Raw genomic sequence first — 253,268 nt, 5'->3', positions numbered from 1 at the left:
ATGTAGAAAGGATGTTTCCCATGGTGGGGGAGTCTAGGACAAGAGGGCACAGCCTCAGGATAGAGGGAGCATCCATTTAAAATAGAGATGCAGAGAAACTTCTTTAGCCAGAGGGTGGTAAATTTGTGGAATTTGTCACCACAGGCAGCTGTGGGGGCTAGGTCACTGGGTGTATTTAACATAGAAACATAGAAAACCTACAGCACAATACAGGCCCTTTGGCCCACAATACTGTGCTGAATATGTACTTACTTTAGAAATTACCTAGGGTTACCCATAGCCCTCTACTTTTCTAAGCTCCATGTACCTATCCAGGAGTCTCTTAAAAGACCCTATCGTATCCACCTCCACCACCGTTGCCAGCAGCCCATTCCATGCACTCACCACTCTCTGCATAAAAAACTTACCCCTGACATCTCCTCTGTACCTACTTCCAAGCACCTTACAACTATGCCCTCTTGTGTTAGCCATTTCAGCCCTGAGAAAAAGCCTCTGACTGTCCACACGATCAATGCCCCTCATCATCTTATACATCACTATTAGATCACCTCTCATCCTCCGTTGTTCCAAGGAGAAAAGGCCAAGTTCACTCAACCTATTCTCATAAGGCATGCTTCCCAATCCAGGCAACATCCTTGTAAATCTCCTCTGCACCCTTTCTATGGTTTCCACATCCTTCCTGTAGTGAGGTGACCAGAACTGAGCACAGTACTCCAAGTGGGGTCTGATCAGGATCCTATACAGCTGTAACATTACCTCTCGGCTCTTGAAGTCAATCCAACGGTTGATGAAGACTAATGCACCGTATGCCGCCTTAACCACAGAGTCAACCTGCACAGCAGCCTTGAGTGTCCTATGGACTCGGACCCCAAGAACCCTCTGATCCTCCACACTGTCAAGAGTCTTACTATTAATACTATATTCTGCCATCATATTTGACCTACAAAAATGAACCACTTCACACTTATCTGGGTTGAACTCCATCTGCCACTTCTCAGCCCAGTTTTGCATCCTATTGATGTCCCGCTGTAACCTCTGACAGCCCTTCACAGTATTCACAACATCCCCAAACTTTGTGTCATCAACAAATTTATAAAAATCACGAAGAGTAGGGGTCCCAGAACAGATCCCTGAGGCACACCACTGGTCACCAACCTCCATGCAGAATATGACCCGTCTACAACCACTCTTTGCCTTCTGTGGGCAAGCCAATTCTGGATCCACAAAGCAATGTCCCCTTGGATCCCATGCCTCCTTAAATGTCCATTTAAAACAGAGATGCGAAGGAATTCCTTTAGCCAGAGGGTGATTTATTATCAAAGTATGTACATAACACCAGACTGTATACTGCCCTGAGATTAATTTCTTGCAGGCATTCATAGCAAATAAAAAGAAACACCATACAATTAATGAAAAATCATACATAACAGACAACCAATCAATGTGCAAAAGACAACAAATTAAAAATACAAAAAGAGAAAAAAACAAAATAATAATAATAATATATAAATAGCAATAAATATTGAGAACATGACGTAAAGTCCTTGAAATTAGTCCATTGGTTGTGGAATCTATTTACTCCTGGGGTGAGTGAAGTTATCCTCTCCGGTTCAAGAGCCTGACAGTTGAAAGGAAATAACTGTTCTTGAACCTGGTGGTGTGAAGGGATGCAGGTTACCTGCAATTGCAGAATTCAATATTCGCGCTGTTAAATTGACCAACCAGGAATGAGGTGCTGTTTTCTCTAGTTTGCTTCCATAGGTGTGTAGTGGAGAATATATTGACTGGTCGCACCACAGCCTGCTATGGAAACACCAATGCCCTTGATCAGAAAATCCTACAAAAGTAGAGGATACAGCCCAGCCCATCACTGGTAAGTCCCTCCCCACCATTGAGCTAATCTACATGGAGTATTGTCCTGGGAAAGCAGCATCCATGCTAGCTGCTGTCATTGGTACGTCAATTGGAATACACACTTGCTTTGTGGGAGAAGTCAGAGAGTGGTAGTCGATGGTTGCCTCTCTGATTGGAGGCCTGAGACTAGTGGTGTGCCATGAGGATCAGTGCTGAGTCCATTGTTGTTTGTCATCCATATCAATGATATAGATGATAATATGGTAAAATCAGCAAATTTTCAGGTAATATCAAGATTGGGAGCTTTGTGGGCAGTGAGGAAGGCTATCATGGCTTGCAGCGGGATCTGGAATAGCTGGAAAAATGGGGTGAAAAATGGCAGATGGAATGTAATGCAGACAAGTGAGAGGTGTTGCCCTTCGATAGGACCAACCAGGGTAGATATTACACAGTGAATGGTAGGGCACTGAGGAGTGCAGTAGAACAAGGGGATCTGGGAATACAGGTTCATAACTCATTGAAAGTGGTGACACAGGTAGAGAGGGTCATTAAGAAAGCTTTTGGCACATTGGCATTCATAAATCAAAGTATTGAGTACAGGAGTTGGAATGTTATATTGAAGTTGTAATAAGACATTAGTGAGGCCTAATTTGGAGTATTGTTTGCAGTTTTGGTCACCTACCCACAGAAATAAGGTTGAAAGAGTACAGAGAAAATTTGCAAGCATATTGCCAGGACTGAGGGCCTGACTTATAAGGAGGGACTGTGTAGGTTGGGACTTTATTCCTTGGAACGTAGAAGAATGAAAGGAGATTTGATAGAGGTGTACAAAATTATGAGGGGTAAATGCAGGCAGGGTTTTTCCACTGAGGTTTGGTGAGACTACAACCAGAGTTCATGGGTTAAGGGTGAAAGGTGAAAACTTTAAGGGGAACATGAAAGGAAGAAGAGAGGCCTCAAGAAGCTTGGAGACAGCAAGGTGCCAGATCACCAATAGGCCCGAAAACACACCATTAGGCTGGAGGTCACAGGCTCCAAAAGTACCAGAACCATATCTGAAAGAAAAAGAAAATGTGAAAAAAAAGTTTTGTGGACCATCTGGAGAATGTCACCTTGGGTAACGTTGTCATCCATGCCATCCATGTACCTATTCAAACTTCTCTTAAATGTTGAAATTTAGCTCACATGCACCACTTGTTGTCCTGGCAGCTCGTTCCACACTCTCACAACCTTCTGAGTGAAGCAGTTTCAGCACCGTCTACCAGCCTCTCTCTTGCTGCTGCCAGAGGAAGGAGTCTGCGTGTGATGGTCTCTCTTTTCCTCTTGCTCCCAAGGGAGGTCTCTATGTTCCAATGGTCTCTCGCTCCCTCAATGCTGTTAGAGGATGGCATCGAAGTTCTGGGTCTGTGGTTTGGACGCAGCTCAGGGTTGTATACTTTGATTATAAACGTACTTTGATGGTACGGGTATGGAGTGTTATGGTCCCAGTGCAGGTTGATGGGAGTAAGGCAGTTTAAATGGTTTGGCACAGACTTAATGGGCCGATGGGCCTGTTTCTGTTCTGTACTTTTCTATGACTCTATGAAGGTACAGGAGCCTCAGGATTCGCAACACTAGGTTCCAGAACAGTTATTACCCCTCAACCATCAGATTCTTGAACCAGAGGGGCTAACTCCACTTGCCCCATCACAGCCACCTATGAACTCACTTTCAAGGACTCTTCATCTCATGTTCTCGATATTTATTGCTTATCTATTTATCTTTATCTTATTACTTCTTTCTTTTTGTATTTGCACAGTTTGTAATTGCACGCTGGTTGAATGCCAAGCTGGTGCAGTCTTTCATTGATTCTATAATGGTTATTATTCTATTGTGGACTTATTCAGTAAGAAGAAAATGAATTCACAAGAAAATGAATCCTCGGGGTTGTATATGGTTACATATATGTACTTTTACTTTGAACTTTGAACCTCATCCTGACTGTATGAGAGGCTGAGGGCAGAGGGGCCAGTGAGTAAAATAGCCAGCAACTTGGAGGCAGAGTGAAGCAGCTGAGTAAAGTGGTGACCTGGTCAACATGTGATCTCAATGTAGAGACCAGATCAGCAACATTGGGTGCAGCAGATAAGATTGGAGGTGTAGGCGAATCTCTGCCTCTCCTGCAAGGGTTGTTTAGGTCCCTGGATGGAGGTGAGGGAGGAGTAGGTAAGTAGAAATAAGTGTACTAGGGGTCACAGAGACTGGTTCCTGTGGAAAGTGGGGGGAGAAGGTGTGACTAATGGTGAGATGACCCTTTTTCTTGGGATCTTGAATTCTTGCAGTTCTACACCCCCCGCCCATGTTTCTTACTTATTGCCTGCAACTCTACCCTCCTTTGCCTGGCTGCCTGGCTACATTTGCCCATCAGTGCCAACCCCGCCCATCACAACCGGCCGCTTCTATGTCACCTTTCCTCGCACTTCTATATACGAGGGGTGATTGATAAATTCGTGGCCTAAGATAGAAGGAGTCAATTTTAGAAAACCTAGCACATTTATTTTTCAACATAGTCCCCTCCTACATTTACACACTTAGTCCAGTGGTCGTGGAGCATACGGATCTCGGACCTCCAGGTGGTCCACAGCAGGGGTGATTGATAAGTTTGTGGCCTAAGGTAGAAGGAGATGAGTTATACAGCTCTCGTTACATGCACATGGAGTTCAACTCTTTGAGTGATTATGCAGAAAGTTTGAAGTTAATAACTCATCTCCTTCTACCTTAGACCATGAACTTATCAATCACCCCTTGTACATAGAAAGAGAAATCTACAGCACATTACAGGCCCTTCGGCCCACAATGTTGTGCCGACCATGCAACCTACTCTAGAAACTGCCCAGAATTTCCCTACTGCATAGCCCTCTATTTTTCTAAGCTCCATGTACCTATCTAAGAGCCTCTTAAAAGACCCTATTGTATCTGCCTCTACCACCTTCACCGGCAGCAGAGCATTCCATGCACCCACCACTCTCTGTGTGGAAAAACTTGCCTCTGACATCCCCCCTGTACCTACTTCCAAGCACCTTAAAACTGTGCCCTCTCGTGATAGCCATCTCAGCCCTGGAAAAAAGCCTCTGACGATCCACACAATCAATGCCTCTCATCATCTTATACACCTCTATCAGGTCACCTCTCATCCTCTGCTGCTCCAAGGAGAAAAGGCCAAGTTCACTCAAAATATTCTCATAAGGCATGCTCCCCAATCCAGGCAACATCCTTGGCCATCTGCTCCAGACCTGAAACGTCAAGCAACCCACTACCTCCACAGATGCTGTTTGATGTGCCAAACTCCTCCTGCAGTTTGTTTGGCTCCAGATTCCAGCACCTGCAGTCTCCTTGTAAATTGTGGGGCTGCTTTGTCAAGTACCTTTGCTCCATCTGCCGAAAGTGGAATTTTCTGGTAGCCAACTACTTAAACTCTGATTCCCATTCCGACATGTCAGTCCACGGCTGCCTCTTTTGCCACAGTGAGGCCACTCTCAAGGTGGAGGGGCAACACCTCATATTCCATCTAGGTAGCCTCCAATCGGAAAGCATTAACAATGATTTCTCCTTCTGGTAATTTTTTCCCTCCCCCATCCCTCTTCTTCCATTCCCCACTCTGGCCTCATCTCCTCTTCTGCTTATCACCTCTCCCCTGGCGCCTTCCTTCTTCCCTTTCTCCCATGGTCCACTCTCCTCTACTATCAGATTCCTTCTTTTCCAGTCCTTTACCTTTCCCACCCACCTGGCCTCACCTGTCACCTATCTATTGTGTTCAATATTGAGGGAGAGTGTAGAACACACCAAAATGCCAGCCTTCAGGATATTTCACTGAAGTTTATTGATCACTCTGCTTGTACAGTATGTGAACTCCTCTCATGTGGGAATGGCTAACTGATTGCCCCTCATCTATGTGAAGTACTTCGCCATGTCTTCAACCTGAACCTGAGGCTCCGGAGGGTTCCTGTGCTGTGGAAGACGTCCTGCCTCATCCCTGTGCCGAAGACGCCGCGCCCCAGCGACCTCAATGACTACAGACCGGTGGCATTGACCTCCCACATCATGAAGACCCTGGAGAGCCTTGTTCTGGAGCTGCTCCGGCCTATGGTCAGGCCACACTTAGATTCCCTCCAGTTTGCCTACCAGCCCCGACTAGGAGTTGAGGATGCCATCGTCTACCTGCTGAACCGTGTCTATGCCCATCTGGACAAGCCAGCGAGCACTGTGAGGGTCATGTTTTTTGACTTCTCCACTGCATTCAACACCATCCGCCCTGCTCTGCCGGGGGAGAAGCTGACAGCGATTCAGGTGGATGCTTTTCTGGTATCATGGATTCTTGATTACCTGACTGGCAGACCACAGTACGTGTGCTTGCAACATTGTGTATCCGACAGAGTGATCAGCAGCACTGGGGCTCCACAGGGGACTGTCTTGTCTCCCTTTCTCTTCACCATTTACACCTCGGACTTCAACTATTGCACAGAGTCTTGTCATCTTCAGAAGTTTTCGGATGACTCTGCCATAGCTGGATGCATCAGCAAGGGAGATGAGGCTGAGTACAGGGCTACAGTAGGACACTTTGTCACATGGTGTGAGCAGAATTATCTGCAGCTTAATGTGAAAACGACTAAGGAGCTGGTGGTAGACCTGAGGAGAGCTAAAGTACCAGTGACCCCTGTTTCCATCCAGGGGATCAGCGTGGACATGGTGGAGGATTACAGATACCTGGGGATACGAATTGACAATAAACTGGACTGGTCAAAGAACACTGAGGCTGTCTACAAGAAGGGTCAGAGCCGCCTCTATTTCCTGAGGAGACTGAGGTCCTTTAACATCTGCCGGACGATGCTGAGGATGTTCTACGAGTCTGTGGTGACCAGTGCGATCATGTTTGCTGTTGTGTGCTGGGGCAGCAGGCTGAAGGTAGCAGACACCAACAGAATCAACAAACTCATTCATAAGGCCAGTGATGTTGTGGGGATGGAGCTGGACTCTCTGACGGTGGTGTCTGAAAAGAGGATGCTGTCTAAATTGCATGCCATCTTGGACAATGTCTCCCATCCACTACATAATGTACTGGGTGGGCACAGGAGTACATTCAGCCAGAGACTCATTCCACCGAGATGCAACACAGAGCGTCATAGGAAGTCATTCCTGCCTGTGGCCATCAAACTTTACAACTCCTCCCTTGGAGGGTCACACACCCTGAGCCGATAGGCTGGTCCTGGACTTATTTCCTGGCATAATTTACATATTACTATTTAACTATTTATGGTTTCATTACTATTTATTATTTATGGTGCAACTGTAACTAAAACCAATTTCCCCCGGGATCAATAAAGTATGACTACGACTATGACTATGACATGGGAATAACGCTATCAACTACCACCACATCTCCCCTTCTTGTAAAAAAAAAAGAAAAACTAGGTTTGTACTTCTTGTCCATAGAACTGCACTGAAATTATTGTCACTGAAATTGAGCGATTCAGTCCATTTTACCCATAACACGTAACTTGTGTTCCTTACATAAACATAGAAAAGAAATGCCAACATTATAACTCTCTCTCTTTTTTGTTTTAGGTCTCTCACTCTTTTTCACCAATTCCTTTTTTTGTACAAACAGTCTCATTTTGTGAAATGTTTTCAACATTAGAACTCTTCTAAAATCATTAAATCTAATGGAGGTCAGGGTGGACTACCTGAGAGAACTATTCTGATCTTCAGTCACTTGCCCTCAGCTATTAGGCTATGGAGTATATCTCTGTGGTGGGACAGATAAATGACCTAATCTAGTGTAGGTTTCTGGAAGTGTTGATAATGGATGGAGATTCTTGAACAGGTGAGTCCAAGGTAAATGGTCCTTGTCATAAAGATCAGGCCACTCCATTTCTTCCTCTACCTTTTGTGGACTTCAAAGGCGCATGAGCGCACGGCTCTCCGCCTGATTTCGCCGTGTGAAATTCTGACCACAAACAATCGTGGTGCATGCTGCCGGACGTTTGTTCCTTTGATGAATTGGTCTGAAACCCAAACAGCTTCACCACTCTTGAGCAGCGACAGAGATTTTACTCTGTGTCTGAGATCATGCATGCTCTTCGTTTTTTCACACTGTATTGTCTCAACATTTCTCACTTTCTGAGTCCAGTACATGAGGTTGGAAAAGGGAAGGAGGAACAGGCAGGCTTGTTCTCAGTCTCTGGCCCATTGACAGCTCTGATGGACTGTAGCCATTCTCAACAGATGTGGAGCAATAAGCTAGCCCTGCTTTGTAGGGTCTTTTGCTTTCAGTAGGAGACAGTTTGCACCGCTCATTCCATTTCTCCATTTGCCTGTGGGTACCATGGACTGCTTGACTGGTGTTTGAACTCATAGTTCCTAGCAAAGGCTTTGAATGCTGAGTAACTGAATTGTGGACTGTTGTCTGACACAAGTGTCTCTGGTATTTCATGGAGAGTGAATACAGCTTTCAGGTGCTGTGTAACTGCTGCTGAGTATGTAGAGGACAGCTTGGACACCTCAACATTCAATGACTAGTAATCCATAGGGAGATATTTGTCTCTTTTCAGCTTGAAAATGTCTATGCTTTCAATTTGCCATGGGATGTCTGTGAATTCTGTGGGACAGAGTTTCAGCATGAGTTTTGAGTAGTTTTCTGCATGCTTCACATAATCTCCCAGCTCTGTGCTCAGAGCAGGCCACCACATGAATTGCCTTGCTCTTAGGTGACATTTTTCAATGCGTTGATGTCCTTGGTGGATTTGACTGATAATTTTGGCATGCATAGAAGCAGGAATGATGAGTCCGGAGTCCTTCAGCAGCAAACCATCAAGAATGGTGAGCGTGTCTCTTTCAAGCCAGTGAGGCCTGAGTTTGTGAGCTCTGTCTGGAACAGGTGGCCATCCATGCTCATGGTACTGGATTACCTTGCTGCAGATGAGGTCCTTTTTCAACAACGTGAATTTCGTCCAGTTTACGCTGTGATACAGGAAAGCTTTCCTGTACCTGAGCTAACACGAGGAAATCTGCAGATGCTGGAATTTCAAGGAACACACATAAAAGTTGCTGGTGAACGCAGCAGGCCAGGCATCATCTCTAGGAAGGGGTAGAGGTCCCCCTCCCCCTTTCAAATCTCTTACTAGCTCTTCTTTCAGTTAGTCCTGACCAAGGGCCTCGGCCCGAAACGTCGACTGTACCTCTTTCTAGAGATGCTGCCTGGCCTGCTGCGTTCACCAGCAACTTTTATGTGTGTTGCTGTACCTGAGCTAACTAGGTATTGGTATCTTCCATGAGGGTGGAGTCAACTTCCATTCACTCACTTTTGCATGGCATCTTTGACAGAGCATCTGGTGTTGTGAAAGATTTGCCAGGGATGTGTTCAATGTCATAACAGTATTGCATAAGCCTCATTCTGAATCTTTGCAGATGTGGAGGCAAGTCATCCAAGTGTCTTGAGCTGAGGAAGCTGACAAGTAGCTTGTGGTCTGTTTCAAATAGGAATCCAGTGCCTATCAAGCAACAGCTGAAGCATTCACAAACCCACTTGAGAGTCAGTGTCTCCTTTTCAATTTGGGTGTGACGCTGTTCAGTTTGATTCAGTGCTCTTCATGCATATACCACCAGATTCCAAGTTTTGCATTAGTACTCCACCTAGGACATTGGTTGCTTTGTTCGGATCAAAGAATGCCTATGTTGGCGGAGAGGTAAGCTCTGCTTTAAGTGATGAGAATGACTTCTCCTGTGGTGCGTCCCAGGTACAAAAGTTTCTCTGAGAGAGGAGGTCTCATAGTAGCTTTGTTTGCTTAACAGGCAGTTGCAAAGATTCCAATTTTAAAAAAGACCACTGCACAGAGAAAGAGAAAGAAAAAAACACAATTAAGCAACCAATAGAAACAACAGACCGCATTTTGAACCAGACTGAGTCCTTAGATCCGTTGCCCGGAGCAGCTGGAGTCGGGCCAAGCCTCGGTCTCAGTAGCACGGCAGCCGGAGCAATTCACTCTTCTTTCAGTACCCCCAAGCCTGTGATCGGATCTGGGTACTTCTCCTGCCACTGAACAATGCTTAGTAAATCCAACTTTGCAACGAGGTTCAGCTTCTCAATCGCATGCCGTCCCAGTAGTGGTGAGAAGAGATTCTGGACAACACAGACATCCTCTTTTAACTGTTCTTTTATGGGATGGAAGTAGTGAACAGTCCTTTCACACTGAGCTTGTGTTTCCTTGGCCCCATGAGCATTTTCTTTGTGGGGTTTAGCATAATCCCTGTTTTCCTCGCCAATTCTGTGAAGACATTTGGGGATAGCTGTGACGTGTGCCCCAGTGTCCATAGAAAAAAAACCCATAGAAACTACAGCACAGAAACAGGCCTTTTGGCCCTTCTTGGCTGTGCCGAACCATTTTCTGCCTAGTCCCACTGACCTGCACACGGACCATATCCCTCCATACACCTCCCATCCATTTTGAACGTCACTGCCTCATTTTTGCAACTGAACAGTAGTACACCAGCCTTGTCTATTTGAATTTAGAGCCCCAAGGACAGCTCTCTCTCCATCTGAATCATGGTCTTTTTTGACCTCCTGAAGAAATGTCCTGGAGTGACACTGGTTTTTATAAGGCCAACTCTATTGCATTAGTGGCATTTCACTTTTACTGGACAGAGCTCTTTGACATGGAATGGATTCTTGCTGCATCTCCTGCAGTTGGACCTGCTCCGTTTCCCTTGTCTGTTTAGGTTGAGCTGAGTTTTTTAGTTTTTTACTGTCATCTTTCTGCAGCCTTTCTGACTGCACCTTGTTTGTACCCATTTTGTACAGCTTCAAGCTTTACCCTCTCATATATCATTTTGCTTTCCTGTGAAATATTCTTTTCATTTGTCCTTCATGGTCTCGTACTTTTTCTGAGCACCTGTCAGTCCTAATCCACCCATGATGTCAGCTGTTTTGTCACCCATTCAGTATGCTTACTTGATGCTCTTGTGAACCCTGAGTGAGATTGCTTGCAATCTTAAATCTCTCAAAGCATCTGAGCTATCTCCCAAAGTCTTCTGATTTAGAGAAATCAAGTATCTCTGGCTGGGTCACACAAAATGCTGGAGAAACTCAGCAGGCCAGGCAGCATCTGTGGAAAAAAGTACAGTTGACGTTTCCGGCGGAAACCCTTTGGCGGGACTGGAGGTAAAAAGCTTGGGAACATGAACAATGCCTGCACACCAGTCAGTAGGTCCATTCACTCTAGTTATGATCTCATTCTCTCAAGTTCAGCTATGTCTTTGTTTGTCAACAGGACTGGTATATGCTTTTTTCTCCAGTTCTGCCAAAGGATTTCGGTCCGAAATGTTGACTGTACTTTTTTCCATAGATGCTGCCTGGCCTGCTGAGTTCCTCCAGAATTTTACGTGTTGCTCGGATTTCTAGCATCTGCAGATTTTCTCTTGACTTGAGGTGGGGGCTTTATTAGGTAAGTGGGTGTAGGTACAGTACTGCAGGTATTTGTGCCATTTTCCTGTTTGTCTATTAATTATTTTATTTATTTGGACTACGAGTTTTTTCTCTCCCCGTGAATTGACCTCTCTGATGTGTTCGTCTCTGTGCACTTTCCACAGATTACTACAATGTACCCATTTTCGAGTGTAGCCTTAAGGAGTTGCTTAGCAACCCTGGCACTTGCCTCATGCCTCATGGTGCATGCAGTTGGTAACTAACATTCCAGTCAAGGTTGGTAAGTCTCTGGATATTTTTCATAGATATATGCAAAAAAGAACTGTCTTACTATAAAATTCTTTCTTGTTGGGGATCTCACTTGGTCTGCAACATCAATTCATCAACAACCAGTTCTGATATCATATTGTGTTCATTGAGGAATAGTGCAGAGCACACTATTCAACTGAACTTTATTGATAATCTTCCTCGTACAGTATGTGAAATCCTCCCAAGTGGGAGTGGCTAAGTGGCATAGAAATAATCCATTAACTACCACTACATTATCCTCCTTTCCTCCCCCTCCCCACCTTTTTATTCTGGTGTCCTTCCTTTCCAGTCTTGAAGAAGGGCCTTGGCCTGAAACATCAACTGTTCGTTCATTTCCATTGATGCTGCCTGGCCTGCTGAGTTCCTCCAGTATTTGGGGTATGTTAATTATGGTGTTTTTTTTGGATTACAAATAATTAGAAACCATAGAAACATTACAGCACAGAACAGGCCTTTTGGCCCTTCTTGGCTGTGCTGAACCATTTTTCTGCCTAGTCCCACTGACCTGCACCTGGACCATATCCCTTCATACACATCTCATCCATGTACCTGTCCAAGTTTTTCATAAATGTTAAAAGTGAGCCTGCATTTACCACTTTATCCGGCAGCTCATTCCATACTCCCACCGCTCTCTGTGTGAAGAAGCCCCCCCTAATGTTCCCTTTAAATTTTTCCCCCTTCAGCCTTAACCCATGTCCGCTGGGTTTTTTTTCCTCCCCTAGCCTCAGTGGAAAAAGCCTGCTTGCATTCACTCTATCTATACCCATCATAATTTTATATACCTCTATCAAATCTCCCCTCATTCTTCTACGCTCCAGGGAATAAAGTCCTAACCTATTCAACCTTTCTCTGTAACTGAGTTTCTCAAGTCCCGGCAACATCCTTGTAAACCTTCTTTGCACTCTTTCAACCTTATTAATATCCTTCCTGTAATTAGGTGACTGTAATTATATAGTAGTTCACTGAAGCCCCCGAGTAGTTGCAGAAGTCAGAGCATCAATCAACAAGCAATGAACACAACAGCAAATCTGCGAAGTCTTTGATCTATTTTTAAAACTTTTATTTTTTTTAAAGCACAAATTGTGCTTAACTTTTGGGTTGGTTAAATCATAAAGTACTGCTTTCCTGAATGAAGAAAAACATTCTATACAATGAGGACAATGACAGCCCATATCTCCATACACAGCTTTCAAAAAGAAAATGTACAAAATAGAATTTTTTTTTACAAGGGTAAGAACACTACAATCAAAGCAGTCAACTAACTTTCATTTAATTAATATAAAAAGAACAAAAGGAAACTGATTTTGTCTTTACACTTTTCAATGCCCGAAGTGGAAATATATAAAGACAGGCACAAGGCTAACAAAGCTTTCAACACCACATGGAAACAAGTATAACTGAACAATTTTCAGAATAAATGGATCACAGGAACTGACAAGAGTGGAACTGGCCCCGTCATATCTGTAGCACACACACAAAATATCATGTATTTTTGAAATGGGAATACAACACATGGCTTCTCCAACAAATTCTGTAACATCTTAGGACAGAGCAGGTGGACAAGTAGGCTACACCACAATAGGCTGACCTACTGACAGGGTCAATCCATCAGCAAGTGTCAATGACGGTGGAAGCTTGAGAACTTCTGATGGGAATGAAGATTCGTGGACCCTCACAGACATGCATTTCCTGATCATTTGATAACTTATTTCAACTCCATTAGCACTTACACTCAATATTTCAGGAACAGATGTAAAAAAATTGCTAAAGTTATTGACCTATCCACTGCTCTTTCAACAACTGAAAGCAGATTCTGAGGAAACTCAAACTGTGCACCTTCAGAGTATAATTGAAAAGCAAAACTACTTCAACAGTGGGAAAGTGGCCAGTGGATCTCGCCAAACAAATTTAAGTAGTTGAAAGCTAAAGAATGCAAACGTTTAAGAAAATGTAGACTATCTGTTCAATTGAGTCACTGAAGTCATACAACAAACATGGTGAAAATCAGCCAGTGTGGCAGACACAGGCCATTGGTATTTGGTCAGACCTGAACTGTCCCGATGTAAACCAAAATGGCCCCCACACTCCTTGGGCTGATTTGGTGTAACTAATTGGTGGGACATAGATTTCATCCATGCTATAATGCAAAATGGTCTGAAGTTGTTAATGATGATGATTTAGTTACAAATTTCAGTTTCAAGTTCCAAGGCTGCAGCTTGAAAACAAATACACTAAAACAATACAACTTGTACTTTCGTACTGTTCCTCAACAAGGGATGATCTGGCCAGTTGAAAAGATAAATTTGGTCTGGAGTGAATGAGAGAATGCTTCTCACCAAGCTGTTTCCTATGTTCTGCATTCACAGAATGCTAAGTGTTGAAAAAGGAGGAACATTGATAGAACCTAAATATAGGTTAATACTGATTTAGAGTCACTATTGAAACCTACATACCAACCCCCATCCCCCCACCCCGAAGAACTAAAGAATCCAGGTTAATTGATCATTTGTACATAAAAAAACATACCCATGTATTACACACCACAGACCCACTTGTTAAAACCAAAATGTTAGCGGTCTCCAGAAAACTATACAGTAACTGGGTTTTATGAATCTCTTTGCTCAGCCCTGATAAGACCCATTTCTAATTAAGTCTCTTCTTTGGCAAACCACAGATCTTATCAGGTTTCTCTGATGCTGACTCTTAACAGTTTTAGAAACCTCAATAACCCAACAAAAATGCTCCACCTTGCATTCATCTTTTCCAGCTTCACCAGAAAGGGTTTCGATTAAATGCAATTTTAAAATTGGTCAGACGTATCTGAATGTCAGTGATGAGTAAAGACAATTCACCAGGACACTGCCTGATTCAGATAGTCAAGACAGAAACAGCCCGTTAATGCTATACTCTCCATCAGCAGCATCACTTTATAAAGTTCTTTCCATCCCTCCACTCTATCACCATTCCACAACAAAGACCAATAGGGGCTACGTGCTGGACAAAACTACCTTCAGATTGTCGACCCTGTTTCATCAGGAAACATACTCAGCTGCTCCCTCCCCAAATCATTATGAGATCAGGGTACACCAACCCAGTCTCCAAATCAAGAGGACACCCACACTCTCAATGCTACCTCTAACTCTACCAAATGATTTGCACCTGTACCACAGGTGAGTTAAAAGTAGAGTTTTCCTGCTAATTTCAAACTCTAGCACAGACTTCAGGAACATTTGTGGATGGACATGAGGAGAAGCTAATCCATTAACAGAACCTTGTGCCTGCAGCAGATAGGGGAAACCTACTCCCACAGGACTAGCATCATCACAGCACTGTCCTATTTGTGGTGGAAGCTGATGCATCTATGATGGACATTTTGTACAAAAACAGCTGTTTCACCTTTCAATTTTTAGTTTGCAATACAGGCAGCCTTTTGAATAAATGTGTCACCATTGCCAGAAAATGGAAAAGGTTCAAGTATAACAGCACTTGGGTAAGAGCTAATCCATTCTTAACAAAAGAAGGTGTTGTGATTCTGAAAGGGTTCTGAGTGTGAAATCCTGCACACCTCAATGTCATCCTGGCCACTGATTACATCAGTCAGCTCAAATGTGTCTGTGACCAGAGATTCAACTCACCAAGTTTTAATGTTCTCCATACAGATGCTGAATGTCAAAATAAGATACTCCATAATAAAGATGTGAAAGAAGGGGGGGGCACAGAGATGAGTTTGGTCAGAGATGATAGAAATATATGTAAATAACCTGTTTTTTCCAGATGCTGCCAGGCCTAACTTCCTCATTTTTACATTGCAGCCTCATTCTGGGGAAGTGTCTTGGCTTTTCCAACAATCAAATTCCATCTCAAATCAGCTATAGTTTTACATGGACATTCAATTAACAATTTTCTTTAACTGGAACTGCTGAAGCTTGTGTTCTTGTACGGTAATCTCATTCCATAACTCCAGATCCTAAGTGCTGAAATAGTTGCCCAAGGATTCATGAATAATGCAGCCATACAGAGAGAACGTTAAACCTTCATTTCAACAAAATCCATCACCAGGACAACTTCTCACTAGCAATGCAAATTAAGATATTGCAATGTGCTTCTGATGGTGATTTTGCTTCCTGTTTATACACTATGGCAATCACCTGGAAACACAATAGCCACCTCTATCACTGTTTTCATGGCTCCTGAAAGGGGCCGTCACCAACTTTGACATTAAGGGACATGAAGCAGTCTCAAGGTTCTGAATGGTTTAACAAGGAAACTCACTTTACTGAGATGATATAAACGTTATCAGTACATTTTTTTGCTGCTTTGCCCCTCTTCTGACTCAATACAATTACTCACTAGAATTTGTTTCAATATCCCAAGATTCTCTTTCCAACTGACAACCCCTCAAACATCTGGCCTCAGGCTGGCAACTCAGTAGATTCAGGAACACAAGGGTGCAGCCAGAATGCAGATGTACGTAACGCTGCAAAATAACTGTACAGCAATCAACCCTCTTTTTGAACATAGTCAACTGAATCGTTGCCTACGACTGGCCAACTCACCTAGTCCAGGTGCACCAAGTTGATCTCCACTTTAAAGCTCAAAATAGGAACCATCAGCTTGGCCTCCAATAAGACAGCAAAACAGTACCAAAGTGGTTATGAAACTGGACTGTTTTTGAACATTGCTGAATGTATATTCCATTATTGATTTGAAGGATCAATAATCTGCAACTACATGGATTGTTTAAAAAAAATTGTTTTGGTTTATTAATATGGCCCAACAGCCAAAGTATCAATCAATCCAGCTTTTACCCTAGAATTTAACTCAAACTGACCTCTGTTGGAATAGCTTAGGTTGGTGACAGAAAATTTAACAGAAGAAAGTTGTCTAAATTGGACTCTAAATTCACTAAAACTGTGAATTTTGTTTGGGTGATGTTTGAATATCAAACGTCAAGAAAAGTGTATCTGCCACTATTTTTTTTTATCTGTGTGAGAGCCGTAGAGATATAGAATGTTTCTGCTTGTCATCGTGCTGAACCGTAGCTAGTCCACCACTCTCCAACTCCCTGCTTCCTCTGTTACTGCCTCCAGATGATCGCCGACTGTTTCTGGTTTGCCTGTGGCCAGTTGCAGGTCGAATCTCGCGTTCTGTCCCTGGGTCACCTGACAGAGGGAATTTTCGCTTCTCCCAGGGCTGAACAGTCTACAAGAGAGACAGTGATAATTATTACCAATTAAACAAAAAACACTGAACTATTACACAAATTCTGAATTGTTTAAAGTAAGAGCTCATATTTACTGGGACGCTACAGGCAGTGCAACAATGGTAGGTGGTCTGCAGAAGGATTTGACAGGCTGGGAGAGTGGGCAAAGAAGTGACAGATGGAATACAGCACAGGGAATTTTGGGGTTATGCACTTTGCTTCTAAATAGGGAGAGAATTCAGAAATTGGAGTGGCAAAGGGAATTAGGAATCCAGGTGAACTTGCAGGCTGAGTCAGTAGTAAAGAATGGGACTAGAGTACCAACACAAGGATGTTCTGCTGAGGATTTACAAGGCATTGTGGTCAAATCGCATTTGGAATATTGTGAGCAATTTAACTTATTATTGTGAGCATGTACCTAGGGAAACACGCTGGCTCTGAAGAGGGTCCAGCGAATGTTCAGAAGAATTAACCCAGGAATGAAAGGCTTAATGTATGTCTCTGGGTCTGTTCTCAATGGAGTTCAAAACGTTTTATGGCGGTGTGGGAAAGGGAAGGAATGTCATAGAGACCTGGATACTGAAAGGTGGAAGTCACCAGGATATTTGAGGCAGAGATAAAGGGGTTAAGGGTTATACAGAGAAGGCAGAAAAATTGTGTTAAAAACAAACAGCCATGATCGAACAGCAGAGAACACTCAATGGGCCAAATGACCCAATTCTGCTTCTATATTGTATAGACCTGTGCACCTTCTCCATGGCTTTGCTCCCCTCCTTTAAATATCCTCACACCGAAGCCTTTACTGTTATTGTTCAACTTGCTTCCTTCAGACTGGTTTAAGAGAATGCATCACCTCACACTAAACAGGATTAAATTCACTCTGCCATCGTACTGCCCTCCCTACCAACTGATAAATGTTGTCCATGACTACTGTCCTCATTAACACCTCCAATTTTCAGGTCAATGGAGCTTACAAATCATAGCTCCTGCATTTACATCCAAACTGTTAGTGCATATCGCAAACATCAAGGGTTTAGTATTGATCCCTGTCGCACACCACTGGCCAGGATTTGTACACAGAATGTCTCTCTACCATCATCTTCTGCCTCCTACAACCACAGCAATTTTGGATCCATAATGTCAATATGGCCAGTATCATTTTTCTTTAGCCTTGCCAACCATCTTACTGAAGCCCATAAATCAAATGCATTTAATCTCTGTTACCTTTCAAGTGTAGATCTATCCTGAACCTCAGAAAAGTTTCAGCAGTTCCTACCACAGACAATAGATGCACTGATCTATAATTAACTGGCATATTCCTTCTGCCTTGATTAAATAAAGGAACAACATCTTCCAGCCTCAATTATTCACCTTCAGCCAGCAAAACTATAGAAATCTTTGAAAGCACTCCAATTTCCCACCCACTCCCCATAGCAGCCTGAGACAGTTCATCAGTAGTTCATGGCACAGGTATAGTATGCTGAATATCCTGTCTTAAATGGTTATCTTTCTCAGCCAATTGTTTTAAATTGTTGCTGAGATGAAGCCCACATGTTTGAGTGGAACTAGAGCATGGAATCAATAAAACAAAAATAAACTGCATTGTAATAGTTTGGACACAAATATTTAGATTTTCTTTAACTCAAACTAACCCAGCAAATCAGTAAGCACATTGCATTAATGATGGACAATGCCACCGCTACCTCAGGTCCCATAGTGTAATTAGAGGCAGCACAAAGCATTTCTGTGCAACAGTTATTCACTTTACTCTCCAAGGAACACAGGACTTCTTCAACTTGATGTTCTCAATTCTTGCTTTAGCTAAATCTGGCAATTACTGAGACCATAGGAATTTGCCACACAATGTGATGTCCCCATTGTTGCTTTAACAACTTGTTTGTAGACACAAGATCAATTAGATTTTTAAACAAACCATTTTACTTGATTTGACTGGTCAACCTCACCTGTTCTTCATGGCCAACATCCGGGGTGGAACAGCGTGTACCATCATTTGAAATCCGTGCAACATTTTCTTGAGAAACTGGAAAATAATTTGTTTCTGGATTGACAGGTGGTGCAGAAGGACTGGAAGGTGAACCTGAAAGGGTTAAATCTGTAAAACTGGGATAACTGACATCAGGAGAAGCAGGATGAGGGGTTGAATGTTCATCGGTTGATTTGTAAGACCTGCAGATCAAAAAAGTAACTCAGTTTCTGGACAGAATAAAAACTTCCAACTCATTTAAGAAATGGGAACAAAATCCATTAAAAAAAATCAAAACCTGAGTTCAGAAACACAACGAAACAAAATAAATTCAATGCAAGATATACAAAGAACAGAACCAATTGAAAGCATGTGGCATAATTGGATATGCAATATTTTATCCAAGGTATGCCACAGTAACCATCTCAGAGACCTCTATAGGACTTGGTGATAAAACATTCCATGTTACAAAAATGTAGGAAGGAAAAGAAATTTAAAGATAAAGTGGCAGTAAATGTGGACAAGAATAGTGCCCCAGCATTAAAATTAAGGGGCCATGCACAAGGGTGAGCAGACATGATAGTTATAACTAAGGAAATGAAATCGGATCCAAGTTTCTTGGGTGGCACAGTGTTTGTGTTGCAGCAGTTAGTGCCACTGCCTCAGCTCAAGCAATCAGAATTCAATCCGAACCTCTGGCACTGTCCCTGTGGAGTCTGCAGGTTCTCCCTGTGAACATGTGGGTTTCCTATGGGTGGTTCGGTTTCTTCCTATGCTAGTTGGAAGGTGAAATGCCACCTATGTAGGTGGGTGACAAGCCAATTTGTGTGGAGTTGGACATGTGAAAAAGCAATGCAATGGACTGCCAGCACAGATTGAGAGATCCAAGAGTTGTTTGACAAAATCCAGATATCCGGGAAAGTAGCAAGAGGTACAAACACAATCAGAGAAGTAAAGCAAAACCAACAACCCTAAGTGTCTGGGACTGCAGTCTGGCAGTCAATACATTTATTTACATTCAGGACAACTCTGAAGCAATACTTTCTTTAACTAGCGAGAGGCCACACATGTGTAAAGTAAACAATAAGCCTGAATCAATCAGCAATCTCATATTGAACACACTGAGGCAACAGGGATCAGAACATCAGAGAAAAGCAAACCAAGAACTAAAGTATTCAGTTAGCTTGCTGACTTTCAAGAAATGCCACAAAAGAACAGGCAAACAGACATGATTCCAAGAGAAGCTGGCATTGCTTGACATATGGGAACAAGCAATGGGGAGATTTATATCTCACCTGGGCATTCAGTGGCAGCCTCCTTGACAATGCTGGAGTAGCACAATGCCAAAGAGAGCAGAGCTGCATGGTTGGCATTGCTATTCCTCACATCACATTGCTCCTGCTAGTTACCATACACCACTGTTAAACTGTGGCATCTGCTCCTTTATAAGGAGTCAGATTCGTCAACTGAGTCCCCACAGCTTTTATTATGCTTACAGGAAAGCAGAAGAATAGGCCATTCAGCGACAATTTAATGAGGCCATGGCTGATCTTTCACCTCAATCACTTTCCAGTACTAACCCCATTATCTTGTGATTCCCTTCACATCTAGAAATCTATCAATCTTTGTCTTCAATACAGTCAGCAACTAGGCCTCCACTGGGTGAAGAATTCCAAAGATTCACTATGCTCCTGGTGAAGAAAGTTCTTTCCATTCAAATAAATAAGGCTGACTCCAAATTTTGGGGCCGAACATTTAGACTAGGGGTGCTTACGTTAGCAATATTACTGTGTTGATGAGAAGAGCAGTATAAATCATTAGGAGAGTCATCTAAAGTCTGCTTGCATTGGGGTTATATATTCAATCCATTTATTCCAGATTTGATAAAATTTTTCTTTTTGAGTTCTCAGGGAGTAAGTCAACTTTTCCATTTTAAATATTTCCAAGATAATTTTGTACCAATCTTCTAATGTAGGTGGTATTGGATTTAGCCATTTTCTAGTGATTGATTTCTTTCTTGCCGCTAAGAGGGCCTGCAGCAACTTTATATCTTCCTTCTGTTCAAGAAACAATACATGCCCCAAATAGAGCGTCTCAAAGTTCAGAGGTATCTGGGACCTAAGTACCTTAACTAATGTTCTATGAATACCTTCCCAAAATAGACTTAATTTAGGGCAATCCCAAAAAATATGAAAATTATTTGCCTCCTTGGAGCCGCACCTTCTCCAACACATCACATTTGTATCTTTATATTTTTCCTGATATGGGGTCTTGAAGTATCTTATAATGTTTTTCCAACAATGTTCTCTCCAAGTCAAAGAATTAGTCGAGGACCATTGAAAGCTACAGATTTTCTCCCAAGCCTCTTCTGAAAGTACCAACCCCGCTTCTTTCTCCCACTTCTCTTTAATATACAGTGTATTTACATTTTTAGCATGGGAGAGTGCATTATATAATCGAGAAACTGATTTACTAGGTATTGAACTGCAAGCCAAATTCAGAATCTTGAAAAATTCTAATTCTACTGTTGATAGGTCTGTATATCTACAACTCTGGTTAACATAGTTTCGTACTTGAAGGTACCTAAAAAAGTCATTATGTTCTCGACCATGTTTGTCCTGCAGGATTTGGAAACTTTGTAATACTCTTTTATCTATAAATGAGAGGTAGGTTGTAAGACCTTTCTTTATCCATAGCTCAAATCTTTTATCTCCTCTGTTGGGAAGGAATTCGGTATCATATGCACACCATCTAAAGAGTTTTAACATGTTATTAATTCCACATGAATTAACCACCTTCTGCCATACTTTTAATGTAAGATTTATCCAAGCGTTTTTAAATTTTTCCAACTGGGCCATCAATCCTTTGCCAGCTATTGAGGCCTGAAGAGGAAAACTGTCAACTAATCCAAATTCTATTTCCTTCCATCTAGCCTTATATTCCCTATTACACCAATATAACAGAGGGGTTTATCTGTGAGGCATAAAAATAATTTCTCAGGCAAGGAAGAACCATACCTCCTCCTTCCTTCCCTAACTGTAAGGTGTTATATCGAATTCTAGGTTTCTTTCCTTGCCAAATGAAGCGGGAAATCCATTTGTCCCATTCCCTGAATTGATTATCATCCACCTCCACCGGTAAAGTACGGAAAAGATACAATAACCGAGGAAGAATATTCATTTTTATAGTATTTATCCTTGAATTTAAACTTAAAAAGGGGATAAGATTCCATCTATGCATATCTGCTTTTATCTCTGAGATTAATGGCCCATAATTTACCTGTGATAGTGTTGAAAGATCCTTCGGCAGGGTTATTCCTAAATATTTTAATGATTTAGCTTCCCACTTAAGATCATATGTATCCTGCAATTTTTTGGATGGTGTATAATTTAGGGACATAACCTGCGTTTTCTTTACATTTATTTTATAACCTGATATTTTCCCAAAGTCATCCAACAGTGTAAACAATCCTATAAATGATTTTTCTGGTTCACTCAGATAGACCAAAACGTCATCTGCGAATAACGCCACTTTCTGTTCAATCCCTGCCACCTTGATACCTTTTACGATTTTGCTCTGTCTTATTAGTTGGGCAAGCGGTTCAATATATAGCGCAAAAAGGAGAGGAGAAATTGGGCATCCCTGTCTAGTGCCTCTCTCTAAGATGAAGGAGTCAGAGAGGTCCCCATTTATCTTAATTCGGGCTGTAGGGCTGTCATATAGAGTCTGAATTACTTTAATAAACTTTTCTTGAAAGCCGAATCTTCCTGACACTCTGTATAGGAATGCCCAACTAAGCGAATCAAAAGCTTTCTCAGCGTCCAATCCTACTACCATTGTCTCTGTCTCGTTCTTATTAACCTGTTCTAATATGTGCAGAGTTCTCCTTATGTTGTCCTGTGTTTGTCTTTGTTGAATAAATCCAGTCTGGTCTAAGTGGATTAGGCCAGGTAAAAGCTTTTCCAATCTGCGCGCTAATATAGATGTAAATAGTTTGTAATCTAAATTAAGAACACTAATTGGCCGATAATTGCCACATTCTAGTTTATCTTTACCCTCTTTAGGAATAACTGAAATAATCGCTTCTCTCCAGGAAGGTGGAGTTTCTCCTCTCTGCAAGATCCAATTAAAGGTGTTAAGTAGTAATGGGGCTAACTGTGTCTTCAGGGACTTGTACCACTCTGAGGTAAACCCATCAGAACCCGGGGACTTTCCAGCCTTTAACCTAGAGATGGCCACGTTCAGTTCTTTGACAGTTACTGGTTCTAATAAACTTTCATTTTGTAAATCTGTAAGTTTAGGTAGATCTAAAAAATTCAATACACTGTCTATATAGGGCTCACTGGGGGCCCGGGGTTGGGAGTACAGCTCTCGATAATATGTTTCAAAACTATCTTGAATTTTCCCTATTGTACTCTCCACAAGCTTTGTCTTTGGATTCTTTATTTTATGAATTGTATTGTCTGCTTGTTGTTTTCGTAATTTATATGCTAATAATCTAGCTGATTTACCTCCTACTTCATAATTCCTTTGTCTCAGGTAAAGAAAATTTCTTTGAGTTTCCAACGTATAAATATCATCAATTTCACTTTGCAATTTCCTAATTTCCTGTTTTCGATTTGAATTACTTTTGTTGCTATCTACAACTTGAAGTTGTTTTAATTTTCCTTGAAGGTCTGCTAATTTTTGTGCATTGATTTTTTTCACGTGAGTGGTAATGGAAATAATTTTCCCTCTCAGTACAGCTTTCAATGTATCCCATAAGATCACTGGTGATGTTTCTCCCGTGTCATTAAGGTCTAGATATTCTTTGATTTCTCCCCTTAATCTCTCCATTACTTTCGGGTTATTGAGTATATGTGAGTTTAGCCTCCATAGTGTTTTCCTCATTTTCCTTTCCAGGATTAGAGACATAGAGACTGGGCTATGATCTGACAGATCAATTGTTGCAATATTACAGTTTTTTACCCTGAGTCTATCTGTATTAAAGATAAAGAAATAGTCTATCCTTGAATAGGCTGAATGAGGGAAAGAGTAATATGTATAATCTTTATTAGTAGGGTGTAATTCCCTCCAGACATCTATAATTCCCAACTCCTCCATCAATGAATTCACTTTCCGAGTCAGAGGTTTATTCTGAGTAACTATTCTTGAAGAATCTAATATAGGATTTAATCTAATATTAAAATCCCCTCCACAAATTACTACCCCTTGAGAACTGACCATTAGGTCAAAAATGTGTCTATAAAATGATCATTCACAACCTGGAGGAGCATAAACATTCAGCAATGTTATTTCTGTCCCTTCTATTCTTCCTGTGATTTTTACGAACCGTCCTTCTTTGTCTCTAGTCTCTGAAATATGTTCATAATTAAGAGTACTTGATATTAAAGTAGCTACCCCTCTTTTGTGACTCAATTTATATGATGAATAAAATACATGCTTAAAGCCCATTCTTTTTAATTTTCCATGTTCAGATTGGCTCATATGTGTTTCCTGGAGGAAAGCTATTTGTGCCCTCTCTTTTTTCAATTTAGACATAACCTTATTTCTTTTAATTGGATTCAAAACCCCATTAACATTATAGGAAATTATTTTTACCAATTCAGTTTGCATTTTTCTCTAGTAGAAAAAAAAACTCTCCTTTTCTAACCAAACAGTAAGCAATCCCTTCTCAACAGTAAACCAAGACATATAACCACACCCTAGACATTTTTGAACGTGCAACATTTGAAAAATTTTCCCGACTTCCCACAGTGAGGCCTGAGCACCGACCCGTCTCAGTTCAGAGGGATAACCTCTATCTTCACCCTGTGTTAGGGGGCCCTCAGCAGTTTGAATAATCATAGAGAATTTTCTCCTATTTATGTCTCGACCATATTGCTATCATTCAAGTTATTCCATCTAGTTTATTTTCAGTTACCAGTTTTCATTTTACCTTTAAGTCCGATTTACTCTTTTCAGTCATTTCTCTTCATTAATCTGTGTTCTCTGTACATTCGCGTCTGAATATTTGCAGCTTTTCCTTGTAGTTTGACACTCTGGTTCGAGTGGAGCGTCCTCGCCCCACTAACTGCCACGACTTCTGCCGAATCCTCTCCAGTAGCGACTCCGGTTGGGTGATAACTTTAATAGGTAGTCCCCGGTCCGCCAGGTCCAATGTTGCCTCCTCCACCGTAGCGTAAGTTTTTGTCCCTTCGTCGTAAAAGACTCTCAGCCGAGCTGGATACAGGGTCTGGAACCTGATGTTGTTTTCCTTCAGGACTCTCCGTGTTTCCGTATATTCCTTCCGTCTGGCAAGAATCCCCGGTGCGTAGTCGTGGTCTAAACTGATTTTACAGTTGCTCCACGTGAAACCTTTCTTTTGCCATGCCCTTTTAAGCACCTCTTCCTTCGCTCTGTAACTGAGAAATCTGACCAGAATCGATCTGGGCTGGGCGCCTGCTGGAGGCTGTGGTGCCAACGCGCGGTGAGCTCTTTCTATCTGTAGGTCTTTTGCGGCCGGTATATCAAGGTTCTCTCTAAGTAGCTTCTCCACGAAGGGAATCATCAATCCGGGTTTACCTTCAGTTCCTTCGGGAACTCCGTAAATCCTCATATTTTCCCTTCTCGAGCAGCCTTCTTGATCTATTAGTTTCCACTGGAGCTGGTCTTGCAGCTTCAGCATTTCTGCTATCACCTCCTCTGCGTTTTGTAGCTTCTCTTCAATTCCAACAATCCTCGCTTCGGCTTCATCTGTCCGCGAGTTAGTTTTTACTATTTCTCCTTTAATATCTTCCAGCTGTTTGCTGTTATCTTGTCGGAACTCGCGAATCTCTCCGAGAATCAAGGACAGAGTCACCGATTTCCCCCTCATTATCTCCGTCCTGGCTTGCCGTGGGGGAGCTAGGCCCGTCGCCTTGCTGCGTCTCTTTATGTTTATCAGCCTTCGGGGCGGACTTTTTAATCTTGTTCTTAGACATCATCCTTGCCCCTTTTATTAATATAGTTATGCAATATTAAGTATTTGTCTAAATTCGATTATGGGGCAGTTTACCTTCTTTTTTGTCGAGAGACCTTTTCCTTACGCCGCCATTCCCTTGATGACCCGGAAGTCCGACCCTTTCTTAGTAATCTCTTCAAAAAATTCAGTAAGATTTGTCAAGCATGACCTTCCACGCACAAATCCATGTTGACTGTTCCTAATCAGACCCTGTCTATCCAGATGATTATATATACACCATCTCTAAGAATACTTTCCATCAATTTACCCACCACTGATGTCAAACTCACAGGCCGCTAATTGCCAGGTTTACTCTTAGAACCCTTTTTAAACAATGGAACAGCATGAGCAATATGCCAATCCTCCGGCACCATCCCCATTTCTAATGACATTTGAAATATTTCTGTCAGAGCCCCTGCTATTTCTACACTAACTTCCCTCAAGGTCCTAGGGAATATCTTGTCCGGACCCGGGGACTTATCCACTTTTATATTCCTTGAAAGTGCCAGTACTTCCTCTTCTATAATTATCATACTTTCCATAACTACCCTACTTGTTTCCTTTACCTTACACAATTCAATATCCTTCTCCTTAGTGAATACCGAAGAAAAGAAATTGTTCAAAATCTCCCCCATCTCTTTTAGCTCCACATAAGGCCGTCCACTTTGATTCTCCAAGGGACCAATTTTATCCCTCACTATCCTTTTGCCACTAACATAACTGTAGAAACCCTTTGGATTTATTTTCACCTTACTTGCCAAAGCAGCCTCGTATCTTCTTTTAACTTTTCTAATTTCTTTCTTAAGATTCCTTTTACATTCTTTATATTCCTTGAGCACCTCATTAACTCCAAGCTGCCTATATTTACTGAAGATCCCTCTCTTTTTCTGAACTAAGTTTCTAATATCTCTTGAAAACCATGGCTCTCTCAAACTTTTAACCTTTCCTTTCAACCTAACAGGAACATAAAGATTCTGAACCCTCAAAATTTCACCTTTAAATGACCTCCATTTCTCTGTTACATCCTTACCATAAAACAAAATTTCCCAATCCACTCCTTCTAAATCCTTTCGCATCTCCTCAAAGTTAGCCTTTCTCCAATCAAAAATCTCTATCCTAGGTCCAGTCCTATCCTTCTCCATAATTACACTCAAACTAATTGTATTGTGATCACTGGACCCGAAGTGCTCCCCAACACTAACCTCTGGCACCTGACCTATCTCATTCCCTAACAGGAGATCCAACACTGCCCCTTCTCTAGTTGGTACCTCTATGTATTGCTGCAAAAAACTATCCTGCACACATTTTACAAACTCCAAGCCATCCAGCCCTTTTACAGAATGGGCTTCCCAGTCTATGTGTGGAAAATTAAAATCTCCCACAGTCACAACCTTGTGCTTACTACAAATATCTGCCATCTCCTTACAAATTTGCTCCTACAAGCATCACTTGGACCACAACTCTTATACAGCTTTCATAACTTTTAATAACCATATCCAATCCAAGTTATGTATTCCAAGCACAACAGTGAGGATGCCCTACACCTACAATCTTTGTCAAAGCACCTTACCAACTTCAGTCAGAAGTTGAGTAGGGATCAAGCACCTGCATTAAAAGTATGTGGGGAATGAGAGGCAACATGTCCTATCAATATAGTTTGCTTGTCTATAGATTAGCCATCCTGGTGCAAGTTATAGCAGCAAACCAAAAGCTGTTAGCTTCTGAATATTGGATTGGGTACAAAATTTTGAGCAAAAGTATTCCCTCCATGCTATAATAACAAGCACACCATGAAGCTGCCACTCTGGTGAATCCTTATCAATACCTGCTTCCACGTCTCTGGGCATGGACAGGGGAAGCCAACCACGTTGTCCACCGAGAGCGTTCAAACTCCTCGTATTTTGTGTGCCGAGAACTAAATGCTGCATCAGAAAGATCCTCCATCTAAAACAGAACCGATATTTGTATATTATTAAAATTGATATTCAACCATATAAACTTTACAAGATTTTTCTGTAAGTTAGCTGTGTTTCATTACCTCTTCATGCTCCTCTTCACCAGATCTGTTATTAATTAAATCAGCTTTTAAGTCCACCACACGCCAGCTAGAAGACAAAAAGATGATTTTAATGGAAAAAAATCAGGTACTCTTGTGTCCACTTCCCATCATGGAAATGAATAGATTGTACTGCAACTCTCAGTCCAAAGCATGACAGCAGCAAAATTGCAGAACATTACTAACACACACCTCTGCCATTTTGAACCAGCTATACTGGGCATCTGACAATTACCTTGAAGTATACTTAGGCAAAACAGTCCTCACAGTTATTGGATTAACATACTTACAGAGTAACATAGCAGCACTGTGAACCATGCTGACACATTTTAATCACATCTCCTCCTCCAATACTACCATCATTGCAGGCACATCATTCATACTTTCCCTATTCACACCTTTTGGTGAGAGCTACAAAGCATTAGTGCTGCTCCCTGCACCCATGCTGAGCATGTCAATTTCATTGACATTGCTTGCAATTTCCACCCTGCCCTAAAATTTACTTGATTCATCTCTGACTCCTCTCTCCTCTTTCTTAACCTCTCTGGAGATAGACTGACTGCTATCTTTCATAAACCTACTGACCCTCACAGCTTTCTTGACTATACAGTGAGGCTGATCAACACCTCCACCCACTAACTGCACCACTACTTTATTATTTCCTGTCAGTCACCCTAGGTACAGCCTAGCATCACTTTATAGATGTACAATCCATGTATATAGGCTATCTTATGTATCTATATTTATTGTGGTTTATTACTATTATTGTATTCTTTATCTTTTGTGGGGTTTTTTTGTGCTGTATCAGATCCAAAATAACAATTACTTCATTCTCCTTTACATTTGCGTAGAGGAAATTACATTAAACAATCTTGGGCTTTTCCAACCTGTCACTTGTAAAAATGCTATTTCATTCTCACAGTTCCTCTGTCTCCACCGCTTCTGTTCTCAGGATGAGAATTTCCATTCCAGAACATCTGAGCTGTCATCCTCCTTCAAAGAATAGTTTCCCTTCCCCTACCACTGATGTTGCCCTCACCCACATCGCCTCCATTTTCTGGACATCCGCTCTCACCCCATCTTCCCACTGCCATAACAGTTCCCCTTGTCCTTATCTACCACCTCACAAGCCTACGGATCCAGTACATCACTCTCTGTACATCCAGTACATCCACCATCTTCAACGGGATCCTACCACTAAACACATCTCCCCCTCCCTCTGATTTCCACAGGAATTGTTCTCCACCCTTGTTTCCATTTGTCCCTCCCCACTAATCTCCCTCCTAGCCCTTGTGCTGCAAGTGGGACAAGTGCTACATCTGCCCCTACACCTCCTCCCTCACCACCATTTGGGGCAACAAACAACCCTTCCAGGTGAGGCAGCACTTCACCCTATGACTCTGTCGGGGTCACCTACTGTATCCAGTGCGGCGCCCTCTACTTTGGTGAGACCCAATGTAGATTGGGGGACCACCTTGTTGAGCACCTTCACTTCATCCGCCATAAAGGTTGGGCTTTCCTGGTGGTCACCCATTTTAATTCTACTTCCCATTCTGGGATATGTTGGTCCATGGCCTCCTCTTGTGCCATGATGCGGCCAATCTCAGGTAGGAGGAGGAACACCTCATATTCCATCTGGGTAGCCTCCAACTGCTGAACGGATCCTGACCCGGATCTGGACTGTATCCTCCAAATATCTGGACCTGCATCTCAGTTTTTTTGCACTACCTTACTTTCCATTTTTATATTTTCTATTTATGATTTATAATTAAAATTTTTAATATTTACTATCAATTTGTAATCCAGGGAGCGGGAGGTGCAGAATCAAATATCGTTATGATGATTGTATGCTCTAGTATCAATTGTTTGGCAACAATAAAGTACAGGTTTCCCCCGCCATCCGAAGGTACAGCGTTCCTATGAAACGGTTCGTAAGCCGAAATGTCGTAAAGCAAAGAAGCAATTACCATTTATTTATATGGGAAAATTTTGTGAGCGTTCACAGACCCAAAAATAACCTACCAAATCATGCCAAATAACATATAAAACCTAAAATAACAGTAACATATAGTAAAAGCAGGAATGATATGATAAATACACAGCCTATATAAAGTAGAAATACTTTTCCACAATCATTACTGCACTGTTCTCCGTAGCGAAAATCTCACGCAAGCGCCGTTGGCAGAAAATCTCACGCAAACGCTGTTGGCAAAAACACGGCGCAAGCGCTCTCCAGTAACCTTTAAGCTATGAAGCTGCCAAATCATACCAAATAACACGTAAAAATACACAGCCTATATAAAGTAGAAATAATGTATGTACAGTGTAGTATCACTTACCGGAATCGGGACAGCGCCGAGCACACTGATGATGGTGGGTTAGGCTGAGTTGTCGCAGGTTGGGTGGTGCAGTGGCCCCCACCCTCCAGGTGACCGATACCAATCTGCGAAGCATGCAGGGGTCCAGCGGTAGCCCAGAGGCACACAGCACATCTTTAAGAAAAAAGCTGAAACAAACATGCTAATTAATTAGGCGCCACCCAGCCGGTAATTGTCGGCCCAGATCAGTGCCGATTTCCAATTGCGTCGCCTCTGAACTGGGCCAACAATTATGTGTCGGGCGGCACCTAATTAATTAGCATGTTTATTTCGGCTTTTTTCTTAAAGATGTGCTGGGTGCGTCCCGGCTACCGCTGCATTCTCCGCGAATCGGTATCTGTCCAGGGCCTGGGGGTTGGGGTGGTGGGACACTGAGGTGTCATCTCGTCATCGTCTGTTTCCATTAGGGCAGGCAGGTCATCTTCTATCTCTGCCCGCCTCGATGTCGAAGGTCGAGGTTTGTCGTCTGCTGTGGCTGATGTGGAAGGCTTGCTTGGCTGCTGAACCTCATGCATTTTTCTATCACACAGTTCTTTGTAAGGACTCAAACCATCTTGCAAATATCCCCTAAACCTACATACCCTTTCAAAATTAAAGTCGTACTTCATCATTGCAGCGAAAATCTCACGCAGTTGCTTCACATTCATTTCGCTAATGAATTCAGTTTCTATTGTTATCCTTTTTTCTTCCAATTGCATCAGCTCTTCATTTATCAGCTCTTGGTCATGGGATGCCAAAACCTCTTCAATATCATGTTTGTCCGCTTCCACGAGCCAAACTCATTTCATCCTTACTTCGTTCACTACGATCAAAATGCTTAATTATGTCTAGTTTTACGCTACGTGTTACACCCTTACGAGCTCTTTCAGGCTTTTCCGACACCTCAGAACTCATCTTGCAAACGGCTGCTCACAGGCACATATTTAAGCAATGCCGGCCAGAATACCATTCCGAATCCGGGGGAGAGCGGCTGCTCGACGCGCGCGCTGCCTTTTATCGCGCACTGCTTTTTTTTTGTAACAGTGAAAACACCTTCTGAAAGCGAAAACAGGGTACTAATGTAGGTCTTTCGTAACAGTGAGGGACATCTCCCTCGTGTCCTCCTTTTTTAAAGAAAGGGGCTTCCCTTCCTCCACTATCAACTCTGCTCTCAAACGCATCTCCCCCATTTCACGTACATCTGCTCTCACTCCATCCTCCCGCCACCCCACTAGGAATAGGGTTCCCCTGGTCCTCACCTACCACCCCACCAGCCTCCGGGTCCAACATATTATTCTCCGTAACTTCCGCCAGCTCCAACGGGATCCCACCACTAAGCACATCTTTCCCTCCCCCCCCCCCTGCTTTCCGCAGGGATCGCTCCCTACACGACTCCCTTGTCCATTCGTCCCCCCCATCCCTCCCCACTGATCTCCCTCCTGGCACTTATCCTTGTAAGCAGAACAAGTGCTACGCATGCCCTTACACTTCCTCCCTTACCACCATTCAGGGCCCCAAACAGTCCTTCCAGGTGAGGCGACACTTCACCTGTGAGTCGGCTGGGGTGATATACTGCGTCCGGTGCTCCCAATGTGGCCTTTTATATATTGGCGAGACCCGACGCAGACTGGGAGACCGCTTTGCTGAACACCTACGCTCTGTCCGCCAGAGAAAGCAGGATCTCCCAGTGGCCACACATTTTAATTCCACATCCCATTCCCATTCTGACATGTCTATCCACGGCCTCCTCTACTGTAAAGATGAAGCCACACTCAGGTTGGAGGAACAACACCTTATATTGTCTGGGTAGCCTCCAACCTGATGGCATGAACATCGACTTCTCTAACTTCCGCTAATACCCCACCTCCCCCTCGTACCCCATCTGTTATTTATTTTTATACACACATTCTTTCTCTCACTCTCCTTTTTCTCCCTCTGTCCCTCTGACTATACCCCTTGCCCATCCTCTGGGACCCCCGCCCCCGTCTTTCTCCCTGGACCTCCTGTCCCATGATCCTCTCGTATCCCTTTTGCCAATCACCTGTCCAGCTCTTGGCTCCATCCCTCCCCCTCCAGTCTTCTCCTATCATTTTGGATCTCCCCCTCCCCCTCCTATTTTCAAATCTCTTACTACCTCTTCCTTCAGTTAGTCCTGACAAAGGGTCTCGGCCTGAAACGTCGACTGTACCTCTTCCTAGAGATGCTGCCTGGCCTGCTGCGTTCACCAGCAACTTTGATGTGTGTTGCTTGAATTTCCAGCATCTGCAGAATTCCTGTTGTTATCGGCAGAGTATCTTGTGTTTAGGTATATGGACCCATTCTTTTTAAATTGTTATCTTTTGCAATTACAGAATAGCCTGTGAACTGTCCAAAATCACAAATCTGAAGAAAAGAATATCCTAAGATCATCAATAACCCTAAGGCTGAACAGTCTTAGAATTATAAATGTTACTGAACAGGAAGCTGTTGTGTTGTTTGATACTATCTAACTTGCCTAATTATTTCGGCCTTTCCTTCATGCCCCTGTATTAAATATTCCAGTTGTGAAAACATTATGTTTCACATCACCCTTTGGGCCAGAGAAAAAACCATATCAATCTTTAAAAAAAATTGATAACTGGCACTATTGCTGTAAATTACTTCTGCACCCTAAAGGCTGATTTATACTTGTGCGTCAAATCGATGCCATAGGTATGGTGTAGCCGCGAACCCTACGCAGTGCCTATGCCGTAGCCCGACGCGCACCTCTCCCAAAATGTAACTACGCGTCGTGGCAACACAGACCGCAACAACTGTGATTGGTACGCTTGGTAGCATTGCATTTCCTCCTACGCTGCAATAGCTTCCCATTGAGCGACTGAAGGGCAGGGAAGGAACTCTGGCTGCAATGCTTTCCATAAAGCTTTATAGACCTCCGAAATTATGGAGGACATATTTTGCTTTTATGAAAAAAGACGCTCGCTTTAAACTTGCTTACCCCAAGAAAAACTACCATGACCATGAAGCCTTGTGCGGGCAGGTGTGTGCGCATGTGTGACGTGCGCATACGTGACGTGCACATGCGTGTACGTGCCTGAATTGCAGAGCGACGCAGACACACCAACGCACAAGTATAAATGCTCACAACGGTGTAGCCCACTTGTGTAGGCTACGGCGTAAGCTGGTATGCACAAGTATAAATCAGCCTTAAACCTTCACAATATTCTCGAAATGGGCTACCCAGAATTGGCTACAGCTCTTCAACTGAGGCTAACTATAAATTTACAATGACTTAATTATTTCTATTCAATTAAAAGATGATAAAGATTCCATTCAAATTTCTTTGAAAGGCCATTGTCTTAGTTTATTCTGCTACCTTTAAAGATTGTGTAGATGAAACACCTACCTGCACCCTTTTAAAAACTGTCTTCAGCTCATCATGGGCACTACTAAGTCCTCCCTAAGTACAAGAGTATGGATGTCATGGGACAACTTCATAACTATGACTAGGCCACATCTGGATGACTGCATATAGTTCTGGTCAGCACACTATAGAAAGGCTTGGATTACACTGAAGAGTGTGGTGAGGAGATTCAACAAATCTTGACTGGAGTGCAACGTTTCTGTTATGAGGTGAAAACAGACAGGCTGTGTGTGTTTGCTTGGGGTGGAGAAGGCTGAGAAGGGATCCAAGAAAGGTATTTTTAATTATAAGGAGGCTAAATAGAGTGCCTACCAAGAAACTATTACCCACAAAGGAGATGTTCAAAATAAGGGCATACAGTACCTATAAAAAGTATTCACCCCCCCCCCCCAAACCTTGGAAGTTTTCGTGTTTTATTGTTTTACAACATTGAATCAAAGTGGATTTAATTTAGCTTTTTTTGACACTAACCAACAGAGAAAGACTCTTCTGTGTCAAAGTGAAAATGGATCTCTACAGAGCGATCTAAATTAACTACAAATACAAAACACAAAATAATTGATTGCATAAGTATTTACCCCCCCCTTTAATATAACACACCAAATGATCACAGGTGCAGCCAATTGGTTTTAGAAGTCACATAAGTAGTTAAATGGAGATCACCTGTGTACTGTCAAGGTGTTTCAATTGATTGTAGTAAAAATACACCTGTATCTGGAAAGTCCAACTGCTGGTGAGTCAGTATCCTGGCAAAAATTACACCATGAAGACAAAAATAAATACTCCAAGCAACTCTGTGAAAAGGTTATCGAAAAGCACGTGAGATGGATACAAGAAAACTTCCAAGTCATTGAATATTCCTTGGAATACGGTTAAGTCAATCATCAAGAAATGGAAAGAGTACTGAGGAAGACATCAGCAGTATACCAGACACTCAAGGGTGGCAGGGAAGAGAAGTGTGCGCAGTCACAATTACGACGGAGAAAGTACTCAGGAAGCTGAATAGTCTAAGGGTAGATTAATCTCCCGGACCAGATGGAATGCACCCTGGTGTTCTGAAGGAAGTAGCTGTGGAGATTGCGGAAGCATTAGCAATAATCTTTCAGAAGTCGATAGATTCTGGCATTGTTCCAGAGGACTGGAAGATTGCAAATGTCACTCTGCTATTTAAGAAGGGGACAAGGAAGCAAAAAGGAAACTATAGACCTGTTAGCTTGACATCGGTGGTTGGGAATTGTTGGAGCCGATTGTCAAGGATGAGGTTATGGAGTACCTGGAGGCATATGACAAGATCGGCAGAACTCAGTATGGTTTCCTTAAAGGAAAATCCTGCCTGACAAACCTATTACAATTTTTTGAGGAAATTACAAGTAGGCTAGACAAGGGAGATGCAGTGGATGTTGCATATTTGGATTTTCAGAAGGCCTTTGACAAGGTGCCACACGAGGCTGCTTAACAAGATAAGAGCCCATGAAATTACGAGAAAGTTATGTATGTGGATAGGGCGATGGCTGATTGGCAGGAAACAGAGTGGGAATAAAGGGATCCTATTCTGGGTGGCTGCCGGTTACCAGTGGTGTTCCAGGGGGGTCCGTGTTGGGGCCGCTTTTTACGTTGTACATCAACGATTTGGATTATAGAATAGATGGCTTTGTGGCTAAGTTTGCTGATGATACAAAGATAGGTGGAGGGGCCAATAGTGCTGAGGAAACAGAGTCTGCAGAGAGACTTGGATAGATTGGAAGACTGGGCAAAGAAGTGACAAATGAAATACAATGTTGGAAAGTGTATGGTTATGCACTTTGGCAGAAGAAATAAACGGGCAGACTATTATTTAAATGGGGAGAGAATTCAAAGTTCTGAGATGCAACGGGACTTGGGAGTCCTTGTGCAGGATACCCTTAAGGTTGAGTCGGTGGTGAAGAAGGCGAATGCAATGTTGGCATTCATTTCTAGAGGAGTAGAGTATAGGAGCAGGGATGTGATGTTGAGGCTCTATAAGGTGCTGGTAAGACCTCACTTGGAGTACTGTGGGCAGTTTTCGTCTCCTTATTTAAGGAAGGATGCGCTGACGTTGGAAGGGGTACAGAGAAGATTCACTAGAACAATTCCGGGAATGAGAGGGTTAACATATGAGGAACGTTTGTCCACTCTTGGACTGTATTCCTTGGAGATTGGAAGAATGAGAGGGGACCTCATAGAAACATTTCAAATGTTGAAAGGCATGGACAGAGTGGATGTGGCAAAGTTGTTTCCCATGATGGGGGAGTCCAGTACGAGAGGGTATAACTTAAGGATTGGAGGGCACCCATTCAGAACAGAGATGTGAAGAAATCTTTTTAGCCAGAGGGTGGTAAATCTATGGAATTTGTTGCCATGGGTGGCAGTGGAGGCCAAGTCATTGGGTGTATTTAAGGCAGAGATTGATAGGTATCTGAGTAGCCAGGGCATCAAAGGTTATGGTGAGAAGGCGGGGGAGTGGGACTAAATGGGAGAATGGATCAGCTCATGATAAAATGGCGAAGCAGACTCGATGGGCCGAATGGCTGATTTCTGCTCCTTTGTCTTATGGTCTTAATATGGCACAGCTATAAATCTGCCCAGAGCAGGCTGTCCTCAAAAACTGAGTGACCATGCAAGAAGGGGAGTCGTGAGGGAGGCCATCAAGGGACCTATGACAACTCTGGAGGAACTACAAGCTTCAGTGGCTGAGATAGGGGAGACTGTGCATTCAACAACTGTTGCCTGGGTGCTTCACCAGTGCAGCTTTATGGGAGAGTGGCAAAGAGAAAGCCACTGTTGGAAAAAAAACTCACATGAAATCTTGCCAGTAGGCATGTGGGACACTCCAAAGTCAGCTGGAAGTAGGTTCTATGGTCTGATGAAACCAAAATTAAGCTTTTTGGCCATCAGACTGAACTTACGCTTGGCGTAAGTCAAACACCACACATCTTCAAAGGTACACCATCCTTACTGTGATGCATGGCGATTACTACATCATGCTGTGGGAATGCTTCACTGTAGCAGGCCCTGGAAGGCTTGTGAAGGTAGAGGGTAAAATGTATGCAGCAAAATACAGGAAAATCTTGGAGGAAAACCTAATGCAGCCTGCAAGAGAACACCGACTTGGGAGAAGATTTGTTTTCCAGCAAGGCAACGACCCCAAGCATAAAGCCAAAGCTACACAGGAATGGCTTACAAACAAAGTTAATGTTCTGGAGTGGCCATGTCAGAATCCAGACCTCAATCCAATTGAGAATTTGTGGCTGGACTTGAAAAGGGCTGTTCACTCACAATTCCCATGCAATCTGACAGGGCTTGAGCAGTTTTGTAATGAATGAGGAAAAATTGCAGTGTCCAGATGTGGAAACCTGATCGAGACCTATCCACACAGACTCAAGGCTGTAACTGCTGTCAAAGGGGCATCTACTAAATACTGACTTGAAAGAGGTGAATACTTATGCAATCTATTTTGTGGTTTATATTTGTAATTAAGTTAGATCACTTTGCAGAGATCTGTTTTCACTTTGACACAAGAGACTTTTTCTGTTTATCAGTGTAAAAAAAAAGCCAAGTTAAATCCACTGTGATTCAATGTTGTAAAACAATAAAACATGAAAACTTCCAAGGAGGGTGAATACTTTTTATAGGCACTGCATGTTTAAAGTAAGGAGGGGAAGGGGTGTCTGAGGAAAAGCTTTTCTCCCCCTCACCCCAAAGGCAGTTACAGTTTGTTACACACTGCTTCAGAAGATGATGGGTGAACTTGAATCACCAAGACACAGAGATACAGACCACATGGTGGTAATTGGGACATTTCGGTGATGAGCTGAAGGTCCTGTTTCTTGGCTATGAGATTTGGTACTCTTGCCCCGGAGGTCATTAGTGCCTTATCCTTGATAACACAATTCACCATGCTGTGCAGTTACTCACGCACCATATACATCCTAGTGTATTTTGCATCTTGCATATCTCCCTCAATCTAATCCAGATCACAGTGTGAGCATTTTAAACAAATGTTGAACACATACCTTGGTGTGAGGATCTCTTTATATTGAAGCTTCTCTACACGAGTTGTTGCAGCAACGGACATTGGAATGACAATGTTGTTAATGTCAAAGGAATTTTCTCCCCTTCGTTTTCTGATTGCTTGCTGTTAAAAGAAAATTAAAACATTGTGCCACAGGTCCCATATAAAGCAGAAAAACAAATTCCAGTGTGGGTACAGGTCATCCCCAGGTAATGAACAGGTTGTGCTTTTACAGATGTCCATAAGTCAGTGAATATGTTGGGTAACTACACATTTACAGTACTGTAATAAATGGCATCAAAGCAGATAAAACACTTCTCTGGATTAAATTTCACTTTCCCTGTTTCTGCCAAGACTCTACCTGATTTATGTCATGCTGGATCCTTAGACAACCTTCTTATTCTCTGTAACAGCAATTTTCATGTCATTTACCTGCAAATTATTAATCATACCCCCTATATTCACATCCAAATGACTAATTCCATCACAAACAAAGGTCACAGCACCGACCGTTGTGGTACATCACTGATCCCAGATTCCAGAGGAACATCTGTCCACCATCACCTTCCACCTATTACTAAGGTAATGCTGGATCCACTTTGCCAGCATTGTTCCAGACTTCTGGATATTTCACCACTTCTTGGGAAATGTTCCTCTCAATCCTGACACACAATACCTTGAGCTCAAAATTTCACTGAACAGATACTTGGTATTGCAATTTTCAGTTTATTCTCAACAAAAGCTCCTTCTTACCAAGGTGGAGGCCATAGTGTGTGTATTGTTTAAACTTGGTGCAGAGCTCTCCGATGAGGACAACGGCCGCAGTAGCTGGTTGTGGGATGAGCTGTGACAGCTAACTGTAGAACCACATGTGCTCCCCATGTCGGACAGGGCCTGCCGAGCTGCAAGGTAATTATACAAAAGTAAGTCATCACTGATGTCACAAAGGTTAAGATAATTGCAGGACATACTCAGGTGGTCAGTCAGGCAGCAACTGTTAATGATTCAATGAAATACAGTAATAATTAGGCACTGGTCTCTCATCCTTGGAATCATTTCAGTAAATCTCTTCTGCACCTTCACCAAAGCCTTGAGCTCCAGCTATGGAAAGAGGCAAGGTTGACTCTCAAGGTCAAATCTGAAATTAGAAATTCCTAAAGGATTCTGTAAGTATATTAAGAGTAGAATAACTCAAGAGAGAAGATCTCGTTCAGCATCAACATGGCAATCTGTGTGGATCCACAAGAAATAGGCGAAGTCCTAAATGAATGTATTTATTGTAGAGAAGGACATGGTAGGTAGTAAATTCAAGGGAGGGAACAGTGATTAATTATCCTGGAATATATCAGCATTATGAAGGAGATGGTGTTAAAGTACTGAATTACAAAAAGGTGGATAAGTCAAAGCCTAAGTGTATCCTAGGATCTTCAGGAAGCAACAGAGGAAAATAATCTGTACGGATGGGATACAAAATTAAGTTTTTCCAATGTATTTCAGTATATGTGACAATAATAAACCAATACCAGATTTCAAGGGCTCTTACTTTGTTACCTACAGGTGAGGCTTCAGAAGGCTAGCAGATAGCTGATGCTGTGCCTTTATTTATAAAGCAGGGATAAACCAGACTATAGGTCAGTGAGCATTAGATCAGTGGTGGGAAAATTATTGAAGAGATTTTGAGAGACAGGATATATTTGCATTTGAAAAGGCAGAGACTTACTAGGAATAGTCAATGTTGCTTTGTGAGGGAAACCATTTCTCCCAAATTAGTTTCAATTTCTTCTTTTTGAAAAGGTGACAAAGAGGATGATGATGGCAAGGCCTTTAACAAGATCCTACAAGGTTAGCCCAAAAGGTTAGATCACATGGGATCCAGGTGAGTTAGTTAAGTGGATACAAAATTCACTTTGCTAGTATGAGTTAGAGAGTGGTAGTGAAGTATTGTTTTCCAGATTGGGGGTCTGTGACTAGTGGTATCTGCAGGGATTGGTGCTGGGTCCAGTGTTATCTGTTATCTATATTAAAAATCTGGACGAGAACATAGTTGGGACGATTAACTGGTATATAGCAGACAGTAGGAAACTTTGTCACATGGTGTGAGCAGAATTATCTGCAGCTTAATGTGAAAAAGACTAAGGAGCTGGTGGTAGACCTGAGGAGAGCTAAGGTACCGATGACCCGTTTCCATCCAGGGGGTCAGCGTGGACGTGGTGGAGGATTACAAATACCTGGGGATACGAATTGACAATAAACTGGACTGGTCAAAGAACACTGAGGCTGTCTACAAGAAAGGTCAGAGCCGTCTCTATTTCCTGAGGAGACTGAGGTCCTCTAACATCTGCCGGACGATGCTGAGGATGTTCTATGAGTCTGTGGTGGCCAGTGCTATCATGTTTGCTGTTGTGTGCTGGGGCAGCAGGCTGAGGGTAGCAGACACCAACAGAATCAACAAACTCATTCATAAGGCCAGTGATGTGGTGGGGATGAAACTGGACTCTCTGACGGTGGTGTCTGAAAAGAGGATGCTGTCCAAGTTGCATGCCATCTTGGACAATGTCTCCCATCCACTACATAATGTACTGGGTGGGCACAGGAGTACATTCAGCCAGAGACTCATTCCACCGAGATGCAACACAGAGCGTCATAGGAAGTCATTCCTGCTTGTGGCCATCAAACTTTACAACCCCTCCCTTGGAGGGTCAGACACCCTGAGCCAATAGGCTGGTCCTGGACTTATTTCCTGGCATAATTTACATATTACTATTTAACTATTTATGGTTTCATTACTATTTATTATTTATGGTGCAACTGTAACGAAAACCAATTTCCCCCGGGATCAATAAAGTATGACTACAACTATGACTAAAGTGGATTGTCTAGTCCAACTGGGAAAGAGGAAAAAAAAAATTGCAGTTGCAATTTAACTCTAACAAATGCAAAGTGGTGCATTTTAAGAGGTTAAGCCAGTGCAGGACATACACCGTGAACGGCAAGGTCCTGGGGAGTGTTGTTGAATGATAGGTGCAAGTGCATAATTCCCTGAAAATGGCAACACTGGTAGATGGACTCGTGAAGAATGTTGGTGGAATCATTACATTCACAGGTCAATGTATTGAGTGTGTCCCATTGTAGCCATACAGAACTTCAGAGAGATTGCATTTGGAAGTATGCAGCTATGATTGTCACAGTATGGGAAGCATGTGCTAAAGTTAGAGGCAGTACAGAAAAGCGTCACAAGGATGTTGCCTGGATTGGAGGTCTTGAGTTATAAGGAGAGATTGGGTAAACCAGGTCTGTTTGCTGAGAGGTGACTTGATGCAAGTATGTAAAATTATGAGAGGCGTCAGTAGGGCAGATAGCCAGAGTCTATTTCCCATTGTAAGGGTGTCTATAGCTAGAGGGCATAGGTGAAGTGGTGGAGGTTCAAAGGGAACCTAATCAATTTTTTTTCCCCACACAGAGTAGTTGGGGTCTGCAAATGAGTTGCCAGAGTTGTAGCAAGTTGGATTAGTTTTGATAGGCATGATGTCAAAATAGCTGAAGCGGGCTGAAGGATGTATTTCTATGCTGCGCAACTCTAGCAGAATCAGGTTTATTATCACTGACCTATGTTGTGAAATGTTGTTGTTTTGTGGCAGCAAAATGAGTATTACAACCAAGGATTTTGGTAACTTCAACAGAATTTTGATTTGTAAATCACATGCTCCTTTTTTCACAGTGGAACCTCAAAAAAGAGGAAAATTGTAAAGCATGAAAAACTAAAAATTCAAAAACTGAAATGTCAGCAGTTCAAAAGCATTCATCCTCTTTTGCTTAATATTTAATTGAACCACCTCTCGCAGCTATTACAGCCAGTAGTCTTTTTGAATAAGTCTCTATTAGCTTTGCACAATGTGATGGAGCAAGGTTTAGATATAGATTTTTTAGATTATGAGGACACGCAGTCCCCTTTTATTGTCATTTAGTGATGCATGCATTAAGAAACGATACAATTTGCTCCTCCAGAATGATATCACAGAAACACAAGACAAACCAAGACTAAAAAAAACTGACAAAAACTACATAATTATAACATATAGTTACAACAGTGCAAAGCAATAACATAATTTGATGAAGAACAGACCATGGGCACAGTAAAAAAAAATTCTCAAAGTCTCTCGAAAGTCCCGTCATCTCACGCAGACAGTTGAAGGGAGAAACTCTCCCTGCCATGAGTTTCCAGCACCACAAACTTGCCAATGCAGCATCCTGAAAGCACCCGACCACAGTCCAACTCTGAGTCCATACAAAAACTTCGAGCCTCCGACCAGCCCTCCGACACCGAGGACCATCTCTGCCAAGCGCTTCGACCCCGGCCCCAGCAATAGGCAAAACCGAGGATTTGGGGCCTTCCCCTCCGGAGATTCTTAATTGCACAGTAGCAGCGGCAGCGAAGCAGGCATTTCAGAAGTTTCTCCAAATGTTCCTCCATGCTTCTCACGTCAGTCTCCATCAAATCAGAATTGTGCATGGCCCCTATTTAACAAATATGACACCTCCTTGTAAAATTGCTAAAGCTGTGCCAGTTAGTTGGGGAGTGATGGTGGACAGCAATCTTGAGGTCTTGCCAGAGATGTTTGATCAGGCTAAAGCCAGGACTCTGACTGGGCCAATCCAGAACATCAATTTTATTCATTTGAACCCACTCCATGCTATTTCTAGCAGTGTGTTTTGGGTTGCTGTCCTGTGGAAAGACGAACTTCTTCTTTAGTTTAAGCTTTCTAGCAGGTTTTTATCCTGAATCTCTCCGTATTTGGCAGCATTCATCTTCCCATCAAAATTCCTGACCAGATTACCAGTCCCTACTGCTGAAAAGCATCCCCATAGCATGATGCTACCTCCACCATACACTATGGTAGAGATGGTGTTACCTGGCTGATGTAAAGCATTAGATTTATGCCACATGTACCATTTAGTGTTGAGGCTAAAAATTCTACTTTAGTCTCATCCGACCACAAGACCTTCTTCCACATCTTTACAGTCAGTATCTTCTAAGCGATGCTTACAATGTCTTGACAGGCAAGGATGTACTTTTTTTTTTTTTGCCAGGGTTTCTTCCTTGCCACTCTTCCATAAATACCCTTTTGATGCAAGGCCTTAGAGATTGTGCAGCCATGAACTTTATCTCCAGTTGAAACCACTGATTTCTGCCGCTCACTCAGAGTGACTGTTGGCATTCACAGTAGCCTCTCTTACAAGTGCCATTCTTCTCCAGTGACTAAGTTTAGAGGTACGGCCCGACCTAGGCAGTGTAGCTGTAGTTTCATATTTTTTCCACTTTTTCACGACAGACTGCACTGAGCTCCGAGGTATGTTCAGTGCCTTTCAGATGGTCTTGTACCCTTCCCCAGATTAGTACTTCTCCATTATAATTTCCCTGACTTGTCTTGAATGCTCTTTTGTCTTCATTTTGGTTTGGTCTGTTGAAAATCTACCATATTGTTGGATCTTACAGAGAGAGGGGTATTTATTCGTATCAATTCATTGAAAACTGGTAATCTTCCAATTTTCTACAGTACATCAACAAATTGGGTGAGTTGATAAGGTAATGCTGTATATTGCACCTGAGGAAAGTTGGCGTACAAATTATGAAGGAGATGTATACTTTTTTTAGCCTCACAATTTTGATTTTTAATTTTTAGTAAATTGCTGACAGGTTTTGCGATTTTTCTTTTGATTTGACATGATGCACAATTATGCATGATTAGCTCAAAAAATCCTACTTCAATATATTTTAAATTTAGAAAATAAGATAGTAAAATGTGAAAATAGTTATGGGGTTGGCACTGTAGTGAGGTAGTGTACATGGACCGTCAGAAATCTGACGGTGGAGGGAAATCTTAGATGACAAAAGGTTATTTAAAGTTTGATCAGGAAAAACAAAAATCATTTGACAGGTATTAGGTAAGCTCATGTCCTAAGGAATACAAAGAGTGTAGTAGAGTACCTGAGTAAGTGTGGAGGATGAAAGGAGGCCATGAAATACCCTTGGCAGATAAGATTAAAGAGAATTCCAAATTATTTTATAAGTATATTAGGAGAAAGAGGGTAGCTAGGGACCAAAATATTAATCTGTATGGAGGCCAGAGATGTGTACAACGTCCTAAATGAATACGTATTGCTTGTACTCACCAAGGAAAAATGTACGAATGAATTAAGGTAATGAATTAGGGAGAGATGCATTGATAGTCTGGAACATATCAGTATTATGAAGGTGGAAGTGTTGGGTATCTTGGAATGTATTATAAATCTCCAGGGCCAAAGAGGTCAATCAGAGGTTTTTGTATCTTTGTTGGCCATGGTGAGATACCAGAAGATGGAAGAACAGCTAATGTAGTTCTTTTATTTAAGTAGTACAACAGTTATAAAGCCAGATAACAGCAGACCAGTTAACGTACAGGAAAAGCTAGTGGTAGGAAAAGCTACTGAATAAAATTCCACAGGACAGTAATTATGTATATTTGGAAAGTTGAGATAATTAGCATAGCTTTGTACAAGGGAAACCATATCTCACAACTTTGACTGAATTCTTCTGAGATGCAAACAAACGAGTTTGATGTAGGCAGGGCAGTAGTTGTTCTTTTCGTGAACTTCAGCAAGGAACTTGACACGGTCTCACATAGCATTCAAAAAGATAAGGCATATGGGATCCAAAGTGAGTTGGCTAAATGGATCCATAATTGGGTTGGTGATTAGAGAGTAGTGGTGGAAAGACAAAATCCTACAACTCAGAGACAGGCCATTACAGCCCACCTCGTCCATGCCGACCATGTTGTCTATTCCATTTGTCCGCAGTAAGCCTACATCTCTCTTCAGCTTTCCTATCCAAGGATTTCTGAACACTTTTTAAGTGCTGTAATTGCATCTGCCTCCTCTAACACCTCCTCTGGCAGCTTGTTCCAGATACCCATCATTCTCTGATAAATTTAGCTCTTAGATCTACTTTACATTTCTTGTCTCATCTTGAACCTGGACATTCCCTGCTCTAGAACAAAATTCTATGTATTTCTGATCGGAAGTCTGTAACTAGTGGTGTACCCTGGAGTTTAGTGTTGTGACCTTCCTGTTTCTTTTAATACATTAACAACTTGTAATGAACATAGGCATCATTTGCAAATTTGTGAATAACAAGAAAATTTGTGGTATTGGGGAGAGTAAGGAAATAGGACGTTTACAGTAAATGGTAGGGCAATATGAATTGTTGATGAACAGACAGACCTAGGGGTACAAATCCAGTTTCCCGAATGCGACAACACAGATTGATAGGGTGATGAAGGTCTGTCTGTCTCTCTAGCTATCATCTACCTAATTTTTTAAAATTTAGAGGTATAGCGCAAAACAAGCCCTTCTGGCCCAACGAGCCGCACTGCCTAGCAACCCACCAATAATAACACTAGCCTAATCACGGAACAATCTACAGTGACTAATTAACCTACTAACCAGCACGTCTTTGGACTGTGGGAAGAAACCAGTGCACATGTAGGAAACCCTGGGAGTCATGGGGAGAATGTATAAGCTCCAGCATGGGAATTGAATTCTGAATGCTGAGTTGTAATAATGTTGTGCTATCCGCTATGCTACCGAGGCACCCACATGGGGCAGAGAATACAAGAACCTGGGTGCTATGTTACAAAACACTGTTTGGAGTACTGTGTGCAGGATGCATTTGCTCTGGAAAGATTGCAGAGGAGATTCACTAGGATATGCCTAGACTGGAAGAATTGGATAGGCTGGGCTTATTTTCCCTGGAGAGGTGTCAGCTGAGGGATGATAGAAATAAATGAGGTCTGAGGCTCAGATAGTTAAAATCTTTTCATCCTATTTTGGCCTATCAAGAACAAGGGGGCATATATTTAAGGTGAGAGAAAGAAATTTTTAAAGGGACTCTAAAGATTAATTTACACAGACTGTTTGGTATCTAAAACAAGCTGTTAGAGAAAGTGATGGAATTCAGATACAAATACTAATTCAAGAGGCACGTAAATAGGCAAGGCATGGAAGGATGCAGTCCTAATGTGGGCAAATGGGATTAGCATAAATGGGTAGAAAGAGGGCCATTAAGTCCATTTCTGTGTTATACAACTCCATGAATCTATACTCTAGGCAGCACAGTGGTTAAGAGTTCTGCCTCATGGCTTCACAGACCCAAGTCTGATCTTTAGTATGTAGGAGTTATCTCCGTAATACTATAAATCTGTCTTGGGTCCTGAACTCAGTCTGGTCCTAAAACTTGGTACTTTTGTTCTAGTACTAGTTGCCTCTCCCATTCCTTTGTGGACATTTTCAAAGCTCATCTGCCAAACATATTACTTTAAACCCCTCAATATAGAACTGTTGTACTCATAGGTTTGGTTTGGAAAGCTATAATGCAGTGAAATTGAAGTTCCAAGATAATAATAACTGCACCCACAAGTTCCCTCTACTTATAACATGTATAGCCATGCTTATATCAACAGAATTGACAAACATCCAAACTCCAACAGGGTAGTAATAGCAGATTTCTGCTGGAGGTACCAGAGCCCCTGCTATAACGAAGGATTTAATGTAATTACTGACTATAATGTTGGAATAGGGAACCATATAACAATCTCCTTGTGCTGATCCCAACAACTCCACTTCTCCAAAACCACGTAGAGAATGGAAATCATTGCTTAATGATTAAGCACAAAAGTTAACTGTTAGTACTTTTCCTTCTACTCATTAAGCTTTTCATCATTGATTCAGACACAGGACGCACCTTCCATTGCCTCTGATGAAGGATCACGCTGTCTCCTTTTGTTTAGGAATTTCTCCTGTACATTAGCGTTCTCGAACTTGGAGTCTGACAGAAAATCATCACAATGTTGCTTAAGTGGCTTCTCTGTACGATTCCTATTATGGACATACTCTGCAATGAAGCACAATTTTTCATTAGATATACTCTCGCATAGTCTGATACTTGCTCCTTTCACCTGACTTTTCTCAAGGTTTTGTAACAGGAACAGGAAGTCATTCAAAATAACACCAAACTCAGTCAGATGCATTAATCTTCAATTTAATTGCACTACAATATTCCAAATTATAACTATTTAGACAAAAATAAAGAATATTTTCCATGCAATATACACTCAATGGTGACAACAATATTCCAAATTATAACTATTTAGACAAAAATAAGGAATATTTTCCATGCAATATACACTCAATGGTGACTTTATTAGGTACCTTGTGCACCTAATAAAAGTAACCACCGAGTGTATGTTTGCTGACGTTAGCTGTTGTAGCCCATCCACTTTAAAATGCAATGTGTTGTGCATTCAGAGACGCTCTTCTGCACACCACTGTTGCATGGTTATTTGAGTTACCTTCCTGTCAGCTTGAATCAATCTGGCCATTCTCCTCTGACCTCTATTTTCGCCCACAGAATTAGCACTCACTAGACACCGTTGTGTGTTAAAATCCCAGGAGATCAGCAGTTTGAGATACTCAAACCACCCCATTTGGCACCAACAATCATTCTATGGTCAAAGTCACTTCGATCACATTTCTTCCACATTCTGATATTTGGTCTGAACAACAAACTGAACCTCTTGACCATGTCTGCATACTTTTATGCATTAAGTTGCTGCCGCATGATTGGCTGATTAGATATTTGCATTAACAAGGTGTACAGATGAACCTAATAAAGTGACCGCCACGTGTAAATAAGCACTGAGCTCACGCTAAATAAGTACAGTGGACAAAAACTTAAACTTTAGCTGTAAATCAACAAAACTGATTACAAGTACTTCCAGTTCAAGGTGTTGGCAGACAAGAATCGGAAACTAACCGCCAAAGATTCGCTTAGAGCCCTATGGAAAAGCAAGCAAGCATATGGGAATGAATGAATGGATGGCAACAGGATACAGGCTAAAGGACTTAGGTGAGGTGACTTAAGAACAAATTAAAGAGTTACAAGACAAAGAGGAGCTTTCTGTGCTGGTCGTTTATCTGCAGCAAAGAATAAAAAAACGCAGGTAATTAACACAAACAACAGGAATTCTGCAGATGCTGGAAATTCAAGCAACACACATCAAAGTTGCTGGTGAACGCAGCAGGCCAGGCAGCATCTCTAGGAAGAGGTACAGTCGACGTTTCAGGCCGAGACCCTTCGTCAGGACTAACTGAAGGAAGAGTGAGTAAGGGATTTGAAAGTTGGGGGGGGGGGAGAGATCCAAAATGATAGAAGACAGGAGGGGGAGGGATGGAACCAAGAGCTAGACAGGTGATTGGCAAAAGGGGATACGAGAGGATCATGGGACAGGAGGTCCGGGAAGAAAGACAAGGAGGGGAGGGGGGGGACCCAGAGGATGGGCAAGAGGTATATTCAGAGGGACAGAGGGAGAAAAAGGAGAGTGAGAGAAAGAATGTGTGCATAAAAATAAGTAACAGATGGGGTACGAGGGGGAGGTGGGGCCTAGCGGAAGTTAGAGAAGTCGATGTTCATGCCATCAGGTTGGAGGCTACCCAGACGGAATATAAGGTGTTGTTCCTCCAACCTGAGTATGGCTTCATCTTTACAGTAGAGGAGGCCGTGGATAGACATGTCAGAATGGGAATGGGATGTGGAATTAAAATGTGTGGCCACTGGGAGATCCTGCTTTCTCTGGCGGACAGAGCGTAGATGTTCAGCAAAGCGGTCTCCCAGTCTGCGTCGGGTCTCGCCAATATATAAAAGGCCACATCGGGAGCACCGGACGCAGTATATCACCCCCGTCGACTCACAGGTGAAGTGTTGCCTCACCTGGAAGGACTGTTTGGGGCCCTGAATGGTGGTAAGGGAGGAAGTGTAAGGGCATGTGTAGCACTTGTTCCGCTTACATGGATAAGTGCCAGGAGGGAGATCAGTGGGGAGGGATGGGGGGGATGAATGGACAAGGGAGTTGTGTAGGGAGCGATCCCTGCGGAATGCAGAGAGAGGGGGGGAGGGAAAGATGTGCTTAGTGGTGGGATCCCGTTGGAGGTGACGGAAGTTACGGAGAATAATATGTTGGACCCGGAGGCTGGTGGGGTGGTAGGTGAGGACCAGGGGAACCCTATTCCTAGTGGGGTGGCGGGAGGATGGAGTGAGGGCAGATGTACGTGAAATGGGGGAGATGCGTTTAAGAGCAGAGTTGATAGTGGAGGAAGGGAAGCCCCTTTCTTTAAAAAAATGAAGACATCTCCCTCGTCCTAGAATGAAAAGCCTCATCCTGAGAGCAGATGCGGCGGAGACGGAGGAATTGCGAGAAGGGGATGGCGTTTTTGCAAGAGACAGGGTGAGAAGAGGAATAGTCCAGATAGCTGTGAGAGTCAGTAGGCTTATAGTAGACATCAGTGGATAAGCTGTCTCCAGAGACAGAGACAGAAAGATCTAGAAAGGGGAGGGAGGTGTCGGAAATGGACCAGGTAAACTTGAGGGCAGGGTGAAAGTTGGAGGCAAAGTTAATAAAGTCAACGAGTTCTGCATGCGTGCAGGAAGCAGCGCCAATGCAGTCGTCGATGTAGCGAAGGAAAAAGTGGGGGACAGATACCAGAATAGGCACAGAACATAGATTGTTCCACAAACCCAACAAAAAGGCATGCATAGCTAGGACCCATACGGGTGCCCATAGCTACACCTTTAGTTTGGAGGAAGTGGGAGGCGCCAAAGGAGAAATTATTAAGAGTAAGGACTAATTCCGCTAGACGGAGCAGAGTGGTGGTAGAGGGGAACTGATTAGGTCTGGAATCCAAAAAGAAGCATAGAGCTTTAAGACCTTCCTGATGGGGGATGGAAGTATATAAGGACTGGACATCCACGGTGAAAATAAAGCGGTGGGGGCCAGGGAACTTAAAATCATCGAAAAGTTTAAGAGCGTGAGAAGTGTCACGAACATAGGTCGGAAGGGATTGAACAAGGGGTGATAAAACAGTGTCGAGGTATGCAGAAATGAGTTCGGTGGGGCAGGAGCAAGCTGAGACAATAGGTCGGCCAGGACAGGCAGGTTTGTGGATCTTGGGTAGGAGGTAGAAACGGGAAGTGTGGGGTGTGGGAACTATAAGGTTGGTAGCAGTGGATGGGAGATCCCCTGAGCGGATAAAGTCGGTGAGGGTGTGGGAGACAATGGCCTGGTGCTCCTTAGTGGGGTCACGATCGAGGGGTAAATAAGAGGAGGTATCCACGAGTTGTCGCTGTGCCTCGGCAAGGTAGAGGTCAGTACGCCAGACTACAACAGCACCCCCTTTATCGGCGGGTTTAATAATAAGGTTAGGATTAGTGTGGAGGGAGTGGAGAGCAGAGCGTTCGGAAGGAGTGAGGTTGGAATGGTGACAAGGTGCGGTGAAGTCGAGACGGTTGATGTCCCGTCGGCAACTAGCGATAAAGAGATCCAGAGCAGGCAGAAGACCAGAGCGGGGTGTCCATGAAGAAGAAGAGGGTTGAAGACGGGAGAAGGGGTCATCGGTGGGGGTCGAAAGCCAAAATTATAATCAATTGTGACATGTCACATTCTAGCTTTGCTATTTATTTTTTAATATGTACAGTTCCATATGGTCAGTAAGCCCAGAGTTCATACATCAATTACCCTTATATACTAGGAACAGCCCAGAAGGACATTCAAGTCATCTACCCCATGCCAGCAATTTACATAATTCCATAACCTTCTGCTTTTTGCCCCAAGGAGGTGGAAGTTTGTTTAATTTGGCTACACATATATACAATTCTTTTTTTAAAAGTTACAAAATACTCTACATTTCATAAGACCATCTAGGTCATCATTAGGCCATCTAGTCTGCTCCGCCTTTCCACCTATCATGGCTGATTATTTAGCCCTCTTAACACAATTTTTATTATAAATGACTATAAATTGCACAGAGTCATAATGTAAAGATTTTTACTCCTCATGTATATGAAGGATGTAAGTAATAAAGTCAAGTCAATTCAATTCATATTTGAAGCTTTTACTAATCAAGAACCTATCAACCTCCACTTTAAATACACCCAATGACTTGGCCTCCATAGCTGTCTGTGGCAATGAATTCCACAGATTCACTACCCTCTGGCTAAAGAAATTCCTCATCTATTCTAAATGGATATCCTTCTATTCTGACGCTGTGCCCTCTGCTCCGAGACTCCTCCACTTTAGGAAACATCCTCTCCAAGCCCACTCTAACCTAAGCCTCTCAATGTTTGATCGGTTTCAGTGAGATCCCCTCCTCATTCTTCTAATCTCCACTGAGTACTGGCCCAGAGCCATCAACCGCTCCTCAAACATTAACTCTTTCATTCCTAGGATCATTCTTGAGAACCTCCTCGACCTGTCTCCTCATCTAGAAAATAGTCTACACCTCTGTTCTACACCAACCCTTGCAGAACACCACTAGTCACCAGCAGTCAATCAGAAAAGGCACCCCTTATTGCCACTCTGTCTCCCTCCAGTCAATCTATCCATGAAAGTATCTTTCCTGTAATACGATGGACTCATCTTGTTAAGCAGCCTCATGTGTGGTACCTTGTCAAAGAACTTCTGAAAATCTAAGTAAAAAACACTCACTGACTCTCCTTTGTCTATACTGCCTGTTATTTCCTCAAAGAATTCCAACAGATTTGTCAGGCAAGACTTACCCTAAGAAAACCATGCTGACTTCAGCCTATTTTATTATGCGGCACCAAGTACCCAAAACCTCATCCTTAATAATGGACTCCAACATCTTCCCAACCACTGAAGTCAGGCTAACTGACCTATAGTTTCCTGTCTTTTGCCTCCCTCCCTTCTTAAAGAGTAGAGTGACTTTAAATTTTCCAGTCCTCTGGAATCATTCCAGAAAAAAGTTATTCTTGAAAGATTGCTACTATTTATTTATTTGTTTGTTATCTGGTTTATTTAGAGACCAGCACAGAATAGGCAATCTTAACCCTTTGAGCCACATCGTCCAGCAATTCCTGATTTAACCCCAGCCTGATTACGGCACAATTTACAATAACCAATTAACCTACCAACCGGTACGCCTTTGGGCTGTGGGAGGAAACCGGGGGACCTGGTGAAAATCTATGCATTCCACAGGGAGGATGTACAGACCTCTTGCAGATGATGTTGAAGTTGAACTCCAAAATCTGACGCCCCAAGCTGTAATAGCATCGTACTAATTGCTACGCTACCATGGCACCTCCACAATCTTTTCATCTACTTCTTTCAGAACCTTGGGGTGTAGTCCATCTGGTTCAGATGATTCACCTACCTTCAGACCTTTCAGCTTCCCAAGTACCTCTCCTTAATAATAGCAACTATAGTCACTTCTGTCGCTGACACACTTGAATTTCTGGGATACTGCTAGTGTCTTCCATTGTGAAGACTGACACAAAATGCTTAATAAGTTTGTCTGCCATTTCTTTGTTCCCCTACCTCTACCTCTCCACTACCTCTCCAGCATCATTTTCCAATATATACACTCTCGCCCATTTTTACTGATAATCTATCTGATACACCCTATCCTCGTTATATGCGTGTTCAGACAATGCAGATTCACAGTTATGCGAGGAACCTATTTCTACCAACTTCTCGTTATATGCGTCCAAAACTCAGTTATGCGAGGAGCACTGCTTTCCCGCCAATACAAGTCACGTGCGCACACCTCACAGTCTCACTCCTGCCAGTCTCGCATTGGTTTTGGCAACATATGCATGTGCGATCTTGCGCTCTTAAACTTTTGTGTTTTTACCTACGGTGCAGTGATTTTGTGCTTGAGATATTTAACTACGCCTCCTAAGCGTCCAATGTCAAGTCCTGGGCCATCAACCAAGTGGCAGAGAACCGCTTTAGCACTTGGAAAAAAAGTTGGAAATTATAAACAGGGCGGCGTCAAGTGAAGGTAACACAGCTCTGGGATGCTACACTGTGCAGTTGCGGGCTATGATAGCTGAGTTAAGCATCACACCAAAGCAGGTGTTTAATGCAGATGAGACCGGGCTTTTTTGGAAGCGTATGCCGAAACGCACTTACATAAGTAAGGATGAAAAAACTGCGTCAGGTTTCAAGGCAGCAAAGGATAGATTGACTCTGCTTACGTGTTCCAATACCGAAGGAGACTGTAAGACGAAGCTTCTCTTAGTTTACCATTCACTAAACCCCCGTGCTCTTAAGGGTTTGAGTAAGAATATGCTTCCAGTCCACTGGGTAGCTAACAAGAAAGCATGGGTCACTGGTCAAATCTTTGAAGACTGGTTTGCTAATCATTTTGCTGTTGAGGCCGAACGCTACTGCCGGGAACAGATCTTGCCTTTGAAGTTCTTTTGTTGCTGAGAATGCGCCAGCCCATCCTAAACATTTGGACAGCATTCATCCTAACATAACAGTGCGTTTCCTGCCACCTAACACCACAACAACCACTCATCTCCCGGAGCGAACGCACCTGCCATTGTTGGTGAGTACTGTACACCCTCGGATGTTAACTTTCTATGATTTATTACGTTGAATATTACCTCAAATTGATGAAATATAATACCAATGTTGCCTTGTGGTACTGCTTTTGTGTCGAATTGGTATGAAAATATGAATAAATTAGACAAAACATATTTAGGAAGCCCTCAAAAACGCATCCCTATTTTCTCCATTTAAATAATTATTCACATTATGTGTCAACTTCGAGGAACGCATCCCCCGCATATAATAAGGATAGGGTGTAAAACTTTTGTTATCCTCCTTGATATTTTTGGCTAGCTTACCTTCATATTCCACCTTTTTTCTCCTTATGGCTTTTTTAGTTTCCTGCTGTTGGTATTTAAAAGCTTCCCAATCATCTAACTTCCCACTAATTTTTGCTCTATTATGTGCCCTCTCTTTAACTTTTATGCTGTCTTTGTCTTCCCTCGTCAGCCAAGATTTCCTCATCCTCCCTTTAGAATACTTTTCCTTCTTTGGGATGTACTTATCCTGCACCTTCTGAATTGTTTCCAGAATTCCTGTCATTGTTGTTCTGCTGTCATCTCTGCTAGAGTCCCGTTCCAATCAACTCTGGCCACCTCCTCTTTCATGCCTTTGTAATTCCCTTTACTCCAATGTAATACTGATACATCTGATTTTCACTTCTCCCAAAATGCAGGGTAAATTCTATCATATTACAATCATTGGCTCCATAAGGTTCCTTTATCTTAAGCTCCCTAACCAAATCTGGTTCATTACACAACACCCAATCCAGAATTGCCCTAGTAGGCTCAACCACAAGCTGCTCTAAAAAGTCATCTCGTAGATTCTACAAATTTCTTCTCTTGGGATCCAGCACCAACCTGATTTTCTTTTCAAACCATTTGACTATTGCAATATTGCCCTTTCTACATACCTTTTCTTTTTTTTTTAATTTTATTTTTATTTGGATAAAGTATTCACAAGTAATACACAAACTTTTTTTTACATATATAACCTTTTCCATTTTTTATTTTTTATAATAATTTGTACATTCACAAGTGCACATTGAGATAATATAGAAAATAATTAGGCACAAATAGATGTTTATGTGTGATTGTAATACCACTCTATTAAACTAAATAATGATGATAGTTGTTATAAAAATATTAATAATAGTGGTTGAATACTAATTTCCATGTATCTCTTCTGGTCCAAAATTTCCCCAGATCTTTTCTTTACTTGTTCTACATACCTTTTCAATCTTCCATTGTAATTTGTACCCCACATCATGGCTACTGTTTGGAGGCCTGTATATAACTTCTGTCAGGGTCTTTCCATCCTTACAGTTTCTTAACTCTACCTACAAGGATTCTACATCTTCCAACCCTACATTATCTCTTTCTAAGGACTTGATTTCACTTTTTACCAATAGAACCACCCCAGCCCTTATGCCAACCTGCCTGTCCTTTCGATACAATATGTATTGATCCCTTAGATGTTGAGCTCCCAGCTATGATCTTCTTCCAGCCACGGACTCAATGATGCCCATAATGTCATATCTGCCAACTCTAACTGCGCTATGAGATTACCTACCTCATTCCACATAATGTGCGCATTCAAATATAACACCTTCAGTCCTGTATTCAAATTTGCACCTATGTTACTGGGATTTGAATTTCTATCCTTTTCCAAACTTTGTCTTTTTTTAATTCTGGAGACTTACAAAATCTCTTTTGCATTCTCCTTCCCTTCTACTTTATCCTCACTTTTCCAAATTGTTGAAGTTACTATTTAGTTTAAGACACATTTCAACTCATCCCACTGACTGCAACTTTGCCCTATCATCTGCTTATTCTTCCTGACAGTCTCACTACCCACTGCATCTACTTGGACACCAACCGCCCCATTCTCTGCCCTATCACTCCGCAAACCTTTCTGCAAGGAATTTGGTTCCCCTTGAGTTCAGGTATAACCCATCCTTTTTGTACAGATCATACCTTCCCTAGAAGAGATCCCAATGACCCTGAGATCTGAAACCCTGCCCCCTGCACCAGTTTCTCAGCCACACATTCATCTGCCATATCATCCTATTCTGACCCTCACTGGTGCATGGCAATGGCAGCAATCCAGAGATTACTACCCTTGAGGTCTTACTCTTCACCTTTCTACCTATATTCTCTCTTCAGGACCTCCTCACTTTTCCTATCTATGTCGTTGGTAGCAGTATGTATCACAACTTCTGGGTGTTCACCCACCTCCTTTAGAATGCTGTGGACCCGATCCCTGACATTGGCACATATCATCCTGGTGTCTCTTTGAATCCCTTGTCACTACGGCACTCCTCTTCTCCTCTCCTCCCTTCTGACCACAGACTCACTGCAACCTTCCACTGGTAGATTGCTCCCTCAACAGTATTCAAGGTAGTATATTTGAGGGAGCAGACACAGGGGTACTCTGCACTGGCTGCCTATTCCCTTTCCCACTCCTGCAATAATTGAAGCCACAGAGTATAACTCACTAAAATATGAAATATCTTCATTTGATACATTATTCTTCAAAATTTCCATTGTATTTCTGCTCCTTCATATCAAATTCTGGTCATAGGAGCTGTTAGGTGTTCGCCCAACATGGATGTACAACTGCTAAAAAATGCTTTTTAAGTTAACTGTTAACATGTGCAAAGCCTAAATATCAACATTTGAATGAGAAGTGCTAGGTCAGTTACCATTGCATCTGCTTAATTTCTGCAAACCACAAAACATGCCTCTAGGAAACAGCATCAATAACAATACTTACTAGCTGATGCGAGTATGGAGTTGGTCAGTTTTTGCTGTGCTTTCTGGGTTGGATCCGACAGACAAGACGCTGATAAACCTTTGTGTTTTAGCATCAGCTTTTTGGAAGCTTTGCTCTTATCCAATGATTTATTCTGTGGATAACCTTTCAGAATAGGTTGCAAGTACAGATTCAGTGGGATATCTGAGGAGAGAGCAAAACAAAATACATTCACATACTTCTAATGCTTAGTATGCACAGTGCTTCTTAGCTGTGAAATGGTTTGTCTTTCCAGCAGATGGGAGTATTAGGTAATAATAGCTTACCTCTGTACAAGTCGGGACAAAAATTTCACCTGGAAGATACACTTGTGGAAATGCATTATTTCCTCTAAGGTATTAAATGCGCCCCCCCCCCCCCCAATAAGCATTTACTTTCCATTTGTAGCACGGTCTGAGAAAATGCAGCATGAAAACATATTCACCATGATGAAATTGAGGAAAATCAGAATGCCAGAAATGCAACATGCCAACTTAAATTGCATATTACCTCTAGCCTTACCCTAAAATAGATAAAGCTATGATGGAGCACCCAGTTCACAGACATTAGTGGAAACAATTAGAGATGCTCAAGTATTTTAAATGAGTAACATTTGATCAAAAGTGTGAAACACTGTGTGCAGAAGTAACTTTAACTTTACAGTAGTCGGATGAACTTAGAGCAAAAATCAGGAAAATATTCACAACTGCTCAAGTTGAAATCCACATGAGAGATTATTGCATGTCATCCTACTCCAAGTGGAGGACAGAATCTGTACAGTGTGCTGCAGCCATCTGGTGGTATGAATCTAGTTTGCAGTCTTGAAAACTATTGCAGTTATGCTGGCTCTGAAGAATACATTCAAGCTAATGCAGATATGCTGGCTGTGCAGGATACATTCAAAATACTGCAGATATGCTGGCTGTGAAGGATACACAGACTACTGCAGATATGCTGGTTGTGCAGGATACATTCAAAATACTGCAGATATGCTGTCTGTGCAGGACACACAGACTACTGCAGATATGCTGGCTGTGCAGGACACACAGACTACTGCAGATATGCTGGCTGTGCAGGATTCATTCAAAATACTGCAGATATGCTGGCTGTGCAGGATATAATCAAATTATTGCAGATATGCCGGCTGTGCAGCATATAATCAAATTATTGCAGGTATGCTGGCTGTGCGGGATATAATCAAATTATTGCAGATATGCTGGCTGTGCAGGATATAATCAAATTATTGCAGATATGCTGGCTGTGCAGGATATAATCAAATTACTGCAGATATGCTGGCTGTGCGGGATATATTCAGACTATTGCAGATATGCTGGCTGTGCGGGATACATTCAAAATACTGCAGATATGCTGGCTGTGCGAGATATATTCAGACCATTGCAGATATGCTGGCAGTGCAAGATACATTCAAACTACTGCAGATATGCTGGCTGTGCAGGATACAATCAAATTATTGCAGCTATGCTGGCTGTGTGGGAAAAATTCAAATTAGTGTAGATATGCTAGGTGTGCGGGATACAATGAAAATATTGCAGATATGCTGGCAGTGCAGGATACAATCATACTATTGCAGCTATGCTGCCTGTGTGGGATATAATCAAATTATTGTTGATATACTGCCTATGATCAACACACAAAGTAGTGGAGGAACTCAGCAGGTTAGGTAGCATCTCTGGAGGGATATGGAGAAAAGATACTTCATCTGGACTGGATATTATGGGAAGGGTTTCATTAAAAAGAATGAATGTTTCATTTATGTTTTCAACAACCGAGTGAGGGAGGGAAAGAGAGAGAGAAAAAAAACAGGTGAATTTGATGAATGAAAACCCAATTTTGATTAGAAATGTGTTTTTCATTAAACTTGAACAGCGGCATTTCCAATTGTGATTGTAGGTTCACTTCCAGGGAAACAAAAGAGATATTCATTTTTTTATCCACCTTACTCTGGACATACAACACACTGCTTCATTAACTAATTAATGAATTTCTGTGTGCATACCCTTGTATGATATCACAGCCGCTCTATTCCACTCAATACTCTGGCTGTGACTCAGTAATGACTTTTACTAAGAAACAAGCCTCATGTCACAGCCTCTTAAGTGAATATATTAGATAGCACCATTGCGCAGAAGCAAATTTGCAGCAGTTGCATTGATAATTGATCCAGTTTTGAACTGATTTTAGTTCACAGCAAATTTCATGTTTTGAAAGGTAAAATTTGATCAGAAAGGGTTTGGTGTTAAAAGCAACTTCCAAAAGTTGCCTGTCCAAAGGAAAAAAATGTACGTTTAAAACAAAAAGCAGAAAGATAAAATATGATGAAATTGCCAATTAGTTAACCATTCGATGGCATTCAATAAACACTCACATGTAATGCGGGTTGTTTAATAGAACATGAGAATACAGTCCATGATGCTGTGCTGACTTTATAACCTACTCTAAACTCTATCTAACCCTTTCATTCTACTTCCTCCATTTCTCTATCATCCATGTGCCTATGCAAGAGTTTCTTAAATATCCAACATATCTTCCCCATCACACCTGGCAGAGCATTCAACGCACCCACCACTCTGTGGAGAGTAACTTAGCCCTGACACTCCCACTAAACTTTCCTCCAATCGCCTTAAAATTATGCCCCCTTGAATTAACCATTTATGCTCTGGGAAAAAGTCTGGCTATCCACCTGATCTATGCTTCTTATACATCTTGTACACATCTATCAAGTCACCTCTCATCCTCCTTCACTCCAAAGAGAAAAATCTGAGCTTGCTCAACCTATACTCATAAGACATGCTCTCTAATCCAGGCAGCGTCCTGGTATATCTCCCCTGCACCCTCTCTAAAGCTTCCACATTCTTCCTTTAATGAAGTGACCAGAACTGATCACAATATTCCCAGTGTGGTCTAACCAGAGTTTACAGAGCGGCAACAAGTATTTGCATCAGAAATTTGAAATCTGGCTCATTCAGGGCAGAACTGGAAAAGGAAGCTCAGTAAGCAAGTTAAATTACATCAGTTTATGTGGACGGCTCGCACATCTTTGGATTTTAGGATTATTATGCCCTCAGTTTGGTTCCAAACTGTGAAGATTTTGCACAGCTTGCCTATGTGGCCCCAAGTTCATTAAAAATTTGTACTGCTTCCACTTGCAACAACAGTGCATGATCTTGCTGGATATATTGAATGTGATACTAGGCTCAGAACGGCAGATTTGTTCCTGGCCAGCCTTACCTCAGTGCTGAATACTACAACTGTGTTGTTTACGGAAGGCTCTGCTGTGTAAGTTTTAAATCACCCTCTAATCCCCGACAAACTCCCTGGCTTGATAAAACAAATTGCAAATAAAATGGTAGTTACGGCTACCAACACCAGAAAAACTGTTACATACACATTATCAGGGAGGATATCCTCATAAAATAGCCAAATCAAACTGGTATTAGTCTGGAGGATGAATTCAAAGAATGCATTGAGGACAGTTTCCTGAAGCATGCCATCATGAAATCAACAAGGGACTGAGCTATATTTGTATAACGAGATAAGATTAACTAGTAATATTAAAGAAGCAGCTCCAATATGGTATACAGTTTAGAACAGCGATAACATTTGAAAATATAATCTTGAAGCCATAACGTCATTGCAAAGGGTGAACTGCTCAGACTGACTGCGGAAATTAAAAGGCTTGCCTATAGATTTACAATGACAAACTTTGAGAAATAGTTCAATGTTTTCAAGTATGCATTCTATTGAGAAATTAAACCTTCATCCATGGGTAACTGAAATGATGAAGGACAACATTAAAAGCTTAATGTTACTAGGGAGAACAGAAAACGGAGCATTTAAAAAGCAGCATGCAATGAAAATGTTAAAGAAAATAGAAGAAAAAAATTTACAGGAAATATAGAGTCTTAGAGCAGCTGCAGCTCAAAATCAAAAATAAATGCATAACCCAGAAAATATGGGAAATGTAAAAATTGAAAACATGAATCAAACATTTATAACATATCACTCTACAAGGTGTGGTCACTATAATGGAAAGAGGAGGATGCAATACAAGAGACATTGAATGCAATGGCTGAAACCTTCCAAACTTGAAAATTCCAGAATAACCTATGAATGAACTACAAGCAAATCCAGTGAGAGTGAGACAGAGACAGAGAGAAAAAAAAATAGGTACATGTGGGCAAACTGCCTGACATTATCTCACTTTACAATAACAGAGGATTCTGTTTTTTAGGGTCTTCAAGTGCAGCCTCACCAACATCTTCAGTTTTAACATTATGTCCCAGTTTTTGTACTTAATGTACTTAACTTCTGTATAATTAAGGACAGCATACCAAACAACTTAACTATATTCTCTACTTGTGTCACCACTTTCTGGACACAATATACCTGGACCCCAGGTATTTCTTTTACAGCACTCTCCAGGGGCTTTCCACTCGCTCTGTAATTCCTGCATTGGCTTAAATTCCCAAAATGCACTATTTCACACTTGTCTGAGTTAAAATTCCATCTGTCATTCCTTTGCTCACTTCCCCACGTGATCTAGATCTGTAGTAACCTTTGACAACCTTCTTCACTGTCCACTATACCACTCATTTAGGTGCTATCCACAAATTTAGTAACCATGCCACTTAGTGTACATTCTCATCCACATCGCTGATATGGCTAACAGTGGAGCCAGTACCGATCCCTACAGCACAATAATAGTCACATGGTTTCCCCCATCTAGTCAGGTCATGCAGATACTATCTGAGAAAACTACCCTGGACGCACTTAAGAAATTCAACCTCATCCAAGCTCTTTGTGCTTTGGCAGTGCCAGTCAATATTCCAGAAGTTAAAATCACCTGCTATGACAATGCCATTATTCTTACAGATATCTGCCATCTCCCTGTATTTTTGCTCTAGCTTTCACAAACTATTGGGGGACTATAACACAATCCAAACAAGGTGATCATCCCCTTTATTTCTCAGCTCCATCCATATAGTCTCACTGGACGATCCATCAGGAATATCCTCTTCAAGTACTGTGTAATGTTTTCCCTAATCAAAAAGAGGAAATAAGGACAAAAAAGAGGCATGAAACAGTTTTGACAGAGAAGATTAAAGAGAATCCAAAGATATTTACAAATATATTAAGGAGAAAGAGTAACAAGAGACAGAATAGGGCCTCTCAAGACCAAAGTGGACACCTACTGTATGTGTAGAGCCGCAGGAGATGGGCAAAGTGCTTAAGTGAATGTTTTTAACATGAAAAAGGACAAAGATTTCAGAACTTGAGATAGTTGATGGGGATGCTGTGGGGGTAGTCTGCATTGCAGCTGAGGATAGATTTGTTGTCTTAAAACTGAAAAGTTTGGACTACTATATATAGATCTCTGGGAATTATTAACTAAATGGATTATTAATCCTAACATCTGTGGCAGGTAAGTTATTGGAAGGAATTCTGAAGGATAAGATATATAAAATTTGGAAAGACAGAAGTTGATTAGGAAAAGACAGTATGGCTTTGTGTATGGGAAATCATTTCTCACAATTGGATTGAGTGTTTTGTAGTAACCACAGTTGGTGAGGGCAGTGCAGTAAATGTGGTCTTGACGTAATGTTCCGCATAGTAAGCAGCCATGGAAAGTTAGATTGCATGGAGTCCAGGGAGAACTAGCTAGTTGGATAAGCAACTAGCTTGACAGTAGGATTAAGAGTGTGATGGCAGAATGTTGCTGGAGGCCTCAGACTAGGGGTGTTCCTAGAGTCAGTGCTAGACCCACTAGTATTTGTCATTTATATCTATGATTTGGATGCATAAGGCATGGTTATTAAGTTTGCAGATGACACTAAAATAAGTGGTGCTGTTGAGAGTGAAGATGTTTATCAGGATATACAAAGGGATCTTGATCAACTGGGTAAGTGTGCCGAGGAGGAACAAACGAGGGTTGGGCTTTCACAATGAACGTCAGTGCCCTGGGGAATATTCTGAACAGAACCTAGGTATACAAGCACATGGTTTTCTGAAAGTGGTGCTGCAGTTAGATAGGGTGATGAATGTGGCTCTTGGCATGCCTGCCTTCAGTAGTCAGGGGACTGAGTATAGTAACTGATATGTTACATTGCAGTTGTACACGGCATTGTGAAGACTGCATTTGGAATAGTGCATTAGGTATTGGTCTCCCTGCTGCAAGAAAGATGCCATAAAGTTGGAAAGAGTGCAGCGGAAATTTATGAGGATGTTGCCAGGACTCGAGGGACTGTTGTGGAGTGTGGTCAAGCAAGTTCGACCTATTTCACTGGAATGTAGGAGAATGAGTGCTGATATTATGGATCTGTACAAAATCATAAGGGGTATAGAGAGATTTAGTCTTTTGCCCAGGATTGAAGAATCACGCACTAGAGAGCATAGGTTTAATAGGAACCCGAGGGGCAGCTTTTTTTTTTACCAGAGGGTGATCAGTAGATGATGAGCTGCCAGAGGAAGTGGTTGAGGCAGGTACATAAACATTTAAAAGCAAATTGGACAGGTGTATGGACAGGAAAGGTTTAGAAGAATATGGGTCAAACACAGACAAATGAGACCCAAGACTGAAATCTTGGTCAGCCTGGACCAGTTGTGACAAAGGGCAACTCTATGACTAAAAATGCAACTCTCCTCCTCTCTTATCTTCACCTTCATCATGGCTTTTTCATCTGTACCCTGGAAGATTGAGCTGCCAGTCCTGTTCATTCCCCAACCACATTTCTGTAATAGCTATAATATCCCAGTCTTACGTACCTATCCATGCCCTGAGACATGACAAACATAAATTAACAAATTTTAAATTAACATAAATTACAAATAACTTGCACAAGTTGAGAAAGAGGAAAAACATCTGAGATAGCCTTTGGGTTTTTCCAAGTTGATTCCAACTTGACCCGTTGGCAGTAGAGAAGCAGTTGTTGTTGAAATTTGAGTTGTTGTTCTTCAACTCCTGTAAGCTCCTGCCTGAAGTCTGTAACTAGAAGCCATGTCATGGATTGTGGGGGTCCCTGATGATGGATGTTATGTACCTGTATTCCAGGGCCCCTCTGTTCCACAACACTCCCCGGGGTGCTACCATTCTATCCTATCTTATTGCTATTCTCCTATTCCTACACTCACTTGCTTGTGGCACCAGAAGTAACCTACAGATTACATCCCTTCAGGTCTTGTTATTTAACCTTCTGCCTATATTCACCCTACAGGACCCAATCCCTTTCCTTACCTATGCTCTACTAATGTGTACAAAAACCTATTGTTGGCTAGTGAAGCAGGTTATAATAAATTACAAGATCTTGATCAGTTCAGAGAGCTAACCATCTACCACCACCCTCTGACTTCTCCCACAAAGCCAGTGTTGAATATAATTTACTACCTCATCCTGAATGCCAAGCAACTAAACCTTCTTGACCAACTTGCCACATGGGACTTTGTCAAAGGCCTTGTTAGGTCTATGTTGACAACATCCACAGCTTTTCCTTCATCAACTTCCTTGAAAATCCCTATAAGATTGGTTAGACAGTACCTACAATGCACTAAGCCATGTTGACTATCTCTAATCAGTCCCTGCCTATCCAAATACTTAATATATCTGGTCCCTTAGAACACCTTCCAATAATTTACCAACTACTGATGTCAGGCTCTCTGGCCTATAATTTTCCATTTATTCTTAAGAGCCTTTATTGAACATTAGCTAAATTCCAGCCCTCTGGCATCTTGCCCATGGTTAAGGATGTTGTAAATCCCTCTGCCAAAGCTCTTGCAATTTCTGCACTAGTCTCCCACATGGTCTGAGAGGATACCTTGTCAGGCCCTGGGGATTTACCCACCCTAATTTGCTTCAAGACAGCAAGCACCTCCTCTTCTGTAATGGTCCATAACCTCGTTACTGTTTTGCCTCAAGCCTATAGACTCTGTGTCCGTCTCCTGAGTAAATAACAGCTGCAATAAATTTATTTAAGATTGCCACCATCTCTTTTGGCTCCATGCACAGATGACCACACTGGTCTTCAAGTGAACCAATTCTGTCCTTTGCTATCCTTTTGATCCTGATTTTCCTCAAGTGTTCTTTTGCATTTCTTATTTTTATACTCAAGTGCCTAATTTGTTCCATGCTGCCTATACCTGCAAGGCACCTCCTCCTCCTCAACCAGGGCCTCAATATCCTTCGAAAACCAAGGGATCCTAAACCTGTTATCTTTACCTTTTATTCTAACAGGAACCTACACTATAAACTCTGTATCCTCAATATTTCATTTTTGAAGGTTCCCATTTACCAAGCATCCCTTTGCCAGAAAACAACCTGTCCCAATTCACACCTGCCAGATCCTTTCTGATACCATCAAAATTGGCTTTTCTGTAATTTGGAATCTTAACCCAAGAAGCAGTTCCATCCTTCTCCATAATTATCTTGAAACTAATGCAACTATGATTGCTAGATCCAAAGTGATCACCTACACACATTCCTGTCAGCTGCCCTGTCTCAGTCCTCAATAGGAGATCCAGAATCACACTGTCTTTAGTTGAGACCTCGATATATTCTTCAAGGAAACTTTATGCTATCCAACCCTTTTACAGTATATGAATCCCAGACAATATGTGAAAAGTTAAGATCACCTACTTTATTTTTCAAGAGAGTCTGCTAACTTTCAACAAAGTTGCTCCTCCAAATCCTGTTGACTATTGGGTGGTCTGTAATATAATTCCAATTTTGTGGTCATCTCTTTCTTATTCCTCAGATCCACCTATATAGCCTTAGTAGATGAGCCCTCAGTCTGTCCAGTCTGAGCACAGCTGTGACAATTTCCTTGACTAGTAATGCCACCCCTCCCCCTTTAACACTTTCCACTCTATCATGTCTAAAGCAATGGAAGCCCGGAACATTGAGCTACCAGTCCTGCCCCTCCTGCAACCAAGTCTCACCAATGGCTGCAATATAATTCCACATGCTGATCCATGCTCTAAGCTCATCTACCTTACCTACAATACTCCTTGCATTGAAATAGTCACAACTCAGAACCATGCCCAATCTTTCGGTTCCTGCCTTTGTATGAAGGCTGAACATCTCCTTTTCCCACAACCACTCCACTAACCACAATGGCGCTCTGGTTCCCATCCCTCCTTGCAATTCTAGTTTAAACTCCCAGAGCGACACTAACAAACCTTACCAGAAGGATATTCAGGTGCAAACAGTCCATAATTTGGACAAAAAATTTACAAAATTGCTCTTTAGGAAGCTCTCAAAACAATGTACACAAACGAGAAGTTGTTGCATTACTATTATACATCTAGAAAAGGTGTAATCACTAACTGAAGCACTATGTTAACAAAAAAACATATGACAGCAAACAAGGTTTGCATGCCAAAATGTTTATAATGCAGCAGCAGTCGTGAAATCACAAGGGTCTCAGACCCTGATATGCTCAGTATTTCAGTACTGTAACTCCTACTTTCATCTGCACCCATCACATAGGTAGAGATGTGGTTTTCAAAGAACTTACCATCACAGAATGACAGGACTGGGTGTAGACAAGCATCTAACAATGCAAGCCGCTCTGACATGGGCATGTTGTATTGATTTTCTCGTGACTCAGAATTCTTGGAGCCACACATAATGCACGATGTTGTGACATTACAGTTACACTTCACTGTAAGAGGGTGCTGGTTCTGCAAACAAGATAAAACAGTGATGAATGACAGCAAATACATGCAACCCCGTTCCTGTTTTCCAGGAACATGTGCATTGCTGGATAACACGCATCACGATTTCCTGTAACGCAAAGCCTTGTCACCTGCACATGCGTCACAAAACTCAAGGTGAAAATATACATTTATTAGGTTTTTCCCCCATATAAATTCCATGAGAGCAAACTTCATCTATCTCAAATTCTTGAGTAGTGATTTGTGAATCCTGTAAGGGTGAAGTACAATTTCTGGAATGGCTGTAGTGTGAAGGTCGCCTGTATTGTGCTTTCTCAAAAGTTATGATGTTTATCATTTAGAGATGTTATATTTCTTCTGCTCCAATTATCAGTGTACTATAGACAATGCACAAAATCTTCCATGGGAGAGGTTCATTGTATCTAAACTGGCTACTGAAGACACATTGATCTTTGTCTGGGGTAGGTACAACATGCATAGCGCTTGACTTTCACCTGACACTGGACAAAAACACAAAGCTTAATGCAGCAGGAAAGGGTAGGGCACAGTGGGCAATCAATGCTCCATTCTGTTTATCTTGCTACCATTAAAATACATTTAAAATCTTTCAAGTTATCAAGTTGTACATGAACCTTTCCTCATAGTCATTTTACTATTGCAGAAGTCAAAACACACTTACTTTCAAGAACTCCCATTGCTCAATGAAGATGTCCTATCAAGCTTTGATTTTACCTATACCAAGGCTCTTCTGATTTATTGAAATTGGCCTGACTAATCAACTATTTTATTTGAAAGTGGTTTAGCACCCCTTTCCATGGTCATAAATCTAAAGACATTATCATTGCTCTATTTTGAGCACTCCCCCACTTGATCATGCTAATTTTGTAGAACCAAGTCCAGCTATGTCACTTTTCCAGTAAGGCCAGGCCAGAAATATATTGATCAAAAAAGTGGTCTGAATGTACTTCAGAAAGAGCTCCGCATGGATTTGCATCAAAGTTCCCCATCAGTCCTATACTATGGCATATATCATTGTAATTTCATACAACTGTACAGAATAGGTACAGGCCCCTTTGCCCATGCTCTGTGCCAAACACTAATCCAATCGACCTGCATATAACCCATATCCCTCCATTTCCTGAATATTCATGTAGTTGTTTAAATGCCACTATCAAAGTTCAGAATTAATCTATTCCTGAAGTACATATATGTCACCATATACTACCCTGAGATTCATTTTCCTGCGAAAGGCACAATAAGACAAAGCATCAGAATAATCAATGAAAAATCACACATAACAAAGATGGGCAAATAAGGAATGTGTAAAATTCAACAAATTGTACAAATATAAATAAAGGGAAAAAACAAATGATAAATAAATAAATAAGCAATTCATATCGAGAACAAGAGTTGTAGACTCCTTGAAAGTGAGTCCTTTGGTAGTGGAATCAGTTCAGTGTTGGGGAGTGAAGTTATCCCCTGTGGTTCAAGAACCTGATGGTTGAGGGGTAATAACTGTTCCTGAGCCTAGTGGTCTGGGACTTAAGGCTCCTGTACCTCCTTCCTGATGGCAGCAACGGGAAGAGAACATGGCCTAGATCAGTGGTTCCCAAACATTTCTGGGTTACCACTCCCTTAGCACCCAAACCACATTCCCAGTACTTCCCAAACAACAGGAACTCTGCAGATGCTGGAAATTCAAGCAACACACATCAAAGTTGCTGGTGAACGCAGCAGGCCAGGCAGCATCTCTAGGAAGCATCCTAGAGATGCTGCCTGGCCTGCTGCGTTCACCAGCAACTTTTATGTGTGTCCCAGTACTTCCCTCTCCCTTTCTGGCCATTACATAAAAACTATAGAATTTTGATTTACGATGCACGGTAAAAGAAAAATAGGAACTGCAAATTCAAAGCAGTGACAAATAATTGCAAAAATATTCAAATCTACTTCAAGCTACAAATAGTCATTTTTTAATTACAGTAAATAAAATTAAAAATTTTAGAGTGTATATTAGTAGTCCAACTATTCAGTAGTTCATTGCTTTTTCACCCTTCAGTGAGATGGATGGGCTTGGTGCAGCGATATCAGCTTCTCATCATCAGACTCAATGTACCTCAAGAGTCTCAGAACCCCAGGTTCAATAATCTGCAGTGTGTTTCGTTGCTTTGAAAGATGTTGGGCGATTGCAATGAAACCATACTTCACCAAATACAATGTTGGAAAGGCAATAAAGAACATGTTGAAGTTTTTCCCACAGTGCAGGATAGCATTCAGAGATTTCATTCTGCAACCAAAAGTCTTGATATGATTTTTTGAACCTTAGCTTCAGCTCAGTCATTTTGGAGCGAGATCAGTTCTTCTTCCATCTTCTGTTAATTCCTCATTGCAAGTGTTCAGGAATGGATTTATAACAAGTTCCAGTCTGGGTATCGAGAGAAAATTCTGTAATCTCTCACGTCTTCATGCGGCTCAGTCGGGTGGGCATAGTCTACTTGAAGATCATCATCTGGTGTTCGTTCATTCTCTTCCAACTCAAAGTGACTTGGAAATTGAAAAAGGTCGTGACAGGCAACAGTGAACTTAAATAGGGTTAATTTAAACAGAAAAGTGGAGATGACCGATTTGGTTTTAATAAGATTCACATCAATTCCTTGCAATTGAAGATTGACTTCATTAAACTTAGTGAACAATTCTGACAAATAAGCAACGTCATGCCTCATATTCTTGAGTTGATTAATGAATGAAGCATTCAGGTCTTCAAAGAACTGCATCATCGTTTCAAAAAGCACATAAAAGCATCTCAGGGTTTTGAGAGCCATCTGACTTCTGTGTGCGACAGCAGGCATTCAAACTGTTCAACATTCTCAATACAAAGCACTAGAAATAGTCGAGAATTGAGAGCATGGAACTTGAATTTATTTACCGATCTGATAACAACAGTATTTAATTATTTGTGCAGCCAATCACTTTTATTTTTTGCGACAAGATGTTATCTGTGAATTATACAGTAAATATGTTGGGTATAACTTTTTTCAAGAAAGTAATAACCCCATGGTAGAGTCCTGTCACTGATGGTGTCACATCTGTTGCACAAGCAAGAATGTTGGTGAGCAGACTATCCTTCTGATTGAAAAAAAAATTTAATAAATTTATTATCTCAGTACATACATGTCAGCATATAAACCCCCGCGATTCATTTTCTTGCAACCATTCACAGTAAATACAAAAAACATACCCAACAAACACAACCAATATGCAATAGACAATAAACTGTTAAAATAAAGAGAAAAATAATAACAAACAAGCAATAAATATCGATAACATGAGATGAAGAGTCCTTGAAAGTGAGTCCATAGGTTGTGGGAACAGTTCGGTGTTGGGCCAAATGAAGTTATCCCCTCTGGTTCATGAGCCTGATGACCCAACAACTTGAACTATTGACTCGCCCTTCGTGTCTGTTTCTAGTTCCTTTGCAAATAACAATTCTTGAAACATGCTTTCACTCTCTTATGAAGCAAACGTAACCAAGAAGCAAAGATTCGTTGCCTGGCAAAGTTGACTCATCCAACTGCAGTGCAAATTCTGTTGTCCAATCTATGTTGTACAACGTGTCTTCCATATTCTCAGACATTTCACCTATTCATTTTTGAACAGAGTTGTCACTGAGCGGAATTGCTTTAATTATTTAGACTGCTGACTTCTGAAAATTTTCACAAATTGACTGAAAATAAGCCAAGTTCTTGTTTACTTTATCAATGTGCACTCTCTTCAAATATTCAAGGAGCCTGGATGGTTTCATTGCCTCGTTTGAAAAAGCTCTTTCACACAACATACACATCGGTTGCTTGGTGCTAGTATAGATCCGTATTCCAGATACTCCACACTACACTGTCTATACTTTTTGATTGAACTGCTTTTGCCTTTTTCATTATGGATAAACAACCATGATCAATTGCCTATTGCTTAAGCCCAACCTTAAAGGCTGCGAACAATTAAGATGTCATCACAGCTGGCTCTGACTGAAGGTACATAAAGTGGGACTGTGATAACTTGGTTGGGCTGTGGGCTAGAGAAATGCAGTCAAGACCATTTGAAAGGGCAGATTTTGAACTTTATTTCTTTGAACACCATAAGCCAATTCACAGGAATTGAGTCACTGTGGGATTAGAGCATGGGAATTGTACTAGCTAACATTGTACTACAGCAGTGAATGGCAATAATGCGCAGGAGGCCCGGAAATAACACAATTTCTTCAATCCAGAATTTTCATGATATGCCAGATACAGAAGTGTCACATTGCTTTTCAACAACTATAATACACTTCAAGCAAAGTCTAAAAGAACAGTGGGTTAGCAAGGAGGGGCAATTATATGATCATTGTAATCAAATATGAGACACTGAGAATCAAATAATTGTAATTCATTTATTAAGTGTGTAATCTCTAAGCTGCCCTCTTGCTACCGAGCGACCTCAACGCCCCCTTTATCTTTAGAAACTCCCGCCTTCCTCTGGGGAGGCGATATAACCTACTTTGGGAACCACTGGCCTAGATGACTGGGGAGGTGGTCCTTGCAACAGCGCTCCGTGTAGATGTGTTCAATGGTGGGGAGCGCTTTACCTGTGATAGACTGGGCTGTATCCACTACTTTTTGTAGGATTTTCCATTCAGGAGCATCGGTATTTTCAAACCAGGTTGTGACACAACCAATCAGTTTACTCTCCATCATGCGGCTATCACCCAAAGAAATTTGTCAAAGTTTTAGATGACATGCCAAGTCCTTCCAAACTTCTAAGAAAGTAGTGGCGCTGTCATGCCTTTTTTGTAACGGCAATTACGTGCTGACCCCAGGACAAATCCTGAGATGATAACACCAAGGAATTTAAGGTCGCTAACCCTCTCCACCTCCGATCCCCTGATAAGGACTGTCTTATGGGCTTCTGGTTTCCTCCTTGTGTAGTTAATGATCAGTTCTTTGGTTTTGCTGACACTGAGCGAGAGGTTGTCGTTATGGCACCCTTCCGCAGATTTCCAATCTCCATCCTAAATGCTAATTCGTTACCGCCTTTCAGTCAACAACAGTGGTGTTGTCAGCAAAACTAAATATGGCATTTAGCCTTAACAGTCATAAGTATAAAGCACGTAGAACAGGGAGCTAAGCACAGAGCCTGGTGGTGCACGTGTGTTGATGGTGAATGTGGAGATGCTTTTGCCAATCCGAACCAACTGGGGTTTGCAAGTGAGGAAATTGAGGACCCATTTGCACAAGGAGGTATTGAAGCCTACATGTTGGAGCTTATTGATTAGTTTTGAGGGGACGATACTGTTGAATGCAGAGCTATAATCAATGAAGAGCATCCTGATGTATGCATCTTCACTGTCCCGATGTTCCAGGGTTGAGTGAAGAGCCAATGAAATGCATCTGAGTTGACCTGTTGTGACAGTAGGTGTAATGGGAAGGGTTAGTTTACTTACCGGTCAAAAGTTGCTACCACTGTGCCAGTCGTTGATTGGCCTATTCGAAGGATGCAGCAGCTCTCTCCCATTGGTTGCCTTGTGTGCCATGGCACTAGTGTCCAGTCCGGGTGCCTTAGGGGTATAAGAATAGCACGTGCAAGAAACTCGCTGATTTTTCCTTTGTCTCCAGGGGCTCATCTTCACACTAAGGTCGCAAGCAGTGCTGAAGAACCATTGGGAAAGTGTGCTGCAGATACAGGAGGGCCCATGCACACACTTAGCTGAGCATTTGTTGAATGTTTAGTTTTGTACTTGTGTAACTTGGGGAGACTTAACAAAGTACCTGTTGAGTTTGAAGTGTTTCTGAATGTTTAGTGTCATAATTTTTGTAATTTAGGGTGGCTTAGATGAGTACTTGTCTGACTTAGGTATCTGGTCGAATGTTTTACTGCTTGTCTGTAAATAAATGGTTAGCGTGCTTATTCAAAATCAGTGTCTTCTGTCTCACTTACCAAACCCGTGAACCTGCTTCCCCGTAACAGTAGGCTAAATGGAGCGGACCCAAGTCAATCCTCAGGCAGGAGTTGGTATGTTTCATCACCATAGATCTAAGTGCTGCTGGACAATAGTCATTGAGGCAGATGTGTACTTCAGGCTGATGAAGCAAGAGGTTAAAAAAATTAGTGAACATTCCAGTCAGTTGATCAGCACAGGTCTTCAGTACTTGGCCAGGTACACCATATGGGCTGGATGCTTTTCATGGGTTCACCCTCCTGAAGGATGCTCTCACGTTGGCCTCAGAGACTAAAAATCACATGGTCATCGGGGGCACTGGGAGTTTACGAAGGTGCCTCCATGTTCTGTTGGTCGAAGCGAGCATAAAAAGCACTGAGCTACTCTGGGAGCAAAACCTTGTTGTCACATATGTTGCTTGGTTTTACTTTGTAGGTGATAGCATTCAACCCCTGCCACAGCTATCAAGCATCCTTCAATAATTCAAGTTGGGTCCAAAATTGCCACTTTGTACATGAGGTGGCTTTCTGGAGATCATACCGGGACCTCTTGTATTTTAATTGACTGCCAGACCTGAATCCCACTGATCTGGCCCTCAGCAGATTGTGGATCTCCTGGTTCATCCAGGCTTCCGGATGGGGTAGACTCTGAATGATCTTGTGGGAATACACTCACCCACAACTGTCTTTGTAAAATCTGTGACAACTACAGGGTATTTGTTTAGATCCTCTGATGAGTACTTGAACATGGTATAGTCCACCGACTCAAAGCAATCCCACAGTCGCTCCTGTGCCTCCTGCAACCACCTTGTTGTTGTCCTTACCTCTGGAGCCTTGCTCTTTAGCCTGTGCATGTATACAGGTAGGAGGATAGCCAGATTATCAGTTTTCCCTAAATGCAGTCTAGGTATGAAATGGCAGGCATTCCTGGTTGCAGAATAGCACTGGTCGAGTGTGCTGGGACACCTGCTGTTGTAGGTGATAATGTCAATGATAACTGGGCAGGACAGATATTCCTTCAAACAGGCTTGATTGAAGTCCCCGGCAATTATTTGAAAGGTGATGGGGTAGGTTGTTGCTAATCGCAGCACTCAATACATCAAATGCTCACTTCACATCAGCCTTTGATGGCATATAAACTGCAATCAGGATCATGGAGGAGAACTCTCTTGATAAGCAGAACAGATGCACTTAATCATTAAATGTTGCAGGTCGGGAGAACAAGTGCAACAAGACCACTATGTCTGAGCACTACAAAGAGGTTACCATGAAAAACAAACCCCTACCTTTTGCCCTCTTTGAATCAACGGTAAGGTCCATCCAGTGTATTGAGATGCCCTTGGGTCTAACCAACGTATTCAGCTTGTCTGGAGTGTACCACGTCTCCGTGAAACACAGAACACAGCAATTCCTTATTTCCGTCCTATACAGCAAACTTGCCCTTAGGTCCTCAATCTTGTTCTCTAGTGACTGTATGTATATTTGCTAACAAGATACTGGGTAGAGTATTTTACAACCTGACGTCTTAGTATGGCTTGAAGTCTTCCCCACCGACCTCTCTTCCGGCTGTGGCCATGGACCTTCCACTTAAAGAAGCCATACCTGCATTCCTGAGAGCCCTTCAAAAGATCATACTTGCCTTCATTACCTCCCCTGACCATGCACACCATGCAAAGTAGCTATATTGCATTCTACAGGCAACATGACTATATTTGTACTGCTTTATCCTGGCTAACTATCTCTAAATATTGTGAACTTTGTAGATGAGTGCTCCATGCACCTGCTGCATTTGTCCAAAGTGATACAAGTCATACGTTTGGAAGATGCAGCCAGAGTGGCAAAAGTAGCTGCAATGCATTTTGCAAATGAAATGCGTCAGAATCAGGACACGGGTAATGGAAAGGAGCAATGTTTAAGATGATGAATGGGGTTTCAATCCATTGAGCTATTTTGTCCGAGGTGCTGCTAGTCGCCGGGTATTGAAGCTGCATTCATTGAGTCATGTGCAGTGTCAAGGATCTCTGACTCACCAATAAGCAAGAATCATGTCATTTGCCAGCGAATACCAACTTCTGGAGTCAGTATATTTGTGCAGTTATGTTCCCCAGGATGTTAATGGCGATGGGTGTAATGCACCCGAATATCATGTAGTTATGACTAAGCTCTCTTTTTGATATGATAATAGGCTGGCACATGTTTTGATGCAACACATGCAAAATACTGGAAAAAAAATTAGAAAGTCAAGCAACATCTACAGAGGGAAATAAACAGTGAATGTTTTGGGCTGAGACCCTTCATTGGGACTTTTGGTTTTGATGCAAATATTACTTAAAAATCTCTAAAGAACAAATTGCCCTTCTCAAGTTAACTATTCCAGGAACTCCAATTTCTGAAACAAACTTCTGAAGACATCTTCATTTGAACATTAAAAACCAGAAATTTCTTCTTTTTTTTTTGATAACTGAAACACTTGGATTCCACTCATTAAAGAATGTGTCATTTTCAAATTAATAATTTTAAAAATTGCAGATGCAGGAAATCTAAAAAGACAGAAAATGCTGGAAACAGGTTTCACTTCCCACAACCTGAGTAGTCTTTTTGATTGGTATTGCAGCATTTTCAAGGACAACCTATGATGAGCAATAGTGACAAATTTTGCTGCTTATGCTCATTTCCAACAGTGAATTAGAAAAATTCTGTAAATCATAATTAATTGCCCAATTCACTTTATTTCTTCCTCATCTCGCTATCAACCAAACTCAACTATCCATCTCCTTAGAAACTATCAATCAGCCATAGAAAGGGTGCAGAAGAGATCTACAAGGATGTTGCCTGGATTGGGGAGCATGCCTTATGAAAACAGGTTGGGTGAACTCTGCCTTTTCTCCTTGGAGTGACAGAGGATGAGAGGTGACCGGATAGCGGTGTATAAGATGATGAAAGGCATTGATTGTGTGGACAGTCAGAGGCTTTTTCCCAGGGCTGAAATGGCTGACACGAAAGGGCACAGTTTTAAGGTGCTTGGGAATAGGTATAGAGGAGATGTCAGGGGTAAGTTTTTTTACGCAGAGAGTGGTGAGTGCGTGGAATGGGCTGCTGGCGATGATGGTGGAGGCGGATAGGATAGGGTCTTTTAAGAGACTTCTGGATAGGTACATAGAGCTTAGGAAAATAGAGGGCTATGGTTAAGCCTAGTAGTTTCTAAGGTAGAGACATGTTCGACACAACTTTGTGGGCCGAAGGGCCTGTACTGTGCTGCAGGTTTTCTATGTTTCTATGAATGGGCTGCCGGCGGCGGTGGTGGTGGAGGCGGATATGATAGGGTCTTTTAAGAGACTCCCGGATAGGTACGTGGAGCTTAGAAAAATAGAGGGCTATGGGTAACCCGAGGTAATTTCTAAAGTAAATACATGTTTGGCACAGCATTGTGGGCCGAAGGGCCTGTATTGTGCTGTAGGTTTTCTATGTTTCCTTACTCTACTGCTATCTCCAGGAGCTCTTAAGGTGGGACTAATTCTCAAACATTTAAGATATTTCATACAATTTGCTCAATTCAACTTTGCCAAAAAGATAGCACTGAATTTCCCCCTTAGTTTTCAATATCTGGCTTTTAACTGATACCTAATGGGATTTGACCCCTTTGCCGGAAATAATTGTTTGATTTTGTAAATTTCCTTTCTAATCTTGAAAAACTTCAATCTTGAAAACAAAGTTCAATTTTGAAAATTATCTCTGTAAATCCATGACTAAAAAAAAATCAAATAAACGCTGGGCAATGCCACTATCCCATTATGACGAGTAATAACTTTGCTGCTTCAGTGTTGGTACATCACATTTATGTAATCTTGAAAATGCAGATTTTTCAGGAATCTATGGAAATCATGATTAAAACAAGCATCAAGGATTTGTGCTTTTACTTTTTCTATGAATGTAACATTAAGCACACCACCACAATTTCTTGTTAGTTTACAATTTTAATTCATTGATACAAATTCTCACCGAAAACACGATGTTTCTATACATTGAGATTCCCAGTTGGTATGAAGCTACTTATCTATGCCTCTGCTTACCAGCCCAAAACCAGCTCCTCTGCCACAGCCTTTTATTTTCATTAGACCCCTACATTTGTTCAACATCTCCATCTCAGCCATTCCAAATGGCAAAGTATTTAAGTCTCTCTTTACTGATGCTCATTCACAATACTAAATGAGAATCTGTAATCTGAAATATTGAAATGAAGCAGGTTACCATTTTCATTTACCGTAGACTTTTTCAACTCACCTTCTGGTTAAGTGGCTGAATATTACTGGGTCTGATGAGCCTCCTCTTTTTACAAGCTAGTAGTGGACGAACCCGTGCTGCAGTGCAAGTGGTATTGCAGGATGCAGACAATATATTCAATCTCTGCTTTTTATTTAGTCGTTCTTCAGCATCCGAGCTGTCAGCTGAATTGCTGTCAGGAAGCAAGCTGTGAACACTGCAAGGAGGAACACAATATATGCAAGTATTAAGACAGTGTTTGCTTCAATAGTTTAATTTTAATATAAGCCACATCTATATTGTGAACAAGGGACATTTATATCAAATGCAATTAAGTATTTTCTCAACTGCACAATGCCTAGCCAAAGCTCAAATTATGGCCCTAACACTCTCTGGCAGGCTGATTTCTGGAGGCTGTTTTTAAACTGCAAGACAACCAGTGAGTTGAATTGCTAATTCCATCCTTCCAGTAACCATCAGAGATATAATTGACTCACCTTTAATCCATATTCTGCAAAAAATATCTGCTTAAATAAGCCAACAACTCATCCTCAAAAATAATAGCAATTAGCTCTCTACTACTCTATCCTTAACATAAAAGTTTAATTCCCAGTCCTCTTTTCCAAGAGTGCCAAAGTTGCACAATTTTAAATAAATGAGCACTAATTAGTTCTAGATTTTCATTTCTTCCAGCAGATGGAAATTGCCATACCAAGGAAAAGATGGTAACATTTGACACAGCAATGTTGAAAAAACACTAACTTTCACAACCTAGAGCCTATCTGAGTTTCTTTCAATATATTCATAAAAATGGATACAACATTTAACACCATACAATTCATCTACGTTAGAAGAGCAACATGAAACTCCCCAGTCATTACCTAATCTTAAATGGTACTTTCAAAGAGAAATTCCAAAAAACAACTGGTTGCCTTCTTGGCAAGTCACTGAAGGAATAAAAAAAATGTTCTTTAGAGTTTATAATACGAGGCAGATTATCTGCTTCCTTGCACTTGTTCAGTAAGATAGAGTGCCTTAAGTCCACTTTCCTGCGCTTCATATCATCAGATATCCTTAGACTCCAAAAAATCCATCTAAACTTGAAAATACTATATAAAGAATTCAGTCTCTTTTCATCTATTTTAAATGATATAATCTCCGAAGAGACTATGCCCCTCAGTTGTGGTGGCAAATTCAGAAACAAAACAGAAATGCTGTAAGAGCTCAAGCAGACAAGCAGCAACTATAGAAAGGATGCCTCATGTCCAAAACTCTTCATCAAGGACTGATTTCTGTTTTCATTTCAGACTGCAACATCCACAGATTTCAAAGTTGCTGGTGAACGCAGCAGGCCAGGCAGCATCTCTAGGAAGAGGTACAGTCGACGTTTTGGGCTGAGACCCTTCGTCAGGGTCCTGACCTAGGGTCTCGGCCCGAAATGTCGACTGTACCTCTTCCTAGAGATGCTGCCTGGCCTGCTGCGTTCACCAGCAACTTTGATGTGTGTTGCTTGAATTTCCGGCATCTGCAGAATTCTTCGTATCGACAGATTTATTTGTTTTCTATTATTGGTGAATTCCAAAGATTTACAAACCTCTGTTTAAAGAAACATCTCATCTCAAGCATAAATTGCAGACCCCTAAACCCAAGATTACTTTTCTCGCCTACATCCTGCATCTATGGAAAATAGCCTCTCAGCACTTAACCTATCAATCCTACAAGTATCTTATATGCATGCACGATGCCATATGTTAATGTCAGCGGTAAAGAAAGTTCTGGTATCTGTAAAAATCAATGTAACAAAACATGTTGAAGGAACAACAGAGTTGAGAGATTTAACTGCCTTGGTTAACAAGCACACACAAAAAGGGCCACAACTTAAACACAGAGTCATAAAGCACAGAAAGAAGCCATCTAGCCCAATTAGTCAAGATGCCAATTCAAGCTAGTGCTATTTGCCTCCATTTGGGCCATATCCTCTAAACCTTTCCTATGTATCTATCCACTGTCTTTTAAAAGATGTTATTGTACCTGCCCCAACCACTTCTCCTGCAACTGACTCCATATATCTACCATGCTCTACAAAAAAAAAAAATGCCCCTCTACTTCCCATTAAACCTTTTCCTCTAACCTTAAACCTATGCCCTCTAATTCTTGATTCCCCAATTCTGGGAAAAACAAGTGCATCCACCCATTTAACACACAAGTTAAACAATGTCTGAATAAGCGATGGTTCTTTCAAGACATAATTACCAGAATAGCTAATGAAGAAAAGTGATGTACACCACTGTCCTTATATTGAGGTCTACAGAACCCTCAAAGTGGTAGCAGAGATAGATATGGTTAAGGCAGTAAGGTTGCTTTCATGGAATACAAGAACATGGAGGTCATGGTACAACTGTAGATGACTTTGTCAAGACCACACAAGTACAGTGTGCAGTTCTGGTCAACACACTATAGGAAGGCCATGAATTGCACCAAAGGGGGCTACTGGAAAAGACAGTATAATTATTTTCTCTGTACAGGGTGTAGAAAATTTTTATAAAAACATTGCCTGGGCTGGACTGCACCAGGTGCACTTTCCTTGGAGCAGAGAAAGCCAAGGAGGGCGGGGGAAGCTGAAGGTTTTACAAAATGAACAGGGGTATAGAATAAAAAAATGAATCTTCCTCCTGCCATAACAGGGCCATGTAAAGGAGGGGGCTTTTGGTCCAGATTCCAGCATTTACAGTCTCTTGCGACCAGCGGTTTGGTAACTTGCCATTTTGTCTCTTTTCTAAACCTATAATGTATAACAGTGGTCCCCAACCACCGGGCCGCAAAGCATGTGCTACCGGGCCGCAAGGAAACAATATGATTTGGTGCTTATGAAGCGATACGGGCCAGCTGCACCTTTCCTCATTTCCTGTCATGCCCACTGTTGAGCTTGAATGCACACGAGGTCATTACCCACGCTGGAGGTCATCAGTCGGAATAAGTAAAAGACAAACATCGCTTGAGAGTTTCTTTCGAAGAGGTGGAAGAGGACATAAAAGGCCTAACGATGATGATAACACAGAGACGGTTGAGGCAAAGACTGCAAAAAAAAAGCTTCCTTCAACAGAAAATACGACGAGTCATACGTAAAATTGGCTTTATTGTGACCAGTGACTCGCATGATCCAAGCCACCTGTGTGTGATATGTGGAGACAAGTTGAAAAATGAGGCAATGAAGCCCTCAAAACTGCTTCGGCACCTTGAGTCCAAGCACCCTGCACTTAAAGGCAAACCCGTTGAGTTTTTTGAGTGGAAAAAAAGTGAGCAAGCGGGTCAGAAGCAAGTGCTGAGAGCCACCACTTCCACAAATGCTGTTGCTCTGAGAGCGTCGTACTTAGTGGCTAGCCTTATTGCTAAGGCTAAGAAACCTTTCACTGTTGGTGAAAAATTGATTCTGCCTGCTGCCAAGGACATGTGCCATGAACTGTTGGGAAAAGCTGCAGCCAACAAGATGGCACAGGTTTCTCTTTCAGCTACCACAGTTTCAAGGAGAATTGACAGAGCAGAGGATATCGAAGCACAGCTATTGGAACGGCTTAACGAGTCACCATGATATGCTATCCAGGTCGATGAGTCTACCAATGTCCACAAGGCAGTGCTGCTGGTTTATGTGCGATATATATTTCAAGACGATGTGCAGGAGGATATGTTGTGTGCACTGCCACGGCCAACTAACACAACTGGGGCAGAACTATTCAACTCTTTGAATGACTACATGTCAGGCAAACTGGACTGGTCATTCTGTGTTGGAATATGCACAGACGGGGCTGCAGCTATGACTGGACGGCTGTCTGGTTTCACTACCCGAGTCAAAGAAGTTGCTCCTGAATGCCCGTCTACACACCATGCCATACACAGGGAAATGTTGGCTAGCTGAAAAATGTCACCTGATCTTAACAGTGTATTGAGTGACATTGTTGAAGTTATCAATCACATCAAAGCAAAAGCCCTTAACTCACGTCTGTTTGAGCAGCTTTGCGAGGAAATGGATGCAGAGCACAAATGCCTTCTCTTTCACACTGAAGTCAGGTAGCTATCAAGGGGGAGAGCCCTGGCCAGGGTTTTTGAGTTAAAAGAGCAGCTACAGAGATTTCTTTCAGGAAAAAAGTCACCACTGGCAGCACACTTCAGTGACGAGGAGTGGACAGCAAAACTCGCTTATCTGTGTGACATCTTCAACCTACTCAATGAACTCAATTTGTCACTTCAGGGGAGAATGACAACTGTCTTCAAGTTGGCAGATACAGTGTCTGCTTTCACAGCCAAACTGGAACTGTGGGGACGGCAAGTGGACAGGGGCATATTTGACATGTTCCCAACATTAGCTGGGATTTTGGCAGAGACTGAGGCTGCACTGTCTTTCTCACAGCTGGTGCGTGATCACCTAGTTTCGCTGTTGACAGAATTCGAGCGTTACTTCCCAACCGCAAATGATCCAAGACGTGCAAAGGAATGGATCCGTGACCCATCTGTGAATGTCCCCGGTGAATCATCCATGTCAGCGTGGGAAGAAGATCAACTCCTTGAGCTTGCAAATGACGGTGGGCTGAAAAGTATGTTTGACATAACATCTCTGCCGGCATTCTGGATCAAAGTCAAGGCTGAATATAGTCATAGTCATACTTTATTGATCCCGGGGAAAATTGGTTTTCATTACAGTTGCACCATAAATAATAAATAGTAATAGAACCATAAATAGTTAAATAGTAATATGTAAATTATGCCAGTAAATTATGAGATAAGTCCAGGACCAACCTATTGGCTCAGGGTGTTTGACCCTCCAAGGGAGGAGTTGTAAAGTTTGATGGCCACAGGCAGGAATGACTTCCTATGACGCTCTGTGCTGCATCTCGGCTGAATGTACTCCTGTGCCCACTCAGTACATTATGTAGTGGATGGGAGACATTGACCAAGATGGCATGCAACTTAGACAGCATCCTCTTTTCAGACACCACCATCAGAGAGTCCAGTTCCACCCCCACAACATCACTGGCCTTACGAATGAGTTTGTTGATTCTGTTGGTGTCTGCTACCCTCAGCCTGCTGCCCCAGCACACAACAGCAAACATGATAGCACTGGCCACCACAGACTCGTAGAACATCCTCAGCATCGTCCGGCAGATGTTAAAGGACCTCAGTCTCGTCAGGAAATAGAGACGGCTCTGTCCCTTCTTGTAGACAGCCTCAGTGTTCTTTGACCAGTCCAGTTTATTGTCAATTCGTATCCCCAGGTATCTGTAATCATCCACCATGTCCACACTGACCCCCTGGATGGAAACATGGGTCACCGGTACCTTAGCTCTCCTCAGGTCTACCACCAGCTCCTTAGTCTTTTTCACATTAAGCTGCAGATAATTCTGCTCACACCATGTGACAAAGTTTCTTACCAGAGCCCTGTACTCAGCCTCATCTCCCTTGCTGATGCATCCAACTATGGCAGAGTCATCCGAAAACTTCTAAAGATGACAAGACTCTGTGCAGTAGTTGAAGTCCGATGTGTAAAAGGTGAAGAGAAAGGGAGACAAGACAGTCCCCTGTGGAGTCCCAGTGCTGCTGATCACTCTGTCGGATACACAATGTTGCAAGCACACATACTGTGGTCTGCCAGTTAGGTAATCAAGAATCCATGACACCAGGGAAGCATCCACCTGCATCGCTGTCAGCTTCTCCCCCAGCAGAGCAGGGCAGATGGTGTTGAACGCACTGGAGAAGTCAAAAAACATGACCCTCACAGTGCTCGCTGGCTTGTCCAGGTGGGCGTAGACACGGTTTAGCAGGTAGACAATGGCATCCTCAACTCCTAGTCGGGGCTGGTAGGCAAACTGGAGGGGATCTAAGTGTGGCCTGCATATCCTGAGATAGCCACAAAAGCACTGAAAACGTTGCTTCCATTTCCAACATCATATCTTTGCAAAGCAGGATTTTCTGCAATGAACGCAACGAAAACTAAACTGCGGAATAGACTGGACATAAGGAACCCCCTTCGAGTAACACTGTCTCCCAACACCCCTTGATGGGACCATCTTGTTGCAGGGAAACAAGCCCAGGGCTCCCACTGATTCAGCGATATTGGTGTGTTGAAATAATTTTATAAGTTCATACGAGGAAAATATGCGCTGTGTGTTTAATATCCAAATGTTACTTAAAATGTTATGATGCTATTGAGTTATAAGTAACTTATAATTGACTTATCACTATATTCACGGAAGGAAAATATGCGCTGTGTATTTAATATTAAATTTGTTAGATAAACCCTTTTGGAAACGAAATTGAGCGTATTATAAGTGACTTATAGTTTCACCTATATTCCCGTCGTGATTAACAACCCCCCCACCCCCCGGTCAGCAAAAATATTGTCAATATTAAACTGGTCCACGGTGCAAAAAAGGTTGGGGACCCCTGGTGTATAATGTTAACTTTGCTACCTCGCAATCTGCTGGTACTACTCCAGAATCCGGACAATTTTGTAAGGTCATCTGAATGGATCCACATCCGTGCAGTCACTCCTTTTGCATCTCAAAGTTACAGGCTATCAGGTCCAGAGCATGTGTCTACGTTTACTCACGCTAATTTAACAATTCTTTTCCTTTTGTGGTACAGGTTTCCCCCGCTTTTTGAACGCACGCTTTACAAAACCTCACTGTTACGACAGACCTACATTAGTTACCTGTTTTCGCTAACAGAAAGTGTTTTCACTGTTACGAAAAAAGGCAGCGCGCACCCCGAGCAGCCGCTCTCCCCCCAATCGCACGGCATTCTCGCCAACATTGCTTAAACACGTGCCTGTGAGCAGCCGTTTGCAAGATGAGTTCTAAGGTATCAGAAAAGCCTAAAAGAGCTCGTAAGGGTGTTACACTTAGCGTAAAACTAGACATAATTAAGTGTTTCAATCGTGGTGAATGAAGCAAGGACCAAGTGAGTTTGGCTTGTGGAAGTTGATGAAGATGATGTTAAAGAGGTTTTGGCATCCCATGACCAAGAACTGATAAATGAAGAGCTGATGCAATTGGAAGAGGAAAGGATAGCAATCAAAACCGAATGCAGTAGCGAACGGACCGAAAGTGAAGTCATCCAGGAACTGAACGTGAAGCAACTGCGTGAGATTTTCACTGCAATGATAAAGTACGACTTTAATTTTGAAAGGGTATGTCGGTTTAGGGCATATTTGAAAAATGGTTTGAGTGCTTACAAAGAACTGTATGATAGAAAAATGCGCGAGGCTAGCAGTCAAGCATACTGTCATTTTTCAAGCCTTCCATATCAGCCACAGCAGACGACGAACCGCAACCCTCGACATCAAGGCAGGCAGAGGTAGAAGAAGATGACCTGCCTGCCCTGATTGACGATCAGATGACACCCCAGTGTCCCACCACCCCAGTGGTCCCAACCCCCAGGCCGCAGACAGATACCGATTCACAGAGAATGCAGCGGTAGCCGGGAGGCACCCAGCACGTCTTTAAGAAAAAAGCCAAAATAAACAAGCTAATTAATTAGGTGCCGCCCGGCACGTAAATGTCGGCCCAGATCAGAGGTGACGCAATCGGCAATTGGCTCTGATCTGGCCAACATTTACGTGCCGGGCGTCACCTAATTAATTAGCTTGTTTATTTTGGCTTTTTTCTTAAAGATGTGCTGGGTACATCCCGGCTACCGCTGGACCTCTGCATGCTTCGCGGATCGGTATCGGTCGCTGCCCGGAGGGTGGGGACAACTGCACCACCCCAACCTCCAACGACTCAGCCTAACACACCATCATCAACGTGCTCTGCGCTGTCTTCCTGATTCCCGTAAGTGATACTACACTGTACATACATTATTTCTACTTTATATAGGCTGTGTATTTTTATGTGTTATTTGGTATGATTTGGCAGCTTCATAGCTTAAAAGTTACTGGACAGAGTGTTTCTGCCGAGAGCACTTGCGTGAGATTTTCCGCCGAGAGCGTTTGCACCATGTTTGTGCCAAGAGCACTTGCGTGAGATTTTTGCTACGGAGAACAGTGCAGGCAATGGTTGTAGAAAAGTATTTCTACTTTATATAGGCTGTGTATTTATCATATCATTCCTGCTTTTACTATATGTTAGTGTTATTTTAGGTTTTATGTGTTATTTGGCATGATTTGGTGAGTTATTTTTGGGTCTGCGAACGCTCACAAATTTTTCCCATATAAATAAATGATAATTGCTTCTCCACTTTACGACATTCCAGCTTATGAACCGTTTCATAGGAACGCTCTACCTTTGGATGGCGGGGGAAACCTGTACTACAAAGTGTGAGTACCAAACGCAAGTGTGCACCACAATGGAACTGTACAAATTAGAGCTAATCAGTACATATTTTGATAAGACCAGCTACAACACCAAAAATTCAAAGCAAAGGCATCAGAGAACACCATATGTAATGTTGCTTCAGTGATTAGTAGTTATTTGGTACTGATAGTCCAACCTACTGATTATGCAGCACATGCTTACAGTGGGAGCCTGGTAAAGTCCTTTAAGAATTAGTGATAGAACAACCAGAAGGTGTATTTCCCCATTTTTCAATATAAGTGTACCACTTGTAATAAAATATACCAAAATAGTGATAGGGCATACTGAGATGTTCCATTAATATTTATATGTAGCTATCTGGTTACTTGACTGAAAAAAGACACTTCGGGAAAGTAGAAAAACATTAGCTAATTCTGGAAATCCTTTAAAAAAGCCTGGACCACATGTATGCTCTGCATCAAGGGCAACATACTTACAATTGATGCAAAGTTTGCACTTCATATACTGCTGACAGTTTGCCTTGTCAATGAGTTACAGCACAGATGTTGAAATACACAAGGGCCACAATAACCAACACTACATATAGTCTTGGTATTAATAGAAAAATCTTCTGAGTTGCAAACAGGTGGGTGCCTAGTATATGGACTAGACGTCAGTAAGTACTTTTAAATACAGAAGCTTAAATTAGTCACAATATTAGGAAAATGTAAATTTGAACTTGAAGTTTAAAAACATTGTCATTTTATCACCGTCAATTTGCTGCAGGCATGCTAAAATAATTACTTTGCTCAAAGCAGTTAAAGCAAGCAAGATTTCACCATTTTATTCCCTTAACCGATTAAATTTTCCATCTGTGTATCGTTGAGGTACCAATTTACATTCCCCTCACCAAGTTCCAGGTACAAAGAAGACACAAGTTGCATCGTGTGTCAACAATTTGATGTTATGACAAAACACCCAATTCTAATATACTCAATGTCTCCCTTCTCTCTTGGAACTTAGTGAGGGGAATGTAAATTGGTACATCAACTAAGCTGGTGTACAATTCAGTGACCACGAGGAATCCAGTAGCCAGACTCAGGTTGGAGGAACAACACCTTATATTCTATCTGGGTAGCCTCCAACCTGATGGCATGAACATTGACTTCTCTAACTTTGCTAATGCCCCACCACCCCCTCATACCCCATCCGTTATTTATTTATATACACACACATTCTTTTCCTCTCTCCCTCTGTCCCTTTCACTATACCCCTTGCCCATCCTCTGGGTTTCCCCCCCTCCCCCTTTTCTTTCTCCCCGGGCCTCCTGTCTCATGATCCTCTCATATCCCTTTTGCCAATCAACTGTCCAGCTCTTGGCTCCATCCCTCCATCCCTCCCCCTCCTGTCTTCTCCTATCATTTTGGATCTCCCCCTCCCCCTCCCACTTTCAAATCTCTCACTAGCTCTTCTTTCAGTTAGTCCTGACGAAGGGTCTTGGCCCAAAACGTCAACTGTACCTCTTCCTAGAGATGCTGCCTGGCCTGCTGCATTCACCAGCAACTTTGATGTGTGTAGTACAATCCAGTGAGCTCAGTCCTGTGCAGTGAAGTTTCTGTAAGCCATGCAGCATCAGTCTCACTGTATTTTACCCAGAAGAGGTATACAGAGTTAAAATAGCCATTATAAGAAAACTGAAGGAAATGAGAGTTTAAACATACAAAATTAGCTAAGTAGACCTTGCCCACAGGCTGGGCAAGCAGCTGGTTGTGACTTGGACCTTTTCATTAATACCACCAAGATTAAGTACACTGCTCAGGCTTTTGTGACCTCACCCAATAGATGAACTCCACATGGACAATAATTAAGACAACTCCTGTACAAAATACTATTACAAATCGGAAGAAACATTGCTACAATTTTATAGCCCTACACCAATTTCATTATAGGCTGAGAATTATAAGGCACAAAAAGGAGCACTTTGGCAACAATAGTCCATGCCTAAGGTGCCAGCCTGAGCTAGTCCCACATCCCGCTAAATGTTTCCTATCTACTACACCTGTCCAAATGCCCTTTATTAAATGTTGTATTTGTTTCCACCTCTGCCACTTTCTCTGGCAACTCATTCCATTTTCCTACTGCTCTTCGACTGGGAAAAATATACCCCTCACGATCTTATAAATCTCAGTAAGGCTGCCTCAGTCTCCTTTGCTCCAGCAATAACAGTTCCTGTTGCTGGGACTTGAAGGCTTGGGTTAAAAGGAGAGACCTATTTCTTCTCGCCTTATAACTCAAGCCTTCAAGTCCCAGCAACATACTTGGAGGCCATTTCTGCATCCTCTTTAGAAAAACCACATCCTCCCTATAGAATGGCATCCAGAAATGCACACAAAATTCCAAGTGTGATCTGGAAAATAAAACAGTACAGAACAGGGCCAGGTCCTTCTGGCTATAGTGCTGTGCCAAAGTAATCAAGCTAAGACACCTAATTATTAAATTAATCTCTTCTGCCTACACGGCCCATATCACTCACTTCTCTGCATATTCATGTGCCTATTTAAGTCTCTTAAATACCTCCATCATAACTGCCTCTACCATCAGCCCTGACAGTGCATTCCAGGTACCCACCCCTATGTAAAGAAAACTTACCCCAACACATCTCCTCTCACCTTAAATGTATGTGCTGTAGGTTTAGACATTTCAATATAGGTACCAAAAAAAATGATACCAGCTGTCAACTCCATCTATGCTTCTCATAATTTTATAAACTTCTTTCCAGAGAAAACAACCCAAGTTTGTCCAACCTCTCCTTGGAGCACATGCCCTCTAATCCAGTCAGCATCTTTATAAACCTCTTCTGCATCCTTTCCAAACCCTCTGCATCTTTCCAATATGAAATAAATAAAATTCTAGAAATGCAGCTCAATCAGTTTCATAAAGATGAGCATGATATATGCCCTCTTAACCACCCCACAGCATGTGAGGCCACTTTCAGGGAGCAATGAACTTGGGTCCCTCTGTTAACTGTGTACTGTCCCTTTACATTTGGTCCCTCAAAGTGCAACACCTCCATCTGTCATTTCTCTACCCATATCTACAACTGATCTATATCCTGCATATCTGTTGGCAATCTTTCTATCCACACACCACCAGTTTATGTACCATCAATGTTTTCATCCATTTACAAATATCTCAAACAGCAGAGGTCCATCACGTATCCAACAGAACACGAGTTATAGGAGCAGGCGTAGGCCATCCGGCCCATCAAGTCTGCCCTGCTATTCAATAAGATCATGGCTGATCTGTCCGTGAACTCAGCTCCATCTACCTGCCTTTTTCCCCATAACCCTTAATTCCCTTACTATGTAAAAACCTATCTAACTGTTTCTTAAATATATGTAGTGAAGAAGCCTCAACTGCTTCCCTGGGCAGAGAATTCCACAGATTCACCACTCTCTGGGAAAAACAGCTTCTCCTCATCTCCGTCCTAAGCCTTCCCCGCTGAATCTTGAGGCAATGTCCCCTAGTTCTAGTCCCACCTACCAATGGAAACAACTTTCCTACTTCTATCTTATCTATCCCTTTCAAATTTTGTATGTTTCTATAAGATTCCCTCTCATTCTTCTGAACTCCAGAGAGTATAGTCCCAGGTGACTCAATCTCTCCTCATAGCTTAACCCCTTCATCCCTGGTATCAACCTGGTGAACCTCCTCTGAACTGCCTCCAAAACCAGTATATCCTTCCTCAGGTATGGAGACCAGAACTGCACACAGTACTCCAGGTGCAGCCTCACCAGTACCCTGTATAGTTGCAGCATGACCTCCCTGCTCTTGAATTCAATCCCTTTAGCAATAAAGGCCAGCATTCCGTTTGCCTTCTTAATAACCTGTTGTACCTGCAAGCCAACTTTCTGCAATTCATGCACAAGCACTCCCAAGTCCCTCTGCACAACAGCATGCTGCAATCTTTCACCATTTAAATAATAATCTGCTCTTCTATTATTCTTTCCAAAGCGCATGATCTCGCACTACTAGTCACAGACCTTCAGTCAGAATACGACCCACTGACTTCTATCCTCTTTCTTCTCTGGGCAAGCCAATTCTGAATCCAACTGGACAAGCCTTTGTGGACACCATGCATCTTAATCTTCTGGGTGAGCCTACCACAAAGGACCTTATCAACAGTTCATCAAGGTCTTGTCCTCCTGTACGAAGGCAAGAACGGCATGCACCATCTCTACCGCTGTATCCATTGCGTTAACACTTTCAGGGAACAGTGTATTTATACCCCTAGGTATATGGAGCAACTGTAACGAAAACCAATTTCCCCCGGGATTAATAAAGTATGACTATGACTATGAGGTGTCTCAGTTCTACAACATTCTCTACAGATGTACCATGGAAAGCATTCTGACTGGCTGCATCACTGTCTGGTATTGGGGGAGCTAATGCACAGGATCAAAATAAGCTGTAGAGAGTTGTAAATTTAGCTCTATCACTAGCTTCCATAGTATCCAGGATATCTTAAGGAGCAATGCCTCAAAAAGGCGGCATCCATCATTAAGGACCTCCATCACCCAGGACATGCCCTCTTCTCAATGTTACCATCAGGAACGAGGTACAGGAGCTTGAAGGCACACACTCAACAATTCAGGAACAGCTTCTTCCCCTCTGCCATCCGATTTCTGAATGGACATTAAACACCTATGAACACTACCTCACAATTTTTTTTTTCATCATCATCATTTAACTATATATATATATATATATCTCCACTGTAATTCATTTTTTCCCTCTATTATTATGTATTGCATTGTACTGCTGCAGTTAAATCAGCAAATTTCACAACATATGCTGGTGATATTAAACCTGATTCTGATTCACAAACACAAGAAAATCTGCAGATACTGAAAATCCAAAGCAACACACACAAAATGCTAGCAACACACATCAAAGTTGCTGGTGAACGCAGCAGGCCAGGCAGCATCTCTAGGAAGAGGTACAGTCGACGTTTTGGGCCGAGCCCCTTCGTCAGGACTAACCGAAGGAAGAGTTAGTAAGAGATTTGAAAGTGGGAGGGGGAGATCCAAAATGATAGGAGAAGACAGGAGGGGGAGGGATGGAGCCAAGAGCTGGACAGGTGATTGGCAAAGGGGATATGAGAGGATCATGGGACAGGAGGTCCGGGGAGAATGATGGGGTGGGGGGGGGACCCAGAGGATGGGCAAGGGGTATAGTCAGAGGGACAGAGGGAGAAAAAGGAGAGAGAGAGAAAGAATGTGTGTATATAAATAAATAACGGATGGGGTACGAGGGGGAAGTGGGGCATTAGCGGAAGTTAGAGAAGTCAATGTTCATGCCATCAGGTTGGAGGCTACCCAGATGGAATATAAGGTGTTGTTCCTCCAACCTGAGTGTGGCTTCATCTTTACAGTAGAGGAGGCCGTGGATAGACATGTCAGAATGTGAATGGGATGTAGAATTAAAATGTGTGGCCACTGGGAGATCCTGCTTTCTCTGGCGGACAGAGCGTAGGTGTTCAGCAAAGCGGTCTCCCAGTCTGCATCGGGTCTCGCCAATATATAGAAGGCCACATCGGGAGCACCGGACGCAGTATATCACCCCAGCCGACTCACAGGTGAAGTGTCGCCTCACCTGGAAGGACTGTCTGGGGCCTTGAATGGTGGTAAGGGAGGAAGTGTAAGGGCATGTGTAGCACTTGTTCCGCTTACAAGGATAAATGCCAGAAGGGAGATCAGTGGGGAGGGATGGGAGGGACGAATGGACAAGGGAGTCGCGTAGGGAGCGATCCCTGCGGAAAGCAGAGAGAGGGGGAAGGGAAAGATGTGCTTAGTGGTGGGATCCCATTGGAGGTGGTGGAAGTTACGGAGAATAATATGTTGGACCCGGAGGCTGGTGGGGTGGTAGGTGAGGACCAGGGGAACCCTATTCCTAGTGTTTGCGTTTTAAAACACACAAAATGCTGGTGGAACTCAGCAAGCCAGCCTGCATCTATGGAAAAGACTAAATAGTCGATGTCTCGGTCTGAAACATCAACTGTTTACTGACTCTGATTCTCCAGGGTTCTAACATTTACTGTACAGCTCTTGCCCTGTTTTAACATCCCAAAATGTAACGCTTTGCACTTGCATAAATTCCATCTCCCATTCCTATCACAATTTCCCAGTCAAGATGGCATTTGCCTTTGAGGGCAACTTCAAATAGTAGTAAACCTAGAGCTTTTGCTGACCATATCCTGGCAATTGATAGAGGTCATGGGTTTGATAAGTATTATGTGTCAGTATGGCGAGTTTCTGTAGTGTATCCTATAGATAGCATCAACTGCTACCACAGCAGAATGAGTGAATGGTTGTAAATGGCATGCCTACCAAGTGGGCTGCTATATCCTGGATGGTATTGAGCTTCTTCAGTGTTTAAGCCTCACTCATCTGGGCAAGTGGAACGAACACACACACACACACACACACACACACACACACACACACACACACACACACACACACAGTGTTGAAGGAACTCAGCACGTCAGGCAGCATCTATGGAAAAGAGTACACTTGACGTTTCAGGCCAAGACCCTTCATCAGGACTGCCCTGATGACATTTTGTGTGTATTGCTTGAATTTCCAGCATCTGCAGATTTTCTCTCGTTTCAGCATTCCATTACACTACTGACTTGACAGACATTAGCAAGTTAGAAGGTGAGACACGTGCTACCAGATTCCTAGACTCTGACCTGCTCAAAGTCACGCTATGTACATGGCTCCTCTTTTCAGTTACTGGTCAATGTTAATCTCTGGGATATTGATAGTGGGGGTTCAGAGATGGCAATGCCACTGAATGTCAGGAGGTGATATTTGGATTTTCTCATGTCAGATATCATTGCTTGACAAAGTCATACAATACAGAAACAGGATCACAGGCCCACTGTACACATGCTGACCCAGCTAGACCCATTTGCCAGTTTTCAGCCCATATCCTTCTAATCCTTTACTATCTATCCATGTGCCTGTTATTTCTTCAAGTCAAATTACTGGATACATCTGCATATACTCTACTTCCACTATTACTATGGCTTCAAGTTTATGTCTATTTGCTAATAATCACAATTTAGAAAGAATAAGCTCACACCTTCAACAATATTTTTTTTAAGATGCATCATATTCTTTCCAGTCCCATTCCACTTTAGGGGCAAACTGCACCCTGGAACAATTTCTATATCAATAATCAAATAATACAGTACCTGTTGACTATGCCATTGACAGGTCTGGAGTGGCAGCAGGCCTTTGTTGGTTCGGTTGGCGTGGAAGATGTCACATTTTCTACAGGATGAACAGCAGCAATAACCTAAAAAGCAAACACAATAATCCATATCTGCAGCACCAGTTACAAGTACATAGCACCTTTCAATAAGGTTATTCAGAAATTCATGTTACAATGACCAACTTATATACAAATTTTATCCTCCAGAAGTGTGGATTGTTGCTTTTGCACAAATGCCTTTATTCTTTTTCTATTTCTCATTCTGTTTGTAATTTTTACATTTCTTGACCACAATGTCTTATAAACAAAATAAAGAACCAAGGTGATATGTTTTGTTTCAATCAAAATGCTGACAAATTTCATTTTACATTCAAATGCATGTCCAAGTTTGTTAACAGCATAGTTCCTGTTCAAGATTTCCACATCAGAATCTACTGACAAGCAGGAATTCTGGCGATGTACCTAATTTCAAATGAATTAAAGCTATCCCTGGCTGCTGGTGTTAGGATCCACTCTGTGATCACTGCCTTAAAGTAAACCACAAAAAGAGCTTCAAATGGTTTGTAAAAGATTGCTTATTTCCATCTTTATAATATAGGAACAGAAGAAGCACTCCAGTCCCTCTGGCTTCTTTTATTTTAATTATATCACAGAGCATCTGTGCCTCAATCCAATCAGCACATAAACTCACAAGGCCTGCCTAACGATGCCACCTGTGCCCCATACTGATAAGACTTTTTCAGGGTTTATTCCTGACATCCCTTACACTGGTATTCAGAACTCAAGCAGTCCTGATAATTATTCTTATGACCATGCTAAGGTCAAATAAAGAACCCCATTCATTAACACAAACACAAGAAAATCTGCAGATGCTGGAAATTCAAGCAACACACACAAAATGCTGGTGGAACGCAGGCGACCAGGCAGCATCTATAGAAGAGGTACAGTCGACATTTCGGGCCGAGACCTTTTGTCAGGACTAACTGAAAGAAGAGACAGTAAGAGATTTGAAAGTGGCAGGAGGGGGGAAGGAGAGAGATCCGAAATGATAGGAGAAGACAGGAGGGGGAGGGAAGAAGCTAAGAGCTGGAAAGTTGATTGGCAAAAGGGATACAGAGTTGGAGAAGGGGGAGGATCATGGGACAGGAGGCCTAGGGAGAAAGAAAGGTGGAGGGTAAGATTCCAGAGTGTTACACAATATTTCAATGTTTGGGATCGTTTACAGGAAACAGCTTAAAGCATGTGCCAATGCTGAAAAATAACCAGGTGCAATACAACGGGACGTGCGCTTGTTTTACAAATGGGTCTCCTGTACCCAGAGAATAAAATGATATCCACCAAGCAGCACTCTGTTCATTAGTTAATCCAGACAACAGAAGACATGCTGTAAATAAATAAAAAGAGATGCTGGAAATTTGAATATGTCATTGACCTAAAGCAATAACCACATCTTCTTCCAGAGTCCCAGATGACTTGATTACTTCCAGCACTACTTGTATCATGAAGACCAGGTTTGGTTTCAAGGAGCCTAGGAGCACTGTATTCCAAAGAGTTATGAGTCAACAGCACAGCTCAAACTTTATTTGCTTGGCTACTGACATAAGCCCACATTTTTCAACCACATCAGACCACTACCACTTTTCAAGAGCATTAATAAAAATAAGAGTTCTTGCATTCTTTCTGGTAAATAGTTCAGCGCTTGGAGTGTCTAGCAATTCTCTGATCCTGCCAGTTTATGGGACCGATTAGATTGAGCAACCAGAGTACTATGCTGCAGATGAGTGTTCAAAGAGGGGTATACTGCATCATTTTTATTTTCCCCTAGCTGTTTAACTACGTCAGCTTTTTGCTCAAGTAGAGGATCTTGGGACTGCTCAAAAAATGCCCATTAAAAAGACAATGAGCAGCAGTTTTTTTTTAAAAATTAACTTTTATTTTACTTTGATATTCTTCAAAGCAACAGGTCAAAGGCATTTCTATAGCAAGGAGAAGTAAATGGTTTGACCCAAGGAGGATAAGGAAGGCTATGTCGGCAAACTAAAGTTAAACACGAGAAAATCTGCAGATACTGGGAATCTAAGCAACATGTACAAAATGCTGGAGAAACTTAGGAACCTGACGAACGGTCTTGGCCTAAGTCGTCGACTGTTTACTCTTTTCCATAGATGCAGCCAGGCCTACTGAGTTCCTCCAGCATTTTGTGTGTGAAACTAAGGTTAAAAGCTGGTTCTTCAAGAAAATAAACATTTCTGTCAGCAGAAATAAAATGTCTGCTGACAAACGTAATTCTGCTGTGGGCTGAAATGGTCCTGTAACTGAATGCTGGAAATCACAAACCTAGCTACTTCCATATAAAATCAATCTATTATTTCCAGGTTGGTTCTCCATTTCTACAAATGCTGTACTATTCATTTTACACATTTCAAACTTAGTTCAAAAGGCAGATTTTGCATTGCTGAATATTAAAGCTCATCAACTTGCCCACTTTGTAATACTGTTCCACTGAACAAAATTCACAGCTTTCCCTCACTTTGAGCTATAACAGAGGAAGGCAACCTTAAAGTACAAATGATTTTCTAGCATGCGTTATTCATTAATTTGAGGCAAAACATAACTAGATGTATTTAAGTGGATAATTCCCATATTTCAAGTTTTTTATGGCATTTATCTGGCCCACCGTCCACTCATTAATACGCGATCCGGCCCACAGAGGCAAAAAGGTTGCCGACCCCTGAGCTATAAAGTATAACCAGTTTCTACTCCACTGTTACCAGACTCATGCACAGACCTCTCGTATGCTGAAAGATGAACTCTTGACTGTCCAACCTACCTCGTCCTGGTCTTTGCACTTTATTGACTTACCAGTACTACACTTCCTTTGTAACTGAAACATTATATTCTGCATTGTGTGTTCCTTTTTGCCACCTTAATGTACTTAGATATGGAATGGCACAAAAACTTTTCACTGTATCTCAGTACCTGTGACAATAATAAACCAATGCTACTCCAACTGAGGCAGGATATCAGATGACAAGATGTACTCAACCCTACGCAGTTAAGTAATACAACTTAAAATGAAAGAACAATTGATTTTAAGATACAAAATCAGGGTCACTTTCCCTTGTGTAGACCAAAAGACATGCGCTCACAAAGTGACTATTCACACTCCAGGAAAAAGGCAAAAAAATTACATTTACAAAAGCAATTTGCAAATTTTATTTCACCTGTCCTAAAAAACACCATAGACACAAGGAAATTCTTCTGTGTTACTGTACGGTAGGAAACACAACATTTAATATGTGCCCAGCAAGCTTTTACTAACAGCAACCAAAGCTAAAAGCTGAACAAATATTGGCCAAGATATCAGAAATTTTTTTCAAAATTATAGCATAACATACTTTACATCTCCTCCCTATTAAGACAAGTAAATCAAAAGCCAACCACACTTGTTTTGAAACAGAAGCTGAAACTTGAAGTTGCACTATACATGGTGCAGATCACTACATGCCATTACAGCCTTCGCGTCATTGGCAGAAGGACTAGAAGATCTGTTGACTTTTACTGGAGGAAGGACTTGGTGGCAGAGAGGACGGCCATTTGGTTTGTGCCTGCATTAACCTACAAGAGATACATTGGTCCCATTGGTTTAGACCTTCCCAACCCAAGACAGTCCAAGTTTTGTAAGCCTCAGACTGACAACCCACCCCAGGTGAATAGGTTGCAATGAACTTTTATTCTGTCAAAGAGAATGATGCTTTTGAGTTTTTCAAAGTCTCTGCCATGCATGGACAAATTAAAACCTGTGCTTCAGTAAATGCTTACTTTTCACAAAGAATTAAAATCAAACATACAAGTAATTAAAAAGAAGAAAATGAAATAAAATTTACAAAAGCTAAGCAACTTCATTGTCCAAATTTTTGTGCTACTGCCTCAAGGATCCAGATGTCTGGATTCATTCCATAACTTAGGTGCTGGCTGTATGGATTTGCACTTTTTCCCACTGTTATGTGGGTTTTCTGTGTGCTCTCTGGTACCTTCCACGACCAAACATGCACTGGTAGGTTAATTGGCTCATATAAATTGTCCCCTTGTTTAAGAGAGTAGCAAGAGAATCGATGCGTGAGCATGTAAGAGAATAAATTACCCCACAAAAGAAGATGACGGGTAATAGGACTAATGAAATTACACTGCCAGGGTAGGCATAGATGAAATGAGCTGACTCACCACCTATGATATCATAAAAAAATTCAGTATTTGGTCCAAAAGGACTGTTTCTGTACTGTGTTACTCCATAACCCTCAGTCTGTTGGTCAGGTATCCTCATTCAGATAAAAGAAAATCTGATCTTAAGCCAAGTCTGGGCAGCCTAGCACCTAGAAGCAGATTCCTCAACACAGTGCTGAGGAACCACAGTAAAACAGGTGCCCTTTTTTGGAGTTCAAGGGTGAATGGTATGAAAAGTCCAGAACATATAGACCTGTGAGTAGTTAAGTGTGAGCGGAATCAAACCCATTTATGTTTTGAGAGTAAAAATGAATCCTGTGCATCACTTGTGTTCCTTACCCTCTCAAATTCAACTGTACATATTAGATATCCAAAACACTTAAGTTGCATTTCATGAACAGGTTCGGGGCTATTTTCACACTAAACACTACTCTACCAGGAGTGCTGTTGAAAAGTCCAAAGCATCCATTTGCCTACAGACACCTGTTTCTTTAACTTTTTCTGATCACCTAAACCCATCTATGCACACGGTCCTATCCCTTTCCTCAAACAGACATCTCCCCTGCAAATATGCCCCTCATTCCAACTTGTTCTAATTAGTGCACATACCTCTTCCAATTGAGTTTAGGGGTATGATCAAAATTAAATAAAAAGATTCTTCAGGACAGAAGGGGTCAAACCAAGAGATAACATGAGCCAAAGAGCCAGGTCATGCATACATTATTTGGAATAAGGCTCTCTGTTTCAGTCTCTTCATCAGTCGCCTAGATGCTTAGAGAGGGCAAATGTTATAGCAAAAATTAGTGGGAAGGTAGAGGATTGGGAAGTTTTAAAATAACCAACAGAAGGCAACTAAAAAGGCCATAAAAGAGAAAAAGTGAAATATAAAGGTAATATGAAGGACCAACGTATAAAACAGGATACAAAAAGTTTTTTTCAGATATATAAGGAGCAAAAGAGAGATGAACGTGGTTATCAGACCACTGGAAAATGACGCTGGAGAGGTAATAATGCTGGACAAAGAAATGGCAGAGAAACTTAATAAGTGTTTTGCATCCGTTTTCACTGTGGAAGACACTAGCAAATGCCAGAAATGCAAGAGTTGTCAGGGGCAGAAGTGAGCGTCATCGCTATTACTAAGGAAAAGGTATTTGGGAAGCTGAAAAATCTGAAGATAGATGAGTCACCTGGACCAGATGGACAACAGTTCAGGGTTCTGAAAGACGTAGCTGAAGAGATGGTGGAGGCATGGTCCTTCAAGAATCACAGAAAAATTGCAAATGTCACTCCACTATATAATAAGGCTGGGAGGCAGGAGGAGGAAACCATAGGCCAGTTAGCCTGACTTCAGTGGTTGGAAAAATATTGGAGTCTACTATTTAGGATAAGGTTTCAGGGTAATGAGGCACAGGATAATATAGGCCAAAATCAGTATGGTTTTCTAAAGGGAAAATCTTAACCTGACAAATCTGTTCAATTTTTTGAGGAAATAACAGGCAGGGTAAACAAAGGAGAATCAATGGATGTTATTCATTTGGATTTTCATTAGGCCTTTGACAAGGTGCTGCACATAAGGCTGCTTAACAAAATAAAAGCCTGTGGTATTACTGGAAAGGTACGATAATGGATAGAAGATTGGCTGACTAGCAGGAGGCAAAGAGTGGAAATAAAGGGAGCCTTTTCTGCTTGGCTACCAGTGAATAGTGATGTGTTGCAGGGGCTGATGTTGCCGCCACTTCTTTTCATGATATATGTCATTGATTTGAATGAAGGAATTGATGGTTTTTTGGCCAAGTTTACAAACAACACAAAGATAGGTGGAGGGACAAGTAGTGTTGAGGAAACAGGAAGTCTGCAGAAGGACTCAGACAGATTAGAGTAATTGGCAAAAAAGTGCCAGATGGAATATAATGCAGGTAAGTGCGTGGTCATGCACTTTGGCAGAAAGAATAAAGATGTGGACTATTTTCTAAATTGGGAGAAAATTCAAAAATCAGAGGTGCATTGGGATTTGGGAGTCCTCATGCGGGATTCCCTAAAGGTCAACTTGCAGGTTGAGTCGGTGGTGACGAAGGCAAATGCAATGTGAGCATTCATTTCAAGAGGACTAGAATACAGAAGCTGAGGCTTTACAAGGCATTGGTCAGATCGCACTTGAGAGTATGATGAGCAGCTTTGGGCCCCTTCTCTAAGAACGTACTAGCACTGGAAAGAGTCCAGAGGAAGTTCATGAGAATGATCCCAGTAATTAAAGTGTTAACGTATAAGGGGCATCTGATGGCTATGGGTCTGTTCTCACTGGAGTTGAGAAGAATTGGGGGGGGGGGCAGGGGGAATCTCATTGAAACCTATCCAATATTGAAAGGTCCAGATAGAGTGGACATGGAGAGCAAGTTTTCTATAGTGGGGAAGTCTAGGACCAGAGGGTAAAGCCTCAAAGAATTGTGGGACATTCATTAGAACAGAGATGACAAAAGAAAATTCTTTAGCCAGAGGAATTGCCACAGATGGCTGTGCAGATCAAGTCATTGAGTATATTTAAATCAGAGGTTGATAGACTCTTGATTGATCATGCCGGGGAGAAAGCAGGAGAATGAAGTTGAGAGGAATATTAAATCAGCCATGACAGAATGGTGGAGCAGACTCGATAGTCTGAATGGCTTACTTCTGCTCCTAGGTCTTATGGTCTTAGCTTGAAGGATAATCAAGCTAAGAAAAGGTAGTGTATTCTGCTTTCAGGATGTTTTGGTTTCGGCTAAAAGGGACAGTGATGTTCAACTTAGGAATATTGTGTCAGCCAATCAGGGTGGCGGAATCAGGAGAAAGTTCGAGAGAGCGGGGCAGAGAGAGATTTATTACAGTGTTCAACAGCTTAAAAATTAATTAAAAGTGCATTGGAGTATTTATTGAAAAGACATCCAATAAACTGGAAAATCTGCCAGTCCAACATCACTGAAGTCCTGAGCATGCCAGGTTAAGAGTTTCACTGCAGCAAATACTAATTCACAGGTACAAAGGGGATTTCTACTTCTTACCAATGTCTTTATGCAGTTTTAATTCCAAAGGCTGCTAGCTCAATATTTCTTGGGAATTGTCCAGAAACAGAACACTCCTGAGAGGATTGTTGAGAGAACCAGACCAAGATCAAAATCACATGTTTGAATCCTACCTGTTTACCGGCATTTCTGGGCAACGAAGAATGTTCACAGACTGACATCTCCACATTGCCTCCAGCACCATGTGCTTTCCGTTCAGTTAGAGATGGACATTCTTCTCTATCTGGGGAGCAATCTTCCAAGGGGGGAACATCTCCAAGCACAACTGAACCCTGTGAGGAATAACTCAATTAATTGGTATTTGCTCAAGACAACATATACAATGGCATGCAAAAGTTTGGGCACCCCTGGTCAAAATTTCTGCTATTGTGAATAGTTAAGTGAGTAGAAGATGAACTGATCTCCAAAAGTCATAAAGTTAAAGATGAAACATTCTTTTCAACATTTTAAGCAAGATTAGTGTATTAATTTTGTTTTGTACAATTTTAGAGTGAATAAAAGGTAAGGAACACCATGCAAAAGTTTGGGCACCCCATGAGATTTGAGCTCTCAGATAACTTTTACCAAGGTCTCAAGCCTTAGTTAGCTTGTTAGGGCTATGGCTTGTTCACAGACATCATCAGGAAAGGCCAGGTGATGCAAATTTCAAAGCTTTATAAATACCCTGACTCCTCAAACCTTGTCCCAACAATCAGCAGCCATGGGCTCCTCTAAGCAGCTGCCTAGCACTCTAAAAATTAAAATAAATGATGCCCACAAAGCAGGAGAAGGCTATAAGAAGATAGCAAAGCATTTTTAGGTAGCCATTTCCTCAGTTCGTAATGTAATTAAGAAATGGCAGTTAACAGGAACGGTACAGGTCAAGTTGTGGTCTGGAAGACCAAGAAAACTTTCCGAGAGAACTGCTCGTAGGATTGCTAGAAAAGCAAATCAAAACCCCCATATACACTACACACTGCACCCATAAAGCCAACAGCATTGTGAAGGACCCCACGCACCCCTCATACAAACTCTTCTCCCTCCTGCCATCTGGCAAAAGGTACCAAAGCATTCCGGCTCTCACGACCAGACTGTGCAACAGTTTCTTCCCCCAAGCCATCAGACTCCTTTATACCCAGAGACTAGATTAACATCTACATCATTTATTATATTGTAATTTGTCCTCTACAGTGGCCCATTGTCTTGTTTATTATTTATTGTACTGCCCTGCACTGTTTTGTGCACCTTATGTAGTCCTGTGTAGGTCTGTAGTCTAGTGTACTTTTTGTGTTGTCTTACATAGTCTAGTGTAGCCTTGTGTTGTCTCACTTAGTCTAGTGTAGTTTTGTGTTGTTTCACGGAGCACCATGGTCCTGGAGGAATGCTGTTTCGTTTTTACTGTGTACTGTACCAGCAGTTTATGGTCAAAATCACAATAAAAAGCGACTTGACTGCAAAAGACCTTCAGTAAGATTTAGCAGACTCTGGAGTGGTGGTGCACTGTTCTACTGTGCAGCAACACCTGCACAAATATGACCTTCATGGAAGAGTCATCAAAAGAAAACCTTTCCTGCATCCTCACCACAAAATTCAGCGTCAGAAGTTTGCAAAGGAACATCTAAACAAGCCTGATGCATTTTGGAAACAAGTCCTGTGGACTGATGAAGTTAAAGTAGAACTTTTTGGTTGCAATGAGCAAAGGTATGTTTGGAGAAAAAAGGGTGCAGAATTTCATGAAAAGAACACCTCTCCAACTGTTAGCACAGGGGTGGATCGATCATGCTTTGGGCTTGTGTTGCAGCCAGTGGCACGGGAAACATGTCACTGGCACAGGGAAGAATGGATTCAATTAAATACCAGCAAATTCTGGAAGCAAACAACACACCGTCTGAGAAAAAAAAGCTGAAGATGAAAAGAGGATGGCTTCTACAACAGGATAATGATCCTAAACACACCTCAAAATCCACAATTGACTACCTCAAGAGGCGCAAGCTGAAGGTTTTGCCATGGCCTTCACAAGTCCTGACCTAAACATCATCGAAAATCTGTGGATAGACCTCAAGAGAGTAGTGCATGCAAGACAGCCCAAGAATCTCACAGAACTAGAAGCTTTTTGCAAGGAAGATTGAGCGAAAATCCCCCAAACAAGAATTGAAAGATTCTTAGCTGGCTACAGAAAGTGTTTACAAGCTGTGATACTTGCCAAAGGGGGTGTTACTAAGTACCGACCATGCAGGGTGCCCAAACTTTTGCTTCAGGCCCTTTTCCTTTTTTGTTATTTTGAAACTGTAAAAGATGGAAATAAAAAAGTAATCTTGCTTAAAATATTAAAGAAATGTGTCATCCTTAACCTTATGCCTTTTGGAAATCAGGTCATCTTTTACTCGCTTAGCTATTCATAGTAACAGAAATTTTGACCAGGGGTGCCCAAACTTTTGCATGCCACTGTAAATGAAGCACAATTACCAAATTTTAAAACATTCTATTTAAACTTCACAGAACTTTGCGTGCACCTTAATCTCAAAAATCTGCACAAAATATTTAGTAAAAATAATTAAAAGGAAATTTTGAACAAAGACTAATACATTTAGTTATGCATCAAGGGACAGTAGACCATTCAGACCTATGCTTGTTCAGCAAGGTTTTCACTGGTTGGTGAACTGAGCTCATGCACACACTATCAACTATTAAGTAGTCAGGCAGCAACTACAATTTGAAGAATACATTTTTAAGATTCCAAAACCCATCAGATATAACAGTGCTTTCTTACCTCATAACTCCAAAGCCTGGGTAAATTTTAGACATGCACTTCTGAGATTTACCATAACACAAATTTGGAAACCCATTCTAATTTCTTCTCTGAACAAAGTGAATCACTGGAATTCTGTGCCCCAGTAGGTGGAGGAGACCAGATCAATACATATATTAAAAGAACTGAGTGTTATGGGAAACTGCCATAGAAGAGAAGTTAAGGCTAGCATAGATCAACTGAATTATCATACCGAATGGTGTGACAAGCCTGAAGGGCCAAATGGGTTAATCCTCCCTATTCTCCTGCAGTTATATGTTCACCAGTTAAATTGATAAGAGTTCAGTCAAATCATTATCATGCAGATTCCAGGGAATACAATACAAATGTGAATCTCCTGCAAATTAATCCTCAAAGATCAGTTATATGTGTATTGCATTCCATCACCCCCACCATTAACCTTCAATTCCATATCTTTACCCACTGCTCCACACACATACGATGCCTAGGGTTTTGCATAAAAGAGGTGCAACTTCTAATCCCTTGGATTCCGGTCTTGCACATGTAATGCCCTGGTTAAGATTTTTATTGCTATGCTGTAGGTATTTTATTTTAGCAGTTCCGTAGAAGTAGTGTGTTCTGCTTTTAGGATGTTCTGGTTTCGGCTAAAGGGGACAAGGATACTCAACTTAAGAATGTTGCGTCAGCCAATCAGGATGGTGGAATTGGGAGAAAGCTCGAGAGCGAGGCAGGGAGAGATTTGTGACGGACAGGGTGCTTCGTGGGTTTTGTTTTTGGCAGGAGCTGCAAAGAGGACAGGAGGGAAGCTTGCTGAGAATGCTGTGGGAAGAAGCACCCCTGTTGTACAAAGTGTTTTGTGCAGATAAATGGCTCCAAGGAGGAAGGGCCAGTACTCCCAAGAGAGAGCCCATTGGTTTGAGTGTGCTTTCACACAGACCATTGGTCCAGTGCACAAGTAAAAAGACAATGTCAAGATGAGCTCCAACTTTATGTGCATGTTTGGACTCTGTTAACTGAAATAGGCCCTTTTGTTTTTTTTTTCTTTTGTTTTTCCTACTAAGTGTTCCATTAAGCTGAAGTTTGTAAATATACTGTCTTTAAAATTCTATGTGGTATACGATGTTATTTCATGTCAACCGACAATTGTGCAGGAGCAGTATTTTCACAGCATTTGCTCAAATCGAGGTTTCTTTAATCGAAACATCACAATATTCCTGTTTGGCTGAACCCCAAATCATATCGAGCCTAGATGTACAGTATATTACTTATGAAAGGTGGCCTTCTCACCGCTGAGTCCCATGGCTGTTAGCAGAGATGGCTAACAAGGCAAGTTTGCATACGGGCTCGGTGAGGAGGCTACATTTGCGGGAGTTATTGTCTGGCGATTCACTGCATGCTGTGTGATTGCTGCTAATTGATTAAGCAGTTTGTTTGTTTAAACCTGTGTTCAAACTAGTGTTGGGGAAAATGACAAAAGTACTTTATTACGGACGCCACAGAGATTAAGGTTTGGTGTGATTCAGAGAGATTATCCACAAATAAAGCTTTTATTTTGAGTGGGGTGGATGTCTGAATTCCCAATGAACAGGTATTCAGAGTGCTAAATCCTATAAAGGTTTTGGGGAAGGTTATGCTGATTGAATGGCGTTTTGACCAATTGGCTGGTAAGGATGTCATGTTAGTCCAGACCAGCAGTGACATGACTGAAGTCGTGCTGCCTGATAGGTTGGGAGACCCTGGAGAGGCAGGGGCATGGACAGTCTGTATCTTTAGAGAAGGGGACATGTAGCTGAGGGTGAAGACTTTAAAGACAAGTTGTTCTCGTTTCTGCAAAGTGAGGGAAAGGAGTTGTCTGATGTGAAAGGTCTAATGGGTCCTTCAGTGGTTGATTTAAATTCTGAGCCGGTTTTGACCATTACATCACTGGTTGATAAATGCAGAAGTGTACCTGCGGAGAGCCAAAGTTATCGTAGGGTGGGAGTGCTCTCTGAGGTCAAGCCAACACCCGATGGGGAAGAGGAATATGGGGCTTGGGCTGACCAGACATCTCAGGTACTGGATGAATGGCAGTGCTCAGATAATATGATTAAGAACAGAGACTGGGAGAGAGCTTAAAGGGTCCGACGGCTGACGTAGTGAGGTTCCTCAAGGCAGAGAACCCATTAGTCACGTCAGCTAATTACTTGCAAGTTCTGGAAGATGCCTTTGGCACTGCTGAAACCACAGCCAATCTGATGATGAAGAATAGTCACACATTCCAGGAGGAACAGGAGAAGCTGTCTGCCTACCTTTTCAGGCTGGAGAAACTGCTGCATTGTTTGTGTCACAAAAGGGGGCATTCAACTGTCTGAGAGAAATTATTTGAGAATGGAGCAAGTTGTGAAGGGCGTGCTGTCACATGAATGCTCTAAGCATTCAAATGTCCTGCAAGATGCACTTTCCTCCATCTTTTACCAAGTTATTTAGAGAAGTTAGAGGGGACAAAAACACAATTGAGAAGCATGACATTGCCAAAAGCCGAGTAGTGTCTTCAGTGGTAGCCTCTGTTGCTAAAGTGACCCCTGATGCCATGGAGATAGAGCTTTTGAGAAATGAGGTGAAAAGCCTTCAAGCTGATTCGACTGATGTCTGCTAATGTTTCAGCTAAATGTAATACGCCTCATGGGAAACCCAACCCATACAACGCAGCAGATTGTTGCTGAAAATGGTCTCTCGTCTAGACCAGTGACAGATATTTTCTGTTACAACTGTGAAGATGGACATTTCAAGCGAAACGGTGAGAGGCAGGAAAATCTTCAAAAAGAGTGTCAGCGGTTAATCAAACAGAGAAGATGCAAAAATGCAGAGAACCCAGTAAAGGAACAGGCTGGCATTTCAGAAAGGATGCGTTCCAATCAGTGTATCAAGGGAAATACAGTGCAGGTTTAGTAGGACCAAGCTCTAATGTATCCATACAAATTGAAGGTGTTTATGCTAGAGCCATACTTGACACAGGTTCTAAAGTTACTTTGCTTTATCAATCCTCTTACAACCGGCATTTGACGCATTTACCATTGATACCGCTCAGTGCCCTTCAGATTCATAGGTTTAGTACTGATGAGTACCTGTACAATGGTTTGAAACTGGAGTTTTCAGAAGCAGATGTTGTAGTAACTGAGACTATTGACACACCAGTATGGGTCTGCCCGGTTCTGGTCTAAAAGGGCAGAGCTTCCATTCTTGTGAAAACAAATATTTCCATTGTGAGAAGGCTCGTGGGAGCATGCAAGGAGAGAAATGGAGAGAACTTTTTGAAACACTTGTCCAGTCACCCTGTGTTCAGAGCTGCTTTTGAGAAGGTACAAGTTCCTCCTAAGCAGGATGATGAGCAGAAACAAGGAAATGTGTGGTACGCCCAGTCTAAACCTATCATGTTATATCCTGGAAGAGTAACTAGAATGACAGGAACCCCTAAATTTGCAGAAAAGCCCAATGCCTCAGCCATACAGGTGGATGCTCCTGATGATCACGAAGAAGAGTCACGCTTACCTGCAGGAGTGCCACTGATTATCAGAAACACCTCAGGAAGAGAGGTTACACTCAGAGGTGGGGTGCCAACTTACCCTCTTCTTTCCTGTGATTGTAGTGTCTAGTTTTCCGGAGGAAACCAAAGAGAAACAGTCTCCTGAATCAAGGATGTCAACATCGAGGTCATGCAACTTAGGTGACTCACCGATGCTCGGGGAATGGAAAAGATTAACTGAGATGTTAGAACGCAAAGATACTTTTTCTACTGACGAGTCTAATGTTGGTTGCTCCACAACTACTTGCCACACTATTAGAGTGACCGAGGACACTCCTTTCCAAGAGAGGCCTCGCCAGTTAGCACCAGTGGAGGTTGAAGATGTTCAGCAGCACCTGCTTAAACTGAAGCAAGTTATGTTCAGTCATGGAGCAGGGGGATCTGAACCGTCAGAAGATACGAGTGATATACAGGAGGAGGCACCCTCTGGTAGACAGGAAGGGTCACAAGGAGTGATTGAAGCTGGAGAAGCTGAAGATGAGATAAGGAGGTCTCAGAGAGTTAGGAAACCCCTAGCTAGGCTGGCAGAGAATGCACCTGGGAAACAAGTGTTGTGTCCATTCCCATAGGGTGATATGCTACTTCCATTTACAAATGGATTGGGGTCCTGGACCACAAAATTCATTAATAATGGTTTAATAAGTTCCTAAGACATGGGGACATGACTACATTTGGCGGGGGGAGAATATAATGCCCTGGTTAAGATTTCTGGTGCTATGCTGTGAGGTATTTAATTTTAGCAGTTCTGTAAAAGCAGTGTGTTCTGCTTTTAGGATGCTTTGGTTTCGGCTAAAAGATGAGGGGCTATGATGTTCAACTTAGGAATGTTGTGTCAGCCAATCAGGATGGTGGAATCAGGAGAAAGTTTGAGAGAGCGGGGCGGAGAGAGATTTGTAATGGACAGTGTGGTTTCTATTTTTTTTATTGGCGGGAGCTGCACAGAGGACAGGGGGGAGGATGGCTGAGAATGCCGTGGGAAGGAGAGTCCCTGTTGCATGAAGTGCTTTGTGCAGATGAAAGGCTCCAAGGAGGAAGGGTCAATACTCCTGAGAGAGAGCCCGTTGGTTCAAGATGGATTTTGACTGAAGTTCAGAATGCGGTGTGTGTTTTCAAGCAGACCATGGGTCCAGCACACGAATAAAAGGACAACTTCAAGATGAGCTCCAACTTTATGTGCACATTTGGACTGGGTTAACTGTAATGGGCTCTTTTATTTTTTTTTCTTTTCCCTACTAACTGTTCCATAAAGCTGAAATTTGTATATAAACTGTCTTTAAAATCTTACGCTGTGTACAATCTGTTATTTTGTGCTGACCAACAACTGTGTATGAGCAGTACTTACACAGCATTAGCTCAAATCAAGGTTTCTTTAATCAGAACACCTTGACATTCCTGCTTGGCTAAACCCCAAATCATATCAACCCTAGGTGTATATTGTTTATACAAGGTGGCCGTCTCACTGCTGTTTCGTGTGGCTGTTAGCAAAGCCGACTATCGAGCCAAGTTTGCATACAGTGAGGGGGTTGCAGACATATAAATGCCAATGTTTGCCCTTTTCATTTTTCTGTAGTATGTGAGATATTTTAATGGCCAATGCTTACAAAGCCTCCAAAAGTTGCTTTGTTAAACTTCTCATTGTTTAGAAATTACTGTCCTTTTTCAGTGGACCAAATAAACTGACCTCATTTATCTATGATGCATCCATTTGGCAAAGGTCAAATGACAAAGGAAGGACAATTATGTAACAGTTTTACGATGCCACCCACACTTAGAATACTGCCTATCTTTGTTGACATCAACATTCCTAGATGGGATAGAAAAATCACCTATCATGTAACTAGCTTAGAAATGTGGCCAACAGTTTTCAACCCAACACACATCCACTCAGGAAGTCCACTGTCAAGTACCTATTCAATATTTCAATTGCTTAAAGACGCCTGACCTATTTCTTAACTTCATTCATGATTTGTTTCCAATTCCTTGAGCTTCAACTTTAAGATCTGAAAACTATTAAGAGTTTATAAGCCTTTCATCTCCCTGCTGCTTCAGTTGACTCCACAATTAGGTTCGTTGGGCATGGGTCACCTCTGAGAAACTGAAGGTGTTCAGATACTATCCTTAACTGTTGGCCAATAACTGCCTGATAAATATCATTTCCTGTTCTTGCCTTTCTTAAATGGCAGAGGGAGACACACTTTTCCTAATTCCGAAATCAACAGGACTTAGAAAATGACAGAAGGAAAATCTAAAATTTGCCACTATTTACTTGTAAACTGTAAGATTAAAGACTATCTGATCCAGGATACTTGATTTGTTTTGTTGGCATTTACTCAATCATGGCTGTCATTTCACATATGGCTTACAGTAAATTCTAGTTAACTATGCCATGCAAGTATTCTTATATTAGCTGCAATTCTATTCTGCTCTAAGGTAAATGATGATGCAAAATAATCATGTCCACTGTTCCTCATTTTCTGTCAAAAAATGGACCAAGAAAATCTCATCAGTGGAATAAATAAAACGCTTTAAGAGTGTCAATGGAAAACTTCAAATAAGAACGTTCACAAATTTCAAAACTTCTAAATCAATCACGTGGCTTCATATCAGCCACCTTTGACTGCTTAATGCGATTGGTGAATTGAAATTTTTGTGTAATATTATGCATCAACCTCGAGATCGTGAAGTGATTTGTAAATACTTATAAGTACTACCTTATTGGTAGACCCAACATCTATTTTCTTAGAAGTACTTTATGTACCTGTTAATGCAGTCCAGCAGTGCTTCACATCTTCCAAGGTCATCCCATTGACAAGCACCAAGTTAAATCTGACACAAGGAACTATCTCATTGAACAGTAGAATATGATTTCACTCTGATTTTATTTAATGCAAGATTACTAGAAGATAACTAAAAAAAATACTAGTTGGGAAAAGGGGAGAAAATAATTGAACAAACAAGAAACCTACATTGAGATAATACATTTCTCTACTTCTAGTTAACTGGGCCATTGGTTAATCAGGACAGCCGCTTATTTGGGATAACTCTTAAGGAACATGAACTAATCAAGATAATAGCTGGGATACTCTTTGTTTATTTGGGACACTATGCTACTTAAACGGAACAGGAGACTGTGCTGAACAATTTTTAATTAGCGTCAGTCGCACGCACTTGTATGACCATTAGAAACTACACAGTTTGAACAGTTTTTAAATAACATCAGTTGTGTGTGTTTGTGTTAAAAAAACTGACTTTTGTCACTAATATTTGGCAAGAAATAAGCAGTAAGACAATTCAAAACTGTTTTGCTCACTGCAGTTTCAAGCTTTTAGGCTTGAAGTGAAAAATTAAATTATTTCACCACTTCAACAGGAACTTCACAGAATTTGAAGGTATTGACAATCATCTTGAATGTTTCAATGAAAATGAAGATTGGAGGATGTAATCATCAAAAACATTTTATGAAGACTGACCATTATCTGCACTAGGTACATGTGCTGATTTTATTCATTTACAGTCAATCAAAAAGAATGCAAAACCGTACAGGTACACTGGATAAATACCTCCATCGATAACAATTAGGAACTAATACAGTTTTATAGGACTATAGTAACAATGATAGTTTTCCCATTTTAATTCTAAATCCCATTCTGACATGTTGGTCCATGGCCTCCTGTTCTGCCATAAGGCCACTCCCAGGTTGCAGAAGCAACACCTCACATTCCATCTGGGTAGTCTCCAGCCTGGCGGCATGAATATCAATTCTCTAACTTCCTGTAATTTCTCCCATCTACCCCTTCTTTCATTCCATTCCGACTCCCTTCTTACCCCATCTCTTCAGCTCACCCGCCCATGACCTCCCTCTAGTGTCCTTCCTCCTTCTCTTCCTCCCATGGTCCATTCTCCTCTCCTATTAGATTCCTTCTTGTACAGCCCTTTAGCTCTTTCACCTATCGCCTCCTCGTTTCTCACTTCACCCTCCCTTCCCCCCCACCAACCTACTTCTCCCCCGCCCCCACCCATCACTTGCCAGATGTACTCCTTCTCTTTTTCATTTTGGCTTCCCCCAACTTTTTTATTTTGGCTTTTCCGTCTTAGTTTCCAGTTCCGATGAAGGGTCTCAGCCCGAAACATCAACTGCTTATTCCTCTCCACAGATGCTGTTTGACCTGCTGAGTTCCTCCAGCAATTTGAGTTAGTTGTTTTAAATCAAAGCATTGTGGTTTCAAATACCATTATTATGGAGAACACTCACTATTGACCACTATTGACTATACTATAGTGCTACAAAGTTAGTGAACCCTGTAGAATTTTATATTTCTGCATAACTATAACTTAAAATGTGATCAGATCTTCACACAAGTCCTAAAACTAGACAAAGAGAAGCCAATTAAATAAACAACACAATACTTATTTATTAAGATAAATGATCCAATATTACGTGGAAAAGGCATGTGAATGTCCAGGGTAATGCCTTCTACAAAAGGTATTTGGAGTCAGGTGTTCCAATCAATGAGATGTGTTTGGAAGTATGGGTTGGAGAGGTGCCCTGCCCTATTAAAAAGGCACACAAAGTCAGGTTACTGACAGAGCCTGGTCTTCTCAAGAATGATTTGTTTATGTCCACCATGCCTCAATCAAAACAACTTTCAGAGGACCTTAGAAGAAGAATTGTAAAGATGCATGAAGCTGGAAAAGGCTACAAAAGCGTTTCTAAAGACCTGAGTGTTCATCAGTCCACAGTAAGAGAAATTGTCTGCAAATGGAGGAAACTCAGTACTGTTGCTACTCTCCCTAGGAGCGGGCATCCTGCGAAGATCACACCAAGACCACAACATGTCATGCTAAAGGAGGTGAAAAAGAACCCAAGGGCAACAGCAGAAGACCTTCAAAAATCTCTAGAACTTGCTAAAGTCTCTGTTCATGTGTCCACTATAAGAAAAACACTGAGCAAGATGGTTTTCATGGAAGGACACCATGGGGGGGAAACCATTGGTCTCCAAAACACAACATTGCTACACATCCCAAGTTTGCAAAAGACCACCTGGATGTTCTACAATGCTTCTAGGACAATGCTCTGAGGACAGATGAGACAAAAGTTTTTAGCAGAAATGCACCATTGCTATGCTTGGAGGAAGAAGGGCACTGCACACCAACACCAAAACCTCATTCCAACTGTGAAGCATGGTGAAAGGAGCATTGTGGTTTGAGGCTGTTTTGCTGCCTCAGGGCCTGGACAGCTTGCAATCATTGAGGGAAAAATGAATTCAAAATTGTATCAAGACATTTTAAGGGGAATGTCAGGGTAGCAGTCTGTTACTTGAAGCTGAATAGAAGTTAGATAATGCAACAAGACAATGATTCAAAAGGCAAGAGTAAATCAACACCAGAATGGTTTAAAGAGAAGAAAATTCACATTTTGGAATGGCCAAGTTAAAGTCCTGACCTTAATCCTATAGAAAAATGTTGTGGAAGGACCTGAAGCAAGCAGTTCATGCAAGGAAGCCCACCAACATCCCAGAGTTGAAGCAGTTTTGTAAGGAGGAATGGCCTAAAATTCCTCCAAGCTAATGTACAGGACTGATCAACAGTTACCGGAAACATTTGGTTGAAATTGTTGCTGTACAAGGAGGTCACACTAGTTACTGAAAGCAAAGGTCCACATAATTTTTCCAACAAATACATGTAATATTGGATCATTGTTCTCAATAAATAAAAGTATAATGTTGTTGTTATTTATTTAATTGCCTTAAACTTATTTATTTATTTAACTGCCCGACGCCAGCCCCCTAGGCCTGAGTCAACGTAGTAGTAGTAGTAATTTAATTGGTTTTAGATTTAGAACCTGTGTGAAGATCTGATCACATCTTAGGTCATATTTATACAGAAATAGAGAAAATTCTACAGGGTTCACAAACTTTCTAACACCACTGTATATACCTCCATTTTCTATATGTCCATCAGTCCATGACTCAGCCTCCTCTGATCCAAGCTGGAAGGCTCCCTGGTCAGGAACAACTTTGTCAATATGCCCCGAAATCATGTCCTTCCTATGTGGTGACGTATCCAGCTGTGGCCTAACTGATATTTTGTCAAGTTGTACCATAATCTCTCTTGAAGAAAATATCCTGTAGGTCACCTTCACCACCTTGTCTATCTGTACAGGCAACTTCAGAATTTGTACACCAAGGTCCCCATGTTCCTGTCTGTCTTAATGCTCGTCCTTCATTCCTCAGAGACTGATCGAGATTGAACTTAATCCACCGATTCTCAGTCTTTCTGACCACCTCACCATTATAGCCCCACAGATTAACACAATCCAACGTTTTGAGTTGCCTGGAAAATGTATGTACCTTGTAAATGCCAACAAATATTTAGGGCCCCAATGATCTCTATCATACAACACTGGTCACAGGCTTCCAATCACAAAAATAATCAACCCTTCATCATCCACTGCCCCACTATCCAGCTTCCTTTAAATCAGTTTTGCCAACTTACCCTGGATTCCTCTATTTTCATAATCACAAAATTGGAGTCTATAAGCAGTCTTCAGTTCACCACATCTTATTCCTCATTTTAAACCAATGGTCTTTGGCATTTTGGGGTAAAGTTTACCATTTACCCTAATCTGCCTCTCAACTTAGAACACTCTTTAAACGTACCTTCTTCAATGATACTGACAGCATCCTCGTATGCAGTCAAGGGGTGTGAAGCTCTTCTTTAGTAAGTCAACTGGGTCTCATGCATCTAAGTTAATACTCTTTTGAGAGACCGTCAGTCCTATATATTTACAATATACTTGGATACATCCTGGTATACACTGTTATATTTGCCATCCCCCCACTGATTCCCCTTTCAGTGTATTGCGTGGTTCTTGTTAACACTTTCAGTTTCATTTTAATCTCTATATATTTAGTTTTCTAGAGTTCTAGATTTGGATGTCCATTTTCTTCACTAGAAAATCTCTAATCTACGTTTGTACAACCCAACTACCTCGACTATAAAGACTTCTCATTGCTGAAATATCACTTTTGTGCCCTTTTCTATTACCTATTACTAAATACAAACTAATAAGGACTTTACAAATATTCTATCACTAAGACATGTACTACATTAACCCTGAGCATCAAATCCAGTGTCTTTCTTACAGAGTGAAGAGGTTTTACATAGCATAAAAATTCTCAATATTCAGATTTTATACATACTTTAGAAAACAATGCAATAAGAAAGAATGGGATCCGAAAGGCTCCGCATAAACATATTGGCTCCCACCATGTCCTGACTGCTGCACTGACCTTATTGGCACGGATCTGCCTGTAAATGTCTGTTTGTTGGCGGATGCGATACTCTAAATCTGATACATGAGCTTGCAGCCAGTTCCAGCGGCTCACAATAGCAGCCCGTTCCACTGCCCACCGCCATTCTGCGCACTGCCGCCTGCAAGTGAAAAACAAATGGTCATGTCCAACACAATATTAGAAACCAGGCAACAAGAACAGCAAGTTTTGTACAGACTTGTAATAGAATAAAGTACCCCAAGGTCAGTAACTAGGGTGTTATTTTAAAACTGATACTGAGCCACCTAACGAGATAGTAGGTCAGGTGCCCAAGGGTTGGTAAAAGAGATGTGCTTCAAGGAGTGTCTCAAATAAATTATGGGGATCTCTGCAAAGAGTTTCAACATTTAGAGCCATAACAATTAAAAACAAAGTCCCTAATCATGAAGTTAAATTGAAAGGGACTTAACTAAGAGCTTCCAGTACAAGATTAACAGTTAAATTAGTTATTTGGAGGTGTGAATTAGATTGCAAAGAATGAAAGTAAGAGGGTTTTGAATAAACAAATTTAAATTGATGTGTCACTTATCCATGAGTTGAACGAGATCAACAAGCGGAGGAGCTATTGAATAGCATCCAATATAAAACATAACACACCGACAGTATTTTGATAACCTCAAATTTGAGGGCAGAACAACAGAGGCCAACCTCAACTGCTGAAGAATCATTAGCTCTGAAGCTTACAGATATATGGCAGTTATTACAGGCTTAAGCAGCTGTAACAAGGAATTTAGAGGCAGGACACAGTAAACTTAAGCCATTGAGCGCGATTGTTGCTGAGGCTAAAGTGCAAGGCTTGAGGTCTAAATGCAGAGACTTTGACAAGGGAGATATCAACAAGGAGATTAAGAGGTGACAAGCTCTTATTATCCCCGTGGTAACGCAAGGGGTAGAAATGGCTGTCAATGTAGTATGTCCCTCACGTTAATTGCGAGCAGATACAAGTGAAGTGTCCCAGTTTCAACCCCTTTCAAACTATTAGGATTGGTTGGAACAACAGTATGCAGGACCTCTCCGGTTATAATCTCAGGATCATTCTCTATGCCACATGCTAATGAGTGTAGGAAGAGGAAGATAGGACAGTTGACTTAGTGGCTAAGAACCTTGTGAACGGGCTTCGGGTATTTTGAACATCGGGATGTCTTCTGGAGCAGGGATGGTCTCCACAAACAAAATGGTTTATATCAATGACTTGGATGACGGAATTGATGGCTTTTTTGCAAAGTCTGTGAACGATATGAAGACAAGTAGTATTGAGGAAGTAACATAGAAACATAGGAAACTTACAGCACAATACAGGCCCTTCGGCCCACAAAGCTGTGCCGAACATGTCCCTACCTTTGAAATTACCTCGAGTTACCCATAGCCCTCTATTTTTCTAAGCTCCACGTACCTATCCAGGAGTCTCTTGAAAGACCCTATAGTATCTGCCTCCACCACCGTCACCGGCAGCGCATTCCACGCACTCAACACACTCTGCATAAAAAAACTTACCCCGATATCTCCTCTGTACCTACTTCCAACCACCTTAAAACTGTGCCCTCTCGTGTTAGCCATTTCAGCCCTGGGAAAAAGCCTCTGACTGCCCACATGATCAATGCCTCTCATCATTTTATAACACCTCTATCAGGTCACCTCTCATCCGCTGTCGCTCCAAGGAGAAAAGGCCAAGTTCACTCAACCTATATAAGGGACGCTCCCCAATCCAGGCAACATCCTTGTAAATCTCCTCTGCACCCTTCCTATGGTTTCCACATCTTTCCTGTAGTGAGGCGACTAGAAATGAGCACATTACTCCAAGTGGGGCCTGACCAGGGTCCTATATAGCTGTAACATTACCTCTCGGCTCTTAAACTCAATCCCACGATTGATGAAGGCCAACACACCGTATGCTTTAACCAGCGTCAACCTGCGCAGCAGCTTTGAGTGTCCTATAGACTCGGACCCCAAGATCCCTCTGATCCTCCACACTGCCAAGAGTCTTACCATTAATACTATATTCCGCCATCATATTTGACCTACCAAAATGAACCACCTCACATTTATCTGGGTTGAACACCATCTGCCCCTTCTCAGCCCAGTTTTGCATCCTATCGATGTCCCACTGTAACCTCTGACAGCCCTCCACACTATCCACACCTCCTCCAACCTTTATGTCAACAGCAAATTTACTAACCCATCCCTCCACTTCCTCATCCAGGTCATTTATAAAAATCATGAAGAGTAGGGGTCCCAGAACAGATCCCTGAGGCACACCACTGGTGACCGACCTCCATGCAGAATATGACCCGTCTACAGCCACTCTTTGCCTTCTGTAGGCAAGCCAGTTCTGGATCCACAAAGCAATGTCCCCTTGGATCCCATGCCTCCTTACTTTCTCAATAAGCCTTGCATAGGGTACCTTATCAAATGCCTTGCTGAAATTCATATCCACTACATCTACTGCTCTATCTTCATCAATGTGTTTAGTCATATCCTCAAATATTCAATCAGGCTTGTAAGGCATGACCTGCCTTTAGACAAAGCTGTGCTGACTATTCCTAATCATGTTACGGCTCTCCAAATGCTCATAAATCCTGCCTCACAGGATCTTCTCCATCAACTTACCAACCACTGAAGTAAGACTCACTGATCTATAATTTCCTGGGCTACCTCTACTCCCCTTCTTGAATAAGGGAACAACATCCACAACCCTCCAATCCTCTGGAACCTCTCCCATCCCCACTGATGATGCAAAGATCATCGCCAGAGGCTCAGCAATCTCCTCCCTCGCCTCCCACAGTAGCCTGGGGTACATCTCGTCTAGTCCCAGTGACTTACCCAACTTGCTACTTTCCAGAAGCTTCAGCACACCCTCTTTCTTAATATCTACATGCTCAAGTTTTTCATCCCACTGTAAATCATCGCTACAATCGCCAAGATCTTTTTCCGTAAATAGTGAAGCAGAGTATTCATTAAGTACCTCCGCTACCTCCTTCGGTTCCATACACACATTTCCACTGTCACACTTGATTGGTCCTATTCTCTCACGTCTTATCTTCTTGCTCTTCACATACTTATAGAATGCCTTTGGGGTTTTCCTTAATCCTGTCCACAAAGTCCTTCTCATGGTCCCTTCTGGCTCTCCTAATTTCTTTCTTAAGCTCCTTCCTGCGAGCCTTATAATCTTCTAGATCTCTATCATTACTTAGTTTTTTGAATGTTTCATATGCTCTTCTTTTCTTCTTGACTAGATTTACAACAGCCTTTGTACTCCACAGTTCCTGTACCCTACCATCCTTTCCCTGTCTCATTGGAACGCACCTATGCAGAACTCCATGCAAATATCCCCGAACATTTGCCACAGTTCTTCCATGCATTTCCCTGAGAACATCTGTTCCCAGTTTATGCTTCCAAGTAGAGAGGCTACAGAAGAACTTGGACAGATTAGGAGAATGGGCAAAGAAGTGGCAGAAGGAATACTATGTTGGAAAGTGTATGGTCATACACTTTGGTAGAAGAGATAAAAGGGTAGACAACTTTCTAAATAGTGGAAAAATTCAAAATTCTGAGGCGCAAAGGGACTTCGGAGTCCTTGTGCAGGTTTCCCTAAAGGTCAATTTGCAGCTTGAGTCAGTGGTGAGGAAAGCAAATGCGAGGTTAGCATTCATTTCAAGAGGACTAGAATATAAAAGCAAGGATGCAATGTTGAGGCTTTAGAAAGCACTGGTGAGGCCTCACTTGGATGATTGTGAGCAGGTTTGGACTCCTTATCTAAGAAAGGATGTGCTGACATTTGAGAGGGTTTAAAAGAGGTTCAGAAAAATGATTCTAGAATTGAATAACTTGTCATATGAAGAGTGCTTTGATGGCTCTGGGCCTATATTCACTGGAATTAAGAATGGGGGGGTGACCTAATTGAAACCCATCGAATATTGAAGGGCCTCAATAAGAATGGACATGGAGAGGTGGGAGAGTAGAGGACCAGAGGACAGCTCAGAATAGAGGGGAATCCTTTTAGAATGGAGAAAAGAAATGGAAATTCTTTAGCCAGAGAGTGGTGAATCTGTACAATTTGTTGCCATGGGCAGCTGTGGAGGACAAAACTTTATGTATATTTAAGGCAGGGGTTGATAGATTCTTGATTGGTCAGGGCACAAAGGGATATGGGGAGAAGGCAGGAGATTGAGGCTGAGAGGAAAATGGATCAGCCATATGAAATGGTGGAGCAGAATCGATGGACCAAATGGCCTAATTCTGCTATTTCTTATGGTCTAAAATAGGTTTCACCTGAAGTGAAGGGGCACCAATATCTTTGTAGGGAGATTTACTATTGCTACTTAGGATGGGTTAAACAAGTGTGGCAGGAGTCTGGGACCCAAAATGGTAGTGCAGCAAATGGGAAATCAGAATTATATACAGAAACATGACAGAGAAGGGTACAAAAGTGAATGGGATGTTGCACTGTTGATCAGAGAGAGCATTAAAGCAGTATTCAGGAGGGTACCCTGGAGGGATCAGCCAAAAAGATTGTATGTGGATAGAATTTAGAAGTAGGAAATAGACAATTCCTTTGCTAAGGGTTATAACTACAGGCATCCCAACAGTCAGCAGGAATTCAAAGAACAAAAATACAGGCAACTTACAATAGGAGGAAAACAAGACTGCTGTAATTGTGTGGAATTTTAAGTTCCCTGACAACTACACAATGGGCTGAACCTGAACTTACCCTAGGAAATAAGGATGGACAAATGATAGAAGTATCTATGGAGGAACCCTTTGCAGTAAGTGTGCACAATTCAGTCATTTTCAAGGTAGTCACAGATAAGGATGATTGCATAGTTCAGGTTTTTAATTGGGGTAGGGCTAATTTCAACCGTATAAGCCAAGATCGGGCAGGAAGTACAATAGGAGTATCTGCTAGAGAGAAAGACAACTGATTAATGGAAGGCATTTAAAGGTGAGATAGTAAGAGTTCAAGAGTTGCCATGTCCCTGCAAGGTTAAGAAACAGAAAAGGTAAAGTTAAAGAACATTGACTTACAAAGGTAATTGAAGGACATCAAAAATAATGAAACGTATGTCAAGTGTTGATATTTGATTTCAAGAGTGTCCTTTGATGTTCATAAAATCTGTTGTATTGAAAGAGGGTAATTAAGGGAAGAATAGGAGACCAAAAGGTATAATCTGTCTGCAGAGTCAGGGTATGTGAAGAATGCCAAAATAATGGAAGAATACACTGGTATTCTGGAAAATGTTTGACAGGAAGGAGGAAATGTCAGTTATTGGCAGCCATGAAGATGGATAAATCCCCAATACCTGATGGGACCTTTCTCAGAATGCTACGAAAAGCAGGGGCAAAAAGTGCTGGGACTCTAATAGAGATTTTTGCAACATGGTTAGCTAAGAGTGAAGTACCAGATGACTGAAAGATTGCTAATGTTGCTCCCTTATTCTAAAAGGTCAGTGGGTCTTTCATCAACAACAGGGAAATTATTGGGGAAAATCTCATGGAACGGGATTTACATTCACTTGGAAAGGCAAGGCCTGATCCAGAAAATTCCAGTGGTTTTGTGCAGGGGAAATTCTATTGCATAATTTTTAAGGTAGTACTAATGAATAATGAATAATTCATTGATGAAAGTAGTGTGATAAGTGTAGCTGACATGAGTTTTGGAAAGGCTTCTAAACTCAGCATATTAGGCTAGTCCAGAAGATTAGAGTACATGGATTCTAAGGTATTTACAAAATGAATCCAAATTTATCTTGGCAGAGGGAGTGACAATGGTATTTTTCTGCCAGGAAGTCTGTGTTAAGTCATTAATTACTGGGATTGGTGCTAATAACTCAGTTGAGAATGTAGGAGGACTCAACATGGCTTGTTGAGAGACAACTTTTTCACCCAGAGTGTGGTCAGTGTATGGAATGGGCTGGTAGAAGAAATAGTTAAGGCACACATATTAACAGTATTTAACAAGCACTTGGATAAAAAACGGTTTAGAGGGATATGGACCAAAGACTGGCAAATAGGACTAGATTGTATGGGAACCTTGGTTGTCATGGACCAGTAGAGCCAAAGCGTTTGTTTCTATGCTGTTTGACTAGAACTAATTAGCATAAAATTTAAGGAGTGTGAAGAGATAGAGGGACAGAGAAACGGCAGGTAGAATCTTGAATCAAGCGTGGATTTTGGAACATCAAATACCAACTGGACAGTGTAAATGGCAGGGTCCTCAGGAGTGATGATGTAGAGGTGCTTTGACATGCAAATTCATAACTCCTTAAAAAAAGTTCATAATTCTGAAAAATACTTCAATGGATATGCTTCCCTTCATAGGCCAAAGAATTGAATATGAGAGTTGGGATCTCATGTTGCAGCAATATAAAACACAGATTAGTATGTGGTGTACCATGTATCGTTCTGGTCATCACACTACGGGACAGCATTAGCAACAGTGAAGTGATGAGTTCTTGCAAACACATGGATTGTTTTTTTTCCCCTTCACATGTGAGTGGGTAGGTAAACTGACCACTCCAAATTGCTCCATGAATAAAAATGAGTGATAGACAGAATGCAGGAAAAATAGGTTATAGGTAAAATTATTGAGGCATTTATTAGTTAGCATGGACTAGGTGGGTGAACTGGCTGCCTCCTATGATACAGGGAAATTTAAAGATTAGCTTTGTCACGTGTACATCAAAACACTCAATTCAATTCAAGATTGTTTAATGTCATTTCCAGTGTACAAATGTAAAGGAGAACGAAATAATCGTTACTCCGGCTCCGATGCAGCACCAAAAAAGCAATAAAGAATAAAGAATAAAGAATACAATAAATGTAAATACATACGATAACTTGCCATACATAGATTATGTGCCCATAAAGAAATCCTAGACATACTAGTGTCCGTACACAAGGTGACTGACAGGAAATGATTAAGCGGTGGTAGTGGATGTGGTGGGGCGGGTGGAGGTGTTGATCAGCCTTACTGTTTGGGGAAAATAACTTCTTTTTGAATCTGGTGGTCCTCACGTGGATGCTATGTAGCCTACACCCTGATGAGAGTGAGACAAACAGTTTACGAACAGGGTATGTGGGATCCTTCATGATGTCACTAGCCCTTTTCCAGCATCTTTCTGTATGCACGTACTTGATTGCAGGTAGGCTGGTGTCAGTAATGTTTGGAATACCCACTATAGAGCCTTCTTATACAGTTTCATACCATGCAGAAATGCAGCTTGTCAGGATGCACTCTACTGTGCATCTGTAGAAAGACGCGAGTATAGATGTGCATAGTCCCACTCTCTTCAACCTCCTCAGAAAGTAGAGGCACTGGTGAGCTTTCCTGATTGTGTCAGATGTGCTCTGGGACCATGAGAGTTGTGTGAAATGAGCACTCCCAGGAGTTTGAAACTGCTCGCAGCTTCCACTGCCGCGCTGCCAATGTAAAGAGGGTGCGAGTGGTGTGAGTGCCCTGAAGTTGATAACCACCTCCTTTGTCTTACTGACGTTGAGGAAGAGGTTATTTACCTGGCACTAGGCTTTGAGCTCTTCCACCTCCTATCTATAGGTAATCTCGTTGCTGGTGATGAGTCCCACCACTGTTGTATCATCGGCAAATTTGACAATGTGATAACTTGGATGTTTATCCATGCAGTCATGTGAACAGAGTGTACAGCAATGGACTCGGCACACAGACCCAAGGGGCATCGATATTGAGGGTGATGGGGGAGGGAAGGAGCAGTTGTGCATCCTGACTATTTGAGGTCTGATGGTTATTAAGTCCAACACCTGGTTGCACAGTGCTGTACTTAGACTGAGGTCTGTGGGACAATAGCATAAAATGCCGAACTGAAATCCAGACACCACATTCTGACACAAGTGTGCTTGTTCTTTAGTTGTGTCAAGGCCAAGTGTATGATAGATGTTATGGCATCTGTCGTAGAGCAATTCTGCCAATAAGCATACTAGTGAGCGTGCAGTGTGACAGGAATGGAATTTTTGATGTGTGCCATTACCAGCCATTCAAAGCATTTCATAATGACAAGCATCAGTGCCACTGGGCGGGAGTTTTTAGTTCTGAAGGTGTAGAGCTCTTTGGTACAGGGATAACAATGGCTGATTTGAAGCAAAGGCAGAGAGCAGCCTGGACTAGTGAAGACATCAGTGAGGTAGTGTGCATGCTTCCAAGTACTGGGCCTGGGATGTTCTCTGGCCCTGTCGCCTTATGGGTCCTTTGCAGAGACCTTCTCACATTTGCTGGTCACATGAGAGGGGGGTAGCTTTCATGGCTGGCATTGTGTTGCATTCCTCACAACACAGTGAAATGTATCATTTGCACCAAATCAGCGAGGATTGTGCTGGGGGCAACCAGCAAATGTCACTATGCTTCTGGCACCAACACAGCATTCCCACAAATCACTAACCCTAACCGTATGTCTTTGGAATGTGGGAGGAAACCTAAGTGACACAGGAAGAACATACAAACTCCTTACAGACAATGGCAGGAATCCGACCCTAATCAGTGATCGCTGATACTGTAATGCAATTACACCAACTGCTATGCTAATATGCTGCCACCTCCCATTTGAACCCTCCCACACCACCACTCCCATTCTCACCAAAATACTACAGATAATTTAGATTAGTCAATTAACATAATAATCCGCAGGTCTTCAGGCAGGAAATTTATGACCGGGGGAAGCATACCATAGCCACATTGACAATTACAAGTCATCAGGATTGAACCCAGATTACTGAAGTTTTACCAGCTGCACCACTGCTGCCCACATAAACATCATAATTGGATTTGAGGACCCTGACAATGTTAGAAATTAAGACGTTACTTTGTTATAATTGTGCAAACTTAAGGTGGCTACAGGAGGGAAATGGGCTAAACTCAATATACTAGTTAGGCCACACTTGGAGTATCGTGTGCCGCCCCAGTCACCACACTGCAGGAATGATGCAATCAAACTAAGGAGAGTCACAGGAGATTCAACCAAGATGTTACTTGGATTTGGGGGGGAGGGGAGGTGTTAGCTCTGCGGAGAGATAGAGTGGTAAACACGAGGAATTCTGCAGATGCTGGAAATTCAAGCCACACACATAAAAGTTGCTGGTGAATGCAGCAGGCCAGGCAGCATTTCTAGGAAGAGGTACAGTCAACGTTTCAGGCTGAGACCCTTCGTCAGGACTAACTGAAGGAAGAGTTAGTAAGAGATTTGAAAGTGGGAGGGGGAGGGGGAGATCCAAAATGATAGGAGAAGACAGGAGGGGGAGGGATGGAGCCAAGAGCTGGACAGTTGATTGGCAAAAGGGATATGAGAGGATCATGGGACAGGAGGCCCAGGGAGAAAAGGGAAAGGGGGGGGGGGGGACCCAGAGAATGGGCAAGGGGTACAGTCAGAGGGACAGAGGAAGAAAAAGGAGAAAGAGAAAAAGAAAAAGAATATGTGTATATAAATAAATAACGGATGGGGTACGAGGGGGAGGTGGGGCATTAGCGGAATGGGGCAATAGCCAAATATTTGAATAAGTATTTTATACTGGTCTTCACAGTGGAGGACACATCTAACATGGCAAACAGATTATGCTATAGACAATACAGATGAGGATTATGATAAAATTACTATCACTGAGGTAGTGCTGAGTAAACTTGTGGGCCCAAAGGTAGCCAAGTTCACTAGTCCTGATGGAATACATCCCAGAGTACTAAATGAAATAGCATAAGTTACAGTAGAGGTGTTTGTGATTATTTACCAAATTTTCCAGACTCTGGGCAGGTTCTAGGGCAGGGGTAGGCAACCTTAAGCACAAATAATTTTCTAGCATGCGTTATTCATTAACTTGAGGCAAAACATAACTAGATGTATTTAAATGGATAATTCCCATATTTCAAGTTTTTTACGGTATTTATCTGGCCCACCGTCCGCTCATTAATACGCGATCCGGCCCAAAGAGGCAAAAAGGTTGCCGACCCCTGTTCTAGGGGATTGGAAGACAGCAAATATGCCACTGTTTACAAAAGGATGCAGGCAAAAGGCAGATAACGATAGGCCAGTTAACATCAGGCAGGCGTGATGTGAATTCATGAAGGACAGGTCCTGTTTGACCAACTCAGTCGAGTTCTTAGAGGAACAAGCACATTGGATAGAGGGGAGCAGGCAGATGCTGCATACTTGGATTTCAAGTGGTTGATAAGGCTCATCTTTATTGGGACAAGGGTTAATGGCGCCTAACGGCAATTCTTTTGCTTGCATCTTCGGAAACAGCTCTACTTCCATCTTTAATATCTCTATTTTTCCCTTTCACGGTTCTTTTGAGGACCCTGACCTGGAGTTACACACTGACTATAGTGCTTTGCAGGAATGGGACCCGCTCTCGGGGTTTCACGAACGGCCATTATTCAGCACACTACAGACTCGGCCTAAGAGCTCTGCTCGCCTTCGGAGGACCGAGTTTCCATGGCTCTGGAGACAGGGGAGATCGGAGGTCAGTATCCGAGCAAAAGACTGGTGTGTTGTGGGAGATCTTTGGGCACAGAGCTCAGAAAAAGTGACGCAACACACTTTTAACATCATAAACCAGCAAGTTGTTTGTTACGTTTCCCCTCCTGCTGTGAAACAGAGACACCTCTTTCTCCTTTATTAGGGAGAGAGAGCCCCTGTGGTATGTCAAATACTGGGTGAATGAGTAGTCCTTAGAGTACTGCAAGTTTGCGTCTTTGCTGTTGCCTTGCTCACGCTTGAGAGCACGGTGGTGGGTGCAGATGCTTTTTTTTGCCGGTGGGGAGAGAGAGGGGATTATTGCTTTTTGCTGCTTACACACAAGAGGGAGAGGAGCGGGGGGGACGGACTTTGGGGTTTTAACATTTAACTGTCGTTCATTCTTTGGGGGCACTCCTCTGTTTTCGTGAGTCTCTTAAAAGACCCTATCATTTCCACCTCCGGCAGCCCATTCCATGCACTCACCATTCTCTGCGTAAAAAAACTTATCCCCGACATCTCCTCTGTACCTACTTCCAAACACCTTAAAACTGTGCCCTCTCGTGCTAGCTATTTCAGCTCTGGGAAAAAGCCTCTGACTACCCACACGATCAATGCTTCTCATCATCTTAATACACCTCTATCAGATCACCTCTCATCCTCTGTCGCTCCAAGAAGCAAAGGCCGAGTTCACTCAACCTATTCTCATAAGGCACGCTCCCCAATCCAGGCAACATCCTTGTAAATCTCCTCTGCACCCTTTCTATGGTTTCCACATCCTTCCTGTAGTGAGGCAACCAGAATTGAGCACAGTACTCCAAGGGGGGTCTGACCAGGGTCCTATATAGCTTCAACATTACCTCTCGGCTCTTAAACTCAATCCCACGATTGATGAAGGCCAATGGACCGTATGTCTTCATTAATGAATAAGAAGGGTTCTTACTGAAAAATACTATGAAAGGGATGGATTAGATAGAGGCAGGACAGTTGTTTCCACTGATAGGTGACAGTAAAACAAGGACACAGCCTCAGATTCAGGGGAGTAGATTTAGAAAAGAGATGAGGAGGAACTGCTTTTCCTAAAGTCTACCTCATTAAAAATGTGTAAAACACATGTAGATATTTACATAGAAGAGGAATTAAAAATATGGGGGGAAAAGGTGGAGCTGAGTCCACAGCCAAAATCAGCCATGATCATTGGCTTTACCAGTCAGGGCACTGAGTATAGAAGGTGAAAAGTTATGTACAAGATACTGGTATGGCCATATTTGGAGTACTCAGTTCAGCTTTGGTCATTCTGTGACAGAAAATAGAATGCAGGAAAGATTTACAAGGATGTTGTCAGGACGCAAAGGACAGTCATAGGGAGAGGTTGGGCAGGTTAAGACTTTTTTCCTTGAAGTATGGGATTCAGAGCTGATCATAGAGAATCAGATGAAGGTTAAAGAGGAAATAATTAATAGGAACCTGAGGGGTATTTTCTGCCCAGAGGGTGGTACATACAGCATGTGGAATGAGCTGCCACACAATTGCATGAGGTTGAAGCTATTACCTGAATAACGTTTAAAATACATTTGGACAGGTACATGGATAGGTAAGGCTTAGAAGATTATGGGTCAGAGAGAGACAAATTGGTCAAGCTTGGATGGGCACCTTTGTCAGCATGGCCAGTTGGGTTAAAATTTGCCAAATTAAATAATGGTGCATAATTTGTCTTTGGGGATGAAGACAGATCGAGAGATAGAGAAATGTCAGAGATAGACTATGTGCATTTGAGGGTGGAGTGCAAGAAATTGATGTTACATTTGACCTTGACATATTAGAAACCCACATCATCTAACAGTTCATTGTCATCTCTCTATATTATTGTCTGATTGTCCCTAAGCTGTTCTGCAGAAACCCTGTTTCTTCAGTTTAACGGTTCAGGAACAGCAGAATAGCTTACAGTTCTTGGGTCATTTAAAACTCACTTTCCAGCATCCTGCTATCAATTTCCATTCATCCATCATCAAGTTCACATTTAAGCGACGTCTTTTTTTTAAATGCTAGTGATTTTAACATAATCCCTTGCCGTAACTTTCACTAAAATGTCTTTCTTATATCCAAAGATTGAGTTCTTGTCATCAGATCAAGCCTGATTTTTCTCTGCAAATCTTATAGTTTTACTGTTGTCTGTCATGTTTTCAGCTGCTGAGATCCTGAATTTTTCCCACAGCTTCTCTGCCTCTATATTTATTTTCTCCTCTGAGGTACTCCATAAAACTTAATCCCTTTGCTATTTTGGTTATTTGCCCTCATGTCCTTTCACAGTTTGCTGACAAATTATTATTGATAGCTTTCTTGTAGAGTGCCATGACAGATGCTTTTCAGTTTTGGAAGGAAAAGACTTGACTAAAATTTGAGCTATTCTCCACCCATTAGTGAATTTAAATGAATTGTAAGTGGCTTGCAGACTGCATTTTAAGTAAAAATTCATTTTTGAGCAGTCAAAAGATCTTTTAAGTCTGTTACCACTGGACTGCTATCCCTGCTCCCCCAACACCTTCCCGAAGAATAACAATCGACACAGGCAACTCCCAGATTAGAACAGGGTTCTGTTTCTGAGAACTGTTCATAACACAAAATAGTGCGTGGGAGAAGACTGGTTGTGATGGGAGAGTAAGCAGGCACAGGAAAAGCAGCTGCCTGTCAGCCTTGCAGACTCGATGAATCTGTCCAGCACTTCAAGCTCTGCACCGCATGACCCAGCCTTTGATTGTTGTAGCTCAAGGGAGGGAAGAGTTGGGGGCGGGGGGGGGGGGGTGATAAATGTGTGGATTTTGTCTGCAGTGATTTTATAAAGATGCTATAACTGAACCTGGTTCATTCCCTGTGCTTGAGTAATCCTAGCAGTGGTCAATGAATAATCGATTTATGATTGGCAGGGACGATTGATTCCTTATCTTTTTTGCTGCCAATGCTCAAAGGTACTGAGGCAAGTTAGTTGACGTTTGTGTCTTTATTCACTGAAGACCAAGAATTAACTTCAGTCTTTGGAGACTTGGTACCATGTTTGGCAACATATTTACCTTGGGTGGGATGGGGTAGGGATTGAATTTTTTGGACACAAGTTGCAAAGTGGGAAGATATGCCAGACAATATTTGCATCCAGGAGTGGAGCAAGCAAAAGGCATCACAGTGAATGAGAGATCAAACTTGAAGCAATGAACTGTCAATAGTATTTAATTATATTTGAACACAGGCCAGAAGCAGTTTTTTAAATTTTTTTTTAAAAAACAGATTAGCAGTTGAGAGACAGGAATGAGATTGTGTTGTCCAGGATACTATTGAATCCAATTTGAAAATTATTGAACTATACAGAGAACTTAAGTGCCTCAGTAGTAAAGTTAAAACAATATTAAAATGAACATGTTCTTAAGTTCACATGCAATTGTTAGCTGATCCTTGTGTATCAAGCAGTAATAAATCAAGGCAACTGGACTTGCTGCGTTGTCTAGAAGATGTTTTGCCACTCGTCCAAGAGGCTTCTTCAACTCTAATCCATGGTAGGTACTTTTCCGGCTTCTCAACTGAGTTGTTTAAAGGTATAGCAATCACATGAATGTTGTTAAGAGTCGCAGAGGTAATGAGAGGGCCATTAGCCTTATCTTTGCATGAATGGAGGTGCGAACTGTTGTGGAGACACCAGGGTAGAGATGTTAGGACTGCATTGTAAGTAGCTAATATCCCACCCCCTTCTGTTCAGGGATGGCTTTTCCAGTTTGACAAAGATGGCATCTTTAACCACCCCCCCCCCCACCTCTCAAACCATCTGTCCTCCCTGTCCAAAATATGCATATTGTTATCAAATGACTGTCCCTTGTCCTTTAGGTGTAAATATACAGCCGAGTCGTGACCTGAGGTGTTGGCCATCCGTTTGTGAAGTGGTCATTTTCAGTTGAGTTTCAGCACAATAAAATTTATGACACATGCCAGTGATAATCAAACTCACTGTGATTCAATGTGGCTATTTCACTTGAGTCATCCACAGAACACAAATATGGTTATGCTAGTTCCCTCGCCCACAGTCGCCAGTTATGTAGACTGTCTAATCTTTGCCACACGTCAATTTCTCCTAAATGAAAGGAATCTGTCAACACCCATTTCTAATTTGGCAAATTTCTTGGTAACATAAATTAATTGCCTGTTTTAAACATTTATCATCCACTGGTTGGAATTATACCTTGTATAAAGTGAAATCACAGGTTCTGAATACTCCTGCACAAGTTTCTCTGGCAGTACAATTAGTCCAACCATAGGGCCTCTGCCCCTTCCCTCTACAGTCCTGACGAAGGGATCCGGCCCGAAACGTCGACTCATCGTTTCCACGGATGCTGCCCGACCTGTTGAGTTCCTCCAGCGTGTTTTGACTGGCTGAATCACTGCCTGGTATGGGAACTGTACTTCCCTCAATCGCAGGACTCTGCAGAGAGTGGTGCAGATAGCCCAGTGCATCTGTAGATGTGAACTTCCCATGATTCAGGACGTTTACAAAGACAGGTGTGTAAAAAGGGCCGTGGGATCATTGGGGACCTGAGTCACCCCAACCACAAACGGTTCCAGCTGCTACCATCTGGGAAACTGTACCACAGCATAAAATCCAGAACCAACAGGCTCCAGGACAGCTTCTTCCACCAGGCCATCAGACTGATGAACTCACGCTGATTTGAGTGTATTTCTATGTTACATTGACTGTTCTATTTATTATAAATTAATACAATTGCACATTTAGACAGAGACATAACAAGGATTTTTACTCATGTATGTGAAAGATGTAAGAAATAAATTCAATTCAATTGGCTATTGCAGGCACTGGACAAATGAATGGACAGTGATCACAACTGTGACAACAATTGAAGCAAAGATCAGTAAGACAGCCAGTGTGTGTTGAGGAAGTCAGGATGCTAGCATTCAGCAAAGGAGTCATAAAACATGACTGGGAGTCAGATGTCAACCCAACTCTGCCATGGACGGTCACAAGCTCAGCTGCCAAAGAAAGAGGATTGGGCATGGGGCTAGCAACCCAATCCAGAAAAAAAAGCCTTAACTTCCAGAAATGCCAACAGAAGCTCCAAAGACTTCATCCCTGAGAGAAAAGATCTTCAATGGCCTACATCTGGGGACAACTTGAAAGACTGGCCAGTGGCAGAGGACAGAGGATTCTGGCGAGCTGCTACAGGCAATCTATGTCACAGTAGGGGTGATGAGCTTAAGAAAAAGGTGTCAACCCAAGGGGAACTCCATATAGTCAGATAACATTATTGTAATTTAACTATGTGGTAAAAGGCCCGCCAAGCAGAATATAACCAAGTTTCCAATCCAATTGGCTATTTGGAGGCTTGTGTGCCTCAATAACCCACAGAGCTGTGCTGGCTGGAGTCAGGGGTTTATGCTTTGGCTCTTAGTTGGGTCACCCAAGCCAAACAGGTCAAAGGCTAAAAGTAAGACTGAAGAGCAGTCCACCAATCCTCCAGGTGAGAGGGTTCAGCTCAGGGCTAACAACTCTGACTGGTCAAACAAAACTGTTATGGAAACAGCAATGAAGAATCCTTGTCTGTGTGCAATAGTATTCCTGGGTCTCCTACTTCCATGGCTGACAGTAGTGAAAACCAAGAGGAAGCTACAGGCACGATAAAGGAAGCTCTGAACACTGCGGGCAGTCAGAGATGAAGGAACTTCATTGCTGCCCTAAACACCAGCACGCATAATAGGCAGTAAGTAAGTTGCGGAGGGACAGAATCAACAAAGGGAAGGGCAACAGGATGAGACAAGATCAAATTGATTAATGGAGCAATTAGAGGATGATTATGCTCATCTGTGTTGCACTGCCAACAGCCAGGGTTGTGCAGCATAATCAGCAATTAAGCCCATTCTAATAGAGAAAATAAAAGAACCAATATTACAGATTGTTGACTGATAGAAATAACTAATTATGAGAAAAAGCAAGTTATCTAAATTTGAAACCAGTATTGAGTCCAGAGGCTGCAATATGCCCAGAGGGAAGAAGAGGTATTCTTTCTCATTGTAACAGACACCACAGATAAATTGATGAAATCAGGAGTGGGGTGGCAAATGAAGCGGCAGGCAATAGGAAGTCCAGGGTCATTCCAGCATACCTACCACAGATGCTCTAAAAAACAATCACCCAAACTGCACTTGTTAGATAGGATTAAACTAGATTATGAGGACACCCAGTCCTCATTTATTGTCATTTAGAAATGCATGCATTAAGAAATGATACAGGTTGAGTATGGAGTGAGTCGGTGCATGTGAGTGTGGCTCCCAATTTTTACTGAAAATCTACCTGTTTATCTTTGCCGTATGCTCGAGATATCTGAATATTTACCATTGTGAACAACGCGGGACGTAGCTGGACATTGAAATGGCAAGTAGAATGTACCTTCGAAGTAAAACTGGGGAAGAAGATAGCGGAGCCTCGAGCAAGAAGGCTGATGTTACAGTAATGGCACCGTTGCATGCTGCTGGACCTGGGCCCGGACCTGCGCTACCCGATGACTTGGAGAGGCTTCGTTTAGTACTTATTTCTGACATGACGCAAGTGGTGCATTCTGCCCTAAAAAGAGAACTTGAAGATACTTTATCACCAGTGAATACTACCATGGAACAAATTATGTCTTCTTACGAGTCGCACGACGAACGCATTCGTGAGGTTGAAGACCGCCCAAATGATTACAGTGACCGACTGGTGAGCGCCGAAGCCACCACTGCAGCGTTGCAGAGCGAAAACGCATTTCTGAAGGGAAAGCTAGATGACCTCGAAAATCAGTCGCGGAGATCCAATCTGAGAGTGGTCGGCATTCCTGAAAATTTGGAAGGTTCGGACCCTGTTATGACTGAGTTTTTTGACGAAGTGCTGGGGACAAATTTTTTCCCAAGGCCTCTCGTACTTTTGCGTGCTCACCCAGTCGGACGTAAACCATTCGGTGTCTCTGGAGCCAAGCAAACGAGACCAAGAACGTTCCTTGTTTGCTTTCACTCCTTTCAAGATAAGCAACGCATCATCAATAGACGGAAGCAGAAGCTGTATTTCCGCAGACACTGCGTGTTTTTTTTATGAAGATTTCAGTGCGGAGCTGGGTAAAAAATGAGCAGCTTTCAGGGAGGTGAAATCCCTGCTTTACGGGAAAGGAGTCAGGTTCGGCCTCTTGTATCCTGCCCAGCTCCGGGTCATGCATGAAGGTAAAAAGCATTATTTCCATACACCAGAGGCGGCCAAAGAGCTTTAACATTCGCACTGGGGAGAAGAAGAACGAGAAGAGCAATGACTTTTTTTTAGGTTATTCATGCAGCATTGAAGGGGCCTCATGCCGAGGCAAACTGTTAATTTTCATAATCCACTTCTTTGTTCATTTTTTCCAGTTTAATTTGTGGAACGCGATCGGGTCGAACTGCTATGCTGCCGAAACTGATTAACAAAAACTTTCAACCAACAAAATGTAAATATTTCGGATTTGTATCTCGGGCGTTTAAGTTGCCTAGTGTTTTTTTTTCTGTTTTTAATGCTTAGCTTGACCTGTGTCATCTTTAGGCTATATGTTATATTAAAGGTAGTACAAGTGATAGGATAAATTTTAAGGAGGGGAGCCACCCTAGATTAGACTGAAAATTGGGCTGTATGGGGAACGCCTTGGAAGTTTTTTCTTGGGTACTGCCTGTGATCATCCTCAATTGGGGAGATAGATCTAGGTTTCTGGGGTTAATTGGGTTTTTTTGTTGTTTGTGTAAAGGAGTGTTTTGGGGGATTACCATGGCAGCTTATTCTTTTGTGTGTTACGGATTGATCAGACTTTCTTTTCATTGTGCGTTACTGTGTGCAACTTATACCCTCGCACTGTTTTGGATTGTAGGCCCTGTGTGTCTTTTGATATGGTTAACGTGACTGCTGCTGATGGAGGCCACCCTGTGAGGTTTATTTCTTGGAATGTAAAGGGGCTCAATGGTCCGGTTAAAAGAGCTAAAGTTTTCTCTCATCTGAAACAATTAAAAGCAGATATACTAGAAACCATAGAAAAACTGCAGCACAGAAACAGGCCTTTTGGCCCTTCTTGGCTGTGCCGAACCATTTTCTGCCTAGTCCCACTGACCTGCACACGGACCATATCCCTCCATACACCTCCCATCCATGTATCTGTCCAATTTATTCTTAAATGTTAAAAAAGAACCCGCATTTACCACCTCCTCTGGCAACTCATTCCATACTCCCACCACTCTCTGTGTGAAGCCCCCCCCCCAATGTTCCCTTTAAACTTTCCCCCCCCTCACCCTTAACCCATGTCCTCTGGTTTTTTTCTCCCCTTGCCTCAGTGGAAAAAGCCTGCTTGCATTCACTCTATCTATACCCATCATAATTTTATATACCTCTATCAAATCTCCCCTCATTCTTCTACGCTCCAGGGAATAAAGTCCTAACCTATTCAACCTTTCTCTGTAACTGAGTTTCTCAAGTCCCGGCAACATCCTTGTAAACCTTCTCTGCACTCTTTCAACCTTATTTATATCCTTCCTGTAATTTGGTGACCAAAACTGAACACAATACTCCAGATTCAGCCTCACCAATGCCTTATACAACCTTATCATAACATTCCAGCTCTTATACTCAATACTTTTGATTAATAAAGGCCAATGTACCAAAAGCTCTCTTTACGACCCTATCTACCTGTGACACTACTTTTAGGGAATTTTGTATCTGTATTCCCAGATCCTTCTGTTCTACTGCACTCCTCAGTGCCTTACCATTAACCCTGTATGTTCTATCTTGGTTTGTCCTTCCAACGTGCAATACCTCACACTTGTCTGTATTAAACTCCATCTGCCATTTTTCAGCCCATTTTTCCAGCTGGTCCAAGTCCCTCTGCATGCTCTGAAAACCTTCCTCACTGTCTACTACACCTCCAATCTTTATATCATCATCAGCAAATTTGCTGATCCAATTTACCACATTATCATCCAGATCATTGATATTGATGACAAATAACAATGGACCCAGTACTGATCCCTGTGGCACACCACCAGTCACAGGCCTCCACTGAGAGAAGCAATTCTCTTCTACCACTCTTTGGCTGCTTCCATTGAGCCAATGTCTAATCCAATTTCCCACCTCTCCATGTATACCTAGCGACTGAATTTTCCTAACTAACCTCCCATGCGGGACCTTGTCAAAGGCCTTACTGAAGTCCATGTAGACAATATCCACTGCCTTCCCTTCATCCATTTTCCTGGTAACCTCCTTGAAAAACTCCAATAGATTGGTCAAACATGACCTACCACGCACAAAGCCATGTTGACTCTCCCTAATAAGTCCCTGTCTATCCAAATGCTTGTAGGTTCTGTCTCTTAGTACTCCCTCCAATAACTTACCTACTACCGACATTAAACTTACTGGCCTATAATTTCCTGGGTTACTTTTCGATCCTTTTTTAAACAACGGAACAACGTGAGCCACTCCCCAATCCTCCGGCACCTCACCTGTAGACAGCGACATTTTAAATATTTCTGCCAGGGCCCCTGCAATTTCAACACTAGTCTCCTTCAAGGTCCCAGGGATTTATCCACTTTAATTTTCCTCAAGACAGCAAGCACCTCCTCCTTTTTAATCTGTACATTTTCCACGATCTCACTACTTGTTTCCCTTAACTCCATAGCCAGTTTCCTTAGTAAATACAGACGCAAAAAACCTATTTAAGATCTCCTTCATTTCCTTTGGTTCCGCACATAGCCGACCACTCTGATCTTCAAGAGGGCCAATTTTATCCCTTACAATCCTTTTGCTCTTAATATACCTGTAAAAGCTCTTTGGATTATCCTTAACTTTTTTAAAATTTTTTTTTTTACATATACTATTTCTACAAGAGACACATTTAAGAGTGGAGGACCATAACAGACTTCCTAAAGCATGGATTAGTCAGGTTTTTCATTCCAGCTTTAATAGTAGGTCCAGGGGGGTGGGAATATTAATCACCAAAAGAATGCAGTTCACACCATCTGATGTAATCAGTGACCCTAATGGTCGCTTTATTATAGTCTCTGGCTATCTCTTTCAGATACCTGTTATTTTGGTGAATGTTTATGCTCCTAATTGGGACGATGTCCAATATGCAAATAAGGTTTTGTCATTAATACCTAACCTGAATACACATAAGCTCATCTTTTCCAGAGATTTGAACTGTGCTATTGACCCACTGCTTGATAGGTCTTGCCCTAGGGGAACATTTTCTGGTATGGCAAAGGCCTTCTCGATGTTTATGCAACAAAATGGTTATATGGATCCTTGGAGATTTTTGAATCCATCAGTTAGGCAATTCTCTTTCTTTTCTCATGTTCACCACTCCTATTCCAGGCTAGACTATTTCTTTATAGGTAACTCCTTGATACCAATGATTAGACAAATTGAATACACTGCTACAGTTATATCTGATCACTCACCCATGAAACTGGACCTATGTTTTCCTTTAAAAGTTAGAGAACGGCCTCTGTGGAGACCTAACCCTCTTTTGCTTTCTAATGAGAAATTTTGTAGTTATATATCGGCTAACATTGACACATTCTTCGAGACTAACAAAGCTGAGTTGGTATCATACTCTTTACTTTGGGAAACTTTAAAAGCTTACTTGAGGGGTCAAATAATATCTTATACTTCACATGCCAATAAAGAGCGTAGGAAGGAAATGCAAGTGTTATTGCAATCTATTTTGGACCTGGATAGAAAATACTCTGAGGCACCCACTGCGGAATTATATAAAAGCCGGGTTGATTTGCAAGCGAAGTTTAATCTTCTATCTACAAACCTATCAGAACAATTAATTCTTAAGACACGTGGCCTCTATTATGAATACGGTGACAAGGCGAGCCGGCTTATGGCTCATCAGTTGAAACGTCAAGCTGCATCACGACTTATTCCCCAGATAAGAGACACGCACCAAAACTTGACAAGCAATCCAAAAGAGATTAATAACACCTTTGCAACTTTTTATTCCTCTCTGTATGCCTCAGAGTTCCCTTCAGATAAAACAAATATGGAACGTTTTTTAGATCATTTGGAAGTACCAACTCCTGAACCAGAGGAGGTGGAGAACCTAGATCGGGCTCTTGGGCAGGAAGAGATTAATAATGCCATTATGGCTATGCAGAATGGTAAGTCCCCAGGTCCTGATGGTTATCCATTAGAATTTTATAAGAAATTTAAGGATAGGCTCATACCGGTCCTTCTAGAAGTGTTTCAGGAATCTTTGGAGAACGGCTCCTTACTCCCTTCTCTTTCACAGGCAGCTATTTCACTACTTCTTAAAAAGGACAAGGATCCGACTCAATGTGGATCATATCGCCCCGTCTCACTTTTGAATGTAGATGTGAAAATTTTGGCTAAAGTGCTTGCATGCCGTTTAGAATGTCCCCTTCCCAAGATAATTTCAGACGATCAAAGAGGTTTTTATTAAAAATCACTATTCTTTTTTTAATATCCGTCAACTGGCTGATGTGGTTTATTCACCCAGTGATTCTCCAAGTCCAGAGGTTGTTATCTCCTTGGACACAGAGAAGGCGTTTGATAGAGTGGAGTGGGTATACTTGTTTAGTGTTTTGGAGAAATTTGGATTTGGCAGAATATTTATAGCTTGGGTTAAGCCAAGCTCGCCTTTAGCATGTATACAAACAAATTATTTTCGCAAACAACAGGAATTCTGCAGATGCTGGAAATTCAAGCAACACACATCAAAGTTGCTGGTGAACGCAGCAGGCCAAGCAGCAGCTGTAGGAAGAGGTGCAGTCGACGTTTCAGGCCGAGACCCTTCGTCAGGACACTATTATTTTCGATCTATTTTCCATTAACACGTGGCACTCGCCAAGGCTGCCCATTGTCCCCTCTTCTTTTTGCAATTGCAATTGAGCCTCTTTCTACTGCACTTAAGTCAACTACATTATTTCAAGGTATTAGAAAAGGGGACATGGAACACCGTGTTTCCCTATATGCTGATGACCTCTTACTTTATGTTAGCGACCCTGTAGGTAGTAGTCCTGCTATCGTGTCATTATTAGGTCAATTTGGAGCCTTCTCTGGCTATAAACTGAACTTTCAAAAAAGCAAATGCTTTCCCATTAATAACTTGGCCCTACAGATCCGACAGGAATCTTTGCCTTTTCCTTTATCTCAAGATGGTTTTGTATACCTAGGAATACATATTACTCGCTCTTTTACATCTCTGTTTGAAGCTAACTACAGGCCTCAGGTTAGCCAAATGAAGGCTGATTTCGAGAGATGGCGCAGTTTACCCCTTACTATAGCTGGGAGAATTCAGTCAGTGAAAATGACTATACTTCCTAGGTTTCTTTATTTGTTTCAGTGTTTGCCAGTTTTTTTATCTAAGTTATTTTTTAAATCAGTCAACCAAGCTATAACCTCCTTAATTTGGGAAAATAAGGTCCCAAGGGTTAATAAGAACACTCTCCAAAGAGGTAGGTGGAATGGGTCTTCCCAGCTTTATTCATTATTACTGGGCACCGAACATTCAAAAAGCATTATTTTGGCTCCACCGGCCAGATATAATCTGGTGCCTGCTTGAGTCACGGTCTTGCCACTCCACATCTCTCTCAGCTTTGGTGTATTCTTCCTTACCATTGAAATCCTCTCAATTCACATCTAACCCAGTCGTGCTCTCCACCCTCAAAATTTTTAATTAATTTCGCTGCCACTATAAGTTCATTTCAGTTTTGGGCCCCATTCATAAAAACCATTTATTTCCTCCCTCCACATTCGATTCAGCTTTTAGACAATGGGGTTTGAACGGTCTTATGCACATTAAGGATTTGTATACTGATAACATATTTGATAGTTTTGATAACCTGCGCGGTAAGTATAGCCTTCCGCATAACCATTTTTTTAAATACCCGCAGATTCGCCACTTTGTCAAGGAAAAATTTCCCTCTTTTCCTGATCTACCACCTGCTATATTATGGGAAAAACTCACTCTTAGCTTTAACAATAAAGGGCTGATCTCTGAACTATACTCTCAGTTGATGTCTTTGGGAGTTCAAGATCTAAACAAAACTAAGAGTAGGTGGGAGGACAACCTCGGTATGGACCTTACGGAGGAATATTGGGCAAAAGTATTGAATAGGGTTCATTTCTCATCATCATGTGCTAGACTGGGGCTCATACAAAGTTTTACACAGGGTACATTTAAGTAAGGCCAGACTGGCAGACATATACCCTGGGACAGACGCTGGCTCTGACAGGTGTTTCTTCTCTCCGGCTGGTTTAGTACATGCATTTTGGTCATGCCCTCGGCTTGATGACTATTGGGCACTGGTTTTTAAAATTATCAGTGAGGTTTTGGGGGTGACACTGAGACCTGGCCCGCTTATAGCTGTATTTGGTGTGGCAGATGATGATTTGGGTTTAAATGCAAGCCAGATATCATTGCATTTACATCGCTATTGGCCCGTAGGAGAATTTTGCTGGGTTGGAAATCTGCCACTCCCCCAACTGCTGCTGCTTGGTTAGAAGATGTAATGTTTTTTCTGAAATTAGAAAAGATTAAATTCACTTTGAGGGGGTCTGTGAAAAAGTTCTATTCGAAATGGGGACCTTTATCATATTTTGGGAGCCTTAAGGAATTACCTACTAGTTGAGGGCATTTGATTGTCCTTAGGAAGTTGCCTCCCATTTAACACGCTTATAATTTACCTCACAGGGTGGTTGATGAATTGTAAATATGAGTGTATTTTGGATCATCAGACATGTTGCAGATGTGTGTGAGCCGTCGTCTTGAAGTAGTGTGGGGGTATGGTTGTGAAATGTCCGTACTTGTATTTGTGAATTGTTGTGTTGTAAATATATTAGCTGCCATGATATGTTCGGGGAGGGTGGGTGGGGGGAGGTTTGTTTTGGGGGTATGATATTAAAGCAAAATGGAGGAAAATTTAATCCATTATATATTCTGTATTGTGTCATTCCTTCAATAAAAATAAAAATTTTTTAAAAATGAAATGATACAATGTTCCTCCAGAGTGATATCACGAAAAAAACAGGACAAACCAAAGACTAACACTGACAAGACCACATAGTTATAACATATAGTTACAGCAGTGCAAAGCAATACCATCATTTGATAAAGAGCAGACCATGGGAAAGGTAAAAAAAAAAGTCCTGATAGTTCCCGATAGCAGGTGGCAGAAGGGAGAAACTCTCTCTGCCATAAACCTCCAGGCACCGACAACTGTTGATGCATTGGGAGCACCCAACTCCAGCCAACTCTGAGTCCATCTGAAAACTTCGAGCCTCTGACCAGCCCTTCAACACCGAGCACCATCTCTGCCAAGCACCTCGACCCCCATCCCGGCCACCAAGCAACAAGCAAAACCGAGGATTCAGGATCACACAGTAACAGCGGCAGCAAAAAAGGCACCTCAGAAGTTTCGCCAGATGATCCTCCGTTCTCTCACGTCTGTCTCCATCAAATCAGAATTGTGCACGGCCCCCTACTTGACAGATTACAGATATCATTCACCAGAGTGGCCGCGCAAGCTGTGTCACGCCGCCATCTTTTTCTCCTCATCTGTTCTCTCCAAGGTAAAGAGTACTTATTGAATATGGAAGCTAGTATACTGGATTAGAATAGGTTCAAATGAATCACTGTGTCCCCTCGAAAGAATACTTTAGGCCACCTGAATAGTGGGAATGGAAAAGGTCAAGGACAGTTATTGCAGCTCAAAGGACAGTTACTGGGAAAGTGTTACAAGACATGGAAGTGTTTCATGAGAGAAAAAAAAGAGCAGACCAGAATCTCAGAGAATAGTCCTTTCAAACTGGTGAAAGTGAAGGCGAAGGGAATGCAGGTCTGGTAACAGAAATTGCCAAGGATGATTTGTTGAATGTGGAGGCTGTTGGAGGAAAAGAGTTCAAAGAAACTATGCTTGCACAATCTGGGAGGATAAGAGAGTTAGAGAAGTGCAGAAAAAAATGATTAAGGAGTCATTCTACAATGGTAGAAAGGAAGACAAGCTCATGATCAAAGACATTTCAGAAGCATCTGTGGAAATTCTCAATATCTGAGCAAATAGAATAGTAAAAACAAAAGTGTGGCATGGAACCTTAACAGGAGGAAGCATAGTTAAGATAGCTTTGGGAGTCTTAGGCTACATCCACACTAGACCGGATAATTTTGAAAACGCCGGTTTCACATAAGTACAATAGGCGTCCACACCAAGTATTTTTGAAAATACCTCCGTCCACATTAACACAGGTATTTGGGTGAATCTCCTCCTACTGGGCATGCGCACGACACAGCTACAGAAAACAAGTGACATGTTTGGTGTCAAATCTCGCTGTGAAAGTGTGCGTTTGTGCAGTTACAGACCAGAAAAACTTAAAAGGAAATTGCCAAACGAGGGACAGCTGTTGGCTCTCACGCAGGAGGACTTAAAACTAAAAAAAATACAAATACTGGAGCGTATGGAGGCAACTGACAGGGAGTTCACGGACAGTATGACCCGGCTGACGACAAACATTGAAAAATTGACTCTGTTGCATTAACAAAGCACCTTGTTTTTTTTTTATAATAGTTTTTTTAATTCAATTTTCAAACTTGATTACATGGAATAATAATATCTACCCTCCCCCTCCCCCCCCGATACATACCCCTACCTAAAAGAAAGAAAGAGAGAAAAAAAAACAGGAAAAAAAAAAAACAGGAAAAAAAAAGACAGACTGCCTGGATATTGGAAGGTCTCCACATGCTCCACGGGATTCGAAATAAGTTTAATATATGTATTTGTTTCTTTCCCCAAAAGACCAACATCTTTATCATCGGAGCACCTACATATACAATCCAATCTTTTGTAAATAAGGGTGCCAAATATTCAAAAATGTTATTTATTTCTTAAATAAATAATTTTTTCAAGTGGAATACAGCTAAAAATTTCATTATTCCAATGATCCATACTTAAATGTGAATCTGATTTCCAAGTAACTGCAATAGCCTTTTTAGCTACTGCCAATGCAATTTTTATAAATTCTTTCTGGTATTTATTCAATTTAAGTTTCGGTTTTATCCCTTCAATGTCACCTAATAAAAATAATATAGGGTTATGTGGAAGTTGAATTCCAATAATTTGTTCCAATAAAACTCTTAAATTTATCCAAAAAGGTTGAATTTTGGAACAGGACCAAGTAGAATGTAAAAAAGTACCAATTTCTTGATTACACTGAAAACATTGATCAGATATGTTTGAATTTAATCTATTTATTTTCTGCGGTGTAATATATAATTGATGTAAAAAATTATATTGTACTAATCTGAGTCGAACATTTATTGTATTTGTCATACTGTCAAGACAGTCTTGACCAACTTGTTTTATCAATATTAATATTCAGATCCATTTCCCATTTTTGTCTTGACTTATGGATTAAGTGTCTGTTTTTGAATCAGATTATACATAAAAAGTAAATTTTTTAATTTTTCCTTTTTGAATTAAAGTCTCAATTTCATTAGGCTTCAGCAATAACATTGTTTGACCCAGTTTCTCTCTTAAATAAGCCCTTAATTGAAAGTAACAAAAGCAAGTGTTATTTGATATTTTATATTTATTCTTTAATTGTTCAAATGACATCAATATACCTCCTTCATAACAGTCTTCTATACATCTAATCCCTTTTCGGTACCAATTATATAAAATTATCCATTGTAAAAGGAATAAGTCTGTTTAGAATCTAAAGTCTCCTTGCTAATAAAGATTTCTTTATTTCATCATCATTTATTTTATTCCATAGATCAAAAGTTTTAATATAGGAGATTCTTTCTTTTCCCGTATCCATTTAGATTCCCATTTATATATAAAATCTTCAGGTATATTTTCTCCTAAACTTATCTAATTCTATTCTAATCCATGCCAGTTTTCATTCGTCAAAAAAAGATTCAATAAATCTAAGTTGATTTGCTTTATAATAATTCTTAAAATTTGGAAATTATAACCCTAAGTCAAATTTCCATGTCAATTTTTCCAATGATATTCTTGAAATCTTACCTTTCCAAAGAAATTTCCTCACATATTTAACTTTTGAAAAAATTTCTGTGGCAGTTGTATTGGTAGTGTTTGAAATAAATACTGTAATCTAGGAAATAGATTCATTTTTACAGCATTGACTCTACCCACTAATGTTATTAGTAATATCATCCATTTGTCAAGATCTTCTTGAATTTTTTTCAATAGTGATAAATAATTTAATTTATATAAATTCTTTATATCATTATCAACTCTTATACCTAAAAAACTTTATACCATTTATTGGTCATCTAAATTGGGTTGCTAAACGACATTGACTATAATCTCCTTTAGTAAGGGGTAAGATTACACTTTTATCCCAATTTATTTTATACCCTGATACTTTCCCATATTCTTCCAATCTAGAAGATAGTTTACCCAACGAATGCAGTGGATTTATTAAATAAATCAAAACATCAAATAAATTAATCTCAACATTCCTCCTGATAAACTCTAAAACCCTTAATATCTGAATCAATTCTAAATAATTCTGCTAATGGTTCTATCGCCAATACAAATAAAGCAGGTGATAATGAACAACCTTGTCTAGTTGTCCTTTTTAACTGGAATGGTATTGAAATTTGACTATTTGTCACTACTTTATCATTAGGATTAGTGTTTAAGGTTTTAATCTAGTTTATAAAAGGTACTCCTAACATATTTTTCTAATACTTTAAATAAAAAATCCCATTCCAATCTACCAAATGCTTCTTCTGCATCCAAAGCTACTACCATACTCATTTCCTCCCTCTTTTGTGCCAAATGAATTATACTAAGTAGCCGAGTTCCATTATCTGCCCATTGTCTATTTTTAATAAACCCTGTTTGATCCATATGTATTTATTTGGTAAATATTTAGATAATCTACTAGATAAAATTTAAGCTATTATTTTATAATCCATATTCAACAAAGAAATAGGCCTATATGATGTTGGTTTCAGAGGATCTCTATCTTTTTTTTGGCAATACTATTAGAATCACTGTCGAAAAAGATTCTGGAAGTTTGTGTTCTTTCCACTTGACGTATTAACTCCATAAAAGGAAAAATTAGTAAATCTTTAAACTTTTTATAAAATTCAGGTGGAAAACCATCCTCTCCTGGAGATTTATTACTTTGAAGTGATCCTAAAGCTTCAACCTCTTTTAATGTAAAAGGCATATCTAATCCCTTCTGTTCTTCCAAATTCAATTTTGGAAAAGTTACTTGTGATAAAACCTTTATCTCATTAACATCGTTTTGTGATTCCGACTGATATAATTCAGAGTAAAAACTTTTAACGGTTTCATTACTTTCTAAAGGTTTATAAGTAATTTTATTTGCACTTGTTCTAATTGCATTTATTGCTTTGGAAGCCTGCTCTGTTTTCAACTGCCAGGCAAGAATTTTGTGTGATCTCTCACCTAACTCATAATACCTTTGCTTAGTTCTCATAATTGCTTTTTCCGTTTGATATGTCTGAAGCGTATTATATTGTAACTTCTTATTGACAAGTTGTCTTCGTTTTTCTTCTGTCATATATCTTTGAGATTCTTTTTCTAATTTTGCAATCTCTTTTTCCAATTGGTCTAGTTCTACCATATATTCCTTCTTACTTTTAGAAGTATAACTTATTATCTGACCCCTCAAATATGTTTTCATTGAGTCCCATAATACAAATTTATCAACAGAATATGAGTTGGTATCCAAAAAAAACTGAATGTTTTTTCATAAAATCACTGAAATCTTGACGTTTTAATAATAATGACTTAAATCTCCATCTATGAATCGCTTCCTCCTTAACCATCATTATTATCGTCATTATTAAAGGAGAATGATCGGACAGTATTCTTGTTTTATATTCCATATTTTTCACTGTCTTGAATATTCATTGATAATAGGGAAAAATCTATCCTTAAGTTTTATGTCTGTTAGAATAGAACGAATAGTCTCTTCCTTTTGGGTTAATTCTTCTCCATATATCAATCAAATTTAAATCTTTCATCAATAACATGGTTAATTTTACTACTTTTGATTTTGTAACAGCCTTGTTTGATCCATCTAAAACTGGGTCTAGACAAAAGTTTAAGTCTCCACCTATTAATATTTTATCATGTGCATCAGCCAAATTCAAAAAGGCTTCTTGTATAAATTTTGTATCATTTTCATTTGGTGCATAAATATTCATGAGAGTCCATAATTCCAAAAAAAGTTGGCAGTGTACAATCACATATCTCCCTGCAGAATCAGTTACAGGTTTCCCCCACCATCCGAAGGTAGAGCGTTCCTATGAAACGGTTCATAAGCCAAAATGTCGTAAAGCGGAGAAGCAATTACCATTTATTTATATGGGAAAATGTTGTGAGCATTCACAGACCCAAAAATAACCTACCAAATCGCCTCTGATCTGGGCTGATGTTTACATGTGGGGCGGCACCTAATTAATTAGCATGTTTATTTCCGCTTTTTTCTTAAAGATGTGCTGTGTGCCTCCCGGTTACCGCTGCATTCTCTGCGAATCGCGGGGTGGTGGGATACTGGGGTGTCATCTCGTCGCCTGTTTCCATTAGAGCAGGCGGCTCATCTTCTCCTATGATTGCCCGCCTCGATGTCGAAGGTTGAGGTTCGTCATCTGCTGTGGCTGATGTGGAAGGCTTGCTTGACTGCTGAGCCTTGTGCATTTTTCTATCATACAGTTCTTTGTAAGGACTCAAACCATCTTGCAAATATCCCCTAAACCTACAAACCCCATTTCCAGAAAAGTTGGGATATTTTCCAAAATGCAATAAAAATAAAAATCTGTGATATGTTAATTCACGTGAACTTTTATTTAACTGACAAAAGTACAAAGAAAAGATTTTCAATAGTTTCACTGACCATAAGACAAAGGAGCAGAAGTAGGCCATTCGGCCCATCGAGTCTGCTCCGCCATTTTATCATGAGCTGATCCATTTTATCCTATTTAGTCCCACTGCCCCGCCTTCTCACCATAACCTTTGATGCCCTGGCTACTCAGATACCTATCAATCTCTGCCTTAAATACACCCAATGACTTGGCCTCCACTGCTGCCCGTGGCAACAAATTCCATAGATTCACCACCCTCTGACTAAAAAAATTTTTTCGCATTTCTGTTCTGAAAGGACACCCTTCAATCCTGAAGTCATGCCCTCTCGTACTAGACTCCCCCATCATGGGAAACAACTTTGCCACATCCACTCTGTCCATGCCTTTTAACATTCGAAATGTTTCTATGAGGTCTCCCCTCATTCTTCTAAACTCCAAGGAATACAGTCCAAGAGCGGACAAACGTTCCTCATATGTTAACCCTCTCATTCCCGGAATCATTCTAGTAAATTTTCTCTGTACCCTCTCCAACGTCAGCACGTCCTTTCTTAAATAAGGAGACCAAAACTACCCACAGTACTCCAAGAGACCAACTTAATTGTATTTTGTAAATATACACAAATTTAGAATTTGACGGCTGCAAGACACTCAACAAAAGTTGGGACAGAGTTAAAATAAGATTGAAAAGTGCACAGAATATTCAAGTAACACTGGTTTGGAAAACTCCACATTAAGCAGGCTAATTGGTGAGGTATCATGACTGGGTATAAAAGTAGCGTCCATCAAAGGCTCAGTCTTTGCCAGCAAGGATGGATCTTGGCTCACCCCTTTGTGCCAAAATTCGTGAGAGAATTGTTAGTCACTTCAAAAGGAACATTTCTCAACACAAGATCAGGAGTACTTCAGAAAACCAATGGAAAACCATTGTCACTCAACACAGTCCGTCGCTGCATCCAGAAATGCAACTTGAAACTGTATTACGCAAGGAGGAAGCCATACATCAAGTCTATGCAGAAACGCCGGCAAGTTCTCTGGGTCCGAGCTCATCTCAGGTGGACCGAAAGACTGTGGAACCGTGCGCTGTGGTCAGATGAGTCCACATTTCAGCTGGTTTTTGGAAAAAACGGGCGTTGAGTTCTCTGTGCCAAAGATGAAAACGACCATCCAGATTGTCAGCGAAAGGTGCAAAAGCCAGCATCTGTGATGGTATGGGGGTGCATCAGTGCCCACGGCATAGGTGAATTGCATGTATGTGAAGGAACCATTGCCTCTGAGGCATATATTAGGATTTTAGAGAGGTTTATATTGCCATCAAGGCGACGTCTCTTCCCGGGACGTCCATGCTTATTTCAGCAGGACAATGCCAGACCACATTCTGCACGGGCTACAACAGCGTGGCTTTGTAGACACAGAGTGCGTGTGCTTGACTGGCCTGCTGCCAGTCCAGATCTATCTCCTATTGAAAATGTATGGCGCATCATGAAGAGGAGAATTAGACAACGGAGACCACAGACTGTTGAGCAGCTGAAGTCTTATATCAAGCAAGAATGGGAATGGACAAAATTTCCAATTGCAAATCTACAATTAGTATCCTCAGTTCCAAAACAATTAAAAAGTGTTATTAAAAGGAAAGGTGATGTAACACAATGGTAAACATGCCTCTGTCCCAACTTTTGTTGAGTGTGTTGCAGCCATCAAATTCTAAATTTGTGTATGTTTACAAAATACAATTAAGTTGGTCAGTAAAACTACTGAAAATCTTTTCTTTGTACTTTTGTCAGTTAAATAAAGGATCACGTGAATTAACACATCACAGATGTTTGTTTTTATTGCATTTTGGAAAATATCCCAACTTTTCTGGAAATGGGGTTTGTACGTACCCTTTCAAAATTAAAGTCGTACTTTATCATTACTCATTCGGTTTCGATTGTTATCCTTTCCTCTTCCAATTGCATCAGCTCATCTATCAGTTCTTGGTCATGGGATGCCAAAACCTCTTCAACCTCATCTTCATCATCTTCCACAAGCCAAACTCACGTTGTCCTTACTTCGTTCACCACGATCAAAACGCTTAATTATGTCTAGTTTTACGCTAAGTGTAACACCCTTAGGAGCTCTTTCAGGTTTTTCCGAAACCTCAGAACTCATCTTGCTAACAGTTGCTCACAGGCATGTGTTAAAGCAATGCCGGCAAGAATGCAGTTCCAAATCTGGGGCAGAGCGGCTGCTCGGGGTGCGCGCCGCCTTCTATCGCGCACTGATTTTTTTTCGTAACAGTGAAACCACCTTCTGAAAGCAAAAACAGGGTACTAATGTAGGTCTTTCGTAACAGTGAGGTTTCGTAAAGCGAACATTTGAAAAGCGAGGGACACCTGTATTACATTTTGTATTCTAATTGGTAACGTTTTATTGATCAAAATTGCAACTCCCCTTGCTTTTGAATTAAATGAAGCTGCAATAACACTTCCCACCCAATCTCTCTTTAATTTCTGATGTTCTGTTTCTGTTAAGTGTGTTTCCTGCAAGATGGCTATAACTATCTTCATTTTAATATGTGTTAAAATTCTTTTTCTTTTCACCGGTCCATTAAGCCCATTAACATTAAAACTCAAAAAATTCAATAACTTAGTCATTATTCTTAACAAACTTACTCCAATCTATAACATTACTTAACATCTCAACTCTCATAGTTCCTTGGGGAATCTCTTTAAACTTCACCATGTTGCTATGTGTCTCCCCCCCCCCCCCAATCATCCAGGCAAAAAGAAATAAAAGTTAGATAAAATATAAAAAGAAAAAATAACAAAATACCCCCCCCCACTAATGTTGTAAGTGAAAAAAACCACAACATTACCCCCCCTCCATTTTGCGGATCATGGTTGTCCCCCCAATTGCACACACAAATCCTGTAGCGATTGGTCAGTATTCCTTCCAGCTCCCCGTAACAAAAATATATATAAAAAAAACATTAATGTCACTATTCCCAACTAATATTCCTCAAACTTTTACATTTCTTCTCCCTATCATATAATTAAGAATATATTCGTATATTCTTCCGCCTTTAAAAATCCACCAAGTCTATTCCCTGTCCCAGTTTTCGTCTTTAATCCATATCGCTCCCCTAGATTTCTTCTTATATCTGGTGAATATTCAAAGATTCTCACACAAACTCCTCCACCTTCCAATAATCATTAAAAAATTTTCTTTCTCCTTCAGCCAAAAAAATCTTCAACATTGCAGGATAGCGCGGTACAAATTGATAACCATGTTCCCATAGGGCTTTTTTCACTGGGTTGAATTCCTTCCTTCTCTTCAGAAGTTCATAACTTATGTCAGGGTAGAAAAAAATTCTGTTCCCTTCTATCATCAATGGCCCTTTTCTATTCTTAGCAGCTTGGGTAGTCCCCTGTAGAATCCTTTCTTTATCTTGAAATCTTGAACATTCTATTAAAATTGATCGCGGGTTTTGGTCGTGTTGTGGTTTTGGTCTTAGAGCTCTGTGTGCCCGTTCAATTTCAATTGGCCGATTTCCCTCTTCCATTTGCAAATTTTCCGGGATCCATCTTTGAAAAAATTCTGTTGGATTATCCCCCTCTATATCTTCTTTAAGACCAACAATCTTAATATTATTTCACCTACTAAAATTTTCCAGCACATCCACTTTTTCCCACAACCGACTTCTTTCCATTGTCATGGCAAGAATATCATTTTCTGTCTTTTCCACCTTGGTATCCTCCATTGTTCCTTCCAACTTTTCAATTTGCTTATCCGTTTTCTCCTGTTTTTTCATAACTTTATCAAACATAGTCTTCATGTTTTTAACATCTGTTTTTATTACTTTTAATTCAAACATTATTTGCACCAAGGCCTCTTACGTCTCCACGATGTCCTTTACTTTTAACCTCCTCTTGTTGTTCTTCTTCCTCCTTTTCTTCATCTGTATTCTCCGGGGAGTCTGATTCTGACTCCAGATCACTCTCACTTCCAGTGGCAGTCGGTTCTTGTAGCTCACCTTGTACTGATTTGCGCATGCCTACTTCTTTACGCATGGGCACTTCTCGCCTCTTCTTCCCAGAGATCGCTGCCACCGCCATTGCCTCCCGTTCAACACCAGAGGTAAAATGTGTCTCCTCGGAAGGAGATCCAACCTGAGCCCGAGGTTCCATCGCAGTAGTAGGCCCTTTTTTCTTCCCATTTCACGGTGTTGTCAAAACTGTAGTCTTCTTCTGTTTCTGTTTACAAGGCATATTCTAAAATAATCTTAAGTAGTTTATAAGTAGTTTTCAAAACTATTTATTAACTTTTATTTAAACGATACTTAAACAGGAGAGCTGGATTTCCACGTCTCAATCCTCCGTCATCACGTGACGTCCCCCCAATAAAGCACCTTGTTGAATGTATAAAACATGTCTGCATCAGTGTTATCTTGTATTTCCATACAATGTTACATTAGGCTGTTACACATCTATTGTCAGAGAAGTACTTGCATAAATAGGTAAACCACCTTCATACAAGCAAGGACAGAAAACAGGTCAAAGTATTTGGTGAGTACATTTCTAACCCTTCTGGCTTCAGTCTCTTTGCCATCTGTTCTGAAATTGTTAGGTTGTGTGGGGAGTTGCGTTCAAGAAAACAATGAAATGCCGCGCTGCCGCCACCATCTGTTCCGGCAAGTCATGACAGCGTTTTTAGAAATCTCTGGTTACCCCATCCACACAGCTCTGCACAATCGGCGTTTTCAAATTTACACACTCTGGAGGGCATTTTAAAAAAGCTCCGTTTTCGGGGGAGGAAAACGCCGTTTCAGTGTGGACGGAGGGTCAGAACGAAGATAAAAAGCTTCGGTTACGGATTTATCTGGTCTACTGTGGACGTACCCTTAGGGGCTGGAGGGGATGTGGTGGCTAGCCCATCTCTTGAGATGGTAATAACTATCCTGAAAGGAAAGTGAAGACTCTCAGATGGGCTGAGTAAAAGTGAGGGCAGCATGGAAATTGGTAAAGATATTACATTTCAAATTCTCTGAGTACAAAAGACAATGCAGTTGCCCATTTGCTGGTAAATCAGAAATGAGACTAAGACTAATACATCTCCAATGGCAAAGGATGTTCAAAAATACAGAGCAGGACATACAGAGCAGAAAGAGAGTATGACTGCTTTTTATTGTACAAGCTATTTCATTGGTGCATCTAGGAGGCTGAAATTTATACGATGTAGCGATGTGCTACACACAGAGCTAGAAATAACGACGCACATCTGTAAGTCGCACTCAAGACTCATTTGTTCAAACTTCGCAGCACTGGCTTTTAAGCAGTTCCCTTCCAGCCCTCTCCGGGCGGAAATGACGTCAGAGGTGCACTACAAAAGTCTCTCCCCACGCGCGGGCTATTTTGTGAGCCAGTTTGCTTGTATAGGAAGTGGGTCGCCACAACGGTAACATTTTAAGAGAAGGTACAAAGCAGCTGAAGCAATGGGTGCCACTGAGGTTGAGGAAGGAAAGCAAGCAGGTAATTATGGGAACACAGCTATTCAACCCAAAAATCACTGTGTTGAAAATGGTAGGGAATGAATGCCTCTCTGGGGAATTCAACAAGAGCTAGCATTAAAACACTGAATGGGTCAGCTGCTCAAGGGGTTAAGAATAAGAATCTAATAATTGATACCGAGGGGAACATAAAGGCACTTTGACAGCTGTAGAAGAGAATCCAGGATGATGTGCTGCCTCTTTGGTGCAAGGGTCAAGGATGTCAAAGAACAGCCACAGATAATTCTGCTAAAGGTGTTTGTCTGTATGTGGTTGGGGAAGTCAACAAGGCAATAATTCACATTACAACCAAATAAAAAGAAGAATGTGACTCTGCGATACCAAGGTAGAGATCTAGGTCAATGACTGAAGAAAATCTCCAAGTATATTATCATTCGATTACCTCCAGTGTCACATGCTGATGAATATAAAAAGAAAATGGGTGGTTAAAGGAATGGTGTTGGAGGAGGGATTTGAAATTTGTGGATTACTGGGATTATTTTGACGTATGGGTTAAATCAAAACCAGGACTGCAAGATCTTTACAGGGAGCTTTGAACTGCTTTGGGGGAAGATTTAAAGCAATTTGGCAAAAGAACAGGACATACAAATACAGTCAAATATAGATAGAAAACTAAGTCAGTCCAGAAGGCAGATCAGACAAGGGCATGATACAGCACTTGGGAAGAATGCAAGGCTGAACTACATTCATTTTGATACAAGTTCCTCATGATTGGAGAGCACTGATCAGATCATGGAAGTGTGATATAGTTGCCATCTCTGAAACTTGGTTGAAATAAGAGTATGTACTGGCAACTCCAGGCACAACAGGATAACACAAGACAAAATGGTGTTGCGACATTAATTTAAAAGTCCATGACTTCAGTAATTAATATATCCAAGAAGTACTTTCAAATAGACCATACACAGAGAGCTTAAGAGCAAAAAGCAGGCATTTGGTTGAGGATAAAATACAAACCTCAGTCAACCACATCACCATGCTCAAGGACAGCTTCAACCCCGCTGGTATAAGACCATTGAACATGCTAGAGTACAATAAGACAGACTCTTGACCTCTGTCTACCTCGTTGTGGTCTTCTATCATATTGTCTGCACTTTCTCTGTAGCTGTAACACTTTATTCTGAATTATTTTCTCCTGTCCTACTACAATGCACTGTTGTAATGAGAAATGATCTGTATACATGCAACAATAATAAACCAATTTACCAAAGATAGAGGCACATAGGAAGGCAAATCACAGAAAAGCAGTTAAAAAAAGAATTTTGTCTTTGTGAGAGCCATTGAGAGGATGGAATGTTTCAAGTGGATCCAGGAAAGGTTTCTCAGCCAACACATAGAAAGCCCTTCAACTGAACAGACCTAATCTTAGGGAACATAGCCAGGCAATGAACTGTCATTGAACTGTCAGTAGGATTTCATGGTGGAGCAGATATTGACATCAAATACAGAAATTGTATCAAAAGTTCAAAGTAAATTTAATTTCGAAGTACATATATGCCACCACATACAACCCCGAGATTCATTTTCCTGCAGGCATAGACAGCAAATCTACAGAATAGTAACTTTAACAGGATCAAGGAAAGATCACCCAGAGTACAGAAAACAACAAACTTTGAAAATGCAAATATAAATAAATAGCAATAAATAATGAGAACCTGAGATAAAGAGATCTTAAAGTGAGATCACTGGTTGTGGGAACATCTCAATGGGCAAATGAATCTCATTATCCCCTTTTATTCAAGAGCCTGATGGTTGAGGGGTAGTAACTGTCCTTGAACACAAGAGAAAAATTACGGCCCAAAAAGCAGGACAACAAGGGTAGTAATCTCGGGATTATTGCCTATGCCACGCGACAGTGAGTATAGGAACAGTGAGGTAGAGGATAAATGCGTGGCTGAGAGATTGGAGCGGGGGCAGGGATTACAAAAAGGACGGATTGCACTTGAGTCTGAGGGGGACCAATATCCTGGCAGGGAGATTTGCAAAGGCTATTGGGGAGAGTTTAAACTAGAATTGCTGGGAGGTGGAACCGAACTGAAGAGGAGGAGGAACGGGCTGTTGGCTCACAAATAGAGAAAGCTTGTAGGCAGTGTGAAAGGGAGGACAGGCAGGTGGTAGAGAAGGGATGTGCTCAGACTGATGGCTTGAGATGAGTCCACTTTAATGCAAGAAGCATCATGAACAAAGCGGATGAGCTTAAGAGCGTGGATCAGTACTTGGAGCTATGGTGTTGTGGCCATTAGAGAGACTTGGATGGCTCAGGGGCAGGAATGGCTACTTAAGAGTGCCAGGCTTCAGCTGCTTCAGAAAGGACAGGGAGGGGAAGCAAAAGAGGTAGGGGTGTGGCACTGCTGATCAGAGATAGTGTCACAGCTACAGAAAAGGAGGAAGTCATGGAGGGATTGTCTATGGAGTCTCTGTGAGTGGAAGTTAGAAACAGGAAGGGGTCAATAACTCTACTGGGTGTTTTTTATGGACCACCCAATAGTAACAGGGACATCAAGGAGCAGATAGGGAGACAGATTCTGGAAAGGTGTAATAACAGGGTTGCCGTGATGGGAGATTATAATTTCCCCATGTTGACTGTCATCTCCCTAGGGTGAGGGGTTTAGATGGGGTGGAGTTTCTTAGGTGTGTTCAGGAAGATAACCTGACACAACATGTAGATAAGCCTACTAGAGGAGAGGCTGTACTTGATCTGGTATTGGAAAATGAACCTGGTCGGGTGTCTAATCTCTCAGTGGGAGAGCATTTTGGAGATAGAATTGTGAGCACTATCTCCTTTACCACAGCATTGGAGAGGGACACGAACAGACAAGTCAAGAAAATGCTTACAGGTTTCCCCCGCCATCAGAAGATAGAGCGTTCCTATGAAACGGTTCGTAAGTCGGAATGTCGTAAAGCGAAGAAGCAATTACCATTTATTTATATGGGAAAATTCTGTGAGCGTTCACAGATCCAAAAATAACCTACCAAATCATGCCAAATAACACACAAAACCTAAAATAACAGTAACATATAGTAAAAGCAGGATGTATGATAAATACACGGCCTATATAAAGTAGAAATACTCCTCTACAACAATTGCCTGCACAGATCTCCATAGCGAAAATCTCACGCAAGCGCTGTTGGCATAAACGCACTCTCCAGTAACCTTTAAACAATGAAGCTGCCAAATCTACCAAATAACACGTAAAATACACAGCCTATATAAAGTAGAAATAGCATATGTACAGTGTAGTATCACTTACCGGAATTGGGAAAACAGCACCGAGCACACTGATGATGGTGTGGTAGACTGAGTCATCGCAAGTTGAGGTGGTGCAGTGGCCCCCACCCTCCGGGCTGCCGACCCGACACATTGCCACGAAGAATGCAGCGGTAGCCAGGAGGCACACAGCACATCTTTAAGAAAAAAGTCGAAATAAACATGCTAATTAATTAGGTGCTGCCCGGCACGTAAATGTCGGCCCAGATCAGTGCCGACTGCATCGCTTCTGATCTGGGCCAACAGTTACGTGCCAGGTGGCACCTAATTAATTAGCATGTTTATTTCAGCTTTTTTCTTAAAGCTGTGCTGTGTGCCTCCTGGCTACCGCTGCATTCTCCGCGAATCGGTACAGCATCTGTCTGGGGCCCGGGTGTTGGGGTGGTGGGACACGAGGGTGTCATCTCATCGTCGATCAGGGCAGGCAGCTCATCTTCTCCTATGACTGCCCGCCTCGATGTCGAAGGTCGAGGTTCGTCATCTGCTGTGGCTGATGTGGAAGGCTTGCTTGACTGCTGAGCCTCGCGCATTTTTCTATCATACAGTTCTTTGTAAGCACTCAACCCATCTTGCAAATATCCCCTAAACCTACGTACCCATTCAAAATTAAAGTCATACTTTATCATTGCAGCGAAAATCTCACGCAGTTGCTTCACGTTCAGTTCGTTACTGCATTCAGTTTCCATTGTTATCCTTTCCTCTTCCAATTGCATCAGCTCTTCATCTATCAGATCTTGGTCATGGGATGCCAAAACCTCCAACATCATCTTCGTCAGCCTCCACAAGCCAAACTCACTTTGTCCTTGCTTCGTTCACCACGCTTAATTATGTCTAGTTTTACACTGTGTAACACCCTTATGAGCTCTTTCAGGCTTTTCCGACACCTTAGAACTCATCTTGCTAATGGCTGCTCACAGGCATGTGGTAAAGCAATGCCGTTCCGAATCCGAAGGAGAGCGGCTGCTCAGGGCGCACGCTGTCTTTCTTCATAACAGTGAAAAGACCTTCTGAAAGCGAAAACAGGGTACTAATGTAGGTCTTTCGTAACAGTGAGGTTTCGTAAAGCAAATGTTTGAAAAGCGGGGGAGTAATTGGAGTAAGGGGAAATATGAAACTATTAGGCAGGAAGTATAAATTGGGAGCAGATGTTCTCAGGGAAATATACAGCAATAATGTGGCAAATGTTCAGGGTATATTTGTGTGGCGTTTTGCATAGGTATGTTCCAATGAGACAGGGAAAGGGATAGTAGGGTACAGGAACCATGGTGTACAAAAGCTATAGAAAATCTAGTCAAGAAGAAAAGCTTACGAAAGGTTCAAAACACTAGATAATGACAGGGATCTAGAAAATTATAAGGCTAGCAGGAAGGAGCTTAAGAATGAAATTAGGAGAGCCAGAAGGGGCCATGAGAAGGCCTTGGTGAGCAGGATTAAGGAAAACTCCAAGGTATTCTACAATTATGTGAAGAGCAAGAGGATAAGACGTGAGAGAATAGGACCAATCAAGTGTGACAGTGGAAAAGTGTGTGTGGAGTGGAGAAGGTAGCGGAGGTACTTAATGAATACTCTACTTCAGTATTCACTACGGAAAAGGATCTTGGCGATTGTAGTGATGACTTACAGCGGACTGAAAAGCTTGAGCATATAGACATTTAGAGAGAGCATGTGCTGGAGCTTTTGGATAGCATCAAGTTGGATAAGTCTCCGAGACAGGATGAGATGTACCCCAGGCTACTGAGGGAAGAGATTGCTGAGCCTCTGGCAATGATCTTCGCATCATCAATGGGGACGGGAGAGGTTCCAGAGGATTGGAGGGTTGCAGATGTTGTTCCCTTATTCAAGAAAGGGAGTAGAGATAGCCCAGGAAATTACAGACCAATGAGTCTTACTTCAGTGGTTGGTGCACTGATGGAGAAGATCCTGAGAGGCAGGATTTATGAACATTTGGAGAGGTATAATATGATTAGGAATAGTCAGCATGGCTTTGTCAAAGGCAGGTCGTACCTTACGAGCCTGATTGAATTTTTTGAGGATGTGACTAAACACATTGATGAAGGTAGAGCAGTAGATGTAGCGTATATGAATTTCAGCAAGGCATTTGATAAAGTACCCCATGCAAGGCTTACTGAGAAAGTAAGGAGCCATGGGATCCAAGGGGACCTCGCTTTGTGGATCCAGAATTGGCTTGCTCACAGAAGGTGGGTCATATTCTGCATGGAGGTCGGTGACCAGTGGTGTACTTCAGGAACCTGTCCTGGGACCCCTTCTCTTCATGATTTCTTATAAATGACCTGGATGAAGAAGTGGAGGGATGGGTTAGTAAATTTGCTGATGACATAAAGGTTGGGGGTGTTGTGGATAGTGTGGAGGGCTGTCAGAGGTTACAGCGGAACATTGATAGGATGCAAACCTGGGCTGAGAAGTGGCAGATGGATTCAACCCAGATGAGTGTGAGGTGGTTCATTTTGGTAGGTCAAATATGATGGCAGAATGGAGTATTAACTGTATAACTCTTGGCAGTCTGGAGGATCAGAGGGATCTTGGTGTCCATGTCCATAAGACACTCAAAGCTGCTGCGCAGGTTGACTGTGTGGTTAAAAAGGCATACAGTGCATTTGCCTTCATCAACCGTGGGATTGAATTCAAGAGCCAAGAGGTAATGTTACAGCTATATCGGACCCTGGTCAGACCCCACTTGGAGTAATGTGCTCATTTCTGGTCGCCTCACTAGAGGAAGGATATGGAAACCATAGAAAGAGTGTAGAGGAGATTTACAAGGATGTTGCCTGGATTGGGGAGCATGCCTGATCAGAATAGATTGAGTGAACTCGGCGTTTTCTCCTTGGAGTGATGGAGGATGAGAGGTGACCTGATAGAGGTGCATAAGGTGATGAGAGGCATTGATCGTGTGGATAGTCAGAGGCTTTTTCCCAGGGCTGAAATGGCTAACACGAGAGGGCACAGTTTTAAGATGATTGAAAGTAGGTACAGATGAGACGTCAGGGGTAAGTGTTTTTTTTTTAAAAACGCAGAGAGTGTTGAGTGTGTGGAATGGGCTGCCTGCCAGCGACAGTGGAGGCAGAAACGATAGGGAGACTCCTGAATAGGTATATGGAGCTGAGAAAAATAGAGAGCTATGGGTAACTAAGTAATTTCTAAAGCAAGTACATGTTCCACACAGTATTGTGCTGTCAGTTTTCTATGTTCTAAATATAAGGGGTTTCTTATTTTACGTTACTGCGTAGGCTAATCAAAATGGCTTCTTTGTTATGTTAACTGCTGAGACAGTTTTCTCTCTAGCAGCTTGTTTTGGTTATAAAGAGAATTGTATTCATTTGCTAACCAATTGGGATAGATGTTCTTCTTTCTTGTGTGTCTGTAAGCTATTGTGTTGTGTGGGCTTTGGTGCAGAAGGTGCGGGGGGAGGGAGGGGGAGGGAGAGGGAGGAGGGGGAGGAGGGGGAGGAGGGGGAGGAGGGGGAGGAGGGGGAGGAGGGGGAGGAGGGGGAGGAGGGGGAGGAGGGGGAGGAGGGGGAGGAGGGGGAGGAGGGGGAGGAGGGGGAGGAGGGGGAGGAGGGGGAGGAGGGGGAGGAGCGGGGGAAAAGACGCGATGCTGTAAGCTGGCCGATGGGACAGACCCTGAGTGGGAGTCCGAGGCTCAGGGTCTTCGGCGAGGAGACAAAGACCACCGTGGTTGGTCTCAGCCAGCGAGTCATGCTGGTCGGAGGGGATCGAATGGTGGAAAGAGGACCCTGTTACTTGAGCTCCAAGTGGTTGAACTTTGATAAGTTTGGCGCCTTTACTTTCCTTTTATATTTTATCTCTATTAATTACATAGTTCCAGTAATATCTATAAATTGTAATCATTTAATTACATATGGTGCATTGTCTGCTATCTGGCGGGGTGGGGTACATCACACAGCATCCACACAAACAAGATTACCCAGTTTGGCAGGGCCAAAGGCTGCTTCCCCCAGACAAAAGTGAGTTGAGTGAGCCTGAGGCTATTCAGGGGGCTACATAAAAATTAAGGGGCTGAATTGAAGGAAGACCATTTTTAATGTCACAAGACAGAACATGGCCAAGGTGAACTCTGCGCGGCTCATTGCAATTATGCTTACATCCAACACTTAGGAGCTGTTTGAAAGTAAAATTGAGAGATTCTCAGTTGGAGAATACAGCACAGAAACAGGACCTTTGACCCAATTCATCCATGCCAACCAAGATGCCCACTACCTGAGTTACATTTGCCTGCTTTTGGCCCATACCCCTCTAAACCACTTATCCATATTCAGTGCCTTGAATAAGTATTTAGCGCCATGAAAAAGTACTCAGCCACCAGAACTATTTTCATATTTTACTGTTCCATTTTCTAAATTTAAAATATACTGCAGCCGTTTTATTTGAGCTAATCTACAAAAGATTGTGCATCTGGTTGACAATTTACTAAAAATTAAAACTAAAATCGAGAGGCTGAAAGAATATTTATCCCCTTCATAATTACAATTGGAATCTTTTGGGCTCTACTGTGGAAAAAAATACAAATTGAAAGCCATTTGCCAATCCCTTCGCTCATTTACATAGTTGTTAGAGTGAAAAGGAAAACAAATCCATGAAACCCTGAAAGGCAAAAGATAATGTATAAAAAGGGGCATACAGAGAAATAAAAACAGGGAAGAGCCAACAGACATACAGAAATTGTTGAGGGTTGCTTTTTAAAAAAAATTCGCAAGGCAAAGAGGAGACATGAAATATCACTGGTAGACAAGATAAAGGAAAACACCAAAAAAAATTAATATGAAGAGTAACTTTGAAAGGGGCCATTAGTTACAAAAGGTATAATCTACCCTACGAGCTATGGTTTACTGGTAAAGTCTTAAATAAACACTTATTTAAAGAGATGGACATTACAAAACATGAACATAAAAATTCAATCCTTCTAGCAATGAAGGACAATTACAACTGGAGAAACCAACTAGAATATTGATATTGGTTTATTATTGTCTTATGTACCGTCAGTGAAAAGATTGTGAGGCATAGTTTTATACAGATCAAATCATTACAGTGCATTTTTATTGTTTTAACTTAATCTAGCTCAATGCAGAATAAAGTGTTAAAGCTACCAAAAAAAAGTGCTATGCACCTAAATGATAAAGTGCAAGATCATAACCCGATGGACTAGAGTTATTCTATTTGATAAGACATGACCTCTCATCGACATTGTTGTGATACATACAGGGATGGCTGATTAGACTAATCTGAGCCTGAAAGTCCCTTTCACACAGATGACAGAAGTGCTGGGCTGAACACTGATAAAGGCGATGGACAATACAGTTGGAGAACTCAAAGGGAACGATAAACCTGAATAATATTTGCAGGTATATAAAGGGATAAATCCCCAGGGCCTCATTAGGTGCATCCCAGACATCTGTGGGTAGCATTGGGGAAGATTGCTGGTCCTCTTAAGATTTATTTTAAATCTTTTATTTCTCACCTGAGGTGCCAGTGACAACAGAACAACATAACACTGTTATTGACAACAGGCAGAGCTCAGCCAGATAATTACTTACAAATCAAACATCAGTAGCAAAATTATTAGAAAAAGAGGGGCAAGTTTAATCTGTACTTGAATACACATACACAGTGATCAATCAAAGAGGATCAGCATGGGTTTGTTAGGGCTAGATGCTATCTTTCTGAACAACTTGAATGCTTTCTCCTCACCCCCCCCCCCCACCTCAGCCAAGAGTTTTAATGAGGGCAGTGAAATTGATACAGTTTACATATATTTTAGTAAGGCCATGGGAGTCCAGTATATAAAGCTTAGGCATATATATTTATCATGTTTATTTATTGCACTTCATCAGATCCAGAGTGACAATTATTTTGTTCTCCTGTACACTTGTGCGTAGGTAGTGACATTTAACAATCTTGAATTTTTAATTGCAAAAGTTACCAACTCTGGCCTTCTAAACTTGCTATCACTGACCAAAACATTTCACTCCTGCATTTTGTATAATATTCCAGGCTTTCCTTCTCCCCTCCCCACTCCCCAAATTAAACTATGTCCAAAACAAGTTTTCCCTTCTCACCTCACCCCACCCTCTTCTGTTCAGTTTGTCTGGGGTTCTATATTTTAACTGCCCCAGCCCTTTTCTTTGTAAAAACATAGTAACCCAGAGCCCCTTGCATTTAAGAGTATAGCATCAATCACTTCTTCTGTCTACTGTTGAATCTCTACCTTTCAAAAACACTTCAATTTTCTGGCCTCCATTTGCAGTTTTGTCTTTGCTCTTCTTAATCCCATTCCCTGCCAAGCTGTTTTAAACAAAGTGATATTCAGTCCAGACTCCAGTGCAATGTGCCTCACATGAACTGGTCCTACTGTCCCAGGAATTCATCCCTCCATCCTCCAGCCACTCATTTTTCTTAACGATTTTAAGTCCATGATCATTATCGAGAGAGACAAGGAGTAACACAAACATCCTGCTTCTTTAATCTCCCCAACCCCCCAGAACTTGTTAAAAGTTTAGTGCAAGATGTCATCTATTTATCAACACTCACCCTCCCCACTTCATTACGTTCTGCAGCCCTTGTGGAATATTTCTTCCCCCCAACTATAGAAACTACTACAGCTGCATTCCCTTGAGTTTTCCCATGACTTCCTATATTGAGTCACATATGGAACTAGTAATTTTAAATGGAATCAGGAACTTACAGCACAAAATGTCCACACGACCCTAAGGTGAGCATATCGTAAGGCATGACATTGTCCTTATCATCAAGGTCCTCATTCACAACAGTTACAAACAGTTAACAGTTCAAAGATCTCCAAAGTGAAAGGGAACAAATTCATACAAACTCATCTGGACTTCTATTCAGATCAGGACATTTCTCCAAGACTTCTCAGATTTCAGCCAAACATTGCAATATTACTTGAAAAAGCACAATTCACTTGACATGACGTGCTTTGACAATAGGTGTGCTGAACCATGGACAGAAACTTAAAATTGCTTTTGGTGCTGACAGCTTAGTTCAGCAGAAGTGGCACACTTAGCTTTAGTTTCCTTCTGTAGTCTCATGGGATCTCTCTCCTTCATCAGTCTGCAAAACCAAACACTAAAGCAAAATTCCCTCAGTGGTGTCTCAAATTACTCGTGGGATTCTTGATCTGCAAGTCCACCAAACCTTTTCTGCTGGTCTCTTGTGAATTCAAGAGTACCACCCTATGGTATATTTTGTTAACATTACTTGAATAGACCACTCTGACATCAGTTGTTGCTCAAGTCTAAAAACAAGGAGTCGAGCTCCACAGCAGGAACTTAATGCATCCGTGGCTAAAAGCTAGCAGCCAAGTGATGCTGCCCCACTGCAAAGCACGTGCATTCCTGATAGCAGAGATATTTTGCAATGACTTTCTGCTGAACTAACTCACCAAGCAGAAACATTTATTCAATTCTTAAATATAGTACAGAAGTTCATTCTGTAAACAATGCATTTTTTTTTAAAAAAAGAGAAATCTATAGATATTCCTAGGTACCAGACAGCACCTTTGGTGAACCCTTGTTTTAGCTGATTACTTAATTAGTGGTAGACCAGCAGAATGCGTCATCTTCTGCCATCAAGCCCAAGGCAGTATTAAAAGTCTACCTTGAGTTGATAGTCATCTCCTATGCCATTGTTACTGATGATTCACATAAATCCTATGTCTGCAGTTACCCTTGAACCAATGAAGTCTTTGTTGGTTTGAGTATCTCAGAAACTGCTGATCAACTGGGATTTTCATGAATAATGGTGCAAAAAACAAAACACATCCAGTGAGTGGCAGCTGTGGGTGAAAACACCTTGTCAACTGTCCAGCTCTTGGCTCCATCCCTCCCCCTCCTGTCTTCTCCTACCATTTTGGATCTCCCCCTCCCCCTTTCAAATCTCTTACTAGCTCTTCCTTCAGTTAGTCCTGACAAAGGGTCTCGGCCCGAAACGTTGACTGTACCTCTTCCTAGAGATGCTGCCTGGCCTGCTGCATTCACCAGCAGCTTTGATGTGTATTGCTTGAATTTCCAGCATTTGCAGAATTCCTCATGTTTGTGTTAATGACAGAGGTCAGTGGAGAATGGCCAAACTGGTTCAAGCTGACAGGAAGGCAACAGTAACTCAGATAACCAGGTGTTACAACAGTGGTGTGCAGAAGAACACCTCATCTCTCAACCCACATGTTGAACCTTGAAGTGGATGGGCTACAGCAGTAGAAGACTACACTGGGTTCCACTCCTGTACTCAATAAAGTGGCTACTAAATCAAGATCAGTGATATTAAACCTGATTCTGATTCACATGTAATCAGTATGATCAAAGGAGCATGGCCACATTCATCAATAAACAGCACAACAGAAGACAATCAACCAGTAAACACAGCACCCATCACTAAACTTAGTTAAATTTAGATAAAATTAGACAACTGGGTGACCCGTTGGGGCACCCTTTGACAGAAAGGTGGTGCAGTCTGATGTGATGTGTTTTGGAAATTAAAGAAGAAAAACTCAGTTTATTAAAAAAGAAAGACATGTAGCAAGACAAATATAGCTCCTCCTCATTTAACGAAGGACACTTTTGATGACAACATTTCTGGTTGATCTGCCACTCTTCAAGAATACTCTTAACGTTTTCATTTCTTTTTCCCCAGCTTAAAGCCACATACAGTTGACCATGCTGGAACACTGGTTTCTCCAAATAAATCAACACATTCTCCTTCTCTTTTAGAATACATTTATGATAATCCAGTGAAAAGTTAACAAAAATATATTTCTTTTTCTGCAGAAATGAAAGAGGTGATGAATGATTTTAAAAATGAAAACATTAAAACATGAAAGATTTATCTATATACTCCAGGATTTTTGAAGCAAATGTTCTGGGTCGAGTGCATACCGTTTCTCTACGAAGTGGTGACCTCTACTATTTGAGACAACTTCTTCATCACATAAAGGGACCAGTATCTTTCGAATCATTCACATGATGGAGATATCCTTCCATCATTCAAAGACGCCTGCAGAGAGAGAGGATTGTAGCAAGCTGACAATCATTGGCAGCAAACTATGGAAGAAGCAGAGAGAACAAGAATGCCCAGAGAAATGAGAGATTTGTTTATTGTCTTGCTAACAAACACTGAACCTGGCCTCATCCAATTCTTGTTCTCTTCCTCTCCTTGCTGCTTCCCAACGACATTTGGCGTCATCTCTTGACCTTCTCTTTCCACGCGGCATAATTAGGCCATCCATTTTTTTTTTACCCTAATGCTTGATAGAAGATACAAAGCAGTAACACCAAAGCCTCCAGGATGCTGATTTTTCTTGATGTGGTTGGCACTCTCCTAAATGGACATGACAGCCCTGCCCTTTTGCTGCGGTTGGTGTCGCTGCTAAGGCTGGCCGTGCGCATGCGTTGTGGTGTGGTGTTGCGGTTTCCATGAAAGGTGGAATCGGCTCTGTGAGCATCATGAGGCGCTGCTGAGGCTGGCCGTGCGCATACCTTGTGATGTTGTGTCGTGCTTTCCATTAAAGCTGGAATCAGTTCAGGTTGTGGAAAGCGGGGCCTGTTGGTTGACGAGTGAGCAATTTTATACGAATATATAACCCTGAACTTCGCATGCATTCTGTAAGTTAGTGCATTTTAAGTCGATTTAGTCAAAAAAAGTGCCGCTGTATTGCACCATTTGGGCTAATTGGAGATCACAAACAGAGCATGAGAATTTTAGTAGTATATAGATGGTTTCTTTAGCTAAATTTATCTGCACATTTAATATCCATCAACTTTGAATATCCATCAACTTTGAATTTCCATCCAGCCCATTCTGATTTTACAGTTTTTGTTACAAGGTAGTTTATTATACAAAATAAAAGAGCTCAATCATGCTGAAGACAATCCCACCCATTGATAAGACTTTAAAAAGATTGAAGACATGACTGTGTGCATATACTTTGATCAAGGGAGCGACTCCAAAATAAACAAGATCAAGTCCAGAGCAATCACAAAACTCAAAACACCATCAACCCTTAAAATGGGATAGTTTGAGTCATAACATGCCAACCAAGAGTACCAACTATGCTAGCCCCATTTGGCTGTGTTCAGAACATATCCCTCTAACCTTTCCTGTCCAAGTACTTTTTAAATCTTGCTAACGTACCTGACTGCCTCAACCACTTCCTCTAGCAGCTCATTCCACACGCTGACCACCCTTTCTATAAAATGTAACTCCAAGTTCCTATTAAACCTCTGCCCTCTAGACTTTGATTCCCTTGGGGAAAAAGAATCCCATCTAGCAAGCACACCATCTTGGCCCCTTAGTTTATATACCTCCACAAGATCATGCCTCGTTTTTTTCTACAAACCAATTCAATTTTGTCTTGCCAAAATGCACCATCTCACACTTAACTATATTATCCATTTGTCATTCATTGGCCCACATACCAAGCTGATCAATATCCCTCTAAATACTGACAAAATATGCACTGTTAACAGCATCATCTATTTCAGTGTCATTTGCAAATTTACTAACCATTATCTTGTACATTCTCAAACAACTCGTGTCAGTTCTTCCTGCAAAACACATGTACATGAACTTTACACTTTAATATCAAAGGAATGCCAACAAGCCATGAATGCACAGCGGTGCGATATCAATAAAGAAAAACACATTGGATATGGCAAAGTCAACAACACTCCAGCAATAACACTCCAACAACAATAACACTCCAGCAATAACACCCCAACAACACTCCAGCAATAGCACTGAAGGCGTGTGCTCCAAAACTTGCCACATTCTGGCTAAGCTGAACTAGATACAGGTTTTCCCCGCTATCCGAATGTAGAGCGTTCCTATGAAACCGTTCGTAAGCCGAAATGGCGTAAAGCCAAGCAGTTATTAATTTATATGGGAAAATTTTTGAGCGTTCCCAGACCCCAAAAATAACCTAACAAATCATACGAAATAGCACATAAAATCTAAAGTAACACTAACATATAGTAAAAGCAGGAATGATATGATAAATACACAGCATACATAAAGTAGAAATAATGTATGTACAGTGTAGTTTCACTTAACAGAATTGGGAAGTTTGAGCCAAAATCGATTTGTCGAAAAAAATCGGCAAGTACGCGCATGTGCACATCACACATTCGCATGTACACGCACATCACACATACACGCATTCGCACATCACGCATGCACACACACCTGCCTGCACAAGGCTTCATGGTCATGATAGTCTTTCTTGGGGTAAACACAAGTTTAAAGCGAGCATCTTTCTTCATAAAAGCAAAAATCCTCTTTCGGTTAATGGAAACAGGTACTAATGTAGGTCTTTCACAAAAGTGAAATGTCATAAAGAGAATGTTCAGAAAGCGGGGGACACTTGTACAACCAGGCAATGTGGAATATTATGATAAAACACAGGAGCAGAATTAGGCTATTTGGCCCATTGTGACTGTTCTACCAATCCATAATGGCTGATATATTATCCCTCTGACCACATTCCCCTGCTTAATCTAAACATTTTCAAGTTTACTGATGACACCACTGTTGTGGGCCATAAGGGCGATGATGAATCAGAATATAGGAGGGAGACTGAAAATTTGGCTCAGTGTCAACCTGACAACCTCTCACTCATTGTCAGCAGGACCAAGAAACTTACTGCAGATTTCAAGAGAGAAACCAGAGGTCCATGAGCCAGTCCTCTTTGGAGGATCAGAGATAGTGAGGGTTAGCAACTTTAAATTCCTGGGTGTTGTTATTTCAGAAGACCTGTCATATAAATACAATTGCAAAGAAAGCATAGCAGCACCTCTACTTTCGTAGGAGTCTGCAGAAAATTGGAAAATCAAAAACAGATAAACTTCGATAGATGTGAAAAGTACATTAATTGGCTGCATCACGGCCTGATATGGATACACCAATGCCTTTGAATGAAAAATCTTCCAAAAGGTAGTGGATTTGGCCCAGTACATCACAGGTAAAGCCCTCCCAACCACTGAGCACATCTACATGAAACACTGTCATAGGAAAGCAACATCCATCAAGATCCCCACCACCCAGGTCATGCTCTTTTCTTGCTGCTGCCATCAAGGTACAGGAGCCTCAGGACTCAAACCACCAGGTTCAGGAACAGTTACTACCCCTCAACCATCAGGCTCCTGAATAAAAGGAGATATATGCACTCACTTGTCCCATCACTGAGATGTTCCCACAACCAATGATCTCATTTTAAGGACTCTTTATCTTGGTATTTAATGTTCTCATTATTTATTGCTATATTTATATTTGCATTTGCAGAGTTTGCTGTCTTCTGCACTCTGGTTGATCTTTCAGTGATCCTGTTATAGTTACTAGTCTATAGATTTGCTGAGTATGCCTGCAGAAAAATGAATCTCAGGGTTGCAGGTGGTGACATATATGTTGTCTGATGAGAAAATTTACTTTGTAATCAAGAACCAATCAAGCTCCGCCTTAGATACACCCAAATGACTTGGCCTCCATAGCTGTCTGTAGCAATGAACTCCAGATTCACCATCCTCTAGCAAAGACACATCTCCACCTCTGTTCTAAAAGGACATACAAACCCCATTTCCAGAAAAGTTGGGATATTTACCAAAATGCAGTAAAAACAAAAATCTGCGATGTTAATTCACGTGAACCTTTATTTAACTGACAAAAGTACAAAGAAAAGATTTTCAATAGTTTCATTGACCAACTTAATTGTATTTTGTAAATATACACAAATTTAGAATTTGATGGCTGCAACACACTCAAAAGTTGGGACAGAGTTAAAATAAGATTGAAAAGTGCACAGAATATTCAAGTAACACTGGTTTGGAAGACACCACATTAAGCAGGCTAATTGGTAGCAGGTGAGGTATCATGACTGGGTATAAAAGTAGCGTCCATCAAAGGCTCAGTCTTTGCAAGCAAAGATGGGTCGTGGCTCACCCCTTTGTGCCAAAATTTGTGAGCGAATTGTTAGTCACTTCAAAAGGAACATTTCTCAACGCAAGATTGCAGAGAATTTAGGTCTTTCAACATCTACAGTACATAATATTGTGAAAAGATTCAGAGACATTTCAGTGCATAAAGGGCAAGGTTGGAAACCACTGTTGAATGCGCGTGATCTTCGAGCCCTCAGGCGGCACTGCCTAAGAAACCATCATGCTACTGTGACAATTATAGCCACCTGGGCTCGGGAGTACTTCGGAAAACCATTGTCACTCAACACAGTCCGTCGCTGCATCCAGAAATGCAATCTGAAACTGTATTACGCAAGGAGGAAGCCATACATCAACTCTATGCAGAAATGCCGGCGAGTTCTCTGGGCCCGAGCTCATCTCAGATGGACCGAAAGACTGTGGAGCCGTGTGCTGTGGTCAGATGAGTCCATATTTCAGCTAGTTTTTGGAAAAAACGGGCGTCGAGTTCTCCGTGCCAAAGATGAAAACGACCATCCAGATTGTTATCAGCAAAAGGTGCAAAAGCCAGCATCTGTGATGGTATGGGGGTGCATCAGTGCCCACGGCATGGGTGAGTTGCACGTACGTGAAGGTACTGTTGACTCTGAGGCGTATATTAGGATTTTAGAGAGACATATGTTGCCATCAAGGCGACGTCTCGTCCTGGGACGTCCATGCTTATTTCAGCAGGACAATGCCAGACCACATTCTGCACGGGCTACAACAGCGTGGCTTTGTAGACACAGAGTGCGTGTACTTGACTGGCCTGCTGCCAGTCCAGATCTATCTCCTATTGAAAATGTACGGCGCATCATGAAGAGAAGAATCAGACAACAGAGACCACGGACTGTTGAGCAGCTGAAGTCTTATATCAAGCCAGAATGGACAAAATTTCCAATTGCAAATCTACTACAATTAGTATCCTCAGTTCCAAAACGATTAAAAAGTGTTATTAAAAGGAAAGGTGATGTAACACAATGATAAACATGCCTCTGTCCCAACTTTTGTTGAATGCGTTGCAGCCATCAAATTCTAAATTTGTGTATGTTTACAAAATACAATTAAGTTGGTCAGTAAAACTATTGAAAATCTTTTCTTTGTACTTTTGTCAGTTAAATAAAGGTTCAAGTGAATTAACATATCACAGATTTTTGTTTTTATTGCATTTTGGAAAATATCCCAACTTTTCTGGAAATGGGGTTTGTACTTCTACTCCAAGGTTGTGCACTCTTGTCCATGATTCCCCAACTATAGCTAACAACACCCTCTCCATGTCCACTCTATCTAAGCCTTTCAAAACTCTATAGATTTCAATGAGATTCTCTCCCCCCCACCCCCCACCCCATTGTTAAAACTCCAATAAGTACAGGCTGGGAGCTAAACACTCATATGCAAACCTTTTCATCCCCAGGATCATTCTCCTGAACTTCCTCTGGACCCTCTCCAAAGCCAGCACATCTTTTCTTAGATAAGGGGTCCAAAACTGCTCACAGTACTACAAGTGAGGCCTCACCAGTGCTTTTTCAGCAGCATTACATCCTTGTTTTTTTCCCCCTCATCAGCATCAATAGAAATAATGGATATTGGATAATGCTATCAAGCAATACTTGCTTAACAATAACCTGCTCACAGAATCTCAGTTTGAGCTTCTGACATCATTCCAAACATGGACAAAATAAATGAACTCAAGAGCCAAACACTAGCGGTATGCAAGAAGTTCAAGATTGTCAGGGGGCAGAAAGGAGTGTAGCTGCTATTACTAGGGGGAAGATGCTTGGGAAGCTGAAAGGTCTGAAGTATTCTATTTCTCCACAAAATTTACTTATTGCATGTGATAACGTAGGCCAGTCAGCATGGTTTCCTTAAAGGGAAATCTTTTGCAACTCAAAATTCTGCATAGAGCCATCTGACTCCAGATTGTCTCTCGAAATTTAAGACAGGGGTTTCCCAATGTGTTCTAAATGTAAAGGAAACATTGGAACTCTCACCCATTGTATTCGGACTTGTCCTAAACTTCAGGCATACTGGAGTGATATTTTGGGTGAAATGGAAAAGATTCTGAAGATGGAGCTTGAACTGGACCCAGTGTCTTTTCTCTTAAGCCTACCCAGCAGTCGTATTATTAATGCACATCAGAAAAAACTTTTTAACATCCTGACTTTTTGTACAAGGAGGAACATTTTACTTCGTTGGATATCCGATAAGGCCCCTGGACTTTCTGGTTGGCATAAACTAATCATGGAATTCATTCCTTTGGACATTTCAACATGTATGGTACACTCCAGTTTTCATAAAACATGGCAACCTTTTCTACAATAAGTATTTGTAAACCTGTCTGCTATACTAATAAGGGCTTTTGTATAGGATGTGGTGGTGATGTCTATACTTTGATGGAAGTGTTCTGATAGCTGATATCTGTGAGGGGAAGAAATGTAAATGTACCTGAAAATTGAAAGTTTTGTTATGCTGAGGAAAAAAAAGATAGATAAATAAATAAATAAATAAATAAGGGGAATCTTGCCCGACATTTCTGTTGGAATTCTGAGGAAATAACAAGCAGATAAACAAAGAATCGGTGGATTTTTCTTTTGAAAATCAGAACATAAAGCAGTATGAATCCCCCTGTATGACTAAACTGGAATTAATGGGAATCATAGGTTCATGTATGACCAGGATTCTGCACTTCTCTGTTACTTTTAAAGTCATACATGAACTTGTGATTCCTATTGATTCCAGTTTAGTCAGAATTCACTGACACCATATTTTAGTGCTTGCCAAGCACCTCCTTAGTAATGACAAAGCTGAGTGACTTAGAGCTGATGATGATGGAATGTAACAGGAAAGGAAAGTAAAAGATCAAATAGAGGGAGGTGGGGAGGGCAGATGGGAGCAGTAAGGAAAGGGAACCAGTGGGAAGAGTGCATGGGTGATGATAAGAGTGGAGGAGCGGAAAGAAGCAAGACAATAGGAGCTGGATAGATCAGAAGTGAGGAAAGGGACGGGGGTGGGGGGGGAGCAGTTACTGAAATTTAGAGTATTCAGTGCCTATACCAACAAGTCACACACTACCCAGGAAGAATACAAGAATTGTTTCTCTAGCTTACGTTAAGCCACATCTATGCCTTAGAGGCAGCCAAGGGAAGACAAGTTGGTGTAAGAATAGGGAGGGGATTTAAAATGGCTGACAACTAAGAGATCTAAACAGCCACAGCGACTGGAATGCAGCACTGGCAAAGCAGTCTGGATTTTGTCTCACTAATGTAGAGGCACATCGGAAGCACCAGAAAGTCTGTTTTGGTTACTGAATGGTTGTGAAAGGGTAGTTGCAGATATAAGGAGAATCCCAAGGAAGGGAGGAAAATGGAGAGTCAGGAACTGATTGCTGGAGAAAGGGGTGGACGCTGAAAGCGTAAGCTGGTAGAGAGATATGCAAGGGTCAGGGAAACTCTATCCCTGTGGAGGGATGGGTATGTTAAGGTTATTGGTGCAGGAAGGAGATGTGGAAACAGGACCCTATTTTCCGTAAAATGCAAGCATCTCGAATGCCTTGGAGTGAAGGCCACATTGAAAACAAATGTAGCAGCAATAAGGAGCTGAGAAAAAGAAAATGCCTCCTTACAAGTGATGGGGTGGGAATATGTGTACTCTAGATGGATGTGGGAATCAGTGAGTCTGCAGATAATCTATCTCCTCAGATGGAAGCAGATCAAGAAAGGGGAGAGCAGAGGCAGAGATGGACCAAGTGAAGTTGAGGGCACAGTGGAAGTTGGCAATGCAGTTGATGAAAATGCCGAATTTCACACAGGTGAAAAAGCAGATGATAGAGAAGAGCAAGTGTTAGGGAGCAATGTCCAAATAGGTTTGGAACTTAGATTGCTCCACTTTAACAGGTGTAGCTAGGGCCCATGCGAATGCCCATGGTTAAACCTTTAGTTTGGAGACAATGGAGGAGCCAAAAGAGAGAAGTTGAGAGAGTATGCACAAGCCTGTCAAGCAGAGGAAGGCGTTGCTTTGGGAGGAGGAGAAGGAAGAGGAAGTAGAAATAGATAGATCTGTGTTCCAGAATGACAGAGCTTCAAAGTCTTCCTGATGGGGCACAGAAGTGTTCGATGACTGAACATCCATGGTGAAAATAAGGTGGGGTGGGGAAGAGGGAGGTTAAGGAAATGGAAATTTGTTGAAATGGAGGAAACCAAGTGAGGTGTCATAGATGTAGGTGGGAAAGGACTGGATTTGTTTGCAAAAAGTTTGTTGATCTCTGCTCTAATCACAATGAAATTCTACAACCAAGATCAACTAAAGACAATTTTCACAGAATACAAGAAAGTTATCCTCTCATTTCACTGCTAATTACATTCAAACCTTTAGGTTACGAATTACAGCAAAGATCTCCAGTATAATTTATATATGTTTTATCATTTATGTTTTCCATGCTTTAATCCTTCTCACTTTTCCATTCTACTGACCACTTCAACTTCATTAATTTCTCCTCTTTACAAGGGAAAACAGTACGCACTGCACTAGTTACAAGGATTTCAGAACATATTCCCATTATTTTGCTTAGTGCAAATAAAGTACAGGCAATTCCTGTATTAAGATAATTTGTGTTACAGAAATTGCATGTACAAGCTTCACTAATCACTACCCCAAAATTTGAGATATGGAATAAAATTCACTCATGGAATTTATATGAATAAAAACAAATTAACAATTTGTTTCTTTCTGCCTGCATTTCTTGCCATATGCACATTGTACATAAAATCATGATACAGCCCATTTTCTAGGAACAGTCCCCTTCCTCCCCATCCATAAAGTAGATATCACCTGAAGTTTCCTGCAAAGATTTCTCCTGAGAGTCAAAAATTATTCAAACTGTACTCACAAAGGCGCAAGATATTGCTTTGTTTCCACGTTGGTTTGTGATTCCTCTTCAATATCAGATTCCCCACCAGAACTGCTCTCCGTAACATCAGAATCAAAAGCATCCTCACTGAATCGCAGCTTTGAGTCACAGCTTGAAATAAACTTTTCAAGCCCTTTAGTCATTGAACTGCTCTTAAAGACATTTTCCAATGTTTCTGAAGCACTCTTGTCCCCTTTCCAAGAAATGGAACCAGATTTATTACCATAAAGTATATTATTTTGTTGAGACACATCCTGGCGCTTCAAGCAATTCAAAGGCGAAAGATGATGCAGAGCTTTTTCTACAAATCCTCCTAGTTGCTGCTGGACATGACGCTCAACCTGTTTTACTTGAACAACTTCCAGTCTCTTCCTAAGTTTGTAGGCTCTTCTTCTAATTTCACTTTGTCTGGTCTGAGTCATTGAAGTCCTTCTGTGAACCTCAGTATCCAGAATCTTAAAGGTGTCAATCCTGGAGGCAGAAAGATCCCTCGCACTATCAGTACTTCCAGAAACTCCATCAGAGAAGTCTGGTGAGGACATGGACTTAAAATTTGAAATATCCTTTTCCCCAAACTCCAAGTGTCTGGCCAACTCTGATGTACGTAAATCCTCGTCAATAGTACTCAAATGTCTAAGTTTTCTTGATTCCCCTGCCACATCCTCTTCTATTATTTTACTAGACATAATACATGCCAATTTACTGAAATCTTCATGTTGAATGGATCCAGACTTTTGCCCAGTCTTTATAACATTCAAATCATAAACTGAATGTGGATTGCCAGATTTCTTGGCTAAGCCATTAACAGGTGGTTCTGGGGGTGGGGACAGTGATGGATAACTGTTACCTGCATTCATCGTTTTAATAAGTTTAGGGGAAAATTCCACAGCCACCTGACCATCAATTATATCTGACCCAAGCACACTAGCTTCCAGTAAAGAATGGGACAAGACAGTATGAGACCTTATAATTCCGTGCTTGCTTAAAGATCCTTGAAGTTTCACTGATTCTGGTGTTGATGGTGGACGAGATCCTCCATCAAAGCAGCAACGTGATGACAGCACCTCCTTCCTGGAGTTATTGCGAAAATCCAGACTATGGTCCTCTGCAAAAGACTTCCTTATGGCTCCGTTATTAATGGAGTTGTTGTTGTCGGTGTCAGTTGTGCCTGAGGGAGATAGGGATGAGGATGGTGTCGCAAGTTTGAACCTATGGTGAGCTTCAGTTGCCGCTTCTGTGAGAGCGGGCGCCATCGCAGCCATGCAGCGCTGAGACACAGACACACTGGCCTCTCCAACCGCTGAGGCCAGTTCCACTCCTCTCTTCCAGCACTAGCCTGAAAGGAAAAAAATAAACAACTTAAAACACAATTTCAAAACAGTTGGTGTGGTGTGAGTTATGGAAATCTAATCATTTTCATACACATGGCCTGGATTTAATTCTTTACAATTCTAAATAGCTTATATTTAAATTGCCTACACGAAAAGCACTGGGATGGACTGCTTGAGTTAACAAATTGTCCCACTGACATTGATAAACACAAGACAATCACTGATTTCTTGCAAGGTCAACAAACAAATATTTCAATTCAAATTTCAGTCTTCAGTGTGTTAACATTTCGTCCAAATTTTACAACAGAACTGAGTCATAGCATTGTACAGTACAGAAAAAGGCCCAGTGGCCCAACTCATCCATACTGACCCAAATACCTTCTGAGCTCAACCCATTTGTCTGTGTTCGGTTCATATACTTGTAAACCTTTCCTATCCGTGAACGTGGCCAAATTACTCTCAAACGCTGTAAATGTACCTACCACTCCTTTTGCCATCTTGTTCCATACATACCCAGTACTTTATGGAAAAACTTGCTTCAAGGTTTCCTTTAAATCTATGCCCCTTATGATTTGAAAAGTTCCAGGTTACTCCTCAGCATCCTCTCCTTTAGGGAAAAGCCCAAGCCGATCCTGTCGTCTTGTAATTCAAGCTCTCTAATCCTTGCAATCATATTCTCCCTATTCCATGGCAATCAGATCTGCACACAATACGCACATGTAAATTTATTAAAGTACATTTAAGTTACCATATACTACCCAAAGTCTTGTACTCAATGCCCTGCTCGATGAAGACAAGCATGACAAACACTTTCTTCACTACCATGCCAACTTGTATCGCCATTTTCAGAGAAATATGTACCTGCACCCCGGAATCTCTATTGAACACTACTGAAGAGGCTCAATCTTAATTGCTTCTCAGTCATGTGACATGGAAACTTGCTCTGCAGCCCACCAAGTTCATGTCTACCATCAAGTACCTATTTTGCAATCGTATTCCCCCTATTTCATCCTCAGATTTTGCCCACCATCAATAGGCTAGGGTTAATTTACAGTGGCCAATTACCTCACTACCTGCACGTCCTTGGGATGCGGTGGAAGAGTGCTGGAATCAGAACATCCGAAGGAAATCCACATCCTCACAGGGAGAACTTGCAAACTATACTGACAGCACCAGAATTTGAGACTGAACCAGGCCACTGTAGCTTCGAGGTAGCAGCTGTACTCATTGCACCACAGTAGCACTTTAAGGTGTCTCTGAGGAGGCTCTTAATATTGAGAATGACTTCTGTCCACTCGTTCCCCACCCCCCCCCCAAATAAATTCTGATGCACTTAAACTAGGCCAATGTAGGAACTGCAGACTCTTCTACAGACAAGGGAAGTGGTGGGTCATTTGTAAGGTGGTGCCCTTCCAATGCATGGCCTCAAGGCTCTCAAACTATCCCACATGTTGTGTCTCCATTTTGAGTTCTCATAAGCCAGAAGCTCCGATGAGTAAGAATAATGCATTTAATCAGGGAAGCTCCCAGGCATCTTTCAATCATTTTCTTTGTTACCCTGGCAGTGTTCTCACATGGCAAAGATTGGAATAGAGTGACATTTCATAGAGTGTGGTATCGGACTTCATATATTGTGGCCAGTATAACAAATAAAAGTGGCCAAGAACTCAATGTTGGAAACTCAGAGCTTCCTGGGAACTGTAGGACACTGCAAACCCAGCAGAAACACTGTTCCCTTTAAATATCACATGGACAAATAGGGTTGTGTGGAGGCAGAGTTTGAACAATGGCTTCAAAATTACCCAATTCAAAAACCCATAAATAAATCAAGCCCATAAAACATGCATATGAATTCATCAAATAAATTGACTCTCAAAAAACACTAATCTGTAGGTGGACAGCATTATGACAAAATATCTATAATTAACCAAGAAAGCAAACAATTCATCAATAGCTTCGGCTAGTTTGGCATAAAAATTCTAGACTGGCTTACTAATCATTTGTGGAAGTAACAAAGAGGTAGCAAAAAGAAATTAAACAGGTCTGAAATATTTCTGAGGGCAAAATTTCTTCATAATTCAAACATCCCAAAGTATTGTCAGTGCAAAGAATTTTAGTCATGGCATCATAAACAAGCACAGCAACTACTCCGCATTGAAAGTGCCAGAAAGTCACATGCTTTTGTTAGCAACAGTCAAGAACAAATTGGAGAAAACAACCAAGGTTATGTAACAACTTGGAAAAGAATTTGCATCTATGTTACCAGGACTTGAGGACGCGAGTTCTTGGGAAAGGTTGAATAAGTTAGGAATTTATTCCCTAGAGTGGAGGAGAATGACAGAAGTTTTGATAGAGCTATACAAAATATTGAGGGGCATAGATGGGGTAAATGCAAGCAGGCTTTTTCCACTGAAATTGGCTAAGATGGAAACTAGAGGTAATGGGTTAAGGGTGAAAGGTGAAATGTTTAAGGGGAGAACCTGAGGAGAAAAATGTTAACTGATGGTGGTGAATGTGTGGAACGAGCTGCCAGCAGAAGTGGTGGGTTCTGGTTTGATTTCAACATTTAAGAGAAATTTGGATAGGTACATGGATGGGAGGGGTATGGAGGGCTATGGCCCAGGTGCAGGTCGATGGGACTAGACTGATTAATAATTTGGCATGGACAAGATGGGGCTGAAGGGCCTGATTCTGTGCTATAGTTTTCAATGATGGGACTAATTAGTCTAATAATACTACACAAAAAGGTCAATTTATATTTAAATGCAAACCAGAGTTCAAAGCCACACCTGAATCAACCTGCTGTGCTCTACTGAACCAAGTAACTAAATTCTACATTCCGAACCCAACTGAGATAGAATATTAACTTAGTTTTTCTTATCGCAATGAAGTTCATCCAATCAACGTTATTTAACTTTTCAAAACTGGCCTGCTTTAGACACTACCTGGGTTGAATTGTGCCCTTTCTTCAGCCTCTGGCTTCCCTAAGTTAGCAATTTTGTACTTTGCAAACACTCAGCTCCTCCCCTCAGATGAACTTGCTGAAAAGTACTTTAGCTCTTTGGAAAACAGCTTTATTCTGCAAAGCAGAAAAGCAATTTAACAAGTGAAGATTTGACACAAAATGGACCAAAAAAAACTGCGCAAGAAGCATAAAGATGTCAGAGTATCTCCTGTTAGTAATTAAGCGTGATTTTCAGAGCTAGAGCTGCATTACTCCACAACAAGGCAGAACCCTTGAGGTACAATAGCAGATACCCCAAAAGATCAGAAAATGATTTTTAGATTCACTTTCACAATACTGGTTCATTGCTCCATGTACAGTACAAGCTTTATTTGGATGCTATACAGATCATCCCTTATGTAATTACATCGAGGTAATAAAAAGAAAAACAGATTGCAGGATACAGTGCTGCAGTTACAGTGAAAGTGCCAGTGGACAAATAAAGTGAAAGGACCTTGATACAGTAAACTAGGAGATCAAGAGTCTTTGATCAAGAGCCGAAGAAGTCTATTCAAGAGTCTGACAGCAATGTCCCCAATTCTGTTGGCAGGTGCTCGAACTTTTTCTGTGTGTCTGGCGGGAAAGGGGAGAAGAGATAGGAGGACTGGAGTGGGAGGGATCTTAGATTATGTTGGCTGCTTTCCCAAGGCAGCAAGATGTGCAAATGGAGTCAATGAAAAGGAGAGTGCTTTGCATGATGAACTAGACTGTGTTCACAACTCTGGAATTTCTTGGGCAGAGTAGTTGCCATACCAAATGTACAAATAAAGCAGATCAGAAGAAGAAAAAATCTAGGCATGTGGCCCTGCATTACAGTTGCTCAGGTTACAGAAATATTTCCTTACAAAATTCATAAATCACCACGTAATGACTTAAGGAATAAAATTTACTCAGAGATATTGTGAATAAATATGTTAATGCTTTTTTTTTAAAACTTGTATTCCTTAATAAACACTTAGATGACATCCTCATGTTGTGGAAGATTGTAATACAGCCCATCTTCTCAGAACACAACCCCATAACGTTGGGGTCATCTGTATTGTGAATTGCAATTGAGTTGTCAGACTGCAAGATGTCGCAAAATAGATATTGAAGGAAAAAGAAAATGCCAACTTTTTTTTATAATTAGAGTGCTGAAAATACTGGGAGCCTGTGTTGATTAGTTTGGAGTCAAAAACCAAATTCAGGGTCCAGAAACTTTGGAAGAACTGATGGCAAGAGGAATGAGCTGAGGGAGAGCAAAGTATTATTGCTTCCTTGCTTCCCCCCCACCCCCCACATGCAAATATTTCACTATAAAGTGTGCTGGTTCTCAATATTCATTAACAACACTTACTTAATCCATAGAACTAAAAGGTGTGGAATGAATATTGAACTGTGTAGCATTAGATTGATGACAACTATTCAGAAGAGAATGGAACAGAATTGGGCCATTTGGCTCAGTGCGTCTGCTCTGCCATTTTATCATGGCTAATCTCTTTCCCTCTCAGCCCCAATCTCTTGCCTTTCATGCCTAGCTAATCAAGAACCTATCAACCTCTGCCTTTAATATACCCAATGATTTAGCCCTTATTAATTGCAAAGGTTAGTGCTGCAAGTAATATGAAATAATAAGTTTCAGGAGCACGATAGATCCTTAGCCTTGCAGTATTAATTTATGGAATTAAGTTCTGCCAATAGAGATATGCCCTGTCCAGTATCCAAAGCAAAACATGCAGATGCCAAGAAAAAGAAATGTTTCAAGTCACACAGCTGGGAAACAGGGCCTTGAGCCCAATTTGCTCATACCCACCTAAGCTCATGCCATTTACCCATAATGGCCAATATCCCTCACCTTTCCTGTCCATGCGCCTTTCAAATGTCAATGTCTTGCCAGCATCTTGTACCAATGCAACACAACATCCCAACTTCCACACTCAATGCCCTGACTGACGAAGGTCAATGTGCCTCAAGCCTTTTTCACCACCTGTGACACCATTTTCAGAGCCATGTACTTGCACTCTTAGATCCCTCTGCCCTACAACACTCCCTGGAGCCCAACTGTTTACTGTGAAAATTTTGTACCCCATTTGCCATTCCTTAGCCCACTTTCCCAACTGATTAAGTTTCCTGTCTATTCTGGTAAGTGTCAAAGGCACCATCTATTTTGGTGTCATCTGCAAACTTACTAATTACGTTTGTACATCTTCATCTAGATCATTGATATAGATGACAAAAGCAATGTGTCCAACGCTGACCCTGAGGAACATTATGAGTCACAGGTCTCCAATCTGCAAAACAATCTTCCACTATCAGCCTTTGCTATCCACCATCAAGCTCATCGTGTGTTCAGTTCACGAGTTCTCTTGGATTGCATGCAACCTAACCTTCCAAAGCAGCCTATCATGCAAAACCTTATCAAATGGTTTATTGAAATACAAAAAGATCCCTGTTATCATTGAATTTTTGTTTGAGGTCAATCAAATCTGAGACACATGATCTCCCATACAGTCATGCTGACTATCCCTAATCAACCCATCTTTCCAGATACATGTATTAATTATCCCCCAGAATTTTCTCCAGTAACTTCCCTACCACATATTAGGCTCACTGGTTGATAGGTCCCAGGTTTTTGTTTGCAGCCCTCAAACAAAAGTCCATTAGCCCTCCCACTTCAGTCGTCATTAATGATGATGCACATATCTCAGCCAGGGCTCCTGCAATTTATTCTCCAGCTTGCCAGTGTTTTTACATCTACCTGATCAAGCCCTGGAGATTTATCTATCTTCACATGTTTTAAGACATCCAATGTCACATTTGCTGTAATGTGGATTATTTCTGACATCCCAAAGGAAGTCAAAACAAAAGCCAAAGAGAAGGCATATAATAGAGCAAAGAAAAATATGGGAAGTTGGATTGGAAAGCTTTTAAAATCAAAAGGCAACTAAAAAAGCCTTGAGGGAAAAGACGGAATATGAAGGTAAGCTATTCAATAATATAAAAGAGAACACCAAAACCCTTTTTTCAGAAAAAGAGAGGTAAGAGTAGATATCAGACAACTGGAGGGGTAGTAATGTGGGACAAGGAAATGGCAGACAAACTAAGTACTTTGTATCCATCTTCACTGTGGAAAATACTAGCAGTAAGCAAGCAGTTCAAGGTTGTCAGGAGGCAGAAATGAGTGCAGCTGCTATTACTAATGGGAAGGTGCTTGGGAAGCTGAAAGGTCTGAAGGTAGACAAAAATCACCCAGACCAGATGGACTCCACCCCAGGGTTCTGAAAGAGGTAGCTGAAGAGATTATGGATGTACTAATAATGATCTTTCAAGAATCAGCCAATTCTGATATGGTTCTGGAGGACTAGAAAATTGCAAATGTCACTCCACTCTTTAAGGAGGGAGGGAGGCAAAGGACAGGACATTACAGGCCATTTAGCCTGACCTCAGTGATTGTGAAAATGGTGAAGTTGATTGTTAAGGATGAGATCTCAGGGTACTTCAAGACACATGACAAAATAGGCCAAAGCAAGTATGGTTTCCTTAAGGGAAAAGCTTGCCTGACAAATATAGAAACATAGAAAACTTATAGCACAATACACAAAGCTGTACCAAACATATCCTTATCTTAAAAATTACCAAGGGCTACCCATAGCCCTCTATTTTTCTGAGCTCCACGTACCTGTCCAGGAATCTCTTAAAAGATCGTATCTGCCTCCACCACCATCACCAACAGCCCATTACACACACTCACCACTCTCTGCGTAAAAAACTTACCCCTGACATCTCCTCTGTACCTACTTCCAACCACCTTAAAACTGTGCCCTCTCATGTTAGCCATTTCAGCCCTGGGAAGAAGACTGACTATCCACATGATCAATGCCTCTCATCATCTTGTCACCTCTCACCCTCCATCGCTCCAAGGAGAAAAGGCCGAGTTCACGCAACCTATTCTCATCAGGCATGCTCCCCAATCCAGGCAACATCCTTGTAAATCTCCCCTGCACCCTTTCTATGGTTTCCACATTTTTCCTGTAGTGAGGTGACCAGAACTGAGCACAGTACTCCACGTGGGGTCTGACCAGGGTCCTATATAGCTGCAACATTACATCTCGGCTCCTAAATTCAATTCCACGATTGATGAAGGCCAATACACCGTATGCCTTCTTAACCAGAGTCAACCTGCGCAGCAGCTTTGAGCATCCTATGGACTCGGACCCCAAGATCCTTCTGATCCTCCACACTGCCAAGAGTCTTACCATTAATACTATATTCTGCCATCAAATTTGACCTACCAAAATGAACCACTTCACACTTCCTGGGTTGAACCCCATCTGCCACTTCTTAGCCCAGTTTTGCATCCTATCAATGTCCCACTGTAACCTCTGACAGCCCTCCACACTATGCACAACACCCCCAACCTTTGTGTCATCAGCAAATTTACTAACCCATCCCTCCACTTCCTCATCCAGGTCATTTATAAAAATCACAAAAAGTAGTGGTCCCAGAACAGATCCCTGAGGCACACCAATGGTGACTGCCTTCCATGCAGATATGTTGGAATCCATTGAGGAGATAAAGAAAGGAGAATCAGTGGATGTTGTGTCCTTGGATTTTCAGAAGACCTCTGACAAGGTGCCACACATGAAGTAGCGTAACGAAAGCCCATGGTATTACAGGAATGATACTAGAATGGATATAGAGGATTGGCTGATCAGCAGGAGGTAAAGAAAGGGAACAAAGGGAGCCATTTCTGGTTGGCTGCCAGTGATTCAAAGTGTTCCAAAGGGGTGTTGGGACTACCTTTCAGGTAGTATGTCAATGATTTGGATGACAGAATTGATGGCTTTTGTGGTAAAGTTTACTGACGATACAAAGATAAATATGACTTAGATTAGGAGAATCAGCAATGAATTGGCAAGTGGAATACAGTGTTGGGAAGTATATGCTCATGCACTTTGCTAGACAGAATAAAGGCATAGACTATTTCTTAAATGGGCAGAAAATTCACAAATCTGAGATGCAAAGGAACTTAAGAGTCCGCGTGCATGATTCCCTAAAGGTTAACTTGTAGGTTGAATCAGTGGTGAGGAAGTCAAATGCAATGTCAGAACTCATTTCAAGAGAAATGGAATATACAGGCAAAGATGTACTGCTGAGGCTTTATAATGCACTGGTGAGGCCTTGCTTGGAGTATTGTGAGCAGTTTTGGGCCCCTTATCTTAGAAAGTGCTGAAACTGGAGAGGGAACAGAGAAGGTTCACAAGAATGAAAGGATCATTGTATAAGGATTTGTTAGCTCTGAACTATACTCACTGGAGTTTTGAAGAATTCGGGGGGGGGGGGGGGGTTAACACACTGAAACCCGACGGTCAAAAGGCCAAGATAGAGTTGACATGGAGAGGATGTTTCCTACAGTTGGGGGGGGGGGGGGGGTGCTCTAGATCCAGAGGGCACAGCCTCAGAAAAGAGAAATATCCATTTATAACGGAGATGAGGAGATATTTCTTTAGCCAGGTGGTGAATCTGTGGAATTTGTTGCCATAGGCAACGGTGGAGGCCAGGCCACTGGGTAGATTTAAGGCAGAAGTTGATAGGTTCTTGATTAGTCAGGGTGTGAAAAGATGTGGGGAGAAGGCAGGAGGTTGGGGCTGAGAAGGAAAATAAATTAGCCATGATGAAATGGTGAAGCAGATCCAATGGATCAAATGCCCTAAGCTCCCATCTCTAATGGTCCTGATTTTTTTTTCTGTTTAAATGCACATCATGAATAGGTGAAAATGCAAAGTGCAGCACTTAAACTGTAGTTGTGTGGGATATTCAATCTGAATTACTGAACTCATTTTGCATTTATACTTGAGACATATGAATGAGAAAAAGAATGCTGTGAAGTGGCCTGGTGGTCAAGTATCACACCAATCAGATAATCGAATTGAATTAGAATATTAAACGTATTTAATGATAGCAAGCTCAAAGTCTATTTCTACTAGTCATAGCTGAGCCCCAATTGAGCATTCAGCTGATATTCAATGATGGCTTTGAAAGGAAGCCATCTTGCATACCTCTTCTTTGATCCCACAACTCAGTGAACAAACACAGCAAATACAGTCCACACAACAATTAGATGACAGTACCTTGCGGATAGAAATCAGGGACCTTTTCCTCCTTTGCTCAGTTACCTGAGGAAAGTTTTCATGATGACGGTTGTAGACTAAACTAAGCACTACTAACTTCATGGTGTTATAACATCATTCTCACCAAGCTGAATCATGAAATACTTAAGTCCTCAGCAGTGGTCTTTCTCACCTCAAAAAATTTAAGTAAGAAAACAGTATTCAGTAATATATTTAGCGTTGGCATTGTGTGCAGAAGGACTGTTTTCTGCAGCACTGTTTTGTTAACAATACAAATTATGAATGCAAAGTTAAGGCAAGAAATCAGATTTCTCAAGTTAAATGGATTCTTAGGATGACGACTTTTTTTTTAATTATCAATCAGCACAACACAGAACAGACATCTACAGCACATTAACCTACTCTAGAAACTGCCTAGAATTTCCCTAGCACATAGCCCTCTATTTTTCTAAACTCCATGTACCCATGTAAAAGTCTCTTAGAAGACCCAACTGTATGTCTTCACCACCGTCACTGGCAATGCATTTCACAAACCTACCACTCTGTGAAAAACCTACCCCTGGCATCTCCTCTGTACCTACTTCCAAGCACCTTCAAACTATGCCCCCTCACGTTAGCCATTTCAGCTCTGGGAAAAAGCCTCTGGCTATCCACACGATCAATGTCTCTATCTCTATCTGCACTTATAGATGACAGGAGCATGCTGTCAAGCCAAAGTTGCTGATGAAACAAAGGCAAGCAAGACAAGAGAAATCAAGATATTGAATGGATATGAACAGACTAAATCAGTGGGCAAGACACTAGATGGAGTATAATGTCGGGAAATGAGTTTTTCTTCTTTGGAAGGAAGAATGAAAAACGTTTTATGTTATATAGCGAGACAAATTACTACAGTACGAAGGAATCTAGGGAAGGAAATAAAGGTTAGCATCTTGGTATAATGAATTAAATTATAGTACTGTTGGCCTTCATTGCAAGAGACATATACAAGTAAAGAAGTTTTGATGCACCTTGAAGCATGGAAGACAGCAACTGAAACACTGCAAACATTTATGGATGTGCTTGCATTCAGGCTACAACAGAAAACATTCACAATGTTGATTACCGTGATGAAATAACTGATCTATGGAGAAAAGATTGAAGTCCTGAAAGATAAATGATCTTTTAAAAACATTTAAGATTCTGGTGGGAAATTTACAGGGTCAATGTCAACAGCATACGTCCAATTGTGGGATTATCAGTAGGACAGCTTCAGAGGAAAGGGATATCCATTTATGTCAGAGTGGTTGCGAAATTTCCTAGCATTTACAATCCCTGATGTCTGTGGAGGTCATCATGAATATATTCATTATCAAGGCCAATACAACGGCATCATTTTATATGGCGAGGAGTGGAAAAGTGTGAGTGGGCAAATTTAACCATGCTCTTATGCAATCCAATCAGCCCAACTCACTTTTCTTATATCATCTCAGTCTTTATGTACAAGTTGTCACATGGTTAGGGTGACATACTTGCAATTCTTTTCAACCACTCTCATCTGCCCAAAACCCAGTTTAAAACCAGAGCAAGATCAAAATGTTAGAAACAGCTTCACTACATTACATTGAACATTTAAAGGAGGAAACCTGAACACAGGTGACATAAGAATCAAGCTCCCTTACAGAACAATTGGGCCAACCTGTGCAACTAAATAGAAAAATAACAGAACCATATCTATATTAAACAAGAGTGTACCCAAAGCATTAGATAAGAATCTGTACAAAACTCATTGTAGCATCTCTAGCTGAAATGGGCAAAGTTTAATTTAATTTTAAATAATCACCAAATTATTTTATTTGTGGTGCCTTACACACACTGGTGGGTCTTCATCAGACACTGATGTCGAATAAGCTTTGGTAGCCACCTTCCCCCAAGCACCAACATTCCACTTTCACGGTATGCATCAGCACACGATCTGCAGGCATCTTCACACACAATTCATTGATATCAATCCCAAATTCCAAATCTGGTCTTTGCTCTGTGCAAAACATTTAATTAAAAACAATAACCCCCAAGGACCAACTTCAACTAATGATTACAGCAATATCACCATTTCAAAATGATCAGTTAGTGGAAAGTATTTTATTTCTCCACAAAATTTATTTATGGCTAATTGTTTACTCAAATTCCTGTGATCTAAATTTAACATTAAAAAGTAGGACAAAAAAAAAAACAGTACTTGTGGTTCAGTTAATCATTTCAGCGAAAACAATGAACTGAAGTTCCCTGGAACCAGTCTGGAAGTGGTCTCACGAGACATTTCTTTCACAACTAGGAAAAAATATTTCAAGCAATGTGAAACAAGGATGGAAGGCCTGCTGTTAGAAGATTAATAGGAACAAAATTAAAGGTTGAACCAAGATTCACACTTATGAAGCTTTGGCCATACTCAACAAATTCAAACAAGAGACCATAGCAGCTGCAAACTCCAACATGTTTGTCTGATTTATTACTTCACTTTTAAATGTAATGTACTTAATAGAAATCCGAAAATGACCAGAAAATAATCGAGTTGGACAAGGCTATTTGCTTCATACCATCAGTATAAGTTGAAGAAAGGGTGGCACTCGAAAACGGATAACGAATTTCTGAAACCTGGGGAGGCCTGAACCAATATCACAAGTTTCCATGCTACTAAAATATTAACCAAGCTACAAACAACACCCAAAACCCACTTTTTTAAAAAAGGTATTTATTAAAATAAAGCTGCTACACGCTTAAATGTCAACTTCCTGTCAGAAGTCAGCCACTGGCAGCACCTAAACATAAATATAGGAGTTAAGGAAATTTCAAGACTAAGCTTCACAGAAATGGTAATCATTGACGCCAGTCGACTCAACATTTGACTTGCTGTTTACCTTCAAATCGCAAGCTGAAGGCGCATTGTGGAGCCCTGTATAGATTTCACTGGATGTTTACTGAACAAGACGGGATGGAAGCACCACACGCTGCAGAATACGGGATTACTCTCGCGGGCAGCCAAGGGGGAGAGAGAGGTCTGCTTGCAGAGTACTTATCTACACGGGGAGTTGGAGCACACAAAGGAACCCACAAAAACGTTTTACTGATGACTACCAGACACCCCTGGGATAGGAGTAGTGAGCGGCGGACTCGGTCAGCACATGGTGCAAGGGCACGGCACGGCACCACCCGAATGCTTGGCGGTTTGGGACTCGGCGTCCATCACATGCCGGCCCCACGGTATGTAACCGGCCGCAACAATGAGGCTGGCGATCGGCCCAACGTCCGGTTCCACTCGGCTCTCCAACTGCGCCACGGCGACGGAATGCGGGGTGGGGGCGGGACAGGAGGAGCGAGACGGGCTCGGTGCCCGCCCGCCAACCGCACAAAGCGGCGCCACGTGAGGGCCCAACGGTCAGTCCGCGCCGGCCCACCCCCGTATCAGAGCCCCAAAGCGCGCCCACTCACCGCACGTGATGTGGCACGGGCCCAACCTGGGCCTCGGCCAAAACTGCCACCGCTTCACACACCTGCCGGTCCGACGCAACACCGAGAATGGCGGCGCGCTCGTCCTCGGCGCCGCCGGAATCTCTTGCCCCGAATTCGAGTACCCAAACCCCCTGCCGCGCCGTCCACTACCCCCGGCAGACCGCGGCCAGAAGGTGGCTGCAGGCCTTCAACTTCCGCACAACGGCGCCTTTCATTGACAGCAGCGCAGTAAGATGGCGGACGGGCCCAGCGCTGCTCGCTGACAGGGTGCAGCCTTTCCCCCGACAACAATGCAAGAGAGCCGCGGCAGCGCCGCATCGGCCTGCCCAACCGCTGCGTGGCAGTAGAGAGAGCGGTGCGCAACCGCCCGCCCCTAGCCGTTGCTCCACTCGTTGCGCAATCGCGCGCGCATAGCCTGACAACCGACTACAGCTCCCGGCCGCCTCCGCGGCGTACGACGCCCATTGGCCGCAACACTGCATGGCGCCATTCTGAGGCGGAGCCCGCCTGGCGCACTCCCCTCAGCAAAGACAGCGCAGTGCACAGCCGCGTTCCCAGGCTAAAATCAAAACTTCACCCCTCTCCCTTTGCTTCATCCGTAAGGGGAAGTTTGTACCGGAAAGCACCTATAAACAATCCCAACTCAATAATGTGATTTTATGAAAGAAGTTGTGAGGGAGAGCATTTCAGTCAGAGTGATTAAGTGGGCACAGGATCACACAGCTGCGAAAAAAACTAATCAACATGAGACGTTAATTGTGTCTCTCAAGTCTCTTGTTTACATAAACCCATCGGATCTAGACCGGCAGAAGGATCCCCATTGCCCTCGATTTTGCTCTGGAATTTATTCTTCAACGTCAACTCTCCTTTTTGCACCTATTATGACTAAGTTAACATTAAAGGATAATTTACGGTAGCCAAATTACCTACCGACACACTGATATATTTCCAGCATATGCTTTTCTCATGTCTAAGTGCACGTAATTCGAGGCAATGCAGTTGGCTCTGCCTCCTCTTTCAGAGGAGGAAATCCATACCAGTCTGACCCATATGTTACTCCAGATTCGCCAAACTGGTTGACTTTTAAATGTCCTTGAAATGGAGGAGCAAGCCTGCCGTTGCTATGTTTACTCATATAAAGAATATAATCAGCCTAATCAACCAATTTTGCTAATTCTGATATGACAACATTGCTCCCAGCACAATTAATCTGGCTAAATCGTCTACACAAACATCAGGGGACCAATGTTGCAAGAATTGCTTCAGTGGCTGTGTGTCAGCTTCTCACTGTAATTCTTACAGAAATATACTGTATCTTACAGACAATATGCCATCACAATCCTACAGGCAGGATTGAATCACTAAAAGGTACAGCGTGGTCAGTAGTTCAAATTCAATTGTTATTCAACCCTATACATGTATAGAACTAAAAAGAATAGCACTCCTCCGGGGTCAAGGTGCAAAACACAGCACAGGTGTCCCCCGCTTTTCGAATGTTCGCTTTACGAAACCTCACTGTTACGAAAGACCTACATTAGTACCCTGTTTTCGCTTTCAGAAGGTGTTTTCACTGTTACGAAGAAAGGCAGCGCGCACCCTGAGCAGCCGCTCTCCCCCGGATTCAGAACTGCATTCCAGCCGGCATTGCTTAAACACGTGCCTGTGAGCATCCGTTTGCAAGATGAGTTCTAAGGTATCAGAAAAGCCTGAAAGAGCTCGTAAGGGTGTTACACCAAGCATAAAACTAGACATAATTAAGCGTTTCGATCTTGGTGAATGAAGCAAGGACAAAGTGAGTTTGGCTTGTGGAAGCTGACGAAGATGATATAGAAGAGGTTTTGGCATCCCATGACCAAGAACTGATAGATGAAGAGTTGATGCAATTGGAAGATGAAAGGATAACAATCGAAACTGAATGCAGTAGCGAACTGAATGTGAAGCAACTGCATGAGATTTTCACTGCAATGATAAAGTACGACTTTAATATTGAAAGGGTACATAGATTTAGGGGATATTTGCAAGATGGTTTGAGTGCTTACAAAGAACTGTGTGATAGAAAAATGCACGAGGCTCAGCAGTCAAGCAAGCCTTCCACATCAGCCACAGCAGACGACGAACTTCGACCTTCAACATCAAGGCGGGCAGTCATAGGAGAAGATGAGCTGCCTGCTCTAATGGAAACAGATGACGAGATGACATGACATCCCAGTGTCCCACCACCCCAACACCCAGGCCGCGGACAGATACCGATTCGCGGAGAATGCAGCAGAATCGGAAATTGGCACTGATCTGGGCCGACAATTATGTGCCGGGCGGCACCTAATTAATTAGCATGTTTATTTCAGCTTTTTTCTTAAAGATGTGCTGTGTACCTCCTGGCTACCGCTGCACCCCTGCACGCTTCGCGGATCGGTATCGGTCGGCGGCCTGGAGGGTGGGGGCCACTGCACCACCCAACCTACGACGACTCAGCCTAACACACCATCATCAGTGTGCTCGTCGCTGAACCAATTCCAGTAAGTGATACTACACTGTACATACATTATTTCTACTTTTATATAGGCTGTGTATTTTTACGTGTTATTTGGTATGATTTGGCAGCTTCATAGCTTAAAGGTTACTGGAGAGAGTGTTCTTGCCAACAGCGCTAGCGTGAGATTTTCTGCTGGTGGCGCTTGCGTGAGATTTTCACTACGGAGAACAGTGCAGTAATGATTGTGGAAAAGTATTTCTACTTTATATAGGCTGTGTTTTTATCATATCATTCCTGCTTTTACTATATGTTACTGTTATTTTAGGTTTTGTGTGTTATTTGGCATGATTTCATAGGTTATTTTTGGGTCTGTGAACACTCACAAAATTTTCCCATGTTAATAAATGATAATTGCTTCTTCGCTTTACGACATTTCAGCATACAAACCATTTCATAGGAACGCTCTACCTTCGAATGGCGGGGGAAACCTATACAGGCAGTCACACATAGCACAGCACAAAAAGTCACAAAAATATTAATCGTAGCTAACAGATCAGATTAAAGCTCTGCAATACTGCCACATTTAGTTGTGAATGGTGGTGGGCAATTAAACAAATTACATCCCCATCCTCAAAAATGGCACAAGGTGCAAAAGGTAATGTTGAAGCTGTGTTCAGCCAGAAATACCAAATGAATTTCTCAAGTTTCTTTGTGAAATCTGTAGCCTCACAAAATCAGTCTTCAACCAATTTGATTTGCAAGGCAATATCAAGAAATGGATAAGCTCATTGGATACAGTTTAAAACGACTGGACCAGACAACACGCCAGCTATCGAAATGAAAATCCCTGTTTCAGAACTGGTAGTGCCTCCAGCCAAGATGTTCCAGTACAGTTACAGCACTGGAATCTACTTGACAATGTGAAACATTACCTCGTTTTATTGAGCAGGACAAATCCAATCTGCCTAATAATTCTGCTCTCAGTCATCAGCAAAGTGGTGGAAGCCAACATCCACAGTGATATCAAGCAGCACTAACGAACCAAAGCCCCGATTTCATTTCATAATTTTCCAGAATTTACACACACAGTCCTGGTCCAAATGTTGACTAGAAGCTCAAATGGACAAGCCAAATAATGACAGTACAGTGACAACAGGTCACAAGTTGGGCAATCTGTACCTTCCTATTGCCCAAAGCTAGTTCCAGCAATGGCCCATTGGGGTGTAGCCCTGACCCTCACACTTCAACACTGCTTGCACTAACCTGCCCAACAATAGCAATCCAACATTACGAGATCACCAATGCAAGGTAATGTTTTAACTCAAAGTGCAAAGTTACCCACTTGTAAGCATTCAGAGGAAGGAGCAAGACGACTCAAATAATCAGTGGAAGGCACTGAGGGGTGGGGGGGTAGGTGTAGTACAATCAACATTGATGAAATCAACTCATCTTTTCTTCAAAGTAACCACTTCATCCCAGAATAAGCCTTCTCTGAGTTGCCTCCACTCAATTACAGTCTCATTGTTAGACTCCAATAAAAAAGGGCATTTCAACAAACATGACTGGAATTAAAAAGCAAAAGGAACACAGATGATCCAAAACAGAAAAGTGGTGGAAAATGCACTGGAGTGCAGCTCCTGCCACCAGAATTCACAGTTCTGAAATCACGCAGTCCTTCCTCTGTTTTCAAACAATGGTACAACACAATTATGTCCTCAATCCTCTGGAACCATACTGTCACCAGTGGTGATTAAAACAATGTGCTCTGCACTTTCTTCCCTTATGTCTTTTACCAGCATGGGATAATTCTCTGCAAGATGCTGAACTCTGTAATGCTTCCAATGATGAGCATTTATCCTCTGCCACTCATTCTCCTTAATTATATTAGCATCCTTACCCTTGTGAATACTTCAATGAAATAACCCACGTCCTCTGCCGTGCACACACACATTACCTAAAATTCCAATTATTTTCTCGGTTAATCCCATGTACTATGTAGTTTTAAAACATTATTGGATTTTCATTGATTTTACTTGAACATATTTTTTTGCTGTCTCTCATTGCTTTCCTTATTTCTCTTTCAATTTCACTCTGACACTTTCTCCATGCTATCTTCATTTTTGCTGAGTCACATGCCCACTGGGCGGGGTAGCTTTTCAAGCATTACTTATCTGCGTGCTTCAGCAATGAGAACAGACACCAAGTTTCATTGCATGAGAAAGGATGGAGCCATTGGAGCCAATCTTAACTTCATACTGACCTTTCAACCCCACCCCTCCCCAGTTCACCATGCAGGAGAGAGGTCATCAGATTGTATCGGCAATGGTCTATCTTTTTCTGCTTCTTCTCCATGGGCAATGGATCCAAAAATCCACAACCATAGGACCAAACTGGAGACTTCCTGTATTATTGTCTATCACTCCCAACCTTTCCTAACACTTATTTCATTTTTAACAGATTACACAGTAGTATAATAAATTTCCCAATGAACTTGGTAAGATTAAAGGGAGTAGGAAACATACAAGCACTCTGGACCCCAGCTCCATCTGCTTACTTACCCATGTTTAGATAGGTACATGGATAGTAGGGGTATGGAAGGCTATGATCCCGGTGCAGGTCGATAGGAGTAGGCTTTAGAAATGGTTTTGGCATGGACTGGATGGGCTGATGGGCCTGTTTCTGTGCTGTACTTCTCTATGACTCTATGTTTCTGTGCCAAACCCTGCTCTGGCTGCACACTGGCTCACAGCCGAAGCTGAGTTTCAAGACCCCTTGAGCCATTCACAGCCTGGATCCATGGCTGAGTTCTGAACTGAGTGAACCAGATGCAAATCATCAGGACAATGAGATGCAATTAAAGTTTTACTACATTTACAGCACAGCAGTGGTGGAGAGGAGATACATAAAAAAAAGTGGAATTTCTCAACTGGGTGCAAGGACAGATCTGGTTGGCAACAGGCAAAGCAGAAAGTACGCTGGCTTTATAACTGTAAATAGAGTGCAAAGTCACAGAAGTCATGATGAATTGCTATAAAACACTCAAAGAGCTAGAAATGGAAGTGAATGGATTGTTTTTTGGAAACCCAGAAAGGAACCTATGGGCCAAATGGCTGCCTTCCACATCTACATTTGAATTGTTCCAGATCGCATCTTGTCTGCAAGTCAAAAATATCTCAATGGCTGAAGAACCCTTTTCACAATTTCAAATACCTCTATCAGGGTCATTCCTCAAATCTTCTATTTTCAGGAGAAAAATGTGCTGGGCTAAATACTTCTCAAATGGCAATTGTCCTCTACATCAGTGTAATCACCTCAATGCATTGTTTACCTTTTTAATTATTAATAGGCCCTACTATTTTCTTAAATTACTCTTGCTTTTTATGAACTTGCAAAACACAGAATACAGGCCCTTCAGTCCACTGACGTCTGTGCCAACCATAATAATCCCATGTGCATGGAAAATTGTGTCTACCCCTCCACTTCTGTCTGCTCACATGATGGTCTAAGAGCCTCACAGGTGTCACTATCGTGCCTGCTTCCACCATCTCTTCTGGCAGTGCATTGCAGTTATCTACCTCTGTGTAAAAAACAAAATTTGCCTTACAAATCTCCTTTAAACATTCCCGTTCTCACCTTAAACTATGCCCTCCAGTATTTCACATTTCCACCCTGGAAAATAGACACCATCTGTGGTGCTTACAATTTTATATACTTTTATCAGCCTCCAATGTTCAGAGAAAGTTTGCCCATCCCTTACAGCTAATGCTCTCTAATTCAAGGAGCATCCTGGTGCACCTTTCTGCAACTTCACAAAGCCTCCACATCCTTCCTACAATGCAACAACCTGAATTGAACACAATACTCCAAATGTCACAGTCATTTAGCATGGAAACAGGCCCTTCAGCCCAACTAATCCATACCAACCAAGATTTTCTTCTAAGCTCATCCACTTGCCTGCATTTGACCCATATCCCACTGAAACTTACCTGTCGTTACCTTTTGAATACTGTTAATGTACCTGCCTCACTCACTTCCCCTCACAATTCATTCCATAAACTGACCAGTCTCTGAGTTAACAGAAAAGTTATTGCCCCTCAGGTTTCTATTAAACATGTTGGCCAGTTTCTCAGCAAAGAAAACAAGTGCCTTCTCAGAATGGAGATCAGGAGATCAGTGGACCGGGTGGGGGGAGAGGGGGGAGGGATTGATACTAAAACTCATAAAATGGAAAAAGGTGCCACCTCAGTACTGCAGGACTGTTTTGAAAGTACGGACAAGAGCATATTCAGGGAGGAAGCTACCTACGATCATCACGTCAAAATTGATGAATATGTGGGATTGGTGACTGGCTACATAGGAAAGTGCATTGAGGATGTTACCATGATTAAACACTACACTGCCAAGGCAAACCAGAAACCATGGCTGTCTGCAGAAATGTGTGCACAGCTTAGGGATCAGGATGCCGTCTTCAGATCAGGTCAGTCAGAGCCGTGCTCTCCCATGCCATCAGGAAGGAAAGTGAGAGTACTCACAGAAAATTTGTACACCAGGATGGTGTTCATTGACTTCAGTTTGGCATTTAACATGCTCATCCCTGAGAGGCTGGTGGGTATTGGGACTCAACGCCCCTCTCTGTAACTGGATCTTGGCCTTCTTGATGGAGAGACCCCAGTCAGTCTGAGTTGGCAACAACATCTCAAGCTCCATCACGTTGAACACTGATGCCCCCTCCCCCCAAGGGTTGTGTTCACCCTGCTGACTCACAACTGCTCTGCCAGATCCAACTCAAACCACATCATCGAGTTCACTGATGGTACAACAGTGGTTGGCCCCATCAGCAACAATGATGAGTCAGCAGACAGAGAGAAGGTAGAGAGGCTTGTCAAATGGTGTGAGGACAACAACCTGAGTTTCAACGTGGAGAGGACAAAAGAGCTGATTGTGGACTTCAGGAAGGCACAGGTCAGCCACTCTCCATTGAACATCAATGGCTCTGGCGTGGAGAGAGTGAAGAGCACAAAGTTCCTTGGTGTGCATATAACAGATTACCTAACCTGGACCCACAACACCTCCTCATTAGTCAAGAAGGCACAGCAGTGTCAACACTTTAAGAGAAGACTGAGGCATGCAAGGCTACCTAACCCCATTCTAACAACTTTCTACAGGTACACCCATGAGCAAACAAATCTCAAGGTTGTATAATTTATACATTATTTGATAATAAAAGAGTCTTGAATACCATCAAGAATGTCCTGTCCGGCTGCATCATTTAGAGTGGTTTGGAAGATGCAAGGTGTCAGACCACAAGACCCGACAGAAGATCGTAAAAACCCCTGAGAGGATCACTGGGGTCTCCTTCCCCCATATTGGTGACATTTACTGAGAGTTTGTACACGAAGGACCAAAGCATTATTGAGGATCCCTACCACCCATCCCATAATCTCTTTGACCCACTACCATCAGGAAGTGGCAACAGGAGCATCAGGACTAGGACTGACAGACTGGATAACAAGTTCTTCCCTCAGGCTGAGTCTAATTAATACCCTGCCACCACTGAGGTCTCGTCACAAGGTCAGCGTGCTGTTGTTCTGTGCTTTACTACATGCATTTTGCATTATATTTCATTAACTTATTTATAGTATAATATTTTGGTTTATGTGCTGTGTGTGATATATGTTGTGTGGGTATACCATGGTTCAGAGGAACATTGTTTTGTTTGGTTGTATATATGTACAGTTAGAAGACAATAAACTTGAACTTGTATACACGGTTTATTGTGAAACCAGCTTTGTATTCCCATAAGCAATGTTAATCCCCGGCTGCTAGGGTAGATTGCTGGCCCACTGGCCAACAATTTAACCACATTCATCACCCAACAATAGCCCAGGACTTTGCTGATTTCTACCCCCCCCCCACCTATAAAAAGGGGTCTAGGGCAGAAGGTGTTGGCCTTACCCACATCCCAGGCTGTGATAAAACAAGCATCAACCCCAATCCCCTCCACCACCACGAATGCAGTCTCACCTTCACAAGATGGGCGGGATGATTCATTGGCAAGTTCATTGTTGAATTGGTTAGTAAGTTGGATGTTGAGCAACTTTGATTGATAGGTTGGGGATTGGTGAATTAGTTGATTAGGGGTTGATTGATTTGTTCATTTGTTTATCCTTTGGTGGATTGGTGGGGGTTGGAGGTTAATTTGCCAATTGTTTTGTGAGGAGAGATGGTGTTCCATTTGGCCTTTTGTTGGACAGGTGGAGAGGTCAGGAAAGATGCACTTCCAGAGGACATCTTCACCTTGTTGTTACTGCTCCTGGACCTAGAGTGGGAATAATTCAGTTGACACACTTACTCCAAGCCAAACGAACCCAATCCCATCATTCCTTGTTCCTCCAAATCTCTTCACTCGCACAGGAAGCCCCCACAGAGAGCCATCACCCAAGGTTGACCTGTGACTTCTAATGGATCAACTAAGGAGGGGTTAGTTGTTGTCAATACTCATCTTGGCTGAGCTCATGAAAACAGATTTGAATATAATCACAACGCTGTTTGTGCATCTTGCTGTGCACACATTTCCCACAAGAGTTATCATACTGCAGGAGTGACTGCTACTTAATCCACTGAGTTCCTCCAGCAGTTTGGTTTTGTTGCACAGGTTGATGGGATAGTTGGAAAAGAGTATGCTTGCCTTTATTAGTCAAGGCATTAAGATCAAGAGTCAGGAAGTTATGTTGCCACTTTATAAAACTCTGGTTAGGCCACATCAAGAACATTGAATTCAGTTTTGCTGACCCCATTATAGGAAGGATGTGGAAGCGATGGAAAGGACACAGAAGCAATTTACATAGATACTGCCTTGAGCATGTGTTATAAGTAGAGTCTGAACAAATTTGGGTGGTTTTCTTTGGAGTAGTGGAGGCTGAGGGGACTAAGTTATAAAATTATGAAAGGCAGAGATAGGTAGACAGCCAGCACCTTTTTCCCAGGGTGGAAATGTTTAATACAAAAGGCATGCGAGTTGAAATGTTCAACGGGATGTGTGGGCAAAGGCTTTTTTAATACACAGAATTATGGGTGCCTGGAAATGCATTGCTTGGGGTGGTGGTGGAGGCAGATATGATAGTCATTTAAGAGGCTCCTTGATATGTGAATGTGCAGAGAATGGAAGCATATGGATGATGCCAAATGGTAGCATATGGATGACGCCAAAGAGATTAGTTTAATTAGACATAATTAGTTTGGCACAGGATTGTAGGCCTACTCCTGTGCTGCATTGTTCTATATTCTAAATTTATTTTTTCCTCACCTTAAGTAGGGCAATTAAATGTGGCCTTATCAGTTTTCTGCAGCTGCAACATGAGTTGTCAAATTTCTCACTCAATGCCACAACCCATGAAGGCAAGAAAACCATATACCTTTACCATGCAATCCACTTGTGCTGTCATTTCCATGGAGCTATGAACTTGTGCCCCAAGATCACTAAGAACATCAATGCTCCTAAGGATCCTGTCATTTAGTGTAACCTTCCTCACTACCCACACCTTCACTAACTTTTGTGTAAACTGCAAAGTTACTTATCAGCCCACCAGCAATTTCATCAAAATCATTTCTTTATATCACAAGCAACAGAGGTTACCGCACTGACCGCTGCAGAACATCTCTGTCAAAATGACTGAGCAATCTTCTATCTTGCCCCTCAATAACTGAGGATAGATCTCACCACACCCTTGAGACTTATCCACCTAAATGTTCAAGATACCCAATACTTAGGTGTATAAGATGATGAGAGGCATTGATCGTGTGGATAGTCAGAGGCTTTTTCCCAGGGCTGAAATGCCTAGCACGAGAGGGCACAGGTTTAAGGTGCTTGGAAGTAGGTACAGTGGAGATATCAGGGGTAAGTTTTTTTTTATGCAGAGTGGTGAGTGTGTGGAATGGGCTGCCAGCAACAGTGGCAGAGGTGGACACGATCAAGATAGGGTCTTTTAAGAGACTCCTGGATAGGTACATGGAGCTCAGAAAAATAGAGGGCTATGGGTAACCCTAGGTAATTCCTAAAGTAAGGACATGTTCGGCACAGCGTTGTGGGTCAATAGGCCTGTATTGTGCTGTAGATTTTCTATATTTCTTTCTGGATATTACCACCCAGCTCATGCTCTTTTCTCACTGCTGCCATCAGGTAGAAGGTACAGGAGCCTCAGGACTCACACCACCAGTTTCAGGAACAGTTATTACCCCTCAACCATCAGGCTCCTGAACCAGAGGAGATAAATTGACTTGCCCCACAACTGAATTTCTCCCACAACCTATGGACTCATTTTCAAAGACTCTTCATCTCATGTTCTCAAAATTTATTTCTTACTTGTCTATTTTTCTCTTTCTTTTTGTATTTGTACAGTTTGTTGTATTTTGCACACTGGTTGTCCACCCTGTTGGTGTGGTCTTTCATTGATTCTATTATAGTTATTGGATTTATTGAGTATGCCCACAAGAAAAACGAATCTCAGGTGACACACATGTACTCTGATAATAAATTTACTTTGAACTTTGAACATATCATGTCGCTCCCTGATCTCACCATCCTCCATGTCCTTCTCCTTGATGAGTAGCAATACAAACTACCCATATAGTTACTAGTCTCTTCTTCTGTCTCCTAGCATAAATTCACTCCTTTTGTCCTTGAGTGGTCCTATCTTCTCTCAAGCTACTCTCTTTCAGTGTACGTATAAAATGCCTTGGGATTTTTCTTAATCCTACTCACCACGGCAACTCTGGCAGGGTCTGCAAGACATTACTTCCCACAAAGTGAAACCCAATAGCATGAACGGCAGCGATGCTTCACTACCAGATGAACTCAACGCCTTCTATGCACGCTTTGAAAGGGAGAACACAACTACAGCTGTGAAGATCCCTGCTGCACCTGATGACCCTGTGATCTCTGTCTCAGAGGCCGATGTTAGACTGTCTTTAAAGAGAGTGAACCCTCACAAGGCAGAAGGTCCCGATGGAATACCTGGTAAGTCTCTGAAAACCTGTGCCAACCAACTGGCGGGAGTATTTAAGGACATTTTCAACCTCTCACTGCTACGGACGGAAGTTCCCACTTGCTTCAAAAAGGCAACAAATATACCAGTACCTAAGAAGAATAATGTGAGCTGCCTTAATGACTATCGCATGGTAGCGCTCACATCTACAGTAACGAAATGCTTTGAGAGGTTGGTCATGACTAGACTGAACTCCTGCCTCAGCAAGGACCTGGACCCATTGCAATTTGCCTATTGCCACAGTAGGTCCACGGCAGACGCGATCTCAATGGCTTTCCACGCTGCTTTAGACCAGCTGGACAACACAAATACCTATGTCAGGATACTGTTCATCGACTATAGCTCAGCATTTAATACCAACATTCCCACAATCCTGATTGAGAAGTTGGGCCTCTCAACTTCAGAAGTTGGGCCTCAGAACCTGGGCCTCTGTACCTCCCTCTGGAATTGGATCCTCGACTTCCTAACCAGAAGACCACAATCTGTGCGGATTAGTGATAACATCTCCTCCTCGCTGACGATCAACGCTAGCACACCTCAGGGGTATGTGCTTAGCCCACTGCTCTACTCTCTATATACACAAGACTGTGTGGCTAGGCATAGCTCAAATACCATCTACAAATTTGCTGATGATACAATCATTGTTGGTAGAATCTCAGGTGGTGATGAGAGAGCGTACAGGAGTGAGATATGCCAACTAGTGGAATGGTGCCGCAGCAACAACCTGGCACTCAAGGTCAGTAAGACAAAAGAGCTGATTGTGGACTTCAGGAAGGGTAAGATGAAGGAACACATCCCATCCTCATAGAGGGATCAGAAGTGGAGAGAGTGAGCAATTTCAAGTTCCTGGGTGTCAAATCTCTGAAGATCTAACCTGGTCCCCACATATCGATGTAGTCATAAAGAAGGCAAGACAGCAGCTATACTTTATTAGGAGTTTGAAGAGATTTCGCATGTCAACAAGCACACTCAAAAACTTCTATAGATGTACCGTGGAGATCATTCTGACGGGCTGCATCACTGTCTGGTATGGAGGGGCTACTGCACAGGACTGAAAGAAGCTGCAGAGGGTTGTAAATCTAGTCAGCTCCATCTTGGGTACTAGCCTACAAAGTAGCCAGAACATCTTCAGGGAGCGGTGTCTCAGAAAGGCAGCGTCCATTATTAAGGACCCCCATTGTCGTAACTTCTACTTTGAAAAGGCACACTCGACAACTTCATGCCAAAGAAACAACTTTATCTCGAACTTCAAAACGTTACGTATATACAGAGGGTTTCACAACCCGTATGGCATGGCAGGAACACTATGTACACGAGGGCCACCGGAAGAACAACAAATGGAAGTAGACCCTCCCCCCCCCCCGATCCTAATTAGTATTAACTTGCTTTTAATTACACTCATATTACAATACCCATCACCCAGGACATGCCCTCTTCTCAGTGTTACACAGTCAGGAAAGAGGTATAGAAGCCTGAAAGCACACACTCAGCGATTCAGGAACAGCTTCTTCCCCTCTGCCATCCGATTCCTCAATGGACATTGAACCCTTGGACACTACCTCACTTTTTTTAATATACAGTATTTTTGTTTTTTGCACGTATTTTAACCTATTCAATATACATACACTGTAATTGATTTACTTATTTATTTTTTTTTCTTTTCTATATTATGTATTGCATTGAACTGCTGCTGCTAAGTTAACAAATTTCACATCACATGCCGGTGATAATAAACCTGATTCTGATTCACCAAGGACATTTCACCTCCCCTTTGGCACTCTCAATTCCTTGTTTGAGTTCATTCATGCTTCCTTCATATTCCTCAAAGGCTCTGTCCAATTTCAGCTTCCTAAACCTTATATATGCTTCTTTTCTCTTTTTGACTAAATTTGAGAATCCAAGGTTCCCAAATCTTACCATCCTTATCTTCTTTCCTCACAGGAACACGTTGGTCCTGAATTCTGACCAGCTAGCTTCTAAATGACTCCCATCTGAGATGTGGATTTGTCCAACGCAACTGCTCCTAATCTACTTTCCCCTCCTGCCCAACTTTTGGAGTTAACCTTCCAATTTAGCATCCCCCTCCCCCCCACTACTCAAGGTCCAGTCTTATCCTTGTCCATAACTATCTTAAAATTATGATCACTCTTCCCAAAATGCTCTCCCACTGATAAGCTCTGATCACTTGACCAAACTTATTCCCAGTACAAGGTCTAGTGTGACCCCCTTCCCTAGTTGGAAGATCTGGTATCGAGAAACTCTTCTGAATGCACCTTAGAAATTTTGCCCCTTTTAAATTTCTGGCATGAAAGGATTCCCTGTCAGTATTAGGGAAATTAAGATCACCTGCTATCACAACCCTGTTGCTTTTACATCTTTCCATAATATGCCTTCCTCTCTGATCCTCTACCTTGTGCTGGCTAATGTAAGGTCTGCAGTTTAACCTCATCATAGTGAATGAATCTTTGTAATTCCTGAGCTCCATCCATATGGTCTCCTGGATGAACCCTTCATCCAGTTCTCTTGATACAGTTGTGATACTCTCCCTGATTAGTAGTGCAACTCATACATATATTTTATTTGAATATTTCACCCATATTCTTACATGCCTTATCTTTCCCTTCCAAACGTCCCTTTTGACTTTATTCAGCTTTCTCTAATATACTGCCCTTCGGGAACATAAAACTCAATATCACAGATGATTTTCCTTTTATCCTTATTGTGTCACAGCACACCTTGTCATCCAAGGGCCACGATTTGAAAAATCCCATAGTTTTATAGAGAATCTCTTTTGTGGATGCATCCGATTGTTCTGGAACTGAATTACTTGAAAGGAAAGGCTTCTTATACTTTTGCACAATCACTTCTCAGGTTTAGTAAAATTGACCTGAGCTGAAATTAGAACTGTAACTCTCATTTTACATTAATCACTTTCAACAATTACACTAAATGTATTGTGTGCTGATTTGTACCACTGACAGCCATGGCACCTGCTCAACTTCATCCCATACAACCAAATGCAGAACTCCTGAAATAGAGACAGAGACCAAGCACAAAATTGTTTGCAAAGGTTGAGAGAATGAAGACAATGAAAGGAGTTCCAACATTAAGAAATGAAACAGCTTGAAATGAATTCATTCAGTTCAGGAGAACCTAGAACAACATTCCACTGAGATTATGATGTCCCATTAACTGCGGTGATGGTGAGTTGAGTCATTTTACCCAGTGTACATTGAAACAGAATCATTGCAATTTGCTTTGACAAGGAACATAGAATAAAGTGGAAAGCTCACAAGCTGACATTTTCCCCAACCAGTTCAAGTTCTTGTCCAATGCAGAATTTTGTGGTTCTAGCATGATTTTCCTTGGCAAGGGTGCCTCAAAGACATGCATCTTTAACAGAGTGTAACAGCTCAAGTATCACAAAACTGAATTTGATATTAATCTGGAAAAGCAGACAGTACAACCGACAAGAGGTTTGGTCAACAATTCTTAGTCATAGAGCACGGAAACAAGCACTTTGGCTCATCTGGTTCATGCCAAACTGTTATTCTGCCTAGTCCCATCAACCTGCACCTGGACCATAGCTCTCCATACCCCTCCCATCCACGTACTTATTGAAACTTCACTTAAAATTTGCAATCAAACCTGCATCCATCACTTCTGCTGACAGCTTGTTCCACACTCACACCCCACTCTAAGTGAAGAAGTTTCCCCTCAGGTTCCCCTTAAATTCACTGTCTTGAAGAGGAGAGAAATAGAGGCCTTGGCAATGAATTATTAAGAGCTTAAGCAGCAAAATGAATGGACTTAATGGTAGGCCAGAAGAACTGAGTAATGCATAAGAGGCTAAAATTGACAGAAGTGTGTAAAGTTATCACTGAGTATGAATGGATCAAAGATAAACAGATTTTTGGATATTAAGTGAATCAAATCATATTGCTTTGGTGCAGAAAAGTAACATCTCAGTGAATAGCAGTGCTGGCACAAGGGGCCAAATGTCCCACTTCTTATCTTGCCCAAGTGAAATTTCCTTATCTGCTCAAGGCACAAGAGACTTAAAATTGAACTACAAATTAATTTTACAACATAAATGCTGTAACCATCACACACCACACAGAAAGATTTGGGTTCTGACTCACACTGATTCCAAATGGTATCCAACTGCTTACACTTCTGTCTACTGTCAATATTGTGTCCAGCTAAAAGTAGAAGATACTGACTCTGAATGCCAAAGATAACAAAATTATACAAATAGGTTTTACACATTGCCCTTTATCAGCACTCCCAGCCGTTGATTTACAGAATGTCACATCAATGGTTACTGAATTGACATTTAGACTACATTCCCAAAGCTAAATCAACAAGAAGCCCAAGAGGCCTTAAGTTAGGAGGGAGATGTAATAACATTGTAATTGAAAAGTAGGGTGCTTGAGACCGGCCAGTTTCCAAGCAAGAATACTTGCTGAAATTGTGCTTATTTTCCCAGCAAACAGCAGATAATTCATCAAGAATACTCCGCTGAATGTAGAGTCATGCCACCACTGCAAATTCGCCCGGCACAGCAAACACCCATAATCCCAACAAAGCTGTGTGTGGAAGTGGGTAGAAAAACAAGGGAGAATTATAGACAAAAAGTCAATCTTTTTTTTTCTTGATGAGGGAATGAGGGATACAGTGGTAATGTTACACCACTGATAATCCAGAAGCCAGAGTTCAAATTCCACCACTGCAGCTGTGGAATTTAAATTCAATTAATGATCAGGAAATTGAAGAACGATAACCAGTCTTAGTAATGATGATCAGCAAAAACACTTCTGGTTCACTGAAACCTGCCACCCCCACTCAGTAGCAGCAGAGGAAAAGATTAGCTGTATTTGTCACATGTACATTGAAACATACAGTGAGAGGCATCATTCACGTCAATGACCAACACGGTCCAAGGATTTTGCTGGGGGCAGCCCGCAAGTGTTGCCATGCTTCTGGTGCCAACATAACACACCCACAATTTACAAATCCTAATCTGTACGCCTAAGGAACATGGAAAGAAACCGGAGCATCCAGAAGGAACTCGCACGGTCACAGGGAGAATGTACAAACTCCTTACAGACAGCAGCGGAATTGAAAGCAACACACACAAAATGCTGGAGGTCAGGCAGCATCTATGAAAGTGAATAAACAGTCGATGTTTCAGGCTGAGACTCTTCTTCAGGACTGGAAAGGAAGTGGGAAGATGCCAGAATAAAAAGGTTGCGGTGGTGATGGGGGGGGGGGGGGGAGAGATAGTTAGAAAGTGATACGTGAAGCCAGGTGGGTTGGAAAGATAAAGGACTGGAGAGGAAGGAATCTGATAGGAGAGGAGAGTGGACAATAGGAGAAAATGAGAGGAGGAGGGGCACCAGGAGAAAGTGAAAGGCAGGTGAGAAGTGGTAAGAGGCCAGAGTGGAGAACAGACTGGGGGGGAGGAGGGGGAGAGAAGGGAAATTTATGTTACCAGAAGAAAAATCGATATTCATGCCATCATGAGCAGGAATTGAATCTTGATAGGTGATCGCTAGCGCTTTAAAAACTGTTACGCTACCAGTGATGTGACTCAGAGGAATTGGAGGTCAGTGGAAGGCTGGCATCTGATACCAAGTGGCACATAACAGGCACCAGTCAGACAGATTCCATCCTGTCAACAATGAAAGTGGCTGCCTATTGTATTTCACAAATGGCACGGTAGCGTAGCAGTTAGCATAACACGACTACAGCAACAGCAACCTGGGTTCAATTCCCACTGCTGTCTGTAAGGAGTTTGTACGTTCTCCTGTGAACGCATGGGTTTCCTACCACATTCTAAAGATGCATGGGTTGTAGGCTCATTGGTCACATGGATGTAATTGGGCCATGTGGGCTCATTGGGCCAAAAGAGCCTGCTACCATTGCATATCTCTCAATTAGAAATAAGCTAAGGAAGACTGGTGCAAATAATGACATTGAGCACTGCAAACACCCAGGGTCCATCAAGTGGCAAAAACCTGAATGGCAATCTAAAATATCACAAATACAAGGTCAGGTATGAATATAAAGCACTTAATGATATCATGACAGTTTATCACAAACCACATCATATCCACAGCACACCACTTTACTGTGACAACCTCCCAATGTCATGGCACACTGCCGACCAAGATCTGATATGATGGCAATGAGATTGTACTCAAATCCCTTTAAGGCCAACACTGGTTTGCTTAGGATCAAAACATTGAGGATGCAGCCAGATTGCTCACACCTGTACAAAGTCCCAGAAATTAGAGATGCATGAAATAAGGGTACAATTGTAACTGCAGAAGACTTCTAATCCTTGAAGATTGGTGAATCAATGAGGAAGAATTCCTCATTCATTTGCAATGGCCCTTGGACCAGCATGTTGAAGATCCAGCTCAAACAGGCAGTCCTTGTCAGGATTTGTGCAGAGGAAGAATACTGTTCTGCAGGGTCACTGGGGAAAAGGCATCCATAAGATGACAGAATTATGCATTTAAAATGGAGAGCATGAGAGCAGATTCTGAGACTGGTATCCTGGATCTAAATAAAGGAAACCATGATGGTGTGAGGTGCAAATTGGCTTTGACAATATGGGGACAATAATGGATCAGGAAAAGGTAACCTTGGATCAGTTACATTTGTGTATTCCTGTTTGGTGTAAAAATAAAATCAAAAATAAACCTGCAAATGCTGGGAGCCTGAAAGACAAACAGAAAATGCTGGAAATATTCAGATGAGGCAGAATTTGTAGAAAGAGAAAAAGAGTTAATGTTTCAGGTCTTAGACCCTTTGTTTGATCTGGGAAAAAGAAAGACAATTTACTTTTCAGTCTCAGGGAAGGTGAGAGAGGGAATCTCTCTGAAAGGATAGCAGTTAGAAGCAGATTTTGCTTCTTTTTCTGTGCCCTTTTTCCATTCTCATTCCAGTCAGGAAAATAGGAAGGAAGGTTATTATATGAACATCAACTGATTGGGAACATCAACTGATTGAGAAAGTGCAACAAGATGGGGATATCCTTGTGCGCCAGGGGCCAAAAGTGATAGACTGACATCATACAGATTACATTGGCAGGTAGAAGCACATTATGTTTTACTGGTGTTGCTACTAAGAACATGTAAATGTTGATATAAATAGCTAAGGACAAAATGATACATATCCAGCAAGCCAGGTGATGTTATTGAAGATAGAAACAACTTATAAACAGGAGAAATTCTGCAGATGCTGTAAATCCAAAGCAACACACACAAAGTGCTGGAACAACTCAACAGGTCAGGCAGCATCTACGGAAATGAATAAACAGTTGACTTTTCAGGTTGAGACCCTTCTTTAGGACTGCAGAGGTAGGGGTAAGACACCAGAATAAAAAGGCGTGGCTGGAGGGAGGGGAAGGAGGATAGCCAGATGATAGGTGAAGCCAGATAGGTGGGAAAGGAAAGGGCTGGAGAGGAAGTAATCTTATAGGAGAGGAGAGTGGACCATGGGAGAAAGGGAAGGGGGAGGGGACCCAGGGGAGGTGATAAGCAGGAGAAAACGGGTAAGAAACCAGAGTGGGGAATAGAAGAGGAGGAGAGGGGAAGGGATTTTCTTTTACTGGAAGGAGCAATCAATATTCATGCCAAGAGTTTGGAGGCTACCCAGGTGGAATACAAGGTGTTGCTCCTTCACCCTGAGGGTGGCCACATCATGGCACAAGAGGTAGCCATGGACTGACATAGAACAACTTGTAGTTCCACCTCTCTTTTTTTGTTTCCTTGCACTTCAATAAATTACTACCTCTCACATATAATCCAAATCTCTGAGGGGTTTTTTTTTCCCCATTTCCCCAACACAAAGGGATCATTTACAACAGCCAATCAACTTTCCTGCATATCTATGAGATGCAGCCAGAGAAAACTGACAGGGAAGGATGCATGAACTCCATACAGACAGCACCAGGGAAGAAGTCCATGCAACTGAGGCAATGCTAACTGCTGCCCTACTAAGTGAACCCTGTCCACATACACTGTAAATTCCTGCAAATCACATTTATAACCCACCACAGTACCAAAACACTTAACAATATGACAAATGCTGTCCTGTCACCATGAAAAAGATAAAATTGTCTTTCAATACATACGCCCATTACATTCTCCATAAACATCATCCAGATGGGTGAGTCCACACATGCGCAGTTCTATCACTCACCGGCTTGTGCTTCTCCCCCTCCTTTTATTCTGGCTTCTGCCCTCTTTTTTTTTCCAGTCCTGTTGAAGGGTCTCAGCTCAAAATGTTGACCATTCATTCCCCTCCATAGATGCTGTTTGACCTGCTGTTAGTCTGTACCAATGAATTCCACAAATTCACCACCACCTGGCTAAAGAATTTCCTTCTCATCTCGTTCCAAATGGATGCCCCTCTATTCTGAAGCTCTCTCTCCTGGTCCTGAACTACCCCACTATAGGAAACATCCTCTCCACATCTGCTCCATCTTGACCTTTCAATATTTGATAGGTTTCAATGAGATCCCCCCTCATTCTTCTAAACTCCAGCAAGTACAGGCCCAAGCCATTTAATTCCTGGGATTACTCTCGTGAATCTCCTCTGGACCCTCTCCAATGCCAGCACAACTTATCAGATAAGGGGTCCACAACTGCTCACAATACTCCAAGTACAGTCTGACTAATGCCTTATAAAGCCTTAGCACTGCATCCTTGCTCTTATGTTCTAGTCCTCTCAAAATCAATGCTCACATTGCATTTGCCTTCCTCACTACTGAGTCAACCTGCAAGTTAACCTTTTGGGAATCCTGCACAAGGACTCCCTAGACCTTTTGCACCTTTGATTTTTTTTTATTTTCTCCCCATTTAAAAAATAGTCTATGCCTTTATTCCTTCTACAAAAGTGTATGATCATATACTTCCCTGCACTATATTCCATCTGCCACTTCTTTGCCAATTCTCCCAGTCTGTCCAAATCTTTCTGCTTCCTCATGTCCTGATGCGTCTCAATACCCACCCCCCATAGAGCATAACTTGTCACCAGCAGCCAACCAGAATTGGCCCCCTTTATTCTAACTCTTAGCTTCCTGCCAATCAGCAAATCTTCTATCCACACTAGTATCGTTCCTATAATTCCATGGGCTCTTATCTTGTTGAGCAGCCTTATGTGTGGCACCTTGTCAAAGGCCTTCTGAAAATCCAAATAAACATCCACAGGCTCTCCTTTGTCTATCCTGCTTGTTATTTCCTCAAAGAATTCCAACAAATTTGTCAGATAAGATTCCCCCTTAAGGAAATCATGCTGGCTTTAGTTTAGTTAATACGTGCCTCCAAGTACCGCGAAACCTCATCCTCAATAATGGACTCTAATACTAAAGTCAGGCTAAGTGGCCTATAATTTCCTGCCCTTTGCCTCCCTCCCTTTCTAAAGGGTGAAAAGACATTTGCAATTTTCCAGTCCTCCAGAACCATTCCAGAATTGAGTGGTTCTTGAAAGATCCTTACTAATGCCACCACAATCTCTTCAGTTACCTCTTTCAGAACCCTGGATTGTGGTCCATCTGGTCCGGGTGACTTGTCTACCTTCAGACCTTTCAGCTTCCCAAGCACCTTCTCTCTAGTAATAGCAACTACACTCACTTCTGCTCCCTTGCACTTTTGAATTTCTGGCATACTGCTAGTGTCTTCCACAGTGCAGACTGATGAAAAATACTTCCTAAGTTCATTCACCATTGCGTTGTCCTCCATTACTCCCTCTTCATTGTAACATTCTAGCATCCAATATCCACTCTCGTCTCTCTTTTACTCTATAGAGTGTATCTGAAAAAATCTTGATATCTTCCTTTATATTTTTGGCAAACATACCTTCATATTTCATCTGTCCTCTTCTTATGGTTTTTTAGCTGCCTTTTGTTGGTTTTTAAAAGCTTCCCAATCCTCTAACTTCCCACTAACCTTTGCTCTATTATATGCCCACTTTTTTGCTTTTATGCTGTCTTTGACTTCCCTGGTCAGCCACGGTTGCTTCATCCTCCCTTTAGATAACTTCATCTTTGAGATGTATCCATTCTGCACCTTCCAAATTGCCTCCAGGAACTTCAGCCTTTGCTGTTCTGCCATCATCTCTGCCAGTGTCTCCTTCCAATCAACTTTGGCCAGCTCTTCTCTCATGTCTCTGTAATCCACTTTACTCCAATGCAATTCTGAGACATCCGACTTTATCCTCCTCTCAAAATGCAGGGTGAATTCTATTATATTTTGATCACTGTCTTCCAAGGGTTCCTTTACCTTAGGCTCCCTAATCAAAGGAATTATGGAAAAGTTCATTACACAACACCCAATCCAGAATTGCCTTTCCTCTAGTGGGCTCAACCACAAGCTGCTTTAAAAAGCCATCCTGAAGGCATTCTACAAATTCCCTCACTTAAGATACAGCACAACCTAATTTTTCCTATCTACCTGCATATTGAAATCCCCCAGGACGATCATAACATTTCCCTTTTTACATGCCTTTTTTTAAGATCTCATGTTGTAATTTATATCTCACATCCTGGCTACTATTTGGAGGCCTGTATATAATTCCTATCACGATCTATTTACCTTTGCAGTTTCTTTACTCTACCCATAAGAATTCTACATCTTTCTATCTTCTGTCACCTCATACTAAAGATTTGAAAGAGCCACACCACCCCACCCCCTCTGTCTACCTACCTGTCCAATTGATACAATATGTATCCTCGGGTTACATTCCCAGCTATGATCTTCTTTCAGCCAAGTCTCAGTGAGCTCCACAACATCATACCTGCCAATCTCAAGCTGTGCCACAAAATCATTTACTCTATTCTAAATACTTTGTGTATTCAAATATACCACCTTGTCTTGTATTCATCACCCTTTTCAATTTTGCCCCCATGTGACACTTCACCTCATCTCACTGACTGCAATTTTGCTCTATCATCTGCCTGTCCTTCCTCACAGTCCGGCTGCACAATGCATCTACTTGTATACTAACTGCTCCATCCTCAGCACTCTCTCTCTGGTTCTCATCCCCCTGCCAAATTAAGCCCTCTCAAACAGCTCTAACAAACCTGCCCACAAGGACGTTGATTCCCCTTGAGTTCAGGTGTAATCCGTCTTTTTTGTGCAGGTCATACCTTTCCCAGAAGAGATCTGAACAATTCAGAAATCTCAAATCCTGCCCTCTGCACCAGTTCCTCAGCCACTAATTCATCCTTTTCCTGCCCTGACTAGTACATGGCACTGAAAGTAATTCAGGGATTACTATCTTGGAGGTTCTGCTCTTTAGCCTTTTCCCTAACTCCTTGTACTCACTGCTCAAGAACTCTTCCCCCTTCTCCCTATGTGCACCACAATCTCTGGCCGCTCATCCTCCCCCTTGAGAATCTTCTGCAGCCGCTGAGACATCCTGGACCCTAGAGGCTGGACGCAACACAACTCCTGGCTTCTCTTTCGAGGCCGCAGAATCTGCTGTCCGTCTCCCCCACTATCGAGTCTCCCATCACGATCACCGTACTTGAATTTACACTTCCCTGCTGATCCTCAGAGCCTGGCAGCTGCTACTGTGCCCTGATAGGTCATTCCTCGCACCCCCCCCCCCACCCCAGTATCCAAAGGAGTATACAGTAGTACTAGAAAGTTTGTGAACCCTGTAGAATTTTCTCTTATTTCTGCATAAGTATGACCTAACCTGTGATCAGATCTTCACGCAAGTCCTAAATCTAGATAAAGAGAACCCAATTAAATAAATAACACAAAAAACACTATTCTTGTTCATTTATTTATTGAGAACAATGATCCAACATTACATGTATTTGTTGGAAAAATTATGTGAACCTTTGCTTTCAGTAACTAGTGTGACCTCCTTGTACAGCAACAACTTCAACCAAATGTTTCCGGTAACTGTTGATCAGTCCTGCACATTAGCTTGGAGGAACTTTAGGCCATTCCTCCTTACAAAACTGCTTCAACTCTGGGATGTTGATGGGCTTCCTTGCATGAACTGCTTGCTTCAGGTCATTCCACAACATTTTTCTATAGGATTAAGGTCAGGACTTTAACTTGGCCATTCCAAAATGTGAATTTTCTTCTCTTTAAACCATTCTGGTGTTGATTTACTCTTGCCTTTTGAATCATTGTCTTGTTGCATTATCTAACTTCTATTCAGCTTCAAGTAACAGACTGCTACCCTGACATTCCCCTTAAAATGTCTTGATACAATTTTGAATTCATTGTTCCCTTGACAATTGCAGGTTGCCCAGGCCCTGATGCAGCAAAGCAGCCCAAACCATGATGCTCCTTCCATCATGCTTCACAGTTGGGATGAGGTGTTGGTTTGCAGTGCCCTTCTTCCTCCAAACATAGCGGTGCACATTTCTGCCAAAAAGTTCAACTTTTGTCTCATCTGTCCTCAGAGCATTGTAGAACACACAGACACAAGGTTGTCTTTTGCAAACTTGAGAGGTGCAGCAATGTTTATTTTTTAGAGCAGTGGTTTCCCCCGTGGTGTCCTTCCATGAACACCATTCTTGTTCAGTGTTTTTCTTATAGTGGACACACGAGCAGTGACTTTAGCAAGTTCTAGAGATTTCTGCAGGTCTTCTGCTGTTACCCTTAGGTTCTTTTTCACCTCCTTCAGCATTGCACTTTGTGCTCTTGGTGTGATCTTTGCAGGATGCCCACTCCTAGGGAGAGTAGCAACAGTACTGAATTTCCTCCATTTGTAGATAATTTCTCTTACTGTGGACTGATGAACATGCAGGTCTTCAGAAATGCTTTGGTAGCCTTTTCAGCTTCGTGCATCTCTACAATTCTTCCTCTAAGGTCCTCTGAAAGTTGTTCTGATCCCGGCATGGTGCACATTCTGAGTTGGATGATCAGCCATGATCATACTGAATGGCGGGCCAGGCTCGAAGGGCCGAATGGCCTACTCCTGCACCTATTTTCTATGTTTCTATAAACAAATCATTCTTGAGAAGAGCAGGCTTTGTCAGTAATCTGACTTTGTATGCCTTTTTTATAGGGCAGGGCACCTCTCCAACCCACACTTCCAAACACAACTCATTGATTGGAACACCTGACTCCAAATAGCTTTTGTAGAAGGCATTACCCCAGAGGGTCACATATTTTTTCCAACAAATACATGTAATATTGCATCATTTTTCTCATTCAGTAAATGAACAAGTATAATGTTTTTGTGTTATTTAGTTAATTGGGGTTTCTTTATCTAGTTGTAGGACTTACATGAAGATCTGGTCATATTTATGCAGAAATAGAGAAACTTCTACAGGGTTCACAAATTTTCCAGCACCACTGTATTTGTTGCTGAGGGGAACGGCAATAGGGGAACCCTGCACTGACTGGTTAATCCCCTTCCTTCTCCTGGTGGTCATCTATCTACTGTCACCCAGCCTGGACTCTGGGTGTCACCACCTTAGTAAAAGTCTCATCTATTAAAGTTTTCAGCCTCCCAGATGGTCCTGAGAGCATCTGGCCCCAGCTCCTTGTTAGTCAGGAACTGAAGTTGGGTGCACTTCCTGCAGATATCAGGGAGACTGTTAGGTATCCTGCAATCCCTCATCTCACAGAATCATTATTTCACTCTGAAATTGATGTCAACTAATATTTTGCTGCCCATGGCACCTGCTTGAAAGAGGATATCAAAGAAAGCCATATCAGCCCATTGAGAATGCAGCAATTCTTCTCAAAAAACCTTATCACCTTCTGGCTTTTCACTTTATCCCCTCTCACCCATCTTCCCCCTCACCTGACTTCATCTATCAGCTGCCTGCTTCCTTCCCCTCCCCAACCTTCTGATTCTGGCTTCTGCCCCTTTCCTTTCCAGTCCTGATGAAGGGCCATAGCCCAAAATGTTGACTGCTTATTCATTTCCATAGATGTTGGCTGACCTGCTGAGTTCCTCCAGCGTTTTGTGTGTGTTGCTCTGGCTTTCCAGCATCTGCAGAATCTCTTGCTTCTCAAACAATCCATCACATTCTCATCCCCCTCCCCTTCTCACCATAGCCCTGCAAATTCTTTCCTTTCAGGTAATTATTCAGCACACTTTTAAACATCACAGCTTTATCTGCCTCCGTTATTACGCCAGCAGTTCATTGCAAGCCATAATCACTCACTGGTTCAGTATCTTTTTGCTCACGCCACTTTAGATTTTTTGGCCATTCTTCGTCCTCGATGTCCTCCAGTTCTTGACTCTTCTGCCACTGGGTATAGTTTCTGTCTGCCATCCAGACCCTTGAGGATTTTAAAGAATTTCATCAGATCTCTTTGAACTTCCACATCAATTTGGGACTTCTAACAAATAAGATCTCTCTCCCCCAATTCACCTTACCTCCACTGCTTGTGCAGGACCATTGTTGCTAAACACTAGTTGAGACACAAGATTACAGCACAGAAAGACAATGAAGACTTGCCTCTTCCAGGTTTTTCTTGAGTTCCTGTGAAAAAGGACAGCATCACGTGAAGATCAAGCTACTCTTTTGTACACGAGTCACAACTATAACCACGGTTACGCCACAATAGCGTAGTGGTTAGCACAATGGAATTAAAACTCAGGGTGTCAAAACATGAAAATAAGTTTCGGCTCTTCTGTTCTCAGATTGTTGACTTGCTGCGGAATGGACCTGTGACCCCAAGCAAGGCTTTCCACTTCAGTACTGCTTTGATTCTTTCAGTAAGGAACTGTGGAACACCAGATCATTTCCTGGCTTTGAAAGAAGGCAGAATTGAATTCAAGCATACTGCTTGGCTCCTCTGGCAACAAGACATTTCAGCAGTCGTTCAAGCCATTGCTAACGTTGGTTAAATGTGGCATCATTCAAAAGCCATCCTCCAAACATGCTGAAGCCAATTATATGTAACCGTAACTGTGAAGTATCATCGGAGCATTGGCAGAGCAATATACGGCTTAGACAAGGGGAAAGGCCCTTGCAGAAGCCTATCTCCCCACCTCCTTTCTCCATCATCCCTTTCTCAACTTCATCCTTGCACTCAGCATCAAAACCTTTCTCCCTGCTCCAGCCTCTCTTACCCTCATCATCACCCATACATCCCATTACCCCCTTCCAGCCTCACCGCACCCACCACTCTTTACTGACTGCCACTCCTACCACCCCATAACTCTCCCCGAACCCGCCAATAAAGGGAGCGAGGACAAGAGGATAAAAGGCACACCTTCCTCTTATCCCACCTCATTTCAGTCCTCCTTACCACACTCTCTTCAACCCCCAACTTGCCACCATTGTCTCCTTTATAGGATACAGGAGCAGCATTAGGCCATTCAGCCCATCAAGTCTGCTCTGCCGTTCCATCATGGTTGATTTATTATCCCTCTCAACAACATTCTCCTGCCTTCATCCCAAACCTTCAACACCCTTACTTATCAAGAACCTATCAATCTCTGCTTTATATACACCCAGTGACTTAGCCTGCTCAGCTCTCTGTGGCAATGAATTCCATAGATTCACTACCCTCTGACTGAAGAAATTCCTTCTCATCTCTGTTCGAAAGGGATGTTCTATTCTGAGGCTGTGCCCTCAGGCCCTAGACTCCCACCACTACAGGAAACATCCTCTCCACATCCACTCTATCAAGGCCTTTCAATATTCAATAGCTTCCAATTAGATTCCCTTTCATTCTTCTGAACTTCAGTGACCACAGGCCCAGAGCCATCAAACACTCCTCATACAATAACCCTTTCATTCCCAGAATAATTCTTGTGAACCTCCAGTGAACCCTCTCCAATGTCAGCATGCCCTTTCTTGGATAAGGGGCCCAAAACTGCTCTCAATACTCCAAGTGAGGCCTCACCAGTGTCTTATAAAGGCTCAGCATTACATCCTTGCTATTATATTCTTGTCCTCTCAAAATGACTGCCCTCCTCACCACTGGTTCAACCTGCAAATAAACCTTCCAGGAACCCTGCCCCTCACCAAGCTTTGTATCACCTGCAAATTTACCTACCCTGAAGCTCATTACACCCCAACTCCTCCCACAACACCTCAGCCCATCCGATCCCACAACTCACACATAGTCACTCACCACCTCCTCCCCCAACCCAAAACCACACGCCACCACCGATACCACCCTACTCCACCATCTCCCACCATTCTTCCTCCTCCTAAACCACAACCCCTCATTCTCCTCCTCCCTGACCCTCCACCTCCTGTTACTCCCAAACACCCCTTTCTCCTCAACCCTCATCTTCTTCCTCCCCAACCCTGCATATCCTCTCCTCCCCAATCCTCATCCTCTTCCTCCCCAACCCTGCACATCCTCTTCTGCCCCAATCCTCATCCTCCCCAACCCCACACATCTTCTTCAGCCCCAATCCTCATCCTCTTCCAGCCCAATCCTCCTCATTCTCTTCCTCCCCAACCCTGCACATCCTCTTCTGCCCCAATCCTCATCCTCTTCTGCCTCAATCCTCCTCCTCTTCCTCCCCAACCCTCCTCTTCCTTTTCCTTCCCAATCCCTCTTCATCCCAATTATCTTCATCCCCAAACCTCCTCCCCTCTCCAATCCTCCTCATCCTCTTCCTTCCCCAATCCTCCTCTTCCTTCTCCAATCCTCCACATCCTTCTTCCTCCCAAATCCTCCTCCTCTGCATCCTTCTGCCTCCTTCTCCCCAATCCTCCACCTCCTCCTCATCCTCTTCCTCCCTAATCCTCCAACTCCTTCTCATCCTCTTCCACCCCAGTCTTCCTCATCCTCTCCTCCCCAATCCTCATCCTCTTCTGCCCCAATCCTCCTCATCCTCTTCTGCCCCAATCCTCCTCATCCTCTTCCACCTCAATCCTCCTCCTCTTCCTCCCCAAACCTCCTCTTCCTCCCCAAACCTCCTCTTCCTTCCCAATCCATCTCCTCTTCATCCCAATTATCTTCCTCCCCAAACCTCCTCCCCCTCTCCAATCCTCCTCATCCTCTTCCTTCCCCAATCCTCCTCTTCCTTCTCCAATCCTCCACATCCTTCTTCCTCCCAAATCCTCCTCCTCTGCATCCTTCCGCCTCCTTCTCCCCAATCCTCTACCTCCTCCTCATCCTCTTCCGCCTCAATCCTCCTCTTCCTCCCCAACCCTCCTCTTCCTTTTCCTCCCCAAACCTCCTCCCCCTCCAATCCTCCTCATCCTCTTCCTTCCCCAATCCTTCTCTTCCTTCTCCAATCCTCCACATCCTTCTTCCTCCCAAATCCTCCTCCTCTGCATCCTTCTCCCCAATCCTCCACCTCCTCCTCATCCTCCCCAATCCTCCATCTCCTTCTCATCCTCTTCCACCCCAATCTTCCTCATCTTCCTTTCCCTCCCCAATCCTTCTCATCATCTTCCTCCCCAAACCTTCTCCTTTCCAATCCTTCTCCTCTTCATCCCCAATCATCTTCCTCCCCTCCAATCCTCCTCCTCATCCTCTTCCTTCTCCAATCCTCCTCTGCATCCTTCTTCCTCCCCAATGCTCATCACCCTCCCCAATCCTCCTCCTCTGCATCCTTCCTCATCTTCTTCCTCCCAATCCTTTTCATCCTCTTCCTTCCCGAATCCTCCTTCTTTCTCTAATCCTCCTCCTATCCATCCTTCTTCCTCCCGAATCCTCATCCTCTTCCTTCCCCAATTCTCCTCCTTTTCTTCTTCCTCCCCATTCCTCATCTTTCTCCACCCTGTACAGTTCTCATCCTCCTTTCCCCATATTTACCCGGACCTTCACGTACAGTACTCCAATTCCCCCTGCCGCAGCTCTCCTCTCCCATGAAGAACCTATGTGTGTCTTTGGGACCGGGCTCAAGTCCGGGAGCGGACAGGCCGCCCTCCCAGCAGCCCAGTTCGCATTTCGGGCGCCTAGACTGGGCCCTGGAGCTGTGACAGCCCGGACCGCTCTGCACCAGCACTTGCAACCAGCGGCCCCGGGCCCTGCTCCAAGAGATTGTCAAGCCGGCGCCTGCCCAAGGTTTTCTCGATCAGGGTACGGGGCCGGTGAAGGAAGAGAGCCCGCACCCCAGAACCGCTCCATTCAGACCGGTCCGTCCCCCAGCACGGAGCTGCCGGAAACACCGCCCGCGCACACTGATTGGCCGCAACGTCAGTGATCATTGGCTTAGCCAATGTCAATCAGGAGGCAGCGACAGAGTCAGTCAAACAAACGTGAGTAATGGATGGAGCGTCAGGGAGAGGATGGTTGAGTGAACAAATAGCAGGGTGAGGGAAAAGGAGGAAAATAAGAAGGAGGTAGAGCGAGGGAGTGTGGGAGATAGGGAAGGAGAGCGAAAACTGTAAGAGAGTGATGAGAGACAGACACTTCATTGATCCCAAAGGAAATAACAATGTCACAGTAGCATTTCAAGTTCACAGGTATACAAATATTAGAAGAGAAGTAAGAAGGATAAATAAAAAATAAGTTACTACGAACAGTCTAACAGGAAGGGGGGGGGGGTCATCACTTCCCCAGCTATAGGTTGACTCATTATAGAGCCCAATGGCCGAGGGTAAGAATGACCTCATATATCACGTTCTTTGGAGCAGCGCAGTTGTCTTAGTCTGTTACTGAAAATGCTCCTCTGTTCAGCCAAGGTGGCATGCAGAGGGTGAGAAACATTGTCCAGAATTGCCAGGATTTTCTGTAGGGTCCTTTGTTCTACCACAGCCTCCAGCGTGTCCAGTTTGACTCCTTTCACAGAGCCAGCCTTTCTGATCAGTTTACTGAGCCCACGTTAATGCCATTGCCCCAGCACACCACTGCATAGAAGATTGCACTGGCGACAACAGACTGATACAATATGTGAAGGAGAGGCCTGCATACTCCAAAGGACCTCAGTCTCCTCAGGAAGTAGAGGTGACTCTGGCCCTTCTTGTACACAGTCGCTGTGTTGGTGCTTCACTCAAGTCTGTCATCCAGGTGCATCCCAGGTACTTGTCGGTCCTCACCACATCCGCATCCACATCCACATCCTCACCATCAGTAGTAACAGGGAGCAGTGCAGAGTGAGAAAGATGCAGTGTAAAACAGAAAGTGAGAAAGAGGAGAGTGAAATATTGAGTGAAGAAGGGAGAGAGGCAGTGTGTGAAATAGAGAGAGGGAGTTTATGTAACAGAACAGATAGTCTTTTACAGGGTGGAAATGTCAAATATGAGGGTACAGCTTTAAGGTGATGGGGAAAGTTCAAAGGAGATGTACGGTTGTAAGGAAAGAGTAAAATATAACTCCTTTTCGGAATATGATGAAATGTGTTACACAAAATAGAAGTTTGTAAGACAAAATTGTCTTAGGTTGGGATGTGGGAAAGTTTATAGAAAGTATAAGAGAACCAGTTGACAGCAATGTTTTGGAAACTTTGTGTGAGCACCAGTCTACAGCCTTGAGAGTAGATATGGTGAAAAACATGTAGTCCGTGAGCCAGGACCCCAAATTTGGGCCACTGGTACCATCTGGGGGGAATAATTCTTATAGTGATTTTTGGCAAGGTATACACCCCTCGTGCTAGAAAATATGTGATAGCATTGGCAGCTTTCTGTGTGTTATCACTCGATTTATAACCCCATGACAAAACACACTTTTCAAAACGATACATAGCACAGAATAAAGCATTCTACTTCAAACTGATGGTTCTCTCTTATTATTGATGCTTTGTCTTTGAAAATTGGTGGGAATATAGCTCAGACTATATGTTTTTCAGAAAAGTTGTTAAAATTAGCATCTCTACAAATGTTATCTATTACTGGCAGTGACAACACAGTGACATTACACAAGATGTACTTCTGTTTCACATTTATATCTTGTATATCACCATTTATACGTACATTTATATCACCTTTGCAGCAGGTGCTTTTTTCACCAGCAATGTTAATGTGGTTTTTTTCTGTTTCAGGTACTGTGGTGGTGGGATAGTCCTACACAAGAGAGGAGAGAGAAGAGTGGAGTAGATTTAGATCTCGAGTAGCTGAATCACTTTGCTTCAGAATGGAGAGACATAAGCACAAAGAATCTATTAAGAAGCAGTGTATCATACACCGGAAAACATCAAAAGAAGATGATGACCATTTAGTTAGTCCTTGAGACTATGAATCCTGGAAAACATTACTTGAAGCAGCCAAAGTGAGAAACTATGCCCCTATTTTAGATGTTGCTAAAAAACTTGGAGAAAGAGAAGTCCCAAGAATCTACTGTCACCAAAGATGCTGAAGCCTCTTCACCATGAAGAGAGACTGAGATACTCTGAAAAGGAAAGTCAAGGAAAGCATTACTGATGAAGCTGGTGAGAACACCTGTACATCAGAAAGGCCAAGTAGGAGATCTTCATCCGAAGCAGGGGGTATGATCAAATCTGCATTTTTTGTAATAAGGTGAAATTTCTGAAAGGCTCCATGCCATGTAAAAAGCTTTTGGGGGCTGGGGTAACATTTTCTGCTGTACTGATGTTAATATGGAATATATACAAAAAGTAATTACTTATTTGAATTCCTGAATAAATTCTCTACAAATCCATGTGATTATATGTGTCCAAGGGTTTTTTATTGACTTTTCCAAAATAAACAACAGCCGAATATTTTTTTAAAAATGAAATGATTCACTCTCCTGAAATTGGGCACTGTACTGCGAGTGCCACCAATGACATAGTTTTCAAAGTAGAATTTTATAGCAACATTTGATGAAAAGTGCTTGAACTCAGCTATCATTGTGAGAAATTTCAATGTTGAGGGATCACTGATGACAAAATACCACTAGGTTGAATATGTATGTTGTACTTTATATTAGCTACTTTTCAGAAACGCTTATTTTAGGGTAGTGTTATAAAATGCATGATAGCACACATAAAGCTACCACTGGTGCAATGCTATCACATATTTTCTAACACTAGAGCTGTATACCTTACCAAAAATCATGATGAGCATTATCCCCCTCAGATAGTACCAACCAACCCTACTGGCTCAGAGACTACTTGGGGTGTACACCTTGCCAAAAATCTCTATAAGAATTATTCCCCCCAGGTGGTACCAGTGGCTCAGATTTGAGGTCCTGACTCACGGACTAAAGAGAAGTTGAGAGTCTGATTAGGCAATCTGCTTCTCTTTTCTACTGTATCTCCTTTCATTGTATTTAAGTATCTCTCCATTTGCTAATGCTACCAATAAACATTTTTGGTATTGTTGTTTCTAAGCTTTGGCTGCATTTTCCTACATTCCTATTGATCTGCACATATTCTCTTCAGCAGAAAACTGATTGGACTATCCCTACCCACACTTCACTGTTGTGACAGGAATACACCTTAATTTCGAAGAGACAGCTGGTGTGGTACATGAAGTTTCCTCAATTATAAGAAAGATGTCAATAAAATTGAGAGAGTACAGAGGAGGTTTACTAAAATGTTGCCTGGGTTTCATCTCCTAAGTTACAGAGAAAGGTTGAACAAGTTAGGTCTTTATTCTTTGGAGCGTAGAAGGTTGAGGGGAGACTTGATAGAGGTGTTTAAAATTATGAGGGGGATTGATAGAGTTGACGTGGATAGGCTTTTTCCATTGAGAGTGGGGAAGATTCAAGCAAGAGGGCATGGGTTGAGAATTAGAGGACAAAAGTTTTGGGGTAACATGAGGGGGAGCTTCTTTACTCAGAGAGTGGTAGCTGTGTGGAACGAGCTTCCAGCAGAAGTGGTTGAGGCAGGTTCGATGTCATTTAAAGTTAAATTGGATAGATATATGGACAGGAAAGGAATGGAGGGTTATGGGCTGAGTGCAGGTCGGTGGGAATAGGATAGGGTAAGAGTTCGGTACGGACTAGAAGGGCCGAGATGGCCTGTTTCCGTGCTGTAATTGTTATATGATTATATGGTTATATGATTATATGGTCAATTTTAAATAGTCTTGAAAGAGCTAGAATCAGAAACAGGTTTATTATCACTGACATATGTGGTTAAATCTGTTTTGTGGCAGCAGTACAGTGCAATAGATAAAAATATTACTATAAATTGCAATAAGAATATATAGAAATCTGAGAGTGGAGAGGAAGAAGCTGTTCCTAAAATATTGAATGTGTGTCTTCAGGCTGCTGTACCTCCTCCCTGATGGCAGAGTAAGAGGGTACATCCTCGATGGTGAGGGCCCTGAATGATTATGCCACCTACTTGAGGCATCACCTTTTGAAGACGTCCTTGATGGTGGGGAAGTTCGTGTCCACGACGGAGCTGACTGAATTTACAACCCTCTGCAGCTTCTAGCGATGCAGTGCATTGGAGCCTCCATACCAGACGGTGATACAACCACTCAGGATACTCTCCATTGTACATTTGTAGAAATTTGCTGGAATTTTTAACCAAAATTATTTGGATCAATGTGCAATGGAGGTCAGAATACTTGTATAAATGAACCAAAAAATAGGCGATTGAGACAAACCCTGATCATTCAGTCATTTAGGAAACATAATGGGACTGAAGAAATACACACTTCCTTGGAGTTAATGATTTCCAATGTAAGAAGAGAAACAAATGACAAACTAGGCTTGCATTCTCTACTTTTGAAGAACAATAACTCTCATCAGAACAAAGTTCTTAACCTGGCTCTAAAAGGATGGGTACAGCACTAGGGAATTACATACTCTGAAGGTAATTTTGGATTGAAATGAGAAGTTTCTTTACTTAGAGGTGGTGAATCTTTGGAATTTTCTATTCTAAAGGGCTGCAGAGAATCACTGGGGGGGGAAAAGGGATAACATAGGAAAATGGCCAAGGTAGAAGGTCAATCATAATCTTACTGGGGACCAAGTTCTACAGACCAGATGTGTAGTATTTGTAATATTTCCCCCCACTCCAAGTCTGATTATGATGGCAAACCAGAATCAAAGACAGCAGGAGCCCAAATTGAATAATTAACAAATGAAACATATGTACATACAAATAGACTTTATTAGATAACAGCATGATTCCAGAGGGCTACATAGTACAGTATTCGTAGATTTGAATTACTCCATTTGCCATGTCACCTGAAAGCCATCCAGAATTGATGCAAAGTATTTTGAATAATGTTGATAAACTTCAATGTTTATTACTGTTACAGAAGCAAGGTGCAGAAGGCAGGCAGTTTTAATCTCCAGATCTTGAGATGTGGTGGTCTTGAGACAGGACTTAAAGTGGTATCAACTTTCGAGAAGACATTCTGTTATGATCAAAAATCTCCTTTTCTATCTGGGGGGCGGGGAGAGAGACAAAAAAAAATCATCAGAATATCCAGCTGAAGCAGTGCATCCCACTAGTTTTTCCCCTTGTATTCCAAAGTATTTCCCCATCCAATTGGGAAGTTAATGACATTAAATACTGTCAATAACCTTCCAAACATTAATTAGGAGTTACACAAACACCATGTTGTCTTAAATTTTCTATCTTTTGAACTGTTCTGCTTCCAATGACACACTAGCTCATATCAGGGTTAAGGTATTTATTTATGAAGCATGTCGAAAGCCCCATAATCACACATAAAGCTACCACTTGTGCAATGCTGTCACATATTTTCTAACTCCAGAGATGTTAATTAAAGGCATCCATTAGACTTGCGAGACCATGGAACTGCACCTGGAAAGTATTCACTCTCCAGGGCGCAGGCCTGGGCAAGGTTGTATGGAAGACCAGCAGTTGCCCATGCTGCAAGTCTCCCCTCTCCATGACACCGATGTTGTCCAAGGGAAGGGCATTAGGACCCATACAACTTGGCACCAGTGTTGTCACAGAGTATTGTGCAGTTAAGTGCCTTGCTCAAGGACACAACACGCTGCCTCGGCTGGGGATTGAACTCACAATCTTCAGATCGCTAGTCCAATGCCTTAACCACTTGGCCACGTGCCATCTAGAGATGTATACCTTGCCAAAAATCACTATGAGCATTATTCCCCTCAGATGGTACTGACCAACCCTACTGGCTCACGGACTACTGGCATACTAAACAAGGAAAAGTCTGAATTCAGTATCTAGACCATAGAAGAGATTCCATGCATGAATTTTCATGCATAGGAACAGCGCAAAGTACACCAGGAGGAATGCCTACAACTTGATCTTTTGCTAAGGTACTGCATGGGAATTAACATAAATAATTGGCTTATTCTATTAATATTGAAACAGATGGGCTAAGTTGAGAGTAACAGTGTTCTGGCAGGTAGACCTCTATTGCACAACTCCAGTCAGTAATGTTTCAACCTGATCTTAGGTGCTGTGTGTGTAGAATTTGCATGTCCTCCCTGTAATCCTGTGTGTTTTCCCTGGGGCCTCTAGTTTCCACCTGCATTCTAAAGATGCACCAGTAGGTCAGTTTGTTACCGTAAATTACCCCTGGTGTAGATGGGTGGCAAAAGTATCAAGGTGGAGTTGATGGATGTGTGTGAAAGAGAATAGATTACAGGGAGATAAGTGGGGAATGGGACTGAGGAGATTGCTCTGACATGGCACAGACTCCCTCTGGTCTCCCTCTGTATTATACGTAAACCTGAAATGAGAAGAGGCAGGCACAACTTAGACTACTAAAGTGAAAGTATGAGGGTGCTGCAGTGGGGGCTTAGGTTCACAGTCTCCTCTGTAGAGGTATTGCCGCAAATACATGTAAGGAGAACGAAGAATCAAATATTTGTGGCAGAGATGAGAGCAGCCAAAGGGACAACAAAACATTGTAACCCAATTAGGTGGTCAATACCAGAAGAAGTTGAACCATTTAATTCCCTTAATTCCCTGGAGTACAGGAGAATGAGAGGAGATTTGATGGAGGTATACAAAATCATGAGGGGTATAAATAGGGGTAAATGTAAACAGGCTTTTTCCACTGAGGTTGGGTGAGACTAGAACTAGTGTTCCAATCACAAACAAGAGAAAATCTACGGAAGCTGGAAATACAAGTAACATACACAAAATGCTGGAGGAACTCAGCAGGCCAGGCAGCATCTGTGGAAAAGAATAGAGTGACTGTAGGTGCTGCCTGTCCTGCTGAGTTCCTCCAGCATCTTGAGTGTGTTACGAGAACTAGTGGTCATAGCTTTAGTGTGAAAGGTGAAATCTTTAAGGGGAACCTAAGGGGGGACTTTTTCCAATCCGGGGGGGAGGGGGTAATGCAAATGTGAATCTAGAACTAAGGGCATAGTTTCAGAATAAGTGGTCACCCTTTCCAGATGGAGATGAGGAGGAATTTCTTTTCTCAGGTGAATCTTTGAAATTCTATAGAGATGGATGTATTCAAGATAGAGATTGACAAATCATTGATCAATTGGGAAATCAAGGATTACAAGGAGCAGGCAGAGAAGTGGACTGAAGATCAGATCAGCTGTGCCTGGTTGAATGGCACACACCTGCACATTTTTCTTATGTTCTTAACATATACAACAATCCAGCTCTGAGTATTATTGTTTGTTCTCTTTCACCTGATAGTAGAAGTTTAATTGCTTATTTGCCTTTGCTGCTTTTGTTTTGTGTTTTCATAGGTGTGCCATCCAGAAAGAGAAATCAGGCCCCTTTGTGACAACGACCTCTTGGTGTAGGCCACCTCAAGCACCCAGAAACACACACCTATGGAGAGCAACGAGAAAGCCAGGAGGAAGCATGCAAAGTGATAGGGAGTTCCAGTGGTCAGGAGGAGCTGGAATGAAACATGAAGAGTTAAACATATTAACTGGAGACTTAGGAGAAATCTGTACTGGCATTATGAATCTGAGAAACCACGTTAACAGTACTTAAAGTAAAGATCCTTGAAGTACTGCCAAAGGTGGAGATGGACAGTGTGCCTTTAAAGCCTCTGCCTTAAATATACATAAAGACTTGGCCTCCACGGTTACCTGTGGTAAAGAATTCCACAGGTTCACCACTTTGTAGCTAAAGAAATTCCTCCTTATCTCCATCCTAAAAGGGCACCCCTCTATTCTGAGGCCGTGTCCTCTGGTCTTAGATTCCCCCACCATAGGAAGCATCCTCTTCACACCCACTCTATCTAGGCCTTTCACCATTCAATAGGTTACAATGAGGTTACCCCTCATTCTTCTGAATTCTAGTGAAACACTAGCCACAGAACACGCTTCATATGACAAACCATTCAATCCTGGAGTCATTTTTGTGAATCTCCTTTGAGCCCTCTCCAGCTTCAACACATCCTTTCTAAGATAAAGTGCCCAAACCTCCAAGTGAGACTTCACCAGTGTCTTATAAAGTTTCAACATTACATCCTTGCTCTTATAGTCTAGTCCTCTTGAAATGAATGCTAACATTGCATTTGTGTTCCTCACCACAGACTCAACCTGCAAATTAACCTTTAGCGAATCCTGCCCAAGGACCCCAAAGTCAGTATTTTTGAGTTTTAACTTCATTTAGAAAACAGTCGACCCTTTCATTTCTTGTACCAAAATGCATGACTGTACACTTCCCAACATTGTATTCCATCTGCCATTTCTTCACCCACTCTGCTAATCTGTCTAAGTCCTTCTATAGCCTCTCTACTTCCTCAAAGCTACCTGCCCCTCCACCTATCTTCATATCGTCAGCAAACTTTGCAACAAAGACATCAATTCCATTATCCAAATCATTGACATATAACATAAAAAAAATCGGTCCCAGCGCAGATCCCTGTAGAACACCACTGGTCACTGGCAGCCAGCCAGAAAAGACTCCCTTTACTCCCACTCTATGCCTCCTGCCAATCAGCCATTACTTTATAAGGTGAGAATCTTTCTGAAAATACCATGGGCTCGTAGGTTGTTAAGCAGCCTCATGTGTGGCAGCTTGTCAAAGACCTTCTGAAAATCCAAGTGCAAAATGTCAACCAATTCTCCTTTGTCTATCCCGCTTGTTAATTCTTCGAATAATTCCAATAGATTAGTCAGGCAAAATTTTCCCTTGAGCAAACCTACGGCCTACTTTATCATGTCCCTCCAAGTACCCCGAAACATCATCCTTAATAATCAGCTCCAACATCTTCCCAACCACTGAGGGCAGACTAAGCAGCCTGTAGTTTCCTTTCTTCTGCCTCTTGAAGAATGGAGTGACATTTGCAATTCTCCAGTCTTCCAGAACCATTCTAAAATCTAGTGATTCTTGAAAGATCATTACTCATGCCACCACGATCTTTTCAGCCACCTTTTGCAGAACACTGGGTGTACACCATCTGGTCCAGGTGACTTACCCACCTTCAGACCTTTCAGTTTCCCAAGAATCTTATCTCTGGTTCTGGTAGCTTCACACATTTCATGACCCCTGACATCTGGAACTTCCACCATACTGCTAGTGTATTCCAGAATGAAGGCTGACACAAAATACTTATTCAGTCCATCTGCCATTTCCTTGTTCCCCATTACTACCTCTCCAACATTGTCTTCCAGCAGTCCGATATCCACTCTCATCTCTCTTTTACACTTTATGTATCTGAAGAAACTTTTGGTACTCTCTTTAGTACTATTGGCTAGCTTACTTTTGTATTCCATCTTTACCTTCTTAATAACTTTTTTGTTGCCTTCTGTTGGTTTTTAAAAGCTTCCCGATCCTCTTAACTTGCCACTAACTTTTCCAGTAACATAGAACAAAACAGCACAGAACAGACACTTTGGCCCAATCCAAGATCAGTCTAATCCTTCCCTCCGCTAGGCCTCCATTTTTCTTTCATCCATCTGCTTATCAATGAGTTTTTAAATGTCTCTAGCGTATCTGCCTCTACCATCACCCGTGGCAGTGCATTGCGCCACTCTGTGTAAAAGCGTCTACCTCTGACATCCTTTCCTTCAATCACCTTAACATTTTGCTCCCCTCGTACTTACCATTTCTGCCCTAAGAAAAAGGTGCTGGTTCATTCTATCAATGCCTCCTATCATCTTTAAATTCCTCGGTGTTATCATTTCTGAGGACCTGTTCTGGGCCCAGCACGTTAAGTGCAATTACGAAGAAAGCACCTCAGCGCCTCTCCTTCCTTAGGGTTTGCAAAGATTCAGCATGACATCTAAAACTTTAACAAACTTCTGTAGTTGTGTAGTGGAGCGTATACTGACTGGCTGCATCACAGTCTGGTATGGAAACACCACTGCCCCTGAACAGAAAATCCTACAGAAAGTAGCGGGTATAGCTCAGTTCATCTTTGGTAAAGCCTTCCCCACCATTGAGCACATCTACACAGAGTGCTGTCACAGGAAGGCAGCATCCATCATCAGGGACCCCACTACCCAGGCCAGGCTCTCTTCTCACTGTTGCCATCAGGTAGAAGGTACAGGAGCCTCAGGACCCACACCACTAGGTTCAGGAACAGTTATTACCCCTCAGCCATCAGGCTCCTGAATCAGAGTGAATAGCTTCACTCAACTTTACTTGCCTTATCACTGAACTGTCCCCACAACCTATGGGCTCACTTTCAAGGACTCTATCTCATGTTCTTGATGCTTATTGTTTCTATTTTCCTTTGTTTTTGTACTTGCACCGTTCGTTGTCTTTCGCACACTAGTCGTCTGTGCTATTGCCGTGGCCCTCCATTAATTATGCTTATTGGATTCAGTGAGTATGCTCACAAATGAATGAAACTCAGGGTTGTATATGGTGACATCTGTACTTCAATAATAAATTTACTTTGAACTTTTTTCAAACCTCTATCAAGTCACCTCTCGTTCTTCTTTGCTCCAAAAAGAAAAGCACTAGCTCGCTCAACCTATCCTCATAAGACATGCACTGTCATCCAGGAGGCATCCTGGTAAAATATGTTGCGCTGTAGCTAACTGGGGCCAAGTGGCAATTACCTATGGGCAGTTGAACCTTCTGGCTGGGTAGTTGTAACTGTTGCTATACACATCTTGTGTACCAGAGTGAAGATGGCTGTCTGATCTGACCTAAAAGCAACTGGGTATAGAACTTACAGAGTTTATCAATGGGCTTCAATAGTCTGATTAATATGGAAGGCCTCTTAAGCAGAATCCACAGCTAGGAAATATAGGAATAATGGTAAATATTCTGATAAAAACATTTTTAGAATGAGCTTAGTTTTTAGTTTTAAACTGTGGTGAGTTGTAAGTATGTCATTGGGCATTAATTAGGAGCTGTCTGACAAGGGTTTGATGGAGCTGTGCAGAACAAATTTTGTGGATGAAACATATTTAAAGGGCGCAATAGTGGAAGAATGCAGTTCTCATTCAGCAAGCCCAACTGAGTGAGCATTGTGGTAAGAATGGGAATTGGATGAGTAGCAGTGGAGAGTTGGAACTAAGGAACTTGGCATTTGGTTATTAAATATCTTAACATTTAACAAAGGAAGTACAAAGCTTAAATAGGCATCCGTTAGTCTCATGAGACCATGGATTTGCGCCTTTGAAGGTTTCCAGGGCACAGGCCTGGGCAAGGTTGTATGGAAGACCGGCAGTTGCCCATGCTTCAAGTCTCCCCTCTCCATGCCACCGATGTTGTCCAAGGGAAGGGCATTAGGACCCACGCAGCTTGGCACCGGTGTCGTCGCAGAGCAATGTGTGGTTAAGTGCCTTGCTCAAGGACAAACATGTTGCCTCAGCCAAGGCTCAAACTAACAACCTTCAGATCACTAGAAGGATGCCTTAACCACTTGGCTATGTGCCAACACTAATCTTAAAAGAATATTAATAAATAAGAGGACAAGGGTAAAATGACCTAGTAATTGAATAACCTTATAAAAACTGACTCATTAGATAAAGAAGCTTCTTTCGGTCCTGTGCAGTAGCCCCCCCATGCCAGATAGTGATGCAGCCTGTCAGAATGCTCTCCACGGTACAACTATAGAAATTTTTGAGTGTATTGGTTGACATGCCAAATCTCTTCAAACTCCTAATAAAGTATAGCCGCTGTCTTGCCTTCTTTATAACTACATCGATATGTTGGGACCAGGTTAGATCCTCAGAGATCTTGAGACCCAGAAACTTAAAGCTGCTCACTCTCTCCACTTCTGATCCCTCTATGAGGATTGGTATGTGTTCCTTCATCTTACCCTTCCTGAAGTCCACAATCAGCTCTTTCGTCTTACTGACGTTGAGTGCCAAGTTGTTGCTGTGACACCACTCCACTAGTTGGCATATCTCACTCCTGTACGCCCTCTCGTCACCACCTGAGATTCTACCAACAATGGTTATATTATTAGCAAATTTATAGATGGTATTTGAGCTATGCCTAGCCACACAGTCGTGGGTATACAGAGAGTAGAGCAGTGGGCTAAGCTCACGCCCCTGAGGTGCACCAGTGTTGATCGTCAGCAAGGAGGAGATGTTATCACCAATCTGCACAGATTGTGGTCTTCCGGTTAGGAAGTCGAGGGTCCAATTGCAGAGGGAGGTACAGAGGCCCAGGTTCTGCAACTTCTCAATCAGGATTGTGGGAATGATGGTATTAAATGCTGAGCTATAGTCGATAAACAGCATCCTGACATAGGTGTTTGTGTTGTCCAGATGGTCTAAAGCCGTGTGGACAGCCATTGAGATTGCATCTGCCATTGACCTATTGTGGTGATAGACAAATTGCAATGGGTCCAGGTCCTTGCTGAGGCAGGAGTTCAGTCTAGTCATGACCAACCTCCCAAAGCATTTCATCGCTGTTGATGTGAGTCCGTAGCAGTGAGAGGTTGAAAATGTCCTTGAATACTCCTGCCAGTTGGCTGGCACAGGTTTTCAGAGCCTTACCAAGTACTCCATCGGGACCTTCTGCCTTGCGAGGGTTCACTCTCTTTAAAGACAGCCTAACATCGGCCTCTGAGACGGAGATCACAGGGTCATCAGGTGCAGCAGGGATCTTCACAGCTGTAGTTGTGTTCCCCCTTTCAAAGCGGACATAGAAGGTGTTCAGTTGATCTGGTAGTGAAGCATCGCTGCCATTCATGCTATTGGGTTTCACTTTGTAGTCAGTAATGTCTTGCAGACCCTGCCAGAGTTGCCACACATCCAATGTTGCCTCCAACCTTGTTAGAAATTGTCTCTTTACCCTTGAAATAGCCCTCCGCAAATCATACCTGCCTGGGTCACCAAACTTGAATGCCACAGATTTAGCCTTCAACAGACAACATTTAAATTAGATTATGAGAACACTCAGTCCTCTTTTATTGTCATTTAGAAATGCGTACATGCATTAAGAAATGATACAATGTTTCTCCGGAGTGATATCACAGAAAACAGGACAAACCAAAGACTAACACTGACAGAACCACATAATTATAACATATAGTTACAGCAGTGCAAAGCAATAATTTGATGAAGAACAAACCATGGGCACGGTAAAAAAAGTCTCAAAGTCCTGAGTCCCCGATAGCAGGCGGCAAAAGGGAGAAACTCCCTGCCATAAACCTCCAGGCACCATCAACTTGCCGATGCCTTGGAAGCAGCCGACCACAGCCGACACTGAATCCGGCTGTCTGAAACTTTGAGCCTCCGACCAGCCCCTCCGATACAGCCTCCCGAGCGCCATCCTCTGCTGAGCGCCTTCAACCTAGCCCCAGCCGCTGAAACAAGCAAAGCTGAGGATTCGGGGCCTTCAGCTCCGGAGATTCCGGTTACCACACAGTAGCAGTGGCAGCGAAGTGGGCATTTCAGAAGTTTTCCAGATGTTCCTCCGTACTCTCACGTCCGTCTCCATCAACTCAGAATTGTGCACGGCCCCCTACTTGACAGATAACAGACATCATTCACCGAAGAGGCCGCACGTGCTGTGTCGCGCCACCATCTTCTCCTCCTTTCAACAGATATCATTTAGGTTTGAGAGCTAAGATAGACAAGCTAATGAAATATCTAGAAGGGGGGATGCAATAAATAAAAGTTTGGAAACTTTTATTCTAAAATATTGGTAGTGCAAGCACTGGGTCTTCCTGTCAGATCGCTGGCAGGTGGTAAGAATGGGGTCCCTCACCTCCACCCCTCTGACTCTCAATGCAGGAGCCCCTCAGGGCTGTGTACTGAGTCACTTCCTTTACTCCCTATATACCCATGACTGTGTCACCACCCACAGATCTAATCTGCTAATTAAATTTGCCGATGACACTACATTGATTGGCCTTATCTCAAACAGGGAAAGAAGTCATCTCTCTGACACAGTCTCTGAAAACAACCTCTCTCTCAACGTCACAAAAACAAAGGAGCTGGTTGTGGATTACAGGAGGAATGGAGATGGGCTAACCCCTATAGATGTCAATGGATCTGGGGTTGAGAGGGTAAACAGCTTTAAGTTCCTCAGCATCCACATCACCGAGGACCTCACGTGGTCTGTACACACCAGCTGTGTGGTGAAAAAGGCACAACAGCGTCTCTTTTACCTCAGACGATTGAAGAAGTTTGGTTTGGGCCCCCAAATCCTAGGAACTTTCTACAGGGGCACAATTGAGAGCATCCTGACTGGCTGCATCACTGCCTGATATGGGAACTGTACCTCTCTCAATCGCAGAGAGTGGTGCAGATAGCCCAGTGCATCTGTAGATGTGAACTTTCCACTATTCAGGACATTTACGAGGACAGGTGTGTAAAAAGGATCATTGGAGACCTGAGTCACCCCAACCACAAACTGTTCCAGCTGCTACCATCGGGAAATGGTACCGCAGCATAAAAGCCAGGACCAACAGGCTCCGGGACAGTTTCTTCCCCAGGCCATCAGACTGCTTAATTCACGCTGATGTGAGTGTAATCCATATCACATTTATTATAAATCTATTATTTATTATATATCTATATATATATATATACATCTATTTATTATAATTTATTATAAATTACTGTTATTGCAAATTTAGACGGAGACGTAACGTAAAGATATTTTCATCATGGCTCCGTCTGTCTAAGTAGACAGACCAACCAACAGTCCCAGGGATTTAGAGGAACAAATTTGTAAAGAGATCGCAGACAGTTGCAAGAACCATAAGGTTGGTATAGTAGGTGATTTTAACTTTCCACATATTGACTGGGAATCCCATACTGTAGAAGGACTAGATGGGATAGAGTTTGTCAAATGTGTTCATTTGAAAGTTCCTTTTATCGGTACATAGAAGTCCCAACAAGAGAGCGTGCAGTACTGGATCTTCTATTAGAGAATGAGATAGGACGGGTAACAGAAGTTTGTGTAGGGGAACACTTTACGAAAGGTAAATATACCAAGTGTAGGGAACCTTGTTTTTCAAGAGATATTAAGGCCCTGATTAAGAGAAAAAAGAAGGTGCGTTGCAGGTATAGGCAGGCAGGAACAATTGAGGTGCTTATGGAGTACAAAAAATACAAGAGAACACTTAAGAAAGAAATCAGGAGGGTTAAAAGAAGGCATGAAGTTGTTCTAGCGGACAAGGTGAAGGAGAATCCCAAGGGCTTCTACAGGTATGTTAAGAACAAAAGGACTGCAAGGGACAAAATTGGATCAGAACTGTCATCCATGTGTGGAGCCAAAAGAGTTACGGGAGATCTTTAATGAATTCTTTGCATCTGTATTTACTCAGGAGATGGGCGTAGAGTCTATAGAAGTGAGGCAAAGTGGCATCAACTTCATGGAACCTGTACTGATTACAAAGGAGGAGGCATTTGCTACCCTGAGGCAAACCAAGGTGGATAAATTCCCAGGGCCTGACAAGGTGTTCCCTTAAACTCTACGGGAGACAAGTGCAGAAACTGCCGGGGCCATAGCAGAGATATCTAAATCATTCTTACTGACAGGTGAGGTACCAGAGGATTGAAAGATAGCCAATGTTGTTCCGTCGTTTGAAAGAGGGTCTAAACAGAAACCAGGAAATTATAGGCCGATGAGTCTGACATCAGTTGTGGGAAAGTTACTGGAAAGTGTTCTAAGGGACTGGATTTGGATAGATATGGACTGATTAAGGATTGTCAGCATGGCTTTGTGCGTGGTAGGTCATGTCTAACCAATCTTATAGAGTTTTTTTCAAGGGAGTTACCATGAAAGTGGATGAAGGCAAGGCAGTGGATGTTGTCTACATGGACTTTAGTAAGGCATTTGACAAGGTCCTGCATGGGAGGCTGATCAAGAAGGTTCAGTCATTCGGCATTCTGGATTGAGGTAGTAATTTGGATTAGACGTTGGCTTTGTGGGAGGAACCAGAGAGTGGCAGTAGATGGTTGCCTCACGGAGGCCTGTGACTAGTGGAGTGCCGCAGGGAGTGGTGCTGGGTCCTTTGTTGTTTGTCGTTTATATCAATGATCTGGATGACAATGTGGTCAACTGGATCAGCAAATTTGCGGATCACACCAAGATTGTGTGTGTTGTGGACAGTGAGGAAGGATATCATGGCTTGCAGAGAGACCTGCACCAGCTGGAAAAATGGGCTGAAAACAGGCAGATGGAATTTAATGCAGACAAGTGCAAGGTTTTGCACTTCAGTAGGACCGACCAGGGTAGGTCTTACACAGTGAACGGTAGGGCACTGAGGAGTGTGGTAGAACAAAGGAATCTGGGAACACAGGTGCATAATTTGTTGAAAGTGGTATCACAGGTAGAGAGGCTCGTAAAGAAAGCTTTTGGCATATTGACCTTCATAAATCAATGAATCAATGTATTGAGTACAGGACATGGGATGTTATGTTGAAGTTGTATAAGACATTGGTGAGGCCTAATTTGGAGTATTGCGTGCAGTTTTGGTCACCTACTTACAGGAAAGATGTAAATACGTTTGAAAGATTATAGGGAAAGTTTACAAGGATGTCGCCAGGTCTGGAGGACCTAAGTTGTAAGGAAATATTGAATAGGTTGGGACTTTGTTCTTTAAAACATAGAAGACTGCGAGGAGATTTAATAGAGATATGCAAAATCATGAGGGGTATAGATCGGGTAAATGCAAGCAGGCTTTTTCCACTGAGGTTGGGTGGGACTACAGCTAAAGGTCATGGGTTAAGGGTGAAAGGTGAAAAGTTTAAGGGGAACATGAGGGGAAACTTCTTCACACAGAGGGTCATGAGAGTGTGGAATGAGCTTCCAGCACAAGTGGTGCGTGTGAGCTTGATTTCAACATTTAAGAGAAGTTTGGATAGGTACATGGAGGGGTATGGTGGGCTATGGTCCTGGTGCAGGTCCATAAGAGCATAAGAACATAAGGCATAGGAGCAGAATCAGGCCATTTGGCCCATAGAATCTGCTCCTCCATTCAATCATGGCTGGTCCTTTTTTCCCCTCCTCAGTCCCACTCCCTGGCCTTCTCCCTGTAACATTTGATGCCACATCCAATCAAAGACCTATCAAGCTCTGTCTTAAATATACCCAACGACCTGGCCTCCACAGCTGCCTGTGGTAACAAATTCCACACATTTACCACCCTCTGGCTAAAAGAATTTCTCCACATCTCTCTTTTAAATGATGCCCCTCTGTCCTGAAGCTGTGCCCTTTTGTCCTAGACTCCCCCACCATGGGAAACATCCTTTCCACATCAACTCTGTCTAGGCCTTTCAACATAAAAAAGGTTTCAATGAGATCACCCCCCCCATCCTTCTAAATTCCAATGAGCACAGACCCAGAGCTATCAAATGTTCCTCGTATGATAACCCTTTGATTTCCGGAATCATCCTTATGAATCTCCTCTAAATCCTCTCCAATGCCAGCACATCTGTTCTTAGATGAGGAGCCCAAAACTGTTCACAATTCTCAAGGTGAGGCCTCACCAGTGCATTATAAAACCTTGGCATCTCATCCCTGCTCTTGTATTCGAGACCCCTTGAAATGAATGCTAACATTGTATTTGCCTTCCTCACCACCAACTCTACCTGCAAGTTCACCTTTAGGGTATTCTTCACAAGGACTTCCAAGTTCCTTTGCATCTCAGGCTTTTGGATTTTCTCTCCATTTAGAAAATAGTCCACACATTTATTTCTACTACCAAAGTGCATGACCATGCATTTTCCAACGTTGTATTTCACTTGCCAATTTATTACCCATTCTCCTAATCTGTCTAAGTCCTTTGGCATCCTACCTGTTTCCTCGACACGACCTGCCCCTCCACCAATCTTCATATCATCTTCAAGCTTGGTAACAAAGCCATCTATTTCATCATCTAAATCATTGATATACAGCATAAAAAGAAGCGGTCCCAACACTGACCTGTGCGGAAAACCACTAGTCACTGGCAGCTACCTAGAAAAAGGATCTTTTTATTCCCACTCACATCCTCCCAGCGATCAGCCAATGCTCTAACCATGCCAGTAACTTTCCTGTTATACTATGGGCTCTTAACTTGGTAAGCAGTTTCATGTATGGCACCTTGTCAAAGGCCTTCTGAAAGTCCAAATATACAACACTGCACTCCACTGCATCCCCTTTATCTAAACTACTTGTAATCTCCTTAAAGAATTCCAACAGGTTTGTCAGGCAAGAGTTTTCCTTAAAGAAACCATGTTAACTTTGTCCCATCTTGTCCTGCGTCACCAAGTACTCCATAACCTTATCCTTAACAATTGAATTCAACACCTTGCAAATACTGAGATCAGGCTAACTGGTCTATAACTTCCTTTCTGCTACCTTCCTCCTTTCTTAGAGTGGAGTGTCAGTTGCAATTTTCCAGTCCTCTCGGCACCATGCCAGAGTCCAATGATTTTTGAAAGATCATTACTAATGCCTCCACAATCTCTCCCACTATCTCTTTCAGAACCCTAGGGTGCAGTTCATCTGGTCTGGGTGACCTATGTACCCTTAGGTCTTTCAGCTTTTTGAGCACCTTCTCCCTTGTAATAGTAACTGCACTCACTTCTCTTCCCTCACACTCTTCAACATCTGGCACACTGCTATTGTCTTCCACAGTGAAGACTGATGCAAAATACTCGTTTAGTTCATCTGCCAGCTCCTTGTCTCCCATTATTATTTCTCCGGCCTCATTTTCTAGCAGTCCAATATCCACTCTCATCTCTTATTTCTCACATATTTGAAAAAGCTTTAATATTGTTTACTAGCTTGCTTTCATATTTCTTCTTTTCCCTCCTAATGATCCTTTTAGTCGCTCTTTGTAGGTTTCTAAAAGCTTCCCAATCCTCTATCTTCCTACTAATTTTTTGCTTTGTTGTATGCTCTGTTTTGCTTTTTGTTCATGCCATTGACTTCTCTAACTTCTGTTAATGCCCCACCTCCCCTTTGTACCCCATCCCTTATTTATTTATTTATTTATTTATTTATTTATTTATTTATTTATTTTCTCTCTTTTTTCCCTCACTCTGTCCCTCTCACTATAACTCCTTGCCCAATCCTCTGGGCTCCCCTGCCCCTTTCTTTCTCCCTAGGCCTCCCGTCCCATGATCCTCTCCCTTCTCCAGCCTCGTATCCCTTTTGCCAATCACTTGTCCGGCTCTTGGCTCCATCCCTCCCCCTCCTGTCTTCTCCTATCATTTTGGATCTCCCCCTCCCCCTCCCACTTTCAAATCTCTTACTATCTCTTCTTTCAGTTAGTCCTGACGAAGGGTCTCGGCCCGAAACGTCAACTGTACTTCTTCCTATAGATGCTGCCTGGCCTGCTGTGTTCACCAGCATTTTTTGTATGTGTTGCTTGAATTTCCAGCGTCTGCAGATTTCCTCGTGTTTGAACTCCATCATATTGTGATCATGTCCTCTTAAGGATTCTTTTACCTTAAGTTCCCTAATCACCTCTGATTCATTTCATAACAGCCAATCCAGTAAAGTTGATCTCCTTGTAGGCTCAACAACAAACTGCTCTAAAAAGTCATCTTGTAGGCATACAACAACTCACCTTCTTGAGATCCATTACCAGCCTTATTTTCCCAATCAACCTGCATGTTGAAATCTCCTATGGCTGTCATAACATTGCTCTTTTGACACATCTTTCCTATTTCCTGTAGTAATCTGTGGTCCACCTCCTGGCCACTGTTGGGAGGTCTGTATACAACTGCCATCAGGGTCCTTTTACCCTTGCAGTTTCTTACCTCAACCCACAAGGATTCAACATCTTCCGATCCCATGTCAGATCTTTCTACTGATTTTATACCATTCTTTACCAGCAGAGCCACACCACCTGCTCTGCCTACAATTCCACATGTAACCTTAGACATTCAGCTCCCAACTACAACCATCCTTCAGCCATGATTCAGTGATGGCCACAATATCATACTTGGCAATCTGTAATAGTGCAACGAGATCATCCACTTTATTTCTTATACTCTGTGCATTGAGATATAACACTTTGAGTACTGTATTTGCTACCCTTTTTGATTCTGCATCCATAATGCACCGATACTCATACTGCTGGCTGCAGTTTTGCCCCATCCTGACAGTCCGACTGCATGCTATCTTTGCTTTTTTACATCTGTCCTATTCTGAGTCCCTCCACTCCAGTTTCCAACACCCGCCCCCACCAAATTAGTTAAAACCCTCCCCAGCAGCTCTAACAAACCTGTCCACGAGAATATTGGTCCCCCTCGGGTTTAGGTGCAACCTGTCACTTTTAAACCTTGCCCAAAAGAGATCCCAATGATCCAAGAACCTGAAGCCCTGCCCCCTGCACCAGCCTGTCAGCCACACATTTCTCTGCCAAATCATCCTGTTTCTACCCTCACTAGTGCATGGCACAGGCAGCAATCCAGAAATTACTACCCTGGAGGTCCTGCTTCTCAGCTTTCGACCCAGCTCTCTAAATTCTCTTTTCAGGACCTCTTTGCTTTCCCTTCCTATGTCATTGGTACCAACATGTACCAAGACATCTGGCTGCTCTCCCTCCCCCTCAAAAATGCCGTGGATGCAATCCAAGACATCCTGACCCTGGCACCAGGGAGGAAACGTGGTGTATATGGATTTCAGCAAGGCATTTGATAAGGTACCCCATGCAAGGCTTATTGAGAAAGTAAGGAGGCATGGGACCCAAGGGTATCTTGTTTTGTGGATCCAGAATTGGCTTGCCCACAGAAGGCAAAGATTGGTTGTAGATGGGTCATATTCTGCATGGAGGTCGGTCACCAGTGGCGTGCCTCAGGGATCTGTTCTGGGACCCCTTCTCTTTCTGATGTTTATAAATGACCTGGATGAGGAAGTGGATGAGCGGGTTAGTAAATTTGCTGATGACACAAAGGTTGTGGGTGTTGTGGATAGTGTGGAGGACTGTCAGAGGTTACAGCGGGACATTATAATGTTGTTATAAAATTCTACATTGAAAACTATGTCATTGGTGGCACTCGCAGTACACCCAATTTCAGTAGAGTGAACCATTTCATTTTTAGAAACATATTTGTCTGTTCTTTATTTTGGAAACATCAATAAAAAACCCTTGGACATATATAATCACATGGATTTGTAGAGAATTTATTCAGGAATTCAAATAAGTAATCACTTTTTGTATATATTCCATATTAACATCAGTACAGCAGAAAATGTTACCCCAGCCCCCAAAAGCTTCTTACATGACATGGAGCCTTTCAGAAATTTCACCTTATTACAAAAAATGCAGATTTGATCATACCCCCTGCTTCGAATGAAGATCTCCTACTTGGCTTTTTTGATGTACAGGTATTCTCACCAGCTTCATCAGTAATGCTTTCCTTGACTTTCCTTTTCAGAGTCTCTACGTCTCTCTTCATGGTGAAGAGGCTTCAGCATCTTCAGTGATGGTAGATTCTTTTTTTTTCTTTCGATATATTTATTAGTTTCTACATAAAAGAATACAGAGCATAAGAAAGTATATATACAGGTCGAAAAAAACAACTACCAATTACATTATATCTATTCATAATAACAATCTCATTACCCCGTATTTATGTAGGTTAGTCTTTTTAAATCTTTTTATTAACTTTCAAAATTATAAACTCAATAACAAAGTTGGTACAAAGAGATTAGAATAATCTTAATCAGCATATACAAAACGGATTTTAAGTAACATAGATATAAAAGACTTCCAAACTCATAATGAAATTAGTCATTAAAAAAAAGAAAAAGAAAAAACTATATATAAACAAAAAAAATCGCCAAAAGAAAATGAGAACCCCCCCCCAAAAAAGGAACAAAACAGGGCTAGACCAATATCTTATATCAGACACATTCAGTAATGTTGTTAACTCCACTCCTCTAATCATATAATTTAAGTTTAAAAAAAAAGATTTGGAAAGGTCAGATTACATCATATGAAAATGTTGCATAAAAGGTTTCCAAGTTTCTTCAAATTTAACCGAAGGGTCAAAAATATCACTTCTAAATTTTTCTAAATTTAAACTTAATATAGTTTGAGAAAACCATTGGACTGTAGTTGGAGGATTGATTTCCTTCCAGTTCAACAAAATAGATCTTCTCGTCATTAAAGTAACAAATGCTATCATTCGACAGGCTGAAGAAGACAAAGGTCTATGTTCTACCATTGGCAATCCAGAGATTGCCGTAATCGGATGGGGTTTTAAATCAAAGCATAGAACTGTTGAAATAGTATCAAAAATATTTTTCCAATATTTTTCCAAAAGAGGACAAGACCAAAAGATATGAGTTAAAGAAGCCACCTCAGAGTGACATCTATCACAAGTAGGGTTTATATGGGAATAAAAACGAGCTAGTTTATCTTTGGACATATGGGCTCTGTGTACTACTTTAAATTGTATTAATGTATGTTTAGCACATACACAAGAAGTACTAACTAATTGAAAATTTTTTTCCCATTTCTCTATAGGCAAACAAAGTTGAAGTTTCCTTTCCCATTCATTGCTAATTTTATCAGATATACCTGGCTGTAATTTCATAATTATATCATAAATAATTGCTATTAATCTCTTCTGCAAATGATTTAAACCTAAAATTTTATAATAATGCCTGTAGGATTTGAAGTCGGAAAGGTAGGCAACGTAATATTTAAAGAATTTCTTATTTGTAAGTATCTAAAAAAATGGGATCTAGGCAAATCAAATTTCTCAGATAACTGCTCAAAAGACATAAAACAGTTATCCAGAAATAAATCACAAAAACATATTATACCTTTTGTTTTCCATATCAAAAAGGCTTGGTCCATTACCAAGGGTTGAAAAAGGAAATTAGATATAATAGAACTTGATAACATAAATTCATTCAGGCCAAAAAATTTACGAAATTGAAACCATATTCGCAATGTATGTTTAACTATAGGGTTAAACATTTGTTTATTCAATTTAGATAGTACAAAAGGCAATGAAGTTCCTAAAATGGAAGCTAAAGAAAACCCTTGTACAGAATGGCCTTCAAGGTTTACCCAATATGGACTTGGAGTTATATTCCAATCTTGCGACCAAAATATTAAATATCAAATATTAATTGCCCAATAATAAAATCTTAGGTTAGGCAATGCCAAACCACCCTCTTTCTTAGATTTCTGTTAGTATTTTTTACTTAATCTGGGATTTTTATTTTGCCATATATAAGAGGAAATTTTAGAATCAATAGTATCAAAAAAAGATTTAGCAATAAAAACTGGTATCATTTGAAATAAATATAAAAATTTAGGTAAAATAATCATTTTAATAGCATTGATTCGGCCAATCAATGATAGAGACAATGGGGACCACTTAGTAATCAGTTGTTTAACCTGATTAATTAATGGTGAAAAGTTAAAATTGAATAGATCCTTATGTCTCTTAGTAATTTTAACTCCCAAATAAGTAAAATAGTCAGTAGTCACTCTAAATGGAGAGTTTCTATAAGTGGGAACATGCATATTTAATGGAAAGAGTTCACTCTTACCTAGGTTCAATTTATAACCAGAAAAACTACTAAACTGAGCAAACAAAGTTAATACTGCCAGAATAGATTTCCCTGGGTTAGAAATATATAATAGTAGATCATCTGCATATGGTGATAATTTATGAGTCTCATTTCCACGGGTAATGCCAAATATATTAGGGAGTCACAAATGGCAATAGCTAACGGTTCCAAAGCAATATCAAATAGTAATGGACTGAGAGGACAACCCTGCCTAGTACCACGGAATAGATGAAAAAGAGGGGATCTTTGATTGGTAGTAAATACCGAAGCCAAAGGGGTAAGGTATATCAGTTTAATCCAAGATATAAATTTCGAACTAAAATTAAATTTCTCAAGGGTGTTAAATAAATATGTCCATTCAACTCTGTCAAAAGCTTTCTCAGCATCCAAAGAAATAACACATTCTGGAATTTTAGGTGAAGGCGTATAAACAATATTCATTATTCTCCTAATATTAAAAAAAGAATAATGATTTTTAATAAAACCAGTCTGATCAGCAGAAATAATTTGAGGTAATACGTTCTCCAATCTCATTGCCAATATTTTAGAAAAAAAACTTAGAATCCACATTCAGCAAAGATATGGGCCTGTAAGATGCACATTCAGTAGCATCCTTATCTTTTTTAAGAACTAGGGAAATAGAAGCTTGATAAAAAGATTGTGGTAATTTACCTATAGATACTGCATCCCTAAAAACACTACATAGCCAAGGAGTCAGTGTAGTACAGAAAAATTTTAAAAATTCTACTCTAAATCCATCTGGGCCAGGTGCTTTACCTGAGTTCATTGAAAAAATAACATTCTTTATTTCCTCTACTGTAATAGGTACATCTAGTTTTGAACGTTCATTAGATGATAATTTTGGAATATTCAATTTCTTTAAAAAATCATGCATTATAGTAGAGTCATCAGGAAATTCTGATTGATAAAAGGAGGTATAAAAGTCTTGAAAGGGTTTATTAATCTCGTCATGGTCAACTGTCAAAGTGCCATCTTGTTTACGAATCTTAAGAATCTGTCGTTTAACCGAGGCAGTAGATTCTTGGGACTTCTCTTTCTCCAAGTTTTTTAGCAACGTCTAAAATAGGGGCATAGTTTCTCACTTTGGCTGCTTCAAGGAATGTTTTCCAGGATTCATAGTCTCAAGGACTAACTAAATGGTCATCATCTTCTTTTGATGTTTTCCGGTGTATGATACACTGCTTCTTAATAGATTCTTTGTGCTTATGTCTCTCCATTCTGAAGCAAAGTGATTCAGCTACTCGAGATCTAAATCTACTCCACTCTTCTCTCTCCTCTCTTGTGCAGGACTATCCCACCACCACAGTACCTGAAACAGAAAAAAACCACATTAACATTGCTGGTGAAAAAAGCACCTGCTGCAAAGGTGATATAAATGTACGTATAAATGGTGATATACAAGATATAAATGTGAAACAGAAGTACATCTTGTGTAATGTATAGTCACCGTGTTGTCACTGCCAGTAATAGATAACATTTGTAGAGATGCTAATTTTAACAACTTTTTTGAAAAACATATAGTCTGAGCTATATTCCCACCAATTTTGAAAGACAAAGCATCAATAATAAGAGAGAACTACCAGTTTGAAGTAGAACGCTTTATTCTGTGCTATGTATCGTTTTGAAAAGTGTGTGTTGTCGTGGGGTTATAAATTGAGTGATAACACACAGAAAGCTACGAATGCTATCACATATTTTCTAGCACTAGGGGTGCATACCTTGCCAAAAATCACTATAAGAATTATTTCCCCCAGATGGTACCGGTGGCCCAAATTTGGGGTCCTGGCTCACGGACTAAGTTGGAAAAATTAGTGCCCAGCACTCACTGGTTGTTGTTCTTAGTACAGTATCTGAATTTTGTTCTTAAGAACAGTAACTGTTGAAAAAAATGTGATGAAAGCCCCTTCTATGTAATTGGGCTTCGAGCTCACCCCCAGAAAGCGTGCAGTTACAATTTAGGAGTAGGTTCCACTTCTTGCTGACAGTTTATTCGGCATGCACCTTTTACCTACTGCAAACGTTTCAAAAGGTCATCGACCTGTTCACTCTACTGATGTCTCTTGACTTACCGTGAGGCCACAATTGCCCCCAGTTGCGAGGAAGAGTCGCTGAACCGAAACGTTGACTGTTTTCTCTTCCACTGATGCTTCTGGACTAGCTGAGTTCTTCGAACGTTTCTGTTGTACCAAAATCTAGCGCCTGCAGTTTCGATTGTTTTCTAAACAAAAGCGGCACAAACAAATAGTTGAACTCAGCTATCATTGTGACAAATCTCAATGTTGAGGGATCACTGATGACAAAATACCACTAGGTTGAATATATATGTTGTACTTTATATTGGCCACTTTTCAGAAATGCTTATTTTAGGGTAGTGTTATAAAATGCATGATAGCACACATAAAGCTACCACTGGTGCAATGCTATCACATATTGTCTAACACTAGAGATGTATACCTTACCAAAAATCACTATAAGAATTATTCCCTTCAGATGGTACCGACCAACCCTACTGGCTCACGGACTAATGCTTGTCTGGAAAAGATCATGATAGTAAATATTATGATAGATAATATTTATCAATCCTAATATTTGATAGATACATCTATCAAATTTGTAAGTGTTATGATAGATTTTTGAAGGGATCTTGAAGGGTATCAAAAGAGGCAATTTCTTTGTGCAAATGGGTATCTTCTCTAAGGCTGGATCGCTGAATCAGAAAAGAAGAAGGAACAGATTTTAAAATATTTTCATTTAATGGCGCAAGTTTTTTACACAGAGAGAGGTGGGTGCCTGAAACAGGCTGCCAGGGGTAGTGGTGGACTGATGAATGTGCAGAGAGTGGAGGGATATGGATCATGGGTAGTTTGATGGGACTGGTTGAATTTGGCATCGTGGTGGGCCAATGGGCTGTTCTTGTGCTGTACTGTTCAATGTTATACAAGCAAGAGAGTGTGAAACACCAGGCTTAGAAGAGAGAAGGAATGTGACATATATACACAGAGGGGATGTGGAATACGGACTAAGAGAGGGGGATCAAGTGCGAATGTGGTTAACTTTTAGCTGCCCTTCAAAGGTACCTAGTTGGCCATTCTGTCAGCATAAACCACTCGAAACTGATGAAGGAATAAAATGGGGCAGATCATCCAGAAATGATAATGGCCAAACCAGTCCTGTTGACTGTATCAAAACTGAGAGAGCTGTCTCAGAGGCAAGACAAGAAAAGCCTGACAAAGACATTCTTATGGAATTATTCTGCACCTTTCAGTCTACGCCCCTAGATATGTCTTGTCTCACCGGCAGTACAAGCCTAGCAGAGGCAGTAGTACAATGTTCTACACTTGGGAGGGAACTGCCCTGAGAGCCCTCAACATTGACTCTGGGTCCCAGGAAATCTCATGGCATCAAGTTAAGCTCGGGTAAGGAAACTTTCTACTGTTTGCCATCTCACGGCTGATGAATCAGTGCCATTCCATTTGGAACCCCACTTGGAGGAAGCACAGAGAGGAGTAAAGGTGCATAATGTCCTTAGGGTAGGCACTTCAACAACTATCACCAAGAGAGGCTCAGTAGCACAAATACTTACTGAGCTGGCCAACTGCTAAAGGATATTCCTGCCAGATTGGGTCTACAGCAGGTGGTGGGGGAACCAACAAGAGGGAGAAACCTCTGGTCTCATCCTCATCAATCTACTAGTCAAAGATGTATTGGCTTATGATAGTTGGCACTGCCCACTTCACAGCCCACAGTCCACCAGGGTTCAATGAAGAGCACAGGAGAGCTTACCTGAGAATGAGGAATCAGCCTGGTAAGGGTATAAAGTAGAACTCCTTGCATTGTCGAACACCATAAACAGCATGCAACAGACAGTGCAAAGTGATCCCACAATCATCAACTCAGATCTAAGCTCTGAAGTCCTGCCACATCCAGTTGTGAAGGGTGGTAGACAATGAAACAACTCACTGGAGAAGTCTCCATAGACATCCGTATTTTCAGTGATGGAAGAACCCAGCACACCAGTGCAGAAGAGAAAGCTGAAATATTTGCAAAGACCTTCAGGCAGAAGTGCTGAGAGAATGATCCACCTTTCACTTCTTCTAGTGGTCCAGAGTATGACAGATGCCAGTCTTCAGCCAATTTGATTCACTCTGGGTGATATCTAGAAAGGGCGAAAGACATTGGGTACAGCAAAGGCTCTGGGTCTTGACAACATTTCAGCAATAGTACTGAAGATGTGCTTCCGCAATAGCCACGTCATTTTCTAAATTGTGCCAGTACACTAACAGCTACCTGACCCTGTGGGAAATTGCCCGTGTATGTCCTGTTCACAAGCAGGACCAATCCAATCTAGCCAATTACCACCCCATAGTCTACAGTAGCAAAGGGATGGAAGGGATAATCAATGGTGCTATGGTCCAAACATGGAGAGAAGAACTGAACTCTGGGGCTGAAGTGAGAATAAGTTCCCTTGACATCAGGCCAGATTTTGATCCAGCGTGGCATCAGAATCAGAATCAGGTTTATTATCACTGACATAGGTCATGAAATTTGTTGTTATGCAGCAGCAGTACAGTGAAATAGATAAAATCACCACAAATAATAATAATACGTAAAAAATAAATCGTGTGAAAAGGGAGAAAAATAGTGAGGTAGTTTTCATGGGATCATGGACCATTTAGAAATCTGATGGCAGAGGGGAAGAAGCTGTTCCTAAAATGTAGAATGTGGGACTTCAGGCTCCTGTACCTCCTCTTCGATGGTCGTAATGAGAAAAGGGCATGACCCAGATGGTGAGGGTCCTTAATGATGGATGCCGTCTTCTTGAATCATCACCTTTTAAAGGTGTCGTGGATGCTGGCGAGGCTGCTGCCTATGATGGAACTGGCTGAGTTTACAACCCTCTGCAGCTTTTCTATGCCAGACAGTGATGCAGTCAGAATGCTCTCCACTGTACCTCTGTAGAAATTTGCCAATGTCTCTGGTGATATACCAATTCTTCTCAAGCACCTAATGAAATAGAGCTGCTTGCATACCATCTTCATAATTGCATCAGTCTGTTGGACCCAGCATGGATCTTCAGAAATGTTGACACCCAGGAACTTGAAGCTGTTCCACCTTTCCACTGATAACCCTTTGATTAGAACTGGTGTGTGTTCTCCCAATTTCCCCTTCCTGAAGTCCACAATCAGGTCCTTGGCCTTACTGAGTGCAAGGCTGTTGTTGTGACACCACTGAACCAGCTGATCTATCTCACTGCTGTACACTTCCTTGTCACCATCTGAAATTCTGCCGACAATAGTTGTGCAATTAGCAAATTTATAGATGTTTCAGCTGTGCCAAGCCACACATTTGTGGGTGCACAGGGAGTAGAGCAGTGGGCTAAGCACACATCCTTGAGGTTTACCTGTGTTGATCGTCAGCAAGGAGGAGATATTATTTCCAATCCAGACCGACTGTGGTCTCCCGATGTGGAAATCAACCATCCAGTCGCAGAGGGAGGTAAAAATGCCCAGATTTTGAAGTTTGATTGGAACTGAGGGTATGATGGTGTTGAATGCTGAGCTGTAATCAATAAACAGCAGCCTGGCATTGGAATTGCTGTTTATCCAAGGCTGAGTAAAGAGCCAGAGAGATCGCGTCTGCTGAAAGCCTGTTGTGGCAACAGGCAAATTAAGCGGGTCCAGGAATTGCTTCTGGCCATGGCCAACCTCTCAAAGCACTTCATCACAGCAGATGTGAGTGCAACTGGACGATAGTTGTTGAGGCAGCTCACCCTGTTCTTCTTGGGCACTGGTATGATTGTCACCCTCTTGAAACAACTGTGAGCCTCCCAGTAGTGAAGAGATTGAAGACGTCCTTGAACACTCCCACCAGTTGGTTGGCACAGGTTTTCAGAGCCCCACCATCAGGGCCTGACACCTTGTGAGGATTCATCCTCTTGAAAGCTGTTCTGGCATCGGCCTCTGAGACAGATATCACAGGGTCACCAGATGCTGCAGGGATTCACACAGGTGTAGTTTTATTCTCCTTTCCAAAGTGTGCATAAATTCACTCAGGGAACAGAAGCATCACAGCCATTTATGATTATTGGTTTTGCCTGGTAGGAAATAATGCCTGCAAACACTACCAGAGCTGATGTGCATCCGATTTTTTTCTCTAACTTTACACAGAATTGTTTTTTCAGTCTTAAGATAGCCATTGATTCTAATTTGGTTATTATTCTGTAATGCATTTATTGAGTATGCCTACAATAAAATGAATCTCAGGGTTTTATATAGTGACATATACTTAGTTTAAAAATAAATTTACTTTGAACATCGGCAGGTCACTCTTGGACTTCATGTGGAGTTCTGGTTCAAGAGTTTTAAATGCCACAGATCTAGCACTCAGCAGACTGTGAATCTTCTCTTTCATCTGCAGCTTCCGGTTGGGTATGTCTGATGTGTTCTCAAAGGCACACACTCATCCACACAGGTCTTAATGAAGTCAGTGACAGCTGTGGTGTATTCATTCAGATTCAAAGATGAATCCCTGAATATAGTCCAGTCCATCAACTCAAAGCAGTTCGGTAAGTGCACTTCTGCCTCCCTTGACCATACCTTCATCAACTTCGTCCACACTGGATCAAGGAGCATCAGGCATCAAGGAGCCCTGCTGGTGGTCGGAGGTCCATCCCCACCTCAAGGACTACCTCTGTTCAAGAAGGCAGCTACAACCACTTTCTCAATGGCAGCTGGAGATTGGTAATTAAAGGCTGGCTCAGACTGCAAAATCTACATTCCTTCAACATCTACACAGTAAGAGAGAGAAGGAGTGACAGGGGCGAGACAGAATGTGAAATTCCAAACTCAAGGGAGTGTGAAATACTGAGTGAGGAAGAGAGGAGTGTGAAAAAAATGAGTGAGGGAGAGACAGAGTGTGAAATACAGTTAGATAGTGAAGGAAAGAGCAGGATGAGGAGTATATAATACAAAGTGGGAGACAAGGAATGTGACATACAGAATGAAGGAGAGGGAGGATGTGTGAAATACAGTGAAGGAGAGATAGGGAGTGTGAGACTCACAGTGAGGCAGAGAGAGGAAGTTTGAAATACAGAGTGATGAGAGAGGGAGTCGAATGAGGAAGAGAGGGAATTTGAAGTTCGAAGTAGAGAGAAGGAAGTAAAAGCAGTGAAGAAGAGAGAGAGGGAGTGTGAAATAAAGAATGGAGGAAGAGGTAGTGTGATACAAAGAAAGATGGATGACCTTCGACTCATAAGGGAGAATGAGGCAGTCATAGATGAGAGCTACAGAGAGGTAGTCACACCTAGGCTGTCAGAAGCAGGTCGTTGGGTGACAGTCAGAGGGGGGAAAGTGAAGGTGAGCAGACAGGTAGTGCAGAGCACCCCTGTAGCCATTCCCCTGAATGTTTACCATCCTGGATACTGTTGGCAGGGATGACTGACCAGGTGTGAACCACGGTGGTAGGGCCTCCAGCACTGAGTCTGACCTGGTGGTGCAGAAGGGTGGGATGGAGAAGAGGAGATCCGTCGTCATTGGAGACTCTATAGTCAGGGGAGCAGACAGGAGATTTTGTGGACGTGAGAAGGACACCTGCATGGTTTGTTGCCTCCCAGGTGCTAGGGTCCGGGATGTCTCTGACCGGGTGCATGACATCCAGGTACGAGAGGGAAAGCAACCAGAAGTCGTGATACATGTTGGTACCAACGACATAGGCAGGAAGAGGGATGAGGTCCTGAAGTGTGAGTTTCGGGAACTAGGCAGAAGGCTGAAGAACAGGACCTCAAGGGTGGCGTTCTCAGGATTGCTGCCAGTGCTACGTGACAGTGATGGTAAGAATTGGAGGAGATGGCAGTTGAATGCGTGGCTGAGGAGTTGGTGCAGGGAGCAGGGTTTTAGATTTTTGGATCATTGGGATCTCTTCTGGGGAAGGTGGGACCTGTACAGATTGGATGGGTTGCACCTGAACTCGAGGGGGAGCAATATCCTTGCAGGTAGGTTTGCTAGCATGGTTCGGGAGGGTTTAAACTAATTTGCAAGGGGGATGGGACCCGGAGCGATAGAGCAGTGAAAGAGCATGGAGTAAAGCCAGATCTAACATACAGAGAGGCTTTGAGGAAAGAGAAGCAGAATAAATGGTGTAAAGACAGTAAGGTAGAAGGGCTGAAATGTGTGTACCACAATGCAAGAAGCACCAGGAACAAAGGTGATGAACTGAGAGCTTGGATACGTACATGGAATTATGATGTAGTGGCCATTACAGAGACTTGGCTGGAACCAGGGCAGGAATGGATTCTCAATATTCCTGGATTTCAGTGCTTTAAAAGGGAAAGAGAGGGGGGGGGGAAGGGGAGGAGGGGTGGCATTACTGGTCAGGGATACTATTACAGCTACAGAAAGGGTGGATAATGTAGCAGGATCCTCTTTTGAGTCAGTATGGGTGGAAGTCAGGAACAGGAAGGGAGCAGTTACTCTATTGGGGGTATTCTATAGGCCCCCTGGTAGCAGCAGAGATACAGAGGAGCAGATTGGGAGGCAGATTTCAGAAAGATGCAAAAATAACAGGGTTGTTATCATGGGTGACTTTAACTTCCCTAATATTGATTGGCACCCGATTAGTTCCAAGGGTTTAGATGGGGCAGAGTTTGTTAAGTGTGTCCAGGACGGATTCCTGTCTCAGTATGTTGACAGGCCAACTAGGGGGAATGCCATACTAGATCTAGTACTAGGTAATGAACCGGGTCAGGTCACAGATCTCTCAGTGGGTGAGCATCTGGGGGACAGTGACCACCGCTCCCTGGCCTTTAGCATTATCATGGAAAAGGATAGAATCAGAAAGGACAGGAAAATTTTTAATTGGGGAAGGGCAAATTATGAGGCTATAAGGCTAGAACTTGCGGGTGTGAATTGGGATGACGTTTTTGCAGGGAAATGTACTATGGACCTGTGGTCGATGTTTAGGGATCTCTTGCGGGATGTAAGGGATAAATTTGTCCTGGTGGGGAAGATAAAGAATGGTAGGTTGAAGGAACCATGGGTGACAAGTGAGGTGGAAAATCTAGTCAGGTGGAAGAAGGCAGCATACATGAGGTTTAGGAGGCAAGGATCAGATGGGTCTATTGAGGAATATAGGGTAGCAAGAAAGGAGCTTAAGAAGGGGCTGAGAAGAGCAAGAAGGGGGCATGAGAAGGCCTTGGTGAGTAGGGTAAAGGAAAACCCCAAGGCATTCTTCAATTATGTGAAGAACAAAAGGATGACAGGAGTGAAGGTAGGACGATTAGAGATAAAGGTGGGAAGATGTGCCTGGAGGCTGTGGAAGTGAGCGAGGTCCTCAATGAATACTTCTCTTCGGTATTCACCAATGAGAGGGAACTTGATGACGGTGAGGACAATATGAGTGAGGTTGATGTTCTGGAGCATGTTGATATTCAGGGAGAGGAGGTGTTGGAGTTGTTAAAATACATTAGGACAGATAAGTCCCCGGGGCCTGACAGAATATTCCCCAGGCTGCTCCATGAGGTGAGGGAAGAGATTGCTGAGCCTCTGGCTAAGATCCTTATGTCCTCGTTGTCCACGGGAATGGTACTGGAGGATTGGAGGGAGGTGAATGTTGTCCCTTTGTTCAAAAAAGGTAGTAGGGATAGTCCAGGTAATTATAGACCAGTGAGCCTTATGTCTGTGGTGGGAAAGCTGTTGGAAAAGGTTCTTAGAGATAGGGTCTCTGGGCATTTAGAGAATCATAGTCTGATCAGGGATAGTCAGCATGGCTTTGTGAAGGGAAGATCATGTCTAACAAGCCTGATAGAGTTCTTTGAGGAGGTGACCAGGTATATAGGTGAGAGTAGTGCAGTGGATGTGATCTACATGGATTTTAGTAAGGCATTTGACAAGGTTCCACATGGTAGGCTTATTCAGAAAGTCAGAAGGCATGGGATCCAGGGAAGTTTGGCCAGGTGGATTCAGAATTGGCTTGCCTGCAGAAGGCAGAGGGTGGTGGTGGAGGGAGTACATTCAGATTGGAGGATTGTGACTAGTGGTGTCCCACAAGGATCGGTTCTGGGACCTCTACTTTTCGTGATTTTCATTAACGACCTGGATGTTGGGGTAGAAGGGTGGGTTGGCAAGTTTGCAGATGACACAAAGGTTGGTGGTGTTGTAGGTAGTGTAGAGGATTGTCGAAGATTGCAGAGAGACATTGACAGGATGCAGAAGTGGGCTGTGAAGTGGCAGATGGAGTTCAACTCAGAGAAGTGTGAGGTGGTACACTTTGGAAGGACAAACTCCAAGGCAGAGTACAAAGTAAATGGCAGGATACTTGGTAGTGTGGAGGAGCAGAGGGATCTGGGGGTACATGTCCACAGATCCCTGAAAGTTGCCTCACAGGTGGATAGGGTAGTTAAGAAAGCTTATGGGGTGTTAGCCTTCATAAGTCGAGGGATAGCGTTTAAGAGCCGCTATGTAATGATGCAGCTCTATAAAACTCTGGTTAGGCCACACTTGGAGTACTGTGTCCAGTTCTGGTCGCCTCACTATAGGAAGGATGTGGAAGCGTTGGAAAGGGTACAGAGGAGATTTACCAGGATGCTGCCTGGTTTAGAGAGTATGGATTATGATCAGAGATTAAGGCAGACATCCCACCCTGCAAAAACTCATTTCAGGGAGGTAGCACCTCCGCCCCCCGCAACCCCATATCCCACTCCCCCCCAGTCGACCTCCAAGGGCGCATGTATACTAGACATTTGATAATGAAAAAACACAACAATTTAATTAACACATATTGAAACTATTTACACACACACACACACATATATATATATATTTTCCTTGTTGAGTACTTTGTTGGCAATCTCAATGCTAATGCAAGTAGCTTTTCTATTTCTTTTGCAAACTTTCCTTGTACTGTGATGTGGCTCTGCTGAAAAGAACTGTGAAATACTTGAGCAGCCTTCCCTGCGATTAGCCTCCCTAATATGTTGTGGTCCCTAAAAGAAATAAAAGCATAAGGTGTATCCTTACTATATTGTCTTATGTAATATTTTGTTTAGTGATTTTGTCTAATCTGTAAACTAATCTGTAATCTGTAAACTGGGTATATGCAGAAAATGAGACATTAAAATACAGTATGTACATATATATTATCATGGAGTTGTTTTTTAATTCTATTACAACTTTAAGCACATCTACAGGGAGTTTGGCCTCATCATGTAGGACATCAACAGAGTAGCTCCTTAGCAGCTGGCCAGCTAGTTTAAATAACGTTAGCTATGCTAATGAACGAATGACACCTGTTAAACTCACCTCAACATGTCTTTTACATTTTAACCCACCATGGGCAATAGAAAAGTCACTGTTGCAAACAGTGCAGCGAGCAACACTGTCATTATTTTTGACCCCTATTAGGCAGGGGTACACTTTAGTGTAGTCTGGGGTGACGTACGTTTTATATTTCTTTTTTTGAAACACTTTGCCATGGCAGTACAGGACACGAAACTGAACTGATGGAGAGACAGAGGTCGACTGTAAAGCCCGCCCACACAGAAAACTGATAGGTCTACTTAGCACAAAGAGAGACCAATCAGGATGCTCGCTCTTGCTCCCGCTCTCGATCTCGCTCCCACTCTTGATCTCGCTCCCGTTCTCATTCTCGCTCCCGCTCCCAATCTCCCTCTCATTTCCAGGATATTTTATATAATTTGCGGGCGTCAGGGAGCTGCTATTAAAATGCGGGAGACTCCCGGAACTTCCGGGAGAGGTGGGATGTCTGTTAAGGGAGCTAGGGCTTTACTCTTTGGAGAGAAGGAGGATGAGAGGAGACATGATAGAGGTGTACAAGATAATAAGAGGAATAGATAGAATGGATAGCCAGCGCCTCTTCCCCAGGGCACCACTGCCCAATACAAGAGGACATGGTTTTAAGGTAAGAGGTGGGAAGTTTAAGGGGGATATTAGAGGAAGATTTTTTTACTCATAGAGTGGTTGGTGCGTGGAATACACTGCCTGAGTCAGTGGTGGAGGCAGATACACTCGTGAAATTTAAGAGACTACTAGACAGGTATATGGAGGAATTTAAGGTGGGGGCTTATATGGGAGGCAGGGTTTGAGGGTCGGCACAACAATGTGAGCCGAAGGGCCTGTACTGTGCTATGCTATTCTATGTTCTATGTTCTAATTCAGGGTCTGAAAAATAGAGAGTGGGAGAGTAAAATACAGTTGGAGAGAAATATTGATTGTGAAGTACAGAGTGAGGGAGAGTGAGACTTAAAGTGAGAATGAGAGAGGTAGTGAGAGAGAGGGATGTGAAATACAGAAGTGAAGGAGAGACAGAGTGTGAAATACAGTTAGTGAGAGATGGATTGTGAAGAACAAAATGAGAGAGGCGTGTGTAATACAAAATGGGAGAGAAAGTATATGTAAAGCAGAATGAAGGAGAGAGAGGGAGTGTGAAATAATGATCATTAGCTTTATTCTTGTTCAGATTTGAAATTTTTGCTATTTTCCTCAACTGATCAACATGTTCCCGAGAGAATGATGTTTGGTAATCATTGAGCAGGAGATATAGAAGCCTGAAGTCCTACTCCACCAGGCTCAAGAACAGCTACTTCCCTTTAACCATTTGGTTCTTGAACCAATTGGCAACACCCTAATCACTTCATTTTAGCACAATGGAATAAAGCTGACTTTTTTGTTCTGATTGTGTTTTTTTTCTTGTAAAAATTGTGTATAATTTATGGTAAATGTTGTTTATATGATGTTATGTGCCTGTAATGCTGTTGCAGTCAATTTTTTGCATATATGTCCCCTGGACAGAAACCCCATCACTCACCATACCACTGATTGAGACCCCCTTTCTTCTCATCCATCATTTCTATTACATGTTACAATACAAATGGAGAGATCAGCACCTCTTTAGTTTTGCTAGTACCATCAGCATCTTGGAAACAAAAGAAAAAACAATTGCATTCCCCATTTGACTACTAATCTTCACAACACAATTATTGGCTTTGCAGCTATCTATTTGGTAGCCATACTCACAGTTCTTTTTACATTCCCACACAGCAAGCTAATCTGTCTCGAATGTTGGAGACTTGTACTGCGTTCCTTATCCAATTAGTCTCTTCATTTATCCTGAATCATGAATAATTACTGTTCCAATCAAGACAGACTCTCTACTGTCAGCTCTCTCACCAATATTGTGAAATTCATGTTCCATTACTGTCCTTCCCACCACAATCTGCCAAATTATGTCCAACATACCTATTGGCTTCCATTAAACTCAGCAGAGTCACTTTCCAGATATCTTTGTCTTAATTAATTTACTGTTCAAGATTCCCATTTCTTAGAGTTAAATTGTTGACCTTTCCTATACTGGTTGATCTTAATTTAAGTTATTAAATTCCATTAAATAATGTTTTAGAAACAAATTGTCAAGCTAGCCAAATTCCCATCCCACTGTTTCGGTAGACTGCTGTCAGCTTGACCGGAGCTCATCTTCACTTCTTGGTCACTGGGGATGCAAGGATTGATGGATTCACTTCATTAAACTTTAAGCTTACAGGTGTGTTGGATGTGGTGATGTCATATTTTTCATCTAATACGGTAAACAGTAATGACCTGCAATTCATTGTTCAGAAGTGTATGGAAGCCAATTCAACCATCACTTACAAAAAAAAATTAACTTGGCAAAAGCTTTGAAATGACTGTTGAGAAACTAATTTGATCACTCTTGCAAAGTCAGTGAGGGTGAGAATAGGGTAATTTAGCAGATGAATGTGTGGCTGAGGAATTGATGCAGGCAGCAGGGTTTCAGACTTCAGGGTCATTGGGAAGGTACGACCTGTAAAAAAAGGATGGGTTACACCTGAACCCGAGGGGGAACAATATCCTTGTGGGCAGGTTTGCTGGGAGGGTTTAAGCTAATTTGGCGGGGGGTGGGGTGGGAACTGGAGTGGTAGGGCTGAGGATAAGGATGTTGGTATGTAGGTAGATGCAGAGTTAGTGAGACTGTGAGGAGGGGAATGACAGGCAGATGATAGGACAAAATTGCAATCAGTGGGATGAATTGAAGTGTAACATGGGGGCAAAATCGAAAAGGGTGATGAATACAGGACTGAAGATGTTATATTTGAATGCACACATTATACTGAATAAGGTAGATGATCGTGTAGTGCAGTTAGAGATTTAGAGGTACGACATTATAGGCATCACTGAATTGTGGCTGAAAGAAGATTATAGTTGGGAGCTTAACATCCAAGGATACACATTGTATTGAAAGGATAGACAGGTAGGCAGAGTGGGTGGAATGGCTCTGTTGGTAAAAAATGAAATCATATCCTTAGAAAAGGTGACATAGGATCAGAAGATATCGAGCCCTTGTGGGTAGAGTTAAGAAACTGCAAGGGTAAAAAGATCCTGATGGGAGTTATATACAGGCTTCCAAACAGTAGCCAGGATGTGGGGGATAAATTACATCAGGAGTTAGAAAATGCATGTTAAAAGGGCAATGTTACGATGTCATGGGGAATTTCAATATGCAGATAGATTGGGAAAATCCTAAGAGAAGGAATTTATAGAATGCCCATGAGATGACTTTATAGGGCAGCTTGTGGTTGATCCCACTAGGGAAAAGGAAATCTGGATTGAGTGTTGTGTAATGAACCAGATTTGATTTGGAAGTTTCAGGTAAAGGAACCTTATGGAGGCTGTGATGATAATATGATAGAATTCATCCATCAGTTTGAAAGGAGGAAGATAAAGTCAGATGTATCAGTATTACCTTGGAGTAAAGGGAATTACAGAGGTATGAGAGAGGAGTTGGCCTAAGTTGATTGGAAGGGGACATTAACAGGTAGGATGGCAGAAAAACAATGCTGGGAGAAATTCGGAAGGCACTGAATAAAATCATCCCAAACAAGTTTTCTAAAGGGAGGATGAAGAAATCTTGGCTGACCAGGGAAGTCAGAGACAGCATAAAAGCAAAAGAGGGAGCATATAATAGAGCAAATGTTAGTGGGAAGTTAGAGGATTGGGAAGGCAACTAAAAAGCAATAAGGAGAGAAAATATGAAATGTGAAGCTAGCCAATAATATAAAAGAGGATAACAAAAGTTTTTTTTCAGATATATAAAGAGTAAAAGAGAGGTGAAAGTGGATATCAGACCACTGGAAAATGATGCTGGAGAGGTAGTAATGGGGGAGGAAGAAATGGCAGATTAACTTAGTAAGTATTTTGAATCAGTCTTCACTGTGGAAGTCATCAGCAGTATGCCATAAATTCAAGAGTGTCAGAGGGCAGAAGTGAGTGTAATTGCTATTACTAAGAGGAAGGTGGTTGGGAAGCTGAAAGGTCTGAAGGTAGATAGGTCACCCGGACCAGATGGACTCCACCCCGGGGTTCTGAAAGAGGTAGCTGAAAAGATTGTGGAGGCATTTAGTTATGGTCTTTCAAGAATCACTCAATTCTGGAATGGTTCTGGAGGACTAGAGAAATGCAAATGTCACTCCACTCTTCAAGAAGGGAGGGAGGGAAAAGAAAGGAAATTATAGGCCAGTTAGCCTGACCTCAGTGATTGGGAAGATGTTGGAGTCCATTACTAAGGATGAGCTTTCAGGGTGCTTGGAGGCACCTGATAAAATAGGCCAAAGTCAGCATGGTTTCCTTAAGGGTAAATTTTGCCTGACAAATCTGTTGGAATTCTTTAAAGAATTAACGGGCAGGATGGGCAAAAGAGAGGCAGTGGAACAACACACACAAAATGCTGGAGGAACTCAGCAGACCAGGCAGCATCTAGGAAAAGAGTACAGTCAATGTTTTGGGCTGAAACCCTTCGTCAGGACTGAAGAAAAAAAAGCTGAGTAGATTTGAAAGGAGGGGGAAGAGAAAGAAACACGAGGTGATAGATGAAACCTGAACGTGGTGGGGATGTATAGAGCTGGGAAGTAAATTGGTGAAAGAGACAGAAGGCCATGGAAGAAAGAAAAGGAGGAGTAGCACCAGAGGGAGGCAATGGGCGGGCAAGGAGATAAGGTGAGAGAGGAAAAAGTGGATGTGAAATGGTGAGGGGGGTTGGGGCATTACCAGAAGTTTGAGAAATTGATGTTCATACTATCAGGTTGGAGGCTACCCAAACGGAATATAAGGTGTTGTTCCTCCAACCTAAGTGTGGTCTCATCACAACAGTGGAGGAGACCATGGATAGACATACCAGAATGGGAATGGAAAGCAGAATTAAAATGGGTGGCCTCTGGGAGATCCCGCTCTTTCTGGTGGATGGAGCTAAGGTGATTCGCAAAGCGGTTCCCCAACCTACGTCGGGTCGCACCGATATACAGGAGGCCACACTGGGAGCACTGGACACAGTATATGACTGCAACAGACTCACAGGTGAAGTGTCACCTCACCTGGAGGGACTGTTTAGGACCCTGAATGGAAGTGAGGGATGTTGTTTACTTGGATTTTCAGAAGGCCTCTGACAAGGTGCAACACTCAAGGCTGCTAAACAAGATAAGAGCCCATGATTTTTACAGGAAAGATACTAGCATGGATAGAAGATTGGCTAACTGGCACAAAGTAGGAAAAAGGGGGCCTTTTCTAGTTGGCTGCAGGTGACTAGTGCTGCTCTGTAGGGGTCAATGTTAGGACTGCTTCTTTTTACATTATATGTCAATGATTTGGATGCCAGAATTGATGGCTTTGTGGCTGGTTCTTGATTAGTCAGGCCGTCGAAGGTTATGGGGAGAAGGCAGGAGAATGGGGTTGAGTGGGATAATAAGTTATCCATGCAGAGCAGATTTGATGGGCCAAATGG

The 253,268-nt window shown here is 42.0% G+C and overlaps 2 protein-coding genes across 7 annotated transcripts; one reads left to right on the top strand and one right to left on the bottom strand.

Annotated features, from left to right (window-relative positions):
• Nucleotides 1-12,668: 12,668 nt before the first annotated feature.
• On the bottom strand, nt 12,669-212,867 carry kansl1b (KAT8 regulatory NSL complex subunit 1b). 6 transcript variants are annotated; one of them, XM_072249272.1, is made up of 17 exons: nt 212,540-212,867; nt 209,187-209,292; nt 208,972-209,089; nt 169,342-170,698; nt 112,232-112,373; nt 98,742-98,900; nt 91,329-91,432; nt 75,804-75,999; nt 65,396-65,561; nt 55,851-56,033; nt 46,412-46,561; nt 38,389-38,537; nt 37,637-37,758; nt 27,828-27,894; nt 27,615-27,733; nt 18,788-19,010; nt 12,669-16,822 (listed from the first exon to the last, which is right to left on the bottom strand). In XM_072249272.1, exons 4-17 carry the CDS (start codon nt 170,622-170,624, stop codon nt 16,601-16,603), a joined length of 3,285 nt encoding a protein of 1,094 aa, XP_072105373.1. In that variant the 5' UTR covers nt 170,625-170,698; nt 208,972-209,089; nt 209,187-209,292; nt 212,540-212,867; the 3' UTR covers nt 12,669-16,600. The 6 variants fall into 6 exon arrangements, with proteins under 6 accessions (XP_072105373.1, XP_072105374.1, XP_072105372.1 ...); XM_072249273.1 differs by having other exon boundaries at nt 212,556-212,867; XM_072249271.1 differs by lacking the exons at nt 208,972-209,089; nt 209,187-209,292; nt 212,540-212,867 and adding an exon at nt 183,276-183,659.
• Nucleotides 201,434-215,319, top strand: LOC140191528 (uncharacterized). Its single transcript, XM_072248978.1, has 4 exons — nt 201,434-201,460; nt 209,454-209,508; nt 211,202-212,985; nt 214,707-215,319. The coding sequence occupies exons 1-3, from the start codon at nt 201,434-201,436 to the stop codon at nt 212,401-212,403; spliced, it is 1,284 nt and encodes a 427-aa protein (XP_072105079.1). The 3' UTR covers nt 212,404-212,985; nt 214,707-215,319.
• Nucleotides 215,320-253,268: the final 37,949 nt, after the last annotated feature.

The sequence above is a fragment of the Mobula birostris genome, chromosome X (genome assembly GCF_030028105.1).
Source record: "Mobula birostris isolate sMobBir1 chromosome X, sMobBir1.hap1, whole genome shotgun sequence".
Lineage (NCBI taxonomy): Eukaryota > Metazoa > Chordata > Chondrichthyes > Myliobatiformes > Myliobatidae > Mobula > Mobula birostris.
This window is presented reverse-complemented; position numbering and strand designations above follow the sequence as displayed.

Bases quoted from the DNA above. Each gene is read 5' to 3' on its own strand.
- kansl1b (XM_072249272.1), bottom strand. From the start codon at position 170,624: ATGGCTGCGATGGCGCCCGCTCTCACAGAAGCGGCAACTGAAGCTCAC. The intron at 76,000-91,328 runs GTACTGTATTAT...TCCTCCTTGCAG, and splicing joins GTCAATGGCATAGTCAACAG to TGTTCACAGCTTGCTTCCTG. The intron at 56,034-65,395 runs GTAAGTTCTTTG...CTCTCTCCTCAG, and splicing joins AGTCCTGTCATTCTGTGATG to ATATCCCACTGAATCTGTAC.
- LOC140191528 (XM_072248978.1), top strand. From the start codon at position 201,434: ATGGGGACAATAATGGATCAGGAAAAG. The intron at 201,461-209,453 runs GTAACCTTGGAT...TTCTGTTCTCAG, and splicing joins CAATAATGGATCAGGAAAAG to ATTGTTGACTTGCTGCGGAA. The intron at 209,509-211,201 runs GTACTGCTTTGA...ATCCTCTTCCAG, and splicing joins AAGCAAGGCTTTCCACTTCA to CCCAATCCTCCTCATTCTCT.